The sequence below is a fragment of the Kogia breviceps genome, chromosome 6, assembly GCF_026419965.1.
Source record: "Kogia breviceps isolate mKogBre1 chromosome 6, mKogBre1 haplotype 1, whole genome shotgun sequence".
NCBI lineage: Eukaryota > Metazoa > Chordata > Mammalia > Artiodactyla > Physeteridae > Kogia > Kogia breviceps.
In genome coordinates, this window is record NC_081315.1 from 32,156,048 (window position 1) to 32,444,405 (window position 288,358).

General features: G+C 41.3%; 3 protein-coding genes and 1 non-coding gene across 16 annotated transcripts; 3 read left to right on the forward strand and 1 right to left on the reverse strand.

The window, feature by feature from the left end:
* Positions 1-36,438: 36,438 nt before the first annotated feature.
* Positions 36,439-48,012, reverse strand: TIGD4 (tigger transposable element derived 4). Of its 5 annotated transcripts, none has more exons than XM_067035667.1 (4): positions 47,348-48,012; positions 46,468-46,743; positions 39,071-39,161; positions 36,816-38,896 (listed from the first exon to the last, which is right to left on the reverse strand). In XM_067035667.1, exon 4 carries the CDS (start codon positions 38,352-38,354, stop codon positions 36,816-36,818), a length of 1,539 nt encoding a protein of 512 aa, XP_066891768.1. In that variant the 5' UTR covers positions 38,355-38,896; positions 39,071-39,161; positions 46,468-46,743; positions 47,348-48,012. The 5 variants fall into 5 exon arrangements, with proteins under 5 accessions (XP_066891769.1, XP_066891768.1, XP_066891770.1 ...); XM_067035669.1 differs by lacking the exon at positions 47,348-48,012 and adding an exon at positions 47,060-47,176; XM_067035668.1 differs by lacking the exon at positions 46,468-46,743 and having other exon boundaries at positions 36,439-38,896.
* Positions 47,492-173,114, forward strand: ARFIP1 (ADP ribosylation factor interacting protein 1). Of its 8 annotated transcripts, none has more exons than XM_059066690.2 (10): positions 47,492-47,811; positions 66,109-66,188; positions 90,307-90,408; positions 107,056-107,164; positions 112,643-112,738; positions 114,077-114,189; positions 133,183-133,404; positions 141,067-141,224; positions 149,530-149,704; positions 170,970-172,844. In XM_059066690.2, the coding sequence occupies exons 2-10, from the start codon at positions 66,111-66,113 to the stop codon at positions 171,123-171,125; spliced, it is 1,209 nt and encodes a 402-aa protein (XP_058922673.1). In that variant the 5' UTR covers positions 47,492-47,811; positions 66,109-66,110; the 3' UTR covers positions 171,126-172,844. The 8 variants fall into 8 exon arrangements, with proteins under 8 accessions (XP_058922673.1, XP_058922676.1, XP_066891776.1 ...); XM_067035673.1 differs by having other exon boundaries at positions 47,527-47,676; XM_059066693.2 differs by lacking the exon at positions 112,643-112,738 and having other exon boundaries at positions 47,526-47,811.
* TRNAE-UUC (transfer RNA glutamic acid (anticodon UUC)) lies at positions 82,376-82,448 on the forward strand. Its single transcript has one exon. It is a non-coding gene; the product is annotated as a tRNA-Glu (tRNA).
* Positions 173,115-194,694: 21,580 nt separating the features above from the next.
* FHDC1 (FH2 domain containing 1) lies at positions 194,695-235,248 on the forward strand. 2 transcript variants are annotated; one of them, XM_059066674.2, is made up of 12 exons: positions 194,695-194,905; positions 201,325-201,943; positions 212,040-212,101; positions 212,769-212,871; positions 219,248-219,333; positions 219,419-219,519; positions 221,946-222,016; positions 222,118-222,225; positions 223,976-224,046; positions 226,738-226,855; positions 230,138-230,302; positions 232,320-235,248. In XM_059066674.2, exons 2-12 carry the CDS (start codon positions 201,461-201,463, stop codon positions 234,327-234,329), a joined length of 3,378 nt encoding a protein of 1,125 aa, XP_058922657.1. In that variant the 5' UTR covers positions 194,695-194,905; positions 201,325-201,460; the 3' UTR covers positions 234,330-235,248. The 2 variants fall into 2 exon arrangements, with proteins under 2 accessions (XP_058922657.1, XP_066893011.1); XM_067036910.1 differs by lacking the exon at positions 194,695-194,905 and adding an exon at positions 195,107-195,175.
* The last annotated feature ends 53,110 nt before the right edge of the window (positions 235,249-288,358 follow it).

Below are 288,358 nucleotides of genomic sequence, written 5' to 3' on the forward strand. Positions count from 1 at the left end.
GTTCGTGCCCCGGTCTGGGAAGATACCACATGCTGCAGAGCGGCTGGGCCCGTGAGTCATGGCCGCTGAGCCTGTGCGTCTGGAGCCTGTACTCCGCAAACAGGAGAGGCCACAGCAGTGAGAGGCGCGTACCGCAAAAACAAACAAACAAAAAAAGATGAAGGAGATAATTAACACACTAGATTCAAGAGTGTAAATGTCTCCTGGGCTGCCCACATCTAGGGGCCCTGTCCTCCCCTCGGCAGCCACCAGGCCCTCACCTGTACCTGCAGCTCTCAGCGGGGAAACGGGGCCCACGTCATCAGCATTCTGGTTGGACCTGGAGTCCTTCTGAAGCCGCCCTGCCCTGATCTGTGGTTTCTCTCTCTGTTTTCATTTCCCTGACTGTGAATCATTGGCCTAAAGCCCAGTTTCCTAGTGGCGTTATTTCTCCGTGTTCTCACCTGTAAATAAAGTTCTGCCCAGACCCAAAGACCTCAAGAAACTGGTTTTCCTAGTCCTGGACACCAGAATCTCCTGATACCCAGTGACAGCTCTGTTAAGTGCTGACCATTTGTCCATCTAGATTTCTACGAAGTCCAGCTCTGTGAACTTTGACACTCAGGATTTAGGGCCCGATTTGGAAATTTTGGTAGCTGTCCTTCTCCCAAGAGATGTCATGTGGAAAAATGCCTTTTTTAACCCACAGCTATCAAATTACTTGCTTTATTTGCACCAGATAACCAGTGTTCAGCTTTCTTCAGTTTAGGCAGCCTGCTGTTGCTTCAGCTTCAGGGTTGAGAACAAGAGAAACTGTGCTAACAGGCGTACGTGCAGGGCATGGGGTGGGGGACACGTCCTTCCCTCCAGGAAGTTTAAAATTAGAGGAGAAAGCTTGGGGAGTTCTAGCAGGTCAGCCTGGAGCTCCCGAGTCTCCAGCCACAAAGCCATGCCCCTGTCCGTTCTTTTATTCTGCCTCTCAGTCATCCACTTCCCCATCTGCCGGCCAACAAGGTTAGTGAAACACCCTCAGCATGCCAGGTTCCAGAAACAAGAGACCGAGAAAGCCTCAGGTAAGACTGCAACCAGCCTGTCAGTGACTCAGAGACCTAGACATGCCCAAACCGCTCTGCTTTCTGCCAAGGAGAAAGGGGGAAACCTGTTTTATTTGCAGTCTCAGTGCCGGGGCTTCCCTTAACCAACTAGGACCGCAGGCCTCACATCCCACAGTCCTCCCTAGGAGGTGTAAAAGCAGACCCATCCTTGGGCAATGCTGGGTATAGTATGGCCCACACGGGGTGCCAGGCATTGAAAGACCTCGCCCCGTTGCCCAATCTGGAGGTGAGGAGGAACGCTACCTGCCCTTGATAATTCTTGCTATTAGTCACAGTGACAAGAGCATGAGTATTTTTAGCATTTGAAAGTCAAATCGAACACCAGGCCCTGCTCCAGCAGAAGCCCCATTACCAGCGGCTTCTCAGCTTCTCCTGTTCATCAGTTAGGGACCAACAGCGGCTCCCACAGCCCGGTCCTACCTGGAGATGCCTGCTCCTGCCTCTACTGCCTTCCCTAACAAGACGCAGGGGACCCACAGTCCTTCCAGCTCCACTCGCCCCTCCAGGACCAGAGCAGAGCCCAGCCGAAGGCCAGGGAGAGGACGATGCAGGGACATCAACTCAAGGGAGGACTGAAATAAAGACTTTCACAAACCAGCAGGAAGCGTGGCCTACCTCACCCGGCCTCTGTCAGGCATGGGAATCAACAGGCCTCTAGCTACGTGATGTTTGTTTCAAAATAGATTCGTATTTTTTACTTTTCTGATTAAAAGCAAAAATACTGTCATGGTGGAAATTTATCAAACATTAAAAAGGATTAAGGAGACATCGGAGTCATCCAGAAATAAAGACTGTTGCCAGCCTTGCTTTGTCTACATATATGTTATATGTTCCCAAAGTTGTCTCCTTTGTAATCTGCTCTTTTTTTCACTTCATACGTCATGTCCACTTCCTCACATTTTCAGATATTCTTCGACACCATATTTAATGGCCTTGTTGAATCCATGGAAAGAAGAATAATAATGACAGCAGCTAACACTTACTTGGACCACTTTCTTTCCTCTCCAGCCTTCTCCAAAGAGTATGTTTAGGAAAAATAAACACCTAGAGCTCCCAAAGACATTGAGAAATTGGTCCAAGGACTCCAACATTTCCTTTCTTAAAAAAAAAAAAAAAAAAAAAGATCGTTGCCTTTGTAGATGTTCGCTAAACCTTCTCCTGGCAGGAATACCCCACCCAGGGGACCACCTCTATCTGGCTGTGATCCTTACTCAGTAAAGTTGTTTTCCAAGCTCCACTGAGCATTGTTGCTGAGTGACAAGAAGACTTGGGGTATTCACCTGCACTGCCTCAGCAGCCACCGGAAGTAAGAAAAACATAACTTAAGTGCACGAGAGTCACACACTGCTGGCACAGAGTGTCTTTCTACACAAACTTTACCAGGTGGGGAATGACCAAGCTGTATTCTAAATGCCTGACAGTCAAGGTGACAGTCAAGCGAATAGACCCACTTGTGAGTGAAGAGCCGCTGAATTCCCGATTCTTATAATATTTCTCCCCCGCATTGTGAGGAAAAGTAAAGAAAAATATTTTCTCTGCATAAGTTGTCTTCATCTCCTCATTTCACCATCTGTTTTTCCCCTTGTATTACAATTACTAAAGAAAAATATTTTCTCTGCATAATTTACCTTTATCCCCTCATTTCACCATCTTTTTCTCCCCTGTATTACAATTATTACCAGGGTCTTTTAAGAGTTCTCACAGAGAAGTGTTTTGTCCCTGCAAGGACAAAGGTAGAAATGAAAGGCACCTCAGCTGAGACAGGGATGGAGGGACTTGGCCCAATCTGACCAGATTCTTAGAAAACAGCATCATTGTGCTAATCACACAGTTTTCTCCCCATCCTCCCTGCACCAGAAGATACAGGTTTCCTGCAACCCTGACGTAGAAACTTGCAGTGAGTCTGAAGTTAGCAGCAACCTGTTCCTTCTCTTGAAACAGAGGAGGGAAAAAAGTGCCTATGAAATACCAGCTTTCAGTCACTTTCAATTTCTTCTCTCAGAAACACTTAAACAGTCTTTACTGAGGAGTTGAGGCCTGCTGGGGGCAAAAGAACGTGACAAGTAGAAATGAGAAATTCTAAGAAACTCAGTTCAGCATACTATCACACTAAACCCAAAAACCAATAGTTTTGTTTTTCTAAGTACACTTTCCTTCTTAGATTTACAGAATTTACAGTTTTAGATTTACAGAATTATTGTGAAGAGAGAGTTCCTCTATACCTAGATTCTCCTATTATTAACTATGAACATCTTACATTAGTATGGTACATTTTTTATAGGTAAAGAACCGATATTGATACATTATTATCAAAATCCATACATTATTCACATTTTTTAGTTTTTACCTAATATCCTTTTTCTGTTCCAGGATCCCATCCAGGACCCCACATTACATGTATTTGTCATGTCTCCTTAAGCTCCTCTTGACTGTGACACTTTCTCAGACTTTCCTTGCTTTTGATGGCCTTGACACTTATGTGGACTGGTCAGGTATTACGTAGAATGGCCCTCAGTTTGGGTTTGTCTGATATTTTTCTCAGGATTAGACTGGGTTACTACATTTTTAGGAGGAAGGTGACAGAGGCAAAGGGTCATTCTCATCACATCAGGCCAGGGACACATACCATCAATATGCTCCACCACTGTTGACATTAACCTTGATCACCGGGCTTGAGGTGGTGTAGGGCAGGTTTCTTCACTGCACAGTTGCTCTTTTTGGTGCCCTTTCCATCATGCTCTCAGGAAGAAAGTTGATATGCTGAGGCCACACTTCAGGATGGGGAGCTATGATCTACTTCCTTGAGGGCAGGGTGTCCACATTAATGATTTGGAGTTCTTCGTCCACACTTATGTATTTATTTTATGTATATCACTATTGATTCATGGACATTTATATTATCATATTATAACATGTAAGTTCTATTTATATGTTATATATGTTATAATTATAGTATAACTTTAGGTTATAATTCCATATGACTTTAGCCAATAGTTCTTTTTTTTTTTACTTTTTATTACAAAATATTTTGAATATATACAAAAGCAAACAAAATAGTGTAATGAGCCCTCATGTACCAGTCATCCAGCCCCAATACCCATTAAACCATGGGCAATTCTGCCCCTCAAACACCCTCAAGTATTTCTATATGTATCCCTAAAAGACAAGGATTTTTTTAAAGTAACTATGATACAATGAGCACAGCTAAAACAACAATAAATCCTGAAAAGCAAATCGTCAAGATTTAAATTTTGCATTGTTTCATAATTGTATATTTTACAGTTTTTCTTGTAAGTCAAGATCCAAATCAGATCCACACATTACGATTAATGTGTCCTTTAAGTCTTGTTTAATCTGTAAATTCCCTTTTTATCGCTCTCCTTTTTTTTTTTTTGTAAGTTTTGCAATTTATTTGATGAAGTGATCAATTGTACATCCTGAGAGTTTTCCGGGCTGGATTTTGCTGATGGTATTGCTGGGGAGAAGTTCGAGATTCCTCCGGCCTCTGTAGCTCATTCAAATTGGTAGTTGATCTAGCACCACTGCTGGTTTTCAAAGCTTACATCAGTCGTCAGTGAATAAAGAGACAGAAGTTATCTGTCCTTGCTAGTGTAACCAAGAACATGGAAGCTGGTCTGGGTGGAGCCCCGTTCGAGTCTTGGACCAGCGTTACCTTGAGGTGGGTGCGTGCTGTGCGCCTCCAGAACCCCGTCGTCACCTGAAGCCGCCTGAAGTATGCCCGCCGGCCGGCTGTGAAAATGGCAGCATACTACCTTGGCATGATCTGCAATGGAATCCCCACAGAATTCAGGTTCAAAGTGGCCTGTGCAGATCTCAATCTCCTGTTTCTATTAATTTTTAAAGGTTTTTGAGCTTCTTTATAAGCAGCTGCTGATGCACTAAGTTTCTTATCTATTAAAATTCCTGAGCCCTGTGATCAGAAACAGCTACATAATAGGTAAGAAGCCTAGGTATGAAGAGGTGGGGTCCCTTGTTCAAAAGTATTTAGAGGGACTTCCCTGGTGGTCCAGAGGTTGGGGCTCTGAGCTTCCACTGCAGGGAGCACAGGTTCCATCCCTGGTTGGGGACCTAGGATCCTGCATGCCCTGCAGCGTTCCGGCCCCATCACCAGAAAAAAAGGACCAAAGTATTAAGAATTTCAAGACAGCAATAGCAGAACAGTAAACCAAGCACTGGGCCCTTCTAAGTGTAGGACTCTGTGTGACTGCAGGGCCTGGGAAGCCCATCCTGGCTGTGATACCCCTTAGGAGTTAAACGGGAAGATGGATACTTTTATAACATCTCCGCCCCTCACACAGGCCAAAGGAAAGGCACCTCTACGGAACAGAGCACTTCCAACCAGAGCTCTCCGAGTTCTTTTTGGAATACCCTAGGACACTGACACACACATCCCTCCATGACAAATCCCTTCTCATCTAACTCAGGGACACCAACGACAAAGGCCTTGGCTCTGCATCCAGGACACGATGGGACAGTTTCATGGCAGCTTACACTGCCTGGCACCAGGGGAGTTCAGATTCCAAGAGCCCGATCTCCAGTATTGTTATGTGGGAAATGTCTCTTATTCTTAAGAGATACATGCTTAAGTATTTTGGAGTGAAGCATCGAAATGTCTGCAACTAATTTTCAGATGGTTCAGGATATATGTACGCTATGTATGCATGTAGTGGTAAGGGAAGGCCACTCTAAGAGTGAGTCAAGTGGAAATCTAGGAAAAGAATGTTCCAGAACAGAGAACCACAGGAGCAAAGCCTTGAACCAGGGTGCCCTTGAACCAGGCAACCAGCTTGGCAGAGCTAAAAGCTTAAATTTGGGGTTCTGAAAAGAAACACTTTGTTCCATCTATCACTGTAGGAACTCACCCTGCTCTGTCACTTGTTTGTTTCTCTCTTCTCTCCCCGACCCATTAGAATGTGAGGCCGTGAGAGAAGGAAGCCTGTGCTCCTTATTCACCCTGTCCCACTGGATCCCAGCACCCAGAACAGGGCTGCAGCCCGAGGAACTTGGGATTTGTTCACTGGGTGACAGTGGATGAGTAAGTGGTCTGAAGGAGCGTTTAACTCAAGACCGTCCCCGGGCCCCGTTTCTCCTTGTTCTCCCGCGCCCTGCTGGCCCGACGGGAGGAAAGGAATCGGTGATGTCAATCACACTAATCCATCAGATCTGCTGCAGCTTCTCGGGAGTATGAGACGGAGAAGGGAGTGCTTTTGCTAGAACGGCGAACATCTGTGGAAGAGATGGCGGGGTGGGCGGAAGAGGAGGATGAAAGGGGGAGCTTTCCTGCTGTTCAGATCATTCCATATAAACAGAGTCTGGGCTCCACCCTCCCTTTCCCTTTGTGGACCCTCCTAAAATGTGTGTGCGTGGAGGGTGGAGGAGTTGCTGCCGGTGTATTTCATCTTTACTCAGCAGCCCTCTCTTGTCAGAAACAGGATTTCAAAGGTCCAAGGGTTAAAATACCACGAAGCTCCCTCACCAGGCACCCCAGGGGGCTTCACAACCTGTTGGAATTAATCTCCTGAGGTTTAAGGCATAACCCACGGAGCGATGTGGTTATTATAATTTTTCAATCTGGCAAGACGCAGGAGCAGGCTGATTTAAAGGGAAATTTACATTCACCTGCCTAGAATGTTGATGATCTGGCAGAATCACAGTGGAATCCAGGGCCACAGTTTCAAAATGATTTTTAGCAGACAGGCCTAGTCTGGTGTCAAGAAAAAAAGAAAAAGAAAACAACTGTCTGGGAGATCAGATAAAATGATAATTCCAGACCTTGAGAATCAGAGTTGTTACATGCCAGGGTGCTCAGCCCTCTTGTCTAACATGTTTCTAGAACAGAGTTTTCTTAAAAACAGCCCCATATGCGGTATTGAGCAACCTGTGAGGTTGCATCCCCACCCTGTGAAAGTGTGAGCATTTATTCATCCTAAAGCTTCCTGAGATTGTGAAATACTAAAAAGTAAAAATAGGACTTGTCATGTCAGATAGACAGGATTTACGAACCAAATATGACTTGTATGTCAGAGAGTAAAACATAGAAGCCTCTGAAGAGTTAGAAGTTTGAAAACATAAAAGTTTTTTTTTTTTTCCTATCATTCTCCAAAGCCAAGCAAACAAAATACAAATGATGCCAAATGATTCCACTGTTTCTCTCTGCTAGTGAGTTTTAAATATTTTAGGGAACAGTCCATCTGTTTAGACAAAAGAGCAACAGTCCCTTAGCCTTGACACAGGTCAAACTTCTTAAGAGACTTGGCCCTTTGCCTCGGATAAAAGCTAGACACGCCAAGTCCACAGACGTATCAGAAATGAAGGTGATTCCCTTCCAGGAACACTTATTAGTTCAGCCATTTGGCAAAGGAATAGGTAAGCGCCTTGTTGGCAGACGGATAAAACCGAAGCAAAGAACGGCTTGAAAGTTTCTGTAGCTTCTCTCACAATCAAAGAAATATAAAGTTGGTGATATCACCCAGCCCATTATGGACTAGAAAAACTGGCATTAAGTATTCCATTGCAGCAGGGCTTGTATCATACAAATAACCAATCTAACGAATCAATGCATCTAACAATAATTAGACATCTCCTTTAGAAGAATTGTCATCTACGTCTTCATCTTAGTCATCATAAGTTTTAAGAACAAACCTAAAACTACTAGCAAAATCAAGCAAATCCCTTCAGATGGTAAGCAAGGGTCTGAAGATGACCTAGGAAATAAATGTAAGGAAAGGCCAAGTTCATTGTTTATTTTTCTTTGGACCTTTACTTCTGCTTCTTTTGCTTTCAGGCTGGGGCAAGTCCTTTCTTAACAGTATCCAGCTAATGTCTTAGAAATGAAACCAGTAAGAACTGATACTGGGACATATGCTGTTGAGATAGCCTCTGAAACACACATTTTAAATGATAACAATGTTTTTAAAAATTGTTTGGAATTTGAAACTATTTTCTAAGACCTGTGTCTAAATATTAGTCAGAAAACTTTTTAAAAGCCCAGGCTTTCATGAATTTATTTGGAAAAAAATGTTTGTTATACATGTATGTTGGAACCAAAACAACACCTTTAATTTTTAAATCTCATTTTCTTTATTCATATAAATGAAGTAATCATTTCTATCTTATGATTGCTGCTAGATAGAAAAATACCCTCACACTAAGATTCTCAGCAAAGAGGGCTGATCATGTGTTCAGCTTTGGTCTCTCTTGCCTATGATGACACACGCCACTCATCCTCTATTTACTGAGACTCACTATGTGCAGAGAAATGCACTAAAGGCTTTGGCGCATGCAGAGATGGCTGAGGTGTAGCTCATTTTGCATTTTGCATGTTGGATAAGGGACACACAGGGTTAGAAATTGGGGGATTGAGTTCTAGTCCTGGGTCTGCCACTGACTGTGTGACTCTTGGCAAATCACTTAACCTCTGGAGGATGCAATCTCTTCACCTATAAAAAGAGGAAGAAACTAGATCAGTAGTTTCTAACCTGGGGTCTACGACCCCCAAGGTGTTCGAGGATGATAGTCGGGTCAATAAACTTGTATGGGGAAAAGCTGCATGTATTTCCACTCACCTCTAACTGAAAAAGTACATTTCCTCCCATTGTAAATGTAGGCAACAAACCACAGTTGTGTTAGCTATGTATTAGCTGTGCTTTGCCACCAATAGAAATCAAAGATATCTTCATTTGGCAATTGTTGCAAATATGTGGAAATATTGTTTAGGCTCATTATTACTTTGAAGTTATGGTAGTTATTAGACCAGCTGCTAGATTTTTTTTTTCAATAACATGTTAATAAAAAGCATATATACCGGGCTTCCCTGGTGGCGCAGTGGTTGGAAGTCTGCCTGACGACGCAGGGGACGCGGGTTCGTGCCCCAGACCGGGAAGATCCCACGTGCCGCGGAGCGGCTGGGCCCGTGAGCCATGGCCGCTGAGCCTGCGCGTCCGGAGCCTGTGCTCCGCAACGGGAGAGGCCACAGCAGTGAGAGGCCTGTATACCGCAGAAAAAAAAAAAAAAAAGCATATATATCTATTACTACAAATTTGGTTTTAAAAATATGTTGAAAACTCCATCTTATACCCATTAGGATGGTTACTATTTAAAAACAAAAAAACAAACGAAAATAACAAATGCTGGAGAGGGTGTGGAGAAAAAGGAACCCTCCTGCACTGTTGGTGGGAATGTAAAATGGTGCAGCCACTATGCAAAACAGTATGATAGGTCCTCAAAAAATTAAATATAGAATTACCATATGATCCAGAAATTCCATTTCTGGGTATATACCCAAAAGAATTGAAAGAAAGAGCTCAAACAGATATTTGTACACCCATATTCATAGAAGCATTATTTATAATAGCCAAGAAGTGAACAACTCAAATGTCCATGAAGGGATGAATGAAATAGAGTGGCTTATACTTACAATGAAATATTATTCAGCTGTGAAAAGCTACATCCATGCCACAACATGGATGAAGCTTGAGGACGTGATGCTAAGTGAAATACGCCAGATACAAAAGGACAATACCATATTGTGACCCTTCTTACCTGTGACCCTCAGTGAAAATCTGTGTCCCCCTGATTTTCGATTTCCCATACTGTAGCATGAACAGACTAATTCCTGCTTTCCTGCTGCTTTGAAGAATATATGAGATCACAGATGTGAGAAGTACATGCAAGTCGTTCTGGAAACTGAGGAAGTTCACGCTTATGAATATTAATATTATATTCACAATGCCAAAAAAGGAATCCAGTGCTTTTAATGAATGGAAGTTGGAAATGGGTTGTTTACTAATATGACAGGCTGAATAATGAATAATGTTTGTGGGAATGTAAATTGATACAGCCACTATGGAGAACAGTATGGAGGTTCCCTAAAAAACTAAAAATAGAATTACCATATGATCCAGCAATCCCACTATTGGGCATATACCCTGAGAAAACCATAATTCAAAAAGATACATGTACCTCAATGTTCATTGCAGCACTATTTACAATAGCCAGGACATTGAATCAACCTAAATGTCCGTGAACAGATGAATGGATAAAGAAGACGTGGCATATATATACAATGGAATATTACTCAGCCATAAATATTACTCGGACCAGAAGGCACAGCCCAGAGGGACCTGCCACAAACTCAAAACTTCTTTTAAGTGTCCTGTTTAGAATTTAAAGTTGCTATGAATTTAATATTCTTGTTCCTAATAGGTTCGTTTTACTATATAATATGATTTAGGTGCCATACTAGTTAAAACTTTTTAATATTTTCCCCTCAAATCTTCAAGTAAAATGGATATTACAGGAAAATATATTTTATCCATGCGACTTCACACATCCCCACTCAAACTGGCCTTGTACTCTCCAGGGGGATATGCATGGTTTCAAACATTCGTTCATCAAACCTTGATTAAGCCCCTCCTATGAGCCAGATGCTAGGTATACGAAGTGAGTAGTAACCAGTAAGTCCCCTTCCCACGTGGAGTGATGGTCTAGGTCATACTCCAATCTAAGAGGAGTGAATCCTAGAGGGTTGTGAACAAATACAGCTGGAGAAATATGGATGGGGTAGATCATGGAGTCGATTCTCAGTTCAACAAACACTGGGCCCTGAAGAGAGAAAAAGAGTTTACAACAAGTAGGAGAGTAAGACAGGAAGAGGAGAAAATTAGACTCAGAAAGTGGGCAGAAAATATATAAAGACTTTCAACATGAATGATGTAATTCCTCATAGAAATACCTATAAGAAAGAGAGACAGCACAAATGAGGCAGAAATGAATTCTGCAGAGGAGGGGACATTGGCCTAAAGAGGATTTTAAAGGAAGACTAGAAGCTGACCAGGCAGGCAAAAAGAGGGAAGGGCCTTCCAGGCAGGGAAGACACAGCCTTGTGACACAGTATGGGGTGTTGGGGAGTTTTAAGTGTAAGAGAGCAAGTGGAGGAGACTGGAGAGATGATCAGGGGCCAGACAGTTGTCCCTTTGTCTGTCTGTCACATAAGTGCTGGGACTTTATCTGAAAGCAGTGAGGAGTCACCAAAAACGTGGTAACATTTCTCAGGGATGAAAGGATCAAATTTGTTTTCAAGAAACAACTATGGAAGCATTGGGTGGGTCTAAAGGAGACAACACCACGGACTGGTTTGAGAATAGTGAGATAGTCTAGGCAATAGATAGTAAGAACCTGAAATGGGAAACCCACTGTGGGGATGGAGAGGAGAGAATAAATCCAGTAGTGATGAAAATTATAGCAATAAAAAATTCCAGTTAAGATTAATAAAACCATTACTATATGCTAGGCACTGTTCTATGGTCATTAAGTGAATTATTTCATTGTATAAATTCATTCAATAAATATTTATTGAGCTATACCTACTATATGCCAGATACAGAACCAGGCAATAAGATACAGCAGTGAATAAACTCAACAAAAAAACCTTGCCGTCATAGGGCTTACATTCTCCTAGGGGAGACAGACAATAAACAAACAATAAATACAGTTTAGTAGCACATTAGATAGTGCTAAGAGTTAAGGAGAAAAAACTGATGCAGGAAGAGGGAAATAAAGTATTGTGGAGGGTGTAAAGATTTTAGAGAGCAGAGCCACGCAAGGCCTCGAGATAAGGTGAGATTTTAATAGTAGTGAAGAAATGAGGGAACCAGCCACAGAGATATCTGCGGGGAGGGCACTGCATGCATAGTGGACAGCATGTGTGACACAGAGGCCGGAGCATCCCTGGTAAGTTCCAGTAACAGCAGGAAGGTCATTTGGTCTTAGCTAATGAGAGGAAGAGGAACTGGAGACATGCGAGGAGCAGTGATGGGGTGGTGATCTTGTTGGACCTTGAAAGTCATAATAAGGACTTTGGCTTTTACTCTGAGTGATTCGGGAACTGGAACACCTGGAGCAGAAAGGTGACGTGATGGGACTTGAATCTTAACAGGGTCACTCCCCACTGAGTTTTTTTGTTTGTTTTTCTTTTTTCTTTTTTTTTCTTTTTTTTGCGGTACGCAGGCCTCTCACCGCTGTGGCCTCTCCCGTTGCGGAGCACAGGCTCCGGACGCGCAGGCTCAGCGGCCACGGCTCACGGGCCCAGCTGCTCCGCGGCATGTGGGATCTTCCCGGACCGGGGCCCGAACCCGCGTCCCCTGCATCGGCAGGCGGACTCTCAACCACTGCGCCACCAGGGAAGCCCCCGGCTAAGTTTTGAGACTAGATTGCAGAGACCAGGGCAGACTCGGAGAAAGCGATATGGTACCGTCATCCAGGAGAGAGATGATGGTGGCTCAGAACAAAATGGTCACAACAGGGATGGTGAAGAGTGATCCGTCTCTGATTAGAACTTGAAGGTTGAGTCAATAAAATTTGCTGATGGATCAGATACTGTGTGTGTGTGTGTGTGTGTGTGTGTGTGTGTGTGTGTGTGTGTGTGTGTAAGAGAAAGAGAGACGGAGAGAGAGAAAGAGAAGAGAGAGAAGACAGAAACCAAGGATTTCTAAGGGTTTTGGCTGAGCGGATGGAAAAAATTGAATGACGTTTACGGGGAGGTGGGAGGGAGGTGGATTTAGCAGTTCAGTTTGGGACCTGATGAATTAGTGATGTCAAGTTAGCAGCTGGATATACTGGTCTGGGCTTCAGGGGAGAGGTCTGTGCTGGAGATAAAAATGCTAGACTGATCAGCGTATAGGTGATGTTTAAAGCTAGATGAGATCAACGAGGGAGTGAATAACTAGTAAAGAGGAGAGGTCCAAGGACGAAGTCCCCACGCATTCTTCCAATCAGAGGTTGAGGAGCTGAGGAAGAAGAAATTACGATAGGAGATGTAGATGGAGCAATCAGAAGGGTGGGAGGAAAACCAGTAAGTGTGCTGTCCTGGAAGCCAAGTGAAGAAAGCTTTCAAGGAGGAAGGTGTCGGAAACATCATCTGTGTGTAACTTGAAACTGTGAAGACGTAAGCCACGGGTAACCCTGGAGGGAAAGTGAGACAGCTGTTAAAATAATCAAAAAGTGATACGAATGACTGGAGACTAGGTGTTCCGGTCTGAGGACAAGATCGTCAGCGTTGACGCGACAAGGAAGAGCCCCACCCCACCTCCAAGCTCTGTGAGTGGGGATCCGGTCCCCAGCAGAGGGCGCAGGGGACGGGGGTGTCCCTGAGGGACAGAGCCAAGTTTCAGTTAGGGAGGACAAGAGACTGCTCCCGAGAGGTGGGGGAAGGAGGATTTTGCTGATGACTGACCCAAGTTCCAGAGGGGAGGTGAAAGGGTTTCAGAGATGGGGAGGGGGCCCAATGAGGTCAGAAAATAGCGTGGGGATTAGCCTCCCAGGGACGAAAGATGACCCGTGAATGCCGTGTCTTGTGGGGATGGGCATCGGTGGGGATAAGGACCACGATGGGTTAGTCCTCATGGTCACAAGGCAGATAGCAAGGGATCTGGGGGACTTGATAGGAGTTGGACAGCTTCGGGGGCTCCCCTCTCACGGCTCTTGGGAGGGGTGTAGGGTCTGGCACAGGGGTGGTTTACCCTGAGCTGGGCCTTCTCTGGGGCCTTATTTAATCCACACAACACTGTGAAGTGAGTACTGTTATTATTCCAATTTTACAAAAGAAGATATATTTGAAAAGCAACAGGACTTGGTGAACAAAGGCCTTAAATTGCTGGTTGAATCTGGTCTTAGTCACCAGTAAGGGAGTTGAGAAGGGAGGCTACTTGGGTGTGAAAGTGGAGAGAAAAATAGACTGGGAAGTGGATTCCTGTTGAACAGGTTTTGAGTTGAAGGTGCAGGCAGAGGGGATTGACAAATGCAGACGAGTTGAAGATGACTGGAAACATAGAAGCAGGCTTGACTGATGTGTCAGAGCAGGAGAGGTTGATCTGGAAGTCAGCAGTCCAAGCCAGAGCACACCTTTCCATCCCAGATCTTCCCTGGGTAGGGATCTTACTACCCTTGGTAGTTTCTTGCCCTCAACTTCTCACTTGGCGTGACGTGAAGAATCTTCTCTCAATTTTATTGCTGGTGTAAAGCTGATGCTTTTGAAATATTGCTTGAACAGTGACCTCTAGTGTTACAAAGAGATCTCTGCTAACCGATGAGGCAGGCTAAAAATGAAAATTCCCTCAACCTAAGAGTCATTGCATTGATTCATATTGCCAGGATGTACTGTAATAAATTATTCACTCCATCTCTCTGCCTTTAGGGAGGACATCACTTGAACAATTCCAGGTCACTTCCCTTCAAGGCAGATGTAATGGAGCTTGAGAAAGTTCAGAGAATGACAACTAGAGTAAACAAGGAGAGAAATGTACTTTCCTGTAAGAATGGATTTTTTTTTTTAGAGATGAAGAAAAATATACTACAGACTAGAAAGCTGACACATATGAAACACTGAACTAACAGAACAGATCTCCAAGTGTGAGATCTCTTTGAAACCATGAAGAGAGGGGCTTTAGTATAATAGTGGCTACCACTTTTGAGTATGTGCTCTGTGCCAGGTATGCTTTCAAACACGGTAAGAACCGTTATTATCTCCATTTTACAGGTAAGGAAACCAAGACATAGACAAATTGATTACTATTGTAATGAACCAAGGTGACGCAGCTGAAAGGGGGCAAAATCAGGATTGGAACCAGGCTTCCTGACTCCCAAGTCTGCGCTCCTAACCTGTAGACACAACAACGCTGGAATAAACAAGAATGCTAATTTAGATATAGGATGCACATGAATCAGTAAATTAGCAAAGGATAAAAATGTAAATTTGTTCAAGAAAAGTGTGGTTGTGGACATGGCAGTTTGGGAACGACTAGGATACTCTGGGCATGGGTGGTTCTCTTCCATTTCTCGCCCAGCGTTCCTCAGTCCTAGCAAACCCTGGATCTGTGGACCTTCAGAGAAGAAACCCTATGCAGACTGAGCCATGCATTTCAATTTTTTAAAACCCTCATTAGCAGAACAATTCTTCGTGTCTAGTCTAAATCCCTCCTGTTGATGCCCATTTTCTTTTATTCTTTTTTCTTAAAAGAATCTATTTAGTTAGTTAGTTTTGGCTGCGTTGGGCCTTCGTTGCTGCACACAGGCTTCCTCTCGTTGCGGCAAGCGGGGGCTACTCTTTGTTGCGGTGTGTGGACTTCTCATTGCGGTGGCCTCTCCTGTTGCGGAGCACGGGCTCCAGGCGCACGGGCTTCAGTTGTGGCACACAGGCCCAGTAGTTGTGGCTCACGGGCTCTAGAGCTCAGGCTCAGTAGTTGTGGCACACGGGCTTAGTTGCTTCGTGGTATGTGGGATCTTCCTGGACCAGGGCTCGAACCCGTGTCCCCTGCATTGGCAGGCGGATTCTTAACCACTGCGCCACCAGGGAAGTCCTCATTTTCTTTTATTCTGTCATCGGTGAAGATGGAAAACAGGTGGACAGAATCCTCGCTGTTTTTCTGTATCTGAATACCATCTGTAAGTCCCTCTTCAGTCTTCTGGTCTACCCGCCTTCAAGATACACCATCATCCCCCATCCTTTCCAGTATCTCCATAGGTCTTTTGTCTACCTTATGTCTTCAATGCATCTTATGGGAACATTTTCAACCCTAAAAAGAAGTTTGTGCTTACAAAATAAATCATAAAAATGTCCTCCTTCATAATATTTACACAATGTTTCTCATTTTCAAAGGACTTCCATATACCTTATCTTGCTTGATTCCCATGTGCTTGTCCCTGTTTAACAGAAGAGAAAATGAGGCTCTGGGAAGTGAAATGATTTGCCTGAGGTCCCATAAGGGAGTAGTAGAAAAATAATGAAGTTGACAAGAAAAAAGGCCGCATGGTATTTTATGACAGATTTTTTTTTTTAGAAGGCATGTAAGGGTTAGAAAATAATCCTTTTTACCTTTTCTGTTTGTTTTGGTAGCTATCAGCATTTGATAATAGAAATATTTAGCAAACAAAACAAAAGTACAGCTTCCCTTTCCCGTCATCCTTGGGGGTTTCATGTTCATAATTAGAGCCCAGAACCTCTCCTTCAATTTATGAGACTTAGGTAACTGCCAACTCAGTGGCACCCAATTATTGGGCCAGGCACTGTTCCAACCACCCTCCATGTACCAACTCATGTAATCTTCACAACACCCTTGTGTGGTGGGGACTATTTTTACCTCTCATTTTACAGATGAGGAAAGAAGCACAGACAGGGTAAATAATTTGCTCAAGATTTTACCGGAAGTCCTGGCCAATATAAAGGTAAAGTTAAAATAAAATCTGCCTAAATCATGCTGTTAAACAGTAAGCATCCATCACAGACTATGACCCATTATGACGCTGTGTAGGCAGACAAATATGCTTCCTTTGACACATGAAGAATTTGGGTTTTAGTGAGATTAAGTCACTTAGTGTTGGTCACACAGTGAGGCAGGGCTGGTACCCGCTGGCACCCTCCAATGGTCAAACCAGTTGTTAAAATGGTAAGTTTTTCTGTACGGGTTGACCGTGCTGTTGCCTCAAGCTCCCCAAGAATCCCCATCACCCCTGCTGCCCAGGCTTCTCCCCTACGAGCCTTCCAGATCTCCCTACAGCCCGGCGACGCCAGGGGTCCCTGCTCCGAAGATGCTTTCACCCGGCTCTGGCAGGCTCCCCTTAGGAACTGGCATCCGGGAGACAGGAGGGGGGGTTCCAGGGAGAGGGGGTGTCCACAGGAGAGAGGGCAGCCCAGGACAGGCGGATTTGAGGGGTGTCTGCTGCATAGATGGTTTCATTTCCCTTCTGCGTTATTTCCTAACAGACGTAAAAGGACTCAGGAACAGCAGAGGAAGTATTTCTCCTTTGTTTTCACATTTCCTGGAGAAACTCTAGGTGTCTGAGCAAGGAAACAGCCCTGTCTGTGCTGCTGGCAGACTCAGAGGAGAGAGGACCCCAGTATCTAGGGAGGGCCAGAGGGCTGGAAATGAAGACTAAGGGATCTCTCTCCTTCCTGATAGATGGATCCATGATGATACATACACATGAAGCCCTCCTATACCGGGCCAGACCCTTACCTGGGCCTCCATAAATATGTGTGTACTTTCTTAAATTATGATGTGAGTTGTTTAAAAAAGAGCCATGAGTCTGCTTTCGGCCTTGCATTTAGTAGGGGATTACTGTAGCTCCAGAGCAGACAGGCAGCAGCCGGAAAGGGTTTACCAAATAGGGAGACATTGTTTTGGTAAAAGAGAGAGTCTCTGAAATGGGCCAGTAGTTATAAATATCAGCGGGAAATGCCTGTATGCTGATGTCAGAAGATGAATAGTAAAAGCAAGAAAGTCTTAGAAAAGGCCTGAGCATAACTGATTCTTCCGAGTAGAAATCCTCTCGGTTAGTTTCCAGTCTCCTCAGGCATTACGTGGAAAAAGGAACAGCAGATGAGGCATCCATCTGTCTGTACAAGTACACTCTCAGAGCACAAGGAAGGAAACAGAAGCGAAAACAGGATAAATGGCACAGGGTGAGAAGTCAAGACAGATGCCCAACAGATGCGAGCCTGAAAACTGGCAAGGGTGTGTGAAGAAGTGTTCCTTAGTCAACAAAGAGATTCCACAAAGATTCACTTGTTGAGTTTAATAACCACATTCTTGCAAAGGGTGTAGCAGAAAGAGAACGGAGTCATAAAAAGCAAAAGATGTTTGTATTACTTTCCTAGGGCTGCTAACTCGGTGACTTACAACAAAAATTTATTCTCTCACAGTTCCAGGGGCCCAGCGTCCAACATGGAGGTGTCGGCAGGGCCATGCTCCGTCTGAAGGCTCCAAGAGACAAACGTTTCTTGTGTCTTCCAGCTTCTGGTGGCTCCTGGCATTCCGTGGCTTGTGGCAGCATCACCTCAATCTCTGCCTCTGTCTTGTGACCTCTCCTCTTTTTATTTTTATTATTTTAGGGGTGAATTTTTTTTTTTCTTCCAGTTTTGTTGAGGTATAATTGACATAGAGCACTGTGTAAGTTACAGCATCAGGACTGACTTACATAGATCGTGGAATGATAATCACAATATAGCTAGTGAACATGCATCATCTCATACAGATACAAATTAAGAAAAAGGAAAAAACCCTTTTTTCCTTGTGATAAGAACTCTTAAGGATTTATTCTTTTAACTTTCACATATAACATATAGCAGTGTTCATTGTATTTATCATGTTGTACAGTACATCCTTAGTATTTATTTACCTTATAACTGGAGGTTCACACCTTCTGACTGACTGCATCCAACTCTCCCTCCCCCCACTCCCCACCTCTGGTAACCACACATTTGATCTCTTTTTCTATGACTTTTTGTTTGTTTGTTTGTTGAGGTGTAATTGACCTACAGCACTGTGTCAGTTCCTGGCGTAGTCTTTCCTCTTCTTATAAGAACACTGGTCATTGAATTCAAGGCCTGCCCTAAATCTGGTCTGAATTCATTTCAAGATCCTTAACTAATGACGTCTGCAAAGACCCTCTTTCCAAATAATTCCATGTTCTGAAGTTCTGGGTGGATATGAATTTTGGGGTGGGGTCATTATTCGACCCACTACAATGTGTGACCTATTGCAGGAAAAGTCCAAAAGGGGGAGACTATGCATTTATAAAGACAGGAAATTCTTTTACTCTTTGTGATTGACTTGTTATTCTTACTACAGAAAATTATCTCACAACTGTTGACAATTAAAAGCAAACTTGACCTTTACCTATATCCTGTAGGATAGAGTTTCCCAGATGCTGGGTGATAGCACAGCCCTGGTCCAAGGGAAGTTTTCACAGGTCAAGGCATCTTTCCCTCTAAACCCTGTAGGCCCTGAGTTGAGGTCCGGGGGCCTCCAGCTACCCAGTCTCAGCTAAGCGGAATCACTGAGTAGGAGTTTCTTATAGGCACCTGGGTTCTTCAGGGCCCAGCAGAGAATGAGCGTGGCATCAGCACTGTCAGTGAACTTGCTTCAGTTTGCACAGACTATTCCAAATTAAGGGAAATGCCATGAAGAGTGTCACTTCCGTTTTTGTTAACAAATCTATGAGAAACAAAGTTTAATAGTGAAAGATAAAGGCAAAATATGAGAATAAATTGAACATTTACGCTCTACTTCATATCTCATTGAATATATAACCACAAGCTGATAAATGTGTATCAAACTAACAATTATATAAATGTAATATTGTAAAATAAAATTTCATATTGCAATTCTTCTCAACTCAAACACTATGTATATATTTGTAAAATTATATTTCATCTGTGTTTGTTGTCAGGCTATACCAACTGACCTTTATGCTGTGTCCTTTTTACTTTCTGTATGTCAAATGAGTATTTTTTTAATGAAATAATAGCAAAAATAGATTTCTACTTCACAAAATTTAAAGAGGGCAACTTTTTGTTGTTCTGCACCTTAAAAAAAAATTACGAATATATTTTACGTTTCAATGACTTCTTAACCGATTGCTTTGGAACACAGAATGATTACAGAAATAGATTTCAGAATATAAAGGTATTTCACCATAAGAAAAGAAAACCTGCCATTTAAAAGTCAAACTTAAAGGCTATATTGGTTAAAATATTACTATATGTACTGTTTTGCTTTACAGTAAGAGAATTTGCACTTGAGGGAAGGTACACCATGGAGGTCCTTTACACAATCAACTTCTGAAGTGCATGTATAGTATGATTCCATTTCATATTTAAATCCAAAATTTAAAGAGTATAGACTCTTTGCAAATCAAGTTACAGGCAGCGGTAGGCAAGGTATTCTATCTGCAGCTCCCACCTGTCCTACCCACCTGAGTGTTTCCCTGGCACCTTGAGATCAGGCAGGAAGAGGGGCTGCAGAGGTGGGAGCCACACCCAGACTGGCCATAGTCCTCCTGGCCAGGACATTGGCTCTTCTTTTCCCTGGGCCTTTACTGTAATTGACCAGCAGGTGACAACTGACAGTGATGGCAGGGTCGCCAGATCGTCACTCCAGTCACTTTCAAATGTCAGAAGACCTCCGTCCTGCTTCAGAAGGAAACCCTCACCCCAGCCTCGTTTAAAGGAAGTTGAACACCTACTCCGTCCAAGGTGTCCCAAGGGGAGTGGCTCACGCCTAATCGTGTTTTATCGTCATTACCTCTTTGGTGTTTGTCTGTGTAACTGTTTCTGGGCTTCTCTCCCTGTATCCTTAGGGAGAAAAGTCAAAACCTTCAGATGCGTTACTAGGAATTGTTTTTGTCAGCTATTGATAATTGGAAAAGCACTAAATCAAGTTGTCATCTAGTCTTTCCGAATATTTCAAGCTTTTAGCAACCAAGGTCTTATTCATTTTAAATGTTTTTGAATTACAACCAGAGGTTTTGTTTACCAATCTCCAGTACAAAGTCATATTCTAAGAGACATGTCTGTCACATGGCAGACTTGCTTTCAAATTCTAACTCGTGGTATATGCGTATCTCTGGCCGATTCCCGGTGAAATCTCTTATTCACCTCCATGGAGATACACAGTTTAACTTGACGCATCAAACAAACTGCTTGGGCCTTGCATTCCAGAGAAGGAGCTGGCATAGACAGGAGGATGGCAGGAGTCTAAAAAAGATGGAAAACAATTTCTTCTTGGTCTCTCTTGTGCTTCTGCAATTCATACATAAAATACATTATGCCCTTGGAAATGGCCCTTATTTTCTCCCCCTCCTCCCATCATGTTAGAGTCTAATATGTCATAATGTGAGGCAGATATAAGCATCCTTTTGGATTGAGCTGGCCGGTAAATTAACTTATGCTAAACGCTGTCTGCCCACGACTGCCAACTGTGTCATCCTTGTCAGCCTCCTTTTCCTTACCCCAGACATTTCATTTCACTGTGGGTGACATTTCATTTCATTCTCCATACCATTTCATCTCCTTGCAATGTATGAAATTTTTCAGTGAACAGCGTACTCACTGACCATTCTGAAGCTGACAAGGATACTTGTATGCTTGTCCAATAATATGCAAGTCCAATAATACAACACTGCTTGGATTCCCTTCCAGTCTCTGTCAAGCTTGTCTACACTTCAGAAGCTGAGTTCTTAAAAAGGAGCACTTCTCCCACCTGTGCTCAAATCCCAAAACTGGACTTAAGCCTTCATTACAGACACACACCATCAAGGATAATCTATCCCATGAAGGTCTTTAATAGGCTAGTGGGCAAAGGTCATCTAGGAATCAAAAATCAAGATATTTTCTGAGCACTTAAACAGTGTGACCTTGGATGTTGGCCTGGTCTCAGAGTCACCTTGGGAGCACGTGATCCTCATGTGCTTTATGATAATAAGAGATTCCTAGCAGAGCAACTTCCTGGATGTCTCCTATAAATACACTGGGGACCTAAGTTCCCTGCACCTCTTCAGTCCAGATACAGAATCACTTTTGCACACAACTATTTACTGAGGTCTCTCTAAGTGCCAGGATTAGATATTGTTAAATGCTGAGAATGCAAGGCTGAAAAAGATGTGTGTGGCTTAGTTCCTCACCGAGCTTATGGTCTGGCTGAGGAGCTAGACAAGAAAACTATGAAGAAAAGAAGCTGGGAAGTATAGAACACTGTGGGAGCACACAGGAAAAAATCCCTAACACAGGTCTTGGGAATCAGGGGGGCCCCCAAGAGGAAGCAATATTAAGTTGAGACCTGAAAGGTGAGTGGAAATTAGATAAGAGAATAGTGAGGGGGCCAATCTCCTGTGGATTAAACATTGGCTAGGTTTATTATAGTAATCACTCACACACATGCACACACACCATTCTAGACTAACTTTAATGACCTCTTACTATTTCATGCTCTTCTGAAACCTGAGATGCAGTTTCTGGTTCTACTGCCTAGTCTCTACAGCTCGGGCTTGGCCAAGTCCTGGCTCATGGTGGCTGTTCACTAAATGAATGAAATGAAATGACCACTATGAACCCAGCATCTGACTCATTGAAGATGCATTCTTTTTTTTCCTGGGAAGATGAATCAACTGAATGGAGACAGAACGTTTTTGGAGAGGAAGTAGAATGAAATAGTAATAATAGATAACCCTTACATACTCTGTGCACCAGATACTATTCTACATGTTCACACATATTAATGCTTGTGCTCTTAGGACAGTTACTTAACTTGTCTCTGCCTTAATTTTCCCATCTGTCAAGTGGAAATAATAATAGCACTGACCTCATAGCCTTGTCGTGAGAGTTAAGTCGGTTAATCCATGCATAATTCTTAGAACAATTCCTCATACATGGTAAGTACTCAATGTGTTTTAACTCTGATTAGGTTCTGAAATCACCACCCCTCCATGTTTTACCAATGTGCTGTTCTGAGCTCAGTAAATAAGTGCTTTACAAGTTCTGAGATGAGGCCAATGTAGAGGCAGTAGGAACATTTTCCAGAGGACATAGGGTTTCAGCTGGGCCTTCGCTCAATTTGCATGGGCAGGTTGGAGTGGGAAGGGCATTCCAGGAGGAGGGAGGGTGTAGGGGGATGAGGTTAGAGTCGTCTTCTAACACGCTTGGCTTCCAGCTTGACCATTTACTGGTTTCCCCATGTGTAAAACCAGGACAATATCTGCCTCACCATGTTATTGCTCTTTGGATGTTCCATGAAATAGTGAACATAAAATTCTTAGCACAGTGCCAGGCACATTGTAAGCATCCAATGTAAGTAGCTAGTGTTACTACTGTCATAGCATAGAAGGACAGAAATGGAAGTTTGTGAGACTATGAGGAAACTAACATCTAGAACTTCCATCTAGAATTGGCTCCCCTATTCTATCATTAACTTAGTGACTTTTTCACCTACATAAGACCTTATTAATAGCACAAACCTGGTTTAAGTGGAGCCTTAAGTTTTAATGGTTTAGAATTGGGGAGTGGAGAGTGGGACCTGATTTTGAATAGATTACTTAGAAAACCTTTCATTCTTAAACTGGTTAAGGTTAAAGTTACTGAGAAACGGAATCACTGGAAAGTAAACCATAATAGCAAGTGTAGTGGGGAGGTGATCTGCTCTTTCTTCACACCCTTGCAAGCAGGCAGACTTGCGCTCCTTGTAAGTCACCTTGCTGCTGCTGGGGCAGGAAGAAGAAGTAACATGAGTCAGATGCCTTTCCAGCCACTCCTTAACATACTTGATATGAACTTCTAGCTCCCAAAATAATTTCCCTGACCTCAGCGCTCTTTTGGACTCGGGTTTTCCCTACTTGATCTTTCAGCCAACCCTACCCCAGATATCCTACAGAAGCCCAAGCTTAGGCCCCTCTGACATTTTCTTTCATATCTAGGGCAGGAATTGCTGTTTTAATCAATTTTTGGTTTCCTGTGAAGATTCCATGCACATATGGAATGGAAGGGCATTTTCTCTTCAGAGCTTTATGCACTCAAGGGTGGCGTTTTGTAGATTTATCTGCAACATGTACGAAGCCCCAAGTGACTGACTTCATGGACTCTTCTACAATCTACATTTGGAGATACTGTAGATGTACACTCTCTCTTCCTTATATACAGCACAGAAAATATCAAATTAAAAACATCTGGGGCTTCCCTGGTGGCGCAGTGGTTGGGAGTCCGCCTGCCGATGCAGGGGACACGGGTTCGTGCCCCGGTCCGGGAAGATCCCACATGCCGCGGAGCAGCTAAGCCCGTGAGCCATGGCCGCTGGGCCTGCGCGTCCGGAGCCTGTGCTCCGCAACGGGAGAGGCCACAGCAGTGAGAGGCCCGCATACCGCAAAAAAAAAAAAAAAAAAAAAAATCTGAATTCTTCCAACCTGGCTTTATTGCCCTGCACTTCACCTGTCCAGGCCTGGGACCCCCTGCAGGAAAGCTTCCTGACTAGAGCAGCTCATGCCAAGCTTTTCTCTATACTCTAGGAATTCTTTTACCACACTGATTTGAAACTTAGCGTACAATGGCTTTATTACCCAGTGTGTTTATTCTGTCTTCCCAACCAGATGGCAAAATCCAAGGTAGGGATGAGGTCTTTCACTGCTCTTTATCCCCTCTCACAATGCACTGGCAGGGAAAGCTCTCGAAATAATATCTTACCCCTATGTGACAGTCCTCTTCCCATTTCAGAAATAGCTCAACTAATAGTGATCCTATGATTGAATCTTTATTTTCTTTGCTCTGAAAACAGAAAATACGTCATTCTGAAGAGGTTGGCTTGGGGTCTGTAGGGTTCACTTTTTAAACATTGTGTTTCAGATGTTTCACCAGATGATAATACCTCTGAGTGTCAAAATGACCAAGTCCTGGTGGTGGAGATTCAGCTGGGGGCTAATTTCGGACTCTGTGTTCAGCTTCTAGAGAGCCAAGGCCTCAGACAGTTCTATTTATTAATTGGGTTTGGCAAGCGGAGTTAATTCCTTGTAAAAGTACACAAGCAAGCTTTTAAAAATAACAGTCAAAGAAGAAAGTTAAAAATAATGTGCAAAAGACCAAACTGCTTAACTCAAATACAAGTTTAGAAAAATAATTCTCTTACAATTTCTTTAAGTATTTATTGGGAACACTGAAGAGTTTGAAAAAGAAGAGGGAGAGGTGGGATGTTAGCTTAATATCCTCAGAGACTGAGAGTTCTTTTTTCTTTTTTTAACAGTTTGTTTAACTTTTAATACTGAATACTTTATATACGGTGGAAAGATGAAGTAGGGTTTCTTAATAGTGAAATCTTAAACAAATTTTATATGCACGTCCTTCTTCTGGAGAAAGTCCAAAGCTTTATTTGAATTCTCAGAAGGGGCTGTTAATCAGAAGAGATTTAAAAACACAGGTAAACTTCCTCCATACTACTCTGAGTTTAGTAGGAGAGATGTAGACACTTCTAAATTACCTTTATTCCAAGTACATCTCAGATTTCAATGCGTTTTTCAGTTCTTTTAAAGTAAACAACAAGCCAAAAAATCCTGTACCTTTAACAATCTTAAAATTAAAAAGAAAAAAAAAACCGCACAGGTAGTATTTATTCAAAGGCTAAGCTTATACAACGATCGCATGGGCCTATGGAACTTGATGGAGATTTCTAGAGTTGCTCTCCAGAGCTTTGAACATCTGGAGTCCTCATAGCAGTGGGCTGCTAAGTCATTAAAAAGTGTTAGCTTTTTAGTTTGCCTGATTAAAAACATATATCATCTCCCTCAGGCCCCACAAAAACCACTATAAGTACTTAACAGATTTCCACACAGTGAAACCATTCTCTGGGCAGTTAATTTGGAATCAGGTCTTCCCTAGACTCAGACGTTTTTGAACTGATCAGCACAATGTATCTATTCCACACATTATTGAAAGTAAAAAAAAAAAAAAAAATTGCCAAATTTGTGGAGAAGGTTCTTACAGAAAATAAAAATCGGAAGAACCATCTTTCTAAGCAGGGCGTTATGTGAGATAGCTTTTTAGAAGTCTGGCTTCTCGTTTTGAAATAGGGGGAGGGGGAATAGTGTGAGAAGAAAAACGGGTTGTCAGTGAATAATTTTAAAGACACCGGCTCCTGTTCATGTGCTCATCACAAAGCAGTGAATGATACTCGAGCTGAGAACAGTGGTCATTCAAGTGACAACAGAATTTGAAGAGGACAGTGAAGAGTTCTAAAAATATATATTCTATCTTTTATTTTTAACATCTTTATTGGAGTATAATTGCTTTACAATGTTGTGTTAGTTTCTGCTTTACAACAAAGTGAATCAGTTATACATATATGTATGTTCCCATATCTCTTCCCTCTTGCATCTCCCTCCCTCCCACCCTCCCTACCACCCCTCTAGGTGGTCACAAACCACCCAGCTGATCTCCCTGTGCTATGCGGCTGCTTCCCACTAGCTATCTATTTTACATTTGGTAGTGTATATATGTCCATGCCACTCTCTCACTTTGTCCCAGCTTACCCTTCCCCCTCCCCATATCCTCAAGTCTATTCTCTAGTAGGTCTGTGTCTTTATTCCCGTCTTGCCCCTAGGTTCTTCATGACCTTTTTTTTTTCTTAGATTCCATATATGTGTGTTAGCGTACGGTATTTGTTTTTCTCTTTCTGACTTACTTCACTCTGTATGACAGACTCCAGGTCCATCCACCTCACTACAAAATAACTCAGTTTCATTTCTTTTTATGGCTGAGTAATAGTCCATTGTATATATGTGCCACATCTTCTTTATCCATTCATCTGTCGATGGACACTTAGGTTGCTTCCATGTCCTGGCTATTGTAAATAGAGCTGCAATGAACATTGTGGTACATGACTCTTTTTGAATTATGGTTTTCTCAGGGTATATGCCCAGTAGTGGGATTGCTGGGTCGTATGGTAGTTCTATTTATAGTTTTTTAAGGAACCTCCATACTTATTCTATCTTTTATGTTAAGGATAGCTGCAGAACATGATTAAAACACCAAAGAGCCAAAATTAAAAATTAGAGAACGAACCTTATCTGTTGTGCTTTCCATCTCTTAAAATATACTTTTATTATTCCTTCTTGAGCCCCAGCCTGTTATATACACCAACACATCTTGTTACTATACTAGATAAGAAAAAAAATAAAGGAGGGGGAAATCATTTATTAGAGAATCATTTGTTTGTAAACATTAATTTTGCCTTTTGTCATTTTTTTTTTCCCTCGTGTTTTCAGATCCTCCTTTTGAGGCTTGAATCTTAAAAGACATAGTTTTCAGATGGATTATTTACTTTTTTTCCCAGTAGTATTGAGGATGTTTTATTCCAAGGAGGGTGTTCATTCTCAATGAGACCACTTGAGAGCACTGGCCTAACATAATTCAAGCTGCCCCTGATAAACCATGCCTCAAAACAGAGAATTAGGAGAACCTTGGTTATTCTTTAACCTGTGGTTCCCAATTACACACAATAGTCATAATATTTATAGAGAAGTGGCAGAAAGGGAATCAAGAATGTTAATATGTGGGGTGGGGAAGGGACAGACTGGGAGTTTGGGGTGAGCAGATGCAAACTAGTATATGTAGGATGGATAAACAACAAGGCCCTACTGTACAGCACAGGGAACTATATTCAATACCCTGTGATAAACCATAATGAAAAAGAATATTTTTTAAATATATATATATATGTATAACTGAGTCACTTCGCTGTACAGCAGAAATTAACACAACATTGTAAATCACTACTTCAATTTTTTAAAAAATGTTAATATGAGACTGTTGAAATCTATTTTACTGTCTTGTAAAGATGTATGTCTTACAGCATGACCTTATCTATTTGTTCCATAGACACATTCTTTCTTTCCAGGTTATAATTTATCTTAACATAAAGGAAATGGTTTCAGCACTGGGAGAGTATGTTGGGAGGAGAGGAGACAGTTTACAGGCATCTTAAATGAGCTCCGTTTAGGTCCTATTTCAGGAATGGGAAGATTTCCTCATCTCCACCGCCATCTCAGAGGCATCCAAGGCCCACCTGCCCTTCTCTTGGGCAGCTGAAAGGCAGGCTGCTCCCATGGGGAAGTGGACAAGATCTGCCAAGGTCTTGGGGCTAAGACTGGAACCACCTCTGCCAGATGGTCACCAAACACAGTACCGGCTGCTGTGGAAGGAGGACTCCCCTGGATGCCATGAGGAAGGAGGTGCAACGAACACTGCCCATCCCGGGGGGCACTGGGCCATCTGCAGAGTCAACTCAGCTCCCGTAGTTACTTGGCCTCCAAAGGATGTCTATCTCAATGACCCTCCCTGGCTATAATCTTCCTCATTCCTGGAGGACATTTTTTTTCTTCTTGAGAGGAGCCTCCACTTTTCTCAAACTCTCCTTTCTAATACTTTGCCTATGTTCCGAGTCAGGCTTTGGAAAACCAAGATGGGAAGACTTCTCCTTTTCCTCCTCCATTTTATTTTTGTTTTGGTAAATAAGAGAGCGAATGTTTACCCCGTCCTGAGCAGAGGCCAGTCCCTGCAGGCCTGGCCTCTACCTCCTCATCCCGCTTTTTGTCACTGGAGATGCTTTCTTCCGGTTCTTTAACCCATTCAGTCTCCTTCCCTCCAAGAACCTTTGCCTAGAACGTCTTCTCCTTTCATCTCCTTTGCCTCATCGACCTTTATTTATCAGTCAAATCTCAGATCTCAGCTCCCGACACTTCCTTCCTGACCTTGAGATTAGGTCAGGTTCCCATATTATATGGTTTTATAGAAGCAGGTACTATTCCTTCAAATATTTCAGCATGGTCGTAATTTTATATTTCTTCGTGTCATTACTGAGTACTGTCTGCCTCCGCCACTAGCTTGTCAATTCCATCACGGCGGGGATTTTCTTTTCACTCTCACCGTTCAACCCTCAGTCCCTTGCATAATGAGAGTGATAGGCTCTTATGGAATAACCAGCCATTGTTTTTCTTCACTATAATCTTCTGGAGTCACTAGGCTTGAATCAAGTCTATCTGGAAAATTCTCTGAGCAACAAAATCGATCAGGCAATATCAATCTGGACTTCCTAGGATTTTGTATTATTTCTCTAACAGAATAACTGAATATGGCAGATAATGATCAAATGTAGGGAAAGAAAAAAGACAAAGTTGAAATTCCACAGCCTAAGTGGGTGTTGTAATAGGTTATTAGCCTCGTAGTAGACTTAAATGGTACAACTACAATTCAGGAATGCAAAAATATACTTTTTTTTTTTTTTTACAAAATTAAACTTTACGGGACTTCCCTGCTGGCGCAGTGGTTAAGAATCCACCTGTCAATGGAGGGGACACAGGTTCAAGCCCTGGTCCAGGAAGATCCCACATGCTGAGGAGCAAATAAGCCCGTGCACCACAACTACTGAGCCTGCGCTCTACAGCCTGTGACAAGAGAAGCCAATGCAGTGAGAAGTCCACGCACTGCAATGAAGAGTAGCCCCCGATTGCCACAACTAGAGAAAGCCTGCGCGCAGCAACGAAGACCCAACGCAGACCAAAAAAATAAATTAATTAATTAAATTTTACTTGTCCACAAGCCCCCATTTCCATTTAGCAGCAGAAAAACAACAATCTTTCCACTTAAATATTAATTGTCTTCTGGTTTAAAATTTAATTTCATTTTAGAAATTACTCAGACATTGTGGGATTTAAACTCTTCAGCATGACCTCTCAGTGCAGGTGCAGGAACTTGTTATAAATAGAAAAGACATTACAAAAGAGTAAACTAGTCAGCATAGGGTGATAACTTTCCCTTTAGGAAAACAGGATTAGATCCTTGCCTCTACCACACAAAGGATAAATCCAAATATGAAAACAAAGCTTGTAAGCTCCTAGAAGAAAATCCAGAGGACTATTTCATGGCCTTGACGTAGGGACAAGAAAAATAAAATAATCAGTATAAATTTTAAAAACACAGAGATTAAGTGATCCCAATTTTAAATAATGAAATGATCTGACTAAAAACCATACTTGAATTAATAAGAAACTTTGATGATGTGACTAGATGTAAAATAGTCAAAAATCATTCACTATTCTCTATACTAGTAATAATCAGAAAATTAAAAATTAAAAAACTATTCCATTCACAGTTGCAACCAAACTATAAAATATTTAGGAATAAATTAAGAAAATAAAGGATCTATATGGTAATCTGAAGCAAACATCATATTATGTAAATTGGTAGATATTTGTATTGTATACACTTTCCCATACTTTTAAATTAAAAATTAGAGTATGTCAAATTAATGATTATTCTCTTGTGATATTGTATATGAGTCTTCTTTTACCAAGTTTATTGTTGGGTGACTTTACAACAATTAAAATGGTTGCAGTGCATAGGTCTGAGTTTTTTGGTGTTATTTGCTTTATTTTCTTTCTTACTTTTTTGGTAACTAATTTGTTTGGTTTAATTTTACTTGGGAATTAACTGTTCATTGCAATAAACTGTATGAAATTCTCATAGATATTTAGAGTGTAGGGGTGAGGCAAATATCTGTCTGCAAACCACTCCAAGTGTTGAGAGATGCAATTCTGGATCTTTTTGGGGGAGCAGTTGTGCTCAGTGGGGCAGGTAATAACATGAAAATGACTCATCTCCACGCTGAGTTATCTATTTTGTGATATAGAAAATAACACGTGGCACCAGCCAGCAATGCTGGTATGACTTTGCATTAACAACAGGAGAGTTTAGTGGCATACTAAGAGGACGTTAGGGGAAAACAAAACAAAACAAAACGTGCTCTTTATTCCTAATACAGGAAACAAGACCATCTGTAACATCATTGAGTTCCCCAATTGAGCAAATATTTAATCATATCAACAACCTGCCTATATTTAATAGGTACTACTGGAAGGGTAGTACCTTCCAGTACTATCCAGTACATACAATCCCTTATATAAAGGGATTATATGAGTCCACCTTTAAAAAGCAAAACATGATGTTGTTGGGATTTGATGACTCAGAAAAAGATAAGTAAAAGTGGAGTGAAATGGGGATCCTATTCTTCTGATTTTTCTCCCTGACACATTGGCTAAGTTTTCCTATCAAGGAAGCTGACTTCTTTGGACTTGTATTGGGCTAATGTGCAAAGGTGAACATGTAATTTATAGTACCTTAAACCAGCAAGTCTAGTTTTTCACCAATTCGATACTATGTATAGTTTCTGTTTCACTTGGCAAGGAATTTCCCAGCCTTGTGGTAACAGTAAGATGTTCAAAAAGGAGAATCAGAAGGAGATTTTAGTTCCAGAATCTGCAAGTTGAATTTAGAAAATATCCACTTCAGTTCAAGCAAGGAAATTTGCATATACACACAAGTAAAAGAAATTTTTAAAAAGTTTAGACCTTGATGTTTCATCAATGTAAACATATATGTAATCAATTTTCTTAAAAACCTTCAAATCGTTTTTGGTTTTTTGTTTTTGCTTTAAGCTATTATAGGACTGCAATCTGCTATCTGCATTCTGAAACATGAAAAGCTCTGAAAACCTTTTTGTAACCTGTGTGGTGGTAAAAGCTGACCTGACATGAACTTATTTGGCAGTAAAAACTACGAAGCTACTAAGCTATTTATAATCTTTACATATCTGACTTCATGTGAATATGATTCACTGCAAAATTGTTTGGGGATGCTGCCATAGTATTCCCAGACGGTGTTATATAATATGAAGTATATGCATTATTATCTTTTTCAAATCTGAGAAATTCTTTATTCTGAAACATATATGCCCCCAAGGTTTTGGATAAGGAACTATGGTCCTGTATACACTGCAACAAATATTCTTAATATCTTTGTTTTGTAAGGATGAATTTATATCATGTACAACATATTTCTAAGTCAGGTTTTCTGGGTTTAAATCCTTGTTTTGTTATTTATTAGCTGTAGCTGTACTTAAATTTCTCAGTGGTAAAATGGAAATGATAATAATTGAAGGTATTCTGAGGATTAAGTGAGACAACAACATATGCAAAACACTTAGAACAGTTTGGTAATTAGTAAGCATTTAATACATGTCAGCTATAATTTTAACAGTGTACCAATTTATTTATTTTTAAAATTTTTTATGGTAAGCGGGCTTCTCACTGCTGTGGCCTCTCCCGTTGCGGAGCACAGGCTCCGGACGCGCAGGCTCAGCGGCCATGGCTCATGGGCCCAGCCACTCCGGGGCATGTGGGATCTTCCCAGACCGGGGCACGAACCCGTGTCCTATGCATTGGCAGGCGGACTCTCAACCACTGCGCCACCAGAGAAGCCCAACAGTGTACCAATTTATATTTCCAACAACTGCACCCATTTTTCTGTGCTCTTGTCTACATTTGGTATTATCCTTCTTTATAATCTTTTCTAATGTGCCAGGCCCTCCCCCAAAAGATATCCCATTTTTGATTGCATTTCTTTGATTTCTAGTGATGTTGAAAATATTTTCATACTTTACTAATATTTTAATACTCAACTACTTTTCTTGAGTATCATACTTTTAAAAAAAGATCTCTGTTGAAGTAATATTAAAATATTTACATTTACCTATATTTTTCTTAGTGTTTGCAAGTTTCTTTCCTCTCTTCCTTTCTTTTTCTTTTTCCTTTCCTCTCCTCCTTCCTTTCTTCCTTTTTTTGCTTTCTTTCCTTCTTTTCTTCCTTTTAAGAGTTTAATCCTTCTAGGATTCATTTTGAATATGACTTTAAAAAATCCTATATTGTTAACCAGTTGCCCCAGTGACAGTTACTTAATAATTCATCTTTTTCACCACTGATTAAAAACTATTTTTATCATATGCAAATTCTTTCGTCTTTTTCTAGACATCACACATTATTCCTTTGATTGACCTATTAATTCCCTTGCCAACACTATATCGTTTAAACTTCTGCTATAGGTCAAATACTACCTATTTTTATTTTTCAAGAATTCCTTAGATATTGATACATTTTTATTCTTCCAGATAAAAATCAGAATTATTTCGCAAAATTTTCAGCAAACCTGCATTGGGATTTTGTTTGAAATTAACTTGGAGGAAACGGACATATTTCAAAGTTGAGTCTTTCCATTTGTTCAAGGACATGAAATATGTTCCCATTTCTTTTCAAAGTTTCATAAACTTTAAAGTCTTTGCTAATAGCTACAGCTAATTAACAAGTTCTGAAATATGCATACCTTTTTAGTTTATAGCAAATTGAAAACTAAATTAATATGTGAGAACAGTTAACTCTTGAACAACTTGTGCGTTAGGGGCACCGACTCTCCAGGAAGTTGAAAATATGCATATAACTTTACAGTCTGCTCCCTGTACCAGCTGGCCCCCTGATTTCAAGACTTCCAGCCTCTAGAACAGTGAGAAAATAAATTTCTGTTGTTTAAGCCACCCAGTCAATGGTATTTTGTTATGGCAACCCAAGCAGATTACACTAGTAGTGTGTATATTAGTATTCCCCCCGACTCGGGGTTACCCTCAACTACACAAGTTAATCACAGGCCAAGGAAATAGTACAATCAAATCAGCTAGCGTGGTGACAGAAGGGGATACTTAGAAAGGGCTACTTCACAATGAGTACTTATTTTATTGAATTGCTTTCCGTAAGGATCAGTTTTTTAAAAATGAAGGTTTCTAAGTCGCCTTATTCCCTCATTCAAAAAGGAAATAATTTTTTTATTTCTACAGATGAATTGCATATTTCTAGACGTGTTGGCTTTCCTATTTTACTGCAGAGAAGAATCTCAATGAGAAAACTGTCAGCGGTGTTTAGTGACCACAATATTAATACTTGAGCATATCTGGGAGTAGTAACATAGAGGCACCTTTCTGGTCATTCTCTATAGTTCTGGAACACTTCAGGGTTTGCTAAAAGCATTCACAAGCAAATTTTTCTTTCATCTTCAAAATAAATTCAAATGAAGTGTCCGTCTCATTTTATGGTTGGAGGAAGCTGAGATTCCAAGAAATGAAATGTCTTTTGCAAGGTAGCATAGAACTAGGGCCAGATTTAATATATTCCAGCGAATGAAATGTTTTCTGAGAACCTAATTGTATGCACATCGTGGCCCCTAACCTAGGCCTTTCTCTCATGGGATCTCTTCTCAGCAGCTAGGGTAGCTGTCTGGCTGCCTTATACCACACTGTCCTCAGCCCAAGTAGCTTTTAGTGCCCCCAAAGATCCAGCCCACCACTGGACTCTGAACCTCTGGGCAGATGTGTGGTGTCGTCTTTCCTAGAGGCAAACCTCTATCTGCCTGCCTCTACCATTCCCCTGCTGGGCCAGTGATTGAGAGGGCTTCTCTTGACATCTGAGGTGTTTGCGTGCCAAGCTCTCCTTCAACTCTTCCTCTCTTACTTTACTCCCCCTTCCGATTATTCTGCTTTGTATACACTAAGAGGGAGGTTTGACATTTGATATTAGGTCCAAATAAGAAGCCAGGCAAGTAACATGAAACCCACAGGCCTTGATTTACTCATTGTCCTACTTTATCCTGAACCAAACCTCTTACTAGTGGAGTGAAACAATGTCTCAAATTCAATACAAGATCTGTTGCTTGATGAAGTAGAAACAGGAAAAAACATTGTTGAAACAGTAGGAATTTATAAGGAAGAATAATGAAAATAATGCCACATTTAATTGAAAAACGAGTGAATTGTAAATCAAGTTCTTCTTTGAAAAGACAAGTGACATTTAGTCCCAACTTTTTATTGACTGTGTATAGAGAAGATAAATCAGGAGTGAGGCAGGCAGTAGTGACCGTCTTAGGAAAAGTGACTTTTAAAAACTTTTGTTTTGAGAATGATTTAAATCTATATATCTTGTAAACTACACAGAAGCATGCACATCATCAAAAACTTAAAAGTTTATCTTTGAGGGCTTCCCTGGTGGCGCAGTGGTTAAGAATCCGCCTGCCAGTGCAGGGGACATGGGTTCGAGCCCTGGTCCGGGAAGATCCCACATGCTGTGGAGCTACTGAGCCCATGCGCCACGACTACTGAGCCTGCGCACTAGAGCCCACGAGCCACAACCACTGAAGCCCACGTGCCTAGAGCCTGCGCTCCGCAACAAGAGAGGAGCCACGGCAATGAGCAGCCCACGCACCGCAACGAAGCGTAGCCCCTGCTCAAGGCAACTAGAGAAAACCTGCGCACAGCAACGAAGACCCAACGTAGCCATAAATAAATAAATAAATTTATGAAAAAAAAAAAAAAGTTTATCTTTGAATTTAAATCTGCAGGTATCTTTTGCTTATTCTTTATAAGAGCCTTGTCTTATTTTATCACCTTTAGATTTATTATGCCCCAGAAGTAAAAAATGGATGATGTCATACAGAGGAAAAAAGAGTAGGTACTTTCAACACTTTGGGAATATTAAAGTTGTTCTAAATATTTTCATTAGAACTCCACTGGAACCTCTGTGTTAAAGTGGTACATAATTACCAAATCAAAAAGGTCCTGGTATTTCATTAGCAACAATGTTCTCAGGAGAGACGTTAATGAATACAGCTATCAGCAAAGATCCGGGCAGGGTATTTTCTGAAATACTGACCTCGGGGCCCTAAACTCAAGGGAAAAAACAACAGAATTTTCTTGTATAGAGTATAGAAAAGAAGAATTGTGGTATATAGTTAGAAGAACACAGGAGGAGTGACGGGGAACTACTGCATTTTAGTTTTGGTCCTGAGATTTTAATCAAGTCATCTTTCCAGGTTTTAATTTCCTCATCTGTAAAAATGGAGATAATAATTCTTATGTCATAAAATATCTGGAATGATTAAATAAAATTTTGATATCAAAATGGTATGAAGTGTTGAAAGAAAGATAACAAATTTATTGAGGGCTCAGTATACACCAAGTACTTTAGTTATGGGTGGGGCTCTTAAGAGAGATCAACATCCATGATTTAGGTCCATGATTCCACAGCTTTAAAATTTTAAATCAAATCATTAATAAAAATGCTTTTAATTAAGTTTAAATAATCCGTATTTCACTCTAAAAGAAACTTTCTTAATATTAATATATTTTTAAGGCTTACTGTTACTAAATCTCAAAAGCAAAGTAAATCAACAGTGAAAAATAAAAATACTTTCTATAAATATTTCCTTCCAAATGTGTCTTGTGTTGGCAGATTAATGATAGTTCAGAATAAAAATCATCTGTATAATGTTTTATACTTTTTCAAAATACTTTTCGAAGGGAACACTAAATTAGATGTAATAAGTTAAATAAACGTAGTATTTAAAATTTAACAACAGAAAAGTCTGACACATTGTTATATTTTTCTGTTGGTTAAAGACTATTTTATGGATGGAATAGAAATAATTTCATACAACATTTTAAAACATTCTGAAGACAAAACTTCCCCAAACAGAAAGTTAATCCAAAATGTTACCCACTGGATTTGAAAAAAAAAAAGATATGTTGAAAGAACAATCATTTTTTTCCTGAAAATAAAATTCAGTAAAATCAAAAAAATTCAACATTACAGATTAAGTTTCAGCTCTTAAAATCGGAAAACTATCTAAGAACTATATAAGACACTTTCTTTTTTAGTAACTGCATATGTATATTCATATTTACTTTTTAAGAGTAATCTTATTAAAATATAAATATCATAAGAGTTTAATACGTTTCAATAATGTACTTTTCTATTTAAACACACACATATACATACAAATATTTAGGAAGAATCCATATCACCTTCTGGTTATAGATGATTAAAAAAATCTGATAAGGTCATAGTCTTTTATTTGATCTTATATAGAAATAACTTGAAAGTTAGACACATTTTTAATCATATCGGTATATAATTGGGTCAGATTTTATTTTCAGTAATTTTTCAGTTTTTATTAGGACGATTAGCTAGTTATGAGAAAAATAATTTAAAATTAACACTCGATACTTAAGTCTAGTTAGAATAGATATGTTTATAAAACTAAATATCTAACCGATAGATATTTTGTTTCTTAGATGAGGTAGATAAATTAAAATATCCTAGAACATGATCTGAACTTAAAAAAAACCAGAAAATAGCAATCACCAATTCAACCTGTATGAATCAAATGGCTGGAGAGTTCTTTTTATTTTTGACATATATGCCATATGTTTCAAGTACAAGGCCTCTGGAATTCATTTTCTGCTCCCCCAAACCTTACTAAATTGAAATTCATATTTTTCATTTACTAACTCATTATTTAATATACCTAGGGAACTTTGCTCTTCAGACTAAAGACATTTGCGATTAAACCAAAGATTACTAGTTTTTCATTTTTTAGGTTTAAGTAGTATTTTCCTTTTACATACCTTAAATAGTAAAATGTATTACAAAAAGCTATTATCTTCAGATGTTAACAATAAATAATTACTTAGATGATAAAGAGTTAATAAAAATTTCAAGGTCTGCTAAAGAATTATGAAGCTCATCATTCATATCTTGACTTCTAAGAAAACTTTTCAGCGTATCTAAAGCGGTCATTGCCACGTTTTTTGATGGTAAAGGGAGTTCGGTTCCCAGAGATCCACCATCATCCTCTTCGTCAGAAGTATAAAATCCAGTTTCATCTGATTTACTTTCTTTGGTCCATACAGCATCACCACTTGGTGCTGCTTCACATGTCTCTAAATCATCATCCAGGGCAGCATACTCTTCTATGGATAAACCTTCAGGAAATTCCACTCCTGCCGCCTGGGCATGGACAACCAAATCAAGACCAGTGTCCGTCTCTGCATTTGTCTTGCCACTTTCTCCCTTTTGAGATTTGAATCCTGCCTCTTCATAGCTCTTAACAATAGTCTCTGGGGTGACAGCCCTCCAACAGAGATGCAATGTATCAACTGCATCTAGCAGGGAAAACATAAATTCTTTGCTGCCTTCAACAGAGCTTAAAAACTTCTTAATGAGACAATGTCGATATTTGATTTTAAGGCTTTTAATAACACCTTGTTTCATGGCTATAAGTTTGGAAGATAAACATGATGGAAAGAACGCTAACTCAATGGATTTTAGGTTTTTTACCTCTGGATGTGCAGGAAACGATTCAACAAAAATCACCACTCTTCTTTGCTGGGCTTGAAATTTCTCATCAAGCTTCCGCATCCATTGTTCAAATACAACTGAGGTCATCCGTGCCATTTTGTTAGCTTCATAATACACAGGCAATGATTTTATGCCTTTGAAACAATGTGGATTTCTGTTCTTTCCAATTATAAGCAAAGGAAGTTTCTCTGAGCCGTCCATGTTTGTCCCAACCACCAGAGTTATTCTGTCTTTGCATAACTTGCCAATTGAGCAAGTTTCTCCTTTAAATGCAAATGTATTTGTAGGCAACATTCGATAGAGCAGCCCAGTCTCTTTTACATTAAAAACATTTTTAGGATGATAATCATTTAAATAATAAGGAAGTATGTTTTGGTGCCAGACATCTGAAGGGTCTACTGATACACCTGTAGCTTCTACAGGTTGAGCTCTGAATACTAAACCATACCTGGATTTAAAGCGATCCAGCCAACCATTGCTGCACTTAAAATCATTATGTCCCAGTTTCTGGGCAAAATCATTAGCTTTTAGACGCAACATTGGACCATTAACTGGTACATTCAGACACTGGGCGATTCGATACCACCTCATTAGTGCCTCTTCCAGATCTGTGTAAAAAGCAGTTCTCAGTCTTTTTCTCTTTGGATCAAATCTCAGAGATTCAAAGGCTTCTAGAACCTTGTCTTTATTCTTCATAATAGAAGACAATGAATTTTTCTTTATTCCATATTCAGCTGCAATCTCTGCTTTTTTCTTACCACTTTCTACTGCATTTATGATGTCGATCTTTTCTTCAATGGATAGACTTTTCTTTTTCTTCACAGTTACGGGCAGAGTTGAGGCATCCACAGGAGCCTCTGCCATCTCACCCTGTGCTTATGTAGAGATGTCTTCTCTTTCTGGGTCTGTTTCTTGATGAAAATTTATTTTCCAGTATGATACAAGTTGCTGCTTTCTATTCCACTTCATATATTAAAAGTCGGTAAGTGTCTAATAGTTGTATTCCTCAGAAAATGGATGAGTAAATAATTTCTTCAAAGGATCTGAATAAGAAAAATGTTATCTGCAGCTAGAATATTTTAGAAGAGAAACTTCCTCCCCGGGACCTTGTGTAGCTCAGTTTATAGTTTATTCGGAGTTCCAGAAGTCAAGCTAAAATAGAAATCTCATTATGTCAAACCTGTCCAGTCCTGCTGATGTATTTCTGGAACTTCAATCCTTTAAGATTATCCATTTTATCCATGCGTGCATTCAACCTCCTCTTAATTCTCCACAGAAGGCCTCAGAGATAAGAAGAAAAGCATCCCGTAATTTCATGTAAAATGTTACCCATTAATTTTCAAGTCTCTTTAGGATGGAGAAGGAAATGGTAGAACCCTTCTAGGACTTGACGATATCCTCTATCTCTTGAAATATTAAAAAAACAAAACAAAACAAAAACACAACAATTTTAACAATGATATGTCAACTGAATATCAAAAAATATTTTTATTTGTTAGTTATGCTTTTAATAAGAATGAAAAGAATGGGAACATATTTCTAAAAATACAATAACTAAAGCTTCCAAGAGAAATGCTTACCTCCTAAATGGTGTCTCTGTGAAAAGCTCTCTAGCTCTGCTCTGAGCCTTTGAATTCTCACTTGCCTTTGAATGCTTTGTAATATATACTTCTGAAATAAATCAGACAAATTTAATCTGTTTTGAAAATGTGAGCTTACCAAAATTAAAGAACTAAAAATGATGCTGGATAGATCTTTGGTGGCTATTTTTTCCATGAAGTCACAAACTGCCCCCTCTGACTTCTCTAAAAGAAAAACACAGTCAGACAGTGGTCACAAGGTCCAACTTTAAATAGCACATGGGAGACAGTGTCTCTTTTATAGGAGTCTGGTACAAAATGCTTCACTAAAAATCAAACCAAGGGATTCCATTACAAATTTTAAAAATCGAAATCTTATTCTATCTAGATGCTTAAAAATCTAGTAACGTTTTATCAATTTGACACATTCGCTGGATGCACAAAGGCCAAAAATAGTTGACAAAATGCATAGGAATAAACAAATTACAGAAAAGATATAATGCAGAAAAAGAGTTAGACAAAGAATTACAAGGAGAGTGACCATGGTCTTAAACTCTCAGGACTTCCACTTCTTTATCTGTAAAATAAAGGGCTTATCATAGTGTAAGGAGATGGGCTTTGGTGCCAGACACACACGAATTGACAAGTGACTCTGCCATTTAGTACTTAATGTGATCCTGGGTAGTTTATTTAACCATCTGAAGCCTTGGCACCCTTATTTGTAAAATAAGGGTAACTACAGCACGTACCTCATGGGGTAATTGCACATTCAGTGAGACAGTGTAAAGCACTTAGCACAGTATTTTGCACCTTACAGTGTTCAATAAATGTTTGATGATCTCATCATCATTGTCTTCTCTCTAACGTTCCTTTCATCTGTGTCAATCAATAAAATTCAGAGATTTAATGAAATCGTACTTCACATAGAAGCAAGAATCCCACCTAAAACATATACTGAAAGCAGAACTCTTCTTAAGCCAAATAGTACTGTGAGAACAGTCACAGGGCCCCAGGTGGGCTCGCCTCTACCTTCCCAGGTATCATCTCCCCTACCGGAAACCACAGGCTTTGGGCCTCCTGCAGGCCAAGGAAACAAGCTAGTTTGATGAACCCGTGTTACTTCCGTGTGAGAGTGTGGGCACTCCATTCCTCTAATTTTTCTCTGTCCTCCGAGGTTTCAAGATGACACACGCATTTCTTTTTGCACAAAACTTTGTTAAAATTCCTCTGCCTTTGTCATCAAAATCAAAGAAGTAATTTTTATTATAGGAAATGCAACCAGTAAAGGCGTTTTCGTTGTTGCTGTTATTGCAAAAAAAAGGTCTTAAAAATAATTATGAGAGCCTAGAGTGTTAGTTTCTAAACTGCTTTACTTCCTGTATTCCAAAAAACACGAGAGGGAGGTAAAAGTGGATTTCAAAGCTCATACAGTTATAATGTGGTTGAATGCAGTCCAGAATCCAGGCTTTCTAATGTCAAGTCTACATTCTTTTCACTATATTACAGTGTCCTTGAATTACATGGTGTGGCTCCTCTAATGGGGGCACATTCTATGCCCCCAGCACCAAGCCAACACAGCATTTCCAATGCCTATCCAAACCTACCCCCCACCCCAAAAGGCAGTATCAGGCCTCCATAGGAGAATAGCCATTATGAATTCTGTGGACACAAATAGCAACCACATTCCATATCCAACTGTTAGGGTGGTCTGACCTTTCTAAGTAAATAAGATTTGACCATTCAACTGAAAAAAAAACAAAAAATCCTTACTCATATATGGGACCTCCCTGTATATTTTTCTGCAATTTCCTATAAATCTACAATTATTTCAAAATTAAAAATTAAAGGGCTTCCCTGGTGGCGCAGTGGTTGAGAGTCCGCCTGCCGATGCAGGGGGCGCGGGTTCGTGCCCTGGTCCGGGAAGATCCCACATGCCGTGGAGCAACTAAGCCCGTGAGCCATGGCCGCTAGGCCTGCGCGTCCGGAGCCTGTGCTCCGCAACGGGAGAGGCCACAACAGTGAGAGGCCCGCATACCGCAAAAAAAAAAAAGAAAAAAAAAAATTAAAAAATATCTTGCTCTCATTAGGAAGATACCAATCTTCAGAAATTTAGGTAGCAAGAACCAATTTCTTAAGAAAAATCAAGCAAAACTACTCTCCAAAAGAAAGAGGGAATCTTTCTTCTTTCTGTTCTTTCCTTTCTTCCTCTTTTCTCCTTTCCTTCCTTTTTCCCTTCTGCCTTATTTCATTTGTCAGAAATAAACCCTATCATCTCATATAACAAGGATTACAGAAAAGTGACTTGAATTTTCTCCCTTATCCCATCCCAAATAAAGCAATGTAATATACACAATCAGAGATTACTGATTATCTTGATCAAATTGAAAACAGTGATAAGTTTATTTAGGAAGATAGTTTTTTTCTGAAGTTAACAGTATATATTTCTTTCTGGAACGGTAGTCAAATCTACAATTTTCCATGGTAAGATGCAATATATCTTTATTCCTGAAACAACCACACTTCTAACGACAAACCAGACATGCTAAACTTTTTCCCTAGCAAAGAATAAGGCACCAATACTGCCTCATCAATGAAGCTGACATCTTCCATTCTCCCACAGTACAATGGCTGGAGTATATTTTGCAGTGAGTGATGGCAGCAGCTAATATTTCTTAGAATATTCATTCTCTCAATTAATTAATCATTCTCTCAATTAATCATTCTACCCCTTGAAAATATTACAAGAGAAATGCTGTACTACATGTTAGGAACAACCTTCTCTATGTCAACAGTAAAGCTAACTAACGACTAAAAAGAGGCAATTCACTAAAAAAGACTTACCAACTGAATTCCAAATAAAGAAAACAATGGTCAGTAATAAGAGAAATGTAAATCTTCCTTCAAAACAGGAGATACCTTTTTGTTTTTGTTTTTATTTACCAGAACAGCAGTATCTGGTGTTTGCCAGGATGCAGTAACATAGGTTGCTAGGAACCTATGTTAAATAAATTGGTACAAAGCTTATGGAGGGCAAATTAGCAATACAAGAACCTTTAAAAAAGAGGGCTTACCTGGGGGCGCAGTGGTTAAGAATCTGCCTGCCAACGCAGGGGACACAGGTTCAAGCCCTGGTCTGGCAAGATCCCACACTCTGCAGAGCAACTAAGCCCGTGCGCCACAACTACTGAGCCTGCTCTCTAGAGCCTGTGAGCCACAACTACTGAAGTTTGTTCACCTAGAGCCCATGCTCCACAACAAGAGAAGCCACCGCAACGAGAAGCCCCCGCACTGCAACGAAGAGTAGCCCCTGCTAGCCACAACTAGAGAAAGCCCACGCACAGCAACGAAGACCCAATGCAGCCAAAAATAAATTTAAATAAATAAATTTTTAAAAAACAACCTTAAAAATGTGCATAAGTTTTTTGTTGTTGTTGTTGTTTTGCGGTACGTGGGCCTCTCACTGTTGTGGCCTCTCCCGTTGCGGAGCACAGGCTCCCGACGCGCAGGCTCAGCAGCCATGGCTCACGGGCCCAGCCGCTCCGCGGCATGTTGGATCTTCCCGGACCGGGGCACGAACCCGCATCCCCTGCATCGGCAGACAGACTCTCAACCACTGCACCACCAGGGAAGCCGTGTGCATAAGTTTTATCCAGCAAGTCCATACCGAGGATTTTATCCCCTCCCCAAAAAACTGTAGATGTAAAAATAATCTAGCTTACAAATATATTCATTTTCTATTGCTGTGTAACATTAACACACATTTAATGGCTTAAAACAACACCCATTTATTATCTTACAGTTTGTAGCCAGAAGTCCAGGTGGGCTTAACTAAGTCCTCTGGTTCGGGTCTTACAGGGCAGAAATCAAGACGTCAGTCAGACTGGGCTCTTATCTAGAGGCTGGAGGAGAATCTGTTTCCAAGTTCTTTCAGGTTATTTGCAGAATTCAACTTCTGTGGTTGTGGGGCTGAGGCCCCTGGGTTTTTTGTTGGCTGTGAACAGAGACTGCTCTCAGCTCTTGGAAGCCTCTCTCAGGTACTTGCCTGTGGCCCTCTTTATTTCAGCAACAGAGAACCTTCCTCATGTCAAATCTCTTTCATGCTTCAAACCTCTCTAATTTCCTCTGCTGCCACCAGCAGGAGAAAACGCTCTGCTTTTAAAAGTTTCATGTAACCTAATTAAACTTAAAAGCTTTTCGACGGCAAAGGAAACCATACACAGAATGAAAAGACAACTTACTGAATGGGAGGAAATATTTGCAAATGATGTGACTGAGAAGGGGTTAATATCCAAAATATATAAACAGCCCATTAACTCAATATCAAAAACCAAACAACCCAATTAGAAATAGGCAGAAGACCTAATTAGACATTTTTCCAAAGAAGATATGCAGATGGCCAACAGGCACATGAAAAGACGCTCAACATCACTAATACTCAGGGAAATGCAAATTAAAACCACAATGAGATATCACATCACACCTGTCAGAAGGGCTATCATCAAAAATAATAAAAAATGTTGGCAAGGATGTGGAGAAAAGGGAACCTTTGTACACTGTTGGTGGGAATGGAAATTGATACAACCAATGTAGAAAACAGTACTGAGGTTCCTCAGAAAACTAGAAACAAAGCTATCATATGACCCAGCAATTCCAGTGCTGGATATATATCTGAAGAAAAAAAAACCCATTCATATGAAAAGATACAGACACCCCAATGTTGATAGCAGCATTATTTACAATAGCCAGGATATGGAAACAAACTAAGTGTCCATCAACAGGTGAATGGATAAAGATGTGGTATAAATATACAATGGAATATTACTCAGCCCTAAAAAAGAATGAAATTCTGCCATTTGCAATAATGTGGATGGACCTAGAGGGTATTATGCTTTGTGAAATAAGTCAGACAGAGAAAGACAAATAATCTATGATACCACTTTTGTGTGGAATCCAAAAAATAAAACAATGTAATATATATAACAAAACAGAAACAGACTCACAGATATAAAGAACAAACTAGTGACCACCACTAAGAGGGAAAGGAGGAGGTGAAAGATAGGGGTATGGGGTTAAGAGATACAAACTACTATGTATAAAATAAATAATCTGGGCTTCCCTGGTAGCGCAGTGGTTGAGAATCCGCCTACCGATGCAGGAGACACGGGTTCGTGCCCTGGTCCAGGAAGATCCCACATGCCGCGGAGCAGCTGGGCCCGTGAGCCATGGCCGCTAGGCCTGCGCGTCCGGAGCCTGTGCTCCACAATGGGAGAGGCCACAACAGTGAGAGGCCCGCATACCGCAAAATAAATAAATAAATAAATAAATAAAATAAATAATCAACAAGGATATATTGTATAGCACAGTGAAATGTAGCTATTATTTTGTAATAACTTTAAATGGAGTATAATCTATAGAAATATTGAATCACTATGTTGTACATATAAAACTAATATAATATTGTAAATCAACTATACTTCAATAAAATAAAATAAAAGGCTCATGTAGTCAGTTTAGGACCACCCAGATTATCTTCCTTTTGAGTAACTCAAAGTCAACTGATTAGTAACCTAAATTACATCTGCAAAATTCCTTTTGTATGTAATATAACATAATCATAGGAATGATATCCTGTCATGTTCACAGAGGAGGGAATTATACAAGGTGAACGTCATTGGAAGTCATCTAAGAATTCAACCACACAAGACTGTTCCTCATATTTTTGTTTTATAATTATAGACAAAACTAAAAATAATCCAAATGTGTAACAAAAAGGATTAGATAAATAAATTAAGGAATATCTATATGCTAAAATACTATTGAGTCACTGAAGGAGAATATTTAATGATATGATGGAAATTCCATAATATATTAAGTGGGAAAAGCAAAATACAAACTGTATGCCAACAAATACAACATACACTGAAAGTTACATGAGGGCAAAGGCTCATGGCTATTCCTACAGTGCTTAGCGCCCAGGCAACGGTAGGTTCTTAATAACAATCTGTTAAATAAATGAAGAAAAAAATACAGAAAAAAAGATACTGACCAAAATGTTGAATGTTAACTCTAGAAAATGGAATTATGAATAGGTTTTTTTTCTTTTAGTTAAAACAATTTCTACTCTTATGTTCTACTCATTCTACTATTCATGGGCTTGTTTAAGTGTTCCATTAATCAGTACCCTCTAATAAAGGGTTTATTTCCAGAGAAGTACACTGGGCAATCAGTAACTAAATATCTCTTCATGAAAAGGAAGCTGTCAATAAACAGTGATAAAATTACTGTGACACTACCAGAATTCCCCTAGAAAAGAAAAATAGCACCTTCTTCTTCCAAGGAAATATTGATAAGCAGAATACAGTATTCAACATCTAAAGCAAAGAGAAAAGGTTGCATGCACATTTAATTCACTCAGAAAGGAAAAATAACAATATCCTTTAATCCGTTGCCTCCTTTCCTTCCCGGTCAATAAATAAAAGATAGGCTGCCACAGTTCCCCACAAGCCAAGTAAATAAATGGTACCTGATTTTTCTAAAGCTGAATAGTAGCCAATAGCAGTGCAAAGGTAAATGAGTAGATAAGCCCCATGTCATAAGCATATGTGACAGGCAGCTAGCTATTCCCTTTTTGTCTTACTTCTCCAAACACAATGGCAATTAAAAGAAAAGTAGTAATCTTTTGTTCTTCCTAAGGAGAATGGGCAGGCAGAATTCCCCAAGCTGTAGGGAGAGGGGGAGATAGAGATAGAGAGATAGAGAGAGAGAGGGAGACGAAAAAAAAAGCCTCCATCTAAGCAAGGTTAGGTTTAAAATAGTCTTTGAGTTAGTACGAAAAATTTTCCCCAAACCCAAGAATAATGGCTACTACTTCCTTTTTCCCAAAGAAAGTGCACAGACTTTCACTGTTTTCCATCTACTACTAAGTTCCATTCTGTTCCTATATAATAAGAGCAGTAATTATCCTAGATTGGAATCCTTTTCTTATAATTAAGAAGACTAACAGGATGGCTTTGAACAGGAAAATCCACAGTAAACTGTAGAACTTAAGTTAAATGAATCGGCATATATATTCACCCATTTAAGATAAGGGCCCTTTAACCACAGATTTATGTTTTGGGATTTCATTACAGTTTTTGTCAGAGAAGGTGTCCTGGAGATTTCAGACAATAAATATTGTTATTTACTTTTGAAATATTCGTGGTGTCTCTTCACAGATATGGGAAAGATTATCTGTACAGGGATGTACAGTTCACTACGCTGAAACTACCTACACATTTGGAGAAGCAGAGTTCTGCCTTCGGGCACTTAGTCATTAAAAATGTCTTTTCAACTAATGCGACAAGGCAGGTGAGAATTATGGTCTAAAGAGGGGTAGGTCCCACGGAGTGCACTGTTACCTTGGCATTCCTGCAAGTGAAATGGTGGTGAAAATGAGCACCCAAGGCTGTCAAAGTAAAAGCGGAGTCCGGAACCTTGAAGGGAGATGCGCTCGGCTGGATCACCGGTATGTACTGTATGTAACTGAGCTTCAGGTTTGTCTAGCACCACTGCAGAGCCATACGGTGCTGGGGACAGGGAGAATATCCGAAGTACAATTGGGGCCTCCACTTAGGAAACGACAAAGGGATCTGAGAGAAGGACTGTTCGTTGGCTTCTGTAGACAGGGCAGTGATCTACTCAAGTAACGGAGAGAGCAAAGAAAGCAGAAATCAGTCCTCTGGATAAACAGGAGCAGGAAAGAACAGTATCATGGATCCACTGTCTGCGAGCGAGCAGAGCAGACGGTGATCACAAAGATAGAGCAAATCATAAGAACTCAGGGATGCTGGGCGAGGGGGTCTGGTCTTCCTGAAGCGGGTGGGCGTGAGTGACGTGGCCAGAGGGTGGCTTTCCAGGCACTGGGGAAGGAGAGTGAGGCGCCCACATCCCGTCTGCTCCCCAAACCCCGCATTCCCCCCACCCTCCCACCTCCCACGGGGCTGGAATAACCTTCTACGTGCTCTCTGGCAGCTGAGAAAGAAGCTTGGCTCTCCTGTGATTGCGAGACGGTGAGCTACGTCCACCTCCACCCTCCCGCCACCAGCTCACCGTCTGTTGGGGGGACGCCTAATACGTGAGGCTGGGGTGTGTGGGTGAGAAAAGGATGCCGAGGGCTCCTGGACCTCCGACCACTCAAGACTAGGCCGGCGCGCCCTTCGGCAAGCTCCCAGCTCTGGCAGGTACATCTGGACCCGCGCTCACACCCCCCCAGTGATCTAACCACAGCCAGAAAATTACCCGGGCAAAGGCGCCAGCTGAGTCCCGGATGTGGTTGCTAGGGGCCGCAGCGGGAGGGGCGGGGCCCGCCTCCTGGAACGGGGCGGAGGGGGCGGAGGGGGAAGCGCGCTGGCACCATCGAGACGAGGCTGGGCGGGCCAGACTGAGGGAGAGAGAGGCCGTCCAAGGCTACGAACAACGCTACTTCCGGCCCCCTCACTTCCGGCTCCGCTGCTCTCGGTGGTGGTGCTGTAGGCCTGGTGGGGCTGTTGCCGGTCTGAGTGTCTTCGGCGGTTGGTCAGTGTGAGGCTGTGACAGCTGCTGTTGCTTCCCGCCCCCGAGGAGCCGAGGTGCGTGGGAGAAGGGGAAGAAGGAAAAGGCCCGGGTCGCGTTTCTGCTCACTTCTTTCCAGGGCTGAGGCGACTCCGGAGAGCAGAGGCAGGGATAATCCTCGACGTGCGAGCTGCCGGCTTCCCTGCAGACAGGTGAGGGCGGAGCTGGCCGGGTGGGAAAGAGGCGGGCGAATGCTTCTCCGAGATGGTTGGCGGGGCTGGACACGTTGCCTCTGGGGCTCGCAGTTCCGGACTTCCATAGGGCACTTATGTCCTTAGTCTGTGTGTGCCATCTCTCTCTGCCCAGGTATTCGGCCTTGGCTTTCTGCCCCTTCGTTCCTCTTGTCCCCCTGAGTGTGCCCCCGAAACAGCCGGGTGAAGGGGTAGGACTGGCCTTCCCAGGGCGGCACCCTCCCGGTTTTGCATGTATTGAGTGGGGAAAGGGGTTGCAGGATCCAGGTCTTTCTCGACTAAGTCTCGGAGCGGGCCACCTTCAGGTTTGGTGTCCAGCCTTTATTGCTCTCCTTCTTTCCCTGAATCCCCTATTTCTCCTCTCCCGCAGTGAGAGGAAGGGAGATAGGGATAGACCCTGCGAGAGGTTCCTCGGGCAGTGGTGCAGGGAGGAGCCTTGCCTGTGAAATGTCCCAAGCCTGACTGCTTGCGAGGACGTCCAAGGAATGCTGGAGTTTGGGAAGGAAGTTGTGCTGTCGTCTCGTCCGTTCCTCTTTGCCAAGTTACTACTGTTTACGTGTCTAGGAAAAAGGAAAGAGGGTTTTGTTTTGTTTTGTTTTGTTTTAAGAACAGTTTCTAGACGCTTTTCCCTTTTACTTTATTTTATTATTACTTCCTTTGTTTTATTCTCATCTCCCTCTTGAGCCCTTTGATCTCAAAAGGTTTGTAGTTAACACTTCTTGCAGATCCTTTAGCCACCCCGTTTGAGGATTTCTGGCCCCCTCCCTTCCTTTTTTCTCCTAGATTAAAGCATATAATTTCTCTCAGTCGGTTCTTAAGGAAAAAATGGAAGATTTGCAGGACTTTGGTTAAGCTTGTGCTTTCACCTGCAACTGTGGCAGGTGTGTGTTCACATTTGCCATTTAATTAACTTCACTGGCGTGGGAATGTGCACCAAAATTGGTTACCTTAAGTCGTTCCTTGTTAAGGTTTCAGGAATTGGCCATTTTATTGCTGTTGTCTGAGAGTGAATGCAACAGACTACATGTTCAGTACTGTTTTAATTCCACTTTTCTTTTGTTAGTCCTGTGTTTTTTTGTTTTCCCCACTCAACATGACCAACATCCTCTCCCAACCACCACGTCTAACACTCATTATCTGAGAAAACAAAATATTTCTAATCTTGTTTTATTTTCTGGATTAAAATCTCGGGCTCAGTTACTTTCATTCCTTTTCAAATTGATAAATTAGTTTGCCTTAATCCTGGGTCATGCCTTTGGGGACTGTGGTCTAGTGGTCAGTGATTTTCAGGGGACTTCCTCATCCCCACCCCTGAAATTAAGTGCACAGTTTTGTTTTCAGTGCATTTTCTCCTTTCTGGGGAGAATATCCATTCTTTTATCAAATTCTCAAAGGAGATATATAACCCCCAGGTAGATTAAAAGCCACTCCTTAGACAGTGTCTTGAAGTTAATGACAACTTTTTTTGTGGAGCTACTACTTTTTCAAACTGTACATAGCTAGTTTGGGCACCAAGGAGAGTAGAATGCAGAGATTCCAGTGATGAAATCTCTAGCTACTTCAAAATTTCAGTGTTTCTAAATTTCTTCCTAGACCTAGAGAAGGAAGTAAGACTGCCTGTTTATTTAGTTCCTGGTTTGTGGTTTCCAGGTTTCTTTTTAGGGGTAAGTATTTGTGGCCAATGTTGTGGAGATCCAGTGGATTTATAAATTAATACAATTATTATTATTTAATACATATTTAATATCACCAACCTACTGGGTAAAGATCAGAGTAAAAGTTAAAATTTCGGGTGTACTTTGTTTTCATTTTCTTCTTTTTCACTTGAGGCATCTATCTACCTGGGGCTTCGGCTTTGTTCAGAAGGGCAAATGATGTTTCAGTGGTGTGGTCTGTAAGCCTTTGGCATGTTGCTGCCCATCTCGACATCTCCTTTCCCTCCATATTACCTCTATATTAGGAATTTAATGATCGTTCTCTTTTGTGACTAAGTTAGTATCCTTCCAAACTTGATGTAAGTTTAGAGTGCATATTTGAACTTAGTGATTTGATGGTAAAGTGTTTGTTGATCAAGGGTTGACGTTCTAAAATGTTTGACACCTGTTTCATAGAATGTTAGAACTTGAAGAGACCTATACAGCTCATCATAGTCCATATGGAGTAACCAGTGTATTCTGCGCACAAAATAATTTTCCCTCTGTCTAGCATCCTCACTTTGGGGGGCAGAAAACATAAGTTTATAAAGAGTCAATTATGCTGAATTAGTTTCCTTCTAAGGTAATGACAAAGTCAGAAGATTGATTATATCTGACACCATAACAACAGTTAACATTTGTTTGCTTACTGTGTGCCAGGCATTATGCTAAGTGCTTTATATGATTATCTCATCCAATCCTCACAGCAACCTTAATAAAGTGTCTAAATTTTTCATTTTTGTAGATGAAGACATTGAAACTAAATGATTAACTGAAGCTAAAGTAACCTGCTCAGAATTACACTGATCAAGCCAGGATTGAACCTAGGTTATCTGAATCCACACTATGAGCTCTTAACTACTACTCTAGGCTGCTTCTACCATATTTTCTTTAAATCTTTTATTGGCATGTGTTGGGGTATCTCACCTGATTTTCTATCAGACATTAAGTAAAGAAGGTCTTTTCCTTTATTAATCTTCAGTAGCTGAACACCTGGTTGAATATCATACCAAAAAGTATGACAAAAAGAAACGAATTTGGAGGAGGCCTATGGAGTGTTATTTGATAGTTTTCCCACAGGGTGGTTATAAATCTGTGTATGTGTCTGTCTGGTGTGTGTGTGTGTGTGTGTGTGTGTTTGTGTGTGTATGTATGATGACATATGATGAGTGGAAAATGTGAAAATAAAGGTTTTAAGTAATAGACTTGGCATTGTAAGAGTCTGGAGGTATAAATACATTCCAGAAAGAGAACTTTGGGTTGGGGTAAGGAATAAATTCAGGATGGAGGAAGGAGTAAATTTGATAGGGAATTTAAGATAATATGGCTGTGGATGAAAAACTAACAATATATGTGCAGATTGGAAACAGTAGTCCCACAAAATATGGATGATGATGACGTAGGGACCATAACAGTGTAAAAGTCAGATATATACCAGCATTCTTTCTAGGAGGTATGAAAAAGACTATAAAACAAAGGAACCTGAAAATAATCTTGTTCTCTTTAGTCTCTAGCTGTAGGCAGTCATGGAAGCCAGTGATTAGCTCTTACGGATTCTCAGCTGTTTTCTACAAGACAAAAGTCTACATTTTCTTTTTCTCGTTTCTTTTCTCTTTCATCTTCTCTCCATCCCTTATTTCCCTCTCTTCCATTACTTCTAAACTTTTGTCTTAAGATGGTTCTAGGCAGATGTTGCTGGAAATTGCTCAGATCTTTTGTGAAAATATGGTAACATCTTTGCCATATTATCACCTGAGAGTTTTTCTTTTGTTTCATTTTTTGTATATGTATGATGGCATTGGACTAACAGCTCCTTGATGTTCAGGCTTGATCCTTTTTGATCCTTTGGGGAACTGTGACATCACTGTCTTTGAAGCAGGATCATAAGAATAACAGAGTTGGTGGTGAGACCTAAATCATCCAGAGGAGGGAGTCATTTGGCCAACTCCAGTGTCTGCCTACATGAGATAGTGTGTTAGAGCAAAGTTTCCAAACTTCTGCGTCATGGCACACATAAAAATGATTATTTGTATGGCAGACTCCCCAGCTCCCTGTAGGCCGAGGGGGCCATGGAGAGAGGGTATCAATATTTCAGCACATCTGTAATCCATTCTTTTTTCTTTTTTAAAAATTTATTTATTTTTGGCTGCGCTGGGTCTTTCGTTGCTGCACACGGACTTTCTCTAGTTTCAGTGAATGGGGACTATGCTTCATTGTGGTGCGTGGGCTTCTCATTGCGGTGGCTTCTCTTGCTGCAGAGCACGGGCTCTAGGCGCACAGGCTTCAGTAGTTGTGGCACATGAGCTCAGTAGTTGTGGCTAACGGTCTCTAGACCGCAGGCTCAGTAGTTGTGGCGCACGGGCTGAGTTGCTCTGCGGCAACTAAGGGATCTTAGTTGCTGCGGAGCAACAACTAAGAATGGGAATTTCCCGGACCAGGGCTCGAACCTGTGTCCCCTGCCTTCCCACCAGGGAAGTCCCTGTAATCCATTCTTGGCATATTGATTGGAAAGCTTAGTCCAAGAGAGGAGGAATATGATACTCTTTAATACCTTCTTTTTATTTAGCATATATAATTTACAAAGCATTTTCACATATATTCTCATTTTAATTTTACTCCAGCCGTCTCAAGTAGGTAAGAGCAGATAACGTTACCATGTTAGAAATGAAGAAATTTAGATTTTAGATGAAGTACTTTACATAAGGTCACACATCTAATAAGGGATGGATCAGGAATTCACATCCCAGATGGAAAGAGTCCCTGGGGGTTAAGCCAATGTAACGTAACCTCTAGGATGGCTGGGATTCTGTTTTGTTTCAGAGCTCTCCCCTTCAATATCTAGGGCAGCGCCAGGCACATAGAAGTCCGTAATAGTTGTCATTTATCGAGTGCTACTCTTTCTAGACATTATGCTTTATAGATGCTATCTGTGTATTAGGTACTCTTATTTTCTATAAACAAATGAAGAAACAGGTATAGAAACCAGCAGAAGTAATTAGTCCAAGGTCATCCAAATTGTAAAAGGAGAACCACAGACTCATAAAGTTGCTTGACTCCAAAGCTTGTACTCTTTTTCACTATAGTGACTAATGATTCCATGATATTGTGGGGTAGAGATTGGGTTCCAGTTAAAGTGTATGACATTGGTGGCAGAGGGTGGTCGTGATGGTGGTGAAAGGGAGGTAAGCAAGAGGACTATTAAGTGTTTATTTTGGTCAGCCTTGAGGTAGAGTTCTAGATATGATAGCTTTCTAATAGGATTCTCAAGGTCTTTGGGATGGGGATGGGGTAGAAGAGAAATATGATAAAACTCACAGAGAGTAACTTGGGCCATTGGTGCGCCATCTAACAAAAGGGTTAAAAATGTAGATCCTCTTCATATATGGCTAAATGTTAATTATAGATTATTTCTTAAAGTAGGTTTACAGATTATTTTCATTTTCCTCTTTCTGTATTTCCTAATTTTTCTGTACAGTGTTTAATTAATTTTAAAATTAAAAATATTTTAAATTTTACAAGTAAGATATATCTTGAAATAAAAATTCAAATAATATAATAAGCAGATGAAATGAAAGCTTCTGCTTCTTTAATCCCTCTATCCCCCACACTGGCTCTCAGTTAATTCACAAGGTGGTTGTTTGGGATTAGATGAAATATACAAGGAAGCTCTAAACTGCTCCTGTCCAATAGAGTAGCCACTAGCCACTTGTGACTATTTAAATTAGTTATGATAAAATAGGATAAAAATTCAGTTCCTCAGTCAAACCAATCACGTATCAAGTGCTCAGTAGCCACGTGTGGCTAGTGGCTACTTTACTGACTAGTGCAGGTATTGAATATTTCCAAGGACATTGGCCAGCCCTGCTAAAACTTTAAAATACTGTATGATTAGTGACATAATAAATATACTATTGAAACAAGATTTTTTAAACTCTGTGTTCCGCGTGGTGCCTAGTAGTTTTTGTTGTAGTTGATGAAATATTACTGCCATGTTCTGTCTCAGCTTTTTGTTTTAACTAAATACAGATGGTCAAAGTCTAACGTTTTTCTTGGATATTTGGCAATTATAGTTAGCTGCTTTACTAGGATAAAGATGTCAGCTTTTCTAAGGACGTGAGTGTTTTCTGTCTCGTCTGAGCTCTATATCTATATATTTTGCTTTCTAGTTGGCACCTCTTTTGCATATATTAGAGATATCGCAAATACAAGGTCTAAAACTAAACTGATTTTTCCCTCACTCCCAAAGCCCCCCCAAAATGTTGGTTCTCTTTCTTTGTTTTTATTTCCGTGAATGACTCCATTATTTTTCCAGTTGGAAAATCCAGGACAGTGGGAGTGATCTTAATAACTCCCTCTCCCTTATACGTCTAGTCTGTCAACACGTTTTATTAATCTTACTTTCTAAATATCTCTTAAATCTGTCTACTACTTCCCATTTCCACTACCACCACTTTAGTTTGTTACCATCATCTTGCCTGAAATTTCTACAGTAGCCTTCATTCTTGTCTACCCACTTCTGTTTCAACCCCTCTCTAATCCAGTATCCATCCTGAAGGCACAGTGATTTATTTTGAAACACACGTCTGATTGTCACTCTTCCCTCCTCTTCCCCAGTCTTTTTATGGCTTCTCATTGCTTTTAGAATAAAAACAAAACTCCTTAACAATGGTCCAGACTTATTTTTTATCATGTTCTGCTTAACTCTTCATTTCACCCATGCTGGCCTTCGTTAGTCCCTTTGTACTTGTCTTGCTCCTTTCATTACATGGCTTTTGCACATGCTTTTCTCCCTGTCTTTACCACTCTTTCTTTTCTTTCATTTCACTTGTTGGCTCTTAGCTATCCTTCACACCTCAACTGAAGTTTTGCTTCTTGAGGAAATATCCTGACCTCCCAGATGAGGTAGTAATGTCATATGTTTTCCACAGTTGCCGTTTACATTTATATGTGTGACTGTATGATTGTCTTTCTCTTCTGCTACCACCATATCCATGCAGATACGGACCACATCTTATTTTCTTTTCTGGCTCATTATTGACTCCCAAGGACCTAGACTAGTGCCTGACACCTGAATATTGATTGAATTTCCAAGTTGATAGTATTAAAGATTTCAGTTCATGGAGTTTTGCCATACAGGATTTTAAATATAAATATTTATAAATATATTAGTTAAACTGCCAGTTAACGCTGTTTTTTCCAAGTACATGAAAATAATTTTTTTTCTTTTTTATTGGGGTATAGTTGCTTCACAATGTTATGTCAGTTCCTGCTGCACAACAAAGTGAATCAGCTATATGTGTACATATATCCCCTCCCTCTTGGACCTCCCTCCCTCCTCCATCCCGTGCATCTTAGTCACCACAGAGCGCTGAGCTGAGCTCCCTGCAGGTTCCCACTAGCTATCCGTTTTACACATGGTAGTGTATATACATCAAACCGAATCTCCCAGTTCATCCCACACCCCCCTTCCCCACCTCCATGTCCACACATCCCTTTTCTACATCTGCATCTCTATTTTTGCCATGCAGATAGGTTCATCTGTACCATTTTTCTAGATTCCACATACATGTGTTTATATATGATATTTGTTTTTCACCTTCTGACTTACTTCACTCTGTATGATAGACTCTAGATCCATCTATGTCTCTACAAATGACACAATTTCATTCCTTTTTATGGCTGAGTAATATTCCATTGTATATATGTACCACATCTTCTTTATCTCTTCATCTGTTGATGGGCATTTAGGTTGCTTCCATGTCCTGGCTGTTGTAAATAGTGCTGCAATGAACATTGGGGTGCATACATGTAAAAGAATGAAATTTTTAGGGCTTCTCTGGTGGCGCAGTGGTTGAGAGTCCGCCTGCCGATGCAGGGGACACAGATTCATGCCCCGGTCCGGGAAGATCCCATGTGCCGCGGAGCGGCTGGGCCCGTGAGCCATGGCCGCTGAGCCTGTGCGTCCGGAGCCTGTGCTCCGCAACGGGAGAGGCCACAACAGTGAGAGGCCCACATACCACCAAAAAAAAAAAAAAAAAAAAGAATGAAATATTTTAATAATATAAATTTATATTATTAATATTAATTATTAAAAACAATTATAAAATAATAATATAGCACAGTAGTCTTAGATTATTTTATAATAAACTCTTATTTTAGAATCATTTTAGATTTACAGAATTACTGTAGAGATAGTATACAGATTCCTATATACACCATGTCCAATTTCTTACATTATTAACATATTACATTAGTATGGTACATTTGTCACAGTTCATGAACCAGTATTTATACATTATTAGATAACATATGTTCAGATTGCCTCAGTTTTCTCCTAATGACCTTTTTCTATACCAGGATTCTATGCAGGAATAAATCCTGGTTATCATGTGTCCTCTTAGCTTTAACAGTTTCTCGGACTCCTCATTTTTGATGACAAGTTGATAGTTTTGAGGATTGCTGGTCAGATGTTTTGTAGACTGTCCCTCAGTTGGGATTTGGCTGATTCTTTTCTCATGATTAGACTGGGTAATGTGTTTTGGGGAGAAAGACAACAGAGGTAAAGTGCCATTCTTATCGTATATCAAGAGTAAATACTATCAATATGCCTTACCACTGTTGATATTAACCTTGATCACCTGGCTTAAGACAATGTTTGTCAAGTTTGTACCTTGTAAAGTTACTTTTCCTCTCCTCCCTTTGCATATTGTACTTTTTAGAAGAAAGTCATTATGTGAAGTGCACACTTAATGTGTGGGGAATTATGTTCTACCTCTGTAACAGTGGAGTGTGTACATAAATTTTTTGGAATTCTGCAAGGGAGATTTGCCTCTTCTCTCCCAGTTAATTTATTCAATCATTTATTTATATCAGCATTGACTCATGGTTATTTATTTTATACTTTGCATTATAATCCAGTATTACTTTATTTTATTGCTCAAATTGTTCCAGCTTTGGCCACTGGAAGCTCTTTCAGTTGGTTCCTATATTCTTTTGAGCTTTTGCTGTTGTTCTGTTATGGTGGGTTTTTTTAAAGCACGTTCTTACTTTCCAGAACTACAAGATACTCCAGGCTCATCTTGTATATAATCCTGCCCCAGTCCTAGAATCAACCATTTCTCCAAGGAGCACTGGTTCCCTTTATTGGGGAATGGTATTAGAAACCAAGATCTGGGCACTATGTGTGCTCATTGTTGCTGGAGTTGCTTCTAGGAAATATACACTAACTCATGTATATACACATATCTATAAATATTTCTGTGTGTAACTATCTATATTATTAAGCTGTCTTCTTAGATTATTTCCTCTGAGCTTTTTCCCAGTGAAAAAATTACCTGTGAACATTGAGGGGTTTATTTTATATGGTTTTGGGAATTAATACAGAATTTTAAAGTAACTCTCCAATTCTCTTGGTTGGCTTCATTGCCAGTGTTCTGGACCTTAGCTAGGCGTTTGTGAAGAACGAGGCCACAGTACACTGAATAATTTAGAGTTTATTTACAGTTAGTTTTCTTTTCAGGGAGTAATTTAGTTTTGAGAGTCTTATCATTTTACCTCTCATTAGTTCCTCTGTAACACAATCTGAATGGGGAAAATAAAAAGACTTCTCCAAACTGTTAATTTTGTCACTTGGTTAGAAGGTGGTATAATGGTGAGGATGAGAATAGTTAAATTTCTGTTGATTTTTAAATTGTTTCTCATTACTGCATATAATTGAGAATTAACTATTTTGTCAAAGCTTTCTACTTTTGAATTATCTAGACTGATGTATTTATCTTATTGAGCAACGTGAACTTAATTTATCACTGTCTAAAAGGATTTAGGAGTATCTAACAAAATAGCTTTTACAGATACCAGATAGTTGTTGACATAAAGACAGCAGTAGATTGTAGATGATTCTTTATCTTACTCTTGATTATTCTACTTATCAAAGAAAATGTAATATACTTTGAACATATTGTGTGGTAAACCATTTTTAGTTTAGTATCATTTGCATTGACAATAGGGAAAAGGATCTTTCCTCCATGTTAAGGAAACTACCATCATAAAAAAAACCCACTATTTTAAATTGTTTTGACCAAAACAGAAAACTAATGTATTTTAGATACTATTTTTCACTCTTAGCACATATATTTAATGTAGTCACTATGTATTTTAACTCTAAATTTTTTACTGTAAACAAGTCAGTTCAACTTGAAAATTAATATTGAATTATGAAGTTAAAACAAATCTTACCATTCTCTTCCTGTTTAATCCATGAGCAAGAAAAGATAGACATATTTGAGTGAAAGAAATAGAGCCATTTTCTTTAATCTCTAACCAGTCTCTGAAATCAGTGATATACCCAGTCTAGAGAAGCTAAGCAAGTTCAGACCAAAGCAAGCCCAAGTTTTGCTACTTTTTGCCCTCAGTTTTCTGTATTTACCTCCCTAGCATTGTCCTTGAGTTCCAGTCAGAACTCCTTACTCCCATACGTCAAAATTATTTATAGTACTTCTCCAACTTTTTTACTGAAGTACCCCTAGGAAGAATAACTCTTCAGATATTCCTTTGGAGATTCGTATTTCATCATAAAAATTCAAGAAATTTCTTAGAAGGCTTAAGTGTATTTTATTCAAGTGAATTTTGTTTTAGATTCCATAACAGCATACTTATTTTCATTTAAAAAAAGTGTAAATTCTCATTCCACTATGATGTGCTGTGTTTATCCTGTTTATGTCTGCCCTGTTTATATCTGCTCTCCTGTGCCCTGAGCATGCCATTTCAGATCCCCTGTGGTATGTGAGCACCTTAATTTGAAATGTACTCATTTTATAATTTCTATTCAACATTCATCCTTTAGTATTATAATTCTGAATCTTTAACTCATGGAGATTGTAAATGCAGTTTTTTCTTTTCTGGTATCCGTGGCGTATTTTGTTTCTTCTTATCTTCTAGGATCCTGGCAAGTCTCTTACCTCCTGCCCTCTCTTTCCTGGGTCCTTGGAAAGACCTTAAATGCACTTAACAGTTGTAGGATATAAAATTCTCCCTCACTAAATTCTGGTTAAAGTTCTTATATAGTTTCCCTCTATAAACTGAATAGACCTAGTCTATTCAGTTTATAGAAAACAAAATGTGATTTTGATAATAAATCAAAAACAACTCCAAAAAGTTGGATGAATTATAAACTTCAGGTAATATTAGTTATGCTTTTTTTTTTTACAAATGTTAATTAGTAATTCACTTTATAGGTCATTGGTTCTTACACTCATTAGTTAATGGATACCCCTGGCTGATTTATAGAAGTAGAGCCCCAGAGATGACTTGAGGCATATTTGGCCTCCAGTATAAACCAGTCTGTAAAACCTCAACATTGATGGCAGTTTTGTAATAATGATTTATCATTTTATTTTGAAGACAAATTTAAAGATAACTTTAAATTCATGTAAAGATCAGAACACATGTATCTTTTTTTTTTTTTTTTTTTTTTTTTTGCGGTATGCGGGCCTCTCACTGTTGTGGCCTCTCCCGTTGCGGAGCACAGGCTCCGGACACGCAGGCCTAGCGGCCATGGCTCACGGGCTTAGTTGCTCCGCGGCATGTGGGATCTTCCCGGACCAGGGCACGAACCCGTGTCTCCTGCATCGGCAGGCGGATTCTCAACCACTGCGCCACCAGGGAAGCCCAGAACACATGTATCTTAAACAGCACATTCAAGTCATTAACTTTTTTTTTTGGTTTCCCATAATTATAAGTTTTTTTTCTTCCAGTTTTATTGAGATATGATTGACATATAGCACATATAAGTTTAAGGTGTACAGCATAATGATTTGATTTACATACATCATGAAGTGATTATCACAGTAAGTTCAGTGAGTAAGTCATTAACCTTAAATCTTGTTGTCATTCCCTATGTGTGTCCATTATTAAAGTTATGAACAAACTTTTAAAAAATGTGAAGGTAAGAGCATTTAAATAATATGAATAAAACACAGACTTAGTACCTGACTCCGTAGTTCTCAGAAGTTTGATTCCCTGTTTCCCTATCTGCTTGGAGTTATTTGGTCTTTTTAAAATATATATATACTTATTGGTTTATTATATAGTAAAGGATATGATAAAAGATACAGATAGATAGCCAGATGGAAAGGACATTGGGCATGATCTGGAAGTGTTCTGAGTACAGGAGCTTCTGTCTCTGTGAGTTGGGGTGTTCCATGATCCCAGGACATGGATGTGTTCACCACAGAATTTCTCCAAACCCCATAGTTGGGGGATTTTTGTGGAGGCTTCCTCACTAGCCCCTTTCACCTCTGAAAGTTCCAAACTTCTAATCATGGCTTGGTCTTCCTGGTGACCAGCCCCATTCTAAAGCTATCATTTGGTCTTTTTTTGAGCTGGATGATAATGATATATTTTGTTAATTGGTGCTACTGATGAATACAGGGGAGCAGATGATAATTCCTATTTCACAAGAAAGTAGAAGACAGCAAAAATGAACTGCCTTAATTTTCTTCTGTTTTCCATTCCATTCCTCACTATTTCCATGGGTTCCTTCCTTCTCTCACTCTTCCTTCTATCTAAGGAAGAGATTTCCTCCTTCTGTCTAAGGGTAATTCCTCTACCTTTGCTCAGCATTCCTTACTGTTCTTTAAAAACTTCTATTTTGATCTAATTTTAGACTTGCAGAAATGGTACAAAGAGTTGCTTTATATTCCTTACCCTACTTCCCATAATGCTAACGTCTTACATAACCATAATATAATTATCAAGAATAAGAAATTAGGGGCTTCCCTGGTGGCGCAGTGGTTAAGAATCAGCCTGCCAACGCAGGAGACATGGGTTTGAGCCCTGGTCTGGGAAGGTCCCACATACAGAGCAATGAAGCCTGTGCGCCACAACTACTGAGCCTGCACACCACAACTACTAAAGCCCACATGCCTGAAGCCCATGCTGCACAAAAGAAGCCACTGCAACGAAGAGAAGCCCCTGCTCGCTGCAACTAGAGAAGGCCTGTGTGTACCAACAAAGACCCAATGCAGCCAAAAGTAAAAAAAATAAATAAATTTATATTTTAAAAAAGAATAGGAAATTAACATTGGTATAATATTATTAACTGAACTACAGACCTTATTGGAATTTCACCAAATTTTCAACTAGCTGTCCTTTTTCTGCTGCAGGATTATGTCTAGGAACCCATATTGAGTTTGGTTATTTCTCCATAGTCTCTTTCAATCTGTACATTTCTCACACTTTCCTGGTCTTCATGACCATGACACTTTGAGGAGAACTGGTCAGTTATTTTGTAGAATGTTCCTCAGTTTGGGTTTGTCCAATGTTTTCACATGATTGGACTGAGTTAATGCATTTGGGGAAAGAATACCACAAAAAATAATGTTGTCCTTTTCAGTGCAATGTATCAGGGACTATGCTCTTGATATGTCTTACTACTGGTGATCAGTTAAGTTAGATCTGCTGAGTTTCTTCACTGTGAACTGTGAGTTTCTCCACTTAACTGTCTTTCTTTTTTCAGTTAAGTACCTTGTGGGAAATATTGGAGATTATGTAAATGCTGTTTCTCGTCAAACTTTTGCTCTCTAATTTTAGCATCCATCAGTGAATCTTTCTGCAACACTTATAACTGTCATGTTTGCCTGGTGGAGAGTTCTGGTTTTCTCTTTCTTTTCTGTGTTTATTGAGATTCTGTTGTGAGGAATTGTCACTTTACCCCCATTTACCTGTTTATTTGATTATTTATTTCTATCAGTATGGATTCATTAATATTTGTTTTATTCTAGGAGTTTCAATTCAGTGCTATCACTATTTGTTGCTCAGGATGTCTCAGCGTTGGCCATTAGGGGCCTTCAGGTTGGGTCCTTTTTTCTTTCATCAAGCCCCTGTCCTTTTTTGAATTTTTTCTTATTTTCTGACACCAGAAAAATGCCCCAGGCTCCTCTTGTATTTTCCTTGCCCCAGTATTAGAATCAACCACTTTTCCTTAAGAGTTGTGGTTCCTTTTATTGGAGAATGGTGTTTAGAGACCAAGATTTGAGCACCAAGTGTACTCATTGTTACTGGGTATCACTGCTTCTAGATCCTCTCAGTGGACAAAGCTAGGAAACCTATACATACATGCATATGTGTGTGTGTATAACAAATATACATACACGAATATGGACACACACATATTAAAAACCATGTATTTATACTGATAACTCTGATTCCAGTCCAGTACCACAGGGTTTATTTAGCATTTCTCCTTTCTTTATTACTTTTGTCTCTAGCAGTGAGAAACCAAGTTCTTAATATCTACATTCTATTTACATATTTGTTCTGTTACATACATAAAGTAATTTAAGAATTATTAACCTATACCCCTGTGAGAAATACTTTTACTAACTATATTAACAGAATTTGTGTATAAATCTTTTTGTCTTTAGCCTCATGGTGTCCAGTCAAGACATTCTTTTCTCCTGCTCTTCCTCTCCCTCCCCTTCCCCTCTCCTCCCCCTCCCCTTCTCTCTCTCTCCTCCCCCATCTCCCTTTGCCCCACCTTCCCCATTCCCCCTCCCCTTTCCTGGGTTATTCATTTCTAATACATTTGGTTTCATGTGTTAGTAATTTTTTACTGTTTGAATTCCTCTCAAATCCTGGTTGGTTTTATTTTTTTTTTAAATAAAGGGTATGTGAAAATTTCTATGGTTCTAAGAGTCAGAATTATTTTAAACTGTATATTCAGAGAAGTGTCACTCCTTCCTTATTCCTGCCACTTTGTTCCCATTTTCTACTTTTTTTTCCACTTTTTTCCCACCTCTCCCTGTAGGTAACCTATCTCTTTAGTTTCTGGTTTCTTCTTCTTGTATTTCTTTTGTTCCAATGAGCAGAAACATGTATTTTCATGTATCCTCTTTGTTCTTACATGGAGACAGCATACCTATAGGTATTTTTGGACTTTGCTTTTGTCGCTTATCACTATGCCCTGGAAATTACAGTATATCATAGAGATCTTCATTTTTCTCAACAGTTGCACAGTACTTCATTGTCTGGATGTGTCATAGTTTATTCAGCCACTTTCCTATGTAAAGACATTTAGGCTCTTCCCAATATTTTACAATTATGAAGAATGCTGCAATGTGTAAGTATTTTTGTATTATTGGAGATGTATTCCTGGGGTGGATTCCTAGACATGGGATTGCTGGGTTCAAAGGTAAGTACATGTGTGATTTTGTTAGACATTACCAAAGTTCCTTCCAGAATGGATGTACAAATTTGTGTTCCTATCAGCAATGTATATGAGTGCCTGTTTCCTTACATCCTCAGTAACAGAATGTTTTGGTACATTTAAAAAATTTTTGCTAGTGGTATCTCAGTGTTGTTTTAACTTGCATTTCTCTAATTATGAGTGAATTTGATCATTTTTTATATTTTGGAGACCATTTTAATCTTTTTTTGTGAATCGTCTGTTCATGTCTTTTTCCTGCTTTCTATCTGGTTTTGGTTTTTTCCCCTTTGTTTTTAAGACTTCTTTATATATTAGGGATATTAACCTATTGTGGCATATGTTGTAAACTTTTTTTTTTTTTTTTTTGGCTGCATTGGGTCTTCATTGCTACGCGCTGGCTTTTTCTAGTTGCGGTGAGCGGGGGCTGCTCTTCGTTGCAGTGCACGGGCTTCTCGTTGCAGTGGCTTCTCTTGTTGCAGAGCATGGGCTTCAGTAGTTGTGGCTCACAGGCTCTAGAGCACAGGCTCAGTAGTTGTGGCACACGGATTAGTTGCTCTGCGCATGTGGGATCTTCCCAGACCAGGGCTCGAACTCGCGTCCCCTGCATTGGCAGGTGGATTCTTAACCACTGTGCCACCAGGGAAGCCCCTGTTGTAAATATTTTATCCTCGTTTTTCAGTTGTCATTTTTCTTTGTTTATAGTGCTTATGTTATACAATTTTTAAAACATCTTTATTTAGTCAAATTAATCAAATTTTTAAATTATCTCTAGATTCTTAGAATTAGAAAGTTTAAAGAATAATTCATCTATGTTTTAACAGTTCATCTGTGGTTTCATTTTTTACATCTAGATTCCTAATCCATTTGGAGTTTATTCTTGTGTGTGGTGGTCTAATTTTGTATTTTTCCAAATGGCTACCTAGTTTTCCTGGCATCATTTATTGAGAAGCCCATCTTTAATTAAGCAATTTGAGATGTCACCTTTGTTATATATTAAATGTTTGTATATATTTGGTCTAACTTTAGACTTTTTATTCTGCTCTCTTTGTTTATTCATGTGCTAGTACCATAGTGCTTTAAGTATAGATACTTTATGGTATGTTTTAACATCTGACAAAATTAGTCCCCTTGTGAGTTTCCTTTTTCAGTGTTTTCCTGACTACTCTTGCATGTTTGATTTTTCCATATCAACTTTAGTATAACTTATCTAACTGTATAATTTGGCTTGTTATATTTTTCTCTATTGCACTGAATTTGTAAATTAACTAAGGGAGAAATGACTTCTTTATAATGTCATCATAGCTGAGAACAGGATGTCTTTTCATTTGCTCAGTCTTTAGTGTCTCTCAGTTGTGTTTAAACATTTTTCTCATATAGGTTTTATACATTGTTTAATTTATTCCTAAGTATTTAATCTTCTTTGTTGTAATTGTAAATGGGATTTTTCTCTGCCTTTATGTCCACTGATTATTGTTTTTCAATAACAGTTCAAAAATTGTTGAGTTTTTTTTAATTGAAATATAGTTGATTTACAATGTTCTGTTAGTTTCAGGTGTACAGCAAAGTGATTCATATATATATAATATATATATTCTTTTTTAGATTCTTTTCCCTTATAGGTTATTACAAAATATTGAATATAGTTACCTGTGCTACACAGTGGGTCCTTGTTGGTTATCTGTTTTGTGTATAGTAGTGTATATATGTTAATCCCTAACTCCTTTTGTATGTTAATTTTTTATCCTACTTTTTCACTGAATTCTTTTAATTTTTAGTTAGTTTTACCATTGAGTCTTTGGAGTTTTTCAGATGTACTATCATATCATCTGCAAAAAGAAATAGTTTACTTCTTTACCTATTATTCCTCTAATTGGTTTCTCTACTTGGATGAGCTAATACCTCTAGTTCAGTGTTGAATAGTAGCAGAAATGGTGGGTTCCTTTGCATTGTTCCTGTTCGAGGTGGAAATGCCTCTGTTATTTCTTTATTAAATAAAATAATGGTTGTAGGATTAAAGCGTGTATCATGTTGAAGACATCTCCCTTAATTCCTTTTTCCTTGAGTATTGAATTATGAATGGGTATTGAATTCTGTCAATAGATTTCTCAACATTTACATAGAAAACCATGTTTTTTCCCCTTAGATTTATGAATATATTAAATAGTAATAGCTTTCTTAATTGAACAGCCTTGTATTCCTAGAATAAATCCCACTTGTTCATGTTGTATTATTTTCTTAATGTGGTATTGGATTTGATTTGTGAACGATAAAATTGTTCCCTCCATTGTATTTCATGAGTAAAACTTTGCTTCTGTACATTATAGTACCTAATGTGGTGTTTTGTACTTATTTATCTGTCTCCTTGATTACATTCAGAGTACAGTCACCCTCGCTATATATGGGGTATGTAGAGTATGTGGGTATGTATATGGGGTTGTATATGGGGTATGTATATGGGGTTGTAGTACAGCCACAGATAACAAAATCTGCAGATGCTCAAGTTCCTTATAAAATGGTATAGTACTTGCATATAACCTATGCACATCCTTCCATATACTTGAAATCCTCTCTACATTACTTATAATATATAATATAATGTAAATGTTATATAAGTAGTTACTGGTACATGGCAAATTCAAGTTTTGCTTTTTGGAACTTTCTGGAATTTTTTTTTCAAATATTTTTGATCTTTGAACCTGCAGATATGGAGGGCATTATGCTCTTATAACCTGAATTAGATTTTACTTTTCTTTCTCCTTAGTGCCTAGCAGAATTCTTCATATGTAGTAGGCATTCTCTAAATTTTGTTGAATAAGTTAGAAGCAGAAATAGCACATTAAAGTTTTATTGAATGAAATCTGAGTATAGTGTTTGACTTTGGCAATGAGCAGTCACATCTGTTATCGGTACTAAAGAACACTGGTCAGAGAGTTGGAAAACGTCTGAGTTCTGGTCTGAAACTTTGATTTTATATAGGCCATGAATAACTAATATTTTGGCTTTATCTTTGGATATTTTGACATTTTTGATCTCAGTTTTTTCATCTAGCAAATCAAGTTGACACTATGATCTTTTAAATTGTTTCATATCTAAAATGATTTTATGAAATTATTTTTTTAGTCACTGAGGTATGTGTTTTTACATTTTGCATAAAAACTTTTCCTGAATTTTTGTCTGTTTTTAGAATCGTTTATCTGTTATAATCAATAGATGCTCATGTGGTTATAGATAGTTTTGCAAAATAAATTCTGACTGCAAATAAGTGATTTATGTTGTGGAATATTTGTAAGAATATCAGTAAGGTGATATAGCTCTTTTAACTAAATTATTTAATGTGTGCTTAACACATTTTACTTTTAGGTATGTCTGACTGCAGCAATGATACTACAACTCTTGGTACATCTAAACCAGCCACAGAAGAAGTCAAGTCTAATTCTGAGGTGAATGGGTGGTATCTATATTGTTTTTTTAAAGTCAACCCATATCAATCAAATTTAGACTGTCCAAATTGACTTAATTTGTCTAAACATGTGCCATTCTAAATAAACTCTTCTACACACATAGACACAGGAAAGGGGTGGGAGGAGAGAGAGCTATTTCTTCATAATTGGAAGTAAGTTAACATTTGCCTTTGGGCATATGAAGTTTTAGAGTATACCTGTCCCATAAAAATCAACATAAAAGTCTGGTCGAACTATAATTTTAAATTTAAATATGAAATGAAGTTTCTGTTGAAATAACAGTAGTAATTTGTTCACATTTGCACTTATTTACTCCCATATTCTCTATCTAATTAATTATGCATCAGAATCCAAACATAGTGTTTAAAAAAATACTGAGTTCTGGACTTTACTTCACACTCACTAAATCTGAGTCTGTAGTTATAGACACCGGGCTGTGTGTGTGTGTGTGTGTGTGTGTGTGTGTGTGTGTGTGTGTGTTCTTTTTGGAAGTTCTACAGGTGATTCTAATATATACCACCTAAGAACCACTGTTCTAGCTCATTAGAGTAGAAAGATGTTAAGTTAATTTTATATTGAATTCAAGTCATCAGATGCTTTTTTGAACACCTAATCCTAGTAACATCTCTCAAATTTATAGTGCTTAAAGATTTACAGAGTAGCACTTTCATATTGTCCCACCTTGATCCTTAGACTGATTTGATACAATTCAGTTAGGCAAGAAGAACAACCATTATCTCCCCCATTTATTTGTTGATCAAATTTAACTTTTACAGAGGTAGTGCCTGAGTTAGAGTAACCGGCAAGGCTGGAACACGACATGGGTTCTTCCAGCTCCAGTTGCAGTGTTTCTGAACCAGTTTGCCGTCTGTGTATGTGGCACAGTGCTAGCCACGGTGTTTCATCATCACGCCAAGATGCTGAGTCTGTGTGACAGACTTTAATGTAGGGTTTAGAGCCGGATAATTTATTTTTCGCCCAAAAGTCAAAGATGAGTTCTGGTTGGCAAAATATGTATTATCTGTGAGGGATTCAGGATTCTTCGTGATTTAAAATAGTTTGGCTGGGACTTCCCTGGTGGTGCAGTGGTTAAGAATCTGCCTGCCAATACAGGGGACATGGGTTTGATCCCTGGTCCGGGAAGATCCTACATACCACAGAGCAACTAAGCCCATGCGCCACAACTACTGAGCCTGCGCTCTAGAGCCCGCGAGCTGCAACTACTGAGCCCACATGCCACAACCACTGAAGCCCATGTGCCTAGAGCCAGTGCTCTGCAACAAGTGAAGCCACCGCAGTGAGAAGCCCGCGCACCGCAACAAAGAGTAGCCCCCGCTCACTGCAACTAGAGAAAGCCCGCACACAGCAACAAAGACCCAACGCAGCCAAAAATAAATTAATAAATTAATAAAAATAAAATAGTTTGGTTGTTTACCATTTGTCAAAGCAGTGTTGTAGTTATACTTAGTTCTGAGAACCTAGGGAATTATGTATACCATATTTGTCCTAACTCATGGATTTGATTTTTTACGATCAGATCTCTGAATCTATACTGTTGAGAGATGGTCAGAGGAAGTTTAATGCTTGTGAACTACAGGAAGGATTGGCAGCCCTGTCAGTGATGGGACTCATCATAATAAATGAAAGTATTCCCTTTGTGGTTTACCGCTGTGAGTTTCTTCTATGTGAATGTCACACCAGTAGATGCTAAACTAGAAATCTACTCAGGAGAGTTAAGGCTGGATGGCAGTGATCTGAAGGAATCCACTGCCAAATAATTGTTCAAATTTGTCTGTAAATTAACATTATAATTCATATTAGGCATTCCCTGTGTTTTTAGCCATGCCCAAATGTGCAGCATCCACAGGGAATATTGTAATTTTTAAAAAAAAAGGCCAGGTGTGTGAGTATAATCTGAATTTATACCCAAATTTAAAAGCATTGTATGAGATTACAGTTAACCAAAGTAGGATTTAGGAATATTCTGTAACTGTAAAATTCCCCATTTATCAATATTAGTATTCTACTAGCTTAAATCTTCTTTTTTCAATATCCATGATGAAACCATTTTGGGGGTCAGATTTGCTTATAAGAATTCTTTTAATATATGTGTATATATATTTATATTTTTAAATTTTTTGTCTGCGTTGGGTCTTCATTGCTGCTTGCAGCCTTTCTCTAGTTGCTGCGAGCAGGGACTACTCTTCATGTGGTGCGTGGGCTTCTCTCATTTGCGGTGGCTTCTCCCGTTGCAGAGCACGGGCTCTAGGTGCACAGGCTTCAGTAGTTGTGGCACGTGGGATCTAGAGCGCAGTCTCAGTAGTTGTGGCGTGTGGGCTTAGTTGCTCTGCGGCGTGTGGGATCTTCCCGGACCAGGGATCAAACCTGTGTCCCATGCATTGGCAGGCGGATTCTTAACCACTCACTGCGCCACCAGGGAAGTCCCTTCTTTTAATCTGTTATAACTCTATATGTATTATGGCATTAACTCTTAATTAAATGGTATATACATTGGGCTTTTCAGTAATTCAGGCTAATCCTAGCAGGGGTTGGCACATCACTGATGGTCAGTTTGATGAATGAATTAATCCTCACTCCACTCGTATAAACAATATATGGATACTGGTTTCTTAGGAATAGAATATGATGACCTGGATGATAGTTTTCATTTCTTTAAGAGCAAAACAAAACAACAACAACAAAAACTCCAGCATCTTGAACTGAGTCAAAAATAGTATCAGCCCTGAACAAGAAGGGACTTAAGGTTCATTTTAGGTTCTGTCAGGTGAATTGCCTTTGTGCAGGATCACTCAGATAGTTAATTGCAGAATCCGGGTGATTTCCTCTCAATCAAAAGATCTTTTCATTAAGATATCCATCCTATCAGTGACCATAAAAACGCTTTCTTCTCATTTTTTTTTTATGACGTCAGTTGTCTGGGTTTTTTTTTTTTTTCTTTTTGAATTAAAAAAGAAGAAAACGTGAGCTTGGCTTGCTTTGTACTCTATTCCAGTCTTGATTAGAGCAGAAAAAGGTGGATTTTGTTTTTGTATTTTTTTTTTTTTTTTTTTTTGTGGTATGCGGGCCTCACTGTTGTGGCCTCTCCCGTTGCGGAGCGCAGGCTCCGGACGCTCAGGCTCAGCGGCCATGGCTCACGGGCCCAGCGGCTCCGCGGCATGTGGGATCTTCCCGGACCAGGGCACGAACCCGTGTCCCCTGCATCAGCAGGCGGATTCTCAACCACTGCGCCACCAGGGAAGCCCTGTTTTTGTATTTTTAATATTCAAACTTTATACCCTGAAATGTGTTTAAAAACTGCAGCTTACATATCTGTAGAAGAAATAATAGCCAAATAGGCACCATTCACTGAGAGCCTGTTAGATGCCAGGCACTATACTGGGTTTTATGAGATATATTATCTCATTTAATGCTATAATAACCCGTTTGCAGTTGAGGTTTTCTTCCTCATTTTATAGATTAGGCAACAGAGACCTGGAAGGGTTAACATGGCTGATGAGGAAAAGAGCTATGATTTGAACCCAAAGAAAAGTGGGAAAGATGAGTAAATGTAAGAAACTTAATAGGAAAAAATTATGTAAAGATGGAAGCAAGGACGTTGGGAAAACAAGTGTATTTTTAACAGCAATAAAAAAGGAAAGAAAGCAAAGTAGTTGTGTTAGGTATTTCTTAGTGTATCTTAGGATTATTGTGTGAATTCTCCTTTTCTGTCTGCCCTTTGATACAGTAACACTAATACATATACTTACCTCTAATATCCAAGAAAAAATATACAAATATTTCCATTCCTCTTTTATGTAAGTAACCCAGAGGTCTAAAAGTGAATTCGTTTAGATCCTGCACTCAAGCTGCATGTTGATTATTAGAGGAAATTTTAAAATAAATAAAATGTAGAATAATAATGCCTTTAGAGCGGTACAGATGAAGAATTGTGGCAGTTCAGAGGAGTATCAGCCAGGAATATCAGTAAAGGTGGTATTTAAACTGTTTCTTACAGTGTGGGTAGAATTTGAGTATGTGAATGATGATGGTCACAGCTTGGGCTGAGTCGTAGAGAAAGGAAATTGAGAGACGTGTATGGGGAAGTGTAATTAAGTTTGATTTAATAGGGTATCTGAAGAAGCATAATAAGTGGGAAGAACATAGTTCAGGTCGTGGAAGGATTGTGAGTGTCAGGAGACGTTGGCTTTTATGTTGTAAACATATTGGGGAGGGAGACAGGTTAAATATATATATAACATATACATAAAGTATTTTATAATATAACGTAAAGTAGTCTTTACTGCTGTAAAGCAGGATAAGGGGCTAAAGAGTGATGAAGTGTGCTAATTTACATCAGTTGGTCAGGGAAGGCCCTTTCTGTTTGAGCAGAAACCTAAATGAAATGAGGAAGGGTCATGTGAAAATCTGGGAGTAAGAACCTTCCAGAGAGAGCAAAGGCAAGGGCAAAAATAAGATTGGTATGTGTGAGGAACAGCAGTGAGAACTCTGGCTGGTGAGAACTGAGGGTCAGTGAGGGAAGAGTGGGAGGAAATGCGGTTCAAGTGGTAGCTAGTGGCTAAGACTGGCTTGACCCAGAAATGAGAATGGCAGGCAGAAGGTGAGAAACTTGGGAGACCTGAAATGCGGTATTCGAGTAGCAAGTGGTTGAAAATATAAGACAAATAGGTGTTGATACTAGTAGATTAAAACACGTGTTAAGAAAAATTGCAACGTATGAAATAAAGGTGAAGTAGTAAATGAATTACCATATATTAATTATCCAGATTCAGTAATTATTTGGACTTGACCACATTGCTTTTTCCATCCTTATGTAGGATCATCTTCCTTTTAAAACCATGAAATTGCCAAGAAAGAAAAAAAAAAAGAACTTGGCCAAAGACGATAACATTTGTAACCATATTTCAGCTCTGTCTTGATATTGGTCTGTTTTAGAGAAATGTATTTAGGGTACCCATAGTGACAGGAGGAGTAGCTATGCTGGTAAATGCTAGTGTTGATGGCACTACTCCAATATTTGTCCTTAGCCGAAATCAGTGTGCTATAATTATAACATCTTTATAACGTTTTCAGTTTGCCAAGCAATTTCATATTTGATTCTTATAATAGCTGTATGATATATAGGTGAAGTTAAGAATCTCATTTTATAAATGAGGAAATTGAAACTTAGGGAAGTACAGTGACTTATGTAAACTTATAAAAAAGTGGCAGAGCTGGTCCTTAAATCTGTGTGTCCTGACACCTTGGTTAGTTATCTTGAGACCTCATGGGTAGGCTTATTCACCTAATACTTTTGAACCATGTTAAATTAACTTTGCTATAAATATATTAAACAGTTTTTAAAGGTCATATTTTTACTAATACAGAGGGAAATTTCAAAGACTGAAATATGAGTTTAATAGAATTGCTTTCTTTTTTTGTAGGCAAACAAAAATCTAAATAATTTCATCTGACACAGAAGGCATTTGTGCTTTTTGGGTTTAGAACAAAATATGGTCTCTGTTGACATACATAATTAGTTCACTAAGCACTGCGACCTTCATTGTCTGAAACCATAACTAGAACAATTAGAGCTGAATATTTGTAGCTTCCCTTCTTTTCTTTTTTTTCCCCCACACTGTTTACTTTATTCACTGCTCTTTTGTCTAGATTTGACTGAAATTAAGAATTCAGTCCTTTAAATTAGAAGAACTACTTGATAGCAGAACAAAATACCTACTGAGCATTAGAAATATTTCATAGTGCTTTTCAATGAATTTTCAAATAACTTTTTAAAAAAATAGTAGATGTAAGAAACAATTGGAAAAACTTTAAGCTTATTATTATACCACTTTATTTTTACCAGCTCAATGGTAAATTGGATTAAAGGACAATGTTAAATATGTGTGTTTTAGAAGATGTGATGCCTTTTATTGTTCCAGAAGTCTGATTAAGGCTAAGACAAGTTCCTTTACATCCTTTCTAGAAAGTTTCTATCTATTTCTAATAAGCATTTTAGAAATTAGGTTTTACCATTCATAATGTAATATATTGATAACATCAAGAAACTTATTTCCAGTATCCTTATCTTGCATTATTAAGAGAGATTTTTAGTCTTTGGGTGAATTTTTGTTAATGTTGAATCTTTTATTTTCCATGAAGTGTTCACCCATAGATGCTGATTTTCAAATGTAAAGCCTTTTATAATGTTAATGTCAAGGTATATTTTCAGGATTTGAAAAACCGTAAGTAGTGCCAGAAAAAATTACGTGAGCTTTTTTCTTTTAGCTTTGGTCTTGGGCAGCTACAGAAAAGGCCATAGACTGGGAGTTGAATTTACAGGGAGAAGAGTTACTGTGCGCCATGAAGTGAGCAGACATTTAATTGGCCAGTGTGGAGAAAGTTAGGAAAGAATATGGTCTGAGAACTGGCTGGAGAAGTGGGTAGGGGTCAGACTGTCAGCAGTTTTATGAGCCATGTTATAGCTATTGTAGTGTTGAGAAAGTTCTCTGGAGTGATGGATAGTGTTAAGTGGTGCACCAAAGGAGGGCATGGGGGAGTTATCCTCCCCCAGTGCAGTTGGTCTTGCTTTGAAATGGGTTACATTTATGACATTAAAGTAAGTTTTTTTTTTAACTGAAGTATAGTTGATTTACAATGTTGTGTTTCTGGTGTACAGTGGAGTGATTCAGTTATACATATAGATACATATTCTTTTTCATATTCTTTTCCATTATGGTTTATTACAGGATATTATGTATAGTTCCCTGTGCTATACAGAGGACCTTGTTGTTTATTTTATATATAGTAGTTTGTATCTGTCAATCCCAAACTCCTAATTTATCCCTCCCCCACCCCCTTTCCCCTTTGGTAACCATAAGTTTGTTTTCTGTGTCTCTGAGTTTGTTTCTTTTTCGTAAATATGTTCATTTGCATCATATTTTAGATTCTACATATAAGTGATATCTTATGGTATTTGTGTTTCTCTTTCTGAGTTACATCAGTATGATAATCTCTAGGTCCATCCATGTTGCTGCAAATGGCATTATTTCATTCTTTTTTTACAGCTAATATTCCACTGTGTATATATACACCACTTCTTCTTTATCCATTCATCTGTCGATGGACATTTAGGTTGTTTCCATATCCTGGCTATTGTAAATAGTGCTGCTATAAACATTGGGGTGCATGTATCTTTTCAGATTATAGTTTTCTCTGGATATATACCCAAGAGTGGGGTTGCTGGATCATATGGCAACTCAATTTTTAGTTTTTTAAGGAACCTCCATACTGTTCTCCATAGTGGCTATATCAATTTACATTCCCACCAACAGTGCAGGAGAGTTCCCTTTTCTCCACACGCTCTCCAGCATTTGCTCTTTGTAGATTTTTTTGATGATAGCCATTCTGACTGGTGTAAGGTGGTACCTCATTGTAGTTTTGATTTGCATTTCTCTAATGATTAGTGATGTTGAGCATCTTTTCATGTGCCTGTTGGCCATCTGTATATCTTCTTTGGAGAAATGTCTACTTAGGTCTTCTCCCCATTTTTTGATCGGGTTGTTTGTTTTTTTGTTATTGAGTTGTATGAGCTGTTTGTATAATATGGAAATAAAGCCCGTATTGTTCACATCATTTGCAGATATTTTCTCCCAGTCCGTAGGTTGTCTTTTCATTTTGCTTATGGTTTCCTTCGCTGTGCAAAAGCTTATAAGTTTGATTAGGTCCCACTCGTTTATTTTTGCTTCCGTTTCTATTGCCTTGGGAGAATGAGCTAAGAAAACATTGGTACAATTTATGTCAGAGAATATTTTGCCTGTGTTCTCTTCTAGAATGTTTTGCCTGTGTTCTCTTCTAATTTTATGGTGTCATGTCTGATATTTAAGTCGATAAGCCATTTTGAGTTTTTTTGTGTATGGTGTGAGGGTGTGTTCTAACTTCATTGATTTACATGAGGCTGTCCAGCTTTCCCAGTACCATTTGCTGAAGAGACTGTCTTTTCTCTACTGTACATTCTTGCCTCCTTTGTTGAAGCTTAATTGACCATAGGTGTATGGGTTTGTTTCTGGGCTCTCTATTCTGTTTCATTGATCCATATGTCTGTTTTTGTGCCAATACCACACTGCTTTGATTACTGTGGCTTTATAGTATTGTCTGAAGTCTGGGAGGGTTATGCCTTCAGCATTGTTCTTTTTCCTTGGGATTGCTTTGGCAATTCTGGTTCTTTTGTGGTCCCATATAAATTTTAGGGTTATTTGATTTACTTCTGTGAAAAATGTCTTGGGTAATTTGATAAAATGAGTAAGTATTAAGACCCATTGAGCCTGCTATTATAAGAAGCAGTTTATAGCATCAGGCTATTTACAGAGTTTTTCACCCTTGACTCTGTGGCATATTTGGCTATGTGATTTTTTATTGTGGGGGATTATCCTATGCATTGAAGGACCTTTAGCAATATTCCTGGCCTGTACCTTCAAGAAGCCTGCAGTAGCACACCATCTCCAGCGTGAACAACCAGAAATGTCTCTAGACGTTGTTTGGGGGGATGGGTACTAAAATTGACCCCAATTGCTAACCAAGGAGTTATCAGGATCAATAATATGCATATTTTCTGGCAGCTGATGCCATTTGCAGCATCAGGCTTAGTCCATATCCTGAAGCTCCTGATTCCCAGATGTCCTAGTTTAATTCTGCAACCTCCCACAGCTAGGAGTAGGAAGTTCCTGTTCACAGCTGTCTCTAGGGCTCTGTTATTAGCAAAAGGCAGCAATAATGATATAATTGGAGGCTGTTGCTTCAATCTTGAATTGTTGGAAGTGAAGGGTCAGATTAGACAAGTAGCACAGAGTAGTGCAGGTTGATATGGAAACAGAAGAAACAACAGTACAAGTTGTCAACATCAAGAAAGCAGTACGTTTGACTCATAAATATCTGAAAGCATATATATTGGTTGGCATGGCCCATTGATGTATTTCAGTCACCTTTAGGGAGGCAGTATAATGTCGAGGTTAAAATAAGGTCTCTGAAGCCGGACTGCCAGATTTGAATCCCAGTTCATCACTTGCTAGCTGCATGTCATTAAGCACATTTCTTAAATCTTTCTGTTCTCTTACCTGTGAAACAGGAATAATAATGGTATCTAGTTTCACGAGTTGTGGTGGGTTTGAATGAGTTAATGCAAAATTAGAATTAAATCAGTTAGTATGTGAAAAACATATAGAACAGTGCCTGACACTTGGTATGTTCTCATTGTTAGCTCTTACTATTCTGGTAGGGCTCCATTTGCAAGAGGATACATTATTTAAATTATTTAAATTCTTTAACCTTCCTAGCCCTCAGTTTTCTCATCTGTAAAATTGGGAAAATCTTATCTACCTTACAGGGCAGTTGTGAGGGTTAAATGAAATATTCCCTGTAATGTGCTTATGAGCACAGTGCCTGGCATGTAGAAGGCAGTTAATTAAGGTCAGCTTTTTGATTATTATTGGCAGATTATGGAATCATGAAGGTATCAAACAAGTTCCATAGCTAACTTGTTCACTAACATTCTCAAAAGTTTCTAGACCATTTCATAGTTATCACTTGGTATGCAGAAGCACTCATAAAGATAATATAAGACCTTTTCACATTTATCCACTTTTTGAAGGTCAGCTGTCAGGATCTTATGTTGCAAGCAAATGAAACCAACTCCAGCTCACTTACATAGAAAAGACATTTACTAAGAGGATCTGAGGTAGCTTACTGGAAAGTTGGAAAACCGGAATGCAGGCTCCATATCTGGGAGTATGCTCCAAATCACGGTTCAGCACGATTTCAGTGAGGGCACTGTCGCTGCCATTGCTTAGCTCTGGCCCTAGCACCTCTCACTGCCAGGACTCTGGTGACTAGCTCTGGTGACTGGGTGGTGCCCCTGGTGCTGTGGCCACTGCTGAAGGCATTTGGTCTCACTACAGTTGTGGCTGCCCCAGAGTGAGTTCCTCATTATTCCTCTTTATTGTTATCGCTAGTTTCTGATTCCAGGTCTGGGGCAAGTGCCTTTGATTTGGCAGAGCCAAGGTCATATGGCAGTGCCCCCGGAGTTTGGGAAACAAGTAATTATAATGTAACCTATATACCACTTATTATATGCCAGATACCTTTCTAATTACTTTATATTTTATTTTATCCTCACAACAACATCGTAAGGTAGGCACAATACTATTATCATTTTACTGATGAGGAAAGAGAATTTTAGGAAGTTTAGGAAGTTTACATAGCTAGTATGTGGAGGAGCCAGAGATTGAACTCAAGTAATCTGGCTCCAGATATTTGCTTGATTATCTGGTGTTCTGAGCTTTTATATAATAAGAAGCAGGCTCTGCCTTTCCCCAGACTTACATGGAGGCTTTCCCCAGCACTGGGGGGGACTGTGGCTGGGCAGCCAAGAGAATGAGATATACACAGTACGTGGCTAAAAGTCTGACTTGGCAAACCAGTCATTGCCTCTGTGGCTGCCTTAAAAGATCTAGGATGAGGGACACCAGATCTGAGGAACAGAGGACTTTTTAATGCTCTGCCATTTGTTAGATATTCTCTTAGAGGTGAGTGCGTGTGAATTTCCAGACTCTGGATCAAACAGGGAATATATGTCTGTAAGTGACAATTAGGATTCTGCAGTAATTTTTATAGTGAGAGGGTATTGACCTAATTTATTTTTGTCATGAACACATATTTTGGAAGGTGACAAACTTTATTTGCTACTGGGTTGTAGAGCTGCAAGTCCGTTCCTCCTTGTGGGTGGGCAAGGAAGATCATGATCAGGGCCATATGCCTCCCCCCATCAGACTGATATGTCTCCCTGGGAGTGGATTTTGGGCTTTCAGGCAAAACAGATCCTCTGTCCTTAGAGATGGTAGAATGGAATTCACCCTTAAAAAATAATTGACAGTTTATTGAAGTAAATTTTGCATATGATAAAATGCATCCATTTAAAATATGCTGTTCGATGAGTTTTGACAAATGTATAAACTTGGGAAACCCATAATCACAATCAAGATAGAGATAAAGGGCTTCCCTGGTGGCGCAGTGGTTGAGCGTCCGCCTGCCGATGCAGGGGACACGGGTTCGTGCCCCAGTCCGGGAAGATCCCACATGCAGCGGAGCGGCTGGGCCCATGGGCCATGGCCGCTGAGCCTGCGCGTCCGGAGCCTGTGCTCTGCAGCAGGAGAGGCCACAACAGTGAGAGGCCCGCGTACCGGAAAAAAAAAAAAGATACAGATAAAGTTTCTTGTGCCCCTTTGCCATCAGTCCTCCCCTATCCACCCCTCTTCCCAGGCAACAGCTGATTCGTTGTGATAAATTAATTTTGTGTGTTCTAGAGTTCTGTATAAATGGAATCATATAGCATGTATTCTTTTTGTGTCTGGCTCTTTTTGGCTCAGCATAATATTATGAGATTGATCAACAGTTATTGCATGCATCAGTAATTCACTCTTTTATATTGCTGAGGAATATTCCATTATATGTATGTACTATAATTTGTTTCTCCATTAACTTGTTAATGAGCTTTTTTTTTTTTTTCTAGTTTTGGGCTCTTACGAGTAAAGCTGTTATGAATACACATATACAAGTCTCTTTGGGACATTTGTTTTTATTTTTCTTGTGAATGCTTAGGTACAGAATGACTGAGTGATATGATCAAGTGTATGTTTACTTTTGTAAGAAATTGCTAAACAGTTCTCCAAAGTGAAGTAGTTTTTTACATTTTCTCCAGCAATGTATGCAAATTCCAGTTACTCTTTATCAACACTTGGTATTGTCAGTCTTTTTAAACTTTAGCCATTGTATTGGGTGTATAGTTGTATCTTCTTGTAGCTTTAAATTGCATTTCCTTGATGATTAGTGATGTTGAACATCTTCTCATGCACTTACTTGCCATTCATTTGTTTTCTTTAGTGAAGCATCTGTTAAAATTTTGGGCCATATTTTATTTGCGTTGTTTGTTGTCTTATTGAATTTTAAGATTTATTTATATATTTTGAATACCAGTCATTTGTCAGATACATATCTTACATCTGTTTTCTCCCTATCTGTGGCTTGCCTTTTCGTTTTTTTAATGGTGTCTTTTTGAAAAGAAGTTTTTAATTTTGATGAAGTCCAGGTTATCAGTGTTTCTCTTATTGTTTATGTTTTTTGTTTCCTAAGAAATGTTTGCCTACCCCAAGGTCATTGTTCAGTCACTAATAAGCCCGTCAAAGGCATTCTTCATTTCTGTTATTAAGTGATTTTTATCTCTAGCATTTCTTTTTGGTTCTTTCTTAGGATTTCTACATCTCTGCTTATGTTGCTCTTCTGTTCATGCATGCTGTCTACTTTATCCATTACAGCCCTTAGCATAATAATCATAGTTGTTTTTACGTCTTTTTTTTTTTTTTTTTTTTTTTTGCGGTATGCGGGCCTCTCACTGTTGTGGCCTCTCCCGTTGCGGAGCACAGGCTCCGGACGCGCAGGCTCAGCGGCCATGGCTCACGGGCTTAGTTGCTCCGCGGCATGTGGGATCTTCCCGGACCAGGGCACGAACCCGTGTCTCCTGCATCGGCAGGCGGATTCTCAACCACTGCGCCACCAGGGAAGCCCAATCATAGTTGTTTTTAAATTCCTGGTCTGATAATTCCAACATCCCTGCCATTTCTGATTGTGATGCTTGCTCTGTGATCTCAAATTGTGTTTTTTGCCTTTGGAAGCCTTGTAATTTTTTCCTTTGTAGTCAGCCACGATGTATCAGGTAAAAGGAACTGCTGTAAATAGGCCTTTAGCAATGTCTGGGTAAGGTGAGGGAGGAGGGAAGCATTGTATACTCCTGTGATTAGGTCTCAGCCTCGTAGTGAGCCTGTGCCTCTGGATTATGAACTTCACAAGGGTTTCTCAGTTTTTCTGTCCTCCCCTTAGGTGGAACAGGATAGTTAGAGTGTGCTGGGTTTGGGTATTTCCCTTCCTCATCTCTGTTAGGTGCTGGTTTTACCCAAGCAGGTTAGGTTCTGGTTTCTCCTGAGGGCAGGCCTTGTTCAGAACAGAGTGCTTGGTGTATTTCACAGTGGTTTCAATTCTCCACCACTTGCTGGAAGGATGAGGGGGTTTTTCTGCCATATTTGCAAGGGTAACCTCATCTGGCTCTTGGAAGCAAAACTCAATATTGTGGGACCCTGGTTATGACTGGGTCCCCCTGGAGTCTTTAATTCTCACAGTTGTCCACACTGAGCCTCCAGCAGCTCATTGATTACAGTTCAGGTTTTCCTCCCCCAGCACTGGTTCCTGAGGTGCTTTTTGCTGTGGTGAACCATGGCTCCCTGCATTTGCCTGTCTCTCCAATTTTGGGAGTAGTGGTGTGCCCTGTGTCCCCCCTTTTACGAATCCAAGAAGAGTTGTTGACTTTTTAGTCTGTTCAGCTTCTTACTTGTTGTTAGAATGAAGTGGTGACTCCCAAGCTCCTTCCATGCAGAAACGAAACCGGAAGTCAAGATCATGACTGAGTACTTCCTCACACCAAGATTACCACTGTTCTGCCTACAGCCATCGTTCCTTATTGGTTTTCTTTTTGAATTGAATCGTATGGTATGTACTCTTTGGGTCTGGCTTCATTGGCTCGAGATTGTCTGTGAGATTTTTTGTTTTTAATAGCCATGGTTCTATTTTATTGCTGTGTAGTGTTCCATTGTATGATTATACTACAGCTTCTTTATCCGTTCTACCGTTGATGGACATTTGGGTTGTTTCCAGTTTTTAGCTATTTTGAATAAAGCTGCTATAAATATTCTTGTATTTGTTTTATGATGGTCATATATATTTCTTGGGTATATTTCCTAGGAGTGGAGTTGCTGGGTCATAGGATAGGCATATGTTTAACTTTAATAGTTAAATACTGCCAAAAAGTTTTCCACGGTGATTTTACCAATTTTTACTTGCACCAGCAATGTATGAGAATCCACATACTTGCTAACACTTGGTTTTGTCAGTCTTTCTAAATTTGGCCATTCTAATGGGTGTACAATAGTATCTGATTTGTGGTTTTAATCTGCGTGACAAGTTGAACTGAATGACTTGTAGATCCTTCCCAATACTAAAGTTTTATGTTTGTTTGTTTGTTTAAAGTGTCTAGTGCCTGCTTATAGCAGTGATTCTCAATTAGCTACACATTGGAATCACCTGGTGAACTTTTAAAACTTAAAGTTCCCCAGGTAGTTCTAAGATTCAGAGAGGGTTGAAAATCATTGGCATTTATGGATGAAACAGTCTGTGCCTCTCAGGACTTTGCTGTACCCTTTGGTGAGTGACATGTTTGTCTTTCTCCTTGCCCAAGCCAAAAATTGGGTAGGGGGCAGGGAGGGGACGTGGGTTATCCTACATTCCTCCCCCTTCTTGATCCCCCACAATCTAGTCACTCTGTTAAGTCTCTTACTTCACCTCCTAAAGAACTCTTGAATCTACCTTTTTCCATTCACACAACCTTAATTTAGATCTTTATTATTTCTTACTTGGACTGTAAAATACCTCCTAAATAGTTCTTCTACTTCTAGTCTTTCCTTCTTTCCCTTCAGTCTAACCTCCTTCCAGACTGTTCTCTAAAATAAATTGATCAGATTCTTCTGCTTCTTTCTCCCTTATCCCTTTTAAGAGAAGTCCACACTTCTTGGTCTGGCATTTATAAAGTCCATCATGATAGTCTCCTGCATACTTTTCTAGCCTCTTTTGTTATTTTTATTTTTCAATCTTTAAATTTTGATAAAACTTCATGCAGAAGACTTAAACTCTTTCCCCAGATTCACCAGTCATTGTTTTGTCCCAATTACTTTAATGTTTTCTCTTTATATATATATGTATATATATATATATATATATATATATATATATATATATAGTTTCTTCTCTTTTCAACCATTTGAGAGTGATTTGCAGACATCGTGTCCCTTTATTCCTAAGAACAAGGACTTTTTCTTATATAATCTCAGTACTTTTATCAAAATTAGAAAATTATTTAGAAAATTGATACAGTACTATTATTCAGTCTACAGTTGTTCCAATAATATCCTTTATAGCTATTTTTTTTCCTATTTTGTGATCCAGTCCATATTGTATATTGTATTTAGCTGGCATTTATCTTGTCTCCTTTTATCTGCAACAGTTCATCTACTTTTATTTTTCATGAGCTTAAGCTTTTTGAAGTATGCGAGCCAGTTTTTCTACTGCCTGCCACCTATTTCCTTGATTTGGGGTCTTTATTATTATTTCCTTCCTACATCTTACTTTTAGTTTAATTTGCTCTTTTTCTGTTTTCTTAAGGTACAATCTTAGATTGTTGGTTTAAGATCTTCCTTCTATTCAAATATAAGCATTTAAAACTATAAATTTCTCTCTAAGCTTTGCTTTAGGTACATTGCACAAATATCGTTATGTTGTGTTTTCATTATCATTCAGTTCAAAATTTTTTTTTCTCTTGTGGTTTCTTCTTTTTCACATTAATTTTTTAGATGTGTTATTTAATTTCCAAATTTTGGGGGTTTCCTGCATATCTGTATGGATTGATTGTAATTAAATTCCACTGTGGTCATAGAACATTCTCTATATGATTTCACTCTTTTAAAATTTATTGAGTCTTGTTTTATGGCACCAAATATGACCTGTTTTGCTAAATACATCATGTTTGTGTGAAAATAATATGTATTCTGCCATTATTAAGTTTCCTATTCCATAAATATCAGTCAGGGTGGCTGATGGTGTTCAGATCTTCTGTGTCTATGCCAGTTTTCTTTGTCTAGTTGTTCTTTTCTGTTGCTATAAGAGTGGTGGTAAAGTCTCCAAAGATGATTGTGGAATTGTCTGTTTCTCTTTTTAATTCAGTCAATGTTTGTTTCATTTATTTTGAAGCTCTATTATGGGAACCAACATACACATTTATGACTGTTACATATTCCTGATGAATTGATCATTTTATCATTATGAAACATCTCTCTTTATCTTTGGTAATACTTAAAAAAAAAACTTTTATCAGATATTAGTAAAACCATGCCAACTTTCTTATGCCTACTCTTTGCATGGTGTATCTTTCTCCATCCATTTATTTTCCATCTATTTATACCTTTGGCTTTATAGATAGAATATAGTAGGGTCATTAAAAAAAAAAAAATCCAGGTAATTCCCTGGTGGTCCAGCGGTTAGGACTTTGCACTTTCATTGCCGAGGGCCCAGGTTCGATCCCTGGTTGGGGAACTAAGATACCACAAGATGCGTGGCATGGCCAAAAGAAAATAAAAAATAAAAATTCCACTCTGACAATCTCTGCCTTTTAACTAAAATGTTTAGTCCAATAATATTTAATGCCATTATTGATGTAGTTGATTTTGTATCTACCCTCTTAGTTTCTTTGTTTTTTACCTCTTTCCTCTGTATTTTTCCTCTCCTCTTTTCCTGCCTTTTTATTTATTATCTGAATATTTTAATTTCACTTTTATTTTCCTGGTAATTTTTTAGTTACACTTCTTTGCATTATACTTCTAGTGGTTGCCATGATTATAGTATATATATTAAACTTTTCATATTTCACTTATAATTAATAATGTACTGCTTTTCTCTTAAAACAGAAATTTTGTATCCTTTTAGGTCCATATTTCCCTTATCTCCCCCTCTGTTCTTTAATACAGTTGTTTTATGTATATTATATCTAGATACATTGTAAACCACAATAATGATGTTCTAACATTTGCTTTAAGCAGTTTTATGGTTTATAAAGAAATTGAGATGAAAAGGCAAAAAGAAAAAAAAATGCTTTTTGCATTTACCCAGGGAATTACCATTTCATTTCCTTCTCATTCTTTTCTGAACATCTATTTTTTTCTGTCTGGTTTTATTTCCCTTCAGCCTGAGAACTTTCTTTAGCATTTCTTGTAGTTCAGGTCTACTGGTGATGAATTCTCTTAGTTTTATCTGAAAATATCCTTAATATCCTCTCTAATTCTTAAAGGATATTTTCACTGGATCTAGAATTCTAGGTGGACAGTTTTCTTCTTTTTACCACAGTGTCCCACTCTCTTCTGGCCTTTATAGTTTCTGATGAGAAATCAGACATTAGTTGGATTGTTGTTCTCTGATAATAATATTTTTTTTCTCTCTTGCTGCTTTTGAGGTTACCCTTTTCTCTCTCCTTTTCTTCTGGTATTTTACTTACACATAAATTGGAATATTTAATATTTTCTTAACAGATCTGTGAAGCTCTTTTTCTTTAGTCTTTTTTTCTCTCTGTTCTTTACCTTGGATAATTTATATTGATTTAATTTAGTTTTACTTTACTCTTTCCTGTCATCTTCATTTGGCTAGGTCCATCTAGTGAATATTTTCTTTGAAAAATTGTAGTTTTCAGTTCTAGAATCCATTTGCTTCATTTTTACTATGCTGAGATTTCCTGTTTTTTTCACTGAGATTTTTGATTCACTGAAAATGTTTTGTTTTACTTAACTGAAGGTATTGTAATAGTGTCTTTTAAATCCTTATCTGTCAGTTCCAATCTCTTGTTCATGTCAGAGCCAGACTAAATTGATTTTCTTTTCCCTTGGGAATTCTGTTTCATTTTCTTGGTTCATTATATACCTGATAATTTTGGATTGTATCCTGAACATTTTGAACATTGAGATGTGAAGATCCTGGATTCTGTAATTTTTCTCCAGTGAGTATTGCTTCCTTTGTTTTGGCTGATAATTTTCTTGGCTGGACTTGCATTGCAAACTGTTTCTTGGGTGGCAGCTCTGGTCTCAATTCAGATCTTTTGGCTTTAGGTGAGCTCAGTCGAGTCTGTTCTGTGCAGGTACTTTGAGGGGTTAGAGATGTGAGTGGACAGAGTTTGGGAATCCCCTTTCTGGATCTTTCCTTTTCAGGATTCCCCCATACCTTTTACTTTTGTGAGTGTAACTTTTCCCCAACTCAGAAGGACTGGTTTTCCCCTGGATGCTCTGGCAGCTACTGGGTGCACAGCATAGATAGGATTTAGTTTTAGGCTAAAAGCCAAGGAGATGGAAACTGGCTTGCATAGCTCCCTATCTCCCCTCCTCCAAGCAAGCATGTGCTCTCCACCAGAGTCTCTTTACTCTCCAGTGCCTTCAATTAATTGCTTTTTAAATTGTGTTCAGCTTTTACAGTTGTTTTCTGTGCAGAGTTGGGGAGGTTAGTCCATTAGTTCCAGAAGCAGAAACCTGTCCTTGGAAGCCTCCTATTGTGGTTTTCCTCCTACCCTGCTTGCCATCCCTTATAAGTTTCCTTTGCTAGTTCCTCCCATGTCCAAATATTAGGGTGTCCTAGAGCTCAGTCTACAAACCTCTCTTTTCTATCTACATCAACTTTCTAGATCAGAGGTCAAGCCAAATCCATGCCTAGTCATTTATGTATTGCCTGTGTCTGCTTTTGGGCTATAACAGCAGAGTTGAGTAGTTGTAACAGAGACCTTACAGCTCACAGAGCCTAAAATATTTGCTATTTGGCCCTTTATAGAAAATGTTTGTTGACCCCTGTTCTAGGTGATCTTATCCAATCCAAGGGGTTTAAATGTCATCTACACACTGATGACTTCTAAATTTCTTATCCCCAGCGTCAGGCTTTCTTCTGGACTCAGGCTCATGTATCCAAGAGCCTGGTAACGTTATCCACATAAACCTTAATATGTCCTACACTAACCTTTAGCTGTTTTCTCTATGCTGTGCTCCACCCCCAGTCTTGCCCAGGTCTATTAACAGCAATTCCACCTTTCCAGCTGTTTGGGCCAAAAACCTCTGTAGTTGTCCTTCACCTCTGTTTTTCCCATCTTTCACATCTGTCTGTAAGGAATTCCAATTGGTTCTACCCTCAGAATATGCCTAGAATCTAACCACTTCTTACCTCCTCAGCTGCTGTCACCTTACTCCAAGCTACCATTATTTCTCGCTTAGATTATTCCATTAAATTGTTCTCTTTGCTTCTGCCTTTGCTCATTTATAGTTTAGTGCAACACAGCAGGAAAAGAGTGATCCTTTTCAAACATAAGTCAGGTCATTTCACTCTTTTTTTTTTCTTGCGGTACGCGGGCCTCTCACTGCTGTGGCCTCTCCTGTTGCGGAGCATAGGCTCTGGACGCGCAGGCTCAGAGGCCATGGCTCACGGGCCCAGCTGCTCCATGGCACGTGGGATCTTCCCGGACCGGGGCACAAACCCATGTCCCCTGCATTGGCAGGCGGACTCTCAACCACTGCGCCACCAGGGAAGCCCAAGGTCATTTCAATCTTACGTTCACACCTTCAAGTAGCTTCTCATTTCACTAAGAATAAAATCCAAAGTTCTTATTATGGTCTTTAAAGCTGCACATGTTCTTGCCCTTCGCTGCCTCTCTGACATTTCCTTCTGTTCTCCTCTGGCCATCAAGCTGCATGGCCTTCTTGTTGTTCCTTGAAAAGCTGAGCATGTTCCCACCTCCCCGTCTTTGTATTTACTATTTCTTCTGCCTGGGATTCTGGACTCCCGGATATCTTTATGGCTCACTCCCTCACTTTATTCAGGTCTCACAAAAATATATCTCTTCTGAGGTTTTCCCTGACTACCTTATTTAAAGCAGCACATTCATGAACACATGCCCATTAGTATTTATGACTGTATAACATGTGTACTTATTTATTTGTTTTCCCCAACTAGGATATGAGCTCTATGAGGGTAGGGAGTTTTGTCTGTTTTGTTCACCACTCTATCCTAAGTATCTGATATTGTGCCTGGCACATGAGAGAGCTCAATAAATTAGTAGAACCGATGACTGTATGAATGAATAATCACCATTCTACCCAAATTGCTTTAGTTGCAGTTTCTAGAATATACTAGACTCTTTCTATTCTGCTCCTGTTATTCCTTCTATTTAGAATCTCTCCTTTACTGTGTCCCCATCTGTCATCCTATAAGATTCAACTTAAATATCACCTCTGATTAAGTCTTCCCTCTGGTGCTCACCACACTGTACTGTAATTATTTTTTACCAATACTTCTAGTTCCTAGAAGCCTAAGATCTGATTTCTATTTCTGTTTCATCCCATGCATATTGCATAGAAGATAGTAAATACCTGTTGAATCACCAACTATTTTTAGGAGGAAGAAAGTAAGAGCATATCTTACAATTTGGAAGAGTGATGATTATTTAGATAGCTAGATCTTAATCTTCCTGATTGGATTAGAGACCAAATACCTAGTGTCTGTACATCTCTTAACCACAAGGAGCAGAAACTTAACTCCAGTAGCCTCAAGTAATCTGGGTATATTGTAAGGAGGCAGTGGCAGTGAGGAAAATAGGGATCTCAAAAGAAGCCAAGATGCTGAGACCCTTCAATGGAAAAAAGGAATGTCTCTTCAACAAATGGCGCTGGGAAAACTGGATATCAACATGCAAGTTGGACCCTGTCTTATACCATACACAAAACCAGCTCCAGAATGTATCTAAGACCTAAATGTAAGACCTATAACTATAAAACTCTTAGAAGAAAAGCTTATGATAGTGGATTTGGCAAAGATTTCCTGAATATGACATCAAAAGCACTGGCAACAAAAATAAAAATAGACAAATTGAACTACATCTAAACTAAAAACTTCTGTACATCAAAGGACACGATCAACAGAGTGAAAAGGTAGCCTACAGAATGGGAGAAAATATTTGCAAATCATATATCTGATGAGGTTAATATCCAGAATATATAAAGAACTCCTACAACTCAACAATTAAAACACAAATAACCCAATTTTTTTAAATGGACAAAAGACTTGAATAGACGTTCCTTCGAAGATGATACACAAATGGCCAACAAGCATATGAAACAGTGCTCAACATCACTAATCATTAGGGAAATGCAAATCAGAACCACCGTGAGATATCTCCTCACACTTAATAGGTTGGCTACTGTTTTAAAAATTTACATAACAATTATTGGTGAGGATATGAAGAAATTGGAACCTTTGTGCACTGTTGGTAGGAATATAAAATTGCGCAACCATTATGGAAAACAGTATGGTGTTTCCTAAAAAAATTTAAAATAAAATTACCATGTGATCCAGCAATCCCACTTCGGGGTATATTTCCGAAAGAATTGAAAGCAAGACACTGAAGAGATATTTGCACACCCATGTTCACAGCAGCACTATTCACTATAGCCAAGAAATGGAAGCAACCTAAATGTCCATCAGTGGATGACTGAATAAATAAAATGTGGTATATACATACAATGGAATATTATTCAGCCTTAAAAAGAAAGGAAATTTTGACACATGTCCAACATGGCTATGAATCTTGAGGACATTATGTAAAGTGAGATAAGCCAGTCATACAAAGTCAAATACTATATGATTCCATTGGTATGAGATATTCAGAACAGTCAAATTCATAGAAATAGAAAGCAGAATGATGCCTGCTAAGGGCTCTGGGGAAGTGGAGGAGGGGAATGGAGAGTTGTTGTTTAATGGGTATAGAGTTTCAGTTTTGCAAGATGAAGGAGTTCTGGAGATTGCACAGCAATGAGAATACTATACATAACACTACTGAACTATACATTTAGAAATGGTTAAGATGGTAAATTTTAGGTTATACGTTTTTTACCATAATAAAAAAAACAGATTAAGGTCATAATTTAGAAACAGAGGAAGATCTAGATACAGGTAACACCTTGTCAACAAACTTTGACAAGTTTGATAACACTTGTCAAGTAGAGTTTGTGAATTTTTAAGCTGTGACTTTTCATCAAAATAATTCTACTCTTTGCTCTTCTTGTGCTTTCATTTGTCTTCCCAGTACCCTAGTTGACTGATTTCGCTCAGCATCCCCAACTCAAACCTTCAGAAAGAGTCTGATTAGCTCAGAAAATTCCTCTTTCCTCTGTTGGGCAATGGTTTTCTAACCCGGCCTTATCTTGAAACCTGTAGCTTGCAAGGCCTTGTGTCGGGGGTTCTTCTTTGGTTCAGTCAGGGGCCACCCCTTAATTGGGGACTGTGAAAGAGACAGTTTCTCTTAGTAGAGATCAGTGAAAGTCTGTAAATATATGCATATAAGTAGCCAGGTATAATTTAAATAAGACATTTCAAATCCTTAAAGTAGATGCTGCTTTAGAATAATAATAAGGAGGATATAGTGGATGCTATGGTGAGGGGCTTAGTTACCTCCTTTAGGACCAGGGCTGTCCTTCCAGGAGTGATGCCTGCTGAGGGCTCATAGCTGAGTCTCCCCAGGAATTGCCTCTGCCAAAGAGAACTGCCTTGTCCACGATTATACCCCTATCCAGGGGATAGCCTGCATCGAATAACCAGGGGTAGGGATGCGGGGGTACAAAGGCCTGGCCCCCTTCCGTTAATTTGGAACAACTTTAAAGAGCCATCTCAGCTTCAGTGCTCCATATACGATTGGCTAAGGCCTATGATGGAACAACAGCATTGCAGCTCTGTCCAGTCTTACTACCCTCACTCACTTCAGTGGAGAACCCTATGATAAGTTTCCTGCATTCAGAGACTCTTCCCCCAGAATCCAATCTAAAGCAGAGAAGTTTTTGTTTTCCCCTCTTGAACTTTTGAAATCTTCTCTCTGAAATTTACTTTTAAATTTTCAAGTCTTACATGAGATGTCAGTTTATTAATTCCCTCACTAGTTTCGAGCCTGTGGTAAGGTGAACTCTGAAATATGGCATTTTTTAAACTAGTATTTTTTAATAAGATATTTAGGAATGCAAGGAAATAACTGAGTTTTCTAGGAAATGTTTTAAGTGATATTAACAGGATTTTGCCTTATTATAAAAGTTCTCTTTTCATTGGCTTAACCAAGTTCAGTTTGATATTTTAGTCTTTTATTAAAACTGTCTCCGTATAATTTAAGTACACTGATTTTGAGATACTTGGTAATTCACTTGTTTTGTTTTCCTATTTCGACATTTCCCCTTGGCTTGTTTTACTGCAGTGATATCCATAAGAAGCAACGAATGTGTGACTACATGCTCAATGGGTGGGACAAGGGAGAGAGTGAGGGTGGAACATAATTGAATAATGATCATTTTAACACCTACATAACTACAAATCAGACTTTTGATGTAGCTCGTATCCTTTCCATTCAGTAAACATTTATTGAGAACCATGGGCTAATCTCTAATGATACAGAGATGGCTATGACTGTCTCTGTCCTCAAGGACCTGACTTTACTGAAAGGGAATGTATTCATTTATTTGCTTAGATTTGTATTGTGTTGCCCTGGGAATACAAAGATGTAGAGGTAGTCTATTAAATTTTGTGTCAGACATTAGAAACATTACTATGTATAAAATTTGTCATGGTAAAGAAAAAGAGGTTTGTATAAGGAGTAGAAGTGTAATATAAATGTGGATCTATGGGAAGCAGAACATTTCTAGAGCTGCCAGGAAATAGAAATCTGGCATAGGAAGACCCTAGGATTTATGCAATCTATAACTATTCCAAAAGGTTTGGTTTTAGAGGATCCAAAAGAAAGAGGGGCAGATACTTACTGTTCTAGATATTTACTGAAGAGTCTAGTGTCTAGTCAGTCTCCCAAACTGAGTCAGCGGTACTTTCCCACAGAGCAGTGCCTACCTTATCTTTTTTTTTTTTTTTTTTTTTTTTTTTTTTTTTTAATATTCTCTAGCATCTAGTAGAGTGCCTTGAACATAACAAGTTTCACTAAATGTTGGTTAAATTTGTCTATACCAGTGTTTCTCAAAGTGTGGTCTGTAGATCCAAGAATCTTTCAGGCAGCCTGTAAGGTCAAAACTATTTTCAATAATACTAAGACATTATTTGCATTTTTTGATTTTTGTGTCGTTTGTACTATTTACAAGGTAAGGATATTGCCCCCTGGTACCTACAGTAAGATCAAGAAATCTATGTTGAATGCAGTTTTAAAGGCCAGATGTGTTTTTTATTATACTAGTATCATGTTTATTACATAAGGATTAGGTAGGTTGTAATTATTTTTAAAAAGGGCTATAATGGTGGCTTTTAAGTGCTATAAACAGGAATATAGTCTTTTGAATGTTTGCTTTTTATGATTTGGTGTTATTTATGACTGTTTCTTTCCTCCTTTTTTTAGGAGTCTACTATGGCTCAAGAATCTCCAAAAAATTCAGCAGCAGAAATTCCGGTGACTAGTAATGGAGAAGTTGATGATGCTCATGAACATGGCTTTAATAGGGTAAGAACACTTTTCTGTCTCTTAATACAAAGAATCATGATAAGCCCTTAAAGTTGAGAAAAAGGTAATAGAGTTTAATATAGGAATATGTTCTTAGATAGGCTGAAATGCCAGGAATCCAATGTTATTATGGAGGGATGACTAGGTGGGTCATGTTAGTGATTTGTCAAGAATAAGCTCCAGGCCAGTAAAGCATTTAGGCTTTGATGTTATTATCTGCAGCTTTATTACATGACCAGAACAAGAGTATATCTGATGATTTTGGCATATAACTTTATAGAAAATGACTTCATTTTACTTGTGATAAGCAAAAATATTAACTATAGATTATCCTTTAAAAAATTGGTACTATCTTATCTCTTTTCTTAGTACATAATTCCTAAGTAGGCTTCTCTTGACTTTGCCATTCACTTTCTAAAATGGCATATTTGACTCAGTGGAAAATGAAACTTGGGGTGTGTTTAATTTTGATCTGCTGCGCATTTGAAATTGACATTTAATGCATTTTAATGGAAGCATCATGGGTTTAGAGCTAATGTGGGTTCAGATTTCAGCTGTGCCATTCCTGGCAGTGTAACCTTGAGCAGATAGTTACTTAATCTCTTCTAGTTGTTGTTTTCTAATCTTTCTAAATGAGATCTTATTTTCATGGGGATATTAATATTAAATGAGATTAAAATAGGTAATATGCCTAATATAGTCCTAGAAATGATAATGATGGTTATCATTTCTGGACATACTTGAATTAAACACCCCTTTTTATGACATTTGATACATGTGTACAACTTTAAATAACTTTAAAAATCTAGTTTCGTATTCTTGAAAATGTATTGGTTGAAAGATACTTGAATTATTTTACAGCTCAAATAGGACTCTTTTTGCTTCATACGTTTTAAGAATAAAATTATTTTAGTCTAACAGAAGGTGATATTTTAGATCAGGATTTCTCATTCTCAGCATTATCTACATTTTGGGCCAGGTAGATTGCTTAGTGGAGGGTTGGCCTGTGCATGTAAGGTGGTTGGCTGGGTCTCCTAGTAGATGTCAATGGCACCCTCCAGTTGTGACAAGCAAAAATGTCTCCAGATGTTGCCAGATGTCAAGGGTAGGGGAAAACTTGCCTCTGGTTGAAAACTACTGTTTTAGATAGATCATTTTAGTGGATTTTTAGAGAATTCCACTGAATTTCACTTATTTTTGGCTCAGCAGTCCTTTGGAAGAAACAAATGTGTTTTCAAGCTTGGGATATGTTTATTTTAATTGCAGGTGTTTTAACTCAGTTTCTAAGCATCCATGGCCCAATATAAGGTGACTGAGAAGAAAGACTTAAATTCTCAGCACTCAAAGGAAATTTTCACTTTCTGGTGTTTGAAAACACTAAGACACACTTGCATATTAAGGAGACTCAAGTTACCATCATTAGACAGTCTACCAATTAACTTTATAAACTTCTATTAATTCAAATAATTCGTTATACCAGGATTTTAGTTAATGATTGCTTCATCTTATTTTTGGTAACAGCTCATTTTGTGAATTTATTCTGCAAACATTTATTGAGTGTCTGTTGTATACCAGGCATTGGGGATATCATCACAACAAAAATGACAGAAATGCCTGCCACCAGAGAGTTGATACTCTAATAGACAGTCTAATGAAACCTTTGAGAAAAATGCAACACATACAGAATGCTGCATTATTTTGGGGATTCACCTGCCATCTTCCATCTTAAGCCTTAAGCCTGTTCCTTTTTTTTTTTTTTTTTTTGAGCTGTAGCTTATACATAGTAAAAAGCACAAATGTTAAGTGTAAAGCTCAACCGAACCACCACCCACATCAAGAAGTAGAACATTTCGAGGTCTTGCCTTACCTGGCTCTCTCTTGCCCTCTTCTAAGCAATACATCTCCCTCCCTTCCCGGGTAATAACTACTGTAATTCTGTTGTCATTGATTGCTTTTGACTCTTCCTGAACTGCATATAAATGGAATCATACAGTGTGTACTCTTTCTGACTGGCTTTCACTCAACATTATGTCTATAATATTGTTGTTGTTGCTTTGGCAGTATTTAGTTCTTTTTTATTGTAATATAGTTTTCCATTGTGTCAATACACCACGATTTGTATATCCATTCTTGAGTTGATGGATACCTAGGTTGTTTCCAGCCTGTGCCTATTATGAATAAAGCTGCTGTGACCATTCTTATACAGGTCTTTTGGTGTACATAATCACCTATTTCTGTTGAGTATATACCCTGAGTGAAATTGCCAAGTCATGGTGATGTTTGGGTTTGGTAGATATTGTCACCTAGTTTGCCGACAATCCTGACAGCAGTGAATAAGTATTGTAGTTATTCCACATCATTACCAATTTTTGGTATTGTCATACTTTTAAATTTTAGCCATTCTGATGGAATCATAATGGTTATCTTATTGTGGTTTTAACATGCATCTCCCTGATGACTAATGATGTTGAGCATATTTTCAGATTATTATTGACCATTTGAATATTACCTTTTATGAAGTATCTTTTTAAGTCCTTTGCCCATTTTACTATTAAGTATATGCCTTTTTCTAATTCATTTGTAGGAGTTCTTTATATGTTCTGGGTATAAGTCATTTGTATGGATGTGTGTATTGCAGATGTCTACCTCCAGTCTGTAACTTGCTTTTGTACTCTATTAATGGTATCTTTAGATGAACAAAAGTTAATTTTAATGAAGTCCAATTTATTAGTGTTTCTTTCCCTTTAATGATTTTTGTGATCCTTCTAAGAAATCTTTGCCTATCCCAGTATCATGAAGATACTCTATCTTCTTCTAAAAGTTTTACTGTTTTACTTCTTACACATAGGTCTGTGATTCATCTTGAATTTTGTGTATGGCATGATGTAGGGGTCAAGTTTCGTTTTCTTTTCTCATATGCATGTGATTTTCATCATTTGTTGAAAAGACTATCCTTTCTCCGCATAGGGGCCGTTGCTGTTAATCAGGTGATCGTATATGTGTGGCTCTGCTACTGGGCTGTTTTATTTTTGTCTATCCTTGCAATAATACCACACTGTCTTACCTACTTAGTTATTAGGGTAATTAAGTCTGGAACAAATACTAGCTTCAGCCGTGATAACCTGGTAGTTAATTCCGCCAGCTTCATTCTTCTGCATGGTTGCTTTGTACCTTAAACCTATTCATGAGTCTTTAGTTAAGAACCTTTATTGCCTTTGAGTAGTACTGAAAAGTTTTTTTTAATCCTTTCAAATTTTAACTTTAGAGTCTTATTAGAGTGAAGTGAATTAAATCATTATATATCTGTATAAGTTCTTTGCTTATGCAGTCAAAGCCAGTTAACTTGCTGCTTTGTAATTTTACTGCTTATTTAATGTTTAATTCTCTTTTTGGAGATTCCCTTGTAATGTTATTTCATTTTCTATTGGGGGGTAAAGAAGGAAAAAAGGAAATGTCATCCTGGAGCTCTCCTCTTATTGGATGTGAACTTTATCAGTAGGCAAGACTCCTTAGAAGCAGTAATCCACTTCAAACAGTACACCCCACTTTACCTCCCTAAAGAAATTCAACATCATAAAACTTGTTTCTCTTTGTAGCTGCTCTTATGAACAATATATATCATGAGAGTTTCTTGCATATTTAACATTCTTTAAAATAAAACCTGGCTATGTGATCCCTTTTACTATGAGTGAAAACAGTATTTCAAAAGCATCTTTTGACTGTTTTAAATAAATTACACTCAGGATCTGTTAGGCATATATTTACCTACATTTTTGCATACTCCTTTATTTTCCTGAGCAATAAAAGGGAAATTGTATTTAACGTCATATTCATATTTCTTCTCATGTAGATAAAAGTTCATAAGGCAGGTGTGAATAATGTACTGCTTAGCATTATATAGACTAGTAAAGAGATTTCATGAGACACTAGCTCATAACTAAGGGTATTTTACTAATATACATCTTTTATACATATTTGATGTTTAAAATCATACAGTACACATTGTAAATCAACTATACTTCAATTAAAAATATTGAAAAAATGAAATAAAATAAAATTATATAATGGCTTTTATTTAATGCATACTGCATAATGCACTTTAAAAAGTATAAAGTCTTTTATGAAATTAAGATGATGGCTTATTAAGTTGTCATAACATGGCTGGCCAGTTGGCGTCGCTGTGGCACAGGCAGTGAAATTGTAAATGATTCTGTTCTCCTTTCTGTGTCACTGCCTAAGTTTCATTTTTCATTTGATTTCCCTTCTTAGTCTCCTACTACGAGAGGCTCTGGTGGACTTTAACTCAACATTCACATTGAAATAGAGAATGTAATGGGAGAATTTGTCCTAGAAATTCCCTGGCAGCAGCTTAACATGTGTTAATGTTTCAAGGTTTGTTACTGTTTTTATTAAGATGAGGGGCAACAGCTATATGTAGAGAGGATAGGATAATAATCTTAGTATTACCTCAGTTCTTTACAGCAAAAATATTTTTGCTTCTAAATAAAAAGTAATTGTTATTTTTTAAAGAGTAGTAAAGTTTAATCTCTAAAGAATACAAATTACTCTTTTACTTATAAACTACATATTATAATTCTGTTTTAGTGCTGGTCAAAATATTAGGTTAGAAATGTGCAATTTGTACCATGAGTTAAAGAAGTGAATATTAGCTCCTTGTGAATTAAGTTGAAACTTCTTGTGAATTAAGTTATATTTGACAGATTTAGAGAAATTACCTTAGTAAATATAGCTAAAATAAAACTTTTCCTGTGGTAGGCCCAAAACTAAAATTCATAATTTAGGTTTTTCCACCTATAGACCTTTTCTCTAGAAAAACCTATATATACACAAAGCTACCAAATCTTGTGTTCAATTTGAAGGAGTCTAGGATCCCTTGAACCTTGCAGGTGGATCCTTAGGTTCCCTGTGTTTTAAATACTCCTGACCTACAAGTTTTGAGTTAAATCACAGGATTTTAATCCAGTAGGAATACCTTGAAGATCCCTGTGTCTCACTGCTTTATTTTACAACTGAGGAAAAGGGGCCCTGAGGTTGTGATGGAATTACCCATATTAACTCGCTGTACCAGAAGCTTATGTGATTGACTGTAAGTACAGTGTGGGCAAGAATGCTCATTCATTGGCAGCAGTGCTGGCACATAATAGATAATCAGGCTTTCGTTAAATGTTTAGTGAATGAATGAACAAATGTTAGAACCAGGACTAGAAACACGGTTGCTAGACTTCTATGGAACAACAGGAAGAGATATTGTACTCTTAGACTTGACACATATTTTGTCCTTAATTTTCCACATGCATCATGGTCATCATTGTTGTAGTTGTTGTTGTTGGAAGTTTTTATTATTATTTTTCTTTTACTCTTTAATTCTATTGTTAAACTAAGTAGTTTCTCCATTCCCCTGTACTTATTAGTCTGGATAACATACTTTAGCAGTCTAAAGAAGACTTGGGAAAGAATATAAGAGTAGAAATTATAAGAACCCTTTTTAGAACATATTTCCTCTCCTCACCTTAATGTCATAACTGTCCGTTTATTTATCTGCTTTTCCCAAGAGCTTGGAATCACTCTGTTTAGAGCAGAGATGGTATGTGTGCACTGCACAGCTTATGGTTCACAGTAGTTGTTCAGTGAAAGAATGAGTTTCAGTATGACTTAAATTTAACATAATTTCTACTTCAGCCATCCTATCCTAGAGTTTGAGTAGCATCTGATGACAGTTTTTCCCCATACTATATGGTGATACAATATAATGCTTTTGCATTATCTGAAAAATTTAGTAGCTCTGTCATTGGCAGCATTGATTTGATGAGGGCTTTTTCCTAAGGCCAATTTTTACCAGATGTGTATCTTAGACCCTTTTAAAGGTATGGCAAATGTTTTTCAGGGGTTGTTTAATCCATGCAAATCTAGATTCATTTTAATATTTACTTTCTTAAAGTATAGAATATATTCTTAGTACTATTACCGCAAATTAAGTTTTAAAATATGTTTTTATTATATATACATCTATTAAATTAACTCTGGATTCATATTCCTGTTGAAAATTGTGAATAAGTATAATTTTTAATGACAAGCTGAAGCCATATTTATCTTAATTATAATTTTTAGATTGCACCTTTATAAACAAATGCTATCATGGATAAGTGTTTTACTACTTAGGATAAATTGTTTTGAATGTAGTTATATACAAACATTTCCATAGTGATAGTCTTTGAATGAATTCAGTATTTCCTTGACGCAAATTGGTACATCTTAACTTCAGTCCTACTTAGGATCTAGACTTTAATCTAAGATGCAGGGGTTCGGGTGGAACCAAGAGAATAGACAGTAAACTGCCAGAAGATAGTGATGCTCTAAGTTCTTGTTAAATGTTTGTTGAGTGAATGAGAGGGAAGTGGGGAGAGAGAGAGAAATGAGATTGAGATTTTGTGTGTGTGTGTGTGTGTGTGTGTGTGTGTGTGTGTGTGTGTGTGTGTAAAATGAAGACAGTAGGTAAGTCAGGAGATTTGCTGTCTTGATCAACTGGAGTAACAGATATGGGAGGAGATTGTGATCATAAAATAAGTTATTAGATTTAAGATTCCAGAAGTGTTGCTTCCTGAGCAGTGACAAGATCCACAGAGTGGCCGTGGGTGCTCTAGCTGCTTAAGTAGAATTGGGCATGAAAGGTGAAAGGCATTGGAGATGAAGAAGTTAATGAAATCTGTGACGGAAGTGTAGGTTGGCATGTACTGTATTAGTTGAATATGTCTTTTATCTGCTGACACACTCTTTTGGCCCCTTATCCAACTACAGATCACCAAATCTGAATGAAACTACCAACCTTAGGCTTCCTACAGGCATACTGAGGGGGAAAAAATCATACATCTTTACAGATGGTTATTACTACAACCCATCATTCTGCATCAACATAGGTAGGCAGGCTCATGCAATAGATTTTATTTCATTTTAAGTATTTCACAGTTTGTATTAAAAAAAAATAAAGCAACAGACTACGTACCATGCCATTAGTAGAGTATGTTTTTGATGAGCTGTAAAACTCAGCTTAGACACCTTACATATCACTTTGGAAGTAATTGCAAACTGAACATAGGGTAATTCCCTGAAAGTGTGCCCAGTGGCATGCAAAACTTTGGGAACACCCAGGATAATGGTAAAAGTTGGGGATAGAGCAGAAGACCTGGATATGCCAAAGCCCTCATTATTGAGGGGACTGACCGGAAAGAAGGTGGGTGATGGAGGGTCGGTAGGTGGGAGTCAGCACTGCACACTACAGCAGAGATCCTCAGAGTGTAGAAAGAGGGTTACCTACATCAGAGTCACCTCACTTACTTGTTTGAAATTCTGACTCCTGGGTTCCACACTTCAGCTTAACCTGAATTACAACAGGCAGCTAAGAAGAACCTGCATTTTTAGTCGTTTTCTCAGGTGATTCTTACCCAAACCAAAGTTTGAGAACTGGTAGTTAGGAAGTGGAGAGCTGAGAAAATGCTGACCCTCCCTCTACCCGCTTGATAAACAATGAAGGAGAATAGTCCACTTTAACTCAAGATAATTGTAGAGTGTCAGAGAAGCCACTGTGAGGGGGTTAAAGATGTTGCAATATGCTTACAGCAGAATTAGGAATGTGGAGGTCTGTTGAATAACAGCTTTGCTTCTGGCAGATACTCCTTATAAGCAGCTAACTGTAAAAACAACAAAAGGGGGTTTTAAATTACCAAAGTTTAAAGAATAGTTACCATAAAATTTTCAATTTGTTTTCTTTTAAAATTATATTATGTAAATGCTATGGAAGATTTTATCCATTTTGAAGAATGAGATAAGGTATTTAAATTGAGAAAATTGGGCTTCCCTGGTGGCGCAGTGGTTGGGAGTCTGCCTGCTGATGCAGGGGACGCAGGTTCGTGCCCCGGTCTGGGAAGATCCCACATGCCGCGGAGCGGCTGGGCCGGTGAGCCATGGCTGCTGAGCCTGCACGTCCAGAGCCTGCTCTCCGCAAAGGGAGAGGCCACAACAGTGAGAGGCCCGCATACTGCAAAAAATAAATAAATAAATTGAGAAAATTAAATGAAGTTTTAGCATTATATCTGCTAAATACTAGGAGTACCAAAGAGGAACAAAATAGATGGTCTTAGGGAGCTTACCGTCTTCAGGAGACAGAATGTAGACATATAATGTCAATGCTGTGTGAGAAGTGTTATACTAAGCCCAGTATAGCATGGGCTGATAACGGGTAAAAACAAGTATGGGAAGATTACCTGGGGAAGTGCTATCCAAGCTGAATGTGAAGGATGAGCCAGCCCGATGAAGAAGAGTAAAGAATAGTCCCATCAGAGGCAACTAGAAAGACGTGAAAAAAGTGCAAGACCATAGAATTGAAAATTCACTGTTGTTGGAGTGGGGAACATGGGGACAGATGTGTGAGAAATGAGGTTGGAGAGTAAGTAGGGACGAGGTCCTGTAAAACCTCAAAACCGTGTGGAGGAGTTTGGACTTTACCTAAAAAGCAATGGAGGACCACTAAATGAGTAAAAACTGAAGTGCCTCATCACATTCGCATTTTAGAAAGTTGTCTCTTCCTACTGTACAAAGAATGAATTTCAGGGCTGACAAGACTAGAGACAAGGGAGACAGATTCTTCAGGTCACCACGGGAAGAAGGGAAGTGAGACTTCAGACTTTGCTCTTGTAGGGAAACTAGAGCCAGGAAAGAACACCAAGCCATTTTTAAAGATGCAGATAGGAGGAAAACCGGGAAAATATAGTGTAAGGAAACTAGGGAGAAGAGAGTTCGTGTAGTTTGTGGAATACTTGGAGAATCCTTACAGATTGTTGGTGGTTACAATGCATGCTTTTCAAATTCCTCCTTTTTAAAAGATTTCTCCTCCTCTCTCTGAGTAAAAGGGGAGAATTCATTAATAAATCTCTAGTTCTTTTTTTTAACATCTTTATTGGAGTATAATTGCTTTACAGTGGTGTGTTAGTTTCTGCTTTATAACAAAGTGAATCAGCTATACAGATATCCCCATATCTCCTCCCTCTTGTGTCTCCCTCCCACCCTCCCTATCCCACCCCTCTAGGAGGTCACAAAGCACCGAGCTTAAAATCTCTCCTTCTGCTTATATACTGTAGTGTTGTGCATCTCATTAAGCATGTGTATTTTTAAAAATTTATTTATTTTATTTTTGGTTGCTTTGGGTCCTCATTGCTGCGCACGGGCTTTCTTTTAGTTGCAGTGAGTGGGGGCTACTCTTCATTACGGTGGGCGGGCTTCTCATTGCGGTGGCTTCTCTTGTTGTGGAGCACGGGCTTTAGGCATGCAAGCTTCAGTAGTTGTGGCACGCAGGCTTTGGAGCGCAGGCTCAGTAGTTGTGGCGCACGGGCTTAGTTGCTCCGAGGCATGTGGGATCTTCCCAGACCAGGACTCAAACCCATGTCCCCTGCATTGACAGACAGGATTCTTAACCACTGCGCCACCAGGGGATCCCCAAAGCATGTGTATTTTAAAGCACATTTGCTGAACATTTGGTGTTCTTTAATTGTTAATTTTGCGCTAACTTCAGTTCAAAAGTAGATTACTATGCTAAATTATAAAGTTACATTTTTAACCTCATTCTTTATTTATTTATTATTATTTTTTTTTTGCGGTACGCGGGCCTCTCACTGTTGTGGCCTCTCCCGTTGTGGAGCACAGGCTCCGGACGCGCAGGCTCAGCGGCCATGGCTCACGGGCCCAGCCGCTCCGCGGCACGTGGGATCTTCCCGGACCAGGGCACTAACCTGCGTCCCCTGCATCGGCAGGTGGACTCTGAACCACTGCACCACCAGGGAAGCCCTTTAACCTCATTCTTATTCTTACCTCTGTTAAAATATGCAAATGGAAGCAAGTTATTTTGGTTGAAAATGAGCACCCCTTCACAGCTTTATGGAAGCTGTAACTACAAGTATTATCTTGTATCCTCTGAAAAGAACTTAAACTATATATGAAACATTTTTGCCAAAAGCATTATATTTTATTTTAATTGTTTGAAGATTTCTTTTTAAAAACTGTTAAATACTCCAGTATTATCCTAGTAGCTTGAATAGAAAATTAACTTCAGGTTTATTCCACTTTATTGTGCAGTTGTTAAGCATGACTTTGCAAAGTCTTAAACGTTGAGTTGAATGTGAGCGACATAAAAATGCAAATTTGGGATTTTACGTTGTTGGTTATAAATGGGCTCATTGTCTCTCAAATATATTCTGGAAACTATAGGAGTAAATGCAGTAACATATATTTCTAAAGTTACTAAGCTAGGCACAACCTTACAACTGAGACACTAAAAGTTTAAGAGTTATGTAAAGATACATTTTTAAGTGTTTGTGAACTATGAGGCTAAATTATATAACTTAGAGAATGTGTATTTTACAGAAAGCAGTCAACAAGCTCATAAAATACTGAGTGTTTTCTTACAAATCATGCATTCCACTCTCGGAGCGCATATCATTTTGTGTTGCAGCAACTTAACTGCCAGACCACTATCAAAATGATAATTCTGTTCACAGTCTGAATGGATCTATTTGTACCACTTTTGGTTAGGCTCCTTCTATTAGTAAGAGTTTAAGCAAAGGAAGGCCTTAGTGTTTTTCAGATTTTACAGCTGTTTTACATAAAGGACAGGAGGTTTTTTTCTAGAAGAACTTCTGTTTGTTGAGTAAAGGACCCTTGGGAGACCATTGGGAGGGGTTTGAGTGAAATGTAATATCCTCAGACAGCCAGAAGTTGTTTCTTCCAGAGGCCATGCATGACAAGATGGTAGCATCCCTTAACTTCTTAAAAACTTAGGGAATGAGAGATATCCATCAAATTCCCTATTTAACCTGTTACTCTCTCCCCTCTTCCCAACTACTACTACTGTATCTCTTTTCTGGGAATTCACACAATATTTTGTGACAGGACAGATGATTCAAATGAATAATGTTCTTTCAGTTAAGTTCTAAGAATACAGCAAACACGACTCTCCTGGACCTCTCTGTCATTTTTATGTTGTTTATGGTTTTTCACCCTCATATTTTGAGAGATGTCTGATACGTCTTTCCTTAAGGAGAGCTAAAAAGCTGTCAAGACTTGGAGCAAAGCAATATCCAGGGAAAACACTCTATAAATAATTGACCTTAATAACCAAACTCACAGAGTTTAAGAAATATCTTGGTGCTTTGACATTATTTATTTTGTAAGTGATGTATTTGCCTTTTAGAGAGAAAAAATTATCTGGTTTTATGTAAATATGAATAAAAGTGTCAGTAATATTTAAAACTGGAAATCATTGATTTAGTACATTAGTATATTAAAAAATAGACTGGAAAGGTAAATATCTTTTATTCAGCAAAATGAACAGACTCAGAGATTTGGTTTAAAAATAAGAAGTAAATAAAACTGAGTGTAAAGAGTGTTTTCTTTTTAATTCTAAGTGCTCTCCAAAACAATACACAGATGAAAAGGATGTTGTCCTGTGACAAGAGGTTTTATGTGACATTAGGAAGTAAGTGAAATGGAATGAAAGTTGTTGTCTGTTTTGTACCAGTAGGAAATTACAAGTTGAGAATATATTTGCATTAGTGTGTTTAAACTAGTGAGCAGATTCTGCAATGATTTTTAAAAGATATTTTTAAAATAATTTTTTTAAGAAAACATACTAGCTAAAATAAATTCTGAGTCTCTAACAAATTGCTTGTGTCTGTTTACATTTACTATACATTACAGTTAATAGTGTGTCTTGAAGCTCAGTCCTATTTCTGTGTTCCTGTTTTCTCATCTGTAAAATAGTAGTGATAGTACTACTAAATGAGATAATATTAGGCAGTTCTTGCTTTGTATAGTTCCAAAATGCATTAATTTTGGTTACCGTGGTTTAATTAAATAATATCTGTCCCCAACAACACAGCTCAGATTTCCGTCACCAGTGTATTAACTGTAGTTGTATAAAGTACAAACTTCACTGCTAGTACTTAAGTTCAAAAATCACCATGTGAATAACGATGCATATCATGATTATTGAGTAATCGTGTCACTTTCAAATTCTCTTGGTGATTGGTCACTGTATCTGTTATTCATTTCATACACAGACAGCAAATCATGTGGTTGTGTTATCACCTTGTCTCCTGGTCATAAACCCATGTGGCATTTTACGGAAGTGGATAATCAAAAGGGAATGGGTGAACAAAGATAGAAGTGCAGCAAAGAAATGAAAAGTGATAACATAAATTCAAATCAAATCTAAACGGGGGGTGAGGGGGGCTTCCCTGGTGGCGCAGTGGTTAAGAATCCACCTGCCAATGCAGGGGACACGGGTTCGAGCCCTGGTCTGTGAAGATCCCACATGCCGTGGAACAGCTAAACCCGTGCGCCACAACTACTGAGCCTGTGCTCTAGAACCAGCGAGCCATGGCTACTGAAGCCCGTGCACCTAGAGCCCATACTCTGCAACAAGAGAAACCACCACAATGAGAAGCCCGCACACCTCAACGAAAAGTAGCCCTTGCTCACTGCAACTAGAGAAAGCCCACATGCAGCAACGAAGACCAAACTCAGTGTCCCCCCCCTAAAAAAAAGAACCTAAATGGGGGACTTCCCTGGGAGCACAGTGGTTAAGAATCCGTTTGCCAAAGCAGGGGACACGGGTTCGAGCCTCGGTCCAGGAAGATCCCACATGCCGAGGAGCAACTAAACCCATGTGCTACAACTACTGAGCCTGCGCTCTAGAGCCCAGAAGCCACAACTACTGAGCCCACGTGCCGCAACTACTGAAGCCCGTGCGCCTAGAGCCTGTGCTGTGTAACAAGAGAAGTGACCGCAATGAGAAGCTTGTGCTGGCAACGAAGAGTAGACCCTGCTCGCTGCAACTAGAGAAAGCCCGCGCACAGCAGCGAAGACCCAGTGCAGCCAAAAATAAATAAATAAATTTATTTTTTAAAAAAGTTACCCCAACAAAACTTAAACAGGACTTCCCTGGCTGGCGGTCCAGTGGTTAAGACTTCGAAATTCCACTGCAGGGGGTGTGGGTTTAATCCCTGGTAGGGGAACTAAGATCCATGTGCCCCGCAGTGTGGCTAAAAGAAAAATAAACCTAAACGGAGTTGTGGAAGAAATAACTGACCCACAGGCATGTTGACACTGCCACTGTTTGAGTGACTCTAGATTTGAGCCAGAAGAACTTAGTGAAGGCTAACTTAACAACATAAGCAAGGAAAAAGTTTTTTAAAGTTTTGACAAGAATTTTTGATGGTCATGGAATAATCAGTTTTTCCCATTAACCACTTTGCACGGTTTCTACTTGCTTGGTCATTTTTATTATCTTGATCTTGCACTGTCATGCAGAGTGAAGACTGCCTATACATAAAGTGCTTAGAACAATCCCTGGCACATAGTAAGTGCTCGAGAAATGTTTGCTATTGTAATTATTAGTGATAGCACTAATTAGTTGTAAAGATGATTGTAGTAGGGGAGAGGGATGGCCAACTTAACTGAGTGCCTAAAAATATGTACTGGGTATCTCGCCCATATTATCTCGTCTAATTGTCGTAGTACTCTGGGGTAATTTTGATCCTCTTTTTACAGCTGAGCTAACAGGAGCTAGAAAGTTTTTAAGTACTTACCCAGGATCATATAGCCACTAAATATTGATAGGAAAGTAGTATTCAAATGAGGTCATCTGAATTATCTTTCCAGGTCTTTCATGTTTCTAGTAATAGTTGATACTTGATGAGACTATCACAAACTTTAAAAAGTGATTTTAGAGTCTTTGCTGTTGATAAACATTTTTAAAGTTTGCCATACAAAATTCAAAAGGTGATTTCATGGGGAGCTCTAATTAGGGTGAAGAAAGCAAGAATCAATCTTTCAGCTTACTTTTATTTACTATTATGTTACTGTGCTTTTATTTTATGTTTATTAGTTTTTGTTTGTCCTCATAATGATTAGCAGTGAGATCCTTAAAATTTTTTTAAAAATTATGTGATAGCTTTGCTTATAACAAATCATTGGAGTAGGTACTTTTTTTTTTTTTTTTTACAGGCCAGTTCAAAGAAATGTCCCTGGTAAAGCTAATGTTAATTAGTTTTCTCTTTTCGAGTAGACATATCATGTCTATTGGATTATCCAACAAAAAGTTTGCCTTTGATCTTTTTGGTCTTGTTAATGAAAAACTCTAGATGTTAAGTGTACATTGGTTTTACCACTTTTTTAATGTTTTTATCAAATATTGGATATAAAAGAGTGTTGATACAATATGTATAATATATAAAGAATAACTATACACATAAAAGGCATACAGATTGGAAAGGAAGAGGTAAAACTATCTCTATTTGCAGACAACATAACCTTGTATATAGAAAATCCTGAGGAATCTGCACACAAAAAAACCTTTTAAAAATAATAAGTTCAGCATAGTTGAAGGACAGAAGAGGAGTATGCAAAGCTCAATTTTATTTCTATACTCTAGGAATAAATAATCCAAAAATAAACTTAAGAAAACAGTTGCATTTACAGTAGCATCAAAAATAAGAAATACTCAGGAATATGTGCAAAACTTGTACCCTAAAATCTATAGAACATTGAGGAAAGAAGTTAAAAAAGATCTAAATAAATGGAAGGACATCTCACGTTCATGGATCAGAAGACTTACTTTGTTAAGATGGGAGTCTCCCTAAATTGATCAGATTCAACACAGTCTCTGTCAAAATCCCAGCTGGCTTTTTTTTGTAGAAATTGACAAACTGATCATATGTAAATGGCCCACTCCCTCATTTTGTTCAGAATTCTGCCCACATCTTACCTCTTCAGAGAGACCTTCCCTGAATATCCCATCTAAAGGAGCACCCTTTGCCTGTCACTCTGTATCCCTCTTATCCTGCCTTAAAAAAATAAACACACTTACAATTTATTACAGTTACCCTTGAACAGTGGATTGGGTGCCCACCCTCCCCACAGTCAATTTTTTGTGTAACTTTTCCTTTGGCCCTCCTTATCCACGATTCGGCATCTGAGGAGTCAACCACCTCAGATCTTGTAGTACTGTAGTACAAGCATATTTATTGAAAAAAATCGGCATATAAGGGGATGCAGTTCAAACCTGTGTTTTTCAAGGATCAACTCTACTTACAGCACATCTTATTACCTGAGATACATTTATTTACTGTCCATCTCCTCCATCGCCTATACCTCACATGAGTCTGATGGGCAGAGACCATCTGTTTCCTATAGTGCTTCTCTGCAGTGTCTAGAGGAGTGCCTGTCATAACTTGGTGCTCATTAAATGTTGATTCAACAAATCCTTTATGTTCCAGAGCTCAAGCAGTACTTTCTCTTTTCCTATTCGATTTTCAAGGACTTAGTCCCTATTGTGAATTCCTCTGATACTTATTGCCTTTACTTTGGCACCAAGTTCAACTTTTATATTAATGTTTGTGTATGTTGTCTCTCCGGTGAGACAAGTACTGTACCTTATGTTATCTTTTTCTTTGCCCAGCAAGTCTAACATAGTAAGAATAAGCAGATACTCATTAAATTAAATTTTAGAAGAAGCCTATTGCTGTATCAACTTCTTAATCTATATGGTGTTGTCATAAATCCTTTAGTTTACTCAACAAATTCATTTATTTATTCATCCAACAAATATTTATTGAATATAATAAATAAATTATATTTATCACTAGCTACTTAATGATAACTGCTGTGAGAAAAATAAAACAGGGTAAGCAGAATAGGGAGTTCCAGTGTGAAGGCTGCAGGAGTTTCAAGAGCTAACTGTACATTATATGTGGTGGAATAGAGTATTAAGAAAGGATTTCAAAGACGTTTATCTTTTAGTGCATCGCTAACTTGTCATTGTTGTGAAAAAACCAGTAGGATCCATTCATAGACTCTGATTATGAAAATTGGGTAATTCCTCATATCCAAGCCAGAGGACAGAAAGGACTTCTAATTGGAAATCTGTGTTTCGTGGCTTTTTCTCTTTTCTTTTACTATAAGACTGAATGTCAGATATTATATTTATTACCATTAAAAGCTAAATTGCAGTTAGGTTGGCTAATATAATTTATATTATAGGTTGGTTTAATATAAATCTAAATAACAAGAAATTTTCTTTACCTCAACCTTTATCTCACTCTGACTGAAGTGAGAGAAGCCCTGTTTACCTAGCTAACCTGGAAATCAAAGGGAAGTTTAATTTTGCAAATGAATGATCTGTTTATACTGAACATTAGTCAGGCTCATCAGGATTATATTAGACATCAGTGAGTTTTTTAATATTAGACTTGACTTTTTAATCTTAATTCTACTCGTTAAAATGATTTTCCTGACGTATCAGTAGATTCGAAATTTGAATTTTAATATCTGCCTGATGCTTAGTTCTAAAATGATGAAAGTATTTTGTATTTGATATACACTGTATCTCTTAATAGCAAATCTTGCTGAGTTTGCTGCTGATTATACATCATTACAGAACACTGTGACAGCATAAGGGCATACTACATAGTAGAGAGAAAAAATAGTTTAAGGTGGATTAAAAGGACATAGTTATGCTGAAATGTTATGTGATGTGAGATTTTTTACAAGATTTTTCTCTTTTATTTAAATGTTGCTAAGGATTTGAAGCGTTCGTTACCAGCTGGACTTGGTCTCTCAGAAACCCAAATCACATCTCATGGCTTTGAAAGTACCAAAGAGGGGGTTATTGAAGCAGGAGCATTTCAAGGTAAGGAACCCATTATTTTTAAAGATGGCTGCGGTGGAGGCTTTATTAATAAAGTATGAGGGTTGAGCCCTTTAATTCCGTGATAAAACACTGATTATAAACATAATCCTTTTTCTCTTCAATTTAAATAATTTAAGAATTGTTTAGTAGTCATCTCTATATAAATAGATCAATGTGCATAATTGCACTGATTATTACTTAAGAATTGGTTTTAAAATACTGAAATAAAAACTCAAAAATTATGTCAAGAATGCATATTTAAATTATTTTAGGGGTAACCACAAAATTTATAGGTCGATATTGATTTGTATAAATACATATTTCCTGTTTCATAGCAATTAGGAAAATGAAACTTTTTTCTTACTATACATGCTGTGTAGGAGGTCTCCCAGACCACACTCAGATTCAGTAATTTCCTAAGAGGACTAACAGGACTCAGTCTGTAGTCATACTCTAGGCTATGATTATTACAGCAAAAGTATACCGAGCACAGTTAGCAAAGGCAAAGGATGCCTGAGGCGAAGTCTAGGGAAACTGGGCATAAGCTTGCAAGGATCTTTTCCTGGTTCAGTCACACAGGACATGCTTAATTCTCCCAGCAGAGCTGTGACAACAAATGTGAAATGTTGCTAACGAGGGAAGGTAATTAGAGCCTCAATGCCCAGAGTTTTTACTGGAGATTGCTTGCTCACATAGGCACCTTCTGTGAGCACGTGCCCAGATTCCAGACTCCCAGAAGGAAAGCATAAACCACATTGTTTGTATAAACAGTTTAGGCATAGTGAGCAAGTTTACCATTTGGGGAATGGAGGAAATCACCCCCAAATTAAAGTTCTCAGATGCCAGCCAAGGGCCAGTCTTCTGTAAGCTGGTCTTTTTAAGGATAAATAGTTAGACCTACTATGTTAGCTCTTTTCTGCACACATCCCATGTATATATGTCTATTTTTAATATAAAGAAAGATGCTTCCTTTTTTAATGCTCTTGCCTATAATAACATTTTTTAGGTGTTCTTTCATTTTTCACACAAGTGAAAGAAAGTAAAATTGTGGAAATTTGGACGTGAAAATTGATCGTTTTCTCGACAGAGCTGTAGTTAAAGTAGTAATAGTTGATGTTCAATGAAGAATTTTAACTTTAAATTTCACAAAATAAAAAAGATATCTCCATGCCTTTGCAATCCTTAGCCCTCTTGCAGATAATAGTATTCTATATTTTTATTATACTTATGGCCAATACTTTAGTCAGAAACAACTTATATTTTGGGACTTCCCTGGTGGTCCAGTGGTTAAGACTCTGTGATCCCAATGCATGGGGGCCTGGGTTCGATCCCTGGTCAGGGAACTAGATCCCACATGCTGCAACTAAAGATCCTGCATGCTGCAACTAAAGATCCCACACGCAGCAAAGAAGAGCCCATGTGCTGCAGCTAAGACCCGATGCAGCCAAATAAATAAATAAATATATTTTTTAAAAACCTGTATTTTGAAATATATTCTTTGTTAAATGGATCCTGGAAATAAACATTTAGAATAACCCAGTATAATATCCTCTGCTCTAGGCTGTAAAATGAGTGGGCTACCTACTGACATTATCTTTTTTCATTTTTCATTCTTATGTTCAGAAAAATAAAGATATAGAAAGGGAGCATACATGTCAGTATCTCCATAGTCATTGCATAGCATTGTGGTGGTATTCTCTAGGGGATAACTTTGAATTTGAAAAGGTTGACTGATTGCCTAAAATTATGAGTGCTTAAAGATACAAGGCTTACTTTGCATAATGTGACAACATTTTGGACCAGTCACCAATTTCTAAATTTAAATATCAGCATAGAATTAAAAAAAAAAAAAACTTTTACAGTTAAGATATTTTAAGTATTTTCAGTGAAATTATTTAGCTGATGTTTGGTTTTATTCTTTCCCCCTTAATCAGAGTAGTATTATACAATAATCGAAATCAGCTGGCCATTGTAACCTGCTGTGCATGAGCATGAAAATGCCAGTCACTTTCACTTGCTTATAGATCCATCCTAATCCTTCAAATTGGAATAAAAAATGTTTCATGGTAATGGCGGTAATTTATGTGTCTTGAATTGACTTTGTAAAACACTTTTTAACACAAACTGCATTATTAATCAATATATGAAAAAGATAATCATTCTGCCATACTCAGATTAGCTGAGCATTTATTGGAAAGTTGTAGTTGATTTAAGTGCCCTTGTTTTTGTTTTGTTTTGTTTTTGTTATAAATTTATTTATTTAATTTATTTATTTTTGGCTGTGTTGGGTTTTTGTTGCTGCACGCGGGCTTTCTCTACTTGCGGCGAGCAGGGGCTGCTCTTCGTTGCGGTGTACGGGCTTCTCATTGTGGTGGCTACTCTTGTTGCAGAGCACGGGCTCTAGGCACATGGGCTCAGTAGTTGTGGCTCGTGGGCTCTAGAGCACAGGCTCAGTAGTTGTGGTGCACGGGCTTAGTTGCTCCGCAGCATGTGGGATCTTCCCAATGCAGGGCTCGAACCCGTGTCCCCTGCATTGGCAGGCGGATTCTTAACCACTGCGCCACCAAGGAAGCCCTAAGTGCCCTTATTTGAAGACATACATACATAAATTGGAATGAACATGATTTTCTCATGTTTAAAATTTAGGAAATAGGTCTTATGAAAAAATATTAGGAGTTGGGGCTATGTTAGCTCTCTGGAGAAATGACTGAATGATAACTTTAAATGACTCTATTACCATTTACTTTTCCATCTCTAGAGCACATGTTGAAGAAATTATACTTAAATTCAGCCTAACAACAAGAAATACTGAAATCTTCCTAGCAAATACATTGTAGAATCAATAATATTAGAAATCATGAATAAATCAACTCATAAGAGTGAAGTATACTTGGTATCTGAGTTTTGTTTTAATGGGGTTTGGATCATTGCATACACATATTCATATTCCTAGATTTCTGCTATTGAGAGAAAACATAGCAAACTCCCCAAATTTAGTCAATTTGCAAAAGCATAGAGTTTTAAGAATTATTTTTTGTTGAAATGATTTACTTATTTATTATGAATGATTTTAGTAACGAATTTAGTCCAAATTAGTGGTTTAAAGGGTTGAAGATACAGAGAATAATTACCCTAGAGCAGACGGTTGAAAGTACACACTTACCTCAGCACCATGTCTTTTGCTACTTTAGTTTGGAAAGTTCTGTGTCATTTGTTACTATAATATATTATACATCTCTCATGTCATGGGATTATCTCTTATGTAAGATTAATAAACAGTAATAACCAGAACAACAGAGCTCTGTTCCTGGGATCATCAAGAAATGGAACTACAGTAGTCATCTTTTATTTAACACTTCCTTATATAATAGAAACCCTTGTGCCTTGGATAGTAAGATAGTCTTTGTTTAAAATGGTGATTGAGCTGGATAACATTAAATGCCTTCCAACTCAACAAGTAATTTATGGATTTGTGTTTTCTGTATTGAATTTAATAATGGAGACATTATGGTGTGGATTTGGAACATCTGAGTCTCTTAATAAGAAGCTGTTTTAATCTCCCTGCACCTCATTTCTCCTGTAGTTTAATGTCAGACTAGCTGATTTCCGTTGTCCCTTCCAGTTTTCTTGTTTCGTTTTTTTGTTTGTTTGTTTTGGCCGAGCGGCATGTGGTATCTTAATTCCCTGACCAGGGATTGAACCCATGCCCTCTGCATTGGGAGCGCACAGTCTTAACCACTGGACCACCAAGGAAGTCCCCTTCCAGTTTTAAATTTTATGGCTCAACAGATTTTTTTTTTTTTTAAAGACAGGTATCTCTCACTTTGAAAGGTAGCACCAACCTATTTAGATCTATTGCATGTTTGGATTTTAACATTAGATCCAGTCCAGATTAAGGTTTTCATATTATTAAACCTGGTGGCTGTTTCTGATCAGAACTTAGTATATCTGGGATATGAAAAAGTTGACGTTGATTCTTACTAGAAAATTTTAATTATAAATTTTGATACATTATGTGTTTTCTAGAGAACTGGGAAAGAGTGTAGTTGAAATAAAATTATCTTATAAACATTAAAATATACTCAGCTAAATGTGGAAGGATGTTAATAATTTTTTCAACTTATTTATAATTATCACTTCCCTAAAGATATATATATAGCCTTTAGAATTTAAAATAAAGAAATCAGTTGAAGCTAATTTTCTTTAGTTTAATGCCAGACAGTTTTCTTAGTTTAATGCGGCCATTAGCAACAATGTTGGATAGTCAGTTTTTCTTACTTTGTAGGTAACTAAGGCTCAGAGACCTTAAGTAATTTGCCAGGGTGTTACTGGCGAATTACTGATACTAAAATATTGATACTATGTGGTTAAATAGAGCCAGAATTTCAAGCCCAGAGTTAGAATTTAAAACTCAGTTGTGTCTCACTCAAAAATTGTGTTTTTTCCTCTGGTTCTCAAACTTAGTTGTGTTTGAGAATAGCCTAAGTAGCTTTTAAAAAACTACAGTTGCCTAATGTGCAGCATGGCGACTATAGTTAATAATAATGTATACTTGAAATCTGCTAAGAGAATAGATCTCAAGTTTTTTCACCACACAAAAGAGTAACTATGTGAGGTGATGGATGTAATCATTTCACAATGTATACATAATATCAAAACATCACTTTGTACACCTTAAATATATACAATTTTTATTTACCTAATAAATAAATGAAAACCAAAAATCAATCAAATAAAAAAGCTAAACCTGTCAAAAAAAGAAAAAAAAGCCCTACAGATACCTGTTTCACTGATAATCAGAAGATTTTATGGAGTGTCTCAGGTATGTTTTAAAAGCTTCAGAAGTAATGCGTATGATTAATCGGAATAACTCTATATTAGCACTTCTCAAGCTTAAAAAAAAACATGCAGATCACCTGAGGATCTTGTGAAAATGCAGATTCTGGTTCAGTAGATCTGTGGCAGGGCCTGAGTTTTGCATTTCTGGTGAGCTCCCAGGTGACATAATTAATGGAGACTCCTTGCATCCATACTATGAGTAGCAGTGACCTACACTATGTGTTATTTGATTTATGATATGAAAATTTTGGCTACAATTTCTGTGAAGGCTGTGATTCATTCACATTTCTATGAATTTTAATTTTAAATTTGATACAGTGTTACGTGCCTTTGGATTTCTACTTGAAGAGCTTTCCTCCCTATGTTAGAGTAGCAAGTGATAAAATATTTACTTAAGCTTTAAATCATTCAACTGTGGGACTTTAATCACATTCTTTTAATTGATTTGGAAACTAACAACTCAGTCTGGGAGCATCCATTTATTATTAGTCCATTTCTGCAAGAAAACAAGTATATTAATTCTAGCTTTTAATCTTAGTTTTTGAATATCTTAAAGAAAGTGTCAGTACACCTATATTCAAAATGTAAGTATGTGGAGGAAGAAAAGGATTTTCACAGTGAAATGTCTGCCCTTTTCAGGTTCCCCGGCACCACCACTGCCATCTGTTATGTCTCCTAGCAGGGTGGCAGCTAGTCGACTGGCTCAACAAGGAAGTGATTTAATTGTTCCTGCAGGTATTCACTGCACTGATTGGATAAAGCCCTTCTTGCTACTGCTGAAACTAAACTAATTCACTCAGTTTCTTTTCACTTGCTTTATATTCTTAGGTGTGTGTTATTCTGGCTTTTTTGGTGGCTGCTTTTTTTTTTTTTTTTTTTTAACAATAAAGAAAATAATCTTTCTAGCCATAGCTTATCTTTCTGGCTTTTCAAAGTTTATTAGGCTCTATTTCAAACCCGAAATTTAATTTACCGTATGATTAAAAAACACTGTAAAATTGATTCATTTTAAATCATCCTCTCTTTGCTCTGGAAAATGTTGGTTTACTTATTTGATCCTAAAGTGCTCTGCACTTTAATATTGCTGGACTATAAAAACAGGGAAAAAATAAACTTTGTATTTCTTTTTACATGAAATGTTAATATTTTATATTTTGTTTCTGTGAGAATTTTGTGAATTCTTAAATGTGTTTTTTGTATGCTGTTCTCTTTCTTAGATTGTGGTAAAGCTGTGGTAAAGGCTGGGCTGGCTAGAGGAGTGAGAAAAGATTTTTGCTGACTAACCTTTTACAGCCATTTTATAAAACATTTTCTCTTGTCTTCTTCTCATTGTTAGTTTTAAATTATTATGAAGTTTCTATCCCAAGTCATTAGCATCGTAAATGTTTATTAAATATTTTCTTCTACGAAAAATATTTTACTATTAGGAACTATATAGTTGTAGAGTTGCTTTTATGTCATAATTTCTTGATTGTTGGAGCAATGCATTATCAGGGCTTTATACTGCCTGTATTAATTATGGCTTTTTGAGGAAGTGGGGGTTGGGTCTCTTGAGAAAAAACGAAGTACGATGTAGGTCTTGTTATAACACAGCCTCTTGTACTAGTGGTAAGATATTTTTAATGACTTTAAAATTATAGTGTTTTTAAATCCTCCAAAATTACAGTAACATTCTACTGTTGCTCTCTTCTGTGTAGTATAGTGAAAGGAGATCACTGTGAAGAGTGTGTGGCCTTTCAGATTTTCACTGACAGTTTTTTTTAGAATCATTAGGTTATAAGATTAATTGTGGAAATTTTATTTTTCTTGAAGTAGACAGCAGTGTATTTAGAGAAGAAGGCCGGTTGCAGGATTTGTTTTGAAGAAGATGGACAAACCTCAGAAATGTTTTTTTTAAAGGGTTAGGAAATTATCCTCAAAATGATTCCAGGAAGTTCTAGTCCTTCACCTTGTGGGAACTTTTTTATTTCTTTAAATGCATAAGTAGTTTAATTTGAACAGCATCCGTGTTTTGTTTTCTTTCTACTTGTCTTTATCTGGTTTGCATTTTTATCTTTTGTTCTGATCTTATAGGTGGCCAGAGAACGCAGGCAAAAAGTGGACCAGTTATTCTAGCAGATGAAACTAAAAATCCTGCAATGGAAAAGTTAGAACTTGTTAGAAAATGGAGTCTAAATACCTACAAGGTTTGTAATTTTTTTTTTAATGCTTCTACCCTATCTGGCTCTAAGAATTTTCATTTGTATGTTATTGGAATTATTATTTTGCAATTATATGAATATATAGGAGAGAATAATGCTATTTAAACATAAATATACAATTAGAAAATGAAGTATTTTGTCTTATTGATCTTGGCACAAATGTATTTTTTAAAGTCAGTATCAAGAGTTTAAGAAAAAGCTACTAAAGCTCTTACTAATTGACGGATAACACATAGTTGAAGAAGAATACAGTGCCTGGGAGGGAGCACATTTAGCTGTATACAGATCTTCTCTAGATATGTTTGTCACGACCTGCAGCTTTTTGGTGCTTTATAGCAGCTGAATGTCAAAAGAGGCATATTAGTTTTCCAAAGTTTGGAATTCTCTGATCTATTGTAATAACTAAGCACTAACACTAACTGTACACACAGCAAATGAGTTGGATTTCAAAAGTTTATTGTTGTTAGTTGTATTGTTTCAGAGTAATTGTTGGTTATTTTTTTTTATGTTCTCATAAAACAAATAAGCAAATTATTTAATCTATACTATATTTGATGTATTGCAAATAGATAAGCCCCAAATCCACTTAGTACCTTCAAATCTTAACAGGGACAAGACGGTAGAATTCATAGAACAGTTAAGTGGGTGAAAGCCCTAGCAGTTCAAGTTAGAGCATTAGCCTTAACACTGGCTGTATTTGTGAATTGGTAGTGGGCCTAGTGGTTTGTAAGTCAGGAATTGTCTGTATTTTTATACGGGAGTCTCTTATGTGTCTTCTAAAGAGTAATACAAAAGCGAATTTATTCTTTCAGTTAGTATTTTTAAAGTATGATCTGCAGTTTTCTACGAAAGTACAGGTATTCTTAAGATGGTAAAAGTGCCCTGAAACTGCTACATGAATCTTTCCAAAAAAGTATTTAGTGCATGTCAGCGTAGAACTGAGAAATGCCAGTGGTAGCTGTCAAAAAGGCATCAGTGGATGCCTGCGAAACTGTTCTCACTCAGGACATTCTATTTACTCATTGCCCCTTTTGTTCTCAAGGACATGGCTTCTCTCATTCCATGTATTGTTTTTCGCTTTGTATTCCCTCATATCGCAGCAGTTCACCCAAATATTCAAATGTCTACTTCATCTTCTCGCTGATTCCACGTATCTAGTTAATTATTAAATGGATTCTGCCTCTTGAATATTCTTTGACTTTATCCCCTCGTCTCCATCTCACCCTTCACAGCCATATGATTACTCTCTCACATTACTGTAGTAGCTTCTTGATAAATTCTCTTAGCCTGCATATTCTGCTCTGCCTGACATGGTTCATTCTTGCTTAAAATCCCTCACTCGATCTTTAGAACAGCATGAATCTGACCCCATCTACCTTTCCAACTTCATCTCCTGCTGCTTCTCTCTTCACCCAGGGATCCAGTGATCCCTACCAGATTATCCAGATATTTCCTAAACAAACTGTGCTTTCTCACACCTCTAATACTTTGTTCACGGGGCTGTATTTGCCTGCTGCTTGGAACTCCCCTTCATGCTCCCTTTCATCCCACTTGTTTATCTTTCATACCAGACTGAGCTTCATTCATTTGTTTATTAATTTCTGTTCAGCCATTCCTTTGTTCATTTATTCCTGAAATTTGACTCTAACCATTGGCATTCTCTATCCACACATTTGGAGCCTAAAGAATACAGGCCTTATTTCTGAACTAAATCCTAGTAATTTTACAGATTACCAAATTAAATTTTTCTCATTTTAGCCTTCCTCTCTTATGTCATTTAATTTGTGTTTTCCTTGTTCTTTATCTTTTTTTTCCTATATTTAGGAAATATAGGAAATATATGTGTGTTTATCATGTATTCCTTTTCTTCTGTCTTTTACCTCTTTAATAATCTGAGTTGAATCATTAAGATTCCAGTTATCTCTACATTAACATACCACATTCAGACTTCCTGTTAATAAAAATGACCGGTCTTCATAATGTGTATACATGGCATAGTACTGTATGAAAGAGTTATTCTCTTCAGAGTGATCACTTTATTTTTAGCTGAAAATTTTTTCTCATCAGAAAAGTTTGGATATCTCAGTCTAAGTCAAAAGAGAGAAAGTCCTAGCTTACATGATTTTATGAAGTTTGTAGCCCAGTGTGTCTGGGCTGACATATGACTCTATTCTTGTGGCTTATTGACATTTTTGGTCCAAATTGTGAGCTGATATAGGACATTCGTTGTCATTTGGATAATCCTTCAAGTATTGATTCTGATTTGGGTGAGTTAGGACTTTGCTTGTTATCCATCTTACTCTTGAGGACCTTGATTCTGGCTATGGCTTTGATCCTTTCTTTCTTGGACTTCAGTTCCTACATGATTTCTAACTTTAATTTCTTCTGTCTGTTTCTGTTCTGTAGCAAACACTTTAAGGCTTTTCCTAAAAGAGAATATTAGCACCTCCCTTATTGGTTGTTAATTTTGGCTCCAAGAGCAGTCTGGTGATTAAAACCAAATATGTAATAGGAGTGATTTTAAGTTTAGGCCTTGAACCTATCTCCTTAAATATTATTATTATTATTTATTTATTTTTATTTACTCATTTATAGCTGTGTTGGGTCTTCATTGCTGTGCGCAGGCTTTTTCTAGTTGCAGCGAGCAGGGGCTACACTTTGTTAGCATGCACGAGCTTCTCATTGCAGTGGCTTCTCTTGTTGTGGAGCCACAGGCTCTAGGTGTGCGGCCTTCAGTAGTTGTGGCACGCGGGCTTCAGCAGTTGTGGCTCGTGGGCTCTAGAGCGCAGGCTCAGTAGTGTGTGGCTCATGGACTTAGTTGCTCTGCAGCATGTGGGATCTTCCTGGACCAGGGCTCGAACCCATGTCCCCTGCATTGGCAGGCAGATTCTTAACAACTGCACCACCAGGGGAGTCCCTTAAATATTATTTTAATCTACCTGATTTTATTCACACAGTTTGAATACAAAATTTATTTATTTTCTTATTTATTCTCATCTGCAGGAATAATTGTGAATAATGAATTCTGGTTTATCAGTTTTGCTTGTTTTATATTTTCCTAGTGTAGAATAGGGTACTTTTAGAAGTCCATCTTATCTTTTTTAAGAATAATCTCAGTTTCAGCATTCAGACCTGTTTGGCATCTTTTCCAAACGTTAAATGTTTTTTAAAAATGTTTTAAGAATATGCCACCAGTATTCACACCTTTATCAAGTTAATATTTGTTGTCTTAAAGCCAGTATCTTTAAAACTTTCATTCCCGATTTTCTTATCATATTACCTTATTTATTTCTTCTTGATCTGTCTCCCCTGTTCAATTTCTAGTATTTCCTTTAATGCTCCCTTTTTCCCTATCCTACACTCTTAATAACTCTTTGAATATAATATCTATCAGTTGCTGCCATGAAATTATTATTTTCCTTGTACTTAAATTGTTGTATTCCTTTTTTTTTTTTGCATTATACAAAAGCTCTTGGTGCTATTTAAATACTAGTAGTACCCAGTGACTATCTTGTAAATTCATGACCTATATGGTGGTGATTTACGGTATTTTATATACTGTTTATCATTATATTATCTTCCCCCAAGTAAGAGATCTATGTAGAGCAATAATTTACTTTTGCTTCTTCCTGCCCCTTTAATTTTGTTCCATTTGTCCTATTATTTTCAAAATGAATTCTTTTTTTCCCTTTTTTAAAAACATCCTTATTGGAGTATAATTGCTTTACATTGTTGTGTTAGTTTCTGCTGTATAACAAATGAATCAGCAATACATATACATATACCCCCATATCCCCTCCCTCTTGCGTCTCCCACCCCTCTAGGTGGTCACAAAGCACCGAGCTCATCTCCCTGTGCTATGCGGCTGCTTCCCACTAGTTTTGTGTCTTACATTTGGTAGTGTATATATGTCAATGCCGCTCTCTCACTTCTTCCCAGCTTACCCTTAACCCCTCCCCATGTCCTCAAGTCCTTTCTCTACGTCTGTATCTTTATTCCTGTCCTGCCCCTAGGTTCTTCAGAACCATTTTTTTTTTTTAGATTCCATATATATGTGTTAGCATATGGTATTTGTTTTTCTCTTTCTGACTTACTTCACTCTGTATGACAGACTCCAGGTCCATCCACCTCACTACAGATAACTCAATTTCGTTTCTTTTTATGGCTGAGTAATATTCCATTGTATATATGTGCCACATCTTCTTTACCCATTCATCTGTCATTGGACACTTAGGTTGCTTCCATGTCTTGGCTATTGTAAATAGAGCTGTAGTGAACACTGTGGTACATGACTCTTTTTGAATTATGGTTTTCTCAGGGTATATGCCCAGTAGTGGGATTGCTGGGTCATATGGTAGTACTGTTCACCATAGAAGCTGTATCAATTTACATTCCCACCAACAGTGCAAGAGGGTTCCCTTTTCTCCACACCCTCTCCAGCATTTATTGTTTGTAGATTTTTTGATGATGGCCATTCTGACTGGTGTGAGGTGATACCTCATTGTAGTTTTGATTTGCATTTCTCTAATGATTAGTGATGTTGAGCATCTTTTCATGTGTTTGTTGGCAATCTGTATATCTTCTTTGGAGAAATGTTTATTTAGGTCTTCTGCCCATTTTTGGATTGGGTTGTTTGTTTTTTTTTATATTGAGCTGCATGAGCTGCTAGTATATTTTGGAGATTAATCCTTTGTCAGTTGCTTTGTTTGCAAATATTTTCTCCCATTCTGGCGGTTGTTGTTTTCTCTTATATTTTCCTTTGCTGTGCAAAAGCTTTTAAGTTTCATTAGGTCCCATTTGTTTATTTTTGTTTTTATTTCCATTTCTCTAGGAGGTGGGTCAAAAAGGATCTTGCTGTGATTTATGTCATAGAGTGTTCTGCCTGTGTTTTCCTCTAAGAGTTCTACAGTGTCTCGCCTTATATTTAGATCTTTAATCCATTTTGAGTTTTTTTGTGTGTATGGTGTTAGGAGTGTTCTAATTTCATTCTTTTACATGTAGCTGTCCAGTTTTCCCAGCACCACTTATTGAAGAAGTTGTCTTTTCTCCATTGTATATTCTTGCCTCCTTTATCAAAGATAAGGTGACCATAAGTAAGTGGGTTTATCTCTGGGCTTTCTATCCTCTTCCATTGATCTATGTTTCTGTTTTTGTGCCAGTACCATACTGTCTTGATTACTGTAGCTTTGTAGTATAGTCTGAAGTCAGGGAGCCTGATTCTTCCAGCTCCGTTTTTCTTTCTCAAGATTGCTTTGGTGGGGCTTCCCTGGTGGCACAGTGGCTGCGAGTCCACCTGCCAATGCAGGGGACTTGGGTTTGTTCCCCCCGTCCGGGAGGATCCCACATGCCGCAGAGTGGCTGGGCCCATGAGCCATGGCCGCTGAGCCTGCACGTCCAGAGCCTGTGGTCCGCGACGGGAGAGGCCACAGCAGTGAGAGGCCCGCGTACTGCAAAAAAAAAAAAAAAAAAAAAGATTGCTTTTGCTCTTCAGGATCTTTCATGTTTCCATACAAATTGTGAAATTTTTTGTTCTAGTTTTGTGAAAAATGCCAATGGTAGTTTGATAGGGATTGCATTGAATCTGTAGATTGCTTTGAGTAGTAGAGTCATTTCCACAGTGTTGATTCTTCCAGTCCAAGAACATGGTATATCTCTCCATCTGTTTGTATCATCTTTAATTTCTTTCATCAGTGTCTTATATTTTTCTGCATTCAGGTCTTTTGTCTCCCTAGGTAGGTTTATTCCTGGGTATAATATTCTTTTTGTTGCAGTGGTAAATGGGAGTGTTTCCTTAATTTCTCTTTCAGTTTTCTCATCATGAGTGTATAGGAATGCACGAGATTTCTGTGCATTAATTTTGTATCCTGCTACTTTACCAAATTCATTGAATAGCTTTAGTAGTTTTCTGGTAACATCTTTAGGATTCTCTGCGTATAGTATGTTATCTCCAAGCAGTGACAGTTTTACTTCTTCTTTTCCCATTTGGATTCCTTTTATTTCTTTTTCGTCTCTGATTGCAGTGGCTAGGACTTCCAAAACTATGTTGAATAATAGGACTGAGAGTGAAAAACCTTGTCTTCTTTCTGATCTTAGAGGAAATGCTTTCAGTTTTTCACCATTGAGAATGATGTTTGCTGTGGGTTTGTCATATATGGCCTTTATTATGTTGAGGTAGGTTCCCTCTATGCCCACTTTCTGGAGAGTTTTTATCCTAAATGGGTGTTGAATTTTGTCAAAGGCTTTTTCTGCATCTATTGAGATGTTCATATGGTTTTTATCCTTCAATTTGTTTAATGTGGTGTATCATATTGATTGATTTGCATATATTGAAGAATCCTTGCATTCCTGGGATAGACCCGACTTGATCATGGTGTATGAGCCTTTTCATGTGCTGCTGGATTCTGTTTGCTAGTATTTTGTTGAAGATTTTTGCATCTGTGTTCATCAGTGATGTTGGCCTGTATTTTTCTTTTTTTGTGACTTCTTTGTCTGGTTTTGGTATTAGGGTGATGGTGGCCTGGTAGAATGAGTATGGGAGTATTCCTCCCTCTGCTATATTTTGGAAGAGTTTGAAAAGGATAGGTGTTAGCTCTTCTCTAAATGTTTGGTAGAATTCACCTGTGAAACCATCTGGTCCTGGACTTTTTTTTGCTGTAAGATTTTTCATCACAGTTTCAATTCATTACTTGTGATTGGTCTGTTCATATTTTCTCTTTCTTCCTGGTTCAGTCTCGGAAGGTTGTACTTTTTTAAGAATTTGTCCATTTCTTCCAGGTTGTCCATTTTACTGGCATAGAGTTGCTTGTGGTAGTCTCTTATGATCCTTTGTATTTCTGCAGTGTCAGTTGTTACTTCTCCTTTTTCCATTCTAATTCTTTTGATTTGAGTCTTCTCCCTTTTTTTCTTGATGAGTCTGGCTAATGGTTTATCAATTTTGTTTATCTTCTCAAAGAACTAGCTTTTAATTTTATTGATTTTTGCTATTGTTTACGTCACTGTTTTTCATTTATTTCTCATCTGATCTTTATGATTTCTTTTCTTCTGCTAACTTTTTTGGGCCATTGTGTTTTCATTGTCATTTGTTTCTAGGTAATTTTTGATTTCCTCTTTGATTTTTTTTCTCTGATCTCTTGGTTATTTAGTAGTGTATTGTTTAGCCTCCATGTGTTTGTATTTTTTACAGTTTTTTTTTCTGTAATTGTTAATTAGTCTCATAGTGTTCTGGTCCGAAAAGATACTTGATACAATTTCAATTTTCTTCAATTTACCAAGGCTTGATTTGTGACCTGAGATATTCTCTATCCTGAAGTATGTTCCATGAGCATGAGAAGAAAGTGTATCCTGTTGTTTTTGGTTGAAGTGTCCTATAAATATCAATTAAGTCCATCTTGTTTAATGTGTCATTTAAAGCTTGTGTTTCCTTATTTTTTTCATTTTGGATGATCTGTCCATTGGTGAAAGTGGGGTGTTAAAGTCCCCTACTATGATTGTGTTCCTGTTGATTTCCCCTTTTATGGATGTTAGCATTTGCCTTATGTATTGAGGTGCTCCTGTGTTGGGTGCAGAAATATTTACAATTGTTATATCTTCTTCTTGGATTGATCCCTTGATCGTTATGTAGTGTCCCTCTTTGTCTCTTGTAATAGTCTTTATTTTAAAGTCTAAAATAGTCTGGTATGAGAATTGCTACTCCAGCTCTCTTTTGATTTCCATTTGCATGGAATATCTTTTTCCATCCCCTCACTTTCAGTCTGTGTGTCCCTGAAGTGGGTCTCTTGTGGACAGCGTATATATGGGTCTTGTTTTTGTATCCATTCAGCCAGTCTGTGTCTTTTGTTGGAACATTTAATCCACGTACATTTAAGGTAGTTATTGATATGTATGTTCCTATTACCATTTTCTTAATCATTTTGGGTTTGTTATTGTAGGTCTTTTCCTTCTCTTGTGTTTCCTGCCTGGAGAAGTTCCTTTAGCATTTGTTGTAAAGCTGGTTTCTTGGTGCTGAATTCTGTTAGCTTTTGCTTGTCTGTAAAAGTTTTAATTTCTCTGTTGAATCTTAATGAGATCTTTGCTGGGTAGAGTAATCTTGGTTGTAGGTTTTTCCCTTTCATCACTTTAAATATGTTCTGCCACTTCCTTCTGGCTTGCAGAGTTTCTGCTGAAAGATCAGATGTTAACCTTATGGGGATTCCCTTGTATGTTATTTGTTGCTTGTCTCTTGCTGCTTTTAGTATTTTTTCTTTGTATTTATTTTTGATAGTTTACTTACTATGTGTCTTGGCGTGTTTCTTCTTGGATTTACCCTGTATAGGACTCTCTGTGCTTCCTGAACTTGATTGACTATTTCCTTTCCCATATTAGGGAAGTTTTCAAGTATAATCTCTTCAAATATTTTCTCAGTCCCTTTCTTTTTCTCTTCTTCTTCTGAGACCCCTATAAGTCAAATGTTGGTGCGTTTAATGTTATCCCAGAGGTCTCTGAGACTGTCCTCAATTCTTTTCAATCTTTTTTCTTTGTTCTGCTCTTTGGTAGTTATTTCCACTATTTTATCTTCCAGGTCACTTATCCGTTCTTCTGCCTCAGTTATTCTCCATTGATTCCTTCTAGAGAATTTTAAATTTCATTTATTGTTTTGTTCATCATTGTTTGTTTGCTCTTTATCTCTTCTAGGTCCTTGTTAAATGTTTCTTGTATTTTCTCCATTCTGTCTCCAGGATTTTGGATCATCTTTACTATTATTACTCTGAATTCTTATTCAGGTAGACTGCCTATTTCCTCTTCATTTGTTAGGTCTGGTGGGTTTTTACCTTGCTCCTTCATCTGCTGTGTGTTTCTCTGTCTTCTCATTTTGCTTAATTTACTGTGTTTGGGGTCTCCTTTTCACAGCCTGCAGGTTCCTGTTGGTTTTGGTGTCTGCCCCCAGTGGGTAAGGTTGGTTCCGTGGGTTGTATAGGCTTCATGGTGGAGGGGACTGGTGCCTCTTTTCTGGTTGGTGGGGCTGGATCTTGTCTTTCTGGTGGGCAGGATCTTGTCCAGTGGTATGTTTTCAGTATCTATGAACTTGTTATGATTTTAGGCAGCCTCTCTGCTAATGGGTGGGGTTGTGTTCCTGTCTTGCTAGTTGTTTGGCATGGGCTTTCCAGCACTGGAGCTTGCTGGTCGTTGAGTGGAGCTGGGTCTTAACATTGAGACAGAGTTCTCTGGGAGAGCTCTCGCCAATTGATATTACCTGGACCCTGGAGGTCTCTGGTGGTCCAATGTCCTGAGCTCGGCTCTCCCACCTCAGAGGCTCAGGCTTGACACCCGCCTGGAGCACCAAGCCACTTTCAGCCACACGGCTGTTCCTGGGAATTCCCTGGCAGTCCAGTGGTTAGTACTCTGAACTTTCACTGCCAAGGGTACGGCTTCAATCCCTGGTCAGAGAACTAAGATCCCGCAAGACACCACCAAAAAAAAAAAGAAACACCTTTTCCTGAAGACAAAGTGTCCCTCCATGCTTCTGAGAAATGCTCTCCCAGCAACTCCAAAATGAATTCTTAATTTATAAGTATGGAAAAGTGGGTAGGACCACCAGCTCACTGTAAGTCATACACATTATCAGGGACTTGGAGAAGGGTAAAGAACTGAGATTCTTAATTCTCTTCTATTTTAAACTTGCTTTATTAATATATACTGACCTCTGATTTTGCATTTCAATTTCAGTATTTACTGGGAAGCAACTTAAATAAAAATCTGGTTTTTTTATTGATCATATGAGAAACTTGCTCTGGGACCCTGAAGAGTGGGGAAATGCCTAGCAACTTTATATTTTCTCACTGCAGCTTTCTTTACAAAGTAGATCCATGTAGGCTATCTGTAGCACTCTCACTTCCAGATTACTTAGATTTTCCTTAAGAGTAGTTAGTTATCTGTATTGGAATACAAGCTCTGTAAGTTCAGTTTCAAAATGTTTCAAGGGTCCAGATTTATATTATGCCTCCATATTCACTGTTGCCTTACTTTTCCCACTGCTGTAGCTTCCTGAAAACAAAAAACATTTCCTCATTAAACCTTTGACCCTACTGTCTGCTTGTAACCGTTATTTCTATGAAAAAATGACCACTTACACAACAGTAGATGTTTCTTTCATTTTGCCCAGTCTGCCAAACTCCTTCAGTGAATTCTGACTTCTTGATTTTCAACAGACTATTGTATCTGGGTTGCTGTGGAAGTTACCACATGCTTTGGCTTGCGAGCAGAGTAAATGCCTCTGATAATATTCTGTTGCATAGGGAAAATCCTGGTGTGGGTGAAAAGTGGGAATGAGTGGTATATCTCCTTTATCTTGTTACCATTTCAGATATTATTTCTTGCTGATGTGTCTCTTGTTAAAATCACGACGTCTGCAGTTAAACTTTTCTCTTGATGTGATTTTCATCTCCTAGGAGTGTTTGTGTGTTTTCCATAGAAATAGTTTTATCTCCCTTCTATGAGTTTGGCTTCTCACCTTCCTATAATTTTCTATATAGTTAATTCCTCTACTTTTTTTGTTTTTGTTTTTAGTGATTTATTCAATTGTATGTTTATTCAGTTACATATTTAACAATTTGCTCATCATTTTTTTTTAACATCTTTAAAAAAAATTTTTTAATGGATGACAGCAACAATGATTGCAATTACCAAACATGAAACACACCCATACTATGTCATAATATTGACATTCAGTCCAGTAATCCTCCACTTTAACAGCTCCTTTACTTTGCAGTGAAAATTGATTTGTATATTTTTTTGCCTCTGAGTCGTTGTGGGATTTTTTTTAATTCAAACAGAAAGTTACAAAAATTATAATCATCCTCTCATCAGTTCACTCAGTCTCAATGTAATTAATTTTATTTTCATCTTGATCTTTTGTTAACACTTTTATGAATTCATCAGTTTTCCATTAGAGTTCTGAAAATGCTTATTCATTCAGTTCAGCAGTATACTCAGTTACCAGAACTTACCTGTACCTGTCAGAGTCTTTTCCATGAATTCCTTGCAGATGAAACCCTTTTATAGGAACATATTTGCAAAAGCGTCAGAGTACAGCCAGAACTCTCTGTAAATGAAAAAAGACTTAAAAATGACCACGGTTAAGGATTTGATGAAAGTTCCTAATAATGCAATTGACAAGAAAATTTACTTATTTCTGAGATATACATTTTAAAATAATAACTAGAATTATGACTTATGACATTATACCAGAACATATAAGATTTTTAGAAATTTCATGTAATGTCTGAAACATTTATTTGGTTTTTTGTTTGTTTGTTTGTTTGTTTGTTTTGTGGTACGCGGGCCTCTCACTGTCATGGCCTCTCCCATTGCGGAGCACAGGCTCCAGACGCGCAGGCCCAGCGGCCATGGCTCACGGGCCCAGCCGCTCCGCGGCATGTGGGATCTTCCCGGACCGGGGCACGAACCCGCGTCCCCTGCATCGGCAGGTGGACTCTCAACCACTGCGCCACCAGGGAAGCCCTGAAACATTTATATTAACATATTTCCATACAAATAACCCAAAGAAAGTTTAGTATTAGTTGTTTTTTTTGTTTGTTTGTTTGTTTCTTTATACAGCAGGTTCTTAGTCATCAATTTTATACCCATCAGTGTATACATGTCAATCCCAATCGCCCAATTCAGCACACCACCATCCCCACCCCACCGCGGTTTTCCCCCCTTGGTGTCCATATGTTTGTTCTCTACATCTGTGTCTCAACATTTGCCCTGCAAACCGGTTCATCTGTACCTTTTTTCTAGGTTCCACATACATGTGCTAATATACGATATTTGTTTTTCTCTTTCTGACATACTTCACTCTGTATGACAGTCTCTAGATCCGTCCACGTCTCAACAAATGTCTCAATTTTGTTCCTTTTTATGGCTGAATAAGATTTCATTGTATATATATATATCTATATATATATATCACATCTTCTTTATCCATTCGTCTGTCAGTGGGCATTTAGGTTGCTTCCATGACCTGGCTATTTTAAATAGTGCTGCAGTGAACTTTGGGGTGCATGTGTCTTTTTGAATTATGGTTTTCTCTGGGTATATGCCCAGTAGTGGGATTGCTGGATCATATGGTAATTTTATTTTTAGTTTTTTAAGGAACCTCCATACTGTTCTCTATAGTGGCTGTATCAATTTACATTTCCGCCAACAGTGCAAGAGGGTTCCCTCTTCTCTGCACACTCTCCAGCATTTGTTCTTTGTAGATTTTCTGATGATGCCCATTCTAACTGGTGTGAGGTGATACCTCATTGTAGTTTTGATTTGCATTTCTCTAAAAATTAGTGATGTTGAGCAGCTTTTCATGTGCTTCTTGGCCATCTGTATGTCTTCTTTGGAGAAATGTCTCTTTAGATCTTCTCTCCATTTTTGGATTGGGTTGTTTGTTTCTTTAATATTGAGCTGCATGAACTGTTTATATATTTTGGAGATTAATCCTTTGTCTGTTGATTTGTTTGCAAATATTTTCTCCCATTCTGAGAGTTGTCTTTTCCTCTCGTATATGGTTTCCTTTGCTTTGCAAAAGGTTTGAAGTTTCATTAGGTCCCATTTGTTTATTTTTGTTTTTATTTCCATTACTCTAGGAGGTGAATCAAAAAAGATCTTGCTGTGAATTATGTCAAAGAGTGTTCTTCCTATGTTTTCCTCTAAGAGCTTTATAGTGTCTGGTCTTACATTTAGGTCTCAAATCCGTTTTCCGTTTATTTTTGTGTATGGTGTTAGTGAGTGTTCTAATTTCATTCTTTTACATATAGCTGTCCAGTTTTCCCAGCACCACTTATTGAAGAGACTGTCTTTTCTCTATTGTATATCTTTGCCTCCTTTGTCATACATTAGTTGACCATAGGAGCATGGGTTTATCTCTGGGCTTTCTATCTTGTTACATTGATCTGTGTTTCTGGTTTTGTGCCAGTACCATATTGTCTTGGTTACTGTAGCTTTGTAGTATAGTCTGAAGTCAGGGAGTCTGATTCCTCCAGCTCCGTTTTTTTCCCTCAAGACTGCTTTGGCTATTCGGGGTCTTTTGTGTCTCCATACAAATTTTAATATGATTTGCTCTAGTTCCATAAAAAATGCCATTGGTAATTTGATAGGAATTGCATGGAATCTGTAGATTGCTTTGGGTAGTATAGTCATTTTCACAATATTGATTCTTCCAATCCAAGAACATGGTATATCTTTCCAATTGTTTGTATCATCTTTAATTTCTTCCATCAGTGTCGTATAGTTTTCTGCATACAGGTCTTTTGTTTCCCTAGGTAGGTTTATTCCTAGGTATTTTATTCTTTTGGCTGCAATGGCAAATGGGAGTGTTTCCATAATTTCTCTTTCAGGTTTTTCATCATTAGTGTATAAGAATGCAAGAGATTTCCATGCATTAATTTTGTATCCTGCAACTTTACCAAATTCATTGATTAACTCTAATAGTTTTCTGGTGGCATTTTTAGGATTTTCTATGTATAGTATCATGTCATCTGCAAACAGTGACAGTTTTACTTCTTCTTTTCCAATTTGGATTCCTTTTATTTCTTTTTCTTCTCTGATTGCAGTGGCTAGGACTTCCAAAACTATGTTGAATAATAGTGGTGAGAGTGGACATCCATGTCTTGTTCCTGATCTTAGAGGAAATGCTTTCAGTTTTTCACCATTGAGAATGATGTTTGCTGTGGGTTTGTCATATATGGCCTTTATCATGTTGAGGTAGGTTCCCTCTCTGCCCACATTCTGGAGACTTTTTTATCATAAATGGGTGTTAAATTTTGTCAAAGGCTTTTTCTGCATCTATTGAGATCATCATATGGTTTTTATTCTTCAGTTTGTTAATATGGTGTATCACATTGACTGATTTCCATATATTGAGGAATCCTTGCATCCCTGGGATAAATCTCACTTTATCATGGTGTACGATCTTTTTAATGTGTTGTTGGATTCTGTTTGCTTGTATTTTGTGGAGGAATTTTGCATCTATATTCATGAGTGATACTGGTCTGTAATTATCTTTCTTTTTTTTTTTGTATCTTTGTCTGGTTTTGGTATCAGGGTGATGGTGGCCTCATAGAATGAGTTTGGGAGTGTTCCTTCCTCTGCAATTTTTTGGAAGAGTTTGAGAAGGATGGGTGTTAGCTCTTCTCTAAATGTTTGATAGAATTCACCTGTGAAGCCATCTGGTCCTGGACTTTTGTTTGTTGGAAGATTTTTAATCACAGTTTCAATTTCATTACTTGTGATTGGTCTGTTCATATTTTCTATTTCTTCCTGGTTCAGTCTTGGAAGGTTATACCTTTCTATGAATTTGTCCATTTCTTCCAGGTTGTCCATTTTACTGGCATAGAGTTGCTTGTAGTAGTCTCTTAGGATGCTTTGTAGTTCTGCGGTGTTTGTTGTAACTTCTCCTTTTGCATTGTAATTTTATTGATTTGAGTCTTCTCCCTCTTTTTCTTGATGAGTCTGGCTAATGTTTTATCAATTTTGTTTATCTTCTCAAAGAACCAGCTTTTAGTTTTATTCATCTTTGCTATTGTTTTCTTTGTTTCTATTTCATTTATTTCTGCTCTGATCTTTATGATTTCTTTCCTTCTGCTAACTTTGGTGTTTATTCTTTCTCTAGTTCCTTTAGTTGTAAGGTTAGATTGTTTACTTGAGATTTTTCTTGTTTCTTGAGATAGGCTTCTATAGCTATAAACTTCCCTCTTAGAACTGCTTTTGCTGCATCCCATAGGTTTTGGATCGTCTTTTTTTCATTGTCATTTGTCTCTAGGTGTTTTTTGATTTCCTCTTTGATTTCTTCAGTGATCTCTTGGTTATTTAGTAATGTATTGTTTAGCCTTCATGTGTTTAGGTTTTTTACTTTTTTTTTCCCTGTAATTCATTTCTAATCTCATAGCATTGTGGTCAGAAATGATTCTTGATACGATTTCAATTTTCTTAAATTTACTGAGGCTTGATTTGTGACCCAAGATGTGATCTATCCTGGAGAATGTTCCATGTGCACTTGAGAAGAAAGTGTAGTCTGCTGTTTTTGGATGGAATGTCCTATAAATATCAATTAAATCTATCTGGTCTATTGTGTCATTTAAAGCTTCTGTTTCCTTATTTATTTTCATTTTGGATGACCTGTCCATTGGTGTAAGTGAGGTGTTAAAGTCCCCCACTATTATTGTGTTGCTGTCAGTTTCCTCTTTTATACCTGTTAGCAGTTGCCTTTTGTATTGAGGTGCTCCTACGTTGGGTGCGTATATATTTATAATTGTTACATCTTCTTCTTGAATTGATCCCTTGATCATTATGTAGTGTCCTTCCTTGTCTCTTGTAACATTCTTTATTTTAAAGTCTATTTTATCTGATATGAGTATTGCTGCTCCAGCTTTCTTTTGATTTACATTTGCATGGAATATCTTTTTCCATCCCTCACTTTCAGTCTGTTTGTGTCTCTAGGTCTGAAGTTGGTCTCTTATAGACAGCATATATATGGGTCTTGTTTTTGTATCCATTCACCAAGCCTGTGTCTTTTGGTTGGAGCATTTATTCCATTCACGTTTAAGGTAATTATCGATATATATGTTCCTATGACCATTTTCTTAATTGTTTTGGGGTTTTTTAATTGGTCCTTTTCTTCTCCTGTGTTTCCCACTTAGGTAAGTTCCTTTAGCATTTCTTGTAGAGCTAGTTTGGTGGTGCTCAATTCTCTTAGCTTTTGCTTGTCTGTAAAGCTTTTGATTTCTCCATCAAATCTGAATGAGATTCTTGCCGGTAGAGTAATCTTGGTTGTAGGTTCTTCCCTTACATCACTTTAAGTATATCCTGCCACTCTCGTCTGGCTTGTGGAGTTTCTGCTGAGAAATTAGCTGTTAACCTTATGGGAGTTCCCTTGTATGTTATTTGTCGTTTTTCCCTTGTTGCTTTCAGTAATTTTTCTTTGTCTTTAATTTTTGCCAATTTGATTACTATGTGTCTCGGCATGTTTCTCCTTGGGTTTATCCTGTATGGGACTCGCTGTGCATCCTGGACTTGGGTGGCTATTTCCTTTCCCATGTTAGGGAAGTTTTTGACTATAATCTCTTCAAATATTTTCTGTGGTCCTTTCTCTCTTCTCCTTCTGGGACATCTATATTATGAATGTTCTTGTGTTTAATGTTGTCCCAGAGGTCTCTTAGGCTGTCTTCATTTCTTTTCATTCTTTTTTCTTTATTCCATTCCGCAGCAGTGAATTCCACCATTCTGTCTTGCAGGTCACTTGTCCGTTCTTCTGCCTCAGTTATTCTGCTATTGATTCCTTCTAGTGTAGTTTTCATTTCAGTTATTGTGTTGTTCATCTCTGTTTGTTTGTTCTTTAATTCTTCTAGGTCTTTGTTAAACACTTCTTGCATCTTCTTGATCTTTGCCTGCATTCTTTTTCCGAGGTCCTGGATCATCTTCACTATCAATATTCTGAATTCTTTTCTGGAAGGTTGCCTATCTCCACTTCATTTAGTTGTTTTGGGGGGGTTTTATCTTGTTCCTTCAGCTGGTATATAGCCCTCTGCCTTTTCATCTTGTCTATCTTTTTGTGAATGTGGTTTTTGTTCCACAGGCTGCAGGATTGTAGTTCTTCTTGCTTCTGCTGTCTGCCCTCTGGTGGATGAGGCTAAGAGGCTTGATGGAAGGGACTGGTGGTGGATAGAGCTGACTGTTGCTCTGGTGGGCAGAGCTCAGTAATACTTTAATCCACTTGACTGTTGATGGTGGTTCTGGGTTCCCTCCCTGTTGGTTGTTTGGCCTGAGGCAACCCAACACTGGAGTCTACCTGGGCTCTTTGGTGTGGCTAAGGACAAGCTCTGGGAGGGCTCACGCCACGGAGTACTTCCCAGAACTTCTGCTGCCAGTGTCCTTGTCCCCATGGTGAAACAGAGTCACCCCCACCTCTGCAGGAGACCCTCCAACACTAGCAGGTAGGTCTGGTTCAGTCTCCCCCGGGGTTACTGCTCCTTCCCGTGGGTCCCGATGCACACACTACTTTGTGTGTGCCCTCCAAAAGTGGAGTCTCTGTTTTCCCCAGTCCTGTCGAAATCCTGCAGTCAGTTCCCACTAGGCTTCAAAATCTGATTCTCTAGAAATTCCTCCTCCCGTTGCCGGACCACCACGTTGGGAAGCCTGATGTGGGGCTCAGAACCTTCACTCCAGCAGGTGGACTTCTGTGGTATAAGTGTTCACTAGTCTTGAGTCACCCACCCACCAGTTATGGAATTTGATTTTACTGGGATTGCACCCCTCCTACCATCTCATTGTGGCTTCTCCTTTGTATTTGGATGTGGGGTATCTTTTTTTGGTGAGTTCCAGTGTCTTCCTGTCGATGATTGTCCAGCAGCTTATTGTGATTCTGGTGTTCTCAAGAGGGAGTAAGAGCACGTCCTTCTACTCCGCCATCTTGGCTCCTCCTCTCTCTGCTTTTTTAAAAAAGAACTCCTTTATAAAAAATGTTTATTCAGGGCTTCCCTGGTGGCGCAGCGGTTGAGAATCCGCCTGCCGATGCAGGAGACACGGGTTCGTGCCCTGGTCCGGGAAGATCCCACATGCCGCGGAGCAACGAAGCCCGTGAGCCATGGCCACTAGGCCTGCGCGTCCGGAGCCTGTGCTCCGCAATGGGAGAGGCCACAACAGTGAGAGGCCCGCATACCGCAAAAAAAAAAAAAAAAAATGTTTATTCATAAAAATCCTTAGTTGATGATAAGAAAGAATGTGTCATGGAATTCATTTCACTTTTAAAACAGAAAAATATGAGTAGCTAAATATAAATTTATGTGTATTGACAAGGAAAAGCCTCAAGATATTCGTTCTTAGAAAAGAAATGCTCAAGATATTATGTATAGCATAGCATGGGTTCATGTTTACTTTAAGAATATTATATATATATGTGATTATATAGGTTTAAAGGAGAGTCTAGACTATCCATCAAACTATTAATGGTTTTCTACTATTTAGTCAAATTAAAGGACGGAAGAGGAATTTCGTTTTTATTTCATTCATTGTTTTAACTTTTACAACAAATACTAATTCTGTGACCAAAACTTTGAAAGACATTATAAAAGAACAAATTTGCAAATTTTAAAATTTGCAAAACTTATTTACTACTTTTTAGAATATTTTTGTTAGATTTAAATGGTAAGAATTATATTAATGCCATACATTGTTACTCTAAAAATGTATTCTTCAGTAGTGAATTTGCTTGTAATTTTTTATTTCTAGCAAAAATAACTAGAAAACTTATTTTCATGTGCTCTAAGGTTAGGTACTTTAAAAAATTGTAAGTTCCTGTATCATTATTTCTGGGACAGAGATAGAATAACCTAGAGTAGAATAACACAATTTAATTTTATCTGGGCAAAAGTAGAAGAATTCAGGAATCTGTAATCTCTACCTCTTTCTCTTTCTCTGTCCCTCCCCCCTTCCCTCCCTCCCCACCTCCTCTTTCTCCTTCCTTTCTTCCCCTCATTCTTCCTACTCACACATATACACAGCTATTTAAGGGGAAAATAGAAGGAAGAAAAGCATTTGAAACCAATAGGAGAGTAGAATTTTGGTATTCTTATTATCCCTATATTAATAGTCCAGTATTGTTCTTAAATCAGTGCCAAGTATCTCGGTTGTTTTCAATAATCTACTGAAGTGCACAAAGCTTGAAATATGATTATGTGAGAGAGCTCATCTGGCAGTATATAAACTAGCTAGGTAAGTCTTAAAACTTCCTCTAATAAGTAATAGTTAATAAACATGTCTGATAACTTTACTTTCTGAGTCCTGATGAACCTCTAAGGGGGCTGACAATTTTCAGTTTGTTAGGCTAGCTTGTTTGAAGCCAAAAATGGTGTATGCCATATGCTCCAGCATTTGCACTTTGGATTGCTGTATTACTGTTTTTTTTCTTTTGTTCTTTTTTTTCTTCCTAAACAAAGTATATCTTTCCACTTTTAGTGCACTCGACAAATTATCTCTGAGAAGCTGGGCCGTGGATCAAGAACTGTGGACCTTGAACTTGAAGCTCAGATTGATATATTAAGAGATAACAAGAAAAAATATGAAAATATTCTAAAACTGGCTCAGACATTGTCAACCCAGCTTTTCCAGATGGTGCATACCCAAAGGCAACTCGGAGATGCATTTGCTGACCTGAGTTTGAAGTCACTAGAACTCCACGTAAGATTATTTGAAATAACTATTGAGGGGGATGAAAACGGCAATAGGAGTATACTAAGACATAAGTTGTTACATTTCTGATTTGCTGAATTCTTAATAAAATTGTAATCTTGTGGTGTTCTTTAAGATATTTCATATAATTTTCAAGAATGCCCAACTGACTTCTGTCAACATAGTGGTCCAGTTTTACCCTAAAGAAGATGTCATCTGGAGGTTTCAGAGGAAGGGAACTTGGTAGAGGAAAGGAAAAAGAGTACTCAGCCTGCTTGAGCCTAGAAAGAATCATAGCTATGTATATAGCTGGGTGTGGGTAAAAAGTAAATTCAGGCACCTATTGAAAATCTCCTGCGTAGTCTCTGAATGTCCTGAGCAAAAAGTAGCTTGCTTGACTGGACTTATGATACACTTTTACTGAAATCATTAGTGTAAAATTATGAACTTTAGAATGAAATTATTTTTCTGTATATATCTATATAAGTATTCAGCAAAGCATTATTAACAGTTTCTAATGATATCTTAAGTGACTCCTTTTATGTCTTTTTTTTTTTTTCCTCACTTGGAGCCAAAAGGTACATATTCCTTGCCTACACACTTCTAACTAGCAAAGTTAGATAATTTAGAGCATTAAATCATTTGATAATACCTAGAATCTTGGACAAAGAAAGTTTGGCTACTGATGACAATGTTGATAAAAACATTGAGATTCAATTCTAACTGAGTCATTAGACAGTCAAAAAGAAGAATGAAACTAATATTTAAGAAGCTGAGTTATCATAACAGCTGCAATTATTGAGTATCCACAATTTCAATATAATGGGCTAGGTGCTTTCTAACCATTATGTCATGTAATTTATCTAACACTGCAAGAAATGTTATCCCCTTCTTATAGATGAGGAAGTTGAGGCCAAGGTTACATAGTTTTTATAAACTCACAGAACAAAAGATAGAATTGGAATTTATATCCATGCCTTTTTGTTTCTCCATAATATTCTTTTTTTAAAAATAAGAATTAATAGCATTTTTTTTAAAGTATTTATTTTTTGGCTGCATCGGGTCTTAGTTGCAGCACACAGCGCACAGGCTCTTTGTTGAGGTGCGCAGGCTCCAGAGCAAGTGGGCTTGGTAGTTGCGGTGCATGGGCTCTCTAGTTGTGGTGCGCAGGCTCAGTTGCCCTGTGGCATGTGAGATCTTAGTTCCCCGACCAGGGATTGAACCAGCGTCCTCTGCATTGCAAGATGGATTCTTAACCACTGGATCACAAGGGAAGTCCCTTTCCATGATCTCTTGCTGTCTCTTTAAATGGAATCTTTAGATGGTCTGTGACTCAGAGAAAAATCCCCACAGTATGGAGAGAGGTAGCCAGAGTATAGGGTCTGGGGAAGTGTTGCAGTAATGTTATCAGTGATTCTATATTCAGTAGAACCTATTAATTATAATAGTTAACAGAGATTGGGGACTTACCATACACCAGATACAGTGGTTTATATGTGTATTAGCTCATCTAATGCTCAGTCCTAGCTAGTAGTACTTTTATTATCTTTCTTTTACAGATGTGAAGTCCTTTTTTTTTTTTTTAAACAGAACTGAGAGGGTAATCCTCAGTATCCAAGTCCATTGGACCCAGTTTGAATTTTTGAATTTTTTATTTGAGCATTTTTAACTCTTTGTAAGGTTTGGTATTTCATGACTTTATTCTTTCTTGGAGGTCTTCCAATGAGAATATTTACTTATGTTTTTAATAGAATAAAACTTACCTTGTAACTACCATATGGGTCCATTGGAAATCAGACATGATATGGGATCTTAATGATCCTATTTTCCTATATCTTAAAACACTTTGCTGTTTCACCATTTTAGGAATTATATCATTATTACTCATCAGTTTTTTCCTCCCATGTTAAAAATGACTAAGACCAAAAAAAAAAAAAAAAGACTAAGACAATAAGAAAACTAAAGAATGACAGCATTGCCTAGAAGAATGGTACAGTAGTAAGATAAATGCTTTCTCTTTGTTTGCATTGCCAAAAAGAAATCTGGAGAAACTATTTATGTAGTTGGGTTTTTTTTAATGTTCATGCAACAAAATTAAGAATTTTGGAATTTTTCATTTTTGCACATAATAGAAATAGACTACAATACCAGATGAATACATTTCACAATTATTACACAAATCAGAAGATGACTGCAAAGAGATAGCAGTATTGACTCTTAACAATGATGGCAAAATTGATAATATCAGTGAAATTACAGCTATAAGTATTCCAATGATAATATCCTACATGAATTTTCTTAAAGGGTCATTGAATAATAATGTATTTTTAAGGACAAAAGGAAAGACGGTATTGTATTAGTCAAGATTCTCCAGAGAAACAGAATCAACAGGATATATAGCTATATAGAGATTTATTTTAAGAAATTGGTTCACCTGATTGGCAAGGCTGCTACATCCGAAATCTGCAGGGTAGGCTGGCAGGCTGGAGGCCCAGGAAAGAGTAGCAAGCAGTATAAGTCCAAAGGCAGTCTGCTAGCAGAATTCTTTCTTGTCTAGGGGAGGTCAGTCGTTCTGTTAAGGTCTTCAACTGATTGCATGACACCCCCTCACGTTATGGAGGGCAGTCTGCTTTACTGACAGTACACCAATTAAAGTATAAGTCTCATTCAGAAACACCCTCACAGAAACATCAGAATAATGCCTGACAAGATATTTGGACACCATGACCCAACCAAGTTGATGCACAAACTATCCCAGGTATTTTCATTCAGTTAGTTGTTCAACAGGAACAACTCCAACATGCAACATTTTTTTAAAGAATCTGGACCGTCCTGTTTTGCTAAGAAGACATGATATTACTTCTTTTATGATATTTATGCACCAAAATGTACTTGATATATTTGTTAGTGAACAAATGCTGAAAGTAAGTGTGTATGCAAAAGTGGTTTGAAGGAAATATATAATATAGACATTTTTAAAAATTCATTGAATTGAATATTCTAATTGGTATTTATAAATGTAAAAGTAATGGTAAACTAGAACCTACTGGAGATGAATTTGAAATCTGGAATCATCATTTACAAGGAGGATGTTTTTGTATCATTCAAGGTTTTGCAGAGAAAGAGAATCAATAGGAGATACACACACACACACACACACACACACACACACACACAAGATTTATTTTAAGCAATTGGCTGACACTATTATAGGGATTGGCAAGTCTGCAATCCATAGGGTAGGCCAGAAGGCTGGAAACTTGGACAAGATTTCTGTGTTACACTGTTAAGACAGAATTCCTTCTTCTCCAGGAAACCTCAAACTTTTGCTCTTAAGACCTTCAGCTGAGGGCTTCCCTGGTGGCGCAGTGGTTGAGAGTCCACCTGCCGATGCAGGGGATGTGGGTTCGTGCCCCGGTCCAGGAGGATCCCACATGCCGCGCAGCGGCTGGGCCCGTGAGCCATGGCCACTGAGCCTGCACGTCTGGAGCCTGTGCTCCGCAACGGGAGAGACCACAACAGTGAGAGGCCTGCATACTGCAAAAAAAAAAAAAAAAAAAAAGACCTTCAGCTGATTAGATGAGGCCCATCATGTTATGGAGGATAATCTCCTTAAAGTCAACTTGAAACCACGTCTTTAGTGTTTATCATCATAAATGTTGATCACATCACAAAATCTGCACCTTCATAGCAACATCTAGATGGATGTTTGACCAAATAGCTGGACACCATTGTCTTATCAAGTGGGCACATAAAAATAACCATCACAGTCCACCCTTTGTCAACTTAGCAGCACTTATATGCATCTCTTTAAACCACACTTAATCTCCAAATCAAGACAATAAAGTCTTACTTCCACCTAATGTGATATAACTATCCTGTGTACTATCAAAGACACAGTAACTCTTTCCCTAGAAGATGATGCAAAGTCCTTGGGTGAGGATCACTTTTTTCCTTGATCTCCTGAAACTTACATACTATGGTGTTAACAATAGCTATATACCATGATGTAAAGTTAATATATCTTATGTGTTAAGGGAGGAAAGATAAGAGAGGGAAGAAAACAAAGGTACTTGCTTTACACATACACACGAACATTCATAACAAAGTAAGGAAGAAATAATTATAGTCCTCATTTCTACAAATGGTCACATGGTTGTAGTTTCTTCCATTACCCATTCCATACTGCATTTGCTCTCAGGTAGCACCTCAGTCTATGGTGGTTCTTTGCCTGGTGAGGTGACCCAAACCATCATTCCTGAAAGGTCCAGACCATTAGCAGTCCTTCCTGAAATGGGCTGTTGTAGTTTTCCATTGAAATTAATCACAGGACATGGTAGTAGTAAGGGATCACCTGGGTTCCAGGCTTACTCTTCCTTACCTTCATTGTGGAGGGGCAGTCCAAATTCTCCTTGGTAATCAGGATCAGTCACACCCCCCAGCACAGTAACTCCCTTCTTTGCATGTTGGTTCTTTTTGAGGAAAAGTTTATAGAGTACAGCAGTGAAGAGCTGAAGTCCACTTCCTTCCACCTTATGCCATATTAACTGAGATTCCTGGAAAATAAGTACATACTGCAGGGGCTGGCACATAGCGGCACTAGATAAATTATGATGGTTATGATAGCTGTTGAGATTGTGACATTCGGGGGTTGAGGAAGAATTTATAGATTAGTCCAGTTTCTTCATTTTCTAGAGAAAGAACCAATATCCAGCAGTAAAAAAAGTCAAATCTCCTGAAGGGGATAGGAAATGATCTTTTAATGAATGCCTGTCATCTGTCAGAAACTTTATACAGGTTGCCTTGTTACACTTCCAGTCAAGCTTGTAAGGGAATTATCTTCATTTTATTAGTAAGAAAATGGAGGCCCAAAGAATTTGAGTTATTCATGAGAGACCCAAATCCATTGAGTGGCAGAATCAAGATATGAATTCCCAAACTGTTTGAGTTTCCAAACTAGACTTTTACCATTTTATCACATGCCTTCTTCCTCCTAGTTCTGTTGTAACCATGGCACCTTATCGGATTGCATTTTCTCAATTTAGAAGGTAACATCTACATTGAGATTAGGAAAGTTTCCGCAGTCCGAATTACTGTCAGTTATCGATTAGTTCTTGTGATTCTAGTTTTTTACTGCTCTGTATTATTGTTTAAAATAACTCATTTGTTATTAATTAGGTAGTAATTTCTATTACTAAAACTTGATGTTTTAGGTCCAATAATATGCTTCTGTTTTTTAGTCCTAATGTATAAGTTGAATGGGAAATGGTGATCATTTATATTTGGTAAATTTACATCTGATAAATATTGTAAATAATGTAGGAGCTGCTGAAGAGAAAAAAAGTTCAAGTGTTTTGAAATTTCATTTTCTCTATATATAAAGCAAGTGAATTTTTAGATCAAGGAATTATGTTGGCCTTTCTTCTTCACTGACAGATTAGAACTACAGCCCTGTTCTTGATATGTATACCCTTTGACTATTATAATAATGTGTAAAATACCCCTGTCCAACTGAGAATACTAAAATAACATCAACTAAATGAAGTTTGAGGCATGTTTTATTTTATTTTCATTGCCAAAAAAGCATATTTAATTATGTATTTATAATGCATATACGTATGTATATTTATTTATTTCTAGTGTCCTAATTGTTTTGTAACATTTACTACTATGTCTCTTGTACCTTACTATAAAAAAGCTTTTTTAGGGGCTTCCCTGGTGGTGCAGTGGTTGAGAGTCTGCCTGCCGATGCAGGGGACACGGGTTCGTGCCCCGGTCCGGGAAGATCCCACATGCCGCGGAGCGGCTGGGCCCGTGAGCCATGGCCACTTAGCCTGCGCATCCGGAGCCTGCGCTCTGCAAAGGGAGAGGCCACAACAGTGAGAGGCCCACATACCGGAAAAAAAAAATGCTTTTTTATTTTAGCCAAATAAGTTTCCAAATTATACAGTAAAATCTGAACTTCTATACACATTTTCATCACAGAATTATGGGCGAGATTTACATTCATGAAACAGAACAGTGTCTATTTTCTCCTCCTGTCTGCTTTGAATTTAGGGCTGTTTTTCTCATCTGTAAATATAGGATTCCAAATTCTGCTGTATAACATCAATCTGCTGTGATTTCATCTTACAATACTCTAGTTTTTTTGTTTATTTGTTGTTAGTAAAAGCACAGCTTTCTAGGTTATATAGATCTCCCTGTGGCTAAATTAGGACTTCTGGCATTTTCAAAGTTAATAATGTGGAATTGTGGATGTTGAGAACTTTTAACAATGAACAGTGTTACTGGGATATGATACAATGACATATACTTTGTTATACGGTGAATAGAAGAACTATGATATTTATATCCAACTCAATTTCATATTTTTCTTCCTCTTATTTGGTGATTTTTAAATTTTGCCTTTTACCTCTTAATGAACACCAAAGAAAATAAGAACAGTTGTGTGAACTCTAAGGTTTTTTTTTTTTATGTTTTCTCCTATATTCTATTTCCAGCAACATTTATTCAGTCTTCAGTATTGTAACCTAGCTTGTAAAAATGGTGCCAAAACTCTTCAGCTTTTCTGCCTTTTATTTTAGTTTTTACATACATTGATTGATAATCCTTTTACGTAATCCTTATCTGCCAAGATTTGCAAATCAAGGGCTCTACAATTTTGAAGACTGAGTTCCAAGTAAAGAGTTACATGGACCTGTCTTAGATGGAAAATTCTTTTAGCATAATAAAGATAATTTTACTTTCTGTATTTATTAATTATTGAATATTCTGTCACCTGGAAATTTAATTGTAGCTATAGCACTAACATTAAATTTGCATCTTCTAAAATTCTAGTTAATTTAATATTACATTATTTTTTCAGCTGAAATTTAAAAATGTTTTTAACAAACTCACAATTCTTAAATTGAATGATATATCTTATAATAAGATATGATCAAAGTTTTTATTTGGTCAGATGTGTTCCTGATAATCTGTTAACTAATCAAACTTAGACTGGAAAGGTTTCTCTGCTCAAAATTTAGAGTTAGTCTTTGCCATTCATATGTTAAGGAGTCATGTGTAATGTTTGCTAAGCTAAGACTCAGTTTATTCAGAGAAAATGAACTAAAACTGGTGTTGAGTGATCCTTCCTCAGCTGTTTGTCCAGATAGATCTGAGTTTGGGAGTCAACTGGTTGCTAAGTTTACAAAGAAATGTGTATTGTTAATATTTATACTTAAAGGAGATTCAGTCAAAACACAAAAATTGCAATCTATTTTATGTCTGAAAGTTTTAGCCAATTGTTACCTAATTTGGTTGTGAAAGTTAAAGTTTCTCTGATTAATAATCTGCTATATTTTTCTTCTTAACAGCTGTGCTTACAGTATAATAGAAACAAAACGTAGAAATGAAAATAATTTTTCTAGTACAAAGTAGTTTCACTTTTTAAAATTATTTGATTTTAGCTATGCCTCAGAGCTGAACAGTTTGGTTTATTTGACTTTTTCTGTAATTCTATAGCTAGTTGTGATTTAGATTCCTATTTATTTATTTAAACATTGAAAGAGAAAATTTCTAAAGCTAGATTTCTAAATCGGATATTTTCCCAATAGTGATATATTTGAGATTTTGTTTAGTCACATTTACTAATTTGTAACTGGATAAATTAAGATGACTTTTTTGTTTTAGGAAGAATTTGGCTATAATGCAGATACACAGAAACTGCTGGCTAAAAATGGAGAAACTCTTCTAGGAGCCATTAATTTTTTCATTGCCAGTGTGAACACTTTGGTGAATAAAACAATTGAGGATACATTAATGACTGTGAAACAGTATGAAAGTGCCAGGTAGGTATAGATTTTCATTATATTGTCTGTTTTACCAGGTGGTACATAATTCGGTTAAGGTTTTGGGTTGCAAATAAGAGAAACTGATTCTGGCCAATATGGGCAGAAAAAGAATTTATTAGAAGGTTATAGGGTAGCCCACAGAGCTAACAGAAAGGCAGGAGAATAGATTCTAGAAACAAGCAAGAACCAAAGCCAAGGTAATGCCTCGGAAGAATCTAATTAGGGTACTTGATGCTGCTACAGCTCCCATAAATAAAAATTTCCAAAAGGCTCCTGAGTACTTTGCTTCATTGCGTTGAGAGTATCCAGTTGAGTGTTGGCCGTGTGCCCAAAAGCTGCCTGCTAGGGAATAGGGAGGTGGAGGAGCTCCTGGCTCCAGCTGGAAGAGGACAGGGCCTTGTGTTCTGCCAGGTAGATACCAGATGCCCTTTCTAATCTGGCCTAAGCCTGCCTCTTCAACCGTACTACCACTGCTTCCCTATAAGCAGTTACACTGCTTCCGCAACAGCCAGACTCATAGTTTCAATTTCTCTTGAATATACTAGCTCATTTCTGCCTCCATGATTTTGTTTATGTTGGTTATTCAGATTATAACCAGCCTTCAAACTCTTCCAAATTTTACCTTTTACATAAATTAAAGTATTTACCTTATATTTTCATAGTTGTTTATAATGTAGTGTTTTCATACATCTTTTTATACATACAATTTTTATACACACAATTTCTCTATCTCATAACCATGCTGTTAGGTAAACAAAATGCATATTGATAGGTACTTAGAAATGTCTAAAAAGTAATAGATCTATGATAGCATTTTTCAACTTTTGATTCCAGGCCCAATTTTTTTCCCCCACTCATTCCTGTCCCCTTTGAGTTTTTTTCCTCTGAACACTTGATTTCTTTATTTTCTGTTACACTTTTTATAGCATAGTTGAAGATAGTGCAAACTTTACCTTTTGGATATATAACTTTACTTTTGGCCTCTTGATGTAGTTTAATGATGTGAGAAATGCCTATGAAAACTCTAAACTCATCTAGTCTTTTTGCTATTGAGTGCTTATTCTTAAGTATATATGTCCTTATGCTTTATATAGCTAAAAGCCCAAACCATTTGGAAAGTTAACTTTTTTTTTTTTCTTAAAATTTATTGGTGGTAGTTACTGAAAACATTTTTGTACCTTATAAACACTTATACAATTCCAATTCAAGCTATAAAAAGTTACTACCATGTTCTGTCTGTAGCTTGCCTTTTTACACACACTCTCCTTACTCTCCTGAAACTCTCTTTTTTTTTCTATTGAACTATAGTTGATTTACAGTATTGTGTTAGTTTCAGGTGTATAGCAAAATGATTCAGTTATGTATATTTTCTTGTTCAGATTCTTTTCCTTTATAGGTTATTACAAGATATTGAATATAGTTCCCTGTGCCATACAGTAAATCCTTGTTGTTTATGTATTTTATATATAGTGGTATGTATCTGTTATCCCTCCCCCCTTTCCCCTTTTGTAACCAAAAGTTTGTTTTCTGTGTGTGTCTGTTTCTGAGTTGTAAATAAGTTCATTTGTATTATTTTTTAGATTCCACAGATATCATATAGTATTTGTCTTTCTCTGTCTGACTTAGTTCACTTAGTATGGTAATCTCTAGATCCATCCATGTTGCTACAAATGGCAATATTTCATTCTTTTTTATGGCTGAGTAGTATTCCATTGTATATATGTACCACATCTTTATCCATTCATCTGTCAATGAACACTTAGTTTGCTTCCATGTCTTGGCTATTGTAAGTGGTGTTTTTGTGAACATTGGGGTGCATGTATCTTTCTGAATTAGAGTTTTCATCTTTTCCAGATAAGAGCCCAGGAGTGGGATTGCTGGATCATATGGTAACTCTGTTTTTAGTTTTTTAAGGTACCTCCATACTGTTTTCCATAGTGGCTACACCAATTTACAGTCCCACCAACAGTGTAGGATGGTAGGATGGTTCCCTTTTCTCCAGACCCCCTCTAGCATTTATTTATTATTTGTAGACTTTTTGATGATGGTCACTCTGGCTGGTGTGAGGTGATACCTCATTGTAGTTTTGATTTGCATTTCTCTAATAATTAGAGATGTTGAGCAACCTTTCACGTGCCTAGTAGCCCTCTGTAAGTCTTCTCTGGAGAAATGTCTATTTAGGTCTTCTTCCCATTTTTTGATTGGGTTATTTTTTTGATATTGAGTTGTATGAGCTGTTTGTATATTTTGGAAATTAAATCCTTGTCGGTCACACCATTTGCAAATATTTTCTCCCAGTCCGAACGTTGTCTTTTCATTTTGTTTATGGTTTCCTTTGCTGTGCAAAAGTTTATGTTTGATTAGGTCCCATTTGTTTATTTTTGCTTTTGTTTCTATTGCCTTGGGAGACTGATCTAAGAAAATATTGCTACAATTGATGTCAGAGAATGTTTTACCTATGTTCTCTTCTGGGAGTTTTAAGGTGTCATGTTTTTTATTTAAGTCTTTAAGCCATTTTGAGTTTGTTTTTGCATATGGTGTGAAGGTATATTGTAACTTCATTGATTTACATGCAGCTGTCCAGCTTTCCCAACATCACTTGCGGAAGAGACTATCTTTTCTCCGTTGTATATTCTTGCCTCTTTTGTCAAAGATTAATTGACCATAGGTGTATGGGTTTATTTCTGGACTCTGTTCTGTTCCATTGATCCATATGTCCATTTTTGTGCCAATACCATGCTATTTTGATTACTATAGCTTTGTAATATTATCTGAGATCTGGGAGGGTTATGCCTCCTGCTTTGTTCTTTTTCCTCCAGATTGCTCTGGCAGTTCTGGGTCTTTTGTGGTTCCCTACAAATTTTAGGATTATTTGTTCTACTTCTGTGAAAAAAGTAATGGGTAATTTGAATAGCGATCTCATTAAATCTGTAGATTGCTTTAGGTAGTATGGCAATTTTAATAATATTAATTTTTTCCAATCCAAGAGTATGGGATATCTTTCCATTTCTGTGAGTCACCTTCAGTTTCCTTTATCAGTGTTTTATAGTTCTTAGCATACAGGTCTTTCACCTCCTTGGTTAAGTTTATTCCTAGGTTTGTTTTATTTTGTTTTGTTTGATGCGATTTTAAACGGGATTTTTTTTTTGTTATGGAAGGTTAACTTTTGATCTTTGCACAAGAAGAGATGCTTCTATCCTATGCTGTGTTAGTAATTTTCAGTTTAGTATTAACATACTAAATCAGATTCTTACCAGATCTAAATCAGATTCTTAATGACTTGGATAGGAAGGTCAAGACAAATAGCTGTGGTTGTCAGGTGGGAGAAGGACACAGATGGATCTGTGTGCCTTGTTTAGGTTTTGGGCTTGGTTTTTTATTTTTCTTTATTGTTTGAAGTATTTACTAACATAGTATTAAAATCAGAAGGTGGGAAAAAAGAAACAGAAGAAATCTATCAATATGATTTCCCTCGATAACATTGCAGGAATGTCTCAATAAGGTATCTTTCAGTGGGACTTCCTTCAGTTCCCAGTAATTGGTTTTCCAGTCTCTGTTTAAATCCTTTCATGGGCATTGCCTGTATTTTTCAAAGTATATACATTATTTCAAAGTATATACATTTATTATGTAAATTTTTCACTTCTGTAAACCCTGGTTCTTTTCCAAATCTCTCTATTCCTTATTCTTAGTATCCTAATTTGTTTTCCCTTTTACCTCTTTAATCATTTTAAGTACTCATATTTTCTAGTCTAAAAAGATTATTTTAAATATGTGCTTTTGAAGATGAAAATTCTTTTGTTCCAAAAGTATCCCCTATCACTTCCCAGTTAAGAACTACATGAATCTAGTTTCTATCTCTCTACTTTGTAATTGTCCACCTGTCCTGAAATATATTTTAGCTACTAGTTTTAGTTTTGGGTATTTTAAAATATAAAATATGTTTCATTTGAAGCATGTCATATGTTTCTCTTCAACCTTAATTTCTAACATGCTTTTAAAAATATTAACCCATATTAAAGAAAGACAAATATATTAGATGTCACTGTTCATACAGAAAACATTTTATATTTAATTTGCAAAGGAGAAAAATAAGCCTCTAGAAGTTAAATAGTTTGTTCCCAGGAATCAATTTCAAAGCCAAAATGAAAACTCATGGGCTCCTTACCTTCTATTTTTGATCATTAGGCCTCAAGCCTGAACTGGACTAATCTCAGATTTTCACATCTAATTATAAAAAATAATTTTCATGTCTTATGATGAGGAATCTGACTTAATGTACAATGTGATATAAAATCTCAATTTATCCAATGTATAGGTTTGTTTAAAACTTTTGAGCAAAATTATAAACCAGGTTATATGTACTTGGTAGCTGGTTATCAGGAAACCTTTAGAATATGTGTGTACTTTAAAAACCAACAACAGTAATGACCTCACCCCATAATTTATTCTCTTTTATTGAAATTGAAATATACGATTTTATTCATTAAGCTTAGCTTCATGGTTAACTTTCCTGTACATTTATGGAGTAGCTGAGGCATTGACTAGTTGTAACACTAAAACATTGTCTGCTGAGGGATAACACTGAAAAAGAATCCCAGATTAAAAGTTTCTCAGTAGCTGAATTTTCTTCTCTGTCAAAACCAGAATTTATTGAGTTTTAGGGCAAGGGTCAGCTATTTGATCAGCACAAAAAGTGGCAGTTTAGGCAAATGTCCGGGTGGCCTTTTAATGCTCCCTATTATGTATTGTACAAGTATTTCCTAGCTGTCTGGTGCTTCGTGTATAGAAAATCTTATAACAGCCCATTCAACACTTCTCCATAGCAGCACCAACAAGGGAGCCTATTGTGGTCAAAACTTTTCAGATGTGGACACCTGTTCTCTAGAAGTTTTATAGAAGCCATAAAGTAACCAGCTATCGCTAACTTTATTGGTATGGACTCAGGGCAGACTGGCAACCTTGAAGTGAAGAGTTGCATTTTGAAAACATAGTATACTTCTCTTCCTAGTGTTAATGAGCACTGTTAGATAAGCTCTTAGGGGAAGTTTTACTTTGACACGATCTACAAACTGGATATAAATTAAAGGATATAAGGTCAGTATTATAACTTTGTGTTTAAATTAACTGCTGTTATTTAAAAGTATACCCGAGGCTATGAGGAATATTTGTCTTCACATTAAATCACCACACGTTACTGTTTATTTTTGTCTACTTTTTTCTCTCTCACTTTTTTTTACTGTTTTTAGTATGTTTGCTTCAGGCCATCCCTCTTCTAATTTGGCTGAAATAATAAGCATTCTAAAAATATTAGTTATTAGCAGGTGTCCCAAGTACTTTGTACATATATTTTTTTGTGGAGATTATTATTCCCATTTGTAGATGAAAAACTGAAGCAGAAGGAGAGAAAAAAAAAACTAGCTCAAGACATTAGAGCCAGTGAAGGGCAGAGTGGTCATGCAGTTTGGCCATAGAACCCACGGAATTTAACTTGCTATTCCCGTGTCAGTCTTGCCTCCTAAATTTTTAGTAACTGTCTCCTCGTCCTTAGCTTTACTGCCATTATCCTTCCTGATTCCGTGACTCATTTCTCTTTTGCCCACTGTCTTCTCATTGGTTTCCTTGCTTCTGATTTCTTAATCTTCTACTCTGGCCCATCCTCCATGCCTTATATTACCACTAGAGTCACCTTTCTATCCTGAGCGAATAGAATGTGTCACTTTCTAGATCAAAGGTTTTCCATGGCTTTCCGTCACTTGTCCTACTGGAGTCAATCTGATCCCTTTAATATGGCCTGTAAAACCCTGCTTAATCTCAATCCTGCCTTCCTGTCTGATACTAATTCCTTTCATTATCTTATTCCAACTTCAGGTTCTAAATTATTGAATTACTTCCCCACATGGTATCTTACAAATCTATGCCTTTGTTCATGCTTTTCTCTTCCTGAAATATTCTACCAATTTCCAGGCCCCAGTCCACCTCATAAACTCTTACCATCCTTTGAAATTTAATTGTTTTAATTCTCTTCTGAGATGCCTTTTCAGATACCTGATTAAGTAATTCTTCCTCTTGATTTCCACCATACCTTATCTTCCTTCCCCCATGGCAGTATCCATTATCTCATTTTGTTGTCCTGTTTAAGAGCTTCTCTCCCTCTAGGCTGTTAGCTTCTTAAAGATAAGCTATGAAGACGAGCAGATAGTTTTCCTTTCTAGCACAGTGCCTGGAACATAGAATGTTAATACTTAATGTTTGTTGAATGAATCATTGTATCAATGAATGAACAAATGATATGCTTTTGACCCTGAAAGATAAAGTTACTAAATTCTGTACGAGTTGAGAATAAATTAGGCTTGGTGTGAGGGACTGATGTGTTCTTTCTCGAGTCATATATACATTCTAGAGTAAGTTGTTTATTAATTCCTGATATAGGAGATATGAATTGTACTATAGATATTTTAATAAAGAGCTTTAGCTTTAGGGCATAAGTTTGTGGTGCTGATTTTGACTAAATTAGAGATCACTTTGCTTCTTCCTAGCTGAGTACTGAATAGTTGACACTGCTGGATAAGTCACTGTTTAATTAGCAAGGTAATGCTATACCTACACGGGTGCTTTGACAGAGGTATTGTAAGGTGCTGTGGGATTGTGGTTTGTCGGTGGTGGGGTAATTATTTCAGTTAGTGGTGGGAGAGTATTAGGGGAGGCATCTCAGGGAGCACAAGGTAATAAGTGCTCTGTAGTAGATGCCACTGTCACATTCTAAATACTAATAATGTTACGGAAATCCGTCTAGAGTTCCCATACGGTAGTCACTAGGCACATGTGTCTATGGATCATGAAATGTGGCTAGCCTGAATTGAGATGTGATGGAAGCTTAAAACACAATGGGGACTTCCCTGGTGGCACAGTGGTTAAGAATCTGCCTGCCAATGCAGGGGACACAGGTTTGAGCCCTGGTCCAGGAAGATCCCACATGCCACGGAGCAACTAAGCCCGTGCACCACAACTACTGAGCCGGAGCTCTTGAGCTCGTGAGCCACAGTTACTGAGCCCATACGCCACAACTACTGAAGCCCTCGTGCCTAGAGCTTGTGCTCCACAACAAGAGAAGCCCCACAATGAGAAGCCCGTGCACCTCAACAAAGAGCAGCCCCCGCTCGCCACAACTAGAGAAAGCCGGCGCGCAGCAATGAAGACCCAATGCAGCCAAAAAATAAAATAAATTTTAATTCTTTTAATTAATTAATTAATTTTAAAAAATGGATTTCAGAGACTCAGTCCCCCTCTCCCCGCAAAAGTAAAATAGTTCATTAACAATTTTTTGCATTGATATATGTTGCAGAGATAATATTTTGGATATATTGTGTAAAATTAAATATACTGTTAAACAGGTGAAGTTAACTTTTATTATTTTAACGTGACTGCTAGAAAATTTAAGTTACATATGTGGCTTGCATTATATTTCTGTTGTGCATTGCTGACCTAGACTATACTTTAAGAAGCGCCAGCCCACAGTTAACTCCCTTTTACCCATTAGTTTATGTCATTCTAAAGTCTACTATCCCAACACAGCCAAAATTAAAAAAAAAAAAAGTCTACTATCCTCACCTGCTTTGCCTTATCAATATTAACCAATTCACATGGGGGGTTGATCACTACCCTGATCTTGTTAGCATTACGTTTTAACATCTGTTTTTTAAACTGGTTTTTATTTATTTATTTATTTTAGCCTCATGGCATGTGGGACCTTAGTTCCCCCACCACGGATTTACCTGGCACCCCCTGCATTGGAAGCACAGAGTCTTAACCACTGGACCACCAGGGAAGTCCCTAAACTGGTTTTTAAATTGTGGAGGGACTTCCCTGGTGGTCCAGTGGTTAAGAATCCACCTTCTAATGCAGGGGACACGGATTCGAGCCCTGGTCCAGGAAGATCCCACATGCCACGGAGCGGCTAAGCTCATGCGCCACAACTGCTGAGCCTGCGCACCTAGAGCCCACGCTCCGCAACAAGAGAAGCCACTGCAATGAAAAGCCTGTGCACCGCAACAAAGAGTAGCCCCTACTTGCAACCACTAGAGAAAGCCCGTGCGTAGCAAGGAAGACACAATGCAGCCAAAAATAAATTAATTAATTAAATTTTTAAAAAATAAAAATATAAAAGCATAAGGTGTCAAATATGTATGAGAATTATTACATATTAATGTATAATATGGAACTATTATGTAGTTCCACTTCACGTCCTGAACTTCTTTCACACTGTCTTTGTAGTGTGCTTCACTTATTCTCTTCTTTCCAGAATTGAATATGATGCATATCGTACTGATTTGGAAGAACTGAATCTTGGACCACGTGATGCAAACACCCTGCCAAAGATTGAGCAGTCACAGCATTTGTTCCAAGCACATAAGGAAAAATATGATAAAATGCGCAACGATGTTTCTATCAAGTTGAAATTTCTAGAAGAAAATAAGGTAAATTTATTCTTTACCTTCTGAAATCTTTCTGTGGACTTTAAAGTCACCCTAAAGAGAGATAAATCGAAAGTTTTTTGTTTCTGTTAACTATCTTTCATTATAGAATTGACCCTTGAACAGCTTGGGGGTTAGGGGTGCCAACCCTCCATACAGTCAGAAATCCACATGTAACTCACAGTTGGTCCCCCCTGAATCCAGGGTTTCCCGGAGTCTGCACTTCCACATCTGCAGGTTCAACCAACCACACAGATCATGCAATTCTGTAGTATTTACTGTTGAAAAAACTTTACATATATGTGGACCCATGCAGTTCAAACCTATGTTGTTCAAGGGTCAACATTGGAATTGTTGGAAATGGGATTCCATTTATAATCAGCATTTTAGTTTTTAGAAGTACATAAAATATATTTACCTTTCTGTCGTAAAAGTCATCTTTCACATGTAACAATTGGCAAAAAATACTTGATGTTGATCTTCAGATTGATGTTGGTATCAAGTGCTTTAAAAGGTTACATAATGATAGATTCTGTTCTGAATATTTTGAAAACTTTTTATTAATGGTAGGTACAGATTTCAGGAAGGGAACATCATCCTTCCCAGTTAACTAATAAATGAGGAATGACTGAAAGGTTCCATTGAGGGTTGCAGTTAGCATAACCTAGAATAAATAAGCCAGGAAACCAATTTTACACATTATTTTCATGTAACATGAATACATCTAAGGACTAGAACAGTAAGAGCTGAGATGGACCTGCTTTCCTTGGAGGTAGAGTCAGGTAATAACAGGCTCCTGAGCTTTGGTTTAAGTGAAGGACAGGTTCCCATGTTTAACATTACATGCATATTCAGTTTGGGGAGGGGGATTGCAGTTCTGAAAATGGGAGAGCCAATAGTGAGCTCAGTACAGAGGAGGTATAGATCAGTCCTCTGGAGATGGGAGTCTCATCATTGCACATTGGTGGTCCCCTTCCTGTGCTTTTCACCTCCTCTGAAGTCATAATAGACCTTCAGCTCTGCTTTCTTCCAGGTATCGTCTTAATATTATTCTTTAGTTCTAATTGTCTGTTGATATCTTCTTGTTTTCCTTAACATTTCCTTAGAAACTCTTCTGGCTACCGTAAGAGCTGCATACATTTCCTTCAGGCCAGCAGTATCACTGCACTTTTTTTTTTTAGCCACAATGGGTGAAAAGTACTGATTTTCCATTACACTGAAACCATTATAGTGTCAGTAAAGGAAACCTCAGCAGAGTCATCAGACAGCTTGCCCAGCACCATTCAGCCAAGAGCACAGTGAGCCTTTTAGCGTTCATTAGCTGAGCACGTGAGATGGCATTTATTTCAGTCATTTGGTTTAATATTTTGAAGGATAGGAACATGTCAATACTTAGATACAGACATATATTTTAAATGACAATATTTTTTACATACTCCCCTAGAATCAGCACGGTACAGTGTGGTGCTAAATGAAATATGCTAGCATTTTATGGGCTCTACCTAAAGCTAATTTGAATGGAAAGAAAGGAATTTGTCTAATTTGGGGGTTCAGGACCTCTGCTAATAGAGAAAGTTATTTTAGAAAATGTTTAAAATGGTAATTGTGGTCTATTGGAATCTATTGGTATTTATTGCGTGCTATTCTCTGGATAGTGAGATTATGGGTAATTTTTGTTTTCTATGTATTTTTCTGTATTTTAGACATTTTCAGTGAAAAGTTACATTGCTTTTATAAAAAGGAGAGAAACTTATTTTGAAAGAATTAGTATCCCTAAACCATCTATGTTTATATGGTTCTTGCCAGAGTAAATAAAAATAAGCAAATTATACGAAGATAAATAATGCCTGTGTGACTGCTGCTTCTCTTACTATATAACTGTTTTTGAAACTTGGCAGTAGATCTCCAGATTTAGACATGAATCAGGGAAGGCAGTTATTTGTCAGTTACTAGGCATTTTACTTGTATTCTCTCACTTAATCCTCATGACATCCTTCATACTCAGGAGACACACTGAGAAGTGAGGAAAGAAGAGACCAGCCAGGTCATCTCTGTAAATTGTACATGTCAGTCAGGTGGCTCTCACATCCAATTTTATCTTATTGGCATTTAAGAATTTTTAAAGTTGGGAGTAACAGAAAATTATGACTTAAAAACACTCTTCAGGCACCATAGTAAGGGTCTGGACTAGGATCATTGCATTAGCAGAGAAAGGAAAGAGCAGTGGTTTCAAGGCTGCATGACAGGAATTAGGAAATCAACATAGGAAGCTGGTTTGGCCTGAAGCTTATGAGGGATGAAGGTTGGGAACTTGTTCTGTTTAACCCAGTATTTAGTTTGAAATGACAAGATATTCACATGGAAACAATTGGTAGGAAGTTTATGATGTGGGTTTGCAGTTTGGATGAACAAGGTCAGGGTTCCAGAGATAAAGGGTTAGAAGTCATTACTTTGAGAATAGTGTTGTCATTGTCACATCTTCTCTTCTTTCAGCCTTCCTTACTATAAAATAAAAAAGAAAATTGTCTTTATTGTCAAGGATTTTATGTTCTTAGAGAGCCTAGAGATATTCTTTGTTTGGGGTTTTCTGCAGTTGTCATCAAGCTGAGTTTCAGTTTCAACTCAGTAATCATTAATCAGCTATGTCTAAAATAAAATCTGAAAGAAACTCTGATCTTTTTATCTTTTGTGTTTAATTATTTAAAACTATAAAAAGATAATGTTTTTGGTCTCTGTTATTTTAAGCAATAAACAACTATAATTTGGGTGAAGACTTAGATCCATGAGAAAATTTTTCTTTGTTTTTTATTATTGTTGTTGAGCAACTTTTACCCTTTTCTCTTCTTTTATAGCTCTAACAAAGGGAGGAAAAAGCAAGCCGTTAGGCCTAGGAATTGCCTGTCATTCCTGTTTGCTTTCTTGACAATTTGAAATGCCTCAAATTGGGGGTTTTCTTCTCTTTTTGAACTACAACTGAATTTGTACCTTAGTATTTCTTTTATACACAATTGTCAGGTAGTCTACTTAGCACTTGAATTTTAACAAAATATAATATACTCTATTTCTTAAATATTGTACATTAAATTTTTTTTTAATGTAAGTTATCTGAAACATCGATGAGTATGCTATTTGTAATTTGATGATGTCCTGAAGGCTACTGGTTTTTTCTAAAGTTGTTTTTGCAGCTGTTTTTGCAGGTTGCGGGGTGGCAGGGGAGGGTTTCTTTTGGTTCTCATATCCTGGCTTTTGGAGTGTCCTACCATAGCAACACTTCTCTTGCAAAATGTGAGACCAGATAACCAAACAACTAGAATAGTGCAGAAGTAAAATAGTCACTCAGACTGTGACTATCGTTATAAATTTCAGTGGCCAAACATTGTGAGAATTTTTTTTTTTTTTGAACTTTTAAAAAAAATTTGAGAGTGACTGGGAAATGGATTCTTTAGTATTATTTTAGAAAATTGAGGTGTTTATATGTACTTAGTCTAACCTTCCTCCTCTCTGGCAAAACAAAGGGAATAGGTGTGTAAAATACCTATGTGCATACCGGGATGTGTATGTGCATGCATTAATGCTGAGAGATGTGTGCACATATCCATGTTTGTCATTTCCCCTTAATGGAAAAACTTGAATTCTTCTACTGTTTACAACCTATACTCTATCCAGCCCCCAACCCTACCCCCCACCCTCCTGATATATTGTGTTTACCTTTAACCTGAACAACCCTCTGATATTCTCTTCCTTGTTTACTAAATAACACTGAGTTGCATAACAGTTAAGGACACAGTTAATTAGGCTCTTCTAATGTTTCTCCTTTCATCAATATTTCTTCTAGACCTTTAAATAATGTAACTTGAACTATTTTCTGACTTAAGGCAGTTTATTTATCTTTTTATTGTACCTTTGAAGGTTCAAAACAAAACAGAAAATAGAAAACATAGTCAAGAGAGAAAATAGTCATTTCTGGTGCTTTGTAGACTTTGTGGGAACACAAAACACATTGTAAATCAACTATACTTCAATTTTAAAAAAAAACAGAACAAAGTAAACATACTCACATAATGTGAGACAGCTATATATGTAGTTGTGGTTACCCAGTGACTTTATACAAATATGTACTGTAATAGGAAATACCCAAAGCCTAGTACATTTTTATAACAATATGCTGTAAATGTTTAGAAAAGCTTGGAGAGCAAAGGTATTCTTCTTTTTGAGAAGAAAAACTATAAGCCTCTGAATTTAAAAAATGGATATCTGTTGCCAAATTTTAAGAAACATGTTAATCATTACTTAATATGTACAATCAGATACATTCTTGAAATTTGTTTTTCCCTATTGTCAAAAGAAAAGGACCCTAACTTTTTACTCTTGATATTTTAAAAATAGTCATGCCAGTGATGTACTGTCATCTTTATTTCTGTAACTGTAGGCATAAACAGTATTCTTGGTATTTGCTCATAAGTCAAGTGAAATTACTTTCTATAGGTAAAAGCACCCGGTTCTAAATAAAAAATGAACATTTATGGATTGAGATGTGTAAACACAGTAAGCAACCTCAACACCGTGCCAAATATGATTACCTACATTTGGATCCTGTGAAACAGTCCCTTAGTCCTGCAACTCTACTTCCACTCTTAATTCCTCAAGTGTATTTAATCGTGTAATTTGATATAATCTCATGTTGTTATTGTTCTTTTTTTCATTCATTTAACTAACATTTATCAAGTATTATACTGTGTACCAGGAAGTGTTCTGGATATTGGTGATACCCAGTGAGCAAAAGTAAAAAAATTCAACCCTTAGAGTTTATAGCCTAGTAAAAGAAACAACACTGATCAAATCACACCAAAACATAAATGTAAAATTTTGGCTGTGACCAGTGAGTGCTCAGGCTCAGGCTTCCATGTGATGTTGAACATTAACCAGGTAAAGTGAGAAGCAAATGGCAGAAATGGCAGGGTGTGGCAGGTAAATGGCCAGATGATGCAGGCCTTATAGGCCATGTTAGTTCAAAATTTATTTGAATATCAGTGGGAAGCCACTGAGAGAATTCTTGGCAAATGATGGGTTTGTTTTTGTTTTTGTTTTAATATTTATTTGGTTGCACTGGGTCTTAGTTGCGGCAGGTGGGCTCCTTAGTTGCAGCATGTGAACTCTTAGTTGCAGCATGCATGTGGGATCTAGTTCCCTGACCAGGGATTGATCCTGCGCCCCCTGCATTGGGAGCATGGAATCTTAACCACTGAGCCACCAGGGAAGTCCCAGCAAATGACAGGTTTTTAAAATGGTGCATAGATTTTAGTAGAACCTAAGAGTGAATATAGGAGTTTAGACAAGATAATGGGAGCTTGGATTAGTGTTAGTGGAAGTGGAATTAACTGAAGGTTTCGAGAGATATTTACAAGGTAAAACAGAAATACATGTAAAATACTAAGGACAGATTGATGTAATTGGCACCTTTGACATTTTATTCCTTTATTCAGCAAATATTCATTAATTGTTTTCCATATGTTAGTCACAGGGTTAAGTAATAGAAATATAGTGGCCTTGTTGTCATAGAGCTTTTGGTCAAGTAAGAGAAATAGACATTAAACAAATAATTACAGAAATACAAACCATGATCAGTGCTGTGAAGGGAAAATAGAGGGATCTTGTGAGTATACAAGGGGACTTGGCTCGATATGGTAGAGAAAGTGACATTGGAGCTGAGGATCCAAAGGGATGGAGAGGAGTTACCGAAGGTGTGTGGAGGAAGGAATAGAATATGCAAAAGCCAGTTGAAGGTCAGTGAGGCCAGAGTATGAGGAGAATGGGGAGTGTAGCTTTGTATGAAGCTGGACCGGTAGATCAGGCCTACACAAGTATGAAAAGACCTATGTACAAGGCTATTCATCACAGTGTCACTTGTAATATCAAAAGATGAGAAACAGCTGTGAAACAGTTCAGCAGTAAGGCCTAGTCGAGTCAACTGTGGTTCATTTATGCAACAGAATACTTTTCAGCTGTTAAAAAAAAAAAAAAAATACGGGGCTTCCCTGGTGGCGCAGTGATTGAGGGTCCGCCTGCCGATGCAGGGGACGCGGGTTCGTGCCCCAGTCCGGGAAGATCCCACGTGCCACGGGGCGGCTGGGCCTGCGCATCCAGAGCCTATGCTCCGCAACAGAAGAGGCCACAGCAGTGAGAGCCCTGTGTACCGCAAAAAAAAAAAAAAAGAATGATTTTGTGGGCTTCCCTGGTGGTGCAGTGGTTAAGAATCCACCTGCCAATCCAAGGGACATGTGTTCAAGCCCTGACGCGGGAAGATCCCATGTACTGTGGAGCAACTAAGCCCGTGCACCACAACTACTGAGCCTGAGTTCTAGAGCCCATGAGCCACAACTAGTGAGCCCATGGGCCACAACTACTAAAGCCTGCATACCTAGAGCCTGTGCTCCGCAACAGGAGAAGCCATGACAATGAGAAGCCCGCACACCACAAGGAAGACACAACACAGCCAAAAATAAATAAATAAATAAATAAATAAATAATTTTTTTAAAAAAAAGAATGATTTTGTTCCAGCTTTTCCTTTCATGTTTAAGCCAAGGTACTGCCCCAATATTGTTGTACACTTAATATAAAGCCCTATTTTATATAATTACTGGAAGAGCCGGTAAGTACTTTGAGGAACTTAACAATTGTAAATATATTAAAACTAATGGCTTTTTTAACTAGAAATTACCTCATTTAAAAAAATTACTTCAGTGTCTCTGATAAGAAGGTATGTAATCTAAATTTGATTTGGAAAAAAGTTCATTTGGTAGAAATAAAGTACTTTTTAATGGTTTTGATGCCTATGAAATAACACTGAGTTTTTTAGTCAATAACTTTGTAAGTGGTATTTATCTTCTGTTGATACATGCTGTATCAGCAGGAGAAAGTTTTCAGTGTGATCCACTTGACATTATCTATCAGTTCTGCTCTTAAATTTCTCTTACCCAGTTTCTGTTTAAAACCTCAGCTTGTCTCTGTGTGTCAGTAGTCAGTGCTGAAGTTTGTTTTGCCCTTTAACAGTTAAAGTATTGTATGGTATATTTTCGGTCATTCACCAGATGTTGCTATAATGGTTTTACTTGTGTCTGATCTGGGTTGTTCATTGTTTGGTAGGTCTTTATGGAAGTTCTTAGTAATTGAGTTCACAGTGATTTAGTACATTTCTAAATTACTCTGTTTCTGATGTTAGGTTTTCAAAGTTGGTCAAATCTGTCATCATCTCACCACAGGAAATATTACCTCTGTCTTCTCCTATTTTAAATCTGCTTTTCTGTCATATTTTATTTATCCTTATAACCACTTTAAACCTTTTTAAAGTTAGGAGATAACATACATAAATAGCTCAATATAGATTTTTTTTTCCTGCTCTGTAATTATGGAAAGATTATATGAAAGTTTAATATTGCATTATTCTTCATAATTTTAGAAAGAATTAACTTTTATCTGTTCCAGCCCTTGCATTAGATCCTTGTCCTGAGGCTGTTTAAATGCAACTTCAGGACCAGAGACAAAATAGGAAGGAAGTTTAAATATATCTTTTCTACATTTCTACCCTTCCTTTAACTGATCTGTTATACCTTCTTTTGTTTGTTTCAAAGTTTGTTTAAAAGCTTTCTAAAATGTAGAATAGAGGCAGGTTAGATTAGGTGAAAGAACACGGACCAGTCTTGGAATAAACATTCCTAAGTTCGCCAAATCCAGCCTATCTGCTTCCTACCTATCTAAAACTTAGGTGAGTTACTTAACTTTCTGAGTCTGTTTTTTGTTTTGTTTTGTTTTGTGTGTGTGTGTGTGTGTGTGTGTGTGTGTGTGTGTGTGTGTGTTTTAATGATAACATGGAGAGAATAGAAGATGTAAGATGTAAGGGTAACATATTACCTGTCACATGGAAAGTGCTTCACAAAAGTTAGTGTCACCCACCATATCAAAGAATAGTCTACCAAAAATGCTTGGCTGTTTCTTTGATACTGTATGCTTATCACTTCTCATGATTTCATAGCATAAATATAGAAGTAAATTGAAAAAGTGTAATGACCTTAAAATATTTCCTCCAACATTTGGCTTTTTGCCCCTTCTCCTAAAAGCAGGGTTTGGCCTTTTCTCCCCCACCTTATGCTCTTCATCTCTCTCCTCATCCAGTTCTAGTTGAGAATCTTTCCCAGACTTATCTTTTTTCTTTTTTTAAATTTATTTTATTTACTTTTATTTTGGGCTGTGTTGGGTCTTCGTTGCTATTGTGCGGGCTTTCTCTAGTTACAGCGAGCGGGGGCTACTCTTCGTTGCAGTGCGTGGGCTTCTCATGGCAGTGGCTTCTCGTTGCAGAGCACGGGCTCAAGGTGCACAGGCTTCAGTAGTTTTGGGTCACGGGCTCTAGAGCACAGGCTCAGTAGTTGTGGCGCACGGGCTTAGCTGCTCTGCGGCATGTGGGATCTTCCCGGACCAGGGCTCGAACCCATGTCCCCTGCATTGGCAGGTGGATTCTTAACCACTGCTCCACCAGGGAAGCCCTCCCAGACTGATCTTTATTAAAAAAGCCAAATAGCCTAGTAAAGTGAACCTGATAGACGAGCCAAATACTTAAAATAATACTTTTTAGTCTTGTTAAAACTGCTTATTATATATAGTGACAACAGCACTGTATCATTACCAAGGTTGCAAAAATTATCTTTAAAATTGTATTGCAACTGCTTTTCTAATTTTCCCTCTATTGGTAATGATTTGTATTTACTTAATAACCAAAACATTCTGAAGATTCTTTCTAGCCTATCAGTCAGAGCTGCATTAAATACATTATATGAGTACAGACACGAGTGCAAATTAAAATTAGCCAAAAATAAGTGGAGATTGGACTTCCCTGGTGGTCCACTGGTTAAGACTCCATGCTTCCCATGCAGGGGGTGTGGGTTTGATCCCTGGCAGGGAAGTTCTGCATGCTGCGTGGCACGGCCAAAAGTAATAATAATAATTAGAGTTAAAAAAATAGAAAAAAATTTTTTTAAAGAGAAAACAAGTAGAAAAGCAAAATATTCTAAGTTTTTAATTCATTTAATTTAGAAAGTATACTCCTGTTGAGAACTGATTTATTAGTTTATTTTACTTTACCTTTATTTTTGATTTAGTAATGGTTTGATTAGATAAAAGAGTCAGCTTACCATTGTTATTTAAATTTGCATCTGATTTTGAAGACTACTACCAGAACTAAAACTTGTACTAGGATAACACTTACATAATCAGTGCTAATAGAAAAATGAGATAAGTTGTCTGTTTTGGTATGAAACAGCTTCTGAGATTAAAGTGACAGTGAAATTTTATATTTTATTTCCATAATTATAATTGAAAAGCTGTGAGTCCCCAGAGGCTCTCTTTATTTCAGGAACTTCTCTGAAGTGCAGATACTTTAAAAGGCTTTTACACATCAACCTTCTCACAGTTACCAAGAGAATGTTTTTGTGAAAATGGGTATTGTATTATTTTGTTGTGAAAACTAGAATTCAGTCCTAAAAAGCATCCTCTTTCCTTTATTTCCCATGGATTAAGTTTCACTGGGTAGTGGGGGACCATTTTAAATACAGCTAATGGCCCCATTTTGAGGCTTGGGTGATGGGCTACCAAGCTTCCCTCAGCTACAAGAAGAGGTGTGTCTCTGTGTTAGGTTTGTCGACTGTCAGGGGGTGGGGACTCTGACTTGTGTTGACAGCAGTAGAGTTAGCTAAAAATTGTCTGATGCCCTTCCCACCTTCTTTCTGACACTCTAACTTTCTAGGCCGTTGTAACAGTTCTCTGCAGTTCAGTACGTGAATCAAATCCTGTGGTCTTTTACTGTCTTCTCCAATTCTTTTTTTTTTTAATATTTATTTTATTTATTTATTTGGTTGCATCGGGTCTTAGTTGTGGCAGGTGGGCTCCTTAGTTGCAGCTCATGGGCTCCTTAGTTGTGGCATACAAACTCCTCATTGCAGCATGCATGTGGGATCTAGTTCCCTGACCAGGGATTGAACCTGGGCCCCCTGCACTGGAAGTGTGGAGTCTTAACCACTGCACCACCAGGGAGGTCCTTGTCTTCTCCAAGTTCTAAAACACTGGGAGTTAAAATTCAAGTCAAAAATTTTTTGTGGTCCAAAAAGGAGTAATTAGTTAGAATCTATTTCAAAAAATTATTAGAATTTCATACTAAAAATACAGAAGCCCTTTAGTTGCTCTGTTGCTCCAGGAGCCAAGGGTCATCTGAAATTGGAAAACAGGAAAGGCCAAATAATACTACTAGGTGGAAAATTACTGTGACTCAAATAGGTTACTACCATGAAAACCTTAAAAAATAACTCAATAACAGGGAAGAGTGTTTATAAACTGGTGCATAAACTTTCAGCTAAATTTAATACATCTCTAATAGAAGTGCCAGTTTCTGTCCTTAAAAATAAATAGAAATAATGTTTTTCTACTGAAAGAAAGCCTTTCAACAGAACGGCTTTTTGAGAGCCATTTGAGTTTCCAAATATATGTGTACCTCTATTTAGAAAGCAATTTTCTTAGAAAGTTTTAGTAGAAAGGAACCATAAAAATGATCTTACTCTCAGTTTCTTCATTATGCAAGTGAAGAGAGTTCATATGGTTAACTTGAGGCAGAAATGGGAGTTGAGCCCAATTTTCCTGAATCTTTCATTCTCCTTCAACTATATCAGCCTCCTTCTGCAGTTAACAAGAGTCTCTACAGGCAAAGAAAAAGGTTATCTACCTAATGGACAGAGAAAATAGAAAATTAATAAATGATTTCTTTGTGGTAGATTTGCTTTGTTCCTAATCAGGAAAATGGCATTTTAGAGAAGGAAATTTTACTCACGTGTGCTTTCCAAAGAATCAAAATGCATCACATACCAGTTTGTAAAGATTGTAACATCATATTTTAGGGCCAGATAGGAGTTTTTCTTGAATTCTCTGAGGTGTATTACTTTTAGAATCTACAAGCAAGGGTGAAAATCTCGATTATAAACCGAACTGACTTATGGCTTTAGAGAGAATTAGAAACTAGAAAGATTATTTGAAACTTTCTAATTGAGTTTCATTTTTAAATCTATCTACTCATTTATAGTCTTTATTTTTTAAACTACATTTGAAACAAGTCATGAAGCTTCATTATTTTCCTTTTTTTTTCTTTCTTTTTAAAAATGTATTTGGTATACACACAAAACAATATATGTAATGCATTCCTCTCAGGTCAGTACCTAGTTGTGGAATAGCTGGGTTGTATGTATACATACACATGGGAATAGTAGGTGCATGTTTAACTTTTTAAGAAACTAGCAAACTTTTCCAAGATGGTTGTACCATTTGACATTTCCACCAATAGTATATGAGAACCAATTTGCTCCATATCCTCACCAATAAGGTATGGTTAACCTTTCATTTTAGCCATTCTGGTGGATGTGTAGTAAACCTCATTGTGGTTTAAATTGGAATTTCCCTAATAAACAAAGATGTTGGTCATTTCATGTGCTTATTTGCCATCTGTATATTTTCTTTGGTGAAATCCCTATTGAGTTTTTTTCCCCATTTTTTCATTGGGTTTGTCATTTCCTTATTCATTTGTAAGAATTTTTTGTACATTCTAGCCTCAGGTTCTTTGCCAGATGTGTTTTGCACATATTTTCTCCCAATAGGAGAAAATAGACAGTATGCCGTGGGACCAAACACAGCCTACATATATATATATATTATATATATATATATTATATATATATATAATATATATATTATATATTTTATATATATATATTTTTACAAAGGACAGAAAGGAAAGGAAAAAAATGAAAAATTGGACAACATTTTTTAAAAAACCAATAGGGATGATACTCAAAACTCAGAATAGGGAGGAAACTTTGCACAAGCCTCTTGGATAGCCGCAGACAGCAGAAGCAAGAAGAACTACAATCCTGCAGCCTGTGGAACAAAAACCACATTCACAGAAAGATAGAAAAGATGAAAAGGCAGAGGGCTATATACCAGATAAAGGAACAAGATAAAACCCCATAAAAACAACTAAATGAAGTGGAGATAGGCAACCTTCCAGAAAAAGAATTCAGAATAATGATAGTGAAGATGATCCAAGACCTCAGAAAAAGAATGGAGGCAAAGATCGAGGAGATGCAAGAAATGCGGAGCCTGTGCTCTGCAACAGGAGAGGCCACAACAGTGAGAGGCCCACATACCAGAAAAAAAGTAAAAGAGGGAGAGGATTCAAATCAATAGAATTAGAAATGAAAAAGGAAAAGTTACAACAGACACTGCAGAAATACAAAGCATCCTAAGAGACTACTCCAAACAACTCTATGCCAATAAAATGGATAACCTGGAAGAAATGGACAAATTCATAGAATGATATAACCTTCCAAGACTGAACCAGGAAGAAATAGAAAATATGAACAGACCAATCACAAGTAATGAAATTGAAACTGTGATTAAAAATCTTCCAACAAACAAAAGTCCAGGACCAGATGGCTTCACAGGTGAATTCTATCAAACATTTAGAGAAGAGCTAACACCCATCCTTCTCAAACTCTTCCAAAATATAGCAGAGGACAGAACACTCCCAGACTCATTCTATGAGGCCTCCATCACCCTGATACCAAAACCAGACAAAGATACTACAAAAAAAGGAAATTACAGAGCAATATCACTGATGAATATAGATGCAAAAATCCTCAACAAAATACCAGCAAACAGAATCAAACAACACATTAAAAGGATCATCCACCATGATCAAGTGGAATTTATCCCAGGGATGCAAGGATTCGTCATTATATGCAAATCAATCAGTGTGATACACCATAATAACAAATTGAAGAATAAAAACCATATGATCATTTCAATAGATGCAGAAAAAGATTTTGACAAAATTCAACACCAATTTATGATAAAAACTCTCCAGAAAGTGGGCATAGAGGGAACCTACCTCAGCATAATAAAGGCCATATATGACAAACCCACAGCAAACATCATTCTCAATGGTGAAAAACTGAAAGCATTTCCTCTAAGATCAGGAACAAGACGAGGATGTCCACTCTCACCACTATTATTCAACACAGTTTTGGAAGGCCTAGCCACATCAATCAGAGAAGAAAAAGAAATAAAAGGAATACAAATTGGAAAAGAAGAAGTAAAACTGTCACTGTTTGCAGAAGACATGATACTATACATAGAGACTCCTAAAGATGCCACCAGAAAACTACTAGAGTTAATCAATGAATTTGGTAAAGTTGCAGGATACAGAATTAATATGCACAGAAATCTCTTGCATTCCTATACACTAGTGATGAAAAATCTGAAAGAGAAATTAAGGAAGCTCTCCCAGTTACCATTGCAACAAAAAGAATAAAATATCTAGGAATAAACCAACCTAGGGAGACAAAAGACCTGCATGCAGAAAACTATCAGACACTCATGAAAGAAATTAAAGATGCTACAAACAGATGGAGAGATATACCATGTTCTTGGATTGGAAGAAGCAGTATTGTGAAAATGACTATACTACCCTAAGCAATCTACAGATTCAATGCAATCCCTATCAAATTACCAATGGCATTTTTTACAGAACTAGAACAAGAAATCTTAAAATTTTTATGGAGACACAAAAGACCCCGAATAGCCAAAGCAGTCTTAAAGGGAAAAAAATGGAGCTGGAGGAATCAGTCTCCCTGACTTCAGACTATATACTACAAAGCTACAGTAATCAAAACAATATGGCACTGGTACAAAAACAGAAATATAGATCAATGGAACCAGATAGAAAGCCCAGAGATAAACCCATGCACCTATGGTCAACTAATCTATGACAAAGGAGGCAAGGATATACAATGCAGAAAAGACAGTCTCTTCAATAAGCAGTGCTGGGAAAACTGGACAGCTACATGTAAAAGAATGAAATTAGAACACTCCCTAACAACATACACACAAATAAACTCAAAATGGATTAAAGACCTAAATGTAAGGCCAGACACTGTAAAACTCTTAGAGGAAAACAAAGGAAGAACCCTCTTTGACATAAATCACAGCAAGATCTTTTTTGATGCACCTCCTAGAGTAATGGAAATAAAAACAAAAATAAACAAATGGGACCTAATGAAACTTAAAACCTTTTGTAAAGCAAAGGAAACTACAAACAAGACGAAACAACCCTCAGAATGGGAGAAAATATTTGCAAACGAATCAACGGACAAATGATTAATCTCCAAAATATATAAACAGCTCATGCAGCTCAATCTTTAATAAACAAACAACCCAATCCAAAAATGGGCAGAAGACCTAAATAGACCTTTCTCCAAAGAAGACATACAGATGGCCAAGAAGCACATGAAAAGCTGCTCAACATCACTAATTATTAGAGAAATGCAAATGAAAACTACATGAGGCATCAACCTCACACCAGTTAGAATGGGCATCATCAGAAAATCTACAAACAACGAATGCTGGAGAGCGTGTGGAGAAAAGGGAACCCTCTTGCACTGTTGGTGGGAATGTAAATTAATACAGCCACTATGGAGAACAGTATGGAGGTTCCTTAAAAAACTACAAATAGAATTACCATATGACCCAGCAATCCCACTGCTTGGCATATACCTGGAGAAAACCATAATTCAAAAAGAGTCATGTACCACAGTGTTCACTGCAGCACTATTTACAATAGCCAGGTCATGGAAGCAACCTGAATGCCCATCGACAGACGAATGGATGAAGAAGATGTGGTACATGTATGCAATGGAATATTACTCAGCCATAAAAAGGAACGAAATTGGGTCATTTGTGGATGACCCACATCCAGAGACATGGATGAATCTGGAGTCTGTCATACAGAGTGAAGTAAGTCAGAAAGAGAAAAAGAAATATTGTATATTAACGCATATATGTGGAACCTAAAAAAATGGTGCAGATGAACTGATTTGCAGGGAAGAAATAGAGACACAGATGTAGAGAACAAACGTATGGACACCAAGGGGGCAAAGTGGCAGGGAGATGGTGGTGGTAGGATGAACTGGGAGATTGGGATTGATGTGTATACACTAATATGTATAAAATGGATGACTAATAAGAACCTGCTGTATTAAAACATAAATAAATTCAAAAAAAGAAAACTCAGAATAGGGGTTATGGAGGGAGCAGGATGGTTAATCTATTTTATATATAGATATATATATAAAGATAGTATATATTCAGAGAAAAATAATACCACACCTAAAATGTTACTTACATTCACTCACTCAATAAATATTACCATGGATCTGGTGTTGGGCATTACTCTAGGGGCTGGAATGCCTTTATATATATATAGAGAGAGAGAGAGAGAAATAGATACAGATATAGATATATTGATATATAACATATATAAAGAGACATATATGTCATTACATCTATATCTTAATTTACTGTTCCATAGGATATATTCATCTTTCATTTTACCAGTTAATGCCGAACTTCAAAAGTAGTTGTACAAATTTATGCACTGATCAGCAGTGTATACGAGTTCTTATTAAGTCTTTCTAATGTAGAGGGTAAAAAATACCATCCCACATCAGTCCAAATTTGCATTTTCCTATTTTCTAATGAGACTGGAAGTCTTTTCAGATTTAATTGGCCACTCCTGTTTCCTCTGCTGTAAAATGGCGTTCATGTTATGTGCTCTTTTTAATTGGGTTCTCGGTGTATAGAAGGTCTTCATATTTTCTAGACGTGTACCCTTTGTCATCCCCTGTAATGCAGATCCTTCTCCCCAGTTTGTAACTTGTCTTTTCAATCTTTGGGTGAATAGAAATTCTAAATTTCAAAGTAATTTAATTTATCGATCTTTTCGTCATAATTTATGATTTTTTTATCTTTAAGAAGTTATTTCATACCTAAGGTCACCTGGAAACTTTTCCACCCTTCTGTCAAAATATACTGCCCTCAGAGCTCTCCTTTGACCAGTCTTTGACAGTCTGTTCTCCAGAAGAGACCTGAAACTCATTCACACTGGCAGAGGTTACTGAGAACAGGTCAGTTTTAGAAAACATTTTTATGTAAATAGGAATCAAATGCGAACTAGCCTGTAATAATTTACTTTACTTCTTTTTTCTAGCTGTAATTTTCATTGACTCTAGTGACTTACAGGAAAGAGATTTGGTCCTGAAATCAAACTCCATTCATGTAAGGTGAACACTGGTCATAACTTTAATTAGCATAATTTGACCTTTTCGATACTTACACCAATCAGTTTATCATTTTAAAGCTTGTTTTAAAAGTTATTGCAATGCAAAACTTGTCTGTCTAGACATAGAGGAAGAAGTCAATATGAATTAGTGGAAGTCTGTGTTAACAATGAACAAATGTTTAGTGTAATACTGTTAATTTTAATGGTGCTAACCAATGAATAATTTGGAACAAATTAGGTGCCTTCTTGTTGCTTGAAAAATGTGTTCATTTCAGAAGCACAGAATCGTGGGGTTGTAAAGGGACTCTTAAAGGTTCTTCTGAGGTGATCCGTTAGGCAGAGGAATTCCTCCTGCAGCATCTCTGCCCTTGGATTGAAGGCCTTGTCAAGGCAGGCAGTGTTGATAAACCGTGTTCATGCACTCTTGTCAACAAAATGTATTTGCTTAGCACACACCTTTTTTTCACTGTGCGAAGGTAGACTTCACATCAGCTTCTTTCTTTGCAAAGGAAAACAACTCTTATGTTTCTTGTTTCACTCACAGCACTTCTCTGACATCAGATGTGTGGGGATTTTTTCCCCACACACGACCAGGTCTCTGAACTTCTGGACACTAGCTGGGTGTCCTACAATTCGGTTCAGTTCTGACACTGTGGACCCCCCCTCACCACCACCTTTAGACACCGTTCGAAAGTCCAGGTCATCACCTGTGCTTCTGACCAACCAGCTATAAGTCGAAGGTTCCCACAACCCCCTTCTCAGCTTCAGTCGTTTTCTAGAGCAGCTCACAGAGCTCAGGAAACAGTTTACTTATTATATTACCAGTTCATTACAAAAAATATTAAAGGATACAAACGCAGAGGTCCATAGGGCAAGGTCTGGAAGGGTCCTCAGCACAAGAGCTTCTGTCCCCATTGGGCTTGGGTTGCACCACCCTCCCGGCTTGTGGATGGGTCAGCCAACCCAGAAGCTGTCCAAACCCCCCACTGTAGGGATTTTTACGGAGGCTTCATTGCATAGGCACAGCTGATTAAATCATTGTCCCGAGGTTGGTGGGGGGTGAGGGTGAAAATTCCCACTCTCTAATCACAATTTAGTTCCCCTGGCAACCAGCCCCAAGCTGTAGTTATCTAGGGGCTTTCCAAAAATCTCCTCATTAACATAAAGGCAGGTGTGGTTGAAAAGGGCTTGTTGTGAATAACAGAAGACACTCCATTCACCTTTAATAGCTCTGGGGCTATTTCAGGAACAGAACTGGAGACCAGATATTACAACGGAAGATGCTTCCTAGGCTCTTATCACTTAGGAAATTAACAAGGGTTTTAGAAGCTCTGTGCCTGGAATGGGATGAAGACCAAGTATTTACTTCTCATTATAAATCACAGTATCACAATCTTACTTCTTATAAGTTCCAAATCAGGGGGTTCTAACTAAATGAAATTTTATTTTACTAAAAAAAGTCAATGTTGTTTTCAGGTTTAACCATCAAATAGGTAAACTTAAATTCCACTGAAATCGAATGAGTACTTATCCTGTGTCAGACAGTGTGCTAGGTGGTATCTCATTTCATTTAACCCTTACAACAGCACTACAAATGCAGTTTGGTAATGGCATCCCTGATAAACGGATAAAGACCTTGGCCAGTGAAGTTAGAAGTAACCCGCGCCTGGTGTCACAAAGAAAACTGGGAAGTGGTACAACTGGGACTGGCACGCGTGCCTCCTGATTCAAGAGCTCTTTCTGGTAATTTCTATAAAAGAACAGTACTAGTAATGGAGATATTTTACTAATGACCTAGGTGAATAACAAATAAAAATTTGGGGAGGCTGTGACCAGTATCAACTGTGCCTAATGCACCTCTTCCCAGAAATTGGAAGTAAAAGTTCTCAAAGATACTGTATGTACTCCTAAACTGCACTTAGGTCTTGGGCCTGGTTAGTAGCAGTTTGGCGTCGCTTGTTTGTTTGAGTCTCTGTTCCCTAGCTGCTTTCTCAATTAATTTCTCTCCTGTATCACAGCCATGTTTTAGCCTTTCTTCATTCTAGGCCTATCCTCCTCCCTCTGATTTTCCCTCCTTTTCACTGTTTTCTAGACCCTCATTCATTCCTAGGAAAGCACATTCTTAACCTTTTCCCTTTTTAAAAAAAATAAATTTATTTATTTATTTTTGGCTGCGTTGGGTCTTCATTGCTGCACGCAGGCTTTCTCTAGTTGCGGCAAGCAGGGGCTACTCTTTGTTGCGGTGCGCGGGCTTCTCACTGCGGTGGTTTCTCTTGTTGCGGAGCACAGGCTCTAGGTGCACGGGCTTCAGTAGTTGTGTCTCACGGGCTCTAGAGTGCAGGCTCAGTAGTTGCGGCGCACAGGCTTAGTTGCTCCGCGGCATGTGGTATCTTCCCACACCAGGGATCAAACCCGTGTCCCCTGCATTGGCAGGCAGATTCTTAACCCCTGCGCCGCCAAGGAGGTCTCTTTATTTTATTTTATTTTATTTTATTTTATGTAATAAACATTTCTTTTTTTATATATTTATTTTATTTAGTTGCGGCATGTGCGCTCCTTAGTTGCGGCTCACCAGCTCCTTAGTTGTGGCATGCAAACTCTTAGTTGTGGCATGCATGTGGGATCTAGTTTCCTGACCAGGGATCAAACCCGGGCCCCCTGCATTGGGAGCACAGAGTCTTAACCACTGTGCCACCAGGGAAGTCCCTTTAACCTTTTTCAGGGATGCACCTCTTTTGCTGCATAATGAAACACCACTACTTAGTGGCCTATTACACCAGTGATTTATTATTTCCCACCATTGCCTAGGTATGGGATAGGTGGATTCTTCCTGTTTCACTTTCAACTACAATGCCTGCTGGGCACTGGGAGAGCTGGAATGACTGGGCCTCTGTCCCCATGGGCTTTCATCCCAAAGGGAGGCTATGCAGGGTTTCCTCACAACTTGGCGACGCCAGTCCCAGAGCGCCAGCACTTGCTTATCAGGTCTCATTTTCTGAAGTTACAGGCCAAGCTTATTTTCATCTTAGAATCCTCCCAAGAGTATGGATTTAGAGGGGTGATTGGGACCATTATTGTAACAGTCATTAAAACAATATACTTTGCTCACCTCCTAATTGCCTTCTAGAAACCTGCTTTTCCTATCATTTTCCTGTTTCCTTAATAATTGCCCTTGGGTGGAGGTTCATCATCCTTTGAAATATCCCCCCTTATCTCAGCACCAGAGGGCAGGGGAGTTAGAGTTCTCCCATCCCCATGTTCTCTTTCAACCTTTCTTGAAAAAACCCTCTTCTCCCCACAAGTGCCTTTTTTTTTTAAGTTAACAAGATGTATTTTTACTACCCATTTATCATATTAACCATCATTTTTACTGCGCTCTGCCTTACTTAGCCTTGTATCTTTGTATCCCTAGTACTGTGCCTGATGCATAGTGTTACGCATCAGCTTTTGTTGTCATCCTTGTACCTGGTACCGAAGTTTTTCATTTAGGAAAGTTGTAGGCCTTAAATTTCTGACCAAGTGAATTCAAATTTTTTTTTAGTTTGTACAGACATTTTTAGTCTCTGACCCTCTTAAACAGTCTCCCTGTCAGAAACTTTCTTACCTTTGTCAGAGAAAGAGGAAAAAAATCCCTTTAATTTTTTAAACAACTTTAGTTGAATCAGCAGCTCCAGATGCCCTAAATGTTAACCCAGCTTCTTCGCAAGGCTTGAGATACTCATTCCCTGGGGTCAGTACTTATTTGGTTTCTTGCCTACCTCCTCCTTTTTCCACCTCAAGACTGTAAGCTCATGAGGGAAGGAATTTCTTTCTGTATCTCCTAGAACAGTGCCTGGCACTTAGAAGGTACTTAAGGTCTGTTGAATGAACAATTGAACGGAATAAAAAGTTATCTAAGATAGTTTAAGTAAAAATCTGTTACTGAAAGTGTGCATGGTGCAATCCATTTATGTTTTAAAATATTGTATATAAGCCTAGAAAATTTCTCAAAGGATACACAATAAAATGTTAACAGTGCTTCTCTCAGGTGAGGAGGAGAGAATAAATGCAGAGTGGATCAGGAGATTTTACTTTATAATCTTGAGCATATGCCATTTTTATAACATTTTAATTTTTAAATAAAGGCTTTACAAATCAAAGATATCTACTATAAATATATTAGTGTTATTTCCTTTATAGAGGTACATGGACGAAGAAATGGCTAGAGAGACTATGCATGTGTGTGTTAATAGTGAATACAGATGTCATAGCATGTATGTTATAATCCTAGTTTTTCACTTAGCATCATATATCAGATGTTTTTACATCATTAAAAATGATTAAAGCTCAGTTATAATGAATATTGCATTGGATGGGTAAATTAGAGTGTATTTTATACTTTACTGTTGAACAATCTGCAGTTATAAATAAGACCTCAGGAAACACTTCATTCATAAACTCTTTTTGATGCTTTGCTGATTTCTTTAAAAATCATAGAGATAGTGTTACCTGATTAAAACATAATCTTGTTATCATTAGAAGTAGTAAGCAATTGAAAATAACTGAGAGGCATATGAACTTTAAGTAAATTGGTTTTCTGGGCAACTCTTGCCATCCTTCTTCAATCTTTGCAGAGAAGTACAGTATTTAAAAGTATCCAGCCTACTCAGTTTTACGTAAAGTGTGGCCTTAATGATGTCTATACTTGGTATAGAGCATGTATCATATAGTAATTATTTATGTATAATTGTGCCTCTTCAAAATTTGATTTTGAATATACTTAGTTTAAAGGGGGATCTAATGACATGTTTAATTAAAGTAAGCTCAATAATGTTTGAAAATGGTTAAGAGAATACATATTTAGCATCTTAAACTGATCCGTTCCCTTCAGGGAAGTTAAGAACCTTCATCGAAGGTTCAGTGACTTTACAAAGCAATGTACAATCAGTGTGTGAGAAATACTTTGTCAAAACAACTTTTCTGGAGGAGAGATATGCTCTTTCATTACGACATCTAATAAATCACCTTATATTTCATTGTCATTGGTGTTAATGCTTAGTCTTGTAACTCTGCCCTGTTCACAGGTTAAAGTATTACACAATCAGCTGGTCCTTTTCCACAATGCCATTGCCGCTTACTTTGCTGGGAATCAGAAGCAGCTTGAACAGACACTTAAACAGTTCCATATCAAATTGAAAAATCCTGGAGTGGACACCCCGTCTTGGCTTGAAGAACAGTAAAATCACACCTGGAAAAAAAGAGAAAGTCACATTGTTATATTTCTAAACAAACCTAATAAGAATTAAGCAGAGTTGGGGGAAGAGGGTAAGGGTGACAACCCTTGTAGTGATTCTTGCACAAACAGCTTTAATTTTTCCCTTTTTTCATACTTTAACGATTGAACTGTTAAATTTGATGGGAAGGTGGGTGGTTTTAATGTAAACATAGTTTCTATAATCTGAACACAATAATTTTCCTTTTTGAGAAATCCTTTTGTATTGTGAGGGTTGATGGCTATTTCTGTAGTTTGAAAACACTTAATATAGATTTGCACTGACAAGATAAAAATTCAAGGTTTTTGGTCCTGCAAATGAGGACCAGTTGTACCTTTTCTGAAGGGAGGTTTACATGATTTGTATCAACATCAGATATTTTATATATGAATATATTAAATATCTTTAAGAGATTCATTTTCATTATTATCTTAAAGAAAAAAGAAACTATTTTGCAGAGTAAAATTATATGGTGTTCCTGCAGCATCCACAGAGAGGCGGCAGCTCTAATGAATGACTGATTGGCTTGTGGAGTTGTGGCAGATACCTTTTTAAAAATGAATCTGTACCATTATAATTTTGTTTAAGACTTTTTCTTAAAGGTGCAGGAATCATACTGTCATTTCTGTGAGGCTTTTGAACTTATGAATTTGCGTCACCCAAAGTCATGGAGCGTTTATGTTAGCCATTTCTTTGATTCATAATGAAACCTGCTTAAGAGAATTTTTTTGACAGGTAGACTTGGGAATAGAAATTCTCCATGGTTTCTAGAGTAGAACTCTGTGCTTGGAAAGCTAGTTTTGGGGTAAGTTCCACTTTGACAGAAGTGAATTCCTAGACAGCTTTCATTGACTTCTCTGTGTAACAATACCGGTTAAGCCTTAAATCACAGATATGTGCCTTCTCAGATACAGTAATTCTCATTCAACCAATGTACATAAATCCATAAAGAAGCCCCTTTCAGATAATGTTTGACGTGTCTGTTACCTCCTTGCAAAGGAGCACTGTGTATGAATGTTGAGTTTCTTTGTATTTGTTAAGCCACATTTAAGGTTTATGGAGAAATCAACTCTAGAATTTGCTGTTTGGTTTTTCTTCATTCCCTTTGCAGAATGGGAAGACAGAGGACTTGTTTTCATTTGAATAAAGGAGAGGTGACGTGGGTCCGTGTGGTGGTAGCCAGAAGAAGGGGGCTGGAAGGGCCAGTGCTGTTTCAGTTGCTCAGTGCCTTTGGTTTTGTGTTACGTGGTCGGCCTGTCTGCTGTGTGGTTTTATCAGTAATGTAATCCTTTTAAAATATAAGTTCTCTTGATTTTTGACATAGACATAAACTAATATTTTGAGAGGTATCTCTTCGCCTGTTCATTTCTTTTATGTTGAAATGAAGTACTTAAAATTACTGTTATACGTGAACTTTGTGGACTGTAAGATTTGTTATATATGTTCAAATGCCATTTAGCTGGCTTTTTAATTAATATGCCTGTTTTCAGTGCTTAACACAATGTAATATGACTATAAATCATAAACCTATTTTAAATCATTCCTTCCTGTATATTTGTACTCTGAGAGAGCCTTATTTTATTCTTCCAGCAGAATTACTACTTGTGATAGTTCATTTACATTCCCCAGAATGTGCCTCTGGTGTGAATTTTGTATTCTTATTAAAACTGTTTGCTTCAGTACCTCATTCCTCTGACTCTTCATAATTTAAAATAAGAAGCAGCTATTTGGAAAAAAATGAGGACATGTGCTTTGTCTTTAAAAACAGCGACCAAAACTGGTGCTTCTGTCACTTAAAATTGTTTTATTTCAGTAAGTTACTCTTTTCCCTCAATTGGAATCTCTTGGGAGCAGCAGAACATGTCTGCACTTACACACTTCAATAACAGTTGTAGCTAAGGAAGTAAATTGCTTCATGGATTGATGATTTTTCAGAATAAACTAAAATTATCAGTGATTCTGAGTAGTGGGTACATGTGCAAAAGAAATAAGTAAATTAACATATTAGCCAGTGGTATATTTACTTTGTTAGGAAAGTAACTCATGTTCATTGTAGACAAGAATTTGAAGATAATCTCAAAAATTGAGGATAAAATAAATAACTTCCCAAATCAATAAGTACTGCATGGGACCCCCTAAATCCCCCTGAAATTAGATACTTTAGTTACCATTTATTTCTGTTGTAAGCCCTAGTTTGAATATCCTTTAAGGCACACTCTTATCAGCTTATTCCCTTAGGTTAGATTCCAAAAGTGAAAATGAGCCCTCAAAGTATATACACATTTTTAGGACTTTACTATGCATTGCCAGTTGGCTTTCAAGAAAGATTTTGCCAATTTATATACATGTGCCTGTTTAGCATATTTTTAAAGCCAGTATACATAAAAGGACACCATGCATATAGTCAGCAGAACATCATTTTATAAATGTTTTAAGTGGATAGGGGAAAACCGTCAAGAAGATAAAGCCTGAACCATCAGGATTTGGGGAGTTGTGGGGTGTGGGGCAGAGGATAGATAGAAATGGCTAACTTTTCTCTCATTAAAATAGAAATTGTCAAGAAAAAAAATGCACTGAAGAGCAAGCCTGTGAAATTGAACTCTTCATCCTGTTAAAAGAGAAACTGAGGCATACTAAAAATTTTGTTTATATTTAACATTGATTTGAATCAGGCAGCACCAAACTGGAAGTGGTTAGCCCTCCACCAGCAGGAGATGGGGTTGGGGGAGACTTTTATAGAGAAGAGGTAGGTGCAAAGGAAAGAAAGCATTTGATTGACTGTAGCTTAAGGGTTGATTATTTGGGAAAGCCTAGTTGGCTGTTTGTGACTAGTTGTCCTTAGGTTTTGATTTCTTAAGTTTGAGGCATTTGTGGCTTAAAAGTGTTGGTTTGCTTACATAGGTTACTAAGGCATTAAAGCCACCTCAGTCTAATGGCCTCCTTTTAAAATTAATTTAATAATCCCACAGTTGCCAAAATCTTAGGACCCAGGAGGGACGTGGGCTTATAGAAGTAATTTAGCTGAAATCTAGACTTTAAGAAGCATCTTTTCCATATTCAGAGTACACTGATGATGTTACTGAAGTGTATCCCGTAGAGCTGAAGCTGGAAGTTTCCTTAGAGATTATCTGTTTAAGGCCCTTTTTTTCACAAGGCCCCAAAACATTAAACTGACCTAGCCAACTCCCAACTCCAAATGTAATGCCAGGTGAGTATTTGCAACTAAATATATGAATTCCCCTTTAAATCCTTCCAATTTCAACTGCATAATTAAATCAATGTGGCAAAAGTATCATTTCTTCTACTAAAGCACTATGTGGATAAATGTCTTCTCAGTTGAAAAAAATAATCCACCCCCATATGGATTCATATTAGATGTATTTCAAAGTATTTACGATCCACTGATCTTTAACTTAAAGTATTCTGAAATACTGTGAACCTCAAAAGGACTATATTAAGTAAAATTATGCATATTGAAAAAGCTAAAGTTAAATCTTGGGACTGTTAATTTGAAGAATAATATAACCACCTCATATGCCCAGTCTCCTTTACCCTTCACTAGAGATGACTGTAGGTGTGGAAAACAAAAGCAAGATATCTAAATTGCTAATTCAGTGTAACATCTGTATATAGTTTGTACTGATTTTTGTGAAGCTTAAGAACGCCTATATTTTGTAGTAATATTCCTTAACATCTGCCCATTAGCTCTTTTGTTGAACCTTTCTGGGAGAGTTGAGACCATCTGACATCCTTCATCACTCAATTCTAACCAAATTTAGGCACTTAAAAAAATTATTCCCCCTGTAAGACTGCATATTTTTATATTGGCTAAGACTATCCAGTTGTGAATAGGCTATTTTCTGACCTAAAGGCCAGTTATATTTTGCATTAGTTCAAAGCTTTTCCAAGGACCACAGCTCCTTAACTATTTTTACAACATAGCAAGACCTGTTAAAATAGAATGACAATGCAAACAACTTTCCTTTTTTAAGGACCTGCATTAAGTTCTATTCTGTGTTCCCACTTGAAGGTTTCCTGCTCAACAGGTTTCCTGGCATAAATGAGCCTTTATAATAAATTGCCAAGTGATTCTCCTACTATACAGAAAACTATGAAGTTCAGCTTTGTTTTTGTGAAGTAAAGGCAAACTCATAGCAGATTCTGTATATTAAGTGAGAACTATTTATTATTCTGGTTGTAACTCTGCTGTGGAAAGAGGAGACTCTCCATATGAGGAAGGGAAATAAGGCCCAGTCCAACAACCCTAACTCTGTCCCTGAGTAGTTAGTTGATTAATATGCTATCAGAGCTGGAATGTCAATGACATTTTTACAAATGAAACTTCCATTAAAAATAATAAAACCACAGTTTGTTTGGTTTGGGCCCAAGCTAGGCTTTGCCATATGCATCCTCTGTCAAAGATTGAGAGCTTTCTGCAACTGTGGTTTCTCATAAGATGTTGATTCATAAGAAAAATCAAAGAACGAGATACCGCTTTGTTGAGCTTAGACACAAAAGTAACTTTCCATATCTTAGACTTCCCTATTGTTTTGCTTTTGGTACAGGTGTATGTTGTATAAATATCTTAAAAGTGAAATGTACATTGAGCTGGCATGGGGGCCACATAGGGAAGCAAAATGTAAAGCATATTAGTCTTCACTGTATCTTGGAGCTTTCACTATTGAAGTTCTATGGAAAAAGCAAAATCTCACTGTAAAGAAAAAGGAGTGGAGGGTATTATGGGGTAGGGAGAGGGAAGGTAACTTTCATCCTGTTGGCCTTGCTGCAGAGTTTTAAAATTATGAAGTTTTTAGAGTAATGAATTAAGTACTCAAATTATTTTTATATTTGCGACTTGACTTTGATCCTCCCCCTAAATGATTTCTAATTATGTATTAGGAAGCTTTTTATGAAAAACTACCTAAAGTTTTAGGCAGATAATTATACTTCTTTCCTTTGAGGAATATATATGTGCTGATTATTAAGGCTAGACTCTAAGCTCTTGAGAAAGGCACAGGGTATTGCTTTTTATTCACCCTGCATCCCCAGCTCCTTGTATGGTTCTTAGCTCAAAGGAGCCATGTAGTAAAAATGCGTCTGGTTTGCGATACCAAGTTCAAATATAGAAAAACATTTGGTGGGGACTTCCCTGATGGTCCATTGGGAAGATGCCACGCTCCCAATGCAGGGGGCCCAGGTTTGATGCCTCTTCGGGGAACTAGATCCCGCATGCTGCAACTAAGAGTTCACATGCCGTAACTAAGAAACCCACATGCTGTAACTCAAAGATCCCACATGCCACAACGAAGATCCCACGTGCCACAACTGAGACCCAGGTCAGCCAAAATAAATAAATAAATATTTAAATATTGAAAAAAAAAAAAAAACCTGTTGGTGGTTGCACTGCCATTTCATTTGAATGAATTATAAAGGAGGCGGTACATTTATAACATTCTAAATCTGTCAGGGTGTTAACTAAGGTACTAGGAATGGCCAGTTAAAAAAAAAAGTAGAGATATTGGCAGACTTAGAAAAATCACCATTTTGCAGCCCCTAGTGAAATATTGATTCACACAGGGATCACCAGTGGAATCTAAAATCATTAGAGGTTGAAAGAAAACATTATGTCCATAATACGAAGTATTACCTCACATATTGCCCAATGTGAAAGGGGCGGAAAGTGCCATTTGTAAGAGTTTTATGCTTCGCATCTAACTCGAGTGATCAAAGTTAACATCACTAATAACATGATAATCATGTACCTCCAGATACGATACAGTATAAATTATGCAACATCACTTGTGAGATGAGATATTCCTGCCGGGGTTGTTTCTGGGTAAAGAACAAGTTAAATGATACCATGAGGAATTAATTGGACAAACTCGGAATCTGGGACTTTCTCCAAGATAATTGGTGTCGTTTCTTCAAAAAGTATGTTACAAAAGAAAAAATATTTTAGAAATTTGTTAGAAAATAAACGAGACTTTAGATTACAGTTCAAGAAAATAGCTATATAAAACATTTGAGGGCTTCCCTGGTGGCGCAGTGGTTGAGAATCCGCCTGCCAATGCAGGGGACGCGGGTTTGTGCCCCGGTCCAGGAAGATCCCACATGCCGCGGAGCGGCTGGGCCAGTGAGCCATGGCCGCTGAGCCTGCGCGTCCAGAGCCTGTGGTCCGCGACGGGAGAGGCCACAGCAGTGAGAGAGGCCCGCGTACTGCAAAAAAAAAAAAAAAATCTGAGGAACCACTGAGTAATCTGAATGTGTGTTTGATATGACTAGCAACTTTTTGTTAATTTGGGGCTGTGCTATTGTGGTTGGGGGAGATGCATAAGCCCAAAAGCATTGAAAAGGGGTGGCATGATATCTGCAATATACTCTTAAATGGTTCAGCAAAAATATATACATTCATGCATACGTACTTGCAGAAAGCTAGGGGAAAGAGAAAAGGAAGAAGAAAAAGACATCTTAAAATAAATATGGCCTTATGTTGGCGGGTGGATGTGTGGAGTTTCACTGTACTCATCTTTTAACTTTTCCTTTTTTGAAAATTTTCATAATAAAAATTAAAAAGAAAATATCTAGGATATTTGGTCCAGAAATGCAGGTAGCCTTCTCCTAAGTCTTCCCTCTTGCACCGAGGTGACAGGGGCTTCGTTCAGTTACAGCCAATGACACCACTTGCTTCACTCCTGCAGATACCAGAACCCCTCCACCAGCATGTAAAAGAAATTGGTTTGTACTTGGAAGCACAGAAATTCAAGAAAGTGTAAAGTTGAACAGTTTTCTATTTGTCAGTAAAGATTACAGAAACTTAGGACAATTGAAGAAATAGAAATAACTTAGGATATGAGACTAGTTTTTAAAAAGTCATGTAGGAAAACATGCATTTACTAAACTAGATTTTTTTTCTTCTCTTTCTCAACTTTCTAAATGGCTATTTGCAACTATAAGGGAAGTTAAGCCCCAGAATAAAACACTAACTTGATGTTAGCTTAATACCAAGTTTTCTTCTGTCTCAATTTTTTCTCCTCTTCTCATAAGTAAGCATATATGCCATTCTGTACTAATACTCTATATTTCTTAAAGCTTAGCTGCTTATAGCTTCACTTATTATTAACAACTTAGACTTCTTAAGGTAAATTGTATTTGTACATTGGTAATTTTTTTTTTTTTTTTTTTTTTGCGGTACGCGGGCCTCTCACTGTTGTGGCCTCTCCTGTTGCGGAGCACAGGCTCCGGACTCGCAGGCTCAGCGGCCATAGCCCATGGGCCCAGCCGCTCCGCGGCATGTGGGATCTTCCCGGACCGGGGCACGAACCCGTGTCCCCTGCATCGGCAGACGGACTCTCAACCACTGCGCCACCAGGGAAGCCCTACATTGGTAATTTTTAATAACTTATTTTCAGTCTGAAAAGATATCTTAAGAGCTGGACAAGTTGTCCTTAATTCACACTTGTTAAATTAATAAAATAGCTTAAATCTTTAAAGAACTCCCCAAATAAATAACGGATGTTTACCTTGTTCTCAAGTTCTCTGTTTCTCATTGCCTCACCCCTACCTTAGGTCAGAACAAGGAAAATCCTGTGGATTAAAATTTTCTAACTAGTTTACGTCAGTAATAGAAGCAGTAAAAAGCCCACACGATGTTTTGAGAATTGAGTTTTTACCATGGCAATGGTTACTATATAATCACTGGTACTATCAAGTGAGTTGGAAAAAAAAAAAAATCTGTGTAGGTTTAAACGGTCATGAGTATTTGCTGAACAAACCAGTCAGCGTGTCCATGTTGCTTTTCATCACCTGATTCCACTAATACCCTCAAGAGGGTCAGAGAGTCCCTGAAGTGGGTCTAACAATTCCTTCTTGGACGGGCATTGGCTACTGGAGAAGGCCAGGCCTTTAATTTGTCATTCAGATTTCCCATGGTGTGCCTTTAAAAAAAATAGCCTGTCTTCGTATTCTCTAAACTTTATCTAAAAAAGCTCCCTACATTTTCTTTGTGAAGTCCAGCATTTTCCTCCAATTAAGACAGTCATAAAATAAGAGAAATTAGTTTGAAATTGCAAATGAAGAGCTCTAAGTCTAATGATAAAATTTATATATATATATGTAGGAGACCTTGTCTAAACTCACAAGGGAAGGGAAAGTAAAGTATTAAAGGTTCATAGCAGCCTCTAGTCCTAACTTGCCTTTGTCCTTTAAAAAAAACACAATGACATAATAAGAGGCTGTTGTGCTGTCTTCAGGATTTCAAGCGTCAGAGTCACTATTTGTGCTCAAGGCTGGAGCAATGAAAACAAGTCTTTTTTCCCCAAGACACAGTAGCTTCAGTCCAAGCTACTCCAGACTTCCTTGCCAGCGACCTCAACACTGACCTTGACCTATTCTAGGGAGAACTCTGCCTGTTTAGTCCTTTTAGCTCATTTTTATGTGAATTTCTGTTCCCTAGTAGTGAACTGGAACCACCCAATTAATTAAGAAAAACCTCATTCATGATTAACTTAATTTCTAGTATGCTGACTTTTCATTATTATAATAGCATCTTTCCTCACGGTGGCCTGTTTGGGATCTCTAACACCTGGCCTGCAGAAGCAGTTTCCCAAGCAGTGGCAGAGCCAGATGACTGTCTTTCCAAGGGCCTCTCTTCGTTTGAAATCAGGAATTCCCATCTCTTTTTGATTCTCAAGCCTCTGTATCAAATTTCAGAAGAGAGAACTCAATCCAATCACTCTTTTCCCCAAACCGTGTCAAAGCTGGAGGTGTTGTTTGGTGCATCTCCAGGCTGCACTGCTATACTCAGGACATCAGCATGTCCTTAGAAATATTTCGCATGACTGGCCTGTACACGCCTACATTTCTTCAGTTCACTGTGAAATGTTATGATACCTGGCTGTTCTCTTCATGTGCCCTTATATCCTGTTCCAAAGCGTTTGAGTCTCGTCTGGTGGATTCCCTTCTGGATTATAGAAGCTTCTTGAGGGCAGATCTGTTTTGAACGTTTGTGTAGCCCTCCCTGTGCCTTTCACACAAAAGGCATTCGGTTTTGTTAATAATGATGACTATCATTGCTGGAGACTCCAGCTTGGAAGGACTGGAGGCCCGTTGGCCTCATTGCAGTGATGAGGACCAAGTTTAGTTGGCAGACACAGTGACAACAAACATTAATTGTCAGAGCCCTGGGGGTAGATACTACCGAGACCTGAAGATAAGTAAGGTGGCTCTGCCCTCAAACTTTTTGGTTTAATAGGAATTAAGTCCGTGCAAATCCTTGGAAGGCATGGTGTGGGGAATACATGCTGCTTATTAGTGGTTGAGTGCAGAAGCAGCCAGTCTTCAGCTCCAAATTGGATTGTCTTGTGTGAGCGTGTGCATTGGGTGCAGAGGGGTGCATTTTACCCTCCTGCCAGGGCAGCCCCATCAGGGGAAACAGTCCTATCTGTGCTGTGCAACTAACCCTCACATAAATCAAATGTTAAATATAGTACAATGTTATTTATTTATAGGCTTTGAATCAACACTATTTTTTTCCTGGTACCAGTCCATCTATCAGAATGCATGATTCCTTTTTTATCTAATAGCACTAGAGTGTATTTAGACAAAGAGGCAGAACTTGTCTATAACTTTTAGGTCATCAGGGGAGACTTGTTGGTCAAAATATATGACTTAGTTTCCATCTGGAGGTCAAGCTGAATACTCTCAGTTTGGTATTTTTTTTTTTTTTTTGTACTCCCATTTTTGAAAAGGAAAAAAAAAATTAATAACTAGTTCCCTAGCTGCTCAAATGTGTGGATTATAACTAGACACACAAGGACTGGGGTGCGTGCCTGTTTCAGGGTCCCCCGGGTAAGCCTCAGAATCTGCAAAAATGGCCTTCTGGAATTTGAAAACAATTCTGGTAAAAGTCCTTTATTGTGATTTCAATGATTGCGGCCTAATGAAGAAATCAGCTTACTTTGACAGGGAAGACACACACATGCAAAAAATGTCACTGGTGGTTATCTACAGAGCTCTGGCCCAAGTAGAAACACACGTGACTTTTGTTAACAATTGATGGTAATAAGAATTTGGGGGTGAATCATCACCTCTATGCCTCCCCCTTCTCCTGCTATGCCTGCTCCAGCCTTCTCAGCCCCTCTGATTTCTTTATGGTGCCTCAAGCCAGCCTATCACACAGGACAAAGGTCTTTGAACATCAAGTGACTTCTGTAGACTCTGTACCGTGAGCATGGGATCACAGAGGGCCACCTTTTTTATGAGCTCCTGTGCAGTGGAGCTGCCGGCTAGAATTTCTTCCTCTGCCCTCCCCTCCAGGAGACAAGGTTTAACCTCATTCTGCCCAGCAGGCAAGTAGGGCCCTTGGAAATTAGTCTCCTTATGGAGATCAACTGTGCAAAGGGCATGCTTGGAAAGAATGCAAAGCTAGAAAATATGTTCAAATCTCTGATAATGGGAAGTATGAAGGAGGGGAACGAGATGCGTGAACAACTAGCATTTTTCTCTACTTTTCCTTATCTATACTCCTCTTAAAATGACAAGTGTGATGGGTCTTTGTGACCCCAAACTTGAAGTATCAATAAATACGAATCCAGAGTGAGAAGATATTCAATTTTCCTGGAAAGAGAAACACCCTCTTTTGTGTGTGTAAAGCCATTTCCAAATTTTAAAAATTCCATTGCATAGGTCAAGTCCTGCGCTTAATTGTGTACTTGCCCTGCATCCCCCAGCCCCCATCGTAAACCAGACACCCAGAGCAACACTGCCCATTAATCATCCCACAGGAAACATAACAATTCAAAACTCAAAAATTCAGAAATTCATTCACCTGTGCCTTCAGCAAAGGGATACGGTGCACAGTGAGTCCAGGGTTTTACTTAGAAAACGAGCTACGTTTCAAGAAAAATTTTTTTTAAAGTCATTTGCTCTTTTCTCTAGCCTAGTCCTGAGAAATCACCACCAATAGAAAAGTAATTTGTATAGGGAAATTTTACTCTTTAACACACAAAGTTGATCATATGCACAAAAACACTAGATAAAAGGAACTTGGAAATGTGAGGGGACATTTTTTCGTCCATTTTAAACTACAGATGGCTGAATGCGTAATACCACCTCTCCGAGTTAAGTACAGGAGTCTCTTTTTTCAGGAGGGAGCCAGCGAGTTAGGAGTAAAGGTAAGTCCTGGGTTTAACCCCAATGCACCCCTTTTCAGTTTTAACCTGGTCAGCCCACAAAGGGATATAAATGTCAGCTAATTGTAATGCTGAGTATTTTCACAGGGATCCTCTTTGTGGCCAAGGCCAGTCAAAACTTGAATAACGGTATTTCCACCAAAAAGCTCACCCTCTTTACTTTCTCCAAAAATGGTCCGTTTTCATTATTTTTATAAATCTGACTTAAGAAATTTTAAGATGCTAATTGTTATGGGCTGGTTTTATTATTTGTTATCATACCCAGAGTATTTACCTTTTGATTAAAATGGGAGCTTAGTGCAAAGGGATTGTTCATAAACTAAGTACAAACTCAAATTCCCAGGGGAGTAAAAAAGGCTTTCCAAATTGCTAAGTCACCAACATGGCCTTTCTCCCACCTTCATATGCCATACAAAGTCTTGTACAAGACATGAACTTAGTTATTTTCCCAGGGACACACACAGAGACACACACAAACACACACACACACACACACATACACCATCACATCCCAGTATTGTTGGTTCACTGGGTTTCTGTTTGGGGACTGCCTATGCTGTGTGTGTTATGGTTTTAAATTACTGTTTGCTCTCTTAACTTCTTGGAAGGTAAACAACTTGGAAACAGAACCGGTAGCAAAAGAAATTGGCATCTGACATACTCTTTACCTTAATTCCTCTTATTGAGACTCACACTTTTTTTTCCTTTCAAATATTTTATTTATTTATTTATTTATTTGGTTGCATTGGGTCTTAGTTGAGGCTGGCAGGCTCCTTAGTTGCGGCATGCATGTGGGACCTAAATGGACAATTTGATCTAAGGAAACATAGGTAAGGACAAGGGTCATGGGGTCTAATTACCTCAGTACTATACATTGGGTAAGGATTGTCTGTAATCTCTCCTACCCCCAAACAACTCAGGCGCTGTTGTTGACAAAGTACCTGTATTTACTTCTGGCAAAGGAAAAGCCGTTAATGCTGCCATGGATATCACCACCACGTGTGGAAACATTTTCTATTTAAAACTTTCAGAAATCACTACTTAGCATCCAGAAGCAAAGTTTCTCCCTCTTAATGATCAAAGCCTAGTCATTATTTACTATATTTAAAGGCAGCTTACTATTTAAATTTCTTAGCCTGAAAATACAAAGCATTGCTTTGTCAGTTCGAAGTTGTTTGGAAAATTATAATGATAACACAGTGTCTGCCATTTGCCAGTAATGTCACTATGCATGCAAACCTGCATCCATAGTGACATTAAAAATTCTGCTGATTTTGTTTTTACACTTTCATTCTCTGAAAGAAACAAGGTCTGGTAATTTCTCTTAGAAATGCCTGTTGCTAGAAGGGTGGGTGAGTCTTTCCATTTGTCTGCAAGTCTGTTTAACTACAGAGTTCGTAGTATGTTTCTTTTGCAGTTTCCAGCTGTAAGAGCAGACACAGCCTATAATCTACTGAACAACTGGATCTCATCAGAGATATGTTTTCAGAAGAGCAAAGATTAAGTAAATCTTAGTCTGTATCAGAGAGAAGGAAAGAGGGAGAGAAAAGTTTAAAAGTCAGCTTGGGGAATCCCCTGGTGGTCCAGTGGTTAGGAGTCCACGCTCTCACTGCTGAGGGCCCAGGTTGTGATCCCTTGGCAGGGAACTAAAATCCCACAGGCCACACGGTATGGCAGATGAAAACAAAAACCAAAACACACTACATTTTAAAATGAGTTTGGGGGCTTCCCTGGTGGCGCACTGGTTGAGAGTCCGCCTGCCGATGCAGGGGACACGGGTTCGTGCCCCGGTCTGGGAAGATCCCACATGCCGCGGAGCGGCTGGGCCCGTGAGCCATGGCCGCTTAAAAAATGAGTTTGGGAGAGACCTTCAAGATGGCAGAGGAGTAAGATGTGGAGATCACCTTCCTCCCCACAAATACATCAAAAATACATCTATCTACATGTGGAACAGCTCCTACAGAACACCTACTGAACACTGGCAGAAGACCTCAGAATTCCCAAAATATATTTTTTTTTCTTCCTTTTTCTCTTTTTGTGAGTGTATATGTGTATGCTTCTTTGCGTGATTTCGTCTGTATAGCTTTGCTTTTACCGTTTGTCCTAGGGTTCTCTCTGTCCATTTTTTGTTTGTTTGTTTGTTTTTGTATAGTTTTTAGCACTTGTTATCATTGGTGGATTTGGTTTTTTGTTTGGTTGCTCTCTCTTTCCTGCTTTTTTTTTATTACTTTAAAATTTTTTTAAAAAATTTTTTATTTTAATTATTTTATTTTATTTTTCTTTCTTTCTTTCTTTCATTTTTTTCTCCCTTTTCTTCTGAGCCATGTAGCTGACAGGATCTTGGTGCTCCGGCTGGGTGTCAGGCCTGTGCCTCTGAGGTGGGAAAGCCGAGTTCAGGACATTGGTCCACCGGAGACCTCCCAGCTCCATGTAATATCAAATGGCAAAAGCTCTCCCAGAGATCTCATCTCAACACTAAGACCCAGCTCCACTCAACAATGAGCAAGCTACAGTGATCGACACCCTATGCCAAACAACTAGCAAGACAGGAACACAACCCCACCCATTAGCAGAGAGGCTGCCTAAAATCACAATAAGGTCACAGACACCCCAAAACACACCACCAGACGTGGTCCTGCCCACCAGAAGGGCAAGATCCAGCTTCATCCACCAGAACACAGGCACCAGTCCCCTACACCAGGAATCCTACACAGCCCAATGAACCAACCTTAGCCACTGGGGGAAGACACCAAAAACAACAGGAACTGTGAACGTGCAGCCAGCAAAAAGGAGACCCCAAACACAGTAAGTTAAACAAAATGAGAAGACAGAAACACAGCAGATGAAGAAGCAAGGTAAAAACCACCAGACCAAACAAATTGAGAGGAAATAGGCAGTCTACATGAAAAAGAATTCAGAATAATGATAGTAAAGATGATCCAAAATCTTGGAAATAGATTAGATGAAATACAAGAAACATTTAACAAGGACCTAGAAGAACTAAAGAGCAAACAAACAATGATGAACAACAGTATAAATGAAACTAAGAATTCTCTGGAAGGAATCAATAGCAAACTAACTGAAGCAGAAGAACGGATAAGTGACCTGGAAGATAAAATAGTGCAAATAACTACTGAAGAGCAGAAGAAAGAAGAAAGAATGAAAGGAATTGAGGACACTTTCAGAGACTCTGGGACAACATTAAATACACCAATATTTGAATTATAGGGGTCCCAGAAGAGGAAGAGAAAAAGAAAAGGACTGAGAAAATATTTGAAGAGATTACAGTTGAAAACTTCCTTAGTATGGGAAATGAAATAGTCAATCAAGTCCAGGAGGCACAGAGAGTACCATAAAGGATAAATCCAAGGAGAAACATGCCAAGACACATAGTAATCAAACTATCAAAACTTAAATACAGACATTCACAGACAGATAGACAAGCTGGAAAGGCAGAGGGCTAGATACCAGATGAAGGAAAAAGATAAAACCCCAGAAAAACAACTAAATGAAGTGGAGATAGGCAATCTTCCAGAAAACGAATTCAAAATAATGATAGTGAAGATGATCCAGGACCCTGGAAAAAGAATGGAGACAAAGATCGAGAAGATGCAACAAATGTTTAACAGTGACCTAGAAGAATTAAAGAACAGACATCTAGAAGAATTAGAGAACAAACAAACAGAGATGAACAATACAATAACTGAAATGAAAAATACACTAGAAAGAATCAATAGCAGAATAACTAAAGCAGAAGAAGAGATAAGTGACCTGGAAGACAGAATGGTGGAATTCTCTGCCATGGAACAGAATACAGAAAAAAGAATGAAAAGAAATGAAGACAGCCTAAGAGACCTCTGGGACAACATTAAATGCAACAACATTTGCATTATAGGGGTCCCAGAGGGAGAAGAGAGAGAGAAAGGACCTGAGAAAATATTTGAAGACATTGTAGTCGAAAACTTCCCTAATATGGGAAAGGAAATAGTCAGTCAAGTTCAGGAACTGCAGAGAGTCCCATACAGGGTAAAACCAAGGAGAAACACACCAAGACACATAGTAATCCAACTGACAAAAATTAAAGACAAAGAAAAATTATTGAAAGCAACAAGGGAAAAATGACAAAAAACATACAAGGGAACTCCCATAAGTGTAACAGATGATTTCTCAGCAGAAACTCTACAAGCCAGAAGGGAGTGGCATGATATATTTAAACTGATGAAATGGAAGAACCTACAACCAAGATTACTGTACCTGGCAAGGATCTCATTCAGATTTGACGGAGAAATCAAAAGCTTTACAGACAAGCAAAAGCTAAAAGAATTCAGCACCACCAAACCAGCTCTACAACAAATGCTAAAGGAACTTTTCTAAGTGGGAAACACAAGAGAAGAAAAGGACCTACAAAAACAAACCCAAAACAATTAAGAAAATGGCAATAGGAACATACATATCGATAATTACATTAAATATGAGTGGATTAAATGCTCCAACCAAAAGACACAGGCTTGCTGAATGGATACAAAAACAAGACCCATATATATGCTGTCAACTAGAGCCCACTTCAGACCTAGAGACACATACAGACTGAAAGTGAGGGTATGGAAAAAGATATTCTATGCAAATGGAAATCAAAAGAAAGCTGGAGCAGCAGTACTCATATCAGATAAAATAGACTTTAAAATAAAGAATGTTACAAGAGACAAGGAAGGACACTACATAATGATCAAGGGATCAATCCAAGAAGAAAATGTAACAATTATAAATATATATGCACCCAACATAGGAGCACCTCAATACAGAAGGCAACTGCTAACTGCTAAAAAAGAGGAAATCGACAGCAACGCAATAATAGTGAGGGACTTTAACACCTCACTTACACCAATGGACAGATCATCCGAACAGAAAATTAATAAGGAAACACAAGCTTTAAATGACACAATATACCAGATAGATTTAATTGATATTTATAAGACATTCCATCCCCAAACAGCAGATTACAGTTTCTTCTCAAGCGCACATGGAATATTCTCCAGGATAGATCACATTTTGGGTCACAAATCAAGCCTCAGTAAATTGAAGAAAATTGAAATCATATTAAGCATCTTTGCTGACCACAACGCTATAAGATTAGAAATCAATTACAACGAAAAAAACGTAAAAACACAAACACATGGAGACTAAACAATACATTACTAAGTAACCAAGAGATCACTGAAGAAATCAAGGGGGAAATCAAAAAATACCTAGAGACAAATGACGATGAAAACACAATGACCCAAAACCTATGGGATGCAGCAAAAGCAGTTCTAAGAGGGAAGTTTATAGCAATACAAGCCTACCTCAAGAAACAAGAAAAATCTCAATACACAATCTAACCTTGCACCTAAAGGAACTAGAGAAAGAAGAACAAACAGAACCCAATGTTAGCAGAAGGAAAGCAATCATAAAGATCAGAGCAGAAATAAATGAAATAGAAACAAAGAAAACAATAGCAAAGATAAATAAAACTAAAAGCTGGTTCTTTGAGAAGATAAACAAAATTGATAAAACATTAGCCAGACTCATCAAGAAAAAGAGGGAGAGGACTCAAATCAATAGAATTAGAAATGAAAAAGGAAGAGTTACAACAGACACTGCAGAAATACAAAGCATCCTAAGAGACTACTACAAACAACTCTATGCCAATAAAATGGACAACCTGGTGGAAATGGACACATTTTTAGAAAGGTATAACCTTCCAAGACTGAACCAGGAAGAAATAGAAAATATGAACAGACCAATCACAAGTAATGAAATTGAAACTGTGATTACAAATCTTCCAACAAACAAAACTCCAGGACCAGATGGCTTCACAGGTGAATTCTATCAAACATTTAGAGAAGAACTAACACCCATCCTTCTCAAACTCTTCCAAAATATAGCAGAGGACAGAACACTCCCAAACTCATTCTATGAGGCCACCATCACCCTGATACCAAAACCAGACAAAGATACTACAAAAAAAGGAAATTACAGACCAATATCACTGATGAATATAGATGCAAAAATCCTCAATGAAATACTAGCAAACAGAATCGAACAACACATTAAAAGGATCATCCACCATGATCTAGTGGGATTTATCCCAGGGATGCAAGGATTCTTCAATATACGTAAATCAAACAGTGTGATACACCATAATAACAAATTGAAGAATAAAAACCATATGATCATCTCAATAGATGCAGAAAAAGATTTTGACAAAATTCAACACCCATTTATGATAAAAACTCTCCAGAAAGTGGGCATAGAGGGAACCTACCTCAGCATAATAAAGGCCATATATGACAAACCCACAGCAAACATCATTCTCAATGGTGAAAAACTGAAAGCATTTCCTCTAAGATCAGGAACAAGACAAGGATGTCCACTCTCACCACTATTATTCAACACAGTTTTGGAAGGCCTAGCCACATCAATCAGAGAAGAAAAAGAAATAAAAGGAATCCAAATTGGAAAAGAAGAAGTAAAACTGTCACTGTTTGCAGATGACATGATACTATACATCGAGACTCCTAAAGATGCCACCAGAAAACTACTAGAGCTAATCACTGAATTTGGTAAAGTTTCAGGATACAAAATTAATACACAGAAATCTCTTGCATTCCTATGCACTAAGATGAAAAATCTGAAAGAGAAATTAAGGGAACACTCCCATTTACCATTGCAACAAAGAGAATAAAATACCTAAGAATAAACCTACCTAGGGAGACAAAAGACCTGCATGCAGAAAACTGTAAGACACTGATGAAAGAAATTAAAAATGCTACAAACAGATGGAGAGATATACCATGTTCTTGGATTGGAAGAATCAACATTGTGAAAATGACTATACTACCCAATGCAATCTACAGATCCAGTGCAATCCCTATCAAACTACCAGTGGCATTTTTCACAGAACTAGAACAAAAACTTCACGATTTGTATGGAAACACAAAAGACCCCGAATAGTCAAAGCAATCCTGAGAAAGAAAAACAGAGCTGGAGGAATCAGGCTCCCAAACTTCAGATGCTACTACAAAGCTACAGTAATCAAGACAGTATAATACTGGCACAAAACAGAAATATAGATCAATGGAACAGTATAGAAAGCCCAGAGATAAACCCATGCACATATGGTCACCTCACTTTTGATAAAGGAGGCAAGAATATACAAGGGAGAAGAGACAGCCTCTTCAATAAGTGGTGCTGGGAAAACTAGAGAGCTACATGTATAAGAATGAAATTAGAACACTCCCTAACACCATACACAAAAATAAACTCAAAATGGATTAGAGACCTAAATGTAAGGCCAGACACTATAAAACTCTTAGAGAAAAACAAAGGCAGAACACTCTATGACATAAATCACAGCAGGATACTTTTTGACCCACCTCCTAGAGAAATGGAAATAAAAACAAAAATAAACAAATGGGACTTAATGTAACTTAAAAGCTTTTGCACAACAGAGGAAAACATAAACAAGATGAAAAGACAAAGAACGGGAGAAAATATTTGCAAATGAAGCAACTGACAAAGGATTAATCTCCAAAATTTACAAGCAGCTCATGCAGCTCAATATCAAAAAAAAACAAACAACCCAATCCAAAAATGGGCAGAAGACCTAAACAGACATTTCTCCAAAGAAGATATGCAGATTGCCAACAAACACATGGAAGTATGCTCAACCTCACTAATCATTAGAGAAATGCAAATCAAAACTACAATGAGGTATCACCTCACACCAGTCAGAATGGCCATCATCAAAAATTATCTACAAACAACAAATGCTGGAGAGGGTGTGGAGAAAAGGGAACCCTCTTGCACTGTTAGTGGGAATGTAAATTGATACAGCCACTATGGAGAACAGTATGGAGGTTCCTTAAAAAACTACAAATAGAACTAACAAATGACCCAGCAATCCCACTACAGGGCATATACCCTGAGAAAACCATTATTCAAAAAGAGTCATGTACCACAATGTTCATTGCAGCTCTATTTACAATAGCCAGGAGATGGAAGCAACCTAAGTGTCCATCAACAGATGAATGGATAAAGAAGATGTGGCACATATATACAATGGAATATTACTCAGCCATAAAAAGAAATGAAATTGAGTTATTTGTAGTTAGGTGGATAGACCTAGAGTCTGTCATACAGAGTGAAGTAAGTCAGAAAAAGAAAAGCAAATACCATATGAAAAAAACAAATACCATATGCTAACACATATATATGGAATCTACAAAAAAAATGGTTCTGAAGAACCTAGGGGCAGAGCAGGAATAAAGATGTAGACCTAGCGAATGGACTTGAGGACACGGGAAGGGGGAAGGGTAAGCTGGGAAGAAGTGAGAGAGTGGCACAGACATATATACCAAAGGTAAAATAGATAGCTATTGGAAAGCAGCCACATAGCACAGGGAGATGAGCTCAGTGCTTTGTGACCACCTAGAGGTGTGGGATAGGGAGGGTGGGAGGGAGATGCAAGATGGAGGGGATACAGGGATATATGTATATGTATAGCTGATTTACTTTGTTATACAGCAGAAACTAACATACCTTTGTAAAGCAATTATACTCCAATAAGGATGTTAAAAAAAATAGAATAAAATAAAATAAAAAATAAATTTAAAAAAATGAGTTTGATGCCTCAATCCTATGCCAGAGGGGACTCGTTTCAGTGTGTCCACTGTGGTCCCCAGAGGGCCCATGAAGTCAGCTCATGGATTAGACTTACTCTTTGAGCAAATAGGCCTGTCTTACACCTGTGAGGTCTTCTTTAGAATGCATCCTGGCATTTGCTTCATTTTGGTTTGAAAGTTTGTTTCATGGCTCCTAATGCCAGATTCAAATCCAAAATGCTTGATGTAGGAGAAACTGAAAGCTTCTCAGGGCTGAGGAGGTGAAGCTGGAAGAAAAGAAATGAACTGGGCAAAGGAAATGGAACAATCTGGAAGGGACAGCCTGGGGAGAGGGACAAGCAAGCTGCAAACAGAATTCTTCAGTAGGGCTCCGAGCCAGCACCCGGGAGGCCACTCCGAGCTACTGGCGCACTCCCAGGAGGTGTGGCTTGCTTGCAGGAGTGTGGGCTGGCCACTGACCAAGGCTCAGGAGCCCAGGACGTAGCAGCAACAGCCAGCTCCAAGCCACAAGCTCCAGGGCTGCGCTGACTTCAGGCGGCTTGGCTTCAGGAGTCTCTCCAGCCTTTTCTTCGCAGACAGGGTGGCTCGCAGGTTGCTGGGATACAGATGAATGGCAGGTCCTTTTTTTTTTTTTTTTTTTTAACATCTTTATTGGAGTATAATTGCTTTACAATGGTGTGTTAGTTTCTGCTGTATAACAAAGTGAGTCAGCTATACATATACATACATCCCCGAATCTCCTCTCTCTTGCATCTCCCTCCCACCCTCCCTCTCCCACCCCTCTAGGTGGTCACAAAGCACCGAGCTGATCTCCCTGTGCGATGCGGCTGCTTCCCACTAGCTATCTATTTTACGTTTGGTAGTGTATACTCCCAAGCACAATCTTAGGTGAGATGAAGATGTAGCTCACAATTAATAAATGGAGAATAAATTGTCCTCTGGATTTGCAGCCTACAATCCAATGCATCAGGACCTTGACTCTACGTGAGAGCTGTGTTCTGCTCTATTCAAGTACTTCTTGGCCACCTCATATGCACAGCACCGAAAAGAAGAATCAAAATAAGCATGTCACATTCAGGGGCAGCACAGAATGCTGCTCAAGTGAAATGGGAGGGAATCAAGACAGCAGAGTAAAAGGATGTGGATCTTACTTCCACCCGCAAATGCATCAAAAATTACATCTACAAACTGAGTGAAATGGGGTGCTTCACACCGTGGAGATGGAGGCAGGATGCTGCCAGAGGCAGCCTTCCCTGTAGCCACCTACATAACCTACAGAAGGCTTGAACAGGTGTGTAGTGTGATGAAATCAGACTTTTTCCTTTAAATTTATTTTATTTATTTTTTTGCTGCGTTGGGTCTTCGTTGCTGCGTGCGGGCTTTCTCTAGTTTTGGCCAGCGGGGGCTACTCTTCATTGTGCTGTGTGGGCTTCTCACTGCAGTGGCTTCTCTTGTTGTGGAGCACGGGCTCCAGGCGCGTGAGCTTTAGTAGTTGTGGCACACAGGCTCAGTAGTTGTGGCACACGAGCTTAGTTGCTCCGAGGCATGTGGGATCTTCCTGGACCAGAGCTCGAACTTGTGTCCCCTGCATTGGCAGGTGGATCCTTAACCACTGCACCCCCAAGGAAGCCCGAAATCAGACTTTTAAAAACACTGACCTGACAGCAGAGTAGGGAGAAGAGGGCAGAGGCAGAAAGATGGTTGAGGCAGTGGATGCACCAGTCCGGTTTCACTTGTCTAAGCCAGACAATACAGAAGGTAGGGTTTCTAGGATGGTTGTGAGAATCAAGTGTGATGCCTGACACACAGCCAACAGCAAATGAACATCAGTTCCCCTTTCCTCTAATCGGGGCATGTGTAGTGGCAGTGGATGTAAAGTACAGATGGAAGAGATCTTACTGGGAAAAGAGCAACATATTTGGCAAATACTTGGATATAAAAAATGTAAAAGAGGAAAAGAACCCAAGGGAAAGCTGGGATTTTGAATTTTAAAAGTCAGGTCTTAAGTAAGGGGTGCAGGCTGGAAGAGTAGTAGTTTTGAGAGACAGAGGAGTTGACTTTTGCAATGAATTTGGACTTGAACCATTACAGGGACAACATGGATTCAAGAATCCCTGACATAGAGGTGAAATCAGAAGTGGGTTTACCTCGGAGCTCAAGTTTTTGTGCCTCTAACTTTCCCCCAGACACTTCCAAAAGCACATAGCTGGTGTTGTGTTTGTATATAAGTTTTTATTGTTTTTCTTTTAAAAGCTCCCTCATGAGCTACACAAGCTTCAGGCCCCACAAAATCTGGGCCCCTTCAGGTTGAAGTCAGAAGGCAGTACCCATGGGATAATGGGAAATAAAGAGTTGGAAGAATCTGGTTACCGTCCCCAAAGGAGAAGAAGGGTCAGCAGAGGAGGCCGAAGAGGCAGAGAGAAGGCCTGTAGGCCAGGATGCTGCAGGACATCAAAGGGCTGAGGGGCTGAGGACGGGTCACTGGACTTGACCCTTCAAAACAGTGACTGATTTTAGAATGCACACTCAGTACGTTGTGGGGAAGCCCAGGTTGGAGGGGGACTTGACAAGCAGGAAGTGTGCAGTGGCTCGACTCCTCATCTGGCGAGACTGACATAAAAGAAAAGGAGAGGATGCCATTAGCTCCTCACTTTGATATACTGTAATTTAGCTTTTGCCCGTGCAGTCAGTATTCCTTTGGGGTTAATATTAACTCCCCGAGCATGGGGCTTTCTCTTTTATTACACTTCCCACTCCTTGAGATTTTCCGTGGTCTTAGTTGGATCTTCTTCTCTTGATGGTTAGTGTAAGCCCGGTCCATGGCTAAAATATGGGCTGTTGGTGGGCAGAATTTTGGTTTTTGGTTGGTTGTTTGTTTGTTTTCAGTTTTTACCCTAATAGCTTCTCTTTTTCTATTCCTGTGGATGTTACGAATTCTGTCCTGTGATTTCAGGGGCTGTGGACCAGGGTGGAGAGGCAGTCATCAGGCACCAGAGGCTGGATAAGCCCTGTTTTGTAACTGGGAGCACAGAGCCAAAGGTAGCAATGACTTCATCCCCGCAGAGGGCGCCTCTCCACCCCTGCAGCTGATTTCAGATCAGTCGGTTCTCCGGGGATAGGTTTTCTTTGATTACTCGGTTCTCACTGCCTGGCATCATAAGTCACTTTGAAAAAAGATGCGATAAAACCATTCCCCGGTTTCCTCCTGTGAGGAGCCTTTCCCAGACAGCATCTGTTCATGTGATCAGTCCTGGAGTGGACTTTTTCTTTTATATATAACTGAAAGGTTTCTGTCACCATAATCATTGAGGAGATGAAAGGAAGGAAGGAAGGAAGGAAGGAAGGAAGGAAGGAAGGAAGGAAGGAAGGAAGGAAGGAAGGAAGGAAGGAAGGAAGGGAGGGAGGGAGGGAGGGAAAGAAAGAAAAGAAAAAAAAGTAACAAACTTGCAGGATAGCAGGTCCCAGGGAGAAGCTGACCTTTGGGAAGCTCTGGCCCGGCTGGGGACTCGGCCACGCGGGCTGAGACAGTTCACCCAGATGCTGCCTCCTGCTCCAGGGAAAAACGAAGTGTTTGGGGCAGAGGGTGGCCTGTGTGCGCGCGGGGTTTGAGCGGAGCGTGCATGAGTGTGCGTGTGCGCACATGTGTGTGCGCGCGCGTGTGCGCAGGAGAGGGTGTCCGGGAGGCTGCCGCAGAGGCTCCTTTGTGGAGCCACTTGCCGGTTGAGAGCCAGCTTGGCGCCTCCCCTGGCTGGTTCCACCAGGACACCTAGCTCTTCTTCACAGTCCGTACATCTCTGTCCCCCGCCGCCGCCCATACTTTCCTCGGTGGCCGCCCCGCTCCAGCCTTCAGATGCTGGCAGCCGCCTGCCGCCCCCGGGGCCCCGCGCAGGTGAAGGTGAGCGCCGCAGCGCCGATGTTGGCGCTCAAGGGTGGGAGGGAGGAAAGGCCGAGCTGGAAAGGGCGTGCTGCCCTTTGCAGCTGGCGCCGGGAGCAGCCTGGTCTGCAGCATTGTTACCTGAGGCAGCGGCCGCGCCCCGCCCCGCGCCGCCCTGCCCCCTCGCGGCCCCGAGCAGCCCGGGCTGCAGTGGCCCGGGAGGAGGCGACGGCGCTGGGAGACCGCGGGCGGCGGGGAGAGGGGAGCGCGCGCTGGGAGCGCCGGCCGCGGGTGAGTGAGTCGCGCGGCCCAGTCAGGGCGATCGCTGCTCGGGGGCACCCGGGGACCGAGACTCCTCGGCTCCGGAGGGCCGGGGGCGGGGATCCGTCAGGACCGAGGGCTGTGGCACTGAATCTCGGCTGCCTTCGAGCCTCACCGGGAAGGCTGGGGAGGTTTGAGCTCCCCCGACTTTGGCGGCTGCACTCCCTGGGCTGCAGAGGACAGCCATCCGTCCTTTGAGGGGAAGACGCGCACGTCTGGACCAGCTAGGTACCGGGCCGCCTCCGGGTTAAACCTGGGCCGGCTGATTGAGCTTTAGCTGCCAGGACTTTCAGCTAAACTGAGCTCCCAGCTGATCCCCGCCCGTCCAAGAGCGCGCAACTGGGGGCGCCCGCGCCGGGTCCCTGGCCAGAGGGGAAGCCACGACTTGCCCCTCCTGACTGTGGTGCGGGGCTGGCCAGGACCGCGTCCGGGTGATACGGACCGAGGACAAGGCGGTACTCGCTCTGGCACGTTCGCTCTGCCCGTGCGAAGTTCAGCTTAGAAGTTGAGCCCTGCGCTTGTGGAAGTTTAGGGAGGAAGTGGGTGGGCTGGCGGGTCACCTCCAGCCTCTTCGGTGCCTCAGCTCGGGGACACCGGGCTCTCGGTTTAATGCTCCGACCAAACACCAGGAGTCTCCCCTCTGTGTTTTTCTCGCCGGCTCTTCCCCGTTCCTTTTGGCTGCTCCGCACTGCGGCCGTGAGGCTCTCTCCCGCCGCGCTCGGGACCCGGACCCCAGACGTGGGGAGGTGTCGCCGCGGAGGTTCGAGGAGGGGGAGGAGCCCGCAAACTGGGAGATTCCCCCTTTCGCTTCAAGCACAGTGACACCTTCCCTAGTGAGCCCCCCACTCCGCTCCGAGGAGCCAGGTTCGGCAGCCCCCGCGAAGGGGGCGGGGCCTCGGGGATCCGCGGGGGAGGCGGGGGCGCTCGAGGCGAGGGGCGGGGCCGGCGATCCCTGCGGGGCTCCGGGAGGGGCGAGCTAGTGCGGCTGCCGCTCCACTAGCTTCTGCCTGAGGACGCGCGCGCGCTCGGTGCCCGCGGGAGGTAGAGGGTCCTGCCGTGCCTCGGCGTCCGCACCGTGGACCCGCGTGTCCTCGTGCGGCGGCCCCTCCCCGGCGCGCGCCTCGGCCCCGCCGCAGAGCCTGCGCGGCTCGTGTAGGCGTCTGTCTGGGCCGCGCACCGGCGCCCGCTCTCTCACTCCTTCCGCGGCCGCCCAGATAAGGACGAGCTGGGGCTGGCGGCCCACGGACTCCCCGGGGACTCGGACGGACGCGGCGCCCTTCGAGCCTTTCGCGCGGCCGAGCCGGTGACGCTTTGGTGAGTGGCTGGGGCGGGACGCGGTCCGAGGGTTGGGGGAGTAAGGACGCGGTGGACCGCCCGCCACTGCAGAGACCTAGGGAACTGTTGGGAGTCCAGACTCTGCGAAAGAAATCGGGCCCCCGGTGTCCCCCACGCCGAGTTTCTTCAGGACCCAGGAGTCCGTTTTCAAACAGCTGTTTGCACAGAAACTGCGCCTGCTGTTCGGCCGTCTGTGACCCCCTCTCGTCTCCTGACCCACAGTTGTCTGTCTTCCTGGAGTGAGTCGCTAGCGCTTCCTTTCCTCTCTCTAGAGCATCCTTTGGCGCCCGTTTGCTTTGTTTGGGGACATTGAGAGAAGCTGAAAATGCACATTCAGAAACAGGCGTTTTTTCCTCCGCTCCCAGGGTGTTGCGCTCGGGGGGCATCTGTGGACTGTTCATGTTGTCGGCGGCAGATTAAACGCGCGGACTGGAAACATCTTGGGTTCTTCCACTGCTGGTGAGAGTGCCAAGGTGAAGAGTTGGATGTTGCCAGCTCTGGTTCGACTGTGGGGTTTGACGTGCTGTGTTCAATAATCCAGAAAGATTCTGAAAGATAGGTGGTGGGGGAGGAGCCTGTTCCCAGTGAGTTGGTGGAGAGCAAAAACTCCATATTTTAAAATGGCCTGTCCCATCCGCACCCTCTCTTCTCTCCCCAGTAAAAAAGGGCCGTGTGTTCCTCTGCCTCTCCTCCACACCCGGCTTGCTCTAACCCCCGTTTGTCATCAGAAGGGTGTGGGCCAGCCTTTCCTGATCCCACCTCAGCTGTGACACATGTCAGGAATCAAGGGGAAAGGTTTTTCTGGGGTGGCGTTTACTTCTGATTATTGTTGACCTAGGGGGTGAGTGACCATCTGAGCAACAAGGCCCCACTAACCGTTTTTCAGGCGTGCTCTGAGCCCTAAACTGGCTTTCAGAAACATGTTTTCCTCCTAAATACACTGTGAAATGAAGCATACTTACTCTTTTCTTCCCTCCCACCCACTCCCTTGAAGAGACTAGAGCTTCAACGATGTTTCTGACACCAAGAGCAAAGTAATCCTGGCTATTTAGGCAAAAGAGTTTAGGAGGGGCCCCAGGGCTTCTTTGGAGACCCTTATTCTTCTCATTCTAAGACTTTTTGCTTGATGATCAACTAAAGGCTAGGTACATGGTCACAGCATCCCCTTATTAAAAATCCACACAGTTGGGAGATGCTCAAGCTGAGCTAGTAGCGTCCCCAGGAGGGGGCTTCACTGGGACTTACCCCCAATGGGTCATGATTAGCACCCAGGGACTCAAAGAGAAGTTCTCATCTTCAGAGACTTATTGTGACAGCTGTACAGTTTACTCAGGCCTGGGCATTTGTCAACCTTAGCAGCCATCCCCCCTGCTGCTGAGGTCCCCAACCTGTAGGTGAGATGTTAAATACAGGCCTGTCTCTGTTTGCCCTGGGGAGATTGATGGGACACTTGACATTTTCCAGATACAGCCTAAGGCTAATTCCATTGTCCTTGCCGGCAGCTGCCCGCGGTGTGAAACAGCCATCTTTGGGGCTGCTGCATCACCTATGTTCTCCTAGCATATTTGGAGAGTATGTGTTTGCATCTTTACTGCGGACAGTACCATAGTAAATCGAATATTCTTTGTGCATCCTCTGTTTTAATATCTCGTAAGACTGTGGAAAGGGTTAGAATGTTTGTCTGCACTCTCTTTTTCCTGCCATCTCTTTGACATTGGAAATCCTGGCCCAAGGGGGAAACCCTATCAAAGCCCTATTGAGGCTTGTAGTAAAAGCATTAGCATCTTAGCTAATCATTGCTGGAGAACTCATTCATTAGAAGCTGTTGGGGGCCTAGGATCCTTGTATGTTACCCTGGGAAAAAATTAGCCAGACAACATACCAGGAACAATGTTGTAAATTTTCTTTTGTTCCTTTAACTTTCTAAAATAACATTCTTTCTCAAGACCGTGACAGTGGTTAGAATCCTGATGCATAGCTAACGTGTGTCACTTTTTACTTTGACAAGCTTTAATCTGGTACTTCCTCTGCAAAACAGACTATACTCAAAAGGACTCGCATGCTTTGGGGCTTTGGTATTAGAAGACGGTGTTGCACGGCCTCGGAGGGCATAGTCTTTTTCACTCTTTATTAGTATCTCTACATTTGCTCTGTGAGGTTTAATGGCACAGCTGTGCATATACTAACGCAGCACTGAATGAGTTATTGCTTTCTAGGATGGACACTTTTTTAGCTTATCACCATTCTTAACAGGGATAATCTATAAACAAGTCAGCATATCTGGAATTGGAGGAGTAGCAATTTTTCTATACATGCGATATTTCATGTACAGAAGTATTTTAAAATATGTAAGGATAAACTGTCAAGATTACCTGTGCAGTCTTGAGAAAAGAAGAGTTCAGATATAACTATAAACTGTAATTGACAGTGAGTCATTTGCTTTAGGGATGTCGACTATGAAAACAGCCTAGTCATGCCCCTAACCATAATTATGAAAACTCCTTTTACAAGCAAGTTGCATCTCAAGTGAGCTGTAAGTTGGCTTGGATAAATATTTTCAGTTTTACTTTCTAAAAAATTATCCCATGATAACGCTGCACAGGGCTTCCCTGGTGATGCAGTGGTTGTGAGTCCGCCTGCCGATTCAGGGGACACGGGTTCATGCCCCGGTCCGGGAAGATCCCACATGCCGCGGAGCGGCTGGGCCCGTGAGCCATGGCCGCTGGGCCAGCGCCTCCGGAGCCTGTGCTCCGCAACGGGAGAGGCCACAACAGTGAGAGGCCCACGTACGGCAAAAAACAAAACAAAACAATAAAACAAAACAAAACAAAAAAACCCAAACACTGCACGACACTGTGAATGTACTTAATGCCACTGATGTACACTTAAAAGTGGTTAAAATGCTAAAAAAAAAAAAATTATCCAGTAAATAGTTGGAAATGCTATTTTCTACCTGTACATAATTTTCAGAACTTAAATATTTAAATGTTTCATAAAAACATTTGTTCTTGTAATGTAGAGATAACTTAATATACAATCACTGAGTATTGAAAAGGGACAGAGCTCACAAACCTAGTAACTTAGGAAGCAGAGAATGGAAATATTAAAGGTATGTTTCTAGTAGCCAAGGGTAACCTAGCGTTTTACCTATAAACCCAATACATATTTTAAAGCAAATGTAGTGCCTGTGAAAGTAAAGAGAAATCGTATGTACCTGTGACACCAGTTGTTGTTAATAATGGCTAACTATGTACCATCTTGGTAAGGGCGTACACGTATGAGCTCATTTATTCTCATACAAACCAATGGAATGGTATATGCTTATAGTATAGAGGAGGATGCTGAAACATAGGTTAGAGAACCTACCTCACCCCAGGTTGCACACCTAAAGAAGTAGCAGAACTGGAATCTGAGGAAAAGCAGTCTGTTTTTGGAGTCTCCCCTCTTACTCCCAAGGCAGTCCTGCCTTTTATGTATGAGTCTGTGTAAAAGATTTAATAATATTTGAATTAGTGATATCAGACCATTTACTCCTGTAGAATTCTGCATTGTTTGATGAAGATGTGTAACTGTGAGCTTTGAACAGTAATGCGGTAGAAAGTTAATTTCTCTCAGGAGTCCAGTGTAAAAAGCCCCTCCACGTGACCCTTTACGACCTAGACGAAACAGCCCCCTTTTCACACACCCAAATAGTTGGGGTTCTCATTCCACAAGCCTACACGGGGCCCCATGTTCTACATCTCCACTTACCTGTCCTCACATCTGAAGAACTGTAGTTATTTTGACCCCTGTTTTCACATCAGGTCCACAACAGATGAACAAAAATGAACATTTAAAGGTCAATAAAAACACAAGCCACCAAGATAAGTCAGTGCCCGAGTGGATAAGAGGTAGCCGTGTGGCAGGTGTGATTCGGGCAGCATCCCCTTGTGTGTGCATGTCTCCTCTGCTGATAGCGTCACAGAAGAAGCAGAAGAGGCACTGAGAAGTTCTGGTGGTTTCCAGAGAGTTAAGCTCCAGAGAGCTTAACCAGAACCCAAAACAATCGCATCGGAAGTGATGGTGGAGGTCAGTGCCAACCTCCTAATCTGACAAATGAGAAACTCCAAATCTAGTGAGGCAAAATGCCTTTTCTAAAAGTGTAAGCAGTAAAGCTTGATTTAGAGCTGGAACCTTATATCTTCATGTCCGGCGTTCTTTTCTCTATTTGCAGGGCCGGGGGCAGCATCACCAAGTGTAGGGAGAAGATGATGGCACTGACTCCAGGGGAAGGAGCTCAGCCATTATTTTATCGTCCCCGAATGCCCTGCCTATTATGTGCAAGGTGGAGGATGCCCTTTGACCCACTGACTGATGGGTAGGGGACATGTCCGTACTGGAAAAAGGCAGAGTCACTAGGGCTGCAGCCATTTGGGTAATTTCCCCAGGGGTTGGGGATCCACTGCCCAAAGAAAACGAGCCAGTTAATGAACAAGTAGCTTGTTCAGAAAGTGAGCAGTACTTGCTGAACCTATTGCAGGTTCTTGGTGTAAATATGTGTTTTATTGATGAAGGGAAGGTTTCCAAGTTGGATTTATTGCTGCTGCTTTGGCAGCATTTCCAGGTAGTAAAATTTGGTTCACACTTAGAAAAGTATTAGTCCCTTTTAGTTCTCTTTTGGATGTGTGGCCCCTCATTGATTTTAACATCCAACTCCTCCGGAGGACTGGCGCTGGCCTCGGAAGGGAGTCACTAGTATAGCCATGTTTTCCTGCACTGATTTTAAAGTTGTTTTATCTTCGCAGGTTTGGAAGATGACACACAGCGCAGTTGCCTTTGCTCTGGCAGCAGACTAGTGGGCAGAAAAGTATGACACAAATTTGATGTCGGTGTCTACTTCCCCAAGGTCAAGAAGTTATCTCCTTAGAAGGCAACAGTACTATGCACGTTATGAATTGTGTCTCCTTGGTCAGTGATAAAGGAAATGGGAATATTGCCACGACAGCTGGATTCATGATTGGGCAAATGCCGCCACCACCACCTCCTCCTCTACCCCCTCCACCTCCGCCATGCCCATACTCGGGGGAAGGGTTTCCTCCCTCTCCTCCCCCTCCCCCTCCACTGCCTGGGGGGCCTCCGGTCCCCCCTCCCCCCCCAGGACTACCCCCAACCTCTCACCTGAACGGCTATAGCCACCTCGGTAAGAAAAAGCGGATAAGGAGCTTTTTTTGGAAAACCATTCCAGAGGAGCAAGTTCGTGGCAAAACCAACATCTGGACCTTGGCAGCCAGGCAGCAGCATCACTACCAGATTGATACAAAGAGCATCGAGGAGCTGTTTGGGCAGCAAGAAAATACCACCAAGTCTTCCCCTTCTGGGAGAGGAGGGCCTTTAAATTCGTCCTTCAGGGAGGGCAGAGAAGAGGTAAGAACGGTCCACGGAGGGATGGCTCTACCCACACTGCACTGCTTTGTGTTTGGGGACGTGTGTACAGTTCAAAACCTGCTAGAATCACTGAGAAATAAGATAATGCAAGTGAACATGCTTTGGAAATGATGAGCTTGAGCTGAGTAGCAAAAAAGTGTGAGAGGCATGCGAGCCATATCCTGGCAGGCATCCCAGAGGATGGTGACCTCATGCGGGGAACATGTTATCTGGAGGCTTCGCTCCTGGCCTGCCGGCAGCGCCTTGCCTCCAGCACATCTGCCTGGTTTCCCCTGGTGGAGCAGTTCTGCTGAAACTCAGTATTATGAGTCGCCATTGAAACAAAAACCCGAGCTCCTGAACTCAGTTACCTGAGATTAACTGGAGGTTTCTGAGACAACGTGCCTTTTATTAAATAACATCATTAAATAGTGTACATCCTTAGACTTTTACCTTTATTTTTCCCTCCAGCTTTCTTTCCACAAGTGTTGTGAGGTGGCCTTCGTTCTTTGGATCTCTGAATTAAGTGTTGGCCATTGTGGAACAGATTCCAGAGAGCCAAAGCATAAAGCTATTTTCAGATAGACTTTCTACAAAGCACATTTCCAGTGAACAGGAACTGTGTTACTTTGAGGAAAATATAAAGCTAGCAAGTTAGAACTTCCCTAGCGATCCAGTGGTTAAGACTTTGCCTTCCAATGCAAGGGGTGCAGGTTCCATCCCTGGTCGGGGAGCTAAGATCCCACGTGCCTTGTGGCCAAAAAACCAAAACAAAGAAAACAGAAGCAATATTGTAACAAATTCAATGAAGACTTTAAAAATGGTCCACATCGAAAAAATCTTTAAAAAAAAAATAAAGCTAGCAAGTTATAAGAAGGTAAATGAAAGCATGGCTTCAGAGCTACAGGTCACCGAACATCATAGAAACTGAGTAAAAAATTACATTTCTAAGTACGCGCTGGCTAGAAACATGAAAGTAAATTAAGAAACCTCTATTTGCTAGAAGAAATCATTAGGAAACCGGGGTTAAAAGAAAAGAATGCTGTAGGGGGGGCAACAGAAATGCATCATTTTTTAATCTGTTGTAAAGGAGCAGAGAAAATAGGTCAAAGATAGAGCTGACTAGATAAGAGAGTGGGCAGGCAGGGCTCTGGAATGAAGTAGCAGCTCTCTGCATTATTGAATTCTTGAGCTGACAGTATTGACCTCTTTTCTCTGTCTGGCTCAGGAATTCACTTGGGGGCCCTTGAAGCTGGCGGTATGGTCCCCTGTTGAAATAGCCAAGAGTCCATTTATTATAAAATGTGGAGAACCCTAGGACTAGAATTAGGTGTAAGCTGTGAGATGATTTGAGAGGAAGTCTTCAGGACATCCTTAGTGCCCTCCTGTGCTGAACCTGGCTTTCCCTGCTCTTTCCTTTATGCAACGGCCTTTTATTTCGCAGCGCGTCCTTTCAGTCTCAGAAGGGGCAAGAAGTCGCTTCCTTAGTACACTGGCCTCTGCCCCAGCTTCCAGCAGAGGCTCCTTGCTGGACAGTAGGTCATGCTCACCATTGTTTCCTAGCTCTACCTACTGGCCTTGAAGCATTTTAAAGGAAAGAGTGGATGGGTGCGTGGAGGCAGAGCTCATGTCTCAGGAAGGCCCCTGTTGCACACAGAAGGGGGTCTGGCTGGTCACGCTCCTGGGGAAGCAGCTGACCAGGTTAGAATGGGCAGAGTCCCTTATACACTGGGGACACTTATTTGGCCACTGATAGTTCAGGGGGCTGTGTGGAACTTGCTGCTTTATGTTAGTGACTTCAAGAGGGGTTAAGACCCCCTGATGGTAGGAACTGGCAGGGTGTGTGGCATCTTTTCCCACCTATGGCAGAAGCAGAGACGTCCATTTCTTAGGCCAGATCTAAAATTCAGGTAAAAAGAATCTTTCTTTTTGCCTCTCTCCACCCTAGGTACATTTCTTTACTCTTTTTGTTTGTTTTTCTTTAACTTAAAAAAAAGAAAAAAACCTGAAACTGAACAATTATTTTTTAAATGGTGGTAAAATATACATAACATTCACCTTCTTAACAATTTGTAAGCATACAGTTCAGTGGCACAGAAACATCCACATCGTTGGAAGGCTGCCATCACTATCCATCCACAGAATCCTTTGCATCTCACAAAACTGAAGCGCTGTTCCCCATTCCCTGCCGTCCCCCCAGCCCCTGGAAGCCACCCTTCTACTTCCTGTCTCTATGAACCTGAGTACTCTTAGGTACCTCACACAGCATCTGTCTTTTTTTTTTTTTTTTAAGGAACCATTTAAGAGTTTCAGAAGAGTTGTGGCGTTTTTTTTGGCCATGTGGCATGTGGGATCTTAGCTCCCTAACCAGGGATCGAACCCACACCCCCTGCATTGGAAGAGCAGAGTCTTAACCACTAGACTGTCAGGGAAGTCCCAGTATTTGTCTTTTTGTGACTGGACTGTTTTATTCAGTATAATGTCCTCAAGGTTCCTCCATGTTGTAGCATGCACCAGAATTTTAAGGCTGAATAATAGTCCATTGTATGTATATACCACATTTTGTTTATCCAGTCATTTGTTGATGGACACTTGGGTTGCTTCCACCTTTTGGCTTTTGTGAATAATGCTGCTATGAATGGTGGGTGTGCAGATATCTTTAACACATGTAGGTTCTAATCTGCGAGATAGCAGTCTAGAAGGAAAAATTAAATCGCCATGACTGTGTATCATAAGATAATCTAACTCTTCAGCTTCTCAGTACTCAGGTAGGATAAGTAGTGTAGGTGGATGGATTTAAGGGCAGATTAGATAATATTGTCACATCACAGAGGGTTACCCAGAATTAGTTTCCATTTTTCATGCAATCTCCAACATGGCTAGAAGTATTATATATACTTCTTTTTTTTTTTTTGGTAAAAGAATATAGTACATGCTGTTTTCTTCCCTCATTAGATTTTCTTTAAAGAAGTTACAACGCAGCAGAATGATAGTCTAACATGGACCAGTAATAAATCTTCCAATTCACTCTGTAGAAAGTGGAGTCCAGGGTTGAAACTGTGTGGACTGGAGAATACATACATAGCATGTTTGGCCGCCTGAGCCTGGAAACATGGCCTTCCCATCTGCTGCCACACAGCTCATAATTCTGAAGGCTCAAACATGCCACGGATCAGATTATGTTCCCTTGAAATGTAATAACCTCCTACAGAAATGGCCTGCCATTATGCGGTTGGCTCCGGCTTTAAAGGGCTTATAAAGCACTACAAATAAGTTCCATTATACTACGAAGGAAGAACTTACTGGGAGACAGGGAAGAGCTGGGTTTAGGAATGGCTGAATTTAGGGAGAACAACATCTAAAACAGTAAATTAGAACATGTAGTAAAGGGGGAAAAAGTTATGAAAGACTATCTTTGTATCTTTGCTAGACAAAAATTAACTTGAAGAAGCTACAGATGTTACAGTAATAAACTTCAGTAAAGTAATTAGAAATAACAAAGGGTATTACTGGGGATAATAATAAAGAGGTTCAACTCAAACTCCACCTTCTTTTCCGAGTTTGGTGATCTCACGTTTGAGAAGCCCCCATCCATCTGTTAGCGCTGCTCTTCAGCCCCTCGGAGCTGGTTAGTTGGGGCTACCCTTGTCTCCCTACAGAATCTGAAATGCTCTCAAGGCAAGGACAGCCCTAGCCATTTGGTATCCTCCAAAGAAAGTAAACTGAACTAACAGAACTGAACCAAGGGAGCGAAGGGGCTATCTTGTAAGGTATCAGTATGATAAGTCAAAATAGGGGTTCACGGAGAAAACACAATAATATGAATAGGGTCTAAGGACATAATGTGAAACCTGGCAACTATAGGTGATAACACTGTATTCTGTAATTGAAATTTGCTAAAAGAGTAGAACTTAATTGTTCTCACCAAAAAATAAATAAATAAATAAGTAAATATGTGAGGTGATGGAGGGAATGTATACAAGTATTTAGTGTATACATATATCAACTCACCATGATGTGCACCTTAAATATCTTAGTTTTATTTGTCAGTTATACCTCCATAAAACTGACATTTAAAAATGAAGAAGAAAATGCAAACATTGAAACACTTGAGATCATTCACTATGGTGTCTGTGGTAATATTACAATTAGTGTTAGTTAACTATACTACATAAGAAATAATTAAAATTGCTTATTAGAAAGAGAGAGGACAGGAAAGAGAGAGGAAGGAAGGAAGATTGGTTTTTCTAAGTTTATGAAAAGTAATGTTATTCTCCCACACAGTAATTCAGGTATCAGTCATTCTTTGTCAACTTTTGTTATGGTCCCAGAATGTTCTGGAATTCTGAGACATGCTCAGTTGAGAACTATAGACCTAGGTAGAGTATTTGAAAGGGAAAAAAAAGCTTCAACTGGACTATCATTTTTTTTCCTCAGAGCTGGGGGAGGGACATTTCCCCATGAATAGCCAACCAAAAATAAAAAAAGAAAGAAAAACCATCAAAACCCAAAAGCTGAGTCTATATTAGTGGATACAGGAAGATTTTTAAAATATTGCTTTTCAGATTTGACATAGGATTGAAATAACTACAATTTAGTGTCACTTAAGTAGGTCAGGAAGCCTCCTTTGACAAATTGAAGCTAACGTGATTTAAGAATTTCTTCTTCCACCTTAAGGACATTACGCTAAATGAAATAAACTGGTCACCAAAGGACAGATACTGTATGATTTCACTTATATGAAGTACCCGGAGTAGTCAGATTCACCGAGGCAGAAAGTAGAATGGTGGCTGCCAGAGGGTGGGGAGGGGAAGTGGGGAGTTAGTGTTTAATGGGGACAGCGGTTCAGTTTTGCAAGATGAAGGGTTCTGGAGGCGGATGGTGGTGATGATTCCACAACAGTGTGAATGTACCTATTGCCGCTGAACTGTACACTTAAAAACTGTTAAGATGGTAACGGTTATGTGTATTTTACCACAACTGAAAAAGAAAAGTTCCTTCTTCCTTTAACGAATATGGGAGGCAGATTTGGTGGCGGATGGGTGAGAGTGCAAAAATTGCAGAAGCAGAAAAGGAGGAGAGCTGATTTGGAGGTTTGAACAGGTGGGGCCGGGGGTGTAGCCATTCACATGCTTCCCTGAGCACGCAGCACTGCTGTTTCAGTGCCTCAGAGGGATCTGAACAGCCCCACCGCCTGGCAGCCTGTGGGGAGACTGTTACGAGAGCGGGTGCGACGTCTTTGCGGTGGATGAGCTGAACACATCGCCTGACGTCTTTGCTCCCCTGTTCACCAGGGATGGCGCTAACTCTTGGGTGGGCCTTTAATGGGACAGGCCATGAGCTCTGTATGTTCTGAGTACACCCGCCTCAGCAGGCCTGCGGTGTCCAGAAGAGTAGATGCGGATTGATTGAACTGGTGGGGAGGGAGGGGCCGGGTCAGTTCACCCCTGTTCCCAGAGTTGTTTGTCTCCGCCTGTGTGCAGTCCGGGAGGAGTGCGCTCCTGGGAGTGACTCAAAAGCACCTCTAGCCGCACACGCTTGGGCATCTGAACTGCCGGCAAGCCTCTGGGAAGTAAGATAAGCTAATTTACACATGTAGTGATAACCCTCTTTAAAGGACCGTGTAATAACACCGCTTTAGAAGGCTGAGTGTGATGCCTGCCCTCTGAGAGGAGACTGCCCGTGCACTGGGCAGAGCTGAGGATGCCCGGAGAGAAGGGCACTGTCTCTGCAGTGTTATCACCTGTCTCATTTTCCTGTGGTTTGGAGGAGGCGCTGGGCTTTGTTTTCCCCCTTACGCTGCTCAGCGATGGCCAGCCCAGGTTTTCCCTTAGGAGTATTGCTGGATTCCCTTAAATGAGTGACCAGTTTCCTCGCTGGTGACACAGCTGCTGCTCCAGGCGTGGCCCCCTGTGCTCCCCATGGCCTGAGCTCCACCCCCGGCGGCCGTCTCAGCTCGTGAGAACGTGAGTCCTGGCCTTCGTCCCACAGATACAACTCTGGGGTCACCAGGGGCCTCGGCCGGGCCCCGTGGATGGCTCTCTGCAGATCTGCCCCCATTCCCAACGTGGATACTGGGCTGGTGGGGAACCTTCCCTACTTCTCTGTTTTCCTATATCCGCAGCAATATTGAAAGTCACGGGAACTAGAGTGAACAGGATCCAGAGAGACCCTGGGGCATTTCAGTTCAGTATTGCTTTGGGGCAGGTATAAAATGACATCTCTGAGGCTCAGTTTCCTTATCTGTCAAATAGGAACAATAACAGTAATTTCTCCACACTTTTCCAGCAATAGTAGCTATGGATCTAGGCTGAGGATACAGAGTCCCAGAGGGTTGAGGGGTGAAGAGGATGAGGGTGGGGTTGGGTGTGGAGGGGGGGAGGGTGCTGCCATCAAGGGTTAAATGTAGCAGGAGGTGGTAATTTAATGAAAAAATATAAAAAGTTTTTCCCCCCGTTCTGGATAGAAGTGAGTGCAGAGAAAGCTCTTCGGATATATATATATATATATATATATATAGCCAGATCAATGCACATGCTCCTACTTTTTAATTTGTGAATTATAGTAAGCACATAGTTTCTGTCTTAAATTTAGATTCCTCTCTTTGGTAAAAGCTTTCCACTTAAAGGATGTTAAGTTTGACAGGTTTTATTCTCACCCTTTCTTTCCCCTCTCCTCTCCCCTCCCTTTACACTGAACTTGAACTGTAATCCGTGGGTAGGATTCCAATAAGGAGTCTGTCCTTTTAGCTTGGGAGTTTAGTTTATGGCTGGCAGGTGATTGTGTTAACATGAAATAAACCCCTAGGACAGTAAATAATGTGATTGTTTAAGATTAGTCTTCAAAAGAAGGCAACCATACTCTTGTAAAAATTTAACCTTCTAGCCAGGAAGTCCCATTAACTTTCCTTAACAGACTTGCTGCCTCTTATAAACTTAGAAGCAGGCCCAGAGATTGGGAATTTAATCTGAAACCTGATTCTTTTTTGTTCACAGTGTATCACATACTTTTGGAAAGAAAGAGCCGTATAACAACATTCCTAGTTAGCTCGTCTCCCTTTTCCAAAAAACAAATAGGGACAATTGCGGACTTTTAAGGTTATCTTTCTTCCATGTATCCTGAATATTTACTTCCAAAGAAATGGCTTCTGTATTTAACAGTACCCACCCCCTGAAAAAAGATTCTGTCTAAATTTTAGTCTGATAAATCCCTTCCAACTTGTTACAGTAGTTCTCCCTTATCTGCGGGGGATACGTTCCAGGACCCCCAGAGGATGCCTGAAACCGTGGATAGTACCAAACCCTATATAGACAGATGGTCCCATGACGGTTCAACTTAAGATTTTTCTCCTTTATGATGGTGTGAGAGCAATAGGCATACAGTAGAAGCCGTTCTTGGAATTTTGAGTTTTGATCTTACCCTGCTAGCCATTTGCGGTACAGCCCCTCTTGTGATGCTGGGCAATGGTGGTGCAGCAGCTCCCATCAGCCATGCCATCACAAGGGCGAACAATCGATACACTGACAGACATTTTGTTTTCCACTTTCAGTACCGTATCGCATTAATTACGTGAGATGTTCCACACTTTATTATAAAATAGGCTTTGTGTTAGATGATTTTGCCTAACTGTAGGCTAATGTAAAGGTTCTGAACACATTTAAAGTAGGCTGGGCTAAGCTGTGATGTTCGGTAGGTTAGATGCATTAAATGCATTTTTCAGTATTTTCAATTTACGGTGGGTTTATCTGGACATAAGTCGAGGAACATCTGTACTGTTTTTTCCTACACATATGCAACTATGAGTTTAATTTATCAGTTACGCACAGTAAGAGATTAACAACAATAAGGAATAATAAAATAGACCAACTATAATGTCAGCGAACAAAAATGGATCAGCTGATCTAAGAAAGATGGAAATTTTTTTGTGTGTGTGGTACGTGGGCCTCTCACTGTTGTGGCCTCTCCCGTGGCGAAGCGCAGGCTCAGCGGCCGTGGCTCACGGGCCCAGCTGCTCTGCGGCATGTGGGATCTTCCCAGACCGGGGCACGAACCCGTGTCCCCTGCATCGGCAGGCGGACTCTCAACCACTGCGCCACCAGGGAAGCGCAGACGGAAAATTTTATGCGAGCCAAATTGAGGATTATAACCTGGGAACAGACTCTCAGAAAGCTCTGAGAACTGTTCCGCCCATTAGAGGTCAAAGCACAGTTGTATAAATTTTTGAGACAGAGGACTGTGCATTAAATGACGTATTATTGACAGTTTACACAGTCCAGATCTACCTGTACAAAGCGAATAGTGGGTTATAGGTCATGGTGGCCCCTTACAAGATTAAGAAGGAAGGTTATCTCCTAAGGAGTTATCTTGTTGATGCCAGGAGAATGTTGCTTTTTATGGTTGAGCAGGTATTTCTGCTGATGGGGAGGTTTGGACGATGCATAAGGCAGATATGCAATGCACAGTAGAGGGGAAAGAGGAGGCCAAAGGGCAGAGAAAATTTTTTTATGCTTACATTTTCCTTGATTTGCCTTAGAATACGAATTTTTATTTCATCAATAACAATGTACTATAATAAAAGTTATGTGAATGTGGTCTCTCTCTCAAAATATCTTGTACAAATGTAATGCCTTTTCCATTGTAACGAAGCACTTATCACGCACTGTGGCTCTAACTTTTGCAGTTTAAGGTGCAACAGCAAAACTAGCAAGAATTTCTTTTTCCTTCTTCACAATTTCATGGATGGAAGATTCGTTCTTATCGTAGATCTTAGCAACCTCAGCATACGAGTTTTTTCTTTCCTTGTTGAGAACTTTCACCTTTTCACTTAAAGGAAGTTCTTTACGGCCTCTCTTTGGCATATCTAAGTTGCCATCATCACTACTCCTGCGCTTTGGGGCCATTACTACATAAAATAAGGGTCACTTGAGAATAAACACTGTGGTACCAAGACAATAACCCCATAACCAAGGTGGCTACTAAGTGACTAACGAGCAGGATATGCTGGACAAAGGGATGATTCACGTCCCGAGATGTGAGATTTCACATTTCATTACTCTGCTCAGAACAGCACACAGCTTAAGACTTATGAATTGTTTATTTCTGGAATTTTCCATTTAATATTTTCAGATTTCTGTTGACCTAGGGTGACTGAAACTGTGGGTAAGGGGAGACTACTGTAATTCTGAACAGCTTAAATCTATTGCAGCCAAAATCTGGGTTTGGATGGTACATTAGAATAGCCACCATATTTTATTAAATCAAAGGTGATCCATATATTATAAGACATATCCTGATTCCAGAGATATTCATATGCCAAAAAACAAAAAAAAATGCATCTTAGACTTGGTAAAATACAGCACAAAAGTTTTCCTTTTTAAATTCTGAGTAAATAAAGTGTAGGATGCTTTCTTACCTCCTCCTAAAAGAGCTACTGGACATACATATTCTTTCCCAATGAAAATAAAATTTTCCTTTAGAAAAATATTAAGAATTTTATTGTTTCTGAAAATAACAGTGTTGATCCTTTTACATCCCTGAATCAGTGTTGGGACTCACTCTGCAATAGCTTCAGAGTTCAAATCTCATATGATTCTTGCTATGCTAAGACATCTATTTCCCAGTTAGGGGTTTTAATTGTGGGCTATACTATTCTAAGAGGAAATTGCAAAATTTAGAAAATGTTAATATAATTTATTTTAAATTATACAATATTAAAATAGATCTATATGGGAATTCCCTGCGGGCCAGTGGTTAAGACTCAGCGTTTTCACTGATGTAGGCCCAGATTCGGTCCCTGGTCAGGGAACTAAGATCCTGCAAGCCACATGGCACAGCCAAAAAAACCCAAAAAGATATATGTAATTATTACCATTAAGGAAATACATATTGCAGAAAGTAAATTTGGGGAGATAATAGTATTTTGATATTCATAAAACTATATTAGGTGCATCAGTTAATCACCAGATTTACATATTGGGAATTACTCTCTTATACATTAAAATTGGTGTTGTGTTTTGATAGGTTTTAATTCTCTTCTTTCCTCCAACTCTTCTTATTCATACTTTACTAATCTTACGTGTCTTTGTTTTTTTTCCAGATTACTATCTTGGATGCAAAACGGAGCATGAACATTGGGATATTTCTAAAGCAGTTTAAGAGGTAAGATTTTTGCACACATTTGAAACTTTAGTCATATCCCTGCTGTCAGCATCAGAGTCTGTGCTTGTGAGCTGAAACGCAGATTCTAACGAGGGAAAGCCATCCCTCATACTTGCAAATTGTTTTTAGACACATGGCTTGAGGAGGCCCCAAGTGTGTGTCGCTTTCCGCTGTTTTCCTCCATAAAAACATAATCAGGTGGCTTGGAGTCCAGGGAGAATTACCTTGGGGCATCTGTCCACGCCTGACATGTCAGGGAATTTATAAATGCACCTGAGGTGTTGCTCCATGAGTGGAGGAGGGATGGGTGAGTCAAACAGTGTTAAATTCACGTGTCCTCAAGTGGAAAGGGGAGGGCTCTGGCTCCACAAGTCCCACAGAGCTGCTTTTCTTCTCCCAGAGAAGACTCCCAGTGGTTCTTGCTACCTTCGCCCTCTCTGGGATGCCCGAGGATGGTTTTCTGGGGAAAGGGGCCTCTGGTGTATCAGGCTCCCTGCTTTCCCTGGCAGTGGGGCTCTTATGATCGCTGACACAAAACCACCCATCAGACTGGGAAGGAGGCGGAATGGAAGGGAGGGTGGAGGGGGTTTGTTTTCATTTCCCCTGGCTTGTGTTTCTTTGGCACTCCAGCCAACGTGAAAGGGAATCTGATCATTGTCTTTTCAAGGTCTCCTCTGTCCATTGTGGAAGATATTCATCAAGGAAAGAGTGAGCATTATGGATCGGAGACGTTACGCGAATTTCTTAAGCTTTTGCCAGAGTCAGAGGAGGTAAGGAATTCGGGGTGTGAGTTTTAGATGTTCGGAGTGATAGTAAAAGCTTAGTATTTTTAGGAATGTCAGAACTCACATGGGGAGGGCACTGTCCTACCCAGAACTAGAGTTTTCTCACCCAACAATTAAAAGTTACCCTGTAGAAAGAGTACGGGTTATCGAATTGGAGAACCTAGGTTTAAATTGGCGCTGTTCCCTTAATTGAGAAAGCTGGGCAAGTTTTCATAAGTCCTGTGAACTTTAGTTTCTTCACCTGTAAAATGAGGATAATGATGCTTACCTCACTGGATTGTTGATGATTAAGCCCTAGTTATGCATCTAACATGGTACTTGGCACATGGGAGCTCAATAAACGTTAGTTCCCTTTTCTGTCATCTAAGGATGATCTTCGCCTAGGGTGTACCTGGGGTTGTTTCATAATACATATACTTTTAAAAAAACAAAACAAAAAACCACTTTTGAATAAGGATGCTCTAAAAACTGGAGAGATAGGTAAATTGTTAATAAATGTTGTCTATATGATTTATTAAAAGGTGGGGATTGCTATGATAGCAATATAGTACCACACTACAAATAAAGTATTGATTTTTTTTTTGGACTGGATTAACTGAATTGATGAATGATTAGGAGCTCGATAGGATAAAAAAGAGAAAAACAGTTTTGTAAAACCTTCCAAAATTGTGATACTGCCTATTTCTGAAGAAGTGACCCTTTAAACATTTCAGTGAGAAGTTACACGAATACATTTGCTTGTAAACATTTAAATAATACAGAGCCTTATAAAGTAAAAAGTGTAAGTTATCCTTTTACACATATTGCTGGCTCCCCCCTCCCTGATCTCGCTCCACTTCCTAGACATAATTTATGGAACTCGACTTTAGTGCCATTAATAACAACAAGAGAAATGTATTTGTGCTTTTTCTTTTCCATCAGTGATAAACTCACAATGCCAAACTGAGGGTCTTCGGGGGTAACTGGATATTTAGGTACTCTGAGCTGCTCTCTCCACCTCGGGTTTTCTGTTTGCAAATCAATTATAATTTACCAAAGCCAAGATTAATTAATGGCATTTGTTAATGTTAGTAAAGGGTCTTAAAGAGTTGAGGGAAAGGTACATTAGATCAAAATTTACCCTGGATCCTATATACCGAACACTCCTTAATCTTTTATGTAAAGAATGGGCATTCCAAAATGTACTTTTTAAATTGAAGTGTAGTTGATTTACAGTATTGTGTTAGTTTCAGGTGTACTCAAGATCTTTTATTAGGATGGATAGTGTTTAATGAGTTGAGTTTTCAGAAAGATTTAGTTGCTCTGGACATCTCCCCGCTTGGTCATTTTTCATGCTTCCTCCTTTAGGACTGCTCTGGTTCCCAGTCCTAACGGGGCTCTAAATTTGCAACTAAATGGGAGTTAGGCATGAGGGAGGCTGCCAGCTTCGTGCCATGAAGAGGCAGGAGGTTAAATGTGGTTTCCTTAATACCTTCCTTCCTAATTTAACAATCGAGAGGCGATTAAAACATTAAATTAAGAAAAATTCAAAAATGCAAAGCCTGTGGAAGACTAAGGGATCTTTCAAAGAAGCAGCTTAGCTGTCGAACCTCTCATGTTTTAAAGAACGCTGTTTCTAGCGTTGTCTGTGGGATATACTTCAGAGGAAAGAGGCTGTTACGGGCGCGTGATGACTGAAAGCCACCCCAGTGCTGCCCTGAGACTGTGAGGCACTCTCTCAGCCCCCAGACGATTAGCTGAGCCGGGGAGACGAGATTCCCCAGGGTCCTGTACTGCCTTCCCAGCCGCTGGGCCAGGCCCTCCCCCTCCCCCTGCAGGGTCACCAGAGTGACCGGGGCCTGAGTATCCGACTAGCTCATCACACTTCTGCTTGTTTACATTACTGGCTCCTCTGGGAGCTTCCTTCAGCAGGTGCGCCCTGACAGTCCTCAGGGCAGCTCAGCACCCTCCCCAGACCAGCGGAGAGGGCCACCTCCTGACCGCTGCCACCGCAGGGACAGACTGGCAGCGCTGCGGGGCCCAGCCCCACCCGGACGCAGGACCTACCCTGCCGTCCTGGGTAGAGGGCAGAGGATGGAGAAGAGGCCAAGGAGGAGGCACGGCCAACTGAGAGAGTGTTAGGAATGTGGCAGAAGAACGCTAATAAACGCGTCACCGTGCGTCACTGTGCCTTGCTAGGTCTGTGGGGTGTAACGTCCTGTGCTCATTCTTAGCACAAAGGTGGGCGACATGTTGATTTTTTTTTGTTTTTTTAAAATTTTTTAATAACAATTGGTCAAAGTCACTGGTTCTGGCTATTGAGTTAGAAATTAAAATGCTCCTTTCCACACAAAAATTTCCCAAGTGTCAGCAAAATGTCCAAATCACCTATTTCACATTGTTGTGCCTTTAAAAAATTTTTTCCCTTCAAATCAAGGGCACTTCTTTGTTCCAGATTTCAGGAGCAGATGAAATATATTCTAATAGATTCATATCATAAATCTCTAGTGTCTAAGTAGACCTGAAGAAACATCTATCTGTCCTGACCAGTATCTGCAGAGGCTATTATATTCCCATTGAAAAAAAAAAAAAAATGTCATCTGTGTAAAGCCCATCTCAGTCTCTAGCTTGTCAGTTCAAGACCATTAGAATGCCTCTTTAGTTTTGCTCATTAAGATGTATATCTCTTATGCGCCATGATAACCATTAATATTCAAAAAGTACAGGGAAAAGCATAAGGCAAGTGCTTAAACTAAAGAATACAGCTATGCCAAACATTTGGAGCCTCCCAATTACTACCGGACACTATCTCCGTGTGGCAACTGAGGGTTATATCACAGCATAATGCCATTTTGAGGGTCAAGTAAGCAGCGTCAATCTAACTGCTAGTTGCAGGATGACTTTGTAGTCCTAGAGGATTGCTTCTTAGAGGAATAACTGTTGACAGGACTGGTGTAACAACTCACAAACGATGAACTGAGAAAGTGCCCAGCTGTTCATGCAGACACAGGTTATTGAGCTGGTAACAGAAGAACTAGTTGAGGTACAAGGAGTAGCAGCCCAAAGCTTGTGTTGTACTTTGCTGACAGACTCCTCTGTTCAAAGCTGAGGGTCTCCCAAGTCATCCAAGACGGCAGGGACTTCAGATAACTTGCTTACCTGCTCTGCGACACGTTGATTGAGTGCCCCGTGTTCCAGGCCCCGGACGGGGCCAGAGGCGATCGAGTGCTCAGCCCAGTGCCTGGCACACAGAAGGTCAATAAGTCACACCCATGGGGTGTGTGTGTGTGTGTGTGTGTGTGTGTGTGTGTGTGTGTGTGTGTCATTTAATCCTTACAGTGATATTGTAAGCTGTTCCTCATTTAACAGATGAGAAAACTGGGGCCCACACAGGTTAGATAGAGCTTGTCTAGTGCCACGTGACCAATGGGCTGTCGAGGGCGGTGGGTTTGACCTGGTTTGTCTGACCCCAGAGCAGTTCCTTGGGCCGCACTCCGCCACCGCCCTCTGAGGAAGGAAGGGCAAAAGTTCCCCAAACCCCACCTCACGTCAGGCCGGCCTTGCGTCACCTCCGCTCTCACGAAGTACTGGTGTGAGCGTCACTCATCATATGTCAACTTATCAGCACACCGACCTGATGAACGGAAACGGCCCAGCTGCCAGGCTAACCCCAGGTTAATTTGTTTTCAGACGTTCTCTTCCCTTCACCACAAAGCTTTTATCTGGCACATTTTTTTGTCTTGCCTCAAAATCATGATTAAAACTTGCAGAGGGAGAAGGTAGACTCAGCAATAAAAGCATGCTCCCTGTCTGGGCCCTGAGAGGCGGCTTGAGAAGGAGCCCTTCCCTCCTGGCGCTGGTACCCTACCGCCACAGTCAGCATCAGGGACGCAGGGCTGGAGGTGGAACTGCTGTCCATGGCAGCAAGTTGAGTCGCCACCCCTGATGTTTTTATCACCTCACTCTTACCTTGTTCGTTTACTCTCTGTTCCTGGGGGGAGGAAGCCCCGGTGTCTTCTGTTGGGTGGGCCTGCTGGTGGGAAACCCTGCTGTTTCAAGGCCATGTGAGTGGAATTAGAGGGGATGAAGGAGGCCTGCCCTTTGGAATGTGTGAGTCTTAAGGAGCACGCTGTTTGCTGTGAGGGCAGAAACCAGGCACAGCCGGGTCATAATGAGAGTCCCTTGGCTCAGCCAAGAAAATGATGCCTAACAGCGTTTGCTAAATGCTTTTTGATGATGATGAGAATGCAGAATAATTATAGGGTCTGTCCACCCTCTTTTTTACCTTCCTCTCTGTGAAGGCACAGTAATCCCTCTTAATGAACATAAATCTCATTTTGAAATGGAATTAAGAACAGTATACATGGCATTTAAATCAAATACTACCTCTAGTATCACCATGCTCTTGAACTCCATAAGCATTTTTCACTCATTATGTAATTGAAGGCGATTAATCGTTGTTCATTTACAGTTCAGCACATGTTTAATAGAAATATCTACCAAGTGTGCTTAGCATGACCTGTTCTTGTGCTTCAGACAGGAAACCGTGCTGTGATTCTCAGGAGTTTTGCCCATGCTGCATATGTGGTCTCATATAAAGGCACGGCCCCTCTCTGCCCCTGCCCATATATGGTGAATCATTAGACTGTAGTTCAGGAGGGACCAGAATTCATCCTGTGGCTTTCTCAGTTCAGAAACTAGGCACTAGTTTGGGTTTAGCTAGTGCAGAAGTTCCACCTACCCTTAAATTTAGTAAGGTTGAAAATGGAAAATTCAATTTGGGGCACTAAAAGTAGGGGAAATAATGCAATTCTACAAATGGCTATTTTTCTGTCCATCGTGGGGAAAAAATGTAGTCTTAAGGCCCAGACTTAATACCAGGGTGTCTGGGGTGTGCATCTGCACTGTTACATTTTGATGCAGATATTTCAGTTTGTGGATCTTTGCAAATGCCCCTCCTCTGTGTTTTTGAACTGTTATTTCCTATTTTTCAAGAGGTTTAAAAATTAGGTTATTTTTATGGGCACCTAACATAATCCAGGGGGTGGAAGAAAGATAGCTTTATAAAACATAACAAAGTGGTAAGTGCTTACTGGGAACAGTTAGCTTCAAAGAGAGGCTATCAGCTTTACTCTAGAAGTCTTTTTTTTAAATTGAAGTATAGTATATATATATTTTTTTTTTTTTTTTTTCAGATTCTTTTCTTTTATAGGTTACTACAAACTCTAGCAGTCTTAAGGTACTCCTGACCATAAAGTGTTGTTGTTGGAAGACTCTCCATTACAGTAGACAGAGATGTGTTTTGGGGTTCGTCCTGTTTTCTCTGTGGGGAAGGCATGCCTTGCTCTCTGATGCAGTTTGAGAACTTTCTCTTTGCCTGCATCCCTACTTGCTAGCTGTTTGGCTATATTCCTATGTTGGAACTCTTTTTTTTTTTTTTCTTTACTACAGTTGAAGGAATATTTGTGTGTTTAATAACTTTTAGTATAACTTTTTACAGGAGTAGTACGTGCTTATTGTGGACGTTTTAGGAAATAAAAATGAGCAGTAGATGAAAATGATAATGACTTGGTGATCGCATCACCTAGCGTAGACGTCTGGTTTGTCTTGTTCCTGTGTTTATAGTGTGTGCGTGGAGGGTCGGGGCATAGTAGACACTTCTTTTCTTAATTTACAGAAGTGGGATCCACTGTACACACTCTTTATGTTACCTGATCTTTTTTCACAGGGGGAAATCTTGACACTGATCTTTCAATTGTTTAAGCCGTTTTCCTCTTTATCTTCCTTCTGGAGAGCCAGTGTGTACTCACCTCAACATCCAGTGGTCCCTTCCTATAAAGCTACCAGATATGAAGGAGGACTTGACCTCAGAAAGAAGATCTGTGTTAGACACCCTCCCCCAGTCTAAGTATCTTATATGCAAAATACTCAAAATAATAAGATTTTTTTCCTTTATGACTCAAAGGCTCTGCTATAGTGACTATCCAGTCTCTTCTTTCTTCTTCCAAACAGTGGTCTCCCTTCCAGATTATAACTTACAGAACGTTTTCATCCTTGGAACTGATCCCTTCCCTTTAGTAACCTCTCTGAGGTTGCCGGTGGCTCCAGCTTTCTGGTTCGTGTGGGATTGTTTGTGACCACATAAGTGGCACAGCTCTCCTCTCCCTAATTTGCTTGTTCGGATTTTTTTCTTTTAAACAACAAAGTAGTAGCTGTGATGATTCCCTTTTCTGTCTTTTCTTAGGCTGACATGTTTATTAATTTGAATTTAGCACTGATATTCTTATTTTCCTAAAGGAATTCTGAGATGAAATTTAAAATGATGTTCCATTTTAATCATTTGTCCTTTTTTTCTTGACCCCCTTTTCCATCTGTCTTTTAGATAAAGAAACTAAAGGCATTTAGTGGAGACGTGGCCAAGCTGTCCCTAGCAGACTCCTTTCTGCACTGCTTAATTCAGGTGCCAAAGTAAGGATCACTGTTCTTTGCAGAGTAAGGTTTTAAAATCGACAACGTCAAATTCCACACTGTAGCTGTACTTTTTGTTTTTCAGCTGTTCACTGCGGATTGAAGCCATGGTGCTAAAGAAAGAATTTTTGCCTTCTTGTTCTTCTCTATACACAGATATAACCATTCTAAGAACCGCTACAAAAGGTGAGTAAATACATGATGCTTCGTGTAATTTGATTTGATTAATTTGGGTAGCAGTTTATTTTTTAAAAATTGTTCAATTGAAAAATTAGATATGGAAATTTCCATTTCTGATGTGCTCTAAAAAGGGAAATGAGATGTTACCAGGGATGGTATTTAAAGTTTATTTCCATTTACTTTTCTGCCTCCCTCGGTTAATTAATTTAATTAATTGACCAATCAATCAATTAATTAGCATATTATCCTGTAAAAGAGGTTTCTTTCATCTCAAGCTTAGGAGTAAACCTTGTTGGTTGCAGCTTGCTTTTGTTCCTCTCCTAGATTAGCTTTCTGTGTATGTGTGTGGTGTGTGTATGGTGTGTGTATGGTGTGTGTTTAGTGTGTTTTGTGTGTGGTGTGTATAGTAGGGTGTGTGGTGTGTGCATAGTGTATATATGGTTCATGTTTTGTGTCTGTGTTGTAGTATGTGGTGTGTGTGTAGTGTGTCTGGTGTGTGTGTAGTATGTGGTGCATGTGTAGTTGTGTGTATGTGGTGTGTGTGGTGTGTGTAGTGTGTATGTGGTGTGTGTGTAGTTGTGTGTGTCTGGTGTGTGTGTACATGGTGGCACGTGCTCACAGCCTGGGCCCGGGGCCAGCTGCCTGTCTCCTCCAGCGCTTTGGCCTCTGTTGGCGGCTGGGACCCTGCTCTTCCGGAAGCATCCCTCCTTCCCTCCTGACTCCTCCCCAGGCATCTCCTGTTCCTCTTCTACCAGCTTTCCTGATGTTTCTACTCCAGTGGTGTCTTCTCCCACCCGCGTCCCCTCCAGACTCTAATACCTGGTGGGCTCATTACATTTGAGAGTGAACAACTTGCTAATTTTTGCTCGCCCCTTGGATAGCCTCCTCAGGTTGCTCTAGTGTCTCATTCCGTAGGGTTGGGAGCTTGCTTTCGGGCATGTACGGCACTGAGAATGCCGGCTCCGAGGCAAAGTCTCTGGTGCTCCCTGGCCCTCACAGTTTCCAGCATTCATCAGCTGGGATCTCCAGCCTGATTTCTTCCTGGTCACTTTCTGGATTCCTAGTTATTGTGGTAGAATGTTTATTCCAATTTGGTTTTCTTGTTTAGTTGCTCTGACTTGTATCAAGTTTTTCTCTTCAGCTCATCATATTTTCTTCATTTTAGAGAAGAGACTAAGAATTAAGAAGAATTTTCCTCTTTCAATATGGAGGCCTTTTAAAATTTCTTCCTGTGTCAAGCCTAAAGCAGCAATTTTGAAAGAATTGTCTCTCCTGTTCAAGTAGAGATGGGAAGATATGTTTTCATATTGAGCGATGCAGATTTGTGGGCACGGTGGAAATGTTTCTTATCTGGTTACTCTTCAAAACCTGGCCTTCTTAGATAACACAGTATAGGCAGTGATCCAAGTGTAATTTTTTGAAAGTAATATGAGACTTAATGGAGAATATTAACAATATCATAGGTGACATTTTGTTACCTATATATACAGTAATTTTAATAATTAAATTTTCTTTTTAGCTTTTCAAATACATTAGCTTTTTTTTTTTTTTTTTTTTTTTTTTTTGCGGTATGCGGGCCTCATTGTTGTGGCCTCTCTGTCGTGGAGCACAAGCTCCGGACGCGCAGGCTCAGCGGCCGCGGCTCACGGGCCCAGCCGCTCCGCGGCATGTGGGATCTTCCCCAGACCGGGGCACGAACCCGTGTCCCCTGCATCGGCAGGCAGACTCTCAACCACTGCGCCACCAGGGAAGCCCAGCAATTTTTAATATTGTTTATTTGCACAGGTGTGGGTACAAAAGACTTCGTGTTTAACAAACTAGTTTACCAATATATGACAATGATAAGTTCCCTGTTAAACCTTTAAGCCAATCCAAATGAAATGTAGAGTTTTGAATAAGATGGAAAGATTCTCTGGGTACCTGCCGCTAAGCGTTGGAACTTTGCAAGTTATTTACCTGTCATCCCAGCCTGTTTACTTTTTATCTCCTCATAGCTCATCAGCTAAGCAAAATGCTGCGCCCTGTTCGTTTTCATAGTCCATAAATATAGTCTCAAAGGATATAAAGGAAACCATAAAGAAATAACTGCTGAGAGGAGATTATTCCTGTAACACAGTGTGCTGCTTTTCCTAAGGCTTTTGTATTTTCCTAGTGTTCAACTGGGAATCAAATATGTATGACACTTAAGTATGTGTGATACTTAAGTGTCATACGTATTTGATTCCCAGTTGAACACTAGGATGTGCATCACCAGTAGCTAGTGGTACATTAGATATACCATGCCGTGTGCTATTTGTTTGTTTGTTTCAGTCTTTATACAGTTTAGAGTCAGAGCTTGCTTCAGACACACTTGAACTGGGATGTGGTAGCTGTCTCGTGTGTGTTTAAGCTGAAGCCTTCTCTAAGGTACCGTGGTGTGTTCTTTCTGACAGAGCTGATGTCATGTGAGGAACTACATTCGATATTACACTTGGTGCTGCAAGCAGGGAATATCATGAATGCAGTAAGTGAAGTTCAAAAAAACTTTTTAATGTTGTATTTCCAACTTTATTTGTCTGTCTAAAGGTGTATGTATATTTTTTTCTTTTGATTTGTCTTCTTTAGGGAGGGTATGCCGGCAATGCAGTAGGATTTAAACTATCTTCTTTGCTCAAATTGGCAGACACAAAAGCAAATAAACCTGGGATGAATCTCCTGCACTTTGTTGCACAGGTATGTGGAGGTGATTGATACAGAGAGAGGATGTACGTTACCCACCCCCGCCCCCAAGGCAGTGAAGTTCTTCAGAGGTGTAAGGTGGCATCAGAGTCAGGAAAGGGCACCGTAGGTGCCAAGAAGGTTCTATTTGCAGATTCCTGAGTTGGGCTGCACCTGGGGTTACAGGCCTGGAGGGAAGTGGAGGGGTCAGGGGTGAGGCAGAGTGGTTGCTGGGGAATCTGGACTTCATGCTTTAGCCATGGGGAGCCGACAGAAGTTTATACACAGCACCATGGGCTGACCAGGTATGTTTCTGTTGCCAGGGAAATGAGGCAACGTGGGGGTGGGGGTTAGAGTGGAGAGAGAATAGAAATAGCGGAACCTCTTGGTGGAAGTTGGCGCTCATTGTTTGGCAAGAGTTGAAAATCAGTAATGGCCACAGGAATGGAGAGCAGGGGCCTGGGTGTTGAAACATTTCTGAGTTGACCTGACTAGATTTTTGACCCGTTGTGTGTAAAGAGTGGAAGAGTCAGAGCAATGAGGAGATCACTTGCATATTTTCTTTGTGAACTGGGGGTTACAGGGCCTTGCCATTCACACAGGGTTTGGGGTCTGAACCCTGTCCATCACTTGCATTTTTGACTGGGTCTATGTGACACCCCAGTAACTAGTTACAAAGTCAGAGATCAGCCAAGGACAGTCCTCTCTTTGTTGTTATCTCAAATAGCAAATCGTGCTGGTTTGTTTTTCCCATTGAGTGTCCTTGTTGTTTTGGCAGCGATCACATAGATATGGCTTCACCTGGGAGGAAAGCTGTGTTGCAGCCTTGTTTCAAGTATGAGCTTCAGGATAGAACGGGGAGATTTTGACTTGTCCTTTATTAGCTGTACTTCCTCAGACAAGTTACTTAAGCCTTAAGTTCCTCAGTTTCTTCATCTAATGATGAGGGGTAGTGATACCTCAAAACTAGGTAATTGAGAGGGAGGAGGGAGATAATTCCAGAACGTGCTTATTAGCTCAGCGTTCCGAATATGGTAAGCTCTCCATAAACAATACACACTGTTATGACTGTATCCTTCAGAAGACAGAGGGCACATTGAACTTGGCACTAATTTGTGTCAATTTTCAGGGCACTGAAACCAGAAAATGTGTTCCTCATCCCATGTGGCTTGCAGCATCTCCCGGCTGCCCTTTTAGATCCCCATATCCAGGTGCTCTGTGTAGCTTGGTCCCTGCCCACGTGGGGAAGTTTCCTGAGTTGGTAACTGCCCCCTTCATACCTGCCTTCTTTGTGCCCTCTGAACAGATGAAGGATCCAAACACCCCCATGGCCTGTGCACCTTCTGATTAAACTCAGTTTGCAAACTGGTCTAACAGCTGCAAGTAGCTCGGTCAAGTAGAGGCACACGCATAGGTGTGGGTGGCATTTCAGCAGGATATATTGGATTCTCTTCGGAACAATGAGCCCTGCTAAGCGGCCGCCTCCTTCCACTGAGTCTTCATGCACATGAGTCGTGTTCCCTGTCAGGATCAGTTGCTCTGGGAAGTTAAATGTTTCTTGAGAGTAGGAGAGTTCTGGTCAGTCTTACTAGGAATATCAGACTAAGGATTCATGACTCAGTGAATTGCTTTGAATGTATCAAGCCTAAAACTGGGAACAGTGATTTTATGGTTCCTTTAAGCCCTGAAAAAATTTTCTCCGTATAGTGGATAAAATTCCAGTTTTATCCCTACATAGTGAGAGAAAATTCTGGTTTTGTTCCAGGAAGCCCAGAAGAAAGATGCCATGCTTCTAAACTTTTCTGAAAAATTGCATCATGTTCAGGAGGCTGCTAGGTAAGCAAGGAAGAGAATTGTGAGAACAAGGTTTTTTGTTGTTTTGTTTTTAACTACCTTCTTATGAAAACTGATGAATATTTTACAACTTCTAGATTCAGGTTTGGAATTTTAAAAGTTTTGTCTTGTTGAACTTTCAGACCTTCCTTTCATTTGGTTACAGAGGTATGTGTGCACCTTTGGAATTTGGGGGTTTTGAAAAATTAATCTTTATTTTTAATCTAAAAAACTCCTATTGCAGTCTATTCTAATGAATCTCATCAGTGTAAAATATATATATATATATGTGGATCAAGAACTTCAAATACCTCCACACCAAAAAAATAGGGCTCAAAGAACACAGCCTGTTACCTTGGGAGTTGGTATATATCAGGCAAGCTTCCAGGGCCATACATCACTGATTCCTTTAGAATCTAACATGGTACGTTTATTTTCTATTGCATTAAAAGAAGTTGGAACCATACCAAGGGCTGTGAAAGGATTTTGTTTTAAATTAATCACTCAACTTTGCAGAGAAAATATCTACCAAACATAAAGCTCTATTTACATCACTGTTTACTTCTGATCCTAATATAGATGTGTATTTTAACAAAACTGTAATCTGTGTATACATGCTATTTTGAGTCCTGTGCTTTTAAATTTATAATACATATCCATGCATCAGTGGTAAATGTTCAATGACCAGCTTTTTAGGGAGAAAAGTCCTGATTTGTAGCAACTGCTGATTTCCATGGCGTAACTACTGCTGCCATGGCTGATCTCAAGCTGCCAATGTGGCACTACTGACTGTGGAGCTGGGGAGAGATACCCACAGCCACAGCTGCGTCCCATGAGCTGGCTCCAGCACCCCACCTCACGTATCAACGCAGTGCATGTCATCTGCTTGTTATCTGAGGGACTCTATCCAGTTGGGACAGCTGTGAACCGTATGCATAAACACATGAACCAGAGCGTTCTAAGCCCCGCCCCACCACTGGCCTGCATCTCAGTGTTACTGACTGCAAACATCTATAACCACAGATGACATGTCTTTCCCAAAGTGAGATTATCTGTCCAAAGGTGTAAACAGTTCATAGTTCATATTTACAGATCACCAGAGTATTCTCCCCAAAGAATGAGCATTTTCAAAGATGTAAACTGTTTTGGTTTCTGAATTACTAACAGAAGTTTGTGTGGGAATATTTTTTCCACTTGCTAGTATGGAAATGTTTCTAAGAGATACATAGAGAAATAACCGTTCCATTTCTGGTCAGAGTTAGATGGAGAAAGTTAGCTAGATATTGTCTTAGAAAAAAACTTATCTACTAAGGTTATTTATTTGAAATGGAAAGTGAAGTACAAACAGGTCATAGGTGGGTACCAGTGACCAGTGAAGGTGGAAAACTATTTTTTAAAATAAATTTATTTATTTTATTTTTTTATTTTTATTTTTGGCTGCGTTGGGTCTTCGTTGCTGTGAGCCGGCTTTCTCTAGTTGTGGCGAGCAGGGGCTACTCTTGGTTGCCATGTGTGGGCTTTTCCTAGTGGTGGCTTCTCTTGCTGTGGAGCGTGGGCTCTAGGCGCGTGTGCTTCGGTAGCTGTGGCACGTGAGCCCTGTAGTTTTGGCTCATGGGCTCTAGAACACAGGCTCAGCAGTTGTGGCGCATGGGCTTAGATGCTCTGCAGCACATGGGATCTTCCCAGACCAGGGCTCGAACCCGTGTCCCCTGAATTGGCAGGCGGATTCTTAACCACTGCACCACCAGGGAAGCCCCTCAAAGTGGAAAACTATTGCATAAAAAAAAAAGTTAGAATTGATCATGGAAGCATGAAAGCATCTTGATTTATGAATTTGCTAATTTTTTTTTATTTTTTTTATTTTTTTTTTGCGATACGCGGGCCTCTCACTGTTGTGGCCTCTCCCGTTGGGGAGCACAGGCTCCGGACGCACAGGCCCAGCGGCCACGGCTCACGGGCCCAGCCGCTCCGCGGCACGTGGGATCCTCCCAGACCGGGGCACGAACCCGTGTCCCCTGCATCGGCAGGCGGACTCTCAACCACCGCGCCACCAGGGAAGCCCTGGAGTTGCTAATTGAATTCCACCTGGATTTAGGTTTCATCTATTTGCTTTACCAGGCGACATAACCATCATTCATGCTCTATTAATCTGGGTGTGACATATTTAACAAAAGTCTTGCCATCAATTCCACCATTTATCTGCAGAACTGTTAGCTGTGTGTCAGTTCTGAGACACAGAGTGCTGACTCTGGTTGCCTGTGGCGAGCAACATGCAGTCTGTGTAGTGTCTCCGTATCACCCTCAATATCCCGTTTATCAGCATGTGCTGCCTTGCTCTTCATGGGTTAGAGCTTTTGTATTTGCGTTTCATGGCCAGAGGAAAGTATAAGTATCTGAGTCCTGCTGAATTCTAATGCTGATGGCATAAAGATGTTCAGACCTAGTTTATGAAAAGCTTCACAAGTTCCATGCTTTTGGTTACCTCACCAGCAAGAACAAAATTACAGCCTGCTCTTTGAACCAGTGTGTGTCTTTAGGAAGGAATTGCCTCTTAAGGAACCATAGTCTAGATACAGAAGTCGGTAAACGTAATCACGGTAGCTCTCCCCTTCTGTTTCCAGGGTCTTGTTTGATGTACCTGCGTGACACCTGGCCTCCTGTGCCAGGTACCCACTCTGCCCTTTCTTCTTTCAGATTATCCCTGGATAACACAGAGGCAGAGCTGCACTCGCTCTTTGTCAGGACAAGATCGCTAAAGGAGAACGTCCAGCGGGATGGCGAGCTCTGTCAGCAGATGGAAGATTTCCTTCAGGTGTGTGTGTGTGACTCGAGTCAGGCCCTCTGGTCTCATCTTCAGCAGCCCCCCAAGGCTGGTTACGTTTGCAGGGCTGTCTGTGGAAGCAGCAGGTTCCCATGCATAGTTTTTCCCCCACATCGGTAAAAGGAAGTTTGTATTTCAGTGCCCAGCCTCTGCTGGGTTGGTTTTTTGGCAGAGGAGATTGAATATGGTCTAACCCTGAGGCTTTGGTTAGGGACAGGGTCTCTGTTTATCTCTGCTCTGTCTGCATGATGGCACCGCCTGGGAGTGAACTGGGATCCCTTATGCTTACACTTGGCAGCTGCTGTCTGGCAACTCAGGTTTTGCTTCTAAAGCACGGTTCAGGAGTTCCTGTCCCCAACTCGAACTTTTGGACACTAGTAGGAAGTTCCACGGAGATTGTTAAAAGACACCTGAGCACTTGGGCTGTCGTTCCTTCGGTTGTTTTTGTGGCAGAAACAAGCTCCGTTTTGGCATGTTTTATAGGGAGGGCAGGACAACAGACCAGAGCCAGTGCCTCTCACCACCCCAAATGCACCAGCCCCACAGGGTGTGGCAGGAGCTGTTCGAATAACATCAACAAAACCCAGCAGAGAGAACATGTTTGTGACAGCTCACTGTGACTCACTAATCACAGTCTGACATACTTCTTTTATCTTCCTTATTTTTTTATTTAAAAAGGTGGCACCTTTTCATGCTTTCAGTCTTCAGTGAAATGGTGTGCTGCCTTCAGTGTCAGGGCTTCGAGGCTTATGAGCTGGAATACATGAGGCAGGGCCGCCCTGGGCGGTGGAAAGGGACCAGTGCTTTTGAGGGTTGGACCAAGCTTAACCTCCCCTCGTTTCCTTGTAATGAAGTCGCATCAAATGCTGCGAGCTGAAGCTCCCGTCAGCGAACATTGGATTTTGTTCGGCTCTGCTGGGAGTTTGTTTTTATTATTAAACACATGTTCTGTATTTTCTTTCGTACGTCACTAAACTCTAATCTTCCCTTAAAAGTGCACAGATTTTCTTCTCAAAGTGAGACAACAAAGCAAACACCACCACAGAATCATCTAACAGTAGCTAGGAAAACACTCAGCAATAAAGACAAATGGAACACATCCAGAAATTCAAGGACAAGTCCTGTCACACGTCGGGAGGAGGATTCTGGAGGTCTCATTTCTCAGTTCTTATATTAAATGTCACTCTCTTATGCTAAGTAGTAGCACAGAAAGGCTTATGATGCAAAGCCACACCCCTGGACTGCTCTTCAGAAGCAACCTTGTTTTTACTCTAAACTCGTCTTCCTGGTAGCCATCTTTATCTCTGTAAGTAAACTGTTCCACGCAGCTATTTCTTCTTTTTTAAGTTCACTTTCTTTTTCAATGGGGGAAATACAATTTTTTAGGTTAGGTTATGGTCTGGCCCCGAAGGGCTCTGAATGCCAGTCTGAAAACTTTGCTCTCTAAGCTGTGGTGAACCATTTTTGAGCAGAAAAATGACAGGACCACAGTTTTGCAGACCTGTTTCAGTGTTTTGACCCTTTGGTTGAGAGGTGCCAAGGGTACCGGTGTGGAACTTTGGTCCACAGCAGAGACGTTCGAGCTGGAAAGTTGAGATTGCTGCCACAGCTGCCAGCCTGTCATTCATGCTTTTGCCAGGGTCGCTTTGGGCTTTTTCACCTGTGGCCTTAACCACGAGGAAAGGGTTCAGCAACTAGCTCATGGCCAACAGTTCTGAGCGTGGTGGCCTTTCAGGCCCTATTCAGAATGTTTCACTTTCCCAAGTCCTAAGGGGACTGACTGCAAGCGCTCAGGCACTCGCCCTGTCCCCACAAGATCTGCGATGAGACATCCCAGGTGGAGTACGCTCCCATGAAGATTCTCGTCAAAGTCCTGTTTTTCTGCAGTTGAGCTGTTCTTGGCTGGAATCCACCTTTCCCCCTGTGTGAGGATGACAGGCAAAGATTTATCCTTCCATTAACGCCCTTCTCTCCTCGAAGAAAAATACAGTGTGAATGCATACACTGCCTCGGGTTACTGACTCAGATGGTTACTTTCTCTGGTATCTGGTTTCCTAAATTGTTTTGGTTTCCTGCTACCTCTCCAATGTGCTTGGTGGAAGAAGAGGGCTTTCAAGGGGGTTAGTGCGTGGGTAGGTGGGAGGGGATGCGTCTTCTGGGGATATCTCCTGAGATTCTCTTTATAGTGTCCCAGCAGTGAGCCCATCCGCCAGGTGGGCAGCCCGCAACTTCACTATTTCCCACGCCCAGCCCTCCACCCAAGAAGAATTTTCTCAAATAGAAGTGTGATTTCATAAAGGAACCTACCCCATGCATTCCTTCTTCATATAAGCCTCGTTATCCAGTGAAAAAGAAAGCACCTTCAGGCTTCAGCGTGATCCCAAATGCTGTCTCCCCGGGGCTACGTCTCCTCTACCTGCTGCTTCCTCACCTCAGCTCAACAGGAAATACCACTGAGCTGCCGTTGGGGACATTTGCTTGTGCCTTTGGCCCTAGGGATCCCCATCCTGAAGGGGCTGGGGGGTCAGCGGAGGAGAGCGGGCTTACTTCGGCCCCACTGCGTTGCTGCAGTACTTGAGTCCGTATGGGCCTTGGAGACGTTGTCCTAGAAGAATTAGGAAAAAACAAAGGGGCCAAGGGGATTGATTTGTATAGGGCAGTAGTTCCAAGCCATGGGTACCCATCAGAACCTCCTGGGGAGTTTCCAATAAATAGGTCCACCCCAAATCTACTGAATGGCTTGGGGGTGAGGGGTGCAGGCGTGGGCCATAGACAGAGCTGACTCGGATAAGAAGCCCTGGCTGGGCATTTGTCCCTGCGGGGGTGACACTGACCCTGACAGAGCTCATTTGGGGGTAATTTTAAACCCCTCTCAATGGGGCAGACCTCTGAATGAGACAACTGGTCAATATAAGTGACTTCCGGGACCCTGCGGTAGACCCTTGGCCCAGTATAAGCCTCAGTCATGAGAGAAGGAAGAAGAGACACAGACAGATGCAGGGTTTTCCTTAACAACACCAACTGCACTCCTGTGCCATGGGCCCAGGGACATTTCAGGGGAACGTTTGGTTGGTGGCATCCTCCAGCTTAAAGCTCTTCAATGTCCTGTGGCTCTCAGGCCTTGCATAGGGGTTCCCCAAGGTGTTGTGTGGGGTGAATTCCTCTCCCGTCAGCTCTGAGGGACGTGCAGTGAGACCTGAAACTGAACCCCAGGCACCAGGCAGCAGGCCAGGCGCTCACCTCAGCGTGTGCTGTTTGTCCCCTTCCCCGCAGTTTGCCCTGGAAAAGCTGGCAGAGCTGGAGCACTGGAAGCAAGAGCTCCAGGACGAGGCCCACACCCTCATCGACTTTTTCTGTGAAGACAAAGACACCGTGAAACTGGACGAGTGCCTTCAGATATTCAGAGACTTCTGTATCAAATTCAACAAAGCAGTGAAGGTACGGCTCTGTGTTTTCTGAGTTGTCAGGAGTTTTCTTTTCCCCCTTCCCAGCCAGCCCTCTGCCTGTGGCGGAAAGTTGCTTCAGCAGCTCTGCGGCATCAGGAAGGTCTGGCCCGGGCGGTGTTGCCCGGCTGTCCCTCGGGATTCCGGGGAAAGGCTCTGCCGTCTCAGGCCTGAGCCTTTCCCTGTTGGCAGGAGTCTGTTGTTTGGCTGACTTTGCTACTTAGCTGCTCATTCCTGTGCTTGCTCTGATGCCCTAAAAGCATTTTGTTAGGTTTTTTTAGGATGGCAGTCACGATATTAAGACGACTCTTTGAAGATCCTTTCCCCTTCCCAGGAGACACTTTCCTCTTTCAGGGGGACCTTTGTCGCAGTGGGGATGATGGGAAGGCCCTCACTCCCCTGTTTTAAGCTCCATAGCCATTGCCAGGGGCTGGCATCTGGGGAACCAGGCTGTCCTCGGCCAGAGTGGGCTTCAAAGAGCCCGGATAGTGAGGGAGTCTGCTGCTGTCTGAACATGACTGCTGCTTTCTTGCCCTTCAACCTCCGGGTCCAATAATCTCTGAGTTCATGCAGAAGCCAGAAAACTCTTCGGGTTGCTTGGCTTTGCAAATAAAACTTTCATCTGTCGATTAAAAGCAAAATAACATCCCATCATTTCAGGTGCTGATAAGGAACCAAGTACTCGTGGGTCACCTCTTTCCCTATATTTTAAGTACAGATGTGTCCTTAGCTGAATTTCTCTGAGGAGTTGCTCAGAGGTCTCCTCAGCCCTAAGTGAGTAGCTGGAGCTCTCAAGCTGCCTTTCTCGGTCCAGCGAAGAGGAGGCTGAGCCTGTGGCCACGTTTCCTCTCCCCTGTCCAAGCAGTGAGGTCAGCAGGCGGAGGCGCTGGTGGGCGGTAGCGGCCAAATTGGCTCTTTCTGAGGCCCTCACTCCCAGTCAGAATTCTCCAGGCCCATGAGGCCACCTGTATGATGCTCTCAGCCCAGCCGTCCTGAGAGCCAGGAGCTGGCCCCATGCCCTCCCACAGGCAGCCTTGAAAGGAGAAGACCCGGGACCCTGGGGAGACCGAGGGCAGAGCTGCGGGAGGGGCCCAGTATTTCCGGTCAGAGCCAGAGCCTCTCGGAAACTTGGAAGGGAAAGTCCGCCACTGTTTGAGGAAATTGATTTTCAAGTAAAAAGCGCTAATGATAACAGATTTGGGTGCGACATCTGCACGTTTATGTGACACGAATATATTTCAGGACAGTAAAGCGTGCTTTGGCGTGTGCATTTGTTCCGGTTCGGTTTGTTGCGGGAGGGCTGGCTCCTTGGAGCAGGGAGAAAGGTAGAAAGATTTGTAAAGCAAATCCTCTCCGATTGTGGGAAGTGGGTGGGGCACAAGGGACAGAGCCTCGGTGGCCTTTCTGGTGTTTCTTTACCAGGGAGCATTCAGAGAACACAGATTGAAAGGTATCTCTTAATGTCCTGAGTCGACATTTATGCATCCAAATCATTGTTAAGTAGAATGTGTGCACATGAGTGTGTGTGTGTATAGATGTTTCCACGCAAGACCCGTTGCGTTTTTCTCTCTGCTCTTGCCTAAATAGCACTTTCCTGGAAGTCCTTTCTGTCTTGCGCTGCTTAGAAGCCAAGCTGGGTTTCCTCCGAGTTCAGGTCTCGGGCATGTGTGGAATCACAGCGCGCACCGAGGGCACAGTGCCTTGACCGGAAGTCGGGCCCAGGGATTTGATGACAACTTTAGGCGGATGGTTGGGGCCGGGCGTAGTCTGCACGCCCGGCCACGCCCACGTTGCTTGCCGAGAACGGAGGCCCCCAGCCCTGCCGGCACACATGCACGTGCAAACACACATTCGCATGCAAACACAGGCCGTCTCCCTCCGTGAAACAAATGACCCAGGTCTCTCCTCCAGCCTGTGTCTCTCAGTGGGGTCTTAGGGTAGCTGTCTCTGCAATGGCACTTGGCTCCCACGTGTCTCATGCATCTTCTGGCTTCTCGCCGTCCCTCCTTCAGGACAACCACGACCGCGAGGTGCAGGAGCTGAGGCGGCTGCAGCGGCTGAAGGAGCTGGACCAGAAACGGCATTCCTGGGCGGCTGGGGAGCTTGGATTCGGCCGGAGCAGCAGTGAGAATGACGTGGAGCTGTTGACTAAGAGGGGCGTGGAGGACCTGCCCCCCTTCCTGCACTCCAGGCCCATCAGCCTCTCCTACCGGCCCCCCAACACCCGCCGCTCCCGCCTCTCCCTGGGCATCACGGCCGACCGGGAGCTGCTGACCTTCCTGGAGAGCTCCACTGGCAGCCCCGAGGAGCTCAAGTTCCACAGCTTGCCCCGGAGCTGCCCCCGGCAGGCCCAGGCCAGCAGGGCCCCGACGGAGCCTGGAGAAGAGAGGCACCAGGGCTCCAGCCCAGCACACAGACCTCCGGCCCCGGAGGGCCAGGAGGAAGCCCCCCACGCCACCTCCGCTTGGCAGAGCCAGCTCCCGGCCCCCTGGCCTGAGGAAGCCGCCTCCGCCTTACCCCGGGTTCGTCGCAATGGGGTCAGCGTCCTGCGAAAGAGGAACAGCGAGCCCGTGGGCCTGGGTCCCGTGCGGTGCCCTCCACTCTCGCCGTTGGCTCTCGGGACTAGGGAGCATGAGCTGGTGACGGGTCTGGCCCGGTTCGACCTCCAGGCTACCAAGGGCCCGGAGGAGCCGGCCCCGCTGGCCGCGAATGACTTCAGCCCGATGGAGCGGGCGTCCGTGGGGGATGAGAGCCCGCAGTCCCCGGGCGCCAGCAACGGCAGCCCGACGCCCGTGGGCGGAGGTGCCCAGGGGGGTCCCAGCCCGGCCCCGGGGGATGGCAGCGCGACCCCGGATGAGCCCATCAGCGTGACTCCGGTATCGGAGGGCAGCAGCCACCCGGAGAACCAAGATCCTGGGCCTCTGTGCCACATCTCGGACACCACCGACTGCTCGCTGACCCTGGACTGCTCGGAGGGAACCGACTCCAGACCCGAAGGGGGGGACCCGGGGGAGGGCGGCGACGGGGAGGGCTCCGTGTCCTCCAGGGCCCTGGAGACGGGCGGCAGCCAGGTCTCCTCAAACCCCGCCTGCCACCCGCCTGCGGAGGTGCCCATTGCCGCCTCCGCCTCCGTCGGCTCCGTCCCGGGGAAGGGCGAGCCAGGCTGCAAGGGGGGCCTGCCCAGGGACAGGCCGGCCAGAGGGAGGGAGGCGCCGGCCCCGAAGAGGAGCCCCCTCAAAGAGGCGTCGGCGGGGGCGTCCAGGGCGGGGCCCGCCCGGCGGGGCGCGGGGCCAGTGCGGACGCTGACGGGCTGGGAGAGCGAGAGCATGCGCAAGGTTGTGCCCATCTCGCGCGCCAGCCGCGCGCCCCCAGCCGGCAAGCGCCCCCCTCGCGAGGCCCCCGCCAGCGCTAACCCGCCGACGCCGCTGGCGCGCCGCAGCTCGGTGCTGGGGCCCCCGAACGCGTCGCCCGGGAGGCCTTCGACGGCGGCCCGGCCCGGGAGGGAGCCCCCAGCGCCGCCCAGGAGCTCCTTCCGGAAGCCCAGCGCCAAGCCCCTGCGCAATGTCCCGCGGCAGAAGCCCGAGGAGAACAAGATCTGCCGCTCCGGTTCCCAGGGCCCCGACAGCCCCGAGGAGCCGCGCCGCGCCCCGCCGGCCCCCAGCGCGCCCCGCGGCCCAGCCCCGGTCCCCAGCTTCGCCCGCAACACGGTCGCCTCCTCATCTCGGTGCCAGAGGACCGACTCCCCCACTGTGGCCGGATCCCCGGGCCTCATCCGGACCATGTCGCAGCGGCAGGTGAAGGGGAAGGGTGGCCCCGAGGACGCCGCCCCCAAGGACAGCGGCGCCCTGCGGCGGGCCGGCAGCTCTCGCGCCCCCCAGAAGGGGCCCGAGTCGGCCGAGGGCCCCGGAGACAGCGCCCAGGCCCCGCTGAAGGGCCGCGGGGCCGGGGAAAGGGCCTCCCTCCGGCTGAAGGACGCCTGTCGGGGGGCGCTGGGGAAGGGGCTCCATCCCTTGTGGAAGTGAGGGGGCGTCCGCCCTCCCCGCTCGCCTCCTGGGGTTCGGGTGGTGAGGACAGACTTCTGCGAAAGGCCGACCCCGAATGTCTACTCCACATGAAGTCCTCCGCCGGGGCCACCTGCCAGTGCTCCTGTCACCGAAGGTGCAGCCGTGGGGCCCGCCCACCAGGCGCGCTGACTCCGGCTGGACGGACGGACGTCCTGCCGCCATGGGCGGGCATCTCCGCCCGCGCCCCGGAGGTGGACCAGGCGGACCCCGTCTCCCAAACAGACCACAGAGACCCGTGAACGACTCAGACGAGGAAAATGACTTTCCTATGTAACAAGTAAAAGAAGATTTGGGGCCAGTTTTTATAGATCAGTGACTTATTTTTTAATATAAAAATTAAACGTTGTTTTAGTTGGTTCCTTTCACGGAGTGAAATGCGTCCCAGGGGGAAGATGGTGAAGATGTTTTTATCTTCCTGTGTTCCCTGGCCTCAGGGTTCCACCTGCCTACCCCGTGCATAGCTTGGCAACTGGACTCCGCAAGCCCTTGGGTGTTCCTGTGGTTGGCCCCGCCTTCCTGAAGACTTTCTTCTTTGCTCGCCTCACCCTGGTGACTTTGGTGAGGGTTTGGGTGTGGACAGGAGGGAAAATGAGACTGGTGGACGGAAATTCTCCCCTGGGAGAATGCTGAAGCTGCCAGAGTTTAGAGGTGCCATATTTTGATGGAAGGTCAGCAGGGACTGTTCAACTGAGCACATCTTTCCCATTGTGTTTTCGCATTTGAGTATCTGTTGTAAAACTGAGTGAAGGCTGCTATGACTTGTGTTTGCTCTAGCTACAGGGAAGAAAAAAGCCTTCAGTGTCCCGCTCTTTCCTTTGCTAATGTGACTTGGAGCCTGGAGAGAAGCTCTCTCCTCTCACCTCTCTGTCTCTGTCTCTCTCTCTGTCTCTGTCTCTCTCTCTCTCTCTCTCTTTCTCTCTCTCTCTCTCTCTCTCTCTCTCTCTCTCTGTCTCTCTCTCTCTCTCTCTCTCTCTCTCTGTCTCTCTCTCTCTCTCTTTCTTTCTCTCTCGATGATACTTGTTAATGTTGCTGTCTGTTCTTTGGTACAGTGGTTTTAAATCCTGAGAAAAACCAGATCAAGTTTTCAAAAACAGACCAAAAAAAATGAAATTGCTTTAAGAAGATTTCATATTATCAGGAAATTTTTGGAAAAAAAAGTCAGGCTTCATTCAAAAGAAAGAGGAAAACATGTACTATTTCTACTCAGTGCCAGTTCACTATTTCCCTCTGACTAATTGGGAAATGGGGGAATTCTTGAAACTTTTTTGTTATTTAAAAATTGCCCCCCCCTTCTTTTCACTTTTGATCACTTGCTAGTGAAACTTTGTTTTAGATCTGACAGTGGTAGGTGGATTTCGGCAAATATAATGTATTTGTGATGAATCCATATGGTCGATGTTACAGTCTCCCCCCTGTAGAATGTTGCCTTCCATTCAAATTAATTGGAAACTCTGAGCTTCCATAAGTCAGCTAAATTGAAAAGGTAAACTTCATGATTGAAGAAGTAAGGCACTTGACCACAAAACCTCTTGTAAAAGCAGCCCTCAGCATTTCCAGTGCTCGCTCCACAAAGAGGAATCCTGAGCCATTTCTCACCATCTCAAAAGGCTTAAAAATCATGTATTTAACCATGCAGACAAAAGTGTTCAAACCATAGGGACTGTGAAAGAGGTCAAAAGTTTGTGGATTAGTGGGTAGTGCCAGGGTCGGGACCCCTTGGCGGGACCCTAGAAACTGGGGTCAGTGTCCCTGTTCCATCACTGATGCTGTGCGGTTTTGGCAAGTCACTCCCTCTTCTTAATCCTTTGTTTCCCAGTCTGCAGAAGTAGGGGCATGGCCTCGATCATGGTCTTCAAGGGTCCTTCAAATTCCAAGAGTCCAAGTCATCATGAACAACCAAGGACCCATGTCTGCCCTGGGATCAGCTTCCAGAACTAATCCCCAGCATCTCTACAGCAGAGGTCTCACATAAAGGGCCGCTCAGAAGAAAGCACCTTCAGAATGAGTTGTTGCTTTGATATCTAATAAGCTGAGTTTCCTGAGAAGTGGTGTTTTGCTTAGCCCTATGGACAACTTGTATGCATCTGTGTGAACAGGTGATCATTCTATTACCTTTTATTGGTAGTAAGCTTGGAAAAATAATTTAAATATATAATACAGAACTGTAAATAAGTTTCTATATAAATTTAAGATAAACTGAATGTATTTAAAGGTCCATTTATATGTTCTTTTATGTAATGTGTAGTTTAATAAAGCTCCTCTTTATGGGATTTGTGTTTTCTCCTTGGCTGCTTCTGCGGTTATATGTGCTGTGTGATCCCAGTAAGAGAGTGTGTCATTTACTGCACAGAGAGAAGGCGGGTTGCAGGAGGTGCCAGAGGGCTGGGATACAGCAGTCCTATCTTCAAAGGGCTCAAGAGCCAAAATTCAGCTGTTGATGTGTATCTTCTTGGTAGCACAGAACCTGCATTTAACCGAAGGCCCAGGGAGTGGGCCTTGCACCAGCCCTGGGATGTGGGCAGGCATCTGACACGTGGGCCATCCATGGAATGTTCAGCACCTCATACACACTTACATTATTCCATGCTGTGGACCAAGCTTTGTGTAATCGCCATGGGGCCGGCAAGTCTAGATCTGCTCCTGTGTGTTCTCATGTGTTTTGGCTCAGGACGCTGTTGGGAAATAGCAGCTCACCTCTGTGGCTGCCTCGGGAATAAGAGAGGGAGGGAGGTGTGCTTTTATTTGAAACACAGTGTTGGTTTGAAAAGAAAGGGGTATTGTGTGTAAGATGAGCCTCATACCTTGGGGTTTCCTATCAAGTTTTAGTCCTAGTTACTCTCCCAGTTTAGCTGACAGTGGGTTAGAGGAAGATCCCAGGGTCAGGCAACAACGGATGAGAGAGTAGATGACTCACAATGTCCTCATTGTGAGTTGCTGCCCCGTGGACAGCAACTGTAGCCTGGTTTTGCCTGGGTTATAAGCAGTTTGGGGCACTGGACCCCTCCCTCTGCCGTGATCTCTGCAGAACCAGGGCTTACTGACCCAAACCAAAGCAAGGCCTTTTATTTCCACAGTGAGTCTCAAGAAGCTTTCTTTATACCCTTTATTTTACGGCTTTCACAAGGAACCTGGGTTCTAGTCTTCCTCCCAAAGATTCTCGTTGAAACCGGGGACCACAGTTTCGTAAATGTTCATTCAAGAGTCTGCATATTTATATATTATGGCCAGAGGCTCAGAATGGTTTGGTAGAACTATTAATTCAGGCTTCCAAGGTGCACAAATCCACCAACTTCTGCCTCTAAGGATGAAGTATCCTTCCTCTATCTCCTCCCATCTGGCAGTGATGACATTTTGTAATTTCACAGAATTTTCTATTGAAACTTAAACTTTAGTCTTTTGCTTCATGCTTCAGTCCCGCCAAAAAAAAAAAAAAATAGAAGAGATTTGTTTTTTCAGTGTATGTGTCCCCAAACTGTAAACACATATGCCAAATTTGGCATAAACATATAAGCCAAATTTGAATACGAGACATTGCAGCTGGTCACTCGCTAAGTACTTCTTAAACTTATTTGGGCCGTGAGCACAAACAAAACGGGTGACAATGGTTCTGCAGAGCCACTCTACTCAGCATCCATGGAGCCACAGTGCATAGCTCGGAATGAATCGGGCGCAGACTTGAAAACGTAACCCAGAGCAGCCTCTCCCTGGGGGTGTTTTCATCTGCAAATAACTTCCAGTAAAATGCTCTATGGCTCACTGGATCGCCTCAGTGAAGACAAAGGTAACATTCTTGTGGTTGTAGAAAGTGGCTTTTCTGTCTTCCAGGCCAGAGCCCTGCAATGAGGTTCTGGCTTTGTGGTTGGTAGGTAGGACAATTGGACCCCACTGCAGGAGGGGTCACGGCCCTAAGCAACACTCACAGTCTCCTTACTCATAGGCCCTCGACCAAGGGCCCACCGAGAGCCTGGCACGACCTGACCTTCAGCCTGTGGAATGAAGCTGGCTCAGCCTGTCCATAAGGATGCTGCCTGAGGTCCTCTTAGGCATATTCATGGCAGGCCTCTGCAGTCAGGGCTCGGGCTTTGTCCCCAGTCTCCTCAGAAACATTCAAAGCTGAGTCATAGAGGTGGTCCCTACCTCGCAGGCAAATGATATTCCCCACATTTGCTCGCAATTAGTTTTTTTAAAAAATAAATGTATATATGTATTTATTTATTTTTGGCTATGCTAGGTCTCATTGCTGCGCACAGGTTTTCTCTAGTGGCTGCGAGAGGGGGCTACTCTTTGTTGTGGTGCGCGGGCTTCTCATTGTGGTGGCTTCTCTTGTTGCAGAGCACAGGCTCTAGGTGCGCGGGCTTCAGTAGTTGTGGCACGTGGGCTCAGTAGCTGTGGCTCGAGAGCTTTAGAGTGTAGGCTCGGTAGTTGTGGCGTACGGACTTAGTTGTTCCGTGGCATGTGGGATCTTCCCGGGCCAGGGCTCGAACCCGCGTCCCCTGCATCGGCAGGCGGACTCCTAACCACTGCGCCACCAGGGAAGCCCCCGCAATTAGTTTTGAGCCTTTCAGAATGCACATTCCCCGAGCAGCCGTGTCATGCATTATAGGTAGGTTTCCAGGACAGCCCAGTAGAAACCTCTTTAACCCCTCCATGGCGGACTGTGGCACCAACGTTTCTATAGAAGAGAACCTCACTTGTAACAGCGCTCCTAGAGGAAAACACCAGGGTGCCACAAACATTCCTCCCCTACTTCGTGGCATCACCGCCACTGAGGACACCAGTCATGTTCACTCTCCACTGCTGGACAAGAAAGAGCCTCTGCACCCTTCAGGTCAGACACAGAAGCTCCCATCCCCTAGGCCAACTCCAACAAAATATGGGCCATCTCTCGTGGGAGACTACCTTTTGTCTGTCCTTCCTGATGGCACACTGGCCGAGTGAAAAGGTGGGTGCCTTGTCCTTTCAGTTCTACAGGAGAAAAGCTGGGCTCAGCCACACTCCCTTAGCCTCCTGACAACCAGCAAGCAGGTGGCAGGGCTGTGGAGAGGCCAGCTCCGTGGCCAGGGCCTGCCGTCGTGAGCCTAGGGCAGCCAGCCGTGGGGCCAGTGGGCTGCTTCAGTGAGAGCCGGCTCTTTGCTGTGGGCGGTAGACTCTCCACAGTGACCCCAGGCCCCTAACGGTGTCGTAGCACCAGTGGCACCCTCTCGCCCTGGTGCAGGGCTCCAAGTGTGCGACAGGTCACCCAGGGCTGCTGGGGGATTCCGGTCCCACTCCAGACCTACACCAAGTCAGCATCTTTCTGGTGGGGCCCCCAGATGTGCATTCAACAACTCCCCAGCGATTCATTTTTCACCCTGCTTTTGAACCAGTGGATTGGAGCAAGGCCAGAGGCTGGGTTCTGAGGAGGGCTGTTGCGCTGTTCTCCGGCCTGGTCCACTCTTCAAGCCTCTGCCGGGCGAGGCAGGCGCTTTTCCCCTGGGCAGGTGATGCAGCTCACTCTGAGTTCAGTGCCCGGTTGGGAGGAGAGCTGCCTCTAGAAGCCTGAGGAGGTGGACTAATTTGGATCTTGCAACAGAAGCACCTCCGCTGGTACGCTTGGCCACTCCTTTGAGTCTGCAGCTCTCAGGAACGCAGCACCAGAGCGTCCGGAACAGCCGCTCCAGGGGAGCCTAGGAAGTGACGCTTCACTCGAGTCTCACAATGGCTGCCTTTTAGGAAGATTCTAATTCAGTGTCAGCGAAGCAATTTGCTAAGAAGTGCTGAGCAATGCCACGCCCGTCTGTGTGCCCACGGTGAGACTTGGTCAGCAGAGCTGCTCTTTGGAGCCCTGCTCCCTGGGCCTCTTAGGTTCTGGAGTTTTCCAGTCACTGCAACCGTGTTCCTGGGAGCTCTGCCTGGCGGCCGCGGTTCCTTCTCCCGCTGTGAGCCGGGGCCAGGCGGGCGCATCTGCGCTGACCTCACCGCTTAGGAAGGGGTGGGGCAGCTCTCCAGGGTGCTGACTCAGTGAGGCCGGAGCTGGCGCCCTCGCACGAGGCCTTCAGCCACGGGAACTCGGCCCGCTCTGCCCTGTTTTAGGGTGTAGGAGCCCTCCCTGAGAGGAGGGCTGGGCCCTGGTTCTTTCCAAGGCTGTCAGCACAGACTAATTCACCTTTCACTGCTGTGTGCTGTAAACAGCTCCGCATCAGACCAGAAAGGTTGCCGAGGTCTCCACAGTCTGGCCACTTCCAGGCACAACCGTTTTGCCAGTTCAGGGAGGGCAGTAGAGGCAATTGAGCTATATCTGGATTAAAACGATGGCTCGGCCTTGGAAGATGCTCCAGCAGAAAGAACAGTAACTCCATTCAGCTGTGGCTGAGCAGAGACGGAAGCCTGGCTGGTCAGGAGTGTTTCCCTCTTTCCCAAGGCACCAGAGGTCCCCATCAGCTGATTCATCCCCAGGGAGGAGAGGGACGGGGTGGGCTGCTTGCAGGGCAGGCTTCCTGGCCCAGCAGAGAGATGGCGGGACAGCCTCCCCACCCCCACAGGGCCTCCTACTCCCGAGTTGGGGTTTGACGCCTATACAATAGAAATGAGTCACCAGATCAGCCCCTAGATAAGGTGCCCACTGCTCTTGGCCCTTTCCCAGCCCCTGCTTTTCTCAATCAGCTCATGATGGGTTGGACTCTGGCTAGTGCTTTTCCCCCAAGAAGCTTATGGCTTTGCAGACAGTTACTCACCACACACCCACTGTCCCAGTGACCCAGTGGGAGGTGAAATTCAGGGGAGGAATTCCTTCTGGGAGAGGTGGAAGGGGAGCACATGAGCCAGTTGTGCCATGGCTACATGGCACATGGCTACCCCAAGGCACCATTTTTGGCCACATTTATGGGGGTGATAATCCCCAGCGTGAGGTCCAGTTGGTCGGTCCGCATCTGGACGCGGTCCTCAGCCCTGGGACACCTTTCAGGAGGAAGTGTGATGAGCTGGATCATGGCGGAGGGAAGGACAGGACAGCCGAGGGTCTGGGCACCATGCTTGAGGATGAATCTTCGGGTACAGGAGGAGTTCATGCCAAAGCTGCATGTTCCCCTCCCTGGGCCGGAGGCCGCGTAAGTCCTTTCCACCTGGAACACTCCGAGCCTGTGAGATGGCTGCCCCAGTTCCGGTTGCTAAGTTGACCCAGTAGCCCCTGAAGGCCACGTTTTCCTCGCGGAGGGGGTTGGGGGTGGGATCTCCTCCTGGGAGGCCCAGCCGTACCTTAATATGTCACAAGAAGAAGCTTCAAGACAGTCATCCTTGACATTGTGCCAAGAAGCCCTCACGGAGGGCCTTCTGGGAATAGGGCCATCTGTTGCCAGGGCAGCACCGCTCCTTCCTCCTGGATTTGACCATGTGGTAGGAATGCAAGGACAGACACCTCATGACAGATTTTCAGCGGGAGTTCAAGGAAAGCTTGGGATTCTGGAAAGCTCTGAGTCTCGCAAGGATTCTAAAACAGGGCGCCCAGACCTGTGCTGTCCAGCGGCTGCTCAGAAGCCCAGGCATCTCCAGTCCAGATCAAATACTTCTTTCCTCCTCTGACCCTTTGCTTTGGAAATCAATGTATCCTCCCCGGAATTCACAGAACACTTGGGATTATAACACGGATCCCCACCTGGGTTGTAGAGCAGTTGGTCGTGTTTGACTCCTGGACTAGGAGTGTGTGTGTCGGCCGCGGACGGGGTGGTGGTTCATCTGTGGAGCCCTCCTAGACCCAGCACAGGCCAGTATTAAGTGGGTGCTGCACATGCACATGTGGGCAGGTGGAATCGAACGGGTGAGGGGAAGCCTCAGGGACCTGTGTGCTAAGGGAACACGTGATCGAGGAGCACGGCCTCTGTCTGGAGTCGGCCTTGGCAGATAAAGGTAGGGCCCCCAAGGCTCCCAGCAGAAGGCCCCATGGAGGTAGCAAAGGGCTTCTGGGAGAGGAGGACTCTGAGAGGCCAGAGAAGGGACGAGAACAGAGATAAAGACAGTGCTGGGCGCTCCAGGCACTAGGTGTGCACTTCACACTGAGAGCAATGGGAACCTCGTGGCCACCTTGCCCACCGTCCGGCCTGGTGGGAGGCAGCTGGGCACCCCTTAGCCGCACCCTCGGGCACTGAGAGCAGAGAGAAGCAGCCTCCGGGCATATCCAACATGACCCCACATCCTTGATTTGTAGAGCGTGCCGGCACGTTTCTGGGGATGTCGGGGAGATGGATGTAGCTGGGTGCCTGCCCTCCATGGGCAGCTGGGCTTCTGCCCGCCCTGCTGTTTTATAAGCTGTGTGACTCTGGACCAATTGCTTCACATCTCTGCTTGGAAATCACAACCCTGTGTAACCTCAGAGCAGTTGAGAGGGGTAGATGGTTAAATATGCTGGACAGTATACATGTTTGCTGTCATCACTATTCTAGGTCAGAGCCCACACCTGGCAGCTGCTCGGGCATCCGGTGATGGGGGTTGGCTCCCAAGGAGCCTCAGAAACCCGTGTGCATCCGGCAGGGGGGCCAGCAGTTTCCAGAGCAGCTTGCTGCCTCCGCGCACGGGGTCCCCAGCTGGACTCTGTCCCTCTCTGGCTGGGTGATCCGGTCACTGAACCCAGCTTTGCCTCTGCTTTGCTTCCCCTGCCTGAGCCGAGTAATCAAGGCTCCACGACACCCGCCAGTACCTAACTAGGCGGACTGTGTCTAAATTTATTGGACCTATAAAATGCATCTGCTTCCACGACCCATGATCTCACTCTCTAGGCCACAGTCTTCAGGGGGATTCCCTCCCACCTGTGACTCCTGGTGTCCTTTCTCTGGGAAAATATTTGCCCAACAGGTGTACGGAGGGGCGGTGCTCTCGACAGCAGCAGGCTCGGCGGCGTGGGTTCAAGGAAAGGCCAAGGGAACACAATGCTCCGGGAGCCTCCCTCAAGGTCGACAAAGCCCAGCAGGCGCACGAGGAATGGGGTTTGGGGAGGGTTCTGTCTTCAGAGCCCAGCACATCCGTCCTTCCTGACTCCACCCTGGGACCACCTGCTGCTGCCCTTGGTCACCTGAGTGGGTGTGTCCTCCACCTACTTAAAATCTGCCACCCTGGCTTCAAGAGAGGCATGACAGACAGACAGAGGAGGCCACCCAATTCTGGGTGAAGAACAGAGGCCTGGAATTCCTGAGCCTTCCTGGTCCCGCCCTGGGTGACCCTGGCCAATTACACATCTTCTTGAGATGTCTGTTTCCTTATTCCTCCAAGGAGGGCGGGGCGCCACGCCCTCCCAGTCCCCGGCAGGGCTGACGTTATTTGATTCCGATGGTCTGGTTCTTGGTGAGAGTGGGAGAGATGTTGGGGCCACAGCAGAGCCCACCTCTCTGCTCCATTCGCTCACACCTCACGCCAGTCGCCTCACTCTTCTCCCAAGAAGAAACTCAAAGAGCCCACCTATCGCTCTTTCTGTGGTTCTCAACCCGTGAGCGCGTGGGCTGTGGAGATGGACAGACCTGATTCGAATCCCAACTCTGCTACCTGGGTTACTTTGGGGAAATCACTTACCATCCAAGTCTCCGTTTCTCATCTGTAAAATGGGAAAAATCATGCCCACCTTTGGGGGTTGTTATTGTACTAAAATGAGAGATATATTCTAGTGCATAGAAGGTGCTCAGTGAATGGTAACCAGGATTATTAGTGAAGTCTGTTCCATGAATGTTTCCCATTTGCTTAGTGGCAACTGGCTGGGGCTCTGTTTTCTGCTGGGCACTCATGTGAGAAAAGTGGTGGGTAGTCCAACAGGCTGACAACCGTCTTGCATCACAAACGTGATACAACCCCGAGATAAAAGAACAGTGACTTATCATCTGGCTCCAAAGGAATTTCTAAAAGAGAAATTCTAAGAGTGATTTGAGCATATGAGACCACTGTTTCTAGCATGTGGCTCCGATGTTTGGCTGTTTCCCACAATCCAATGCACCGTCAAGGCTCTGAGGTTTGTCACCATCGTAAGAGCTGACAGCTCATCCCAGGCGCCTACAAGACGTGTCAAACCTGTGTGCTCCCAGCAGGGCCCAGGTGGCTCAGCAAAGAGCAGCAGCCCACTGCATGACGCCTGCAGATGTCACAGTGCAGGGCAAGCCGGGAGCCAGCCTGGGCCCAGGGCCCAGCGGCCAGGTTTCTGCCGACTTCCCTAGGGATTCCAAGACTAGGCAATCCCTTAGTTCTCTGGGCGCCTCAGCAGCCCCCGGGCTGGGAACATCGCCAGTCACCTGCTATCTCACTAGAGAACAGTTTACTAGTTTAAAGCGGCTTTAATCGACTAGCACAGCGTCTCTTGTCTGCTGACACCCTGACCCTGAAGCTGACGGAGTTAAAACAGGAAATGCACACTCATCTATGTCATTAGAAGTCAGCAGGGTGGCGACCCCCCTGGAGGGCGGGCAGGGACCTGAAAGGGACACATGGGGCTTTTGCAGTCTGAGAATGTTCTGAAATTTGATCAGGGTATTGATTACATGGCTATGTGGAATTTGTGAGCATTCATTCTTATGATAACATGCTGTGTTCCCCATGTATGTATATTATGCTTTCATTGTAAAAAGCCGGGCCACGCAGGATGGGGGGGGGCATTAGTGATATAAGCCCTTTTTTTTTTTTTTTTTTTTTTTTGCGGTATGCGGGCCTCTCACTGTTGTGGCCTCTCCCGCTGCGGAGCACAGGCTCCGGACGCGCAGGCTCAGCGGCCATGGCTCACGGGCCCAGCCGCTCCGCGGCATGTGGGATCTTCCCAGACCGGGGCACGAACCCGTGTCCCCTGCATCGGCAGGCGGACTCTCAACCACTGCGCCACCAGGGAAGCCCATATAAGCCCATTTTGAAGTCTGCTCCTTGGAGAGCTTCCCCGACACTGATTGTTCATACCCCCCTCTCAGGAAAGTTATGGTCATAAACCTCCACCAACCACCCACGTTAATACCCTATCCATTTTTCTTGTCAGCAGTTGTATGGGTCTGCGGGTTTCAGCAAATCTGTTGACATCAGCACATCGTACCCACCCTGTGCAGGGCTTCTGCACGTGCCACGGGCAGGGCGAACGCTGTGGGAAAGATGGGTCCTTTAAAGGCTCACTTCTCCCGCCCTCAGCACCACGATGATATCATTTCCTCCCAACAGGATTCACTCCCATTAAAACCCTGTCCAGGTTCTGCACTTACCTGCCCAGTCGAGTCAATGAGCTCATCTGAGCTTTGAGGCAGTTGTCCCGGAAAGAGGAAAAACACTAAACAACAAAGATAAAGTAGTCCCTGAGCTTCCCAGTCCCCTAGGAACCTTTCACCTTGCACTCTACACAGGAAGAGCCCATTAACGCCAGTGCATTACCTCAGCCTGGGCACCCATGTGCTAAGACAAACAGCTAAGCCCTTTAAACAGACACTCTGGGGAGGCTGGGCTGAGCGGTCAGAAAATGGAACTGGACAGAGAGAGGCACAAGGAAAGCCAGCCAGGGGCCTGGACCTGCATCAAGTCTTCCTTTTGCCACCAAAGTGCTGTGCAGCTGGGCCAACTCACATGCCCTCTGTGGGCTCTGGGTTCCCCAACCTTAAAGTGGGGAATTGGGTTGGAATAATTCCTACGGCCCCTGAAAAAAATGGAATGCAATCAGCGTGCTAGTGTGAAGTGCTCTAGGTCAAGGTTTTTACTGGTTGCTTGTCTTGCTCTGTGTTGGACCACAGGTACGCTGGATAAAGCTGTCCAGACTCAGTCTTGGAGCAGTTACCATCAGTCTGTGCAAAGCCCTTTCGTGCTGGATGCTGTTTTTTCCCCCCGATCTGTAATCTCCACTCGCATTCCCCCTCTCCTCAGGAGCCCACCATAAGGTATTTGATGTCTGTTTTTAGATTTGTGTGTATGTTTGTGTGTGTGCGTGTGTGTGTCTGTATGTCTACATACAGATAGATCCCATTGCTTTGCATGCGTATTTCTAATTTACGTAGGTGATAACGTGCTATGGATCTTGTCCTGTTTCTTCACTCTACACTATTTTTATGGTCCTTCCATGTTGCTGTATGTTCATCTAGCTGGGTTTTTTTAAAAAGGTTTTTATTTTAACTGATTTGTTAACTTTTAAAAAAATATTTACTTATTGATTTGGCTGTGCCAGGTCTTAGTTACGGCACGTGAGGTCTTTTAGTTGCGGTATGTGGGCTCTTAGTTGCGGCATGTGGGATCTAGTTCCCTGACCAGGGGTCGAACCGGGGCCCCATGCGTTGGGAGCGCGGAGTCTCAGCCACTGGACCACCAGGGAAGTCCCCATCTGGCTTGTGAATGCTTACTGATTCACAGAAGTCCTTAGCCCGTGGCCACATTGTTCCTATCCGTCCCCTACTGATGGACCCCTACGTCACTCATGCACCGCGTCAGCACACGCGGCACCTCGGTTGACATTGCCACACACACCCCTTAAGGACCCCGGAGAGCTTTCCTCGGGACTGCCCCATGTATAGTCACTGTCGTGGGTCCTGCCAGATTGCCCTGGGCGGGACGGGAGGCAGCTGCACGGGGCTGGGGAAGCCGGGCCTAGAGAAGGGCCCATGAACGTGGGCGGCCTCGGGCTGAGTTGTCTGGTCCTGGCTCTGGCTTCCCTTCTCTGGGGAAGGCACGTCTTTCACTGATTGGCTCCGATTTTGAGGCCACGTGTCCCCGTCCTTTATAACCCGCACTACGGTTTGTAATTAAAGGTGATCTGTTGACTGCCTGTCTCCTCTCCTCCTAACTGCAAGTTGTCCAAAGGCAGGGCTTTTCTCCCCGCCCTAGGACTAGGCCCGGCTCCTGAGACAGAGCTGGTCCAGCAGCTGCCCAGCAGACAGCCACTGGATTTGGGTCAGCAGTGAACCTGGGCTGCGGGGAACGCAAACGAAGCCTGGGCGGGGCAGGGTCCAGGGTGAGGGAAGAGGGGCTCCTAGGGCACAAAAGTTAAGGAGGCCTTGCCCTCCGGTGCCGGTCTGCGCATGTGCCACCTGAGATTGGGGTCTCCCTTTCCTTATTCTAGACTCTGCGCTGACTGCAGGTACTTTTGCCTTAGAAAAGCTTTGACCTCAAGCTTAGCATCTAACCTGGTTCCTTCCTCTCTCTTCTCCCTGCCCCTCCGTTCTCTCTCATTGACCATCCCTGTGTGCCCGACCCTGTGCTAGGACCGGGCAAGGACACTGTCCACAGGGGAAGGGACAGGAGAATAACAATTATGATGCAAGCACGTGAGTTTGAAAACAAAAAGAGAACGAGTCATCACCCAGCACGGTGGCAGGGAAGAATGGGCGGTTACACCCAGCAGCACGCAGGGGGCGATGGCTGGGGTCCTGTTTTGTCCAGAGGCGGAGGGTCGAAGCCTGCGTCAGAACCACACGTGTGGTCAGGGCTGGCGGGGGGGTCTGTTCCTGGAGCCTGAGGTCCAAGGCGGGGAGGCAGCGTTCGGGCTCTGGGGAGCAGGGAAACGAGGCTGCAGGAGAAGGGGGCATGTGGGAGAGACGGGAGGGTAAAAGCGGGGTGCAGCTCAGAGGGGCCACTCGGACTGTATCCTGAGGGCAACAGTTTATGGAAGAATTGTAAGCAGGGCATTGACAGGAACAAGCGTGCCCTTGAGAAGATTACACATCTGTGTAAAAGTGTGTAAATTCGTGGCGCTGGGTGTCCGGAGGAGAAGTGGGCCTGCTGAGGAGCCAGTGGGTAGGGTCTGACCGGGGGTAGATAGAAAGAGAGCCCTTCTGAGTCCGAGACACACACCTCCTCCGCTTCATAATGCAAACGACCATTAGCAAAGTTGTTTTGCAGAAGCGAGGAAGGTCACAGGACAAACCGTCAGCCTTGCCCTGAAGCTGCAGCACCTGACCCGGCACCTAGACCCTAGGAGAGGCCGTGCATGTCCCCAGCTGGCTGGGCCCACTCTCAGGACAGAGGGGGCTCGGTTCCCCCACCAGAAGGGGCCTTCTCTTTCCACCTGTGCTCACAGGCCCCAAGGGGGGACTTTCTCCTTCCTCTTCTGAAGCTGAAACCTCAGAAGCAGCCTCTAAAATGAGCAGGACCCTCCTGGAGAGGCCATGCTGAAGGAGCCTCATGACACGAGGGAGAAGCCATTTATCTTTGTGCTGACCTCATCTGGCGATTTGCTGAAGGGAAACCCTCTCCACCCATTTACCAAACTAGTCTTTCAGGCTGGGCTGCTCTCCGGGAAACTGTCTGGGGGTTCCCGTGCCTTCAGGCCTTTATCCTCTTCCTCCCACTGCACGCCCCCACCCAATGCTCTGTCGTTGGGTTGCTTCCTTTGAATCCCTTCTTTGTCCCCTGACCTCAGGTCCCTCACCAGGTGACCAAATGGAAAACCGGTGCAGCCCCTGCTGTCCTCTTCCCCCTGGCCCGCCCGGCTTCCAGAAGCAACAGCAGCAGCCAGTGCCCTGCCAGGCCCCTCCAAGGCCTGTGAAATGTGTTGTTAGCACAGCGCTGTCCAACCAGGGAAACCCCGGGTTACAGCCAGCCTCCTGGCAGAAGTGAGCTCCCTGCACTTAGAAATGGTGCCAACAATTGGGCTCTGATGTCTTTCCCCCGTTGGTGACACTCACGTCCCTGCTGCAGCCCCCCAGCACCTTCAGGCCCTGCTGAGGGAGGGTCAAGCTTCTTCCGTCTCCTTGTGGAAACAGGACTGGGGGACACGTTTTGGCCCAGCCTGGTTAGAATGACATGTAGCTGCGGGTCTCCCCTTAGGGAAATGTCAAAATCACCCCGGGACTTGTTTTTAAATTAAAAAATAATAATAAATTCAGTTGGTTTTTTTTTTTTTACAAAAAGTTCAACCTGGGACGGCTGGGCTGCCCCCACTCCCCTCCTCACTTCCTATCCTCCCTGGGTTGCCGGTGGCGGGCTTCAAGAGTGTCAGTAGGGTGCAAATCCTCCAGAAAGTTCCCCAGGGGCTTCGGTGCAACCCAGGGTCTGGAAAGCGCTGGCCACATACCGTTAGTGCACTGTTTGCACTAGGAGAGGACCCTGTCATTAAGATGCTAAATCCAGGGAATAAAGCCCTGGGAAAGCAGTTAGCAAAAAGGAGGCAGTTGCTTGGGGTTGGAGGGGCAATTTGTGTCCATGGAACCCGGTGAGCTATTTGGCCCGTTGGTCGATGAATCCTTTGACCTCAGAGTTCCCAGGGGTCTCCACTTTTGAAGCCTAGACCTTCTCCTGTATGTCTGAATTCGACTCTTCAGCTATGGTGTAGGCCAGGCCTTTGAGTTCCTGGGTCAGCCTGCAGCGCAGGCCACATAGGAAGAGGGAAGGAGGAGGGGAGAGCACAGCTGTCTGGGATCCTCAGGGAGAATTTATTTAGGTTTCATTATTCATGGCAGGTTTTTATTTCAAATGCTTGTGCTCTACAAATGTATACGGGACAAGGTGAGAGTCGCCCCGCCCCCCCCCCAGCCAACCCTGCTGATGGCGTTCATGGGAACCCATGTGTCTCCCAGGCTTCGGGGCCACTCCACGTACTTGCCCAGCGCGGCCTCGTGCCCATCGGGGAGAGCTTGCAGCTGGTTGTGAGCTGAGTCATCCAGCAGTCTGTCCTGCCTGGCGGTGGGTGAGGTCACCTCTCCGGTGCCACAGCAGGAGCCCAGAAAGTGACTCAGAGCTGTTCTCCTTATGTGTCCAGTTTGCGACCAGCCCTGTCCACTCGGTAAAGGGAATAGTGAGGCAAGCTGTTTTATTCAGTTGAGTGGGCCTCAACTTTGGGGTTTTTTTTGTTTGTTTGTTTGGTTGGGTTTTTTTGCGGTACGCGTGCCTCTCACTGCTGTGGCCTCTCCCGTTGCGGAGCACAGGCTCCAGACGCGCAGGCTCAGCGGCCATGGCTCACGGGCCCAGCCGCTCCGCAGCACGTGGGATCTTCCCAGACTGGGGCACAAACCCGTGTCCCCTGCATCGGCAGGTGGACTCGCAACCACTGCGCCACCAGGGAAGCCCTGGGGTTTCTTCTTAAACCCCTGGTTCATAGGGCTACTGTGGGCAGATCAGAGACGTGAAAGGCCACTGGACTTGGAGTCATCAGTCAGTCAACAGCTACCTATTGAGGTCCTACTATGTGGAGAGAAACCAAGTCCCAGGGAACTTATGTGCTGGCGGACGTGCAAGACAGGGAACAGTCATGGAGATATGAAGGCATTTAGACGCTGGTCACCGACATGCAGAAGGTACCATAGGACGAGCTTGACGGCGCCCTGGAGGGGGGCTGAGAATCAGCAGGCCCGAGCGGTTCCCGTCCAGCCAGGAAGCCACTGTGTGACTCGGGACAAGGCATGGACTTCACTCTCCTCCACTGCACGGAGACAGTGTTGGCCCAGGTCACCTCACGTCTTCTTCTATCCACAGAGGGAGCACACAGCTACCCAGAACTGGCTCTCCCCAGAGTCCCCTTTCTGTGGTTGCAGCCTCTAGGGAGGGCGATCTTTGTTAACATCCTTCATCCGACAATGGCCAAAGCTCTAGAGAACACACAACAGCAGCAAGAGGAACCCGGCCTCAAAACCAATACATTCTTTACAAATTCAAAGTGGCTTTGTGCCCTCTGGGCCTTTGTCAGGAGCGCAGGTGGGAGGAAGGCAGGTGGCTCCCTGGAAGTGACAGTACTGGGCCGCTGGGCTCCCCTGACACCTGGGGAGGGAGGCGGGTGTGGGGGGGTGGGGGTGGGGGCAGGTGGCTCTGAAGTAGAGGGTGGCAGAAGCTTCACACACCCTGGGGGCCCAGAGCCCTCAGCTTCGGCACAGGTGCTGGCTGAGGAGGCTCCCAGCACACCTGTCATATCCCAGCTTCACAATAAATCCCTTTTGGCGTGGCTCTGCTGCCAACAGGGCCAGCAGATCGGGTTTCCTGGGTGCTCCCAGGACCAGCCCAAAAGGGGACCTGGGTTCAGGCACCACCAAGAAAATCCTGCTTTGCAGAGAGGACCAGTTTGGCCCTTGAGAGCCAGAGTCGGGAGGAAGCAGTGGGAAGGCTCTTGCCCTTTCCCTCCCTCAAAGTGTAATGACTCATACGATTTCTCTCTTTCTTTAGTGTACAGGTTCACAAGTCACTTAGTGGGCACAGTGCCTGGCTCTTCGGACGCCAACAGGTATAGGATCTCGAACTTCAATCCGTGCAGAGGTTTTCCCATCTCAGCCCCACGGGAATGACACCCCTGAAAAGACCGTGCTTTTTTCTTTAGGGGAAAGAGGAGAACTCCCTGGAAACATCCTCTCCCATCTGATTTATGCTCATTCATAACGCAGCAGGCTTAGGGACCGTGAATGACATATTAGTGCAAGGAAGCAAGCCGGTCAAACAGACTCGTATATCACTGCTCCCGTGACACACCATTATTCACGCTATTGAGGCTGGTAACTTCACAGGGGCCAGGACAGCCAGCACCGGAGGCAGCTTGGGGGTGGGTAGAAAGCTCCAAACTTCAGCACCACCTTCAGCCACTGGAGGAACATTCCAGACCAGACGGGTCTGCATACAAAGAGCATAGCACCTGCTCAGCAGCTGCGGGTGGAGCTTCCATGTTTTGCACTTTTCTAAGCAGTAGCGGATGGGGAAAGTGGGAAGGGATGGGGGAGGGGGGAAGGGGAAGGGACTGCAGGGACCTCCAGACTTCTGAAGCTCTCCGGCCAGGCCAGGAATCTGGGGAATTTGCCTGACACACCAAGGGCAGAGCTCTGATTGCCCGGCTGAACCTTCCTTCCCGCACGGAGGCTGGACCGCAGTTCTTTGCCGCTTCGCTTCCGCCGGAGCCGGCTGCTTCCGACGGCGAACTCAGCGGGGACGGGTGGCAGCCACAGATGCACGTGCACTCTGGGAGCTTGACTGAGGTTTCCAAAGACAGGCAGAGCGCTGGGCCTCTTCCCATGGCCCCCCTGCCCGGCACCCACTCAAACTCTCCCGCTTACTGTGGGGAGGTGAATGGTGGGTGCCGTGCAGGGCCGAGGCCCCGGCGACACGTCTCAGCTGCCTGCAGGCTCATAGTGACCAGAGGTGATCTCCGAGGCGTGGGTAGTGGGCTCGGGACGCCCAGCACTTCCGCTCCGCCTGGGAGGAGCGCAGAGGAGCTCGCGCGGAGGAAAGAGGTTCACGCGCTACGCGGCACCTCAGCTTCCCGATCCTTCCAGATTCCACCATAAACCTAGGCTCCCCCGCCCACCCACCCCGAGCCCCATCCGTGCAACCATGCCACTCTGCGACTTCGGCAAAACCCCTTCCCGAAGCTGGGGAGGGAGAGACCTGGGCCCGGGAAAATCGCCGGGGTGGGGGAGGGGTGGGGAGGAGGGTGTGGCCAGAAGTTACCCTCTTGAACTACTCCCCCGCCCCACAAAGCCGGGCTGCGGGCACACCGAGCCCCGTTCCCCGCTCCTCCCCGCTCCCCCAGCTGCCTGCAGATCTCTGCCATTTGGGACCCGGTGCAAGAGTCACTGGCTCTGGGAAACCTGAGCTGACAGCTCACTGAAGCAGAGGTGACCCCGCCCTCTTTAGTGTTGCCCCGCCCAGCACGGAGCACACCTCCGGGCTCGCTGTCACTCAAGAGATCGCCTGAGTGAGTGCCCTGCTGGTGTTCTGTCCTTCTTTGTGTGCCTGGCACTCAGCTCGATGGGCACCCGAGGTGTGCTTATTATGTGAGGGAAGTTGCTCACCTGTGACAACAAGTCATGGGGAAAGGGGCACCAGCTTAGAGACGGGACGAGGTGCCGATCTGCAGGGTCACTTTCTGTGTGTGTGTGACCCCAGGGGAGTCAAGGGAACTTCCGGAGCCTCCCGTGTTAAGTGGAGAGATGCCCATCTCCAGGTTATGATGAAAGTTAACTGAAAGACCGCTCAGGACGATAATAAAACACTGTGATTGTGTGCCAGCCACGTGACACTGTGACCAGCCTGAGGAATCAAATAGCAAATTAACCAAGAGAGTGCCAGGGACAGACCTCGGGGACACATTTGCATGGGAAGGCCCCTGGCAGGTGCTTGGTGCAGAGAACCGCATTCAATAAATGCAAGTTAACAGCCTTGGGGGCTGGAGGCCAAAATGGACCCAGGAGACCAATGGGAACGAATGGCTGGTGAGGATTTGGGGAGGAAGGTTCTTTCTGTTTTTCTTTTTAAAATTAATTAATTAATTATTATTATTATTATCATTTTGGCTGCGTTGGGTCTTCGTTGCTGCACGCGGCCTTTCTCTAGTTGTGGTGAGCGGGGACTACTCTTTGCTGTGGTGCGCGGGCTTCTCACTGCGGTGGCTTCTCTTGCTGCGGAGCACGGGCTCTAGGAATGCGGGCTTCAGTAGTTGTGGCTCGTGGGCTCTAGAGTGTGGGCTCATTAGTTATGGCGCATGGGCTTAGTTGCTCTGTGACATGTGGGATCTTCCTGGACCAGGGCTCGAACCCATCTACCCCGCATTGGCAGGCAGATTCATAACCATTGCGCCACCAGGGAAGTCTGGGAGGAAGGTTCTAAGACAACAGCCAGCCAGCAAGGGACCGCCTCCTTTTTCCCCTCTTGGTAGCTGAAGGAAGTACTTCCTTGGAATTATAGAAAAAACTGGAGACTTCTCCATTTGACGACTAAAAGAAATGAAACAATATTAAAGAAATATTCCCGGTACTTCTAGAAAGGACTAGAGACGTGTTCATTTTGCAGCTCGGAGAGATTAAGAGACATTCTTGGGAAATTTTGGTCTGAGGTCCTGAACCATCTAGCAATGCCCTCAGCCTCTGCTGATGGTACATGTATTCCAAGCTCCCCCAAACATGTCTCCCCCAAACATTTCTATGTCAGCCAAGCATTGATTCATTCACAAAGAGAGTGAGAAAAATAGTACTTGGTTCGGAGCACTAAGGCTTTTACTCCAACTTTCAAAGGCTCACGGGGATTTCTTACAGGCCTTGGTCTTGGTTTACTTTCAAGGCTGACCCCTTCCAGCTGCGCCCAGAGAAAAGCCGGGCTGCACAGCATCGCGCTTCTGAAAAGGTTACAAACAGCTGTCTCTGAAATCAGCCACCTTCCCAGCCTGACCCTTCCTAGGGATGAGGTACTTGAAATGAGGGGTGGTGACCCTAAGAGAGCTAGAGGAATGTTCCTGAGACTTCTAGATCTCGAAGTTCAAACGCATTTACAAAAGCTCCAGTGTCCCTTTCTTGTTGAAGAGCCGGGCCTTCCCCAGGGGTCCAGGGCCATGGGGGTGGGGATGTGTCAGAACTCAGGAGAGCTTTTCAACAATATATGTGCCACCCCTGCCCCCATTCTAATTCTCTGGGGGTTTGGGGGTGGGGGAGGGGAGCATTTTGTAAAAAGTGCCTGGGAGGACTTGCTCCCTGTTTCTCAGGCCTTACTCTCCAGCTGCCCAGTGGCTTGCGACACCACCAGCCTCAAATCCCGCGCATCTCTTTTTATTTCTTATTTTTCAGAGAACGGGCTCTCTGGGAATTTGCCAGACCCGATTTCCTTCCAGACTGAGCACTTGCTTGTGGCTCATTTTTTCACCTTTGCAGTCTGGGGGGGGGAGAGGATCATGTGAGACAACACATGTGTCTGGTATGTAACAGCCCCCAGTGAAAGTGCCTGGCGGGGACGCCCAGGACTGCCTGGCTGGGAAGGGAGTCATGGCCCCAGGTCCCCGGGGAGCTCTCTGCGGTGGTGGGAGGCAGTGTGAGAGTTTGGGACCCCTGGGGGCCTACAGAAAAATCACAAGGCTGGTCTGGCCCCCAAGGAAGCTCCAGGGTGATCAGGGACTTCGGAGTTTCCTGGGATGTGGGATTTTCGGTGCCCCAGACAAGACAGTCTCAGGCAAACCGGAGAAGTTGGTCGCCCTGGCAGCTTGCATCTTGCTGGGAGAGCCAGGAACTCGGCTTAAGAATGGGGTGGGGGAGGGGCGGGAGGGGCAGGGGGTTAAGGCAGGTGGCTGCTTGGGGCTCCGCTCTTCTTCCCCCATCCACCCTCTTTGTCATTCAAATAGCCACCTTGGAAGGAGGTGCCTTTGAAGGATTGTCTCCTGGGGAAGGTGAAGGACAGAGTAGAACTTCCCTGACCCCCTCACCCAGGGAGCAGAGGATTAGGGGACCCCACGCAGCATAGCATCCTTTGTGGGCTCCACACCAGCAGGGAACAGGTAGCCCCCCTCCCGGCAGAATCACAGAAAACCCTGTTAGCCCTGCTCTTTCCTGTCAAACCAGGATTTGTCTCCAGCCTGTGGAAGAGGGTGGAGCCGGTACCGAGGATCCTCCCTGCCAGGGCCGCCCGCCCTCACCTGCCCTCTTAGCCCTGTCCCCTCCCGGCCTCTTCAGCTCCTGAGGATTCAGCTCCTTTCTCCCTGGCGCTTCACCCCACTTTGATTTCTTTCTCTTTCGCCTTCTTGCAACGTTCCCTCCCTGTGTTCTGATGAATAAAGTAAGGTCTTGGCAGGTCCCTTGCCCCAGGCCTTCTCGTGCCTCAGAAATTCTTAAAGGTCTAAGGGAAAGACAGCTTTTCCGCACAGGAAGAGCTAACTTTGATTCCTGTTCACTGGGCTGGGAGTCCCTCGAAGCGGTACCTGGGTCTTCCTAGTGCCCCACTATCTCGTGGAGCCGGGCGTGTAAATCTGTGTTCACAGAATATGCAAAGAAGAAGACAGCTTTTAACGAGGTTGGCATTCAATGACCAGGGAAATTGAGAGAGAAGGAGATATTCACACTTCTAATTTATTTACAAGTTCCTTCTCTTTAAAATTTGAATTTGGTTGGACCCTTGGATCTCATGGAATCATAGCCTCAGGCCATAGTCCAGTGCCTAGCAAGATGGGAGTTAAAGCAAGGGCCAGCCTCCCTTTTTAAGGAAGTCTCATCAACACAGAGAGCCAGAATCATGAGAGGCACCAAAGTGGGAAGAGGCTCAATTTAGAGGAACTTTCTCCATCTAGCCAGCATCTGGGCTTTGTCTGTCCTGCCTCAGGAAAAGCTACTTTCTACTCTAGAATCCTGAGGAGGGGAGGGGGAGCTAATTTAATTGAACATCTACTATGTGCCAAGCCCTTTACATAAGTTACCTCACTGATTGATAAACATCTAGTTTGATGATATTATCTTTTTTGGACAGAATGAAATTCAACAATTCACCTAAATTTGCCCCAAGAGAAGTAAAACCGGGAATTAACTGACCCTCTTGTCCTTAAGCCTGTGACACTCTTTCTATTATATTCTGCTACATGGCTGCTGACAGAAAGAAGATAAAGGAGTCAAAGTAGAAAAGGGGAAGGAGCTCTTAAAATTAGAAACATGTTTGTAAATACTATGGATTTGCCCTGGGCTTTGGGCTCAAAGCTGGCTCTAGAGATTTTTAGAGCAGTTCCCACTGAACATTTTGAAACGCAGCTACCCCTCCCTTGGCTAAATTTATATTCCATAATGGGGTCTATTGATTTAAACTCTCCAAACCTGCTTGTAATAGCATCAGCCTGTATTACATCTTGGCCTCATGAATTCTTTGTTTAGCACCTGCTCTAAAAGTAGTACTTGCTTTTATTTGTCCTACAACTGTTTTCTCTACGTTTCAAGGAAATATTTGTTCATTCAAGTGTTTCAAAATGTTCTCTTTCTCTGAGAAGTCCATGATCTTTTAAATTTCGAGCCTGTTCTCTCTTCCACTTTCATCTTCCAAACCAGAGGTTCCTTCCTTCTTGTCTGGCCGAGCTGATTCTCTGGACTCACCTAAATGTCACCCTTCCAGTCCTCTTCAATGTGACTTTTTGTGCCAATAATATCTCAAGACAGTCTCCCTACTGTGGCATTCTCATTGAGCCTCTGATTAATAAGATGCTCATGTTCACTTTGGTGATTTGGTGAGGCCAGCTGGGCCTACAGTTTTAATAAAAACCCTTCTATCCCCCTTCTGTTAATCAGAGGATGATCAGAAGAGAGAGCTCCGACAGGGCCGTCTTCCCCCAGAGTGAGTGGGACAGAGAGAGGAATGCCCTCTGCTAGGCCCGCCCACTGCTCTGGGATTTCCAACGTCAGCTCCACCAGGCATTGCCAAATTCATGCCCCAGACAAGGGACAAATTCCTACCTGTCCCAGAACTTCAATTCGTCTTGAGTCCCGGACACGGTGAATGGCCAGGGGCTGCTGAATAACATGGGAGAATGGATCTTTCTTTCCTTGGTCTGGAGGGTTAGGTACTATGGCTCAGAGCCTCCTGCCGACACCCAGTGCCGGGGTGAGGAACAAGCAAGTCTGAATAATTCTGTGTCTCCTCTGGGTTGGGGAATGGGCTGCCCCCTCCCTGAGCCCTCAGAGTCTCCTCTCATCCAAGCTGACCCCCAGTGGGCCCCTGCCAGGGGCTGCAGCCTGAGGCTTAGAGTAGGTATCCCGAGGAGGTGGTGGATTCTCCAGTGACACCCAAGTCTGGGGAAAGTTCAACGGTAGGGGCTGGTCTTTCCACCTGTGAGTGTATGTTCTGGTTCCCTTGACCTATGTGATCAACCTCTTTCCAGAACCAAGGAGCCCAAACTAGTTGTGGGAAAGCCTGGTGTTGTGGGTAGAACTGTGTCCCCCGCCCCAAATGTATTTGGTGAAGTCCCAACCCTCAGGACCTCAGAATGGAACCTTATGGGACAATAGGGTTGATGCAGAGGTAGTTAAGCTGAGGTCATGCTGGAGTAAGGTGGACCCCTAATCTGATATAACTAGTGCCCTTATAAAGGGGAAATTTGGACACACACATAGACATACACACACACACACACACACGGAGAGCACCATGTGAAGATGAAGGCAGAGATTGGAGTGATGCTTCTACAAGCCAAGGAACGCCAAAGCGTGCCAATAAACCATGAGGAGCTAGGAGAGCGGCCTGGGACAGATCCTTCCCTCACGGCCCTCAGAAGGAACCAGACTTGCTGACTCCGATTCTGGCCCCCAGAACTGGGAGACAGTACATTTCCGTTGTTGAAGCCACTCAGTTTGTGGTGCTTTGTTACCACTGCCCTAGCAAACTAGTACACCTGGGTGAGACCATTTTCTTGACTTCAGAATTTCTCAGAGCCTTCAATATAAATTAAATTTGTGTGCAGTGATTTCCAAATTTGACCTTAGGTGACTTTTAGTCCACTGGGCACCTGGGAAGACTATGTTATCAGGCACACACTATGGGAAACACTGTTCAGACTCCTTCATATGCGTGCGGTCTAAGTTCCTCAAGCCTACCCATTAGAAAGAGAAGGTGCGGTTTCAAAATCACCTGACGTCTTGGGTCTTGGCACCTGAATCACTTAACTTCTCTATGGCTCTGTTCCCACATCCATGCAGCTAGAACAGGCGGACCCCTCGGAGCCCGGCCCCGGCCCCGGCTGACGCTCTGCGCATGTCAGGGGAACGTCTCTAGCGCTGTTTTCAGACATCGCTGCTGGGTGGGGCTGTAACGGAGCTGGGTCTCCAGTCAGTTCTGCCGTGGAGCCTGGAACGCAGGCGCCGGGGTTTGCGGGGTGGAGAGAAGCAGCCCTTGAGGTCTGGCTTGAATCCAATAACAGCAGCAAGAGCCAGGCCCCTTTCCGAGAGGCCTCAGGGACAGCCGGAGACAGGAACTTCCAGGAGGTGGATTCGCCAGGTCCTGAGGGCTGGCCAACGGAGGTCAGCCTCCATCACCGCGCCTCTGCCTTTCAGCACCCAAAACTGCTCACTCTTCACCCAGGGCTCTCCATTATCTGCACTGTCCACAGCTGCCAGACAGAGCCCCGGGCCAGGGAGCTATAGGAAGGGGCCGGGGCAGGCAGCATGGAAAACGCGGGCTGTGAGCTGAAAATAACACGCGCGCGCGTGCGCACAGCCAGGGAGTGTCACTTCCTAATTCCTACCTCAGGATGGGTGTGGCAGATAAGTTGGAAGAGCAGGAGATGTGAGGGCGAAGGGGTGAGGGAAACTAATTGTTATGCTGCAAATGCCCCACCTCCAAAAGCACCCAGCTGCTGGGGGAGGGACCGTGAGCTCACCTCACAGGAGTTGTGAAACCAACTTATAACAGTTCACACCCAGCGCAGGAGGAGAGAGGGTGGGTGGCAGGGTTTGGCAGCAACTATGCCCTGTGAGATAAGAGCAGTGACCTCAGGTTAACAAAATCCCCCCACCCTAAAGCCCCTGAAAGGCGTCCGGGGCACGGGGTGCGTGAGGAGACTAACTGAGGAAGTAAGGTTGGAAAGGCAGGTGAAGGCCACACCGCTAGGGTCTTCCAAGTCCCCATTTGTTTATTTGTAAAGGATTTCAGGATATTCCTAGGGCTGTGGGAAGTGACGTGCTTTGCACAAATGAGTGACATATCGGAGCAAGGCTTCCGATGGCTCTGAGGGGCCGAGGGGGGGACCCGAAAAGTGACCAAGAGGGGATGCCCCCAAGTGCCTCCCTGAGAAGCCGGTAGGCTGCCACAGAGATGATTACAAGCCCAGAGCATAAGAGGCTGGCAGGTGGAAGAAAAGGCACCTTCTAGAACAGCTAGATTTAAAAGGACTAATGATTCCAAGTGCTGATGAGCTCACAGGGCAACAGAACTCTCCATCTCTGCTGGTGAGAGAAGGGCCAATCCTCTCCTGCTGGCTTCTAAAGGAGGCAAACTCAAAACTCTGGTCCAAGTCTTTCTAAGAAATTGCCAAACCCTGTTTCAAAGTGGTTGGAAAACTGCCTTGAAAAACTTTCTGATAATTATAGAGTTGTATATCATAAGGCATATGTATATAACATATACCTACCCTATCATTCAGCACTCTTGCTTCGAGGTATTTACCAGGAAAAAGAAAAGCTTCTATCCTCAGGAAGACTTATCCAAAAATGTTCATAGTAGCTTTATTCACAAGAGTCAAGGTCGCCACCAACAAGAGAATGAACAAATTGGGTACAGTTGTACAATGAAACACTACTTAGAAATAAAAAGGAATCAGCTACTGATGTACACAACATGAAGGAATGTCACACATGTGTGAACAAGGCCAGATGTAAGTAAGGACTTGCTGTATGAGCCTATTTGTATGAAGTTCAAGAACAGGCAAAATTGGGCTTCCCTGGTGGCGCAATGGTTGAGAGTCCGCCTGCTGATGTGGGGGACACGGGTTCGTGCCCCGGTCCGGGAAGGTCCCACATTCCGCAGAGCGGCTGGGCCCGTGAGCCATGGCCGCTGAGCCTGCACGTCCGGAGCCTGCGCTCCGCGACGGGAGAGACCACAACAGTGAGAGGCCCTTGTACCGCAAAAAATAAAAAATAAAAAAAGAACAGGCAAAATTAATCTAGTGTGATAGAAATCAGAGCAGTGATTGTCTCCGGGAATGGGGGGGTTATTGGAAAAGGGCAGGAGGGAGCTCACTGGGATAATGGAATTCTTCCATATTTTCTTTGGGTCATGGTCACACCACAGGACCATAGAGCACTTTCTGTTTTTAACTCAGCATCTGGCAGGAATGGCATTTGTAGAACCATCCCCTGGGAAACTTTATTCAGACTCCTTCTTCTGGGACTGGTCTAGGTTCATCAAACTTAGGTACCAGCAAGAGGAGAGGATGCATTGGGAATGGTTCACCTCATTTCCTGAAATTTGAGTTGCTAGGACATCTGTCTGAGGCAAAGAAGTTATTTGCACGCAAATAAATGGGAACTGAGTCCCTGAGAGAGGCAACTACAGGTGGGGGTCAGTCACCTTCCCTGAGCAGGTTCAAATTGCAGAAGGAAGGGCTGCTGGTTCACCTTGCCCGATGCGATGCTGAGATGGGGGTGGGTGCCTAGGTCTGGTCCAGGCAGCTGGCCACGCTCTGCATCGACGAAGGCCACTTTTCTCCCTTTCACCCCTGCTCTTCTGGGAAGCCTCATGGTGGAGGCAAGCACATTCTAGAAGATGAATTTGGAGATGTCCGGAGGAGCAAGATGAGAGCGTTCTAGGGCACGGGCTTTGTCTGAATCAACCCTCTTCACCAGACAACGGAAGACTCCGCTCTTTCCTTTTAGGCTCCGCACCCCACCTGGCACAAAATCCAATGAACCAGAGTCTATGACTATTCATACTCCTGCCTTCTTTCCCATAACTCACTTCGGGAAGACTTTTTTTCATTTTAATTGCTCACCTGGGGACTGAGTTCTGACAAAAGATTAGAACTTTAAGATCATGAGTATTTTATTTTTTATATTTTTTTATTTTATTTTATTTATTTTTATTTATTTATTTTATTTTTTTTGTGATACGCGGGCCTCTCACTGTTGTGGCCTCTCCCATTGCGGAGCGCAGGCTCCGGACGCACAGGCTCAGCGGCCATGGCTCACGGGCCCAGCCGCTCTGCGGCATGTGGGATCTTCCCAGACTGGGGCACGAACCCGTGTCCCCTGCGTCGGCAGGTGGACTCTCAACCACTACGCCACCAGGGAAGCCCGGATCATGAGTGTTTTAGAAGACAGGTTTTAAGCCCAGGGATTGAAAATATGCTTTAGAAGAAAATGGATACATCCTACAGGTTGACTACTGCAAGGGGCACTTGAAAGGAATGCTAAGAGGGAAGAGATATGGGAACATATGTATATGTATAACTGATTCACTTTGTTGTAAAGCAGAAACTAACACACCATTGTAAAGGAATTATACTCCAATAAAGATGTTTAAAATAATAAAATAAAATAAAATAAAATATTTAACAACCAATAAGGCACAGGCCCTGGCCAACCTTAAGGTGCTCCAAAGCACTAGATGTTAACCTTTAGTTGCTGAATCTTGGAGAGATGGTGGGGAAAGTGAGGGAAGGGCCAGGGCGGGGGGGGACCCCTGGGGGCTCAGTTATTCACCAACTTGTTCAGAAGTTTTGTGGGGTTTTTTTTTGCGGTACGCGAGCCTCTCACTGTTGTGGCCTCTCCCGTTGCGGAGCACAGGCTCCAGACCTGCAGGCTCAGCGGCCACGGCTCACGGGCCCAGCTGCTCCGCGGCATGTGGGATCTTCCCGGACCGGGGCACGAACCCGCGTCCCCTGCATTGGCAAGCAGACCCTCAACCACTGCGCCACCAGGGAAGCCCTATAACCTTGTTTTTAGATCCTCAACCTCGTACCAGGAGAAGTGTCCCTCTAACATTCCGGTGTTTCATATTTAGTCTATATACTCATAGACCTTGTCAATACCATAATATTTTAAGTTGTCTATAATTATACAGAAAGCAGGCTAAGGTCATGTCAATTTATGAAGTATTATCTAGACCAGGGGTTGGCAAACATTTTCTATAAAAGTCCACCTTGTAAAAATGTTTTTGGTTTGTGGATCATAAGTCTCTGTAGGTCTGTCACTGTAGCATGAACACAGTCGTACAGATAAGTCAATGAATGGGTGTGGTAGTATTCCAATAAAATTTTATTTATGGGCACGAAAATGAGAGTTTCATATGATTTTCATGTGTCACAAAATAAAATTATTCTTTTGATTTTTAATCATTAAAAATGGAGGAACATTGAAAAAACATTCATTCATTGAAAAGCATCCTTGCAAATCATACAGAAACATGGTGGGCTGGATTTGACTCATGGGCTGCACTTTGCCAAGCTCTGGGTTCAAGATTCACACACACCGCCCCCCCAGCGTAGTGTTTATATACAACTGAAACCAGTGTGAAGTTGGTCTAACTTTCCCTATAGCCTATCTACATGAGTAAGCCCATGAGAACCCCTGAAGTCTAGACATCTGTTTCGGGGGTGTCTGAAGGCAGCAAGTGATGGGGGAACTGGCCGGATCTGGGGGCTGTGTGTGCAGAACTGCCTTTGAGTCAGGGGAGCCCTGGGCTCCCCACGCCCAGGCGCTCACCTGGTAATTATCCTGTCCTGTTTCTCTCTATACTTACACTGGAAGGGGCTTGTCAAGAGCCAGTGTTTAGACTCCCTCCTTAATCTTCCTTATCATGCTCTTCTGAGAGGTTGTATAACAAAATAATTGAGTGCACGCACTCCAGTCTGCCTGGATTTGAAACCCAACTCTATCACTGTGGGCGACCTTGGCCAAGTTAGTTATCCTCTCTGGGCTGCCTTTCCTCAACTGTATTGTGATGCAGGGTAACTGAGTCAATATGTAGAAAGGATCTATAACATGCTCAGTTAAATCGAGCTATTAATATCCATGTTCTGCTTCTCTCCTGTCTCTCACCTGAGTCCATCCATCCAATGTTTATGAAGCACCAAGCTGTGTGGGGGGAGGGGCTGAGAAGCCAAGGGAGATAGCCAGCTGAATAGCCTGAAGTTCCTCAGTCTCCTCAAGAGTAGAGTTGTTTCAGTTAGCTATCACTACGTAACAAAACACCCCAGAACTTAGTGCCTGCAAACAACAGGCATTTATGTGCTTACAGTCCTGCAATTTGAGCAGGGTGCAGTGTAGACAGCTTGCCTTTGCTCCACCGAGTCTTGGCTGAGTGGCTCCACTGGAGCTGAGGCTACATGATAGCTTTACTCACACTCAGCTGGGGTGGCTGGAACAGCCAGGGGCTGGCTGGGCTGACCCCTCTCGCCTCCAGCACCCCCCTCCCCACGTGGCCTCTCTCTAGCAGGACAGCTGGATTTGCTTACATGGCAGCGGGTTCCATGAGGACAAAGAAAGAAGCAGGAAGGCACTCAAGGCCCAAGCCTAGAAGTCATAGTGTGACCGCCAACCCATTCTGTTGCCAAAGCAAGTCACAGGGCCAACCCTGACGCAAGGGGAGGTGAAACAGTCTCCGAGTCTCCACAGGGAGACAGACACAGTGTGAATAACTTGTGAGCAGGCATCCAGGCTGGCTTCTCCCTTTAGACGCCAGAACCTAGACACTCAAGACATTATTTTAACTTTATATATTTATTTGTTTATTTTTACTTATTTATTTATGGCTGCACCCCGCAGCTTGCAGGATCTTAGTTCCCCGCCCAGGGATCGAACCTGGGTCCCTGGCAGCGAGAGCTCCGAGTCCCAGCCACTGGAAATTCCATCTCAAGACATATATGAAGACACTCAAGAAAGATTTCTTTCTCTGCAGGTGTGGAAGCATTCTCTTCATTTTGAAATTCATTTTTCAAAAGCTTTGTTCATCTTACTGAAAACACCATAAGGTGAACAAAAAATTAAAGTTTTAATCACTCATTCTACTGTAACAAAGAAACTTTTGCACATCACTTTCTACTTGTATACATTCCATTTTTATAATGATAAAAGTTATATAACATTATAGAAATGAAAAATAGAGAAACCTTTTATATAGCCTGTTCACATATGTAATTCTGTATTCAGCTATTTTTACTTATCACAATATCCACATTTTTCCCATATCCCCTACATGGTCTTCATAATTACTCTTTTTTATAGCTACAATAATGTTCCATTGTGTTGACCTGTCACAGCCCATTAAATCTTTCCCCTCCTGGCCATCTAAGCTGTTTCTGCTGTGAAGTATATTTTCATATTTTGACACAGCCTTCCTGATTTTTTAAAAAAATAGCTGAATGGTGTTTCATTGTGTTTAGCTATCATCTTCTATGAACACATGTTCCCTTCGTGGTGACCATCTTGGCTGTGTGTGCAGACTGGGTCAGAGAGAAGCTGGTAACCGAGCCACGTGCTGGGACCAGGACAGGCTGCACCTGTCACTCAGAGGCAGAGGCAATGGGGGAGTCCGGGGGAACCAGGGCTTTGAGTGGTTCAGTCACAGAGAAGTTTGATCAGCCCTGCTGGACATTCACCTCTGCTCCTGTTTACACATCAGTCACGCATGCCCAAGCTTTTGTCTCAGGACGTCTCAAAATGCCTCTTGCCTCCTCTCAGCTTCCTATTGTTGTTATTTTTTAAATGTTACAAGAAACCTATAGGATCATAGTTCTTTTTTCTTCCTTTGAATGATTTTATTAAGATAAATTCCCAGGAGTGGATTACGAGGTCAAAGGGCATTGACTATCTTTTTGGCTCCTGCTATGAATTGCACAATTGCCTTCCAAAGTTGGCACTACTTCCTGGTGCTACTGTTGGATGTTAGCATTGAAAATCAACCCGAATACCAATAGGTGTTTCCAACAGGTGTCTCTACGGTTCTCCTATCTGTGCTCTGATCACAGCCCTTATCACAGTCTTTGATTGATGGTTCACTTGTCTACCTGCTCCCTTAGTTTCCAGATCTCTAAGGAGAAGAGGCATCTTGTCCATCTTTAAATCTCCAATCCTAGCACAGTGCCTAGTCCTATAGAGTAGAAGTGAAACGAATACTAATTTAATAAATGAATGAATGATTACCTGCGATGATAATTATTTTCCCAGACTTAGGTTCAAATCCATCTCCCTAAGCACTGTCCATACTCCTCTGGCCTCAGGTTACTCATCTCTAAAATGGGGATAACCTCTACCTTGCAGGATTTGTTGTAGGGATTTGAGACGGTATTTCTAAAGGGTCTAACACAGAGCCTGATGCAATAACAGGCGACTTTCTTATTATGATGTCAGGTGCTCGTTCACTGAATTTCCCATTGTGAGAACTGTTTGTATATTTCCTCCTTTTACATGTTAAGGTCTAACTATTTTTCTAATAAATTTGAATAAAGTCTTCTTATATTTTAGTTTTATAGTCTTTTGTCACATCAGTTAAAAATATTTTATTTCTATCATTTTTATTACAGAGCTTTTACAATTGCATATGTCTAAATTTTCAGATTTTTTCCTTTGAGGTTTCTTGTATTTCTTCAATTAAGAACAGTGTTATACTCTTAAAATCTGACATGCTTTTCATTTTCTTTTTTAAAAAATTTATTTTAAATTTATTTTTGGCTGTGTTGGGTCTTTGTTGCTGCACACGGGCTTTCTCTAGCTGCAGCGAACAGGGGCTACTCTCATTGCAGTGGCTTCTCTTATTACGGAGCATGGACCCTAGGGTGCATGGGCTTCAGTAGTAGTGGCATGCGGGCTCAGTAGTTGTGGCTCACGGGCTTAGTTGCTCCGCGGTATGTGGGACCTTCCTGGACCAGGGCTTGAACCCGTGTCCCCTGCACTGGCAGGCGGATCCTTAACCACTACACCACCAGGGAAGCCCCTATTTTTCAGTTTCTACTGGTTTTTCCACTTTAATTTTTAAAATGTAATTCTTTAATCCATTTGTGTATGTGGCATAAGATGTGCCTCTAACTCAATACTGTCCCCCCAGCCTGATACACTACTATGCTGGTTTGCTAAGGCTGTTGTAACAAAGTACTACAAACTTGGTGGCTTAAAACAGCAGGAATTTATTCTGTCACAGTTCTGGAAGCCAGAGCTCGGAAATCAAAGTGTCGGCATGGTCCTCCGTCTGAAGGCCCCAGGGGAATATCTGCTCCTTGACTCCCCCAGCTTCTGGAGGCTCCAGGTATTCTTTGGCTGTGGCTGTATCACTCTAATCTCTGCCTGTGGCCACACCGCTTCCTCTTCTTTGCTGTGTGTCTCCCAGAACTACACTTGTGATGGCGTTTAGGATCTATTTAGGTAATACGGGGTAATCTCATCTCAAAAGCTTAATTTAATTGCATCTGCAAAGACCCTTTATCTAAATAAGGTAACATTTACAAGTTCCAGGGATAAGGACTTGACATATTTGTGTGGTCACTCTTAAATCTACTACAAGTACTTAAAACAACAACAACAACAACCTCATTCCTTATTCTTCAGGAAAAAGAACAGTATATAACCAAATGACTTTAATACAAGGGGGTAAAGTCAGGGGACAGCGAGGGTGGTCTCTGTTGGGTGGACAGGGCAGGGACAGCCAGGCTCTGAATTCTGATTTAAACCATCAGTGCCATCTGTGGGGAAGTGGCCTCATTTTAAATTTTGTCCCATTGGCGTTGTCAATAGAAGCTCATGCTCTCAGGGTCTGGAGTGGACGTATCTTTTGGCCTTGGTAGAAGAGATGACTAGTTAGCTCCCTTAGAGATAAAGACCCTGCCTCCCTTGCATCTTGTTGTGGCCATGAGACTAAGTTCTGGTCAGAGATCTGCAAATGAGAATTCACTGAGTGGAATTTCTAGAAAAGTTCCTTCAAAGTGAGACAGATAGCTAGGCAGTGCCCCTATTGCCCCTTTCCCATTCTCTTCTGCCTGGAGTACAGGTGTAATGGCTGGGGTTCTAGCAGCCATTTTGAGCCATGATGTGACCATAAAGCCAGAAGCCAAGCAACAGAAATGGTAATGCCCTGACGAGCTACTGTATTTGCCCAGGGATATCTACCTCTCTGCTTATCTTATGAGAAAAAATAAACCTCTCATTTAGTTAAGCCACTTCATTAGTTCTTGTTAACAGTTAATCTCAGTTTCTAATAAATACATTTCAAAACGTTATACCCTATTCTTTCTTCATTGACATTTGCCATGGGTTTACTTTACCTATAGCTTTCAGCTCAAATGTCACTTCTTTGGAGCTACCTTCTTCTCTGACTGGCCACCATATCTAAAGTTGCCACCTCCCACCTTGTCACTATCTATCATGTCACCCTGGTTGTTGTTCCTTATTGTGCCTTTCATACCAGTAATGATCTTATTTATTGATTTCATCATTTGCTGGAGAATGTAACTCCACGATCGCAGGGACCACACCTGCCTTGCTCTCTGCTGTCACTGGGAGAGTTCTCGGCACGTGGTGGGTGCTCAGTAAGGATGTGTGGAATGGGTGAGTCTGTGTGGGCATCAAGACGAGACACTGGGAGTAGGTGGTGCTGTCGACAGGCTTCCTTAGGGGAAATCCAAGAAGCTTGAGTGAAAAGCCTGGCGGTGCCAGTGGACAAGAGGCCAGGGTACTGAGTGGGAGGGCGATGCTGACTTTCCCTAATCCTTCTCCTTCAGAGCATAAAACACACCCACCCACTCAGGGCCCCTTTGCTTGGGCAGAATGTGAGCTCACATTCATCACCTGCACCTCTGTTGCATGGCTTCTACCCACTGGCCTGCACTGCACGATCTCAAATTCCTAAAACATCCATGTCAGGATCTAGCTTGGTTCCATGGGAAAATAATCACCTCGAACCTCCAGCATGATGGTTGTTAATTGACTGAGCCCCCAGCATCCCTACCGGCAGGAGAATTTTCTCCCTGGAAGAACTTTGACAGAAATCGTTGTGGTTTCTCCCTCTCGTGACTTGATGAAACCCCACTCAGTCTCAGCTGCTTGGCCCAGTCTCACTCCTCCAAGGAGCCTTCCCTGATTGCTCTGGTTCACCTGGGTCCTTCCTGTTCTTATCACCATGTCTCTCATTTTGATGTGTCATTCATTTACTCACTTGTTCATTCACCTAAAAATTCCTATTTAGCGCCTCCTCTGAGCTGGGTACTATGTTAGTCCCTGGGTTACAACGAGAGCAAAAATAGACACGGTCCCTATTGATCACACATTAATTCTTGAAAAGATGTTTCCAGTTTTCAGTGCCTTGGTGATCATCGAATTGAATAAATAAAAGCCCCAAAGTTAATGACATACACAAAGCAGATGCAAAGCAGCTTTCAGCCACAACTGCAAGCACTCATCTCGTGATCAGCACGGTGATGGCTGCAGAAAAAGGTTTCCTGTAGGGCAGGCTTGCTTAATCCTTCGCAGGCAGCAGACCTGTGCATACACATCTGTGGCTTGAGGTTTTGTTGGGCATCCCTGGGGGCTGGAGCTAAGAGCAGACCCGCCAGGAGATTGCCGTGGTACCTTCTGATAGGCAGCTGCTGAGCGCAAATGCAGGAAAAGGAGAAGCTCTGTGAGCCCACAGAAAGGCAAGACTTAAATTCTGGGCAACTAAGAAGCAGAAGGGACAGAAGTTTGATTCTTTCAGTGAAAGCCCAAGAATCTGCAGCAGGATGGTCCAAAGGCCCCCTCAGAGAGTCTTAATGGCACCATCAGAGGAGCAGGGAGCTGGCCTTCTCCTGTGGCCGGGGGCTGAGTCAGCACAGATCTTGCCTCTCCTTGCCCAGCAAGATCAAACATGCTCTAAACAACTGGTCAATCAGTGCACTTGTGCCATGCCCTCAAATCCAAATGCAGTCTGACGTCATTATGACTTTGCTCCTTAATCCAGAATCTAAACAACCACAAGCTCACACAACCAGACCCTTTTCTCTCCTGGGCTTGTGTGATCAGGAAGCAGCTTCTACATTGTATCACAGGGCCAGCAAGATGGAGCCAGCGCTCACGACACTCAGAAGCTCAGCACTATATCCATGGATCGTTCACACTCAAAATGACGTGCCTGGGGAATCGATGTTGATTCTGAGGAGGTGACCGAATGGGCGTGGATGAGCGCAGCTGGGTAGCGTTCTCATGTCGTGTGTATTTCACTGGAACATGACTCTTTGAAAATGGCACAGCCTCTTTGGCATTTGGTTAATTAGAATGGTGAAGCAACCGGGACCAGCCCGTGGTTGACCTTGCTGGGCAGGTCCGGGGTTCACCCGTCTTGTGATGATCTGTTTTTTAATCCCAGCCTGGCTTCTTCCTGCCACCCGGAACTCTTTGGGCTGCTCTTACCTCTTGCTGTGTGCTCAGCAAACAGAAATTCATTTCAGAGATTAAGCAAAACGTAATTAAGAGGGCAAACCGCTTAGAGGAAAGAAAATCATAAACAGCGATAGAACCCAGACCAAGTCACCTGCCGCTTTAACCGCCTGGGCATCTGTCCCTTCCACTTACCTGGGTGAGCGCTTACGGCCCTGTGGCTACAGATACATGGGCCTGGCGTTGTGCGGGCAAATCTTTATCTGCCGTCTTTCCCCAGGCTGTGAACTCTTAGGGACCAGGAGCACGGTGTCTCAGGTGCTTTGCTCCCCGCATGGGCTCCACCCACACCCACGGGGATGTCAGGATGGTTCTAGATGGAAACCACCGAGGGTCGGGACCAGCAAAGAGATGCTGTGAGTCTATGCGAGTAACAATACCAAGGGTAAAGATGAAGCAGCAGGGCTCAGACCAGCAGGTTTCTGGGACGGGGCGTGGTTCTGTCTTCTGCAGGCGGCCTGGGGAAGAGGTGAGAATGAGCTCCTACCCAGAGAGCCCAGCAGGGCAGCAGCCAAGTGTCTCCCAACCCTACGGTTCCAGAGGGCTCCAGCTGCTTCACCCTCTGCCCTACTGCCTCCTGATCTGCTACAGGTTGAACTGTGTGCCCCAAAAGATATGTTGAAGTCCCAATCCTCAGTATGTCAGCCTGTGACCTTATTTAGAAATAGGATCATTGCAGATGTAATTAGCTAGGATGAGTCAGACTGGAGCAGGGTGGATCTCGAATCCAATAGAGCTGGTGTCCTTAGAAGGCCCGGGAAGACACAGACACACGGGGAATGTGCCACCTGACCATGAAAGCACAGACTGGATCTAGAGACTGTCATACAGAGTGAAGTAAGTAAGTTAGAGAAAAACAAATATCGTATATTAGCGCGTATATGTGGAACCTAGAAAAATGGTACAGATGAACCGGTTTTCAGGGCAGAAATAGAGACACAGATGTAGAGAACAAACGTATGGACACCAAGGCGGGGAAAGCGGGGGCGGGGGGGAGGTGGTGGTGTGATGAGTTGGGAGATTGGGATTGACATGTGTACACTAATATGTATAAAATGGATAACTAATAAGAACCTGCTGTATAAAAAAATAATAAAATAAAATTCAAAAAACAAAACAAGATACCGACACACAGGGAAAGTGCCACGTGACCATGAAGGCACAGACTGGAGGGAGGCAGCTGCAAGCTGAGGACTGCCGGAGCATCAGAAGCTAGAAAGGGGGCTTCCCTGGTGGCGCAGTGGTTGAGAGTCCGCCTGCCAATGCAGGGGACACGGGTTCGTGCCCCGGTCTGGGAAGATCCCACATGCCGCGGAGCGGCTGGGCCCGTGAGCCATGGCCGCTGAGCCTGCGTGTCCAGAGCCTGTGCTCCACAACAGGAGAGGCCACAGCGGTGAGAGGCCCGCGTACCACACACACACAAAAAAAACAGTAAGAAAACTCTGGATTTACTTTTTGCCTCGTATATCCCAGACTTGGAGCTAAAGAAGCCAACAGCCTGGAAAGCTTCTGTGGATGCAGACAAGAAAAACTCTAAAAAAAGTCTCCTCTATCTAGATAAAGGACCAGGAAAGGGTCAGCTTAGCAAGACAGAAAGCTTTTAGACAATAACCACTCTACTCAGGCCAGAAACCATAGCCCCACCCAGCCCATGCTAAGAAAGGCCAAGTGGGGAGCCTTGACTTCTACCCCACAAGGCTGTAATGAGGTACCCCAGCACTTCCACCAGGATGGTGTCAGAGAAGGTCAAGTAGGAAACTGGAACTTTCATCCCTGCCAGCCTATAATGAGCTCACACACACACACACACACACACACACACACACACACACACATGGTGTCAGTGGAGACCATGTTGGGCACCTGAGTATCTACCCCCACCTGGCATTAATGAGGCGGCATCCCCTCCTTCCTCATGGGGTGATGTCAGAGGAAGCTTAGTGGAGTCAGGACTTTCACCATCTCCCAGAGGTAATAAGGCCACCTCAGAAGAGACCACAAGGGGAGCTGGAACTCCCACTCCTGTCCAGCATTAATGAGGATCCCCACCTTGGCTGCCATTGGGGCCTGAGTGGGGAACCTGGGCCTCTACTTGGCAGTAATGAGGCAGTGCACCCTCTTCTTCCATGCCAGAGTTCTATCAGAGAAAGCCAGTTTAAATAAGATCCAGAGTATCATAACATAATAAAAAAAAGTCCAGGTTCAATTAAAAAATCACTTGTTATACTAAGAACGAAGATGATCTCAAAATGAATTTTTAAAAACCCCCAAAACAGTCAATAGATGCCAACACCAAGACAACAAGTTGGTAGAATTATCTGACAAAGATTTTAAAGCAGCCATGAGGAAATGCTTTGACAAACATTACGATTATGCTTAAAAAAATGAAAAAAAAAAGAGCCTTGGCATAGAAGATATAAAGAAGAACCAAACAGAAATTTTAGAACTAAAAAATATAATGACAGAAATAAAAAGCTCAGTAAATGGGCTCAACAAAAGAATGGAGGGGACAGAGGAAAGACCCAATGAACTGGAGTATAGAGAAGTAGAAATTACCCAATATGAACAAAAGAGAGAAAATAGACTGAAAAAAATGAACAGATCCTCAGGGACTATAACAAAAGATTTGACATTCATGTAATGGAATTATGGAAGGAGAGGAGAGAGTGAGGCAGAAAAAGAAATTGAAAAATAATACAGATGAATACAGTTTCCAAACACTTGGAAACTAAACAACACATTTCTAAATAATTCATGGGTCAAAGAAGTAGTCATAAAAGAAATTGTTTAAAATACAAGAAAATGAATGAAAATGAAAATATAACATGTCAAAATTTGTGGGATATACATAAAGCAGTGCTGAGAAGGAAATTTGTATCACTAACTGCATACATTAGAAAAGAGGAAAAGTCTCAAAGCAATAATTTAAGCTCCCACTTCAAGAACTTAAATAAATCCAAAGCAAGCAAAAGAAAGAAAATGATAAAGTAAGAGCAAAAATAATAAAATTGAAACAGAAATATGTGTTTCCAAATAAAGAAAATCAATGGGAAAAAAACGTTGGTTCTTTGAGAAGATCATAAAATTGATAAACCTCTAGCAAGACAAAAAGAGAGAAGACACAGATTACCAACATCAGGAATGAAAGAGAGTATATTACTACAGACTCTGCAGACATCAAAAGGAAAATAAGGGAATATCATAAACAGCTGTACATACATAACTTTGACAGCTGTTATGAAATGAACCACTTCTTTGAAAACCACAAACTACCATAACTCACTCAGTATGAAATAAATCATTTGAATAGTAGTACAACTATTAAGGAAATTGAATTTGTAATTTAAAAACTTGCAAAAAATCTCTAGGCTTAGATTATTTTGCTGGAGAATTCCACTATTCATTTAAAAAAGAATTAATGCCAATTCTTTACAATCTCTTCCAAAAAATAACAGAGAGAGAACACGTCAAAATTCATTCCATAAAACTAGTATTACCCTGATAAAAAAAAAACAGACAAAGAGGGTATAAAAAAGTTCAGACCAATGTCCCTCATGAATGCAGATGCTAAAGTTCTTTACAAAATATTATCAAATAGAATTTAACAATATGTAAAAAGAATTGTTCACCATGACCAAGTGAGGTTTATTCCAGGGAGGCAAGGCTGGTTCAATACTTGAAAATCAGTGAATGTAATCCTTCATATTAATGGGCAAAAGAAGAAGCACATGATCATATCAATTAATGCAGAAAAAGCATTTGACAAAATTCAACACTCATTCATGATAAAAGTTCTTGAAAAAATAGGAATAGAAGGGGACTTCCTCAACTTGATAAACAGCATCTATAAAAAAACCCAAAAAACCCAAACCCTATAGCCAACATCATACTTAGTGGTAAAAGACTGAATGCTTTCCTTCTAAGATCTGGAACAAGGCAAGATTGTGTACTCTTACCACGCTCATTAAGCATGGTGCTGGACATTCTAGCTAGTGTGACAAGGAAACAAAAGGAAATAAATGGCATATAGATTGCTCTGAGAAAGACTGCATTAAGAGGTTAAAAAGACCAGCTACAGACTGGGAGAAAATACTTGCAAACCACATATCCAACAAAGGACTATTATCTAGAATACATAAAGAACTCTCAAAACTCAACAGTAAAAGAGCAGATAATCCAATTAGCACATGGGAAAAAGATATGAAGAGACATTTCACCAGAAAAGATACAAAGATAGCCAACAAGCACCTCAAAAACAAACAAACAAAAACAAATGTTCAACATCATTAACCACTAGGGAAATGCAAACCTAAACCACAAACACATCAGAATGCCTAACTAAAAAATATAATAACAACAAATGCTGGTGGAGATACAAATCAGAGAAATTGGATCACTCATACCTGGCAGGCGAGAGTGTAAATTGGTACTGCCACTCTGGAAAACAATTTGGCAGTTTTTTAAAAAACTAAACATTATAGCTACTATATAACCCAGCACTCCTGGGCATTTATCCCAGAGAAACAAAGACTTATGTTCACACAAAAACCTGTACAACAATGTGTATGGCAGATTTATTTGTAATAGCCCCAAACTGAAAGCAATGCAGGTGTCCTTCGAAGAATGAATGGCTAAACAAACTATGGTATAGCAATAAAAAAAAAGAATGAACTATTAATACATGCAAAAACCTGGATTAATCTCCAGAGAATGATGCTGAGTGAAAAAAATCCAATTCCAAAAGGTTACATATTATATGATTCCATATGATGATTCCATAACATTCTCGCAATAATAAAATTATAGAAATAAAAAAGAGACTAGTCGTTGCCAGTCGTTAAGGAAGGGATGGAAATGGGAAGAAAGCAGTTGTGGCTATGAAAGGGCACATTCTAGTGGTGACGGAAATGTTCTGTAACTTAACTGTATTAATGTCAACATCCTGAACATCCTGGTTGTACTAGAGTTTTGCAGGATACTGAGTAAAATGTACCTGATAGCTCTGGTATTACTTCTTACCACTGTATATGAATCTCAATATAAAAAGTTTAATTTAAAAATTACTAAAGATAACAAAGAGTTTGCTTATGTTGGTTATATCTATTGATACTTACCATATTAAAAATGAAAATAGAGACATTTTAATATATTTACTTAATACATTGAAAATAACAACATACCCAATATATATTAATACAAATAGAGTATTTTATGAGAAATAAGTATAGTTTTCAAAACAAAGTGGCATGGTTTTGCATTTTTCAGATCTCTGTAAAGTTTAGCTTAATAGAAGACAACTAGATTCTCATTTATGTTTCTGCATTCTATCACTTGCAATACGTTGTTTTAAGGTATTTGTAGACAAGCCTGCCCCACTTTGATATGAAGTTACAAAAGAGAAGAATATTTTAATAGCCTTTTCAGGTAATTGTTGATACCTTTTTTTGATACTATACAAAAACTTGACAAGTGATAGTTTTTAAAAAATTAGTTGTAATGTGGAATCTGAAACTATGTCAATAAACTTTTCATTCTCCATTACATAAAATCCATTTATCCATTTTGTACTTCGAAGGAATCCATGCTTGAATTTTGGCCTTCTGGAGCCTTGAAAAGTGTCTGGAACCACAGGGGTTCCTGCCCTACACTTTGAGAACCATTGCCCTAGCGTTCTTAGTCTGAGACCTGATATAAGTGCTGAATAAAAGTATCAATTTCTTGATGGAATATTGAAACGCTTAGTTCAGTAGACTTGCTCAGAGACTGGGCAGACGAAATGATTAGAGGTAGAAGAAGTCTTCCCCAGGAGAAGTCAGATAGCAAATACATATATTATAGAACACACAGTCCTTGCCTCTGGTGTTTCCCCAAGGTGGCCCCATGTCCATCTGTGTGCCGTGATGCTACTGTGTGTCCTCCAAGAGGAAGGGCTCCTCTGTGGTACACCAGCCTAATAGGTGATGTTTCAAGCACTTTATTTATTTATTTATTTATTTATTTATTTATTTTATTGGGGTATAGTTGATTTACAATGTTGTGTTCTCCTGCGAATGTTCTTTAATAGCCGTTTGTGGTTTTTTTGCGTTACGCGGGCCTCTCAGTGTTGTGGCCTCTCCCGTTGCGGAGCACAGGCTCCGGACGCGCAGGCTCAGCGGCCACGGCTCACGGGCCCAGCCGCTGTGCGGCATGTGGGATCCTCCCGGACCGGGGCACGAACCCGTGTCCCCTGCATCGGCAGGCGGACTCTCAACCACTGCGCCACCAGGGAAGCCCCTCAAGCACTTTTTAAAAGACTTTTTATTCTCTTCTTATAGATGAAGATGTTGAGTGATTGAAATGGCTTGTACAGGGAAGCAGAACGGGAACCAGGTGCCAGAACTCCTGACCCTCTTCCCCATCCACATCCCCAGCAGAGCAATGAATGGCCTCTTTTAGAGCCTGTTAACAGCTTATACTTAGCTTTTCTCTCAACAGGAGCATAATGGTTCCCCCATGAATCTAAACCAATGAAACAGCCTTTTCCCTTTCCCAGTGAATGGTAACCCAGGAGAGCTCACTGCCACAAGTTATTATTATAGCAAATAACTAAGCAAGGATAAAAACAAGATCAGACACTCGTTCGAATACAGGAAACCATGGCAGGCTTTAAAATCTATTTGCTTTGAAGCAGTAAATGGTCACCAACTCAAATCTGGGAAGACATCTCAGTAAGAGACGATTAGGTGTGGTTTCTTGTTGGGTTCTGTTTTTTAGGGAAAAGTTTGCATCTTATTCCAAAACCCTCTGGGAAAGTCTGAGAAGAGATTAGCTGTGAAACGCTTAGGAAGGCCCTGATAGGTTTTAACTTACAACTATAGACAATAAATAGTTACCACTTTGTACCCTCCAGTTTGTCCCTGGGGGACAGTGCAGTGCATTGTAAGGGGCTGTTCCCCGCCAATTTCTCCCTCAGAGAACTCCACCTAGGTAGGGGCTGTGCCTTAGTCACCTGTCATCTCTACACCCACACCCTAAGTCGTACAGAATTAGTGCATAGTTAGTTGTTGAATTAATGAATCACATTTAGCCAGCTAGATGTTGAGCCATTGTTAAACAGTTATGTAGGAGCTTCTCCTTCCAGGCTGTTCTAGAATTCTATGGAAAACATCCTGGGATTCCATACAGGGGAAACTTCACTTGTGCATGATGTTGCTGTTTCTGAATTTTCTAAATTATTTTAGTTAATGTAATTTAATTTGTCAGGCAAAAGGACTTCTGGGATCAAAATCATGTTTGAACATGCCTCTCCTCTCTCTTCCCTTAGGCCCTCACTTCAGGCACTGGGAGTAGGCTGCTGTGCTATAGAGTCAGAAATAATTCAGAAGGACAGTATTTAAAAGCAGAAATCGTCTTCTTGGTGTCATGCCAGTCAGAAGCCAAAGGATCCAGTCCCTTAAAGCATCTTGGAAATCGCTACATGCATTGTAGCTTTTTTGATTGAAAAACATGGACACGAGATTCCTGCCCTCTATATTTTCTTTAAATTCTCATGGGTTTTGTGAGTATACAAATGCTTTAGAAGAGATCTAAGTTAAATTCAATTACAGCACTTGCAAGTATAATAACAATAATAATAAAAACTCTATAAAATAAAGCATTTCCCAGCCCCAGCTGGTGGCCTACTTATAACAGCAATTACATAGTCCTCAGGTTTGCTGTAATAAGATTTGATTCATGTCTGGGAATCCCTGAATATGAATAGAGGATTTCACTATGATTTGTGGCCCTTAGCAGGAGGCATATATGTATCATAGCAACTAGAGTTTTAGCTCAAGTTGACTTCATTCATTTTTTTTCCACTAATTCAACAGCTAGCTATTATAAAATAGCCTAACAAAAATAATTTTTTTAAATAAGCCCTGTACACGTCTTACTGTATGTCAGACCCTATTCTAGATTCTTTACTATATTACATCATTTAATTTCCTCACAACCTTATACTGTAGGTTTTTATTTGTCTCTGCCAAGAGTTTATAGTCTTCTGAGGGAGACGAACACTTCAACAGATAAATATAGAACAATACGGTAGATGCAGTGGGAGAGTTGATCCAAGGGGTTATGGGGAAACAAGAGAGACATGGGACTCGATTTCCCCAAAACACCAGGGGTGGGTGAAAGGTAAAAAATACTTGAGCTAAGTCATTATTTCTTCTTTTATGTACAATAACTTAAACTTTCATGGTCTGAAAACATTCCTTAATATTTTATCACATATATATTTATTTATCACATATATAAATATACGGTATATATTTATAACTCAATATATACCACTGTGTTCAGTACATTTCTAAATATTAAACTATTAGGCTCTAAAAATATATCAATTTTCTGCTAAAAATGTTTTTAGATCTGACTTCTGCTATTTTGAGCAATCCATTGGTAAGTCTGTATGGAGAGCCCTGAGCTTTACTCCTTGAGAAATAAGAATATATGATGATTAGGTGAATTATTAAAAAGCAAATCTGGATAACATAGTGGGGAACACCTTGGCCAAATTTGCAAAATGGTGCTCAGAGTCCAAATTTGGAATCCAGAGGTTTTTTTGTTAGACTCTCTACAAGGTTTGCAAAAATGTAAGTCAATGTTGAAACATTTGGGAAATTTCATATAAAAACGGATGTATTTCTCATGAAAACCAAGATTTCTGTTTTCCCTTTGGAAAAAACGAAATAGCTGGTAACCTGGGCCAATATTTGGAAGGCCAGCATTAGAGACAGAGGAAATAGTATAAGAAAAAAAAAGAAGTGTGTGTGCGTGTGTGTGTGTGTGTGTGTGTTGAACTGCAAGGGGTTCCCTGAGTTAGAAGAGTAAAATTTGAGTCAAAAGGAGTAAAGACGAGTTTGGAAAGGCCCAAATGGGTTAGATTTTGGCAGGCTTTGCATGCGATGCTAAGAGCTTGAACTTGATCCTATAGACAGTAAGCGGATATTTGGGTTTTAAGTAAGTGAGTCACATTGTCAGATTTCTGTTCCAGCCAGATCATCCTGATGGCAAGTGGAGGGAGAAGGTGAGGACACCCAGCCCGAAGGCTGGGAGACCAGTTAAAAAGCTGTTAGAGCGGCTTGAGCTCTGGTAGTGACAGTGGGGATGGGAAAAAATATACAAAATACTTTGAGAGATAAAGGAGCATAGAAAAAGTTCATGGTTTTATAACATGTGGAGCAAAAGCTTGAGGAAGGAGAAGAGGATACCTCCTAGGACTCTAACCACTGGGTGTGTGGTCTTGCCTTTTGGATGGGAAGGGGTCACAGAAGAAAGAGCAGTGTAGGGGGAAGATAATGCTCACTCCCAGGTCTGGGAGTTCAGCTGTGTGGACGGCCAAGTAGAGATATCCAATAGGCAGTTAGCTATAGGAGCTGTCTTAGTCTGTTTGGACTGTGAGACCAGGGAAGTCCAAGGTCAAGGCGCTGGCAGGTTCAGTCTGGTGAGGGCCCACTTCCTGGTTCATAGGTGGCTGTCTTCTTGCTATGTCCTCACATGGAGGAAGAGGTGAGGGAGCTCTCTGGGATCTCTTTTATAAGGGCACAAACCCCATTCATAAGGGCTCCACCCTCATGACATAATCACGTCCCAAAGGCCCCACCTCCAAACAGCATAATACTGGGGATTAGGTTTCAACATATGAATTTGGGAGGGGGGCAAATTCATTCATTCATATAGACATTCATTCTATAGCAGGCGTCTAAGTCTCAGTGAAAATGACTTATGTAGAGGTAAAACTTTGGTTGTTATTAGCAAATCAGTGGTTGCCAAACCAGGCAGGTGTTTAAATCAGTCAGGGTGAGTATATAGCTAGGGAAGGGCAGTCGTGGAGGATGAACCCCAGGGAACACCATCTTCTTACGCAACAGCATTCAGACTACAACTACTCAATATGTTTTTGCAGCTGAGACAAAGTTTGATTCCTGCCTTTTCACCAGAATGGCTTTCTTTCCATCCTTTCCCTTCTCACATTCATTCCTTCCTCTTCTGTTCCTTCCTTGTCTTCCTTGCTACCTCATCATCTTACTCCCTTAGACTCTGTTATAAAATACATCACATGGGCTTCCCTGGTGGCGCAGTGGTTGAGAGTCCGCCTGCCAATGCAGGGGTCACGGGTTCGTGCCCCGGTCCGGGAAGATCCCACATGCCGCGGAGCGGCTGGGCCCGTGAGCCATGGCCGCTGAGCCTGCGCGTCCAGAGCCTGTGCTCCGCAATGGGAGAGGCCACAGCAGTGAGAGGCCCGCATACCGCAAAAAAAAAAAAAAAAAAAAAAAACATCACATATAAAAAGAGGGCATTTAATGCATATGCATGGATTAAAGAAGGGTAATAAAATAAACATAGTATCAGTTTAAGAAATAGAACATTCCAGATGTAACCCTCCCCTTCTCCCTCCTCCCAGAGGCAATAACCACTATCATGAATTGTGTGGTTTTCACGTAGCTTTATCATGTATGATTATCACTAAACAATATTCTTCTTTTTGGAGGAGGGGTGTTTGTAAAAATGATATAAGACTGTCTTTTTCTGGAACAGCTTTGCTGTTGGTGTTGTTTTCGATATGCTTGTGAGCTCCGTCTTTGCCCACACACGTAGCTGTAGACACACTGTCACTGCCGTTTGATCCTTTGCATACCGCAGTTTATCAGTTCTCCTGCTAACAGACATTTGGGGTGTTTCTGGGCTGTGGCCGTAATGAACTGTGTCTTTACGGACATTCTTATCTGTGTGTTTGGTGAACATCTGTGTCTTGAGTTACACCAAAATTTGAAATTGCTGAATTGAACTGTGTGGGCAGACATACTCTTCCAAAGTGGTTGTACCGATTTGTAATCCAGCGTGAAGTCATCATGCTTTTTTTAAGTTAAGAATGTTTATTTTGTTGTAAAGAAACCTATGTCCATTCAATAATTTGTTTAAGTGAAAAAAAAATTTACCCATTGTCCTAATACTCAGTGACAAAAAAACGTTTTTTTCAGCTTTCTTTCTTGTATTTTAACTTTTCTGCTCCACCTTCTTTCCCCTTTTAGTTTGTTTTCCACTTTTCCTTCATAGTTTCATTCTAAAGGCCAAAGTGCTCGGCTTTGTACTTTGTAGGCCGTGTTTTCTTTTTCTGCTCATCTTACCTGCCTCCGCACCCTGTTGTCTGCCACAGGAACTGGAGGAAGGCCCCCAGAGTCCTGTGCCTTGAAATTCCCTGTGGATTCATGGGCTGGAGCAAAATCCCCGCCATCAGAAAAGCAGGAGAGGGCAGGGTGCTGGTGACCTCTGGAAAATCCCCCGCCCCCCAACCCCGGGGCTCCCTGTTGGACCGAGTGCAGCCTGTTTTGTTCTTTCTTTTTTCTTTTTAATATGTGTCATCTGTACAATTAGCCTTTGGGGATAGCGGATATCGGTCTGTTGAACTCCGGGTTTCCTGAGTGGAAAGGTAAACAGTGCTGGGACCTACTCAGTGTCTCCCACGGGTTATTTATGAATGCGGCGTGATGGTCTGAAAATAGAAACATCGGGGCAGTGAGGTGTCCCAAGGTGAGTGAGCCAGGGCCCTCTTGCTCCTTGCCAGACAGACAGCTGGGGCCTCAACAGAAGAGCAGACCAGAGCCTGGTTCCCTGCCAGGCAGAGGGAAGAAGCCACTTCCATTTGCCAAGAGAGTCAGGGAGGATTGCAGAGGCCGCACGGCCCCCAGGAAGGGCTGGGGCCCCTTTGCAGCGGAAATGCTCTCGTTGGCCCCCAGCTGACTGGCATTTGGGCATCTAGGCTCTGGGCGGTATGATGAGCCTCTGTCATTAGCCTCCAGGGGCTTTCCTGAGGTGAGAGGGCTTCTCTCTGAGTATCTGTACTGCAGCCAACTGAGAAGGTGCCCTGGGTGGGATTATCTCTCATCTCTGTTTCCGGGGCTTCCTCGCCTTTGCCCAAACACTGGAATTACCTGGGCAATACCTGAGTCTCACCCCTAGAGGTTCTGATGTAATGGGGCTGGGGTGAGGTCTGGACATCAGGATTTTTCAAAGCTCTCCAGATGATTCTAACATATAGCCAAAGCTGAGAAACACCACCTACGCTCAAAGCTGAACAGTTCAGGGATACCAAAGAGCCATCCGTTGTTTTCTATTTTGCTTTAATAGCTACCAATCGTTGAAGCCCATTAAGTGCCCACAAGGTACAAAGCTCTGAACACACATTAGCTCACAGTGATTAGCCCTGAGTCAATGGTTAGGAAACAAAGGCTCAGAGAGGTTAAGGGATTTGCCCAAGTTTACACAGCAAAGTTCGGTTTCAACTCTGATCTTCATGACTTCACTGCCTGTGCTCCAACCACTTTACCAGGCTGCCCCAGGTAACCTCTCATTTAGAGGCACATCAAGGAGGGTTTGGAGAATGAGAGAGCCCTTTCATTCAACGTAACAGGTTAGCATGATTTCAAACACGAATGAGGGAGAGATAGAAGAATGCAAGGGAGTGAGGAAAAAGGGGGCTCTTGCCAAATTGGAATTTGGGATCAAACCTTCTACAATGAAGCCTTTCTTCACGCAGCTCAGAGGAGCCACAGTCCTCGGCTGCAGTCGGGCCGCCTGTAGTGGGGAGAGGCAGGCCTAGGCAGAGCTCTGACTCAGCTTTGATGGCAGAGACAAGGCGCTCTCACCCGCCACATGCGCCAGACCCCCCGGTTTGGGGCCTGTGAGATCAGCACAGCAGATGCTGGTGACCCTGGGCCACCCTGCAGGGCACAGCCAGGTCGGCCAGGCAGCAGGACATGAGGAAACTAAGGGACTGGCCATGTATTTAAAATTGTTTTGATTATCCAGTTTCCTGTGTATCCTTTTTATGAAGAGAAAAATAAACACTGAAAACACTATTATGTGAGCACTTATTCTACAATTTGTTGTTCTTAAATTTACAATCTCTCTTAAGGTACTTACTATAGACTGAAAATCTATTTTAAAAATCAAAACTATAGAGCCTAAGGCTATTTCTTAGCATGTAGACCACTTGGTCACCTAATTTACATTCAATTTGGGGGCATATAAAGAGTAGAAATACCAATCTTCCTCTTTTGAGCTCAGACTCTCTACTCCCGTACCCAGTCCCTTAACTGTGGCCTTTTTCTCAGCTTCCCATCGTCAGAATTTAACATAGCGATGGAACCAGTTGCCCGCAGGCTTTCTCTGCAATGGCAGCAGGCTGGCCAAGCTGCTCTCCCAGAACTCTCTCTCCCTCCATGGCTTCTGTCCTGCCACCTTTTTACCTTGAACCAGAGATTACCACTTCCTGATTTTCCAAGGCAGGGACGCATCTGCTTCTTTCTTTTCTCCCCCAAATGGGCCTGGAACATTATCGGAAGGCACCTGCTTGGAACTGCTCCCTTCCTGCCAAGAAGCTGGTTTCCTTGTGGTGTTGTCATCTCCCTGCTCTGACACTGTTACCCCAGACACTGCTGCCACGTGCATCATCGTGGTGTGTTTGGACGTTTATGCTGAGAACCAGGACGTCCCAAGGAGTTGCTGTGTTCTCATCGAGTATACTGCGTGCCTGGAACACCATTCGTGGAAAGCCTACCACGATCTTCCTGACAACATCACAGAGGATCAAAGACTTCCTTGATAGCACCCAAAACACTATTTAGTTCACTGTAATGATTCTCTCACGTACCCCAATCATCCAGGTCACTGACAAAAAGATCTTGAAAAGAGGGTGTCTTATCTCATCTTAAGAAGTGTAACTTATCCAGTGTGTATGTGTGTGTGTGTGTGTGTGTGTGTGTGTGTGTGTGTGTGTGTGCACGTGTAGTCACACAGAAGAGTGAAGATGTTTGTATTGACACTGAATGAATCGGCAGCCATGGTTGCAGGGTCTTGACTGAGGCTATTATAGAGCCCGCATTGTGTTGACAGCAGACATGTCCCTCAGGACAGCACTCTTGTCCCCTCCCCAACAATGAAGCGTGCGGGCTGACCGGACGGTGGATTCCTGAAGCATCCAGCGGCCCGGTGGGTGAAGGGGGTGAGCTCTCATCTCTACCAGGCCTTCCCTTCCATGCTCCCCGGCGGACACTCAATGTACTGACCCTGGAAGCGGAAACCCAGCGTCATTGCGGGAAGGAGCGCTTTCTCCTTTGGTTGGTTTTCCCCCGAGAGGCCTGACACTGAGAAACGCAATACCTGGAGGAGATCAAATTGCTTCTGCTACCACAGGAAGACTCTCAAGCTTGAAGGGGAGACAAACTTAGCTCTAATCAGGCCCACGAGACCATGTGGCCTTGGCTTGTTTCCACTTCCTTGTGTGGAATTAGATGGGAGCTTCTGTTCCAGCCTGCAGAATGGAGAAGGCATGAGAAAGTGCCTGTGTGGTGGAGGTGTCACCACAGAAGACACTTGACTCTCAGAGGGGCAGGGTTCCGGGGGTGCGCCGAGACCCCTCCCGGCACAGCTCCTGCCGCACCGTTCACGTGGTCCGTGTCAACCTACTGGGACCTACAACACTACTGAGTTCTACTATAATCCCCAATCCCTGTGGGGTGTTTTTCAAACTGTAGGCCATAGACCCCCTAGAAGTCTGCAAGTACACTTAGGAATCCATACATTCTAGGAGGACTTTGAAAGGTTTGGATCATCGGACAGCCATTCAGAACAGAAATCTGATGGGATTGCAGAGCCTTGGTCTACTTTTGCGTTTACAGTCAAAGCGTCACTAAGTCATCAGTTAACGTGATCATGGTTAACTTTTTTTTTTACATCAAAAGAACATTCATACAGAAAAGTACACTCTTTCCCAAATCCATCAGGTGCCCTCGGTCTAACCTTTTCTCCCATCTTTCATTTCTGGGTCAGTGACCTCACCGCAGAGACAATGACTGAATTTCCGTCCTGGGGAAGCCCCACCGAGGAGGTAGGCCTGGCGCTAGGCCAGGAGGAAAGGGCGGGGTTTAGATGCGGAGGGAAGAGGGGGCCGGGAGAACGCAGGAATGTGACACTTTGCAGTGTCTATTCACTTCCAATCCACACTGTCACTAGTTCCACGGGGACACCCCTCACGTGGGAATAGTTTGATGGATTATGAAGTTAATGAATTGTACGTAATTTAAAAAATATATATCAGTAACAGTCGTGACTTCTACTTACCTCCACCTTAAGACAGGTGAAGAATGAATTTTTCTACATGATACAAATGTTAAAAAATTAAACTATTTTTGTATTGGACTCTGGCTTTCCATTCATGCCTTGGAAGACAAAGGTAGTTCTGCTTTGGTTTCACTTAGGAACTGAGTGGTTGATAGCAGGCGACCGGCAAATATTTAGAAATACCATTTAAGTTGTCTTGGTAACCACTATAAATCCATATTTTGGTTTTCCCCATGTCACTGAGTATGGACACGGCACATCCGGAGACTGGAGAGAGGGTTTGGGGGCTACTCCAGAGAGCCAACAAGGCAGGGGCTCCGTGGTTTCCCAGGCTAAAGGTAGGGAGTTGGGGAGGCTGAGAAATGAGCAGTTGGTCCATTTTCTTTGAGGAAATGGTCTTGTCCTCCCTCACCTTCCCCAGCCTTTCTCTTAGATAACTATGTGCTTTTTCTTTTCTTTCTGGAATTACAGCATTTGATTCTGTGCCATCTCTTCCTTTTATCATAAGCACAAAAATTTCTCATCAGTCCTGTTTGATGTTTGAAGTCTAATCAGCTAACTTGAGGCAGCATCTGTTGGAACGTTTCCTCTACCCACAGGGTCACCTCCTGTCCTGGACACCTTCTTCCCCATGCCCCCGGCTGCCCTTTGCCCAGGCCCCCCTCTGTGGACTCAGTGCACAGGCATTCAGTCTGAAATCCACCCTTATGGTGCCAAGTCTCCACTTACTTTCATCCTTTTATCAAAGCCCAGGACACAGCAACAGAGAAATTCTAGCGCAGCTCTGCCACTAACTGGCCAGGACTGTAGACACCTCAACTACTAGACATGATCTTGCCCTCACCTTCCGACACTGTCACCTTCCTGCCTCAGGGGCACGATCCTGGACTGGAAACAGCCTCAAAGGAAGAGTCCATCCCTCCACTGGTCTGGACCAATTTCTGCAAGTGGGGTGTGGCGACAGATCAGACAGGTCTAACTAGGAGGTCGTTCTGGTGTTAGCTAGCTGTGCTGACCTGGAGCAAATTACTTCCACTCTCTAAGCCTCAGTTTCCACATATGTAAAATAGGGGGAATAATAGTACTACTCCATATGTGCAGGACTACTGAAGATTAAATGAGAAATGTATGTAAAACTTTGAGCACAGTTAGCTATTGATGGTGGTGATGATGATGGTGGTGGTGGCGGTGACAGTGATGGTGGGAATAACCTCCAATCCACTCCACCAGAATATTTTGAAGAGTTTTGCCAAGGGTGGCCAAGGGAGAGCCCTGTCTTGGCTCTAGACTGGATCTTCTTCCCCTTCGCCCTCTTGGGGAGCTTCCTCCACCCTGGGACATACTCCATGATCATACACTGGCATGTTGGCTACATCTTAGTTACCGAGAGCAATAATTCATTGATTCACAAAATTCAACACCTCGACATTGATTGTCTTGCCATGCGCTTCCTTTCTTTCTATAGCTCAAATGCACCTGTCACTGCAAGATGAGGGGACTCGTCCCCTGACTCCCTCAGAATGCCCAAGGTCAATGCCTCCAAGCTCAGCCTTGGCTCTAGCAGTGGAAAGTGGGGAGCTCAGATATTAGGATGGAGGATCCTGGAAGACTTCCTCCTCCCCCCACCACGTACCCCCCCCACACTCCAATTCAAAAACTCTGTTGAAGTTTGACCATTTCCTTTATTTCCCTACAACTTTCTTTCTGCAGAGGCTCATTTTCCTTTGAAACTAACTTGCTCTCCCTGAGCTGGAGTTTCACTATTGACCTATTTTGTACCCATCAGTGGGTAGTTTACAAGAGTTTTCTGCAAATTCTGGGGCTTGTGTGGAAGTTTGCCAGAGACAAGTCACATGAACTAAGTTGAAAATGAACTTTTTGCAGTTCCTGCATCCACCATGTTTTTTCCGGAAAAGTTTTCCATTTTACTTCCCATTTATTTATGATCTAGAGCTAGACTAGAATTATTCTATAAACTGAGGTGTAATAGATTCCTATCTCAAAGAGTTTGTTCCTTGAAAATTTTTATATGTATGTATATATATATGTGTACATATATATGTATATATATATGTACTTACACACTGAGGACAGATTTCAATTGTATAACCCAGAGAATTTTTGCATAACGCACAGATACATACATATTTGACCTCCTAGTTCAGGATATGAAATATTTTCAACGTCCCAGAAGCTCTCTAATGTTCTCTAATGCTGCTTCCCTGTTAATACCAACTGCTGCCACAGACGAAATGACTTCAATGGCTTCTATCACCATGGATTAGTTTTCCCTGTTCTTGAAATTCATATGAATGGAATCATACAAGTACCCTTTAGTGTTTGCTTCTCTCTCATGTCTACGAGACTCTTTTGTGCTGTGTGTGGTAGCAGTTATTTTTTATTTTTGTATGTTTTTCTATGGTACAAATGTTGCATAATCTATCCATTCCACTATTGATGGGCACTTGAATTATTTCCAGGTTTTGGCTATTTTGAATTAAGCTGCTATGGAAATTCTTGTACATGTCTTTTTGTGGGCAAGCTCATTCCTCTTGACTGTATACCTAGCCGTAGGATTGCTGGGGCCCAGGGTAAGCTTAGTTTAGCTAGAGTAGAGATCGCCAAAGAGTTTTCCAAAATGGTTGTAGTCAGTTACATTCTCACCAGTGAAGTATGAATATACTAGTTGCTCAACGTCTTTGTCAACACTTTGCCTTACTGGTCTATTAATTTTAGTCATTCCTGTGGGTGTGTAATAGTATTTCATTGTGATTTTAATTGGCATCTCCTGATGTGGTACTGATGTGAAGTAGCCTTCATGTGCTTATTGGCCATTTGGATACTCTGTTTTGCAAAGTGCTTGTTGAAGTCTTTTGCTCATTTAAAACTTGGATTGTCTTTTTCTATTCATAGGAGCTCACTATATATTCTGGATTCTAATGCTTTGTCAAATAATGTATTGTGAACACCTGTCAATCTGTGGTTTTCCTCTTCACTCTCTCAATGGCATCTTTTGGTGATGACAAGTTTCCTAATTTTAATGTAGTTCAATTGACTAACTTTATTTATTTTTTTTTTTTTTGCGGTATGCGGGCCTCTCACTGTTGTGGCCTCTCCCGTTGTGGAGCACAGGCTCCGGACGCGCAGGCCTAGTGGCCATGGCTCACGGGCCCAGCCGCTCCACGGCACGTGGGATCTTCCCGGACCAGGGCACGAACCCGTGTCTCCTGCATCGGCAGGCGGACTCTCAACCGCTGCGCCACCAGGGAAGCCCACTAACTTTATTTTTAATGGTTGTTGCCTTTTGTGCTCTACTTAATTCTTGGACTACCCTTAATGTCATAAAAT

Excerpts from the sequence above, each read along its gene's own strand:
- TIGD4 (XM_067035668.1), bottom strand. The coding sequence starts at position 38,354 with ATGGCAGAGGCTCCTGTGGATGCCTCAACTCTGCCCGTAACTGTGAAG.
- ARFIP1 (XM_059066690.2), top strand. The coding sequence starts at position 66,111 with ATGTCTGACTGCAGCAATGATACTACAACTCTTGGTACATCTAAACCA. Across the intron at positions 114,190-133,182 it reads GGAGTCTAAATACCTACAAG|TGCACTCGACAAATTATCTC; the intron begins GTTTGTAATTTT and ends TTCCACTTTTAG. Across the intron at positions 149,705-170,969 it reads AATTTCTAGAAGAAAATAAG|GTTAAAGTATTACACAATCA; the intron begins GTAAATTTATTC and ends CCCTGTTCACAG.
- FHDC1 (XM_059066674.2), top strand. The coding sequence starts at position 201,461 with ATGCACGTTATGAATTGTGTCTCCTTGGTCAGTGATAAAGGAAATGGG. Across the intron at positions 212,102-212,768 it reads TTTCTAAAGCAGTTTAAGAG|GTCTCCTCTGTCCATTGTGG; the intron begins GTAAGATTTTTG and ends TGTCTTTTCAAG. Across the intron at positions 226,856-230,137 it reads AGATGGAAGATTTCCTTCAG|TTTGCCCTGGAAAAGCTGGC; the intron begins GTGTGTGTGTGT and ends CCTTCCCCGCAG.